Here is a 276,602-nt window from a genome sequence, read left to right as displayed (position 1 = left end):
TCCCGACCAGGAAGAAGGCCCTGGAAGAGCTCTCCAGGGAGATCCCTTGGCAAGCTTGTAGGTGAGGGATCCAGGCCCACGAGAGGATAAGGCAGTGCCAGGATGGAAGAGCAGACTGGACTCCTGGGATGGGGATTGAGGGCAGCCCTACTAGCAACAGGGAGGAATCTCTAAGGACAGAGACTTTACCCAGAGCCTGATGGGGATTGGGGCAAACTTTCTTGGTCAGCTTAGAGGCAGGAGTCTAGCTCTAGATCTCCCCCTTCCCCGCCCGAGCCACTGCTGCCTAGACAGCCCCCTCCCACTGCCAAGCAGCCCAATGCAGACTCTCCAAGGACCCTGGCAGCCACCCCACTTCCCGACTCCGCCAGGCTGGGAGGACACAGGGAGGAGCTCTGGGATTGCACAGTAGCCTGGCTTCTGGTCTCTGACCGGGGATCTTCCACCTACAATTTGCTTTCACTTTCTGTATTTCCTGCCCGGTGTGCTATAGGTGCTTAATCAATGTTTGCTGAGTAATTAGTCGGATGGAATGGCCAGGGGAAGAGGAGGGCAAGAAACAGGCTTTTCTTTCCCTCTCTCCTTTTCCCAGAAAGCCCTATTCTCTTTCCCCTGGGGTGGGGGGGTGAGGGGGAGGTCTCCCTCTAGTTTAGACCTCCATGCAAGGAAGAAAGATAGAAGGAGCCAACTGCCTGGGTAGAAATGCCACAGCTCCCCAACCAAATGGGGAAGCTTGTGCCTAGTCCTCCTACCTCTGCTCCATCCACTTAACCTTTGGGCCTAGTTCTTCATCTGCGTGATAAAGAAGTGAAACTAGATGGTTCCACAGGATCCCTTTTAACTCTTTCTTATGAACCAGGGCGGCAGAGAACCTAGGTACCCCCTTGTGATGGAGGGCCTCAGAGGCTGTCTAGATCAAACACTCAGCTGGGAGCCCCCCATTCATCCCCACGATGTGCCCAGTTCCTCCCGGGGTTGCAGATTCTGTCTTGTTCTTCATGATTCCCTAACCCTAACCCTCAAGCAGTTGTTTTTCTTCTGTGTTTCCACTCCCACGGTTCTTTCTCTGGATGCTGATAGCTTTCTTTCTCATATGTCCCTCCAAATTGTCCCGGATCATTGCATTGCTGCTAGTAGAGAAGTCCATTACATTCGATTGTGCCACAGTGTATTAGTCTCTGTGTACAATGTTCTCCTGGTTCTGCTCCTCTCACTCTGCATCAATTCCTGGAGGTTGTTCCAGTTCACATGGAATTCCTCCACTTTATTATTCCTTTGAGCACAATAGTATTCCATCACCAACAGATACCACAATTTGTTCAGCCATTCCCCAATTGAAGGGCATCCCCTCATTTTCCAATTTTTTGCCACCACAAAGAGCGCAGCTATGAATATTCTTGTACAAGTCTTTTTCCTTATTATCTCTTTGGGGTATAAACCCAGCAGTGCTATGGCTGGATCAAAGGGCAGACAGTCTTTTAGCGCCCTTTGGACATAGTACTGGAAGTCTTTCCGCAGACTAACTACTAGCTGTGTTACAGAAGGAATTCTTCAAATTCAGGTTGAACTCTAGATTTCATCCAACCTTGAGAGTCTGTGATTCTCTGCTGCTCAACGGCTACCCAGACTGCCAAGGACTCCTCTTCCTTCAGGCACACAAGTTACACAGTGGTTCCATCCTTCACTGGACATTTGCCCTGTGCCATGTTTCCAACCCCAACCACAGCACCCTTGAGCACCATGGCTCCCACCTCTATCACAAATCCTGGAGTAGAAGATGATGGTTCTCCCACAAACCGGTCTCTCTTGCAAGACCAACCCCACAGCACTCCCCTTCAAATGTGGCCTCAGACACTTCTTGGCTGTATGGCCCTGGACAAGTCATTTAACCTCAGTTGTGTGGCCCTTGCTGCTTTTCTGTCTTAGAATGTATAAGAAGGTAAGAATTTAAAAAAAGAAAAGAAAGAACATAAGCTCCTTGAAAGCAAGAATCGTTTTGGAAGGAGAGGGGCAGACAAGAAGGGAAGGAGGGTCAGAAGAAGGGAGAGACTTTAGAATTCAAAACTTTCATTCAAAAAAGAATCTTCAGAAAAGAGTCTTAAAAATTCTACATTCAGTAGGGAAAAGTAAAATTAAAAAAAAAAAAAGAATAGTTTTGGTTTTTTGTTGGCTCGTTTTTGTTTTTTCCCAAACACTAAACACAATGCCTGGTACCTGCTCAATAATTGCTTGGTGGTTGATTGTGTTTCCTCAGGGATGCCAAGACCAACACAATTTCTAATTGACTGCTTCACCAGCAGAGCCTAAATTGGTCAGACTATGAATGTGGCATGAGATTCAGACCTAGTGTGGAGTTCCAAGGGTAAGGACAGAGAAATAATAGCTGGTTCCAATCAGTATAGAGCCATGCTTGCCCGTGCCCCTCTGGAGACTGATGCCCATGAGCGCCATCCTTCTGAGCTGGGTTCATTCTTTGGCTCTGGGTTTGAAGCACTAGAGGGATCCACAAGCCTGGCCCCAGATCAGGTGGTAGCAGTTCTGTCATTCAGTAACCCCACGTAGCCACGACAAGGCAAATTACCCAAAAGAGGGCTAAAAGCCCATTGTGACCCATAAATGCAGCCAGGTTTGGGAGTCACCATGTGTCAGAGAGGAATCTGTAATTGCAGTCGGCCACAGACACTGGCCAGGAGAGCCACTACGAGAAATTAATCGAGGCCAGAGAACCATACCTCTTGCATGTGTGAGATTTAAAATGGTTGAGGTCTTAAACTGTAGTGATTAAAATAGTGGAATATATAAATTGTGATAGATATAAGAGAGGGTGAGTAAATTTGACGGCAGAAATATGTTTCACTACAGTGTCTTGGGTTTTAAAATCAAATATAAGGTGGTCGCCAGGGAAATATTCCCAATTATTCAAATACCCAAGTCAATTGGGTTTTATAGAGATTTTAATTAACAATAAAATGAGTAATCAAAGAAAGAGAGAGAGAGTAAGAAAGGAATAAGTATGAAGGGCCTCAAGCCAACATGGCCTAGACTTGAGTCTTAAAAAAGAAATCAGTCAGTTTTTTTATAACTCACCATAAGATCTGTCTTAAGTAAGGAATTCTAATGACACCAGGCCAGCGTCCTTCCTCAAAGAATCTTCCAGCCAGAGATTGTCTCAAAGGGCCTCTCTCAAGAGCCTCCAGAGCTCCTACCCCAGAGGGACAGAGCCCCTCAGAGGAGCTCCTCAAGGAGCTCTCCTCCAGAATGAGAGTCAGAAATCGAGATCCTGAATGAGATCCAAGCTCTTATTTTTAAGGGCAAAATTTCCTCTGTCACCTCCCCTAAGTCCTTACATCTACCAATCACTGTAGATGTTTCTAAAGGACCACCCATTCTTAGTCCACACCTAAGAAGGTATGGATTTTTGAATAATTCACACCAGGAAAGCTCTGAGTAAGTTTTCCAGTTCTTTGTTCCTTGTAAGTTCACAAGTTGCTTGACCTTTATGGGTACTTAGCTTAAGAAAAGTATGGGTTTAAGTACTTTTCATTGTTCAGAAAAGTTTACAACTTTATCTTCCCCTAAGGCAGACCCAAGTAGGTAAAGTAGAATTCTCACATTCCTGCTTTAAGTAGAGTTCACTGCCCAAATGGGCAATGGCCTTAATACAATCTTATAAAGTAAGGTCTGGGAAATTTTAAGGTTTACACATGCATGGAGATGGAGAACTGACCTGAGAGACTTGTTCTGTGCTGGTATTTAGTAACAACCAGATGATACTGATTGGCTGCCCTCCTAGAGGAGAACATCTCAGAGCTGAGGCCATCACGCGCATCTTCATTCTCCAGGTCATCAGGGAGAATACATTATTTCATAAAAGAAGAGGAGAGGGCATCAAAATAAAAAGCAAAAAGGGAAAACTAATCTGAAAAGGCAGAGGGGAAGTCTGATCCATGAGAATCCACGCTATGACTTTGGAGTCGGTACAAATCCTTTCTCTCTCATTAGTCCCCACGAGCAAGTCACTGGTCCTTTCTAGGCATCAGTTTTCTTATCTAGGAAATGGGGATAATACTACTTCATAGGATTGTTATAAGGATCAAATGAGTTAACTCATGTAAAGCACTTTGCAAAATTCCAACTACTATAGAAATACTATAAAAATTGGTTTTGAAGATTCCTCCCTCCCCCATCTTCTTCCTCTTTTTCTTAAAACAAACCAAAAAAAAACCACTTTGTTATAAGGTATGGCTCTCTCTCAGAGGGGAAAATCTAAGTGATGTAAACACAAGTTATCAATAAAATTGAAAAAATGGTATCTTAGTAGGGTAATTTGATTCTTGGGCCATAGCCTCAAATATAGCTATGATGGGCTAATGGATAGAGAAGGCAGGTAAAGGTATCTTTGCTTGGAATATCATGAGTCTGACCAAGAGGACTGTAGCCTGAAAAAGAAAGGGAGGGCAAGAACACAGTCAAAATGTTTATCAGTAATTTGGATAAATTCTATGTTTATGAAATTTGCCATACACCAAGTTCAAAGATTGTCTGGATGATGGAATCAGGGGGAATATTATTTGGATGAGCTAGAACATTAGTTCACATCTAGTATGCTTTTTAAAAAAACCTTTACCTTCTGTCTTAGAATCAATATTAGTATCAGTTCCAAGGCAGAAGAGCAGTAAGGGCTAAGCAATGGGGATTAAGGGATTTGTCCAGGGTCTCATAGCTAGGAAGTGTTTGAGGTCGTATTTGAACTCAGGACTTTTTGTCTCCAGACTTAGCTCTCTTTTCTTCCTTCCTTCCTTCCTTCCTTCCTTCCTTCCTTCCTTCCTTCCTTCCTTCCTTCCTTCCTTCCTTCCTTAATTCCTTCCTTCCTTCCTTAATTCCTTCCTTCCTTAATTCCTTCCTTCCTTCCTTCCTTAATTCCTTAATTCCTTCCTTCCTTCCTTCCTTCCTTCCTTCCTTCCTTCCTTCCTTCCTTCCTTCCTTAATTCCTTCCTTCCTTCCTTAATTCCTTAATTCCTTAATTCCTTCCTTCCTTCCTTCCTTCCTTCTTTCCTCCCTCCCTCCCTTCCTCCCTCTCTTCCTTCCTTTCTTTATCTTTCTTTCTTTCTCTCTTTCTTTCTCTCTTTCTTTCTTTCTCTCTTTCTCACTTTCTTTCTCTCTTTCTTTCTTTCTTTCTCTCTTTCTTTCTCTCTCTCTTTCTTTCTTTCTTTCTTTCTTTCTTTCTTTCTTTCTTTCTCTCTCTCTCTCTTTCTTTCTTTCTTTCTTTCTCTCTCTCTTTCTTTCTTTCTTTCTTTCCTGAACCACCTAATTGCCCATTTCCCTTCTTTTTTTTAGTATGATTTTAAGAGAACACACTGTTTCATTACTATTGCTGATCAAAGGCAGGGGCCTCAAAAGAGATGGGAAAAATGTAGGAAGTGAACAGCCACTTTATTTATTTATTTTTAAATAATTACACATTTGTTTTCCATTAACATGCATTTATTTTCTCTTCCTTCACTTCCTGCTCCATCTCCTCCCGACTGGGGTGGGGGGGGGGGAAGAAAAACAAAACTCTTATGACAAATATGCATAGTCAAGCAAAGCCAATTCCCACAATGACCATGTCCAAAAATATTTGTATCCCAAGTCCATCACCTCTCTGCCAGGATGTGGGTGACATTTACTGAGTGACTAGAATCATGGTTGATCATTGGGTTGATCAGAGATGTTGTCTTTTTAATATATTTGTATATTGAACCTTACCTTCTTAGAATCAATACCAAGTATCAGTTCAAAGGCAGAAGAGCAGTAAGGGCTAGGCAATTGGAGTTAAATGATTTGCCCAGGGTCACACAGCAAGGAAATATCTGAGGCTAAATGTGAACCCAGGATCTTTGGGTTCCAGGCCTGGCTCTCTAAACACTGAGCAACCCAGCTTCCCCAGTATTGTTTTTCAAGGTTATTTGTTCTTACAATATAAACATTTTAAAATGTAAAAACAAATCCAGACTTCTCTCCTCACCCTGCTCTCTAAGCAGTCTCATCCTAGAAGGTTTACCAGCCCTTGAAGTGCCCTCCTCTGATTAGTAACTTCCTCCAAGAACCTTCATTTTGAGGAAGTGCCTTGATTAGCCATAAAATTAGTGTCCTTCCCTCCTTTCCTGGCTCTGTTCCTAACTCTCCAAGCTTCTTTCTCTATCATGCTCAGTCTTGGGCACCTTTTCTCCCTCTGCTACCTATGTGTCATCTGTCCCAAATTAGACTGTAAGCTTCTTGAGGGCAGGGTCTGTCCTACCTGCTACTTGTTTCTGCAGTCCCTGCAGTTAGCATAATTTATGGCACACAGTAAGGGCTTAAAAAATGCTTATTGAAGAGAGGTTATCACAGTGGATAGAGCACAAAGCTTTCAGTCAAGATGACCTGAGTTCAAATGTCACATCAGATATTTCTTACATATGGAACCCTGGGCAAGTCACTTAAATCCCATTTGCCTTCCAAATCCTTAGAGTTGTTACTAAGACAGAAGGTAAGGGTTTTCTTAAAAATGTTTGTTAACTTGACTTGACAGAATTGTTCTTCTAGGTATTGTCTTCTTAGTTTTTCTTACTTTACAAGTATTTTTTATACTTGTATTTTTTTATACAAGTCTTTCTTGTTCTTTCTCCCTTTCTCTCTTCCTTCCTTCCTTTCTTTTTCTCTTCCTTCCTTTTTTCCTCCTTCTCTCCCTCCATTCCTCCCTTCCTGCCTCCCTCCATCCTTCCCTCCCTCTGTCCCTCCATTCCTTCCTTCCTTCCTTCCTTCCTTCCTTCCTTCCTTCCTTCCTTCCTTCCTTCCTTCCTTCCTTCCTTCCTTCCTTCCTTCCTTCCTTCCTTCCTTCCTTCTCTTTCCTCCCTCTCTCCCTCCATTCCTTCCTTCCTCCCTCCCTCCCTTCTTTCTTTCCTTCCTTCCTTCCTTCCTTCCTTCCTTCCTTCCTTCCTTCCTTCCTTCCTTTCTTCCTTCCTTCCTTCCTTCCTTCCTTCTTTCCTTCCTTCCTTCCTTCCTTCCTTCTTTCTTTCCTTCCTTCCTTCCTTCCTTCCTTCCTTCCTTCTTTCTTTCCTTCCTTCCTTCCTTCCTTCCTTCCTTCCTTTCTTCCTTCCTTCCTTCCTTCCTTCCTTCCTTCCTTCCTTCCTTCCTTCCTTCCTTCTTTCCTTCCTTCCTTCCTTTCCTTCTTCCTTCTATCCCTGTTGGGGATAATAATAGCATCTATCTTCTAGGGTTGTTGTGAGGATCAAATAAAATAATTGTAAAGCACTTAGCACAGTGCTTTACTGTGCCCATGTTAAGTGTTATATATAAATGTTAACTATTATTATTATTCTTTTAGAGATAACTACTTTAGGATGCAGACAATCTAGATATATTTCTCTGGATATATCAAAAGGTAGGCTAAGGAGATAAGATCAATGTTCTCCAAATACCAAGCCTAAATTTCTGTTAGTATTATGTATCTGTCAATAATAAAGCTTAAGTGCTTCTGTGTTATATTTTGGGTAGGAAGAAAAAACTCTCAAGTTCCCTATGTGGGAATAAGCAAGATGAACTAGAATTTTTAAAATTTTTCAATTAATTTTTGTTATTATTTTGCAGTCAGATCTATGGATAAGGGAAGAATTTATGACAAAGCAAGAGATAGGATTGCTGGAAGTAAAATGAATAATTTAAAATACTTTAAATCAAAAAGAGTTTGCACAAACAAATCCAATGCAGCTAAGATTAGAAGGAAAGCAGAAAACTGGGGCAGGCAGTTTTCAGAAGAAGAAATCAAAGCTATCTATAGTCACATACAAAAATGCTCTAAGTCACTATTGATGAGAGAAACATAAATTAAAGCAACTCTGAGGTACCACCTCACAACTATTAGGTTGGCTAATATGACAGAAAAGGAAAAGTACAAATATTAGAGGGGATGTGGGAAAACTGGGACACTCATGTACTGCTGGTGGGGTTGTAATCCAGTCATTCTAGAAAGCAATTTGAAACAATGCCCAAAGGTCTATAAAACTGTATAGACCCTTTGTCCCAGCAATACCATTACGAGGTGTGTATCCCAAAGAGATTTTTAAAAGGAGAGGGAAGGGAAGGATGTATAGGTATAAAAATATAGTAATTCTTTTTTTGTGGTGGCAAAGAATTGGAAATCTGGGTAGGGGCCAACAATTGTGAAGTGGTGGAACAAGTTGTGGTATATGATTGTGATGGAAAATGATTGCACTATCAGAATGAGTAGGATGCTTTCAGAAAAACCTGGAGAGACTTACATGAACTGATGCAGGGTAAAATACGCAGAACCAGAAGACACAGTGAGAGCAATATGGTGGAATGATCAACTGTGAAAAACTTGGCTATTCTCAGCAATATAATGATCCAAGACAACTCCAGAGGATTTAAGACAAAGACTGCTTTTCACCTCCAGAGGCAGAACTGATAGAACCTCAATGCAGATTGAAGAATACTTTTAAATTTTTTCTTGTTTGTTAGCTTGTTTTTGGCCTGTGTTCTTTTACAACATGGCTAATTAATGTAGAAATATGTTTTTTTCATGACTATACTATATAAGTTATGTCAAATTGCTTTCCTTCTCAAAGAAAGGGGATGAGAAGGAAGAAGGGAGAGAATTTGAAATTCAGAATTATTTTTAAAGTGTTTAAAAATTGTTTATACATGTATAATTATCCCTTCCACATCATGACTTTCCCCACTGTGAAGATGGGATTAACTCTCCCCTTGCCTGCTTTTAAATTTAATCACTAGAAGTGTATACACCCTACTTAATGCCTAAGTGGGGCAGGTCCTCCACCCATGTCCTAAAGTGGGTGACAACTCAGAAATGGCTGACTGCCCACTGGGGAGTCCTAAGCAAAGTTATAGATGGCATTGGTCCCCATAAAGAGGAGGAAGGGACAGGAAGTAACATGGGAAAAGTACTATAAAAACCCTGAACTTCCTGTCCAAATGAAATTTCTCCTTTGAACTTGGCCTTGGAGGAGCTCTGGCTTGGGACCTCAGACTGCTTCTGGTAAGGCTGCTCTTGGATCTTCCCTTTGGACTACCATGTGGCTGAATGAATAGGCTAACTCCTTTCCTGGCTTCTGGAGAGACTAATTGCCAGAGGAGGCTACATGGTTATTCAATACCAGGTCCTCCAGGCTAAATAGCCCTTTGGCTGAGGGTCCTCTGGGGGAGAGTTAACAAGCCCTGCCTGGTTCAAACCAGGGCTGGAGTAATTATCTAGTGAGATAGGATAGATACCTACTCTATACCCTCTTTCACATTTTTCTACTTTACTCTCTCTCTATTTTGTAAATAAAGCTGCTAAAAAGTCATTTGACTTGAGATGCATTAATTTTGGCAACCACATTCCCCTATATTTAGTCCAACCTTAATTTTTAACCCTTACCCCACCATGGGGAAATATATTGAGGTCAGCATAAGAAATTAATTGAGAATTTGAAGGGAGTTTTGCAGAAGTCACAGACAACATTCAAAAACCAGCAGATGACAGAAAAAATTTAGATATTCAAAGATGTATACTTAACCCAAAATTTACAATAAGGCATTGTAAACACCCCATAAAAGAAAAATAAAAAATTCAAAAATCTTCTCTGGTGCAAAGGGAGAGACAAAACTTTTACATGGATTTTCAGCATTGTGGAGGTGTAATGATCCTAACCACAGCAATGTGGAAGGGATAATTATAATTAATAAATATGCAAATTTTAAAAAATTAAATATACTTTTATTTACTTCATTAAATACTTCCCAATTACATTAAATTTTTTAACATTCATTTAAAATTTTTTTTTAATTCCAAATCTTTTCCCTCCCTCTCCTGCTCCTCCCCATCCTTGAAGAAGACAAGCAATGATACTGATTATACATGTGAAGTCATGCAGAACATACTTCTATATTAGCTGTGTTTCAAAAGAAAACACACAAAAAGAGAAAAATAAAGTGAAAAAAGTAGGCTTCAATCTGGACCCAGAAACGAACTAGAAATTTTAATGAAAGGAGGCAAATTTGACTTCATGGCTATCATTGTGACCTGAAAAGATGAACATCATGACCAAAATATGACTTTTGAAAAGTGATTTGGAATCAAAAGAAACAAATAAGTGAAAGTAAAAATAAGAAAAAATTGGCTCGCTCCCAGATCTCCGTCTGTCTTTTCCAGGACATCACAAAAGACTTTGCCAGGGCCTTGCTGAAATCAAGGTCTGTAACATTCCCCTGATTTACCACCAGTCCAATAACACTGCCAAAAAAGGACATGTGGTTAATCTGGCAGGGATTTTATTCTTTAAAAAAAAAGGAAAGGAAAGAAAGAATTTAACTCTAAACAGCAACAAAACCAAATAAACACATACTTATAACTATTTATATATCCAAATGAACTCCTATGGATGATGCCTGTTGTATAGCATATCTGTCCCTCCTCAGTGTTTCCTCATATTTTCTGTTTCTTCTTCTCTGTATTTATGAAAGCCTTTTTCTTTGCTATAGTAAGTAGAATCATGGTCAGTCTACAGCTAAGTCCCAATTAGTGCAAATAAGGAATTTCCCCCTGACTGGTCACATTATCTCGATTTTTGCTATATAGTTCCATTGGGTTGGAACCAATTACCCTGTTTTACATAATTGTAACTCTGAATAGGGCAAATTTGAATACATGTGGCTACTTCATGGGGAATCGGGGAATCGTTGTCCGCAATAATTGGGATCTCACTGTCCATCCATTCCTACCTTCCATTTCTTTGTTCTTTGTTTCACCTCTTTTTTAATTCCTTCGTAGTCATCATATTGACCATTATAATGCCATTATAATGTTCTACTACATTAATATATTATATGTAATGAATATTCTACTAGATTATAACATGATACATAGAGCGTAATATATATAATGTAATATTCTATCGCATTAATACATTATGGTATAGTCACCAATTATTAAATATTTAGGTTAGTTCCAATTTTTTGAAATCACAAATAATGTAAAATGATAAACATCACACTAGCTAGCATTTATATAATACATTAAGGTTTTTTTAATAATTTTTAAAACTTATCTAATAATTAAATATTTAGGGTAGTTCTTATTTTTTGAAATCACAAATAATGTAAAATAATAAGTATAACAATAGCTAGCATTTATATAATACATTAAGTTTTTTAATTAATTTTTAAAACTCTTATCTAATTATTACATATGTAGGCTAGTTCCAATTTTTTGAAATAACAAATAATGTAAAATAATATATGTAAAATAATAAATACTAGCTAGCATTTATATAATACATTATTGTTTAAAAAATAATTAATTTTTAAAACTCTTGTCTTCTATCTTAGAATCAATATAAGTATTGGTTCCAAGGCAGAAGAGTAGTAATGGCAAAGCAACTAGGGTTAAGTGATTTGCCAAGGGTGACACAGGTAGGAAGCATCTAAGACCAGATTTGAACCCAGGATCTATGCTCTCTATCTACTGAGTCATTTAGTTGCCCTTTGCTTTAAGGTTTACAAAGCATGTTACAAGCATTATACAATTTGATCCCTACAACAATTCTGGGAGGTACTATTATTATCCCCATTTTATAGGTGAGGAAACTGAGGTAGATTAAGTGACTTGACTAGTGTCACACAGCTAAAAATGTCTGAGACTGGATTTGAACTCAGGTCTTCCTGACTAAGTGTATATTTCTTTTTTTTAATTTATATAATATTCTTATGGTAAATTTCCAATAATGGGATTGTTAAGTCAAAAGTATATATGTCAGGGGCATCTAGGTGGCTCTGTGGATTGAGAGCCAGGTCTAGAGACTGGAAGTCCTGGGTTCAAATCTGATCTTGACCCTGGGCAAGTCACTTAACCTTCACTGCCCAGCCCTTACCATTCTTCTGCCTTGGAACCAACACATAGGATTGATTCCAAGACGGTAGTTAAGAATTTTTTTTTAAGAGTGTGACTATTTTTGTGACTTTTGTTGTATCTATCTCCACAGATTGCCCTTCAAAAAGATTCTACTGATTTATAATTCCAGCAACAAAATTCTCATGGATCTGTTTCTCCACAGCCATCAGAATAGATTTTTGTCACCTTTAGCTTTTCCAATTTTATGGTTGTGAAAGTTGTGCTTAAGAGCTGGTTTAATGAGCAATTCTCTGCTTATTAATCAACAGAGAGAGGTAGTGTGGCTTAGTGGACAGAGAGCTCTCCTTGGAACCAGAAAATTCTTGTTTCAAATACACACTAGCTGTGTCACCCTTTGTGGTCATCGGAAACAATTAGACAATGTAGTAACTGGACAATTTACCCAGCCTCCCAGGACTCAAGGCATTTTCCCAAGACCATGAGAAGCTGAGAAAGTGCCAATTCGCATGGACAGAGTTTTCCTCATTCGGTTCTCTGTATCCATGAAATCACAGGTTCAGGCTATGCCCTATGTTTATTAGCAGAAATAAAATTTGTGCAAGTGATACATATGTTATGTATATAATATCACTTTAAGCTGTCATTATTTTACATTATATGCATGGCTTCACTGGTAAATTACTTGTAACTTTTGACCACTTTTCCAATGTAGATTGGGTACTGTCCATAGTTATTCATTATCTTCTGGTTATGTTTGCTGCAAAAATTTTGCCCCAGTCTCTTAATTTCTGCCTCTATCATGTCGTTTTTGTTGGGGTCATAGAATCTACTCCCTGTATCTTCAGTAAATTCTTTCATTTTCTTTACCTCTTCCAAAATCCTCATCATGAACAAATCTGGGTCCCCAAAGACTCTGCCAGTAAAATGGAAGCTCTAGTAGGTGTTACTAAATGAGAAAAGTGAGCTGGGACCCAACAGGAGACAATGGGATTGTCCTTGGAAGTCCAGACTAGTTTAAAGAGGCTCAACAGCAGGTTGGCCACAGTGGCCATTCAGCCACCAAAGAGATTTTCCTAAAGCAAAGTCACTCACATGTCACTCCCTACACAAAAACCTTCAGTGGCTTCCTATCACCTGCAGGATCAAATAGAAATTCAGAGTCCTTCATAACCTAAATTCCTCCTACCTTTCTTATTTACTTAGAGGTACCATTAGATTTGGCTTCCTTTCTGTTCCACAAACAAGACTTTCTACCTTTCACCATTCTCTCTCTCTCTTTTACTTTTTTCTTCCTTCCTTCCTTCCTTTCTTCTTTCTTTCTTTCTTTCTTTCTTTCTTTCTTTCTTTCTTTCTTTCTTTCTTTCTTTCTTTCTTTCTTTCTTTCTTTCTTTCTTTCTTTCTTTCTTTCTTTCTTTCTTTCTCTCTTTCTCTCTTTCTTTCTCTTTCTCTTTCTTTCTTTCTTTCTTTCTCTTTCTTTCTTTCTTTCTTTCTTTCTTTCTTTCTTTCTTTCTCTCTTTCTCTCTTTCTTTCTCTCTTTCTCTCTTTCTTTCTCTCTTTCTCTTTCTTTCTTTCTTTCTTTCTCTTTCTTTCTTTCTTTCTTTCTTTCTTTCTTTCTTTCTTTCTTTCTTTCTTTCTTTCTTTCTTTCTTTCTTTCTTTCTTTCTTTCTTTCTTTCTTTCTTTCTTTCTTTCTTTCTTTCTTTCTTTCTTTCTTTCTCTCTCTCCTCTCCCTTCTTTCCTCCCTCTCTTCCTTCCTTCCTTCCTCCCTCCTTCCCTCCCTCCTTCCCTCCCTCCCTCTCTCCCTTCCTCCCTTCCTTCCTCCTTCCCTTCCTTCCTTCCTTCCTTCCTTCCTTCCTTCCTTCCTTCCTTCCTTCCTTCCTTCCTTCCTTCCTTCCTTCCTTCCTTCCTTCCTTCCTTCCCTCCTCCCTCCCTCCCTCCCTCCCTCTCTCTCTTTCTCTCTCTCTCTCTCTTTCTTTCTTTCTTTCTTTTTTTCTTTCTTTCTTTTCCCCCTCCCTCCCCCCTTCCCTTCCCCCTTCTTTCTTTTTTTAAGCCCTTACTTTCTGTCTTAGAATTAATAGTAAGTATCAGTTCCAAGGCAGAAATTGAAGTTACATAGCTTGTCCAGGGTCACACAGCTAAGAGGTCACAAAGCTAAAGCCATATTTGAACCCAGGACTTCCCCTCTCTAGACTTGACTCTCTAAGCACTAAGCCACTTAGCTTCCCCTGGGCATTTTCTCTAGCTTTCTCCTATGTTTAGAATGTTCTCCCTCCTTAACTCTGCCCATTGACTTCCCTGGTTTCCTTTAAGACCTAGCTTACCTTCTATAGGAAGCTTTCTCTAACCCCTCTTAATTTTTTCTTATTTCTCCTGCATATAGCTTGTTTGTGTATATATGTTTGCTTGTTATCTCCTCAATTAGATCAGAATCTCCTTGAGGGCAGGGACCATCTTTTTCTTCTTTTTTGTATCCCTAGTGCTAATGCCGAGCACACAGTAGGCACCCTGTCAGTGTTTATTGTGTGACTGATTGAGAGCAGGGACTTTGGAGCCGAGACAACTTTCCCAAGTCCATCTGCTAAGATGTGGAAAGTGTTCACATTCTGAGATATTACAGATCTTTCCAGGATTGAATTGTCGGTTTAATAGCTAAACGCCTAATTATCCAGGGCAATGGAGATAAATATATTATTCCCTTTTTGTCCAACTCTTAAAAGTTATTTTTCTGATGTCTAACTCGGGAATCCAGCTGGAATTGATTTGCTGTGGACACATCCACACTCCACTTTGGCTCTGGCTTTGCTTACATTACTTCGGATGCTTTTTTTCTCATGAGGAAATCACTAGGGGTTCAGGGCTGGGCCAATCAGATATCTCTATCATTAGAGCTTTATTATCAAAGTCCCCAGAATGCTGAATCATTCTGTGAGGATTGGCGTTAGGACCTGAAACACCCTCATTTTCACTGGTGGAATAAAGGCAAAGAGGGTCTGCTTTATGGCCCAACTAGTTCTACGCTTCTGAAATAGAGGTTCACCCAAGTGGACCATCTAGACCTTCTAAGAATGTGTACCCAAAGGCTGAAGGGACCCTTCAGATAGATAGCACAAGGCTTCCCGGTCAAACAACACCCCAACCCATTCACAATGCCCATTGGCTCCCACCCTGCCTCCACCATGTTTTCATGCTGGTTAGTTACCCACAGTCTCTTTTGCTCCATGCACTCAAACTCTATCTCTACACTTGGCTTCAATCACAGGGACTCCACAAATTACTAGCATTTGGGCAACATTCTGAGGCTTTCTTATACCTGGATCAAAGAGGTCTTTGGGTCTCGTTTGCCCCAAGAAACAATTGTTTGCTTTTTATTTTTTAACTCTTCCCTTCCTTCTTAGAATCAATACTGTGTTCTAAGGCAGAAGAGAGGTAAGGGCTAGGCAATGGGGATAAATGACTTGTCCAGGGTCACATAGCTAGGAAACATCTGAGATCATATTTGAATCTAGGACCTCCCTCCAATCATTGGCTTTTAAAGTTGGGTGCACTCAGTATCCGACATTACGGTGGTATATGGAGGAAATTATTTTTTTTTACCATAATCATAGCTGCTTTTCCCATTCATTCACATTTATTAAATAATATTTTGCCCAGTTTTTATTGCTGTCAGGTTTATCAGACACTAATCTTGTGCTTGTTTTTTATTTCATTTTTGGAAGCCCTGAGCTGGTTCACTGACTTCTTTTTTCTATTTTTTGCCCAGAGCTGGACCATTTTAATGAAGACTATTTCATAATGTTTCAGAGTCTGGGAGGAGAATTCCTCACGCTTTTGTCCACTTCCCCCTTGCTAACCCTTCCATGAATCCTTGGAATTTCCAGATTGTTTATTTTTCCATGTAAGTTTTATGATGATTTTATCTATTATGAAGAAACCTATTGATATTAAAAAATCAGTACTGTATGAGAGCTACAGATTTATTCAGGAGAAACGACTGTATCTGAATGCTCCAGGAGCACCGAATTGCCCTCAGATTGCTACATTCTCTTCATTTCCATCAATACGGCTTTATAGTCAGCTTTCTTGGGGTATTTGCACCCCTGTGTCAGGGGGAACAATCCCTCACTCCCCTCCCAACCCCAACCACCAGGCTAACTTTATACTGGATTGTAGACACCAAGAAAGGTGGCCTCAGGGACCATTCCAGATGATTTCCTCAGGAGAGAGGCTCAAAAGCCAAAGTAGGGGATGACCAAGGCAGACGGGTTGTTTGCCACTATTCAGGTGGTCTTTCCAGAGGAACAAGAGGATTCAAGTTCAGGAGTCGAAGCTGCTTGATTACTTTCATGACTTTGGAGAAGTCCCTTAACTTCACTGAGACTCAGTTTGCTCATCTATAAAATGACAGGGTTGGGCTACCTAACCTTTGAGTTTCTTCTAAACTCTAAGTAATAATCATAGCTAGCATTAAGGTTTATAAAGCGCATTTCCTCTATTCGGTTATTGGATCCCCACAGCAATCCCAAAACAAGGTTGGTGCTATTGTTACCCCCTTTTTACAGATGAGGAAACTGAGGCTTGTTTAGGGTCACATAGCTAAGTGCCTGCAGTAGGATTCTAATTCAAGTCTTCTTGATTTCAAGTCCTGTGTTCTATGCATTGTATCCACTGCCTTCCTACAATTTTTTGGTCCTTGTATGGGGAGAACAACCATCTCCCTCATGGACAGCAGGACCAGCTTGATGCCCATCAGGGAAAGGCTTGTATTCCTTGGGGGACACAGAAGGCAGGAATGATGTAGAGATTGCCCACATGTAATCTAGAAACCCCAAACGTGTGGCCTGGCAAGATCTGATGAACCCCAAGTTTTAGGATTAGCTTGTAAATTGGGAGACCCCAAAGCTTGCCCCTGTTCTCTGAGAATCCACCCTGAAGAGAATCTCAGATTAAATAATGGACAAGGTCCCCGTCACGTGAGGGGGGGAATCGAACTCCAACTTTCGCGACTGACCCGCTGCCTATTGAGCTAAAGAGTCACTCATCTTGGGCTTAGCCTCCTCTCGGCCTTCTCCGAGAGGGAGACGGTTTACCCAGAAGAGGCTGGATTTGAACTCAAGCCAGGAAGGGCTTGTAGGACCTAAGAGAAGGAAGACCATCGACAGAGTCCGAGTGAAGAGGCGGAGACACATAGCGTTGAAGAGCATTCTTTGGGAAAGTGTAAGCACCTCACATAGGAGAATTATAGTTTTAAACCTGAAGAGGACCTCAGAGGTCATGTGATTCAACACACTTTTGCTGCTGAGGAAACTGAGGCTTGAAGGGGCTGGCCCGAGGTTGCCATGGCAGTAAGCCACAGAGCCGGGTTCCAATTCTGGTCCCCTGACTGCGAAGCCATCACTTCTCACTGCACCCCATCTTTACAACGAAGCCATTGATTGAAAGATATTGGGAATACCGGAGGGCTCCATGCTTGTTGTTTGTTAACCATAAGAGAGCACTGCTTTCCGGACTACAAAACTCTCTGTTTATGGAAACAGGCTCCGAGTGATCGCATATGGACAACCCAATGGAATTGCTTGTCGGCTCCAGAAGCGGGGAGGGAAAAGGGGCCGGAGACCGCATGAACCATGGAGCCTTGGGGAAAGACTTTAAAATCTATTTAAATTAATAAATAATGTTTCTAAAAGTTTAAAGATTTAAAATTTGAGAAACAAAAACCAAAACCAACAACCTCTGGTTCTACCGCAAGAGTTTTCCTGCTGGAATCCACGAGGTCCACGGATAGAGTTCAGAGTCCACGAATTTGGGTAGCAGGAAAATGAGATCTTTATTTGCATTAACCTCAAACTGAAATTTAGCATTTTTAATTTATGACCCATAATGACAAGTAATGACACGTTTCCACCTGAGATTTCCAGGGTTGTATTGAATTATTTTTAAAAAAGATTATTCTGAGAAGGGGCCGTGTCGTTGCTGTTCAGTTGTTTTAATCATGTCTGACTCTTTGGGACCCCATTTGGGGTTTGCTTGGCTCACTGGAGCAGTTTGCCATTTCTTTCTGCAGCTCATTTTATGGATAAGGGAAGGGAACGGAGGGGACCTGACAAAGTGAGCCATGCACAGCTTTGCTTACTGATCCTCTGGTTAGTAATATCCAGGGAACGAACAATGCTCACCAGGACTACCGCCATAGGGCAGCGCCAGCGTAAAGTCTAGAAGCCAAGGGACATCGGAGATGAGGAGCAGCCCTGGGCAAAGGATGACATGCGGGAGGCCAGTTTGGACGCTTGCAGAGATGGTTTCCTGGGGTGGCCTCCGTGCATGCTGTAGAAGATTTTAATGAACACTTTATGATGAGTAATTGTCTTTCCTACCTTTAGCACTTAAACACTTGTTATATATATTAGAGGTGAATTTTGGATTTTTTCATGTTGCCGTCCTGGGAATTTTTCCTACTTGTAGAGACAGGGCTGTGGTCTTCTATCCTAGTAAATATTCTCCAATTACTTGTGTTTATATATGTAGTTTAATTTAGGTCTTTTATTGAAAACATATGTAAACTATTAAATTTTCTTAGCAAATATTTGTATTTAACTTAATCTCTGGTTTTCAAGGATAATTATATTTTTTTCCAGTCTCTCTTTAGGCATAGATCTGTTCTCAAGTCTGTTTATCTCTTTCCCTTTCTCTTTTTCTCCTTTTCTCCCACTCTCTGTCTGTTTCTGAGTGTCTCTGTCTGTCTCCCTCTCCTTCCCTCCCTCCCTCTGTCTCTCCCTCCCTCTCTCTTTTCTCTCTTCTCTTCCTCTCTCTCTCTCTCTCTCTCTCTCTCTCTCTCTCTCTCTCTCTCTCTCTCTCTCTCTCTCTCTCTCTCTCTCTCTCTCTTTCTCTGTCTCTGTCTGTCTCTCCCTCTCTCCCCCTCTCTGTCTATCTCTCCCTCTCCCTCCCTCCCTCTCTCTCTCTTTCTCTCTGTCCCTGTCTCCCCCTCTCTGTCTCTGTCCCCCCTTTTCTGTTTCTCCCCTCCACCTCTGTCTCTCTCTCCCCCTCCTTCCCTCCCTCCCCCCCCTCTCTGCCCCTCCTATCTGTCTCTCCCTCTCCCTTCCTCTCTCCCCCCCCCCCCCGTCTCTGCCTGCCTGCCTGTCTGTCTGTCTGTCTGTCTGTCTGTCTCTGTCTCTCTCCTTTTCTTCCTCCCTCTCTCTCTCCCTCCTCCCCTCTCTTTACTTCTTTCTTACCACTACCTTCGTCTCCCTCTTCCTTGGATCCTGTGCATATCACTGTTCCTTTAATACCATGTTAAGTCTGAAGAAAGCCGGAGGAGACCACGGCAGAGCACTAGCTCCCGAACCTGTCTCTCTTCAAATTCAAGCTTAGTCCTTTAAAAAAACTCCTCTCTCCAGCTCCCTCTGTCACTCCCATAGCCGCGCGCGCGCGCGCAGATATAGATATACGGAGAATAAGACAGTCGGTGCCCGCTCTTTGATCTCCTAGTTGCGCATGAAGCCCTGCCGGACTCCATGACTCGGTGTTCACTTTTCAGGCCTCCGGCGATGCTTTGCATGGTTGTCGGTAGTTCTTTTGTTTCTTCTCCTGCCTTCCCCACACCCCTCCATTAGAATCTGCTTTCAGCTTTTAATAGGTTTATGATCCGATTTTTTCTCTTTGGGCAGTTCTGCGCTCTCCGTGGTTGCAGATTCAGCTTGCCGCTCTGCATTCGTTTTGTCCCTCGGGGTTTTTTAATGTTGCAGGACCCTTTACTGAGGCGGATTCTTTCTTTGACTTCAGCGCTACCGGTCCATTGAGCTCATACCACAACTCATCTGCTCTGTCCCCATCTCGTTGCTTCTGAGTCAAAAAACCATTCTCCTGCCTTGAATATTTGAAAAAGGCAAATCAGAGCACCATAGCGTTAGTGCTGGGGGAGACCGTCTATTCGAGTGACTTTATTTGACAGATGAAGAAACAGAGTCCTCGAGAAATTAAGGGGCTTCTGATGATCTCCCTTTCCTCCTGCACAGTGGCCGTGGATATGGCCAGAGGAAATGTGGAACAATGGGAAGAACACTGGTTCTCACTTCCATCCTGCCTCTGATGTCATCACAACTTCCCTGGGCCTTAGTCTCCTCATGGTAGGAATTTGATGGTCTGTCTCCCCCCCCCCCCCCAACCCTTATTTTCTGCCCTGGGAACAACTCTAAGACAAAAAGGCAAGGGCTAGGCAAACAGGATTAAGTGACTTGTCCAGGTTCACACAGATAGGAGGTGTCTAAGGCCAAACTTGAACCCAGGTCCTTTTTTTTTTTTAACCCTTACCTTCTGTCTTAGAATCAATATTGTGTATTGGTTCCAAGGCAGGAGAGCAGTAAGGGCTAGGCAATGGAGGGCTCAGTGATTTGCCCAGGGTCACACAGCTAGGAAATATCTGAGGTGACATTTGAACCCAAGACCTCCCATCTCTAGGCCAGGATCTCTAGTGACTACACCACCTAGCTGCCCCTTACCTGAGGACACAGGTTCTCTGACTCCAAAATCTGGCACTCTTTCAGTTGAGTTTGGAGTCAAGAAGCCCCCAGTTCAAATCCCATCTCAAACACTTATAAGCTATGTGACTTTGGGCAAATCCCTTTAACTCTTAACCTTAGTTTCCTTCCTTATCTTGAAAATGAAGATAATAAGGGAACCTACTTCACAGAGCTATTGTGAGGATTAAATGATATGTGTAAATCGTAAACCATAATATAAGTGCAAGCTATTATTAAATACCAGAGAGAGAGAGAGAGAGTGTTTCAAGCTGCCACAGGGGTGAAAGTCTGGCCTGTCCTAGCTGGGGGATAGAGGCAGGGGCAAGTTGCCATGGCAACAGTGCCTGTTAGATGCTCAAGGTCCTTTCTGTTATTGATGTTACTCCTCTAGTCATCTGTTGCCTCTGGGCCTCTCTGCAGATACCCCCCTGTTTGACCACCATCCCAACTACAGAAGCAGAAGAGGTCCCTCCAGCTGCGCCAAACTAAATTCTTTCCACCCCAATTGAGGAGAGAGGCTCAGAGGATATTGCAACTATAGGAGAGCCCATAGAAGCTCCAGGCTTTTTCCTGAGATCTCTCCTCTAGGCTTTCTGTCCTCTTCCCACTCTAGTCCAGGAAAGACACGCCAGTTGAAGTTCAGATGTCTCTCTCTGGTCTACAACCCTATGAAGATGGCTGTAGCCAATGAGACAATGTTATGCTTTTCCTTCCTTCCTTCCTTCTTTCCCCCCAGACATAGGGCATTATGTTGGTGAGGGGGAACATCTAGGAAGCAGATACAGACTGTGACCTTAGCTCCTTATCTCTGACCCCTGGCAGCATGGGCCAACAGTGGACACTTCTGGGCCATCTCCACACCATCATTTCTGCTTCCTCCCCACCAAAAACCTAGACTTTATCCCTGTAACTACCAGGGGCCTCAACAGGTCGATTTGGGCCTTATCTTGCTAAGATTAGACCTCCAGGGATGAGGCAAAACTGGTGGAGTTACAAACTGATCCAGTCATTCTGGAGCATGATTTGGAACTAAACACCCAAAGGCTATAAAACTGTGAAGTCCCTTTGATTTGGCAATACCACTACCGGGTCTCTATCCCAAAGAGACATAAAAAAGGGGAAAGGAGCATTTGTACAAAAATATTTATAGCAGTTCCTTTTGTGGTGGCAAAGAATTGGACATTGAGGGAATGTCCCTCAATTGGGGAATGGCTGAACAAAATGTGGTAACCGTTGATGATGGAAGTCTATTGTGCCATAAGAAATGATAAGCAGGAAGATTTCAGAAAAAGCTAGAAAGATCTGCAGGAACTGATGCAGAGCGAAATAAACAGAACCAGGAGAACATTGGAGCAATATTGGACGATGATTATCTGTGCCAACTTGGCAACTTTCAGCAATGTAACGATCTAGGAGAATCCTAAAAGATGCATGATGAGGAATGTGATCCACCTCCAGAAAAAGAACTGTTGGAGTCATCTTTCCCTTCCATGTATTTTTGGTTTTATTTTGAGGTTTTAATTATGTATGATTTTGCTTTCACAACAGTGACCAATTTGGAAGTGTCTTTTGCATGACAATAAAAAAGATGTAGACCTCCACAGGACTTCATCATCTCCATGCCATGGTGGGCAGCCTTTAACCTGACATTCCTTCCCAGCTTCCCCTTGTCTGTTTTCTTCCCTCATTAGGCCACCAATTCCTCGAGGATAGGGATTGTCATGCTTGGTTGTATTTGTGTCTTCAGCCCAAACTGGGGGAATCCCTGGATCAGTCTTTTCTTCCTTCTTTCCTCTTTGGGAAAGCAGAAGGCAGAGGGAACCATTCAGCTTCTCTAGCACTCACCTTCTAAGTCCTGGAGAGCATGTCAGTGGCTGAAGCAGTGGTCCTAGTGGTGGCAGCCTTAGCTGGCTATTGTAGCTGAAGCATAAACCAGAGCTCTTTTATAATGAAAAAGAATGTTTTAAAAGAATTTGCATGCAAGCTGATGGTGTAGCTGTAGTCTCTGCTACCAGGGGAAGCTAAGGCTGGTGGATTGCTTGAGTTTAGGAGTTCTGAGCTGCAGAAGGGGGAAAGTTACTCAGGTGTCTACATTGTCTGGCATCAATATGGTGACCAGCTGGAAGCAAGGGCCACCAGACTGCGTAAGGAGTCAAGTAACCCATGTCAGATAGAGAGCTGGTCCATGTTGATCAGCAGGCGGACTGTGCCAGTATAGAACTATTACATATCCAGCCTGGAGGGAGAGAGACAATTTTGAAAAAAAATTTTTTCCCCCTTTTTTCTCTACTTTTCTTTTTCTTAGGAGGTTTGCAAAAGTTTGCTTTTGTTAGAGGATAAGGGGAAACAAAAGTTCTCTTCCATCTTACCAGAAATATTATAAATTATTATTATTATTTTAAACCCTTCCCTTCCAGCTTAGAATCAATACAATATATCAGTTCCAAGGCAGAAGAGCAGTAAGGGCTAGTTGATGGGCATTAAGTGACTTGCCCAGGGTCATGCAGCTAGAAAGTATCTAAGGTCATATTTGAACCCAGGACCTCCCAGCTCTAGGTCTGGTTCTTAATCCACTGAGTCACCTAGCTACTCTCTTTTTCCCCCCTTTTTCTAGGCAATGGGGGTCAAGTGACTTGTCCAGGGCCACACAGCTAAAAAGTATCTGAGGCCAGATATGAACCTAGGCTTCTCCCTGGCTGCCCCTTGAATTATTCCTGATGAACCCTTACAGCATCACAGCTCTTTTCTGAATGTTCACAAACTCTACCTCTAACAATACATTCTAAAATTTTACCAAAAATGGAAATAAAGCTCATTGGCCCATAGTGTGAACAAACAACACCTTTCTGAAAACTTCCAGCACTTCTCTTATGTTCTAGAATTTTTCAAAGATCATTCACCACAGCTCAGTTCATCACAAAATCAAGTTCCTTTGGTTCTCTGAAATGTAACTTGAACCCAACAACTCTTTGTTCATCTTGGATTTTATTTCCATTACACACGTGTGCTCTGTACTTTCCAGGCTGAAAATTTCTCTCAGTTGAGAAAACTGAAATTTAAATTTAAATTAAATTTTAAAAGAATTTTGCCTTCTCTCTCTCCAAGAAAGAGACCCATCTCTATCCTTGATCTCTAATAAACCTAAGAAACCCTTTTTGCATTCTTTAGCCTTCTGAGTTTCAGCTTTTTCTGAGCTTTTGCACTCTGATCTCTAATTTTATAGGGTGGTGACACTTTTCTATATCAATAATCCTTTGTTGTCCTTGCTTCCATTTTCTATGCATATCTTTTAAAAGTCTAACAATGAGGGGTAGCTCAGTGGATTGACAGGCAGTGTGACTCTGGGCAAGTCACTTCACCCCCATTGCTTAGCCCTTACTGCTTTTTTTTTGCCTTGGAACCAATACACAGTATTGATGCTAAGATGGATGATAAAGGGTTGTTTTGTTTTGTTTTTTCATGTCTAACAATGTCGTTGTGCATTCATCGTTGGATATCTCTACAGGTCATTTTTAGATGATACCCCTTTGTCTTCCTCACCAGAATCATTTGTATCTATGTTATCAGAATGTTGTTCATAGGAGTTACCTGTCCCTTGAGTTGTAGAATAATAAAAATAATAACTACCATTTATACAGCACTCAGATTTGCAATATGCCCTGCACATATTATCTCATTTTGCCTTCACAACCACCCTGGGAGGCAGGCACGATCTTCATCCCTATTTTACAAACGAGAAAACCGAGGTAGACAGAAGTAAAGTGACTTGCTCAGGGTCACACAAACTGGATTTAAACTTGGATTTTCCTGACTCTAGGTCCTGCACTCATTCCATCATGCCACTGAATTGTCTACAAATCTTCATAGGAGGATACATTTAGACCTGGACGATATCTTAGAGATCATGGACTTCAACCTTTTTATTTTAGAGCTGAGGAAACAGAGGTCCAGAGCAGTCAAAGAGGAGCTGATCAGGATCACAACAGAAGTATGAAGCAGAACTTTAATTTAGATTCAGGTTCCCTCCCTCCCAATCCTGCATTCTTTCAACCACATCAATGGTCCCTCCTGATTAGTCAGTCATTCAATATGGCAGTCTCCCCAACCTTTGGAGGATGAGACTATTGACAAGGCACATGAAGAATTCACTTGTCCACCTCCAGCAAAGAGAGCTCTAACAGATTTCTAGGGGGTTGAAGACTCTTCCTTGATCCTGCTCCATGCCAGGTTTGTCTCTGGTACTCATCATCTATTTCTGCCCTCTGGCCAGGTGGCCTATATACTACATTAGGACTCCATCACAGTCTCCTGTTTTCCTGCCATTGTTCTTCACTGAAATGGTCTACACAATGTGCCTTAGTCTAGTTCATGGATTTCCACACAGGGGTAGATCATCTTTCTTTCTAAGAATGAATTTTTATTGATATCTTTTGTTTTTCCATTGTCTACATTTTTGCCAGTATCTTTTCCCCTCCTTTCTCACCCCATATAACAACGAAAAAAATTTTTTTAAGAAAAAAGGAGAAAAATCAGCAAAACTGATAAAAACATTTTAAAAGTCTGGAAATACATGCAACATTCTATATCTGTGGACCTCCAGCAAAAGAGGTGGGGGAGGTGTCGTCATATTTCTTCTCTGACTTTGTGCCTTTTCGTTGTAATTTTACAATATTCCCTTTTAATTGTTTTCTGGTTGTACTTTCTATTTACATTATTTTCATTCTGTGTATATTACTTCACTCTGTGTTCAGCTTACATAAATCATCTTTCCATGCTTCTCTATGTTCATCATAGTTGTTATTTCTAAGAACACAGTCACATATAATTACATTCATGCACCACAATTCGTTTAGCCCAATTGATGGGCACCAACTTTGTTTCTGTCTTTACTACCACAAAAGTGCCACTTTCAATATTTTACTGTATATGGAGATATCTAGGTGGTTAAGTGGGTAAGAGCACTGGAGTCAAGATGATCTGAGTTCAAATCCCACCTCAGACACTAGCTGTGTAACCCAAAGTAAGCCGTTTAAGTCCCTCTGCTTCTCTTTCCTCATCTGTAAAACAAATAATGTGTAAAATAAAATAATAGCAAAGACCTCACAAAGTCATTATGAGGATCAGCTTGGATAACATGGACAGTGCTTTACAAACCTTAAAGCACTATATAAATGTTAGCTATTATTGTTTTTGTTGAAGTTGTCATTATTTTTCTAAGGGAACTTTCTTCTTTTTTTCTTCTTTCCTCTTCCTCTCCTCTTCCTCTTCTTCTTCCCCTTACCGTCTGTCTTGGAGTCAATACTGTATATTGGCTCCAAGGCAGAAGAGTGGTAAGGGCTAGGCAATGGGGGTCAAGTGACTTGCCCAGGGTCACACAGCTGAGACATGTCTGAGGCTACATTTGAACCTAGGACCTCCCATCTCTAGGCTTGGCTCTCAATCCACTGAGCTACCCAGCTGCCCCAGGGAACTTTCTTCTTATCAATTTCCTTCTCAGGGTAAATGCCTAATCATGAGATCTTTGGATTACAAGGAATGAGCATCTTAGTTGTTTTATTTGCATAATTTCAGAATGCTTTCCAAAATGGTTGTATTGATTCACAGTTAGGAGTATCTCTTCTTGGTAGTGCCTGACAGTAACAACCAGCTTTTGCTGGGAGACTACTGTGATGGGGAACTTACTATCACTAGAGGCAACATATTACATTTTTTGGACAACTCAAACTTTAGGGGAGTTTTCCCCTGGGTCAAACTGAAGGTGATTGGCACAATTCCTTAAATTTCTATTTTGTCTTCTGTTCCTAAGATATCTGGGCTGTTTTCCTTTAGAATTCCTTGAAATATGGGATCTCGGCTCTTTTCTGTTCATGGCTTTCAGGTAGAAGAAAAATTCTTAAGCTAACTTTCCTTGATCTACCATCTAGGTTAACTGTCATCCTTATGAGAGATTTCACATTTTTTTCCATTTTTTGAATCTTTTGATTTTATTGTTTCTTGATATCTCATGGGGTCATGAGCTATATTGTTTTTCAGTTCTACGTTTTATACCTTTTTCTTCATTTGGACATTTATTTTTAAGAAGTTATTTTCTTCTGTACTTTTTTGATGCCTCTTTTAGCAAGCTGTTAATTCTTTTTTCAAAATTTCTTTTTTGCAAAGCTCTTATTTTCTCATTTTTCTCTCTACTCCTGATATTTGATTAAAAAAAAAACTTTTGTGCTCTTTTAAAATCTCTTTCTTTAGTCCTTCTAGGAATTCTTATTGGATTTAGGTCCAAATCACATTTTCTTTGAGGCTTTGCTTAGAGAGGTTTTGAAGTCATTGTCTTATGAGTTTTTGTGTCTTGAACTTCCCTGTCATCACAGTAGGGTTTTTTTTTTTGGTCAGATTTTTTTTCTGTTGTTTGCTCTTTTTTTCCCAGTCTGTTTCTTGGAATTGAACTTTATGTTCAATTTTTGCTTATCTCTGAGATGAGGGGATGGTGGGAAATATCTGGTCTGATCTTCTATTTTTTGTGTCCTCTGTTGCTTTTATAGCTCAATGAGTACCTGTTCATTTTCTTCCACTATAGTGTGATGCAGGGAGAGAGTTGGTCACTACCTCCTAGTCTGTTTTTTATCTTTATAGTGTTCCTGCTCATTCATGACTGTGACTGTTCCTCTACATTGAACTGGGCAACCAGCAACTTTTGCCAAATGGCATGTGTTCCTGCTTCCAGTGCTTGTTCAGGGGTCCCCAGAGATCTTTTTCTGCTCAGGTCTTCAAGCCCCCCCCCCCCCCCCCACTGTCCTAAGTTCTGAGCTGATCCCCATTGCTCTGGCCACTACCATAGCTTCATGCTGCTGCCACTACTGGTGCCACTGTGTTCCCAGCCAGCTGCCACTCCAACATCCACAGACCTAATTTCTTATCTTGTTGCCCCGAGCTGGGCAAAAATGTTTTTTTCTTGGGTTTCCCACTCAAAATTCAGTTTGGCCTAAAATTTTATGATTGTTGTAGAAGAGGGGAGGAGTTTAGCAATTGTGACCTTTCCCCAGAACATCTTGTGGCCTCCCTCTCCCATTCCCCAGTGAGTCTAACAACTGATATCTTATAGGGTCCTTTAAAGTTTGCCAAATGCTTTCCACAAAACGATCTTTTGAGATAGATGGTGCAAATACTATCACGACCCTATTTTAAATGGAAGCCCTAGGCCTTTAAGGAACCTGATCATGAGCATATAATATAGCTCGTATATGTCTAAGATGGGATTCAAATCCGTCTTTTGATTTTAATCCTGTGCTCCATCTACCTTACTCTCAAAATCCAAGGGGCTAAGGCAAGAGGGAGGAGGAAGCTGAATGCAGAGAGATTTGGATAAAGGAGTGAGATAATTTTAATGATTGCTTCAGCCTCCATTCTGATAAATCTGTACCTGGGGAAACGGTCCATTGTGGAGAGCCCAGAGATGATGATCATCTTCTCACAGGCCACCCCATTCTCTTCTCCGTGGCTGATACTAAAAGGAAGATCTCAATGGGTTAAGGAGTTGCTCACTGTCAGAGCCACAACTGCAACATAGGCACCATCCAAAGGGAATGCAGAAGAGACCCTCACAGACCATGCCAAACTGGGATACCTCCAGACAAACAAGAAGTTCACACAATGACAGATGCCCTTGGGCTTTTTTGATTTCTGTTTCTGAGTAGAATAGGAGAGATTTAGAGCTGGAAGGGCCTTTAGAAGTCATTTAGCCTAGCCCTTCACGGTGTAGATAAGAACACTAAAGGGGGCAGCTCAGTGGATTCAGAGCCAGGTCTAGAGATGGGACATTCATCAGATGTGGCCTCAGACACTTCCTAGCTGTGTGACCCTGGACAAGTCACTTAACCCTTACTGCTCTTTTGCCTTAGAACCAATGCACAGTATTGATCCTAAGGCGGAAGGTGAGGGTTTAAAAAAAAAAAACAGGGCCGATAGAAAGTAGCATACAAGTTCAAAAGAATCATTGAGCTAGATTTGGAACAGTCCACATCCTCGGAGAAGTCAACCTGTTTAAGGTCCCACTGCTACCAAACAGTAGAACTGGAGGATTTGAACCTGTCATCTCCTAAGCCAAGATTCTTTACTATGTACCATGTGTAAGTTCCCTCCTCCACACTGTACCCTGTGAGAAGATGACCTGTCGGGAAATCTCAAATCCATGTACTTGACACAACATTAAGTGGCATTTCTGCACGTAGATGAGACTAGGGAGCATGCTTCCAGGATTCATGGCGAGTGAAGGGCCAAGGACAGGTTATAGACATTCTGTAACGGGTTCCAGTTAGCTGACCATGTGTCAACAAGGAAATCCTTGGACTGGCTGGGGAGTCATTCAGAAAGATCTGCTGGCTTCATTCCTTCCTCATTCACTTACTCCATCCTATAAAGGATCTTCTTTCCACCAAGGTCTGTGGCCCTGTTAATCATTGGTCACTTATCTGTTCTTTTTGCTTGTCTGGAGCCTCGAACCTCCTGAGTATAAAAGGTCGGGGAAGCACTTTGACTTTTTGGCACTCAAGAATCTGGGACACCTAGCCAGGAAGTAGCATCACTGTCCTGAGGAGCAAGAAGTGATCTCACTGACCTCAGCTCAGCAGTAGTTGGGTCAAAGGCTCATCTGACTGTAAACTAGTTTTTGGATGGGAATTTGGTTGGACCAACCAGCCTATTCTTCCACCAAGTCCAGGCATTGGGAAGAAATACATGTTTGTTCTAGCTCTTTTAAATAAAGGATGTTCTATTTAATTAATTTACTATTAATTTTTTTACTATTTTACAATTTTTTACTACTTATTTTTACTATTAGCTTTTTATTTGTATTTTAAAAACCCTTACCTTCTGTCTTAGAATGAATATTATGTATTAGTTCCAAGGCAAAAAGTGGTAAGGGTTAGGCAATGGGGGTTAAGTGACTTGCCCAGAGTCACACAGCTAGGAAGTGTCGGAGGCTAGATTTGAACCCTTCTCTAGACCTGGCTCTCAATCCACCACTCTCAATCTCCCACCCAGCTGCCCACATCAATTAGCTTTTTAAAAGGGCAAGTTTTCCATTTTTTTTTTGTTATCTCCAGCATTTACCATTTAGTCATGTCAGACCCTTCATAACTCCATTTGGGATTTTCTCAGCAAAGTTACTGGAGCGTCTTGCCATTTCCTCCTCTAGCTCACTCAACAGATGAGAAAACTACGGCAGAGTAAAGTGATTTGTCCAGTCATATAGCTAAAAAGTGTCTGAGGCCGATTTGAATCCAAAAAGAGGAGTTTTCTTGACTCCAGGCCGGGCACTCCATCCACTCAGCATAACCAGTTAATACATCTTTGTTGCCTGACTTGTTCTCTCTGTAGCCTTTGGCGCTATTGATCGCCTCCTATTGGATTCTCTCTCTCTCTCTCCCTCCCTCTCTCTCTCTTCCCTCCCTCCTTCTCTCTCCCTCCCTCTTTCTCTCTGTCTCTCCCTCCCTTTCTCTCTCCCTCCCCCCCTCTCTCCCTCCCTGTCTCTGTCTCTCTCTCTCTCCCTCCCTCCCTCCCTGTCTCTGTCTCTCTCTCCCTCCCTCTCTCTCTCTTCCCTCCCTCCTTCTCTCTCCCTCCCTCTTTCTCTCTGTCTCTCCCTCCCTTTCTCTCTCCCTCCCCCCCTCTCTCCCTCCCTGTCTCTGTCTCTCTCTCTCCCTCCCTCCCTCCCTGTCTCTGTCTCTCTCTCCCTCCCTCTCTCTCTCTTCCCTCCCTCCTCTCTCCCTCCCTCTTCCTTTTCTCTCTCTCTCTCTCTCCCTCCCTCCCTCCCTGTCTCTGTCTCTCTCTCCCTCCCCCTCTCTCTCTCTCCCTCCCTGTCTCTGTCTCTCTCTCCTCTCTCTCTCCCTCCCTGTCTCTGTCTCTCTCCTCTCTCTCTCTCCCTCCCTGTCTCTGTCTCTCTCCCTCCCTCCCTGTCTCTGTCTCTCTCCCTCCCTCGCTCTCTCTCTCTCTCCCTCCCTCCCTGTCTCTGTCTCTGTCTCTGACATCATTGCTCTTTTGACTTTCGCCCTACCCACCTGACTACTCCTCGGACAGTCTTCTTCACCCTTACCCTGTTTCCTCACTGACAGTGTTCTTCAAGGTTCTATCCTGGGCCACCTTTTCTCTCTCCATCCTCTAGTCTGGTAACCATCCACTCTATAGGGCTAAATTCCAGATGTAAACATCACAGTCCAATCTCCCTCCCAAGCTCCGCTGCTCTGACCAACTTGCTTTTGGCCATTTCAAATGGAGCGACATCTCAAACCCATCGTGTCCAAAACAGAACTTGAATATAGTTCTCATCCAGAAAGATCTTTCCCTCTTTGGATGCTATTACCTTTTTTTGTTAAAACCGTCACCTTCTGTCTTAGCATTACCTCCCAAGATAGAGTAAGCGCCAAGGAATTGGGGTGAAGTGATTTGCCCAGTCTCCCAGCTAGGAAGTTATCCGAGGCCATGTTTGAACCCAGGGCCTCCCAGTTCTAGGCTTGAGGCTCTACCCATTGGGCTACTTAGCTGCCTCAATTCTCTATTCCCTTTGAAGCTTTCATAGTCCTTCCAGACACTCAGGTTCATAACCTTGGAGCCCTTCTTGATGCCTCACGGGATCCCAGTCATCCCAGCCAGCCAGTTAGTGCTAAATCTTAACAGCTGGGGCCATCCCCCTCTACCACCATCTTCACTCAGCCCTCGTGATCCCACCTAGACTGGAATAACTTTGTCATTGGTCTCGTCTCTCCGTGCTCCGATCTAGCCTCCACACGGCTGCCAAAGTAGTGTTCCTGAGGCAGTGTGTGCCTAGACAGGGAGGTACAGGCAGTGGACAGTGCTGGGCTGTGTCAGGAAGACCCGGACAGATGCAAGTCACAATGTCTCGGCCTGTTTGGTCAGCTGTAAAATGGAGGTAATACATTTTTAAAATCACGGCTGCTTCTCAGGGGTGTTGTGAGAATAAAATACCATTAGAAAGCCCTCTGCACAGTGCCTGGTACCCAGTGAGTGCATTCTTGCTACCTACTTTTAAGGTTTGCATAGTGGTTTATCTCTAGATCGTCTCTATCCCACTGGATCCTCACAACTTCACATTAGTTTTCTATATAGAAATTTCCTCTCTCAATGTGGATGGGCCATGAGGAAGTGGTGACATGCCCAAGGTCACACAGTCAGTACTTGTCAGAGGCAAGACTTGAATTCTGGCCTTCCTGAGTCTGAGCTTTACCATCCCTCAGGAGGTAAATAGAAATCATCATCCCCACTCTACCATCACCCCTAGTCGAAAAGCCAGCTATCTCTTGGAGGTCACATTTGAAATCACATCCCTCCACTCAATCGAATACTTCATGCCGCACAAATGGATTTTTCAATGAAGAGATTAAAAAGGCGGTCTGTGACAGTTCCTCAGGTCCTTGTTTTGGGGTGAGTAGAATGATTCTGGAAACAGAATTCCCATGGTGGGATCACTACACTGGGAAAAGGATGGGCTAAAGTCTGGGGAAGAAGAGGCAGATGCGTGGGAAGGCTGGAGGGGGGAAGTAGGGGCTGAAGTTAGAGGCATCTCAACTCTCCTGGGTAGCTTTGTACTACATTCTAGCTGGGGCTCAAGGACTTTCCTAAGTCTTGGATCTGTTTTCTTCAGTTTTAGACCAATAATGCCTGATTTTTTTTTGTTTGTTTGTTTGCTCCATCATGCTTCAACTCTACATGATCCCTTTTTTGGACAAAGACCCTGGAATGGTTTGCCGCTTTCTTCTCAGTGGGCACCATTTTTACAGACAAGGAACTGAGTCAAATAGGGGTCAAGTGATCTGCTCAGGGCCACAGAATTAGTATCTGAGGCTGAATTTGAACTCGTCTTTCCGATTTCAAGCCCAGTGCTCTCTCCACCATCCCATCTAGCTAGCAATTATCTGCTAAATCCAGGCCCTGGGCTCCTGCAGAAGCAGCCAGGAAAGGTGGATTTAAACCCTGTAAAGTACCAAGGTCTGAAAGCTGACAATTTTTTTTTTCATTCTATGGAAGAGAAAACAGAGGCTCCTAGAGAGAAAATGACTTGCTAGTTACCCAGAGGGCAACCTGATTCCCCTTATTTTTAAATTAATTTTCATATAATATACACAGGCACATGCACACACGCATATAATTTATTAAGTATTCCACTTAGCTGTTGCCCTGGCCAAAGGAGTGCCACTTGGAGGCAGCTATTTGGTGCAGTGGATAGAATACTAGGACCAGCCAGGAAGATGCGAATGAAACTCCAGCTTTATACTTCTTGGTTGTGTGACTCCAAGTGAGTCTTTTTACCTGCATCTGTCCTAATTTCTCCGCTGTGAAATGGGGATCATAAGAGCACCTTCCAGGCATGTTACTATGAGGATCAAATGAGATGTCAAGTGCTTAGCAAAGTGCTTGATACACAGTAGGTACTTAATAAATGCTGTTGGGTAGCACAGAGGATAGAATGCCAGGCCTGGAATCAGGAAGACTCGAGTTCAAATTTGGCCTCAGACACTTCTTAGCTGTGTGACCCTTGCCAAATCACTTAACCTTGTTTGCCTCAGTTTCCCCATCTCTAAAATGGGCTTGGAAAGAAAATGGCAAACCACTCCAGTATCTTAACTCCAAATGGAGCGATGGAGAGTCAGACACAACTGAACAACCCACGATAGCAAATGCTAGTTGACTGCCTACACCAGGATCAGCTTTGAAGTCTCATTCCTGGCTTCTGGGGAATGGGAAAGTGAGGGAGGACAATGGTAGATATTCATTGCCTTACCAAAGGGCTACCCAGACATTTGAAAGCTGTGTGTGTATGTGGGTGGAGAATATCTTCATTGGGTGCCTACTGCTTCTATTCCCAGGACAAGATCTAAGTGGTTGTAAAAGACGTGTTCGGGGAGTGTAGGGCTTTGGAAGAGGAAGGGTTGGGGGGGGACCTTTTCCTTGACTAACTTGAGAATGATTTCTCTGAAACACATACAATCTTTTGATAGTGTCACAGACATGAAACCAATCTCCAGACCCCTCATTTCCTGTGCAAAAGGAAACCTTGAGTCAAGGCAGGGGAATGCTAATCTCTTCCCCTGGTTTCCTATTGCTACTCTTCCTTTTCAGGAGAGTAGCTCCACTTTCTGGAGCTGTGGGTCTGTCCTGTGCCCCTCCATAACCTGCCTTCTCTTCCATGGACAGACCAAATTAGGAGGTATTTGTCGTTTGGGATATCATTTCAAAATCTATCGTGGTTGATGACCCCCTTTTCAATAGAATCACTAGCTTTGTCTCTTCTGAAGACGACTACTCAAGCCAGTATCAAAACCAAGTGCCCCTTCTCCTGTCATGGGCCCTGGTGGGAACACGGGTAAGGGGAAAAGATCTGAGCTCTCCTCTTTCAGCAGGGATTCCCAATGGCTATGGTGAAACCCCAAGAGCACTATGCACTTGGGCAGACCCAGGCATGACCCCCTCCCCTCTATTCCCTAGTGCTTAGCACAACAATCTGTAGAGGCAAAGAACATGACAAACAAAAGTGGGTCTTGACCTAAACAGGCTAATTTTCTTTTATACTACCAATATATATATAATTTTCTTAAATCTTATAACATGAAAGTGACCCTGGGTTGTCAAAGGCTATGCTGCCAAAGCACGAGCTGGAAGGCTTTGATTTCAGGTCTATACTCCAAGACGCTCATCACTGAAGGATCGACCACAACATGAGATGATTTTTTTCAGCTTGTAGGTAAGTGACTTTCTTCAGCCATAGCAGATCACAAAGACTGACAGAATCTGACAGAATCACGGGCTCTCAAAGTATTTAGGTACGACCAAAACCCAGAGAGGGGCTGGAAGCCATGGCTTGACACCCCTCGGCCTTCCCTCATTCACAGTGCTGGCGCCTTTAGGATTCTAGTAGTTAGGGCTGACCCGAACTCCAATTACAAAGGACATCATTTACTGCATCTCCATCCTCTTACAGTGATCTTCGCCCTACTTTGGCAACCTCCTCTCCAGACTCTCAGCACCTTCTGAGGGCAATGGTCCCACTCCTAATAATTCTCAAATTTCTCCAGAATGTCAACCTCACATTCATATCTGCCCTTTACTAGGGCTCATCTAAATAGTGCTACGTATGAACGTTTTAGCAGGGACTTCCTGGAGACAATGCTTTAACCCAAAGGTATAAATGGTGGAAATTTCAGGCAAGAAATGGGGACAGGGAGCCCCACCTCAGGTAATTATAACTGCTCTTATTTCTCAAATGTTTTACACACACTGTGTGTGTGTGTGTGTGTGTGTGTGTGTGTGTGTGTGTGTGAGGCATAGTGGTTCACCCATAGGGTGTTCTCTAGCTTATAAATGGTGGAGCAAGGACTTCTGAATCCAAGTCCAACACATCCTTCTGACCTCATTCCCCTATAACTGGAAGCTGCCAGAGGCAGAGAAGTGGAGGTGGCTTATCTTATCCTATACAATCATTCAATAAATTCCATTTTCACCAGAGAGACTACTTTCTCTCTCCTTTTTTTTTTAAATAATAAAGGGCCTTTAATTGAGGCAAGATTATTATAATTTGGGATCCCTCACAGCACAAGAGCACTGGGGTATCGCTAGCTTCCCCTTTTTAATGACACCCATTTGTTTGCTCTTCTGACTTTCTTGCCCTTCAGGAAATGTCACATGTTTTTCAGGCATGGGCTAATCACTTCTACCACCAAGTGCTCTGGGCCCAAGCCCACCTAGACTTCAGATAGCCCTACCACTGCCATTCAAGACTGAAGGCAGGAGCGGGGGTGGGGGTGGGGAGTAAGGGGACAGTCGCAAAGGCAGATTTTAGAGATTTATTTAATTAAAAAAAAAAAGGTCTCTAAAAAGTCCTTCATTTTCCATTTCTACCCTGCCTAGAGGGTGAGGAATAACTCAAGTGAAGGAGGTACCCACTTTGTTCAGGGAAAAGCTCCATTCTCCCTCAACCCCTTCTTAGTCTGCATGAGGCTGAGCAAGTCAGAGGTGGGGGAGCTCTTTTCCCTTCCCACCCTACCTTCTCAAAAGGCCCAAACTGATGCTGGGGAGTTTTAGAGGCAAAGTGGTATAGGCAGAGGAGGTGAGGAAATGGCCTTCTTCAGGCTGACCGTGACACAAGAGCTGTGTAATCCCTCTGAACAGTCCCTGGGTCCTCAAGGCCTTGGCCACTAGGAACAGTGTAGAAGGAGGCCATGCCCTTCCCAATGGCCCTTGGTAGGTGTGGCCTTTTCCTTAATGCTGCCAATGGGAAAGCAGGGCATTCGGGAGTAATTTGCAGCATGTCACCATGGCCTCACGAGTCCAGAAAGAAGAATCCCCAAACCTCCTCTCCCCCTTACACACCCACCCAGCCTCTGTGTTAAGGCTGCAGCTCCCTTGTTATCCACCTGAGGGTGAGTGGAGTCCAGGACAAAGTACTAGGAGGACATCTGGATAAAGCCAGAAGGAAGTAACTCAGTCCATCTGCCAGTCCGGGCTCTCACACACAGTCACACACACAGCGTTAAGGCGTACAGGCCAGCAGGCACGGCCAAATCAGGCCAGCTTCTCTCTCTCCACGGGGACATAGCAATGCCTGTGTCTTGGGGAATTCTTGGCTACTTCAGAATCAGGCTGAAGGGGGAGAAGTTGGTGAAGAAAGAGTTAACCTGCTAAGGGAAGGATATGGGCATAAGGCAAGCAAGGGCTGCCTTGGCCTCTGTCCAGGCCTGGTGGTCATCCTTGACAGTTATCCCATTTAGGTTGAAGAGCTCTGGCCACCTGTGCCTCTGATGGGTGAGGATGGGGGCTAGCATGGGCAGGAAAGAGAGCAGGGCTAGAGCCATGGGACTCCAGAAGAAGCTGATGCTACCAATATTTACAAGCACACTGCCCCAACTTCTGCAGCCACCTGCCTACCTCCGGCCTCTTCTGCAGGTCAGCAAGGAGGATGGAAGAGCCCCTCCTCCTTAGCCATGCTCAGGAGAAGGAGCTAATGGCCCCTCCTCTATGCCCCTTGGGAACGTTTTCTTGTGCTCTGCTCAGTTAGGATGCAAGGAGCTCCCAGGGAGAAGAGAAGGGGTCTTTTCCATGGCTAGGTCCTAGGAGTCCTTAAGCATGCTGATGCGTGCATAGATCTTCAAAGCAGGCCCCAACTTGATATTCATGGCACTCATCAAATGGTCTTCTTTGAGCAATAACAAGGCCTGCCCATCGATCTCCTGCGCACGGAACTCTTCTGCAATTTCCTGGCAGCCTAGGAAGGTAAGATAAATCTGTTAGAAGCTGGGTAATGGGGGTCTGACTAAATATCCCCCCCGAGTATTAAATGATCTGTTTTTACAGATAGCATCACTGCCCTCCCTGTTTGGGGCTCAAAAAATGGTGGCAGAAAGCCGAATCTTTTCAAGGAAACAGCTCTCGATGGCTGTTGCTAGATCAGTCATTCTCCCACGGCAGCAATCTGTCTCAAGATGCCCTTTTCCTTCTCTATCCCTTATAGAAATGGAAGTACCTGAGAGTCAGCAAGAAAAGGGTAGTTCTTTCCTTACATCCAACTATAAGATACCTGAGCTCCAGGAGAAGGGATTTTCTGGGGCTCTTACCTGGCAAAGAACGGATGAACTCATAGACATCTTCCACATTCCATTTGGTAGGTTCACTGGGCAAGAAGTGGTGCCCAACACCCACCAAGTCTCGCATGTGCACGTCCGGGAGTTCCAGGTCCCGCTGACCCTGGCGCCGGCGTGAGGTGGAGGAGCTGGCTGAGATAGGTGACAGAGGCTCCTCGTAGCTTGAGTTATCCGAGCAGCGACTTGAGTCTTCTTGGCTGTGGGTCAGCTGCAGTGCAGCTGTGACTGAGAGAGGCACAGCTCCTGCAGGCTAGAAAGACAATCACAGGACTTCAGCTTTAGGGCAGGGCAGAATCCCTTCTTGGATAGCAGCCATGGGCAAGGTGAAGTGGGTGAGGAAAGGTTAGGGACCTGGGGCACCCAACCACAATGGCAAGGAGGCTGATAGGCAGGGAAAAAAGGAAAAGTCACAATCACAATACTTCTAGGAATTCCCATCTGCTATAGCAAAGCAAGTGGTTTCTTGGACAACCTGTCTCTACATGGGGAAAAGGGGAAAAGTCTAGAAGTTAAGGGGATCTCCTTGGAGGCAGGCATGTCAAGACTCAAAGCAGAACTGGTGAGACTTGAGCAAGACAAAGGACAAGGGAAAGCCGCCTCGTGGAAGGCTGGAAGCCCTGATGAATCCAGGCAGTCACAGGAGCACAGCTTTAGAGGTCATTCAGTCCAACCCTCTAATTATACAGATGAGAATGGAAGTGACCTGCTCAATAGCCACACAGGTAGTAAGCACAAGAGCTGGGACTCCAATATAGGCTCTTTGACCCCACGTTCAGTGCATACCCATCTTGCCCCACTGCCTCCATCAGGTACTCATTACGTCTGGCCTTGTTTTGTATTTGCCTACAAACCTTAGCTCCCTCTAGGCCAGACATGAATTTGAGGTTCTTCGTTGTCAGGACGCCTACAGGAAGCTCAGCTGAGGGTTTTGTGCATTGGGGAGCAGAGTAAAGGACACAGTACAGTTTCTGCACTAGAGAGAGCCGCTTGCTATTTCATGGTGGAAAAAATGAGAAAGGAGCTGGGCTGAGGTGTTCTCTCACCTGCTTCTTGGCATCCTTGGGCAGTGCTGGCAGGCTTGCCTTGCTGGCCCGTCGGCGGTTATGGGGTGCAGCCCCTGGTTTCTGTATTTTGCTGCGGTCAGAGTGGAAGAGTCCCACACGCTTGGTACAGCCCACATTATACCTGCCCAAGTCCAGGGAGAAAGAGGTTAAAGCCTCTGGGTGTGTTCAATGGATGGACACCAATTAACCATTAGCTCCCAACTGGATTATACTCTAAAGGGAGAGGACAGCCATCAACTCCAGCTGAGTTTTCCTTAGGCAGAGCAAGGCCACTTGGACATAGTTTGAGATGGTCCAATTCTAACCAAAGAGTTAGATAACAGAAAGGACATTATTTGGAGATCCTTAGCAGCCACTGGACATATCTACCCTTAGTAGTTCTATCCTCAGTCCAGAAATCCAGGACTTTGTACTCAGGTATTTCTCTTCCCCTGCCATTTAGGCCAATTGGCAGAGGAGAAATAATAGGCAATCATTGCTAAGCTGATCTTTAATTTCACAAAGGGAGCAGTTGGGAAGAAGGACTGTGACTTCAGGGAAAGCTCCAAACACAGGGTTTATGTCAGGGATCTGGCACAGGCTTCCGGGAGGGAGAAAATAAAAAGACTGAGCTACACTCAGAGGCTATTTCCTGTCTTCTGCATCTGGGATGCTCTTTAATCTGGTCTGGCTCTGGGCCCCAGGATTCTGGTTCTCACTGGATGCAGCTAAGTCCTATCCAGTATACACATAATTCATGGCCACCTAAGACAGAAAATGTCTGATATATGAGGGTAACAGAAAAACTTTTTGGGACATCAAGGACCTTATAAGATTAAGAGCAGAAGCCAAGGATGCCTTAGGTCAAGGAAAGGAGGAAACTGAGAGGGCAGGGCAGCAGGGCTGAAGCCACTCACCTCTTGGCACATGCCATAGAGCAGAAACGTTTGGAACGCTTGAACTTGTAGGCAAAGTCCACCCGGCCACAAAGCTCACACTTGAGTTTGAGGGGAGTCCCCTCCTCTTTGGATTCTGAAAGGCACACATTAAATTCTTAGTCTGAGGGGACTCCTATCACCTTCCTGTTCAGCAGATTCCTTACTCCATCCTCTTCAGAGTATCCCTAATAAGCTTCCTGACCCAGCAACAACCCTACCAATTTCAAGACAGGCAACCTCAAAGACTTGGGTTATTTCATTTTTTGTTTTTGTTTTTGGCTGGAGCAACCCAGAGGACTCCAAGACCCTCCAAGACTCCACTCTCCTAACTTCCCTTTTTCAAGCACTGAGGGCCCAAGTGTCAAAGAGAAGCCAGGAAGAATAGTTCCCTTTTTGTTATTGTCAGGCTCAGAATGTATGTGCCATCTCTTCCTCCTCATTCTTTCACTCCTGACCCCATACCCAAACTGTTGCCAAGCCCATCTCCTGACATCTTCCCAAATAAACCCCCTCTTCTTCTGATATTGTTACATCTCTGGACCAGACCTTCTTGACCTCATGCTTAAATTACTGCAACAGCTGCTGGGGGTGGGGGGGTGGGGAGGTGAGTCTGCCTGCCTGAAATCTTTCCCCACTCCAGTCCATCCTTTGTATAACTACCAGAGTGATTGTCCTAAAGATTAGGTTTGATCATATCACCTCCTCCCATCCCAACCAACAAATGTCAGTGGCTACCTATCACCTCTAGAAGCAAATATAAAATTCTCAGTTTGGTTTCTAAAACCCTTCTTCATAAACTGATCTCTTTCTACCTTTGCAGACTTTATACCCTATTTCTCTCTACATACTCTACAAACTAGTGATTCTGGTCTCCTTGCTGTTCCTCACACAAAACACTCCATCCCTTTACTCTTTCTATTTTTAGGGTTCTCTCCCAAAACTATAGTGCTTGGAGTATTTCCTGGCTTTTTTCATGTCCCAGCCCTCCTTCTACAAGAATCTTTTCCCAATCTCCCTTGATGTTAGTGCCTTCCTTCTGTTGATTTTCTCCAATTTATCCTGTAGATAGATTATATGTACATAGTTGTATGCATGTTGTCTCCCCTTTTAGACTATGAGTTCCTTGAGAATACAAACTGATTAGGTCCCCCCCCCCCCCTTTTCCACTTAGCAGGGCATCTGGCACATAGTAGGTCCTCAATAAATGCCTGATGACTTGACTCTTCTGCAAGACAAGGAAAAAATGCACAAGGTCCAAAAGGGAAATGGCCCTAATGCTGTCCATCTCCTACCCTAAAAAGCAGACCCCTGGAATTACCCCAGAAGGTAGTGGCATATCTCACAATATTCTAACACAGAGTACCAGAGTATACCCAACAATTTACAAGGGAAAAGCAAGCTCTTTAAGCAAGTAGCTAGAAGGGACAAATGGCCAAGGAAGAAATTGGAAAAAGCCTGTAGGATCCTGAGATTGAAAGCTCATAAGGCTGATCCACACAGACTCCTTGACCCCCGAGTTCACCTATCTGGCATCAAGAAAAACTTGTCAAGGCCTTTATGAGGCACTGTTGCCCACTTAGGGATTATGATGGGATCCAAAGCAGACAACAAGTATCCCCAAAGCCTGGGATACTCACCTTGCAGATAGGGCTCCTCCATTTCTGAGTCAGTGGTGGTGGTGTTCTCTTGCTGTGGGAGTTTCTCAGGCAAAAGCCCTTGTGCATACTTCTTCTTAAGGTTTCCCACCAGCAGGGACGAACGTCCCACCTACAGGATAGGAGATGGGGACCTGATGGATTAGGACAGCCCACAGTTCAAGTTCATATCACAGTTTCTATTCTCATCAAGATAACATGCAGGAGGTATTCTGGTGCCAAACACTAGTCAGCCTCCACCATACACAGGAGTAAGTTTTATTTGGTGCCGGTGTTCTTAGCTGCTGGCACCACCTTGGTCTTGTAACTCACAAAGCAGAATACCAAACAGGGAAGTCAACTTTAAATGGGGCACAAACAACTAGTTTGAAATACTAAGATCAGACCCACTCAGAAGTGTCTAGTGAGCATAAACTCTCTTCTCTTTTCCTTTGCACTAACCAGCATATATGGAACTTAGAAATAGACAAGAGAAAAAAAAAACGTGGCAATCAGCTGAGGCTTGGAGGTGCTGCCTCAATGACTTTCCTGCCCTCCTTTATCTCTGACACTACCATCCCTCTTCCAAAAGCCAAGGAAAAGACAATGGAAAACCAGTCATGGATCCACATGATAACTGAGGGTTCCTAGGATGCTTTATTTCTAAAGATTCTTTATTTCAACTATTCTTCCTTTGCTATATAGATCATGGCTTCAGAATATCACCATACAAATGGTCAAATCATACATACATAGATCCAGGGAAACTAATGATGTGTTCAACAGTGCTCTCTGGTGCTACTCTTAGTTGGACCCAAAGTATCCCCAGAATCAGGTGTTTCTCTTAACAGTTGAAGCTTAAGGAAGGGCAAGGGTCACTCATATCCCCCTCTAGTCCTGGTCTATAAGACCCTGAGGCTGGTTCCAAAATGTATTCTTTTATTATCCTTCAGATCCTTTTATCAGGTCCTCAAACTCAGGATTATAGGCATGATGTCTATGGTTAACCTTCTTCCAGATCTAAAGGAGAAAATGGCCAAAGAGTTTTACAATTGGAAGGGATGATGAAACACAAATGGCTTTGGGTCCCTTTGGCCTGTAAAGCAAACATGAAGTAGAAGAACGATCTGTCCTGAGGTCTCTCAAACCAGCTCCTCTGGTCACCCCCTTTTTTTATTCAACGAAACTACTTTTCTAGTCTCCTATACTTTGAGGTCTGTAGTTGGGCCAAAGATATAAAAACAGAAGGGACCTTAGAGGTCATCTAATCCAGCCCGCTGATTTTATAGAAGAGGAAACTGGAGATCAGGGAAGTTTAAGTAACTTGCCCAAGATCACACAGGTAGTTAGTGAAAGAGACAGGAATTTAAACTCATACCCCGATTCCAATTTCAAAACAGCTCCTTGTGTTAACAGAATATTCCTTTTTAATAGTCCTCTCAATTTCATTATCTCTACCACTAAGGTCTTTTGAAAGGCTTTACTTTGGAACAGGGTCTTTCAATGGGACCCTGGTGTCCTTCTATTAGTCTGGCTGCTGCCTGATCACAGTCTATAGCTATTCTTTAGAATTCACTTCTGCAAGGTGCTTTCCCATCTGAGTGCATGTTCTCAGGTGAACAAATTTAAGCATCATGGGAAGAGTCTACTACTGACTCTCACACTGGTATTGGGACAGGAGTTGTTCCAATCCAAAGACTACAATGGCTTGAACTAAGAACAGACCCAGTTGTCCAGTGAGCACAAGCTTTCTTCTCTTTTCCTTTGCACTAATCAGCATGAGTGGGTCTTGAGAAATAAGAGAAATGAAACTGTGGCCTTAATTTCTAGAAAGCTGTTGGTTTTGTTTTTTACAGGGTTGACCATGTTGCATTAATCAATGATACTCCTCTGACTAGAAACAGCATGGATTCCATAGGGAACCTGTTAATTCATTTATGTTCACCAAGCCATTCTGGATTTGGGTGAATACTTACTTGATCCTAGAAAAAAATGGGCTTTTAAGACATGGTACAAAAGGAGGAGGAATAGTTAGCATAATATTCAGGACTATGCATCAAATTATAAAAATATTTTAATACACATCCAAAATAAACTTTTTTTTTTTTAAAAAGGGGAAAAGAAGTAGTCCGTACCGGGAAAGGCTCCGCCCCCTCCTGGATCACAAACCCTTCGATAACATGCGTCAGGATTTGGGGTTTCACAATGGCCTGTGGTGGTTTATTCTCACCATTCTGGGGGGCAGTGCCAGTGATGCTGGAGGCAGAGTTTCCGTTCCCTGAGGTCATGCCGGGGCTGCTGAGGTCGTTCAGTGCATAAACAATGCCCTGACCTGTCTCTGTAGCAGGGAAAATATAAGACACAAGAAGGAGGGATCAGAACCAGAGGCCTGGCCAGAGATATACATGGGACAAAGTTGGGTCAAAGGGAAATAAAGCTAACAAAAATACACTGGGTTATTCTAGGGATAGGAGTGCTATAGACTAACCCAAAATGCAAGCAGGATCAGGCACCCTCATTCACATCTACCTAGAATGGGGATCAACTATGAAATCCTCTAATAGCTCCTGACAAATAACCTGATGTAGTAGCTCTGTGCTCAGAACACTATAACTGGGTTACGTAGACCTACTCCCTTTGGGGAGTTTGTAATCTAGGACAGTCTAGGTTAACTTGTACTAATAAGTACAAAAAAAAATCTGACCAACAGGGAACATTGAACTAACCTAGAGACAAAGAGACAACCCAAACCACAATCTGGCCAGAATTCCTGCCCAATCCACTGCTTCCCATATATTCTTCTCATTATTAATCCCAAGTGGCTGTCATCCCTCTGCAAAAGGCCACTTTCATGATCACTACTTTTCTATGGATTCTTGCCCATTCTTCAATTGAACCAGAAAAGCAGAAAATCCTACAGTTGGAAAGAAACTTAAGAGGTTTATAACCTGGAGTTCTAAAGGGTATCTGGATAAATTTCAGGGAGTCCACAAGCTTGGTTGGGGAAAAAAAAAACAACTACACTTTCATTTTCATTAACCTTTGGTTTCCTTTGAAATTCTATATATTTTATCTTATGCATTTAAAAACAGGATTCTGAGAAAGGGTCCACAGGCTTCACCAAACTGCCCAAGGGGTCAACACAAAAAAGTTCCAGAGCCCTCATCTAGTCCAAATCCTGGTCAAATAGTGGGATGACTCTCGTCCAATACCTAAGCCCAAGCAACATTATGCCTCTATTAATCACCTCTCCCCCAAATCTTACTTCAACTCTTTCCTGTGAATTTTTATCATTTTAAAGACCTAACTCTACTTCCACTTTTAGCCAACAAACTTTTGGGAACCATCTACAACATTCAAGAAACAAAACAGAACAGTCTTTGTTTTCAGGAAGCCCAACAAAATCCTAGATTACCACTGCTCTAGGCTCATTTAAAAACCTTCATTCCTATGTTGAAAACCACCTTACTAAATGTCAAATAACTATAATGGGGACTAGGGGTGAGGAGCATTCAAATTATTGATTAAAAAACAAAACTAAATGAAATCAAGGTTTAAAAAATATTGTAGGACTTTTTACAAAAGCAAGCCTCCCTACATTTTCAATACAATAAAGATCTCAGTTATCACTACAAAGCAGAAATCGTTAATTTCAAATTATGCTGCACTAATACATACAGTATGGTATATAGAAAAGTTTAAGGCCTACTCTGACTGACTGCCAGTATTCTCAATCCTTTTCTGCTGAAGCATTTGGCTATAACACAAATAGCCAGCAATCATCACTTTTTTATATAATTCGTGATCAAACTGAGGGGTAAGGAAGAATTAGTCAAGAAAGAGATTTTTACTGATGAGATTTTTTTAAGGTCACACTAATGAATTTACAAAAGTTAGTTTGGATTCATTTCAGATTTCAGAAATGCTAATAACTTAGCTTTTAAGAGGAGTAACTCCCACAGAAGCATATTTTTCTTCTGAAACAATTTTATAGGAGAAGATTACTTGGGTATTTAAAAAAACTACCTACCACCTTAACCCATTATTTTATGTATCTCCTGCTGGTCCTGCTCTTAAAGCCTATATACTTCCTATAAACATTGAAAAGTTAAAAATGTTAAAATGTGCTGTCATTTAATTATTAACAGCTAAGGAAAAATACTGCAAAAATCTGGTTGCTGTTTTTGCAAATGACTACTGTCCAAATACATTGTGGCAAAAATATCTTCTAAACTAATTCAGGAGTGACTTGATGAATTGAAAATGGGTCATCTCACAATGACTTCAGAAGTTTCTGCTTCAATTAATATGACAAACAGAAATGACCAAAACAGATAAAATTTCTGATTCAGCTACAAAAATAAATCTGAAATATTAGTGGCAAAAACACTGCATATGGGGTCATAGGATCTGAGTTTTAATATAAACTCTGCAATTTACTGTACGTATACTCTTTGGCAAGTCATAGCCCATCTCTCTCTGAACCTTAATTTTCTTATCTGCAACATGAGGGTGAAGAGGACTAGATAACCTTTAAGTTCTATCTCAAAATCCTCTAAGTATGTGAAAATAAACAGCAACTATAAAACATAGTGAGTCCTCTAAAAATGAATTTCAAAGAAAGTCTCCCCGATTTAAGTCAAATCACCTTGTTAAAAACATTAATTTACATACTTTCTCCACTCTCATTACCCTTGGTAAAACTTTATTAACCTCCCAAACATCTCATCCTCTGCTTTCATTAATATAGTTCCCTCTAACCTGGTTATAGATTCTTTTATCCTGGCTGTCTCTCATCTCAGACATAAATCATTGTCATTCATTAAGGATATAAAAATTTTAAACTGGTAATAATAGTTAACATTTATATCGCACTTAATGTGTGTCTAGGAGTGTGCTAAGTACTTTACAATTATTATCTCTTTTGATTCTAACAACCCTGTGAAGCAGATGCTATTATTATCCCCATTTTACAGATGAAGAAAATGAGGCAGACATAGGTTAAGTGACTTGCCCAGGGTGATATAGCTAGTGTCTGAGGCTGGATTTGAACTCAAGTCTTCCTGATTTTAGGCACTATCCTCTGGGTCATCCAGCTATCCTGGAAGAGGGTAAGTAGGTAGGAGAATAAGTACTAATGCCACATTCTCGTCTGAGCCCAACACTGGCCTGAAGTCAGGAAATCTGTGTTGTAATCCAGGCAATGCCACTTATTAGTTATGTGGCAGTACAGTAAGCCATTCTTATTCAAGACTGAGCCTTCTTTTCTATACACGGATGGGAAGTCCCATCTTCCTCCCAGCTTTGGTATTCAAGGATGTTAGGATTCCATGGTTAGCTCAGGGGTGGGGATAATTTTTGCTTTACCCTTGGCTAAGGTGGAACTTCAGACCTTCAAAGCAGAGCAAAGGATCCAATCTGGACAGGGTGAGGGTAGGAGGCAACCTCACTACCTTTAAGACTGACCTGAACTGAAAATCCCAAAGGACTATGAAAAAATACCGTACATCCATTCTCAATTGACCCTCATAACCCTGTTAAGAAGGTAAATATTAATATTTCCATTTTACAGATAAGCAATGACTGAGCACAATCACAATCACGTAGCTAATAAGGGTTGAAGGGCAAATTTGAAATCAAGTTCTGGGAGTCTAATACTACTTAGCAATACAACACAAAGCTGTCATGATATGGACTGGGGAGTCTTTGGCAGTCATGTTGAGGTCTGTAGCTGCTTTTCTGTGTGATCACCTAGTAGGTTGATTCCTTACCTGTTCTAATAACAAAGGCAGGTGAATTTCTGGAATAACCAACTAGAACCTTGCCCTCTGATGAGCCCAGAATAATGAGATTACATTGTTTCCCAGTCCTTCCAATCTGCTCCAAGGGCAAGGTGCTGCTCATTTTGGTAGAAGATGCTGAAACTGAAACCTACTCTATCTGCCCTTGGGCTCAATAAAAAGAACTAGGAATAAGAATACCAGATGTGGAGTCAGAGGGCATGAGTTCAAATCCTTGCCCTATCGCTTAATACTATGAACTCATAGGCAACTCACTTAACTCCTTTAGGTGGTATCTTCAACTACAAAATGAAGAGATTGGACTATAAATTCCCTTTAAATGTATGAGGCTCTCATCTATCTTTGGAGTCAGTCCTTCATGTAATTTTCTTTCTTTCTTCTTTTTTTTTAAACCCTTACCTTCCATCTTGGAGTCAATACTATGTATTGGTTCCAAGGCAGAAGAGTGGTAAGGGCTAGGCAATGGGGGTTGTTACTTGCCCAGGGTCACACAGCTCGGAAATGTCTGGGGCCACATTTGAACCCAGGACCTCCCATATCTAGGCGTGACTCTCAATCCACTGAGCCACCCAGCTGCCCCCATGTAATTTTCTTAATAAGCAATGGAGTTATGTAGGCATTACCTAAGACCCCTTGCTTCAGAGCCCCAAATAATGCATGGGAATTATGACGGGAAAGTAAATTTAAACCTCAAGTTCAGGTGTGTTATATTTATTTTTGGATGAAAGATCTATTTCATAGCAGGAGTGCACTATTGTCCTAACATCAAATTAGGGTATCTTTAGGTAGATATGGCAATACATGCCCAGCTCCAAATTCTATCCTGATTCTATTTAAGTTTGCATTTTCCTGGAAATTCTTTTACCCCCCTCCTCAAGTTTTAATTTCAAGATTTAAAAAAAAAAGGGAATTCACTTTTGCTAAGGCATAACAAAATGGGTACTTAGGGTCCACAATTATCAATGTTCCATGCTTGGCTTCCACCAGGGCCCACTAGTGCCTGAACATTTGGCTGAATCATTTAAGGGGCTTTGCTGCCTGCCTACACAAATATGGCATCTTCTAATCATCTGTCTATGGCAGGAATACCGTAAGCCACATAGATGCTTGTTGCTTAAAAAACCTTTGGCTCAGTTCCTTCCCCTGCAGTGTGGTGTTTCCAACAGAGGGCAATGCAGTACGGAGTTGGAAGTCAGAACTGAGCCCTCTAAAGCTGGAATCCTCACCACTGCCCATGTTTACAGTCATTATATCTGTTCAGAAGCCAGTAGGTGTCACTGCCTCCAAGTTCCAAAATGAGTACAAGATTTATAAGCTATATACCCAACAGGGCTGGGACTAAGTTCCACTGGGCTTTAGCCTGAGGCAGTGTGGTCTAGTACAGTGTTGAACTTATTAGAAGAAAAAATCTTGCCCTTTTAGTCTCTTCATGGTAAGAGAGTTACCCTCCCCAAACTTTGGGGTTAGTCATATTGGCACTATCTACCTTGTGCGATTATTGTGAGAAAAGATCATCAGTTATTATAGCATTAAAACTGATTAAGTGTGCTGAGAGATAACTGACAGCTGGGACACTGATAATGCCTCCTTCTAAGTCACCTTGCAATGTGTTTCAGGACTAACATTTGCATGTGGGTGCTTCTGATCTCACCACACTGTACTTCCAGTAAATAGTCTACTGTGAAAGGTCTTCTTCCAGAAAGCTGGGAAGGAGTCCAGATTTTCCATTCTACTCCCCCTCAGAGCATAGAAGAGAGAACACTACTCAGAGAGATGCAAAATACCAGCTCAAGGAGAGCGATTTCTCTTGACTTGCTCTATTTCTGGTTTTCACTTTTGTAGGTCATGGGAACAGTTCAATCTTCCAACTTAAAAGGTTTCTTGAAGCCCTTGTTAGGATACAGGCAAAGCAGAGTGCTATCAACAAAAGATATTGTAAGGAGGCATAATAGGGATCATTTGCCTGGAGCAGACTACTCAAATGATAAAACAAGGTCTCCTATATAAGGCACAGAGCTCACTCGCAGCTCTTAGCATTCACTGACTTGGCTAAACAGCTCACTCACATGTGGGTAGGAAAAATGAGAGTGAAATTCACAAAGTCCTGGCTTAAGTGGGGCATCTGCAAAGTGATGTTTGCACCGAGACAGCCGACAGAGGGTGAGGAGCAGAGAGCTGTGTGCTCCATGGAAGCAGGGCTTGTCCTTTCTGCCTCCCAGGTTGAAGTGGGAAGAAAAAAGGATTGAGATTTCAGTCCTGGTTCCGTCACTACCCAGTTGAAGAGTTGTCTTCTCTCTGGGTCTGACATTCCTCATCTCTAAATTGAAGAATCTAAAAATCTATCAAAAGAATTTCTTGAAAGGTTCTCCCAAGCTCCTTTATTCTGAGAGAATGTCTGTTTTAAAGTACCCCCTAGGCATGGGTACACCCTAGAATTCTGTCCTGAGCCATAGTCTCTTCTTTTTACACCAGGGGTTCTTAATGGGGACCCACAGATAGATTTCAACTTGGATGGAAAAAATTACATCATAATTTTCACTAATCTCTGAAAATGATCATTTCCTTCAATTGGGAATTTTTTTCCAAACTAAAACATTATTCTGAAAAAGAGTCCACACAGACTTCACTAGACTACCAAATGGATTCAAGGGTACAAAAGTTAAGAAATCTCTGATTTATAGTCTTGATGTCATCAGTTCTCATGATGGCTTTATTATTATTATCTCTCGTGTATTTTTCTCAAATCCGCCAGTCTCCTGAGGTCCATAGTACTTACTGTCTTCTGGACACCTCCACCTGGATATCCCATATACATCTCAAATTCAATATAGCCAAATTGGAACTCAACCTTCTAACTATCTAAACTTGTCTCTCTTCCAAACTTATTTTTTTAAACCCTTACCTCTTGCCTTAGAATATGAAGTATCAGTTCCAAGGCAGGAGTGGTAAAAGTTAGGTAATGGGGGTCACACAAGCTAGGAAGTGTCTGAGATCAGATCTGAACCTAGGACCTCCTATATCTAGGCCTGGCTGTACAATGAGCCACCTAGCTGCCCCATTACCTATTACTGAAGATATAAAATAGCTCTTCAGTTCATAACTTTGGGATCATCACCTAGACCAGTGATGGAAAACCTATGGCATGGGTGCCAAAGATGGCACACGGAACACTCTCTATTGGGCACTCGACCTCCTCCTCCACCCCCAACCCCAGTTTGTTACTAGGAAGGCAGAGGGACTCTGGTGGAGCTGCTCTCCTTCCCTTTTACTGAGGACGTTCCTCACTTCACCCACCCCTCTTGCCCAGCAGCCTAATGGGAGTGTTTTCTCCCTCCTGTGTGGGGTAAGGTAGGACAGGGCCCACCCAGCACTTGGTGGTGGGGCCCGGCACTCAATCTCTAAAAGGTTTTCTATCACTGATCTAGACTCTTCTTACTCCTTTACTTGCCATAATCTGCCAGTGGCAACATCTTATAGATTCTACCTCTCTGTGCTAAACTGCCTATATTCCCCTTCTCTCTACTAATGGCCACCACCCTTGGTTCAAGTCTTTATAACCTCTGCTTTGAAACAGCATCATCATTGCTCTGCCTATGTAAACCATCTAGACTTTTCCAGGACATATGAAGAATCCCCTCTGCAACAACCTAATTGATCTGGACCTTTCCTAAAGGAAAGCTCCAACTATCTCACTCCCTTGCTGGAGATTCTTCAGTGGCTCCCTTTTATGTTTAAGATAAATTAAAAACCCATACTGTTTTTATTTAAAGCTCTTCTCAATCTGGCTCAAGTCTTTATTCTCCCTCATGTACTTCCAGCCAAACTGGTCTGTTATAGTCCCCCATACATGGAATTCTATCTCCTGCCTGCACTCCTTTGAACACTGTTTTCCATGCTGTCAAATGTTTGCTCCTTTTCATTTATCACAATCCCTCTCCTTCAGGGCTAAACTCCAGTGCCAGCTCCTCCAAGAAACCTTTCCTGATCTGTCCCCAGGCAGGTCTCAGTGTATCCTCAATGAGTTACTTGGTATTTATTTTGTAGTTAAGTATCACAATGATCCTCTAGGCAGGGGTCACAAAGCTGGTGCTTAATAAATGCTTGCTGAATTTAGCTCCCTGTTCTATTTCATGCTGCTAGAGCAAAGCAGAACTAGTCCACTTTTTCTTCCACTTTAAAAGCTTTTCAAATAAATCATATTCACCTTAAGATTGTCTTTTTCAGGACTGAACCTGGGTTCTAGTTCTATGTCTAACACTACCTACCCACAACTTAGAAAGGTTTAATATGAATGTCCACTAAAAATTGTAGCAGTTTGAAGCTGTCTGTTCAATTATCTGGGAAGATGGAGTCCAAGTGGGAGAACCATAGGGGTAGGGCCAGGATCTGCTACAGATATGGGGAATAGAGCCTTTATCTACAGTCATGGAGTTTGGGAAAGGGTTCGGAGAAAAAAAAGGCAGGTCAGGGACCCTGAAGTTTCAATTTTTAAAATCAGGCCTCTTTAAGCAAAATGATTTAAAGGTTTGGAAAATGGGTCCAGTGATTCAAGAGAGGTGTGGCACAGTGAGTGGTAGAGTGCCACAGTAGTCCAGCTTTAAGAAACCTTAGATGAAGATTATTTGTTTTGGGTTTTGAATCTGAAGAACCAGATCTTTAAAATTAGAGTCCCCAATGCTGATCTCAGTTCTTCTGATAGGATGGAGGGACTTAATTACCTGTCCTTGGAGGTTAGGAAGGGGAGGGGACAAACCACACAAGTTTAAGCCCTGTAAAATGTGAGCTATCATTTACAATTTTGTCTGTGACCTAGCTGTTAGCCAATTTGAAGTCATCCTATCTACACTGATTACCTAAAAGATGCTACCATCACCAAATTGATCCTAGAATTCACAACTAGCATCAACAGAACCCAGACTGACTTGCATGACTTTCACCCTGCAAGGGACAGAAATGCTTTATGTTATTAAAGCCCTAAATAACTTATTCCAATCCTAATTGGTTACTTTGAAACCAAACTGATGTATCCTTTAATCAAAATGAAGGTTGGCACTTTGTGCCCTAGAGATGCTTCAGAGTAATAAGGGGAGCTGGGTTACTGAACTAGCCAAACTGTTGATGAATCGATGTTTTTGGTTTCAGAGGCCTAAGTGTTGGGGACAAGGAAGGGCTGAGCAGTCAGAGGGCTGCCTTCTCCCAAAGGAAAGCACCCCCCCCCCCCATTACCATACAGCTGCCTTTCATGCTACCCCTCAGGGCACAGGGAAAGAAAAAAGGAAGAGCTGCCCACTGGCCCCTTCTGGAAGAGGGGAGGATTAGCCAAGCTGTAAGCAATGGTTTGCAGGCTTCTATATATACCAGGGATACCTTGAAAGAAATCAATGGGGTCAGTTAAGAGTCCTTCACATCCTGGAGAGAACAAGGAGAGCAATGGAGGATGTCCTAACAGCTGCAGATGGCTTCCTGCTCACAGCCTCATATCTAAAGTTGGAGTTTCTGCACCTAATTAGAGTCCCCTAAGTCAAATGTGGTAGCAACAATAGCAGAGGCTATTATTGGACTGAAAGGTAAAAGCAAAGCACCATTCTAGCTATAAGAAGATCCAGGGAAATGGCTCCCAAAATACCAGGACTTTCTACCTGATATTGATGCTGACACCCACTGATGTTTACAGGGGAGGACTTCTAGAGGTCTTCTCTTAAGATGTGGCCAAGGGTACTTTGGAAGAATTAAAGGACTCATATGACAAAACAACTAATAACAAAAGGTCCTCATTTTATAAAACACCATCCTTACAATGGTCCACACTTATTTTTATCTTCATTTTACAGCTGAAGAAAATAAGGCTGAGAGATTAGGTGACTTGCCCAAGGGCTATTTGGCTGCAAATCTATTGCCTCTAAATCCAATGCCTGGTATAGAATGAAACCCTTAATAAATGCTCTTTATTGTGCCCATCCTGGGGTGAGGCCCTATACAAAGGCAGATTTGGTTTTCTAGAGGCTGCCCAATGAAGTGAACTGGGCTCTCTTTTAGGAAGCCAGCATCACTGGGGTCCAAGGAAACATGATCTTCATCTGAGACTGAAGAGATGCAAGGGGCCTGGCAGCTCAACTGGCCTGACTCATTAACTTCCTAGATAAAGACAGAGACTTCTGTTAAAGTATTTGAACCCCAGTCCTCTGACTTCATGGCCCTCTTTTCCATTGGATTATGTGCTATTCAAGTCTTCATATTTTACTCTTGGTCCTTTCCTTTCTTCCAGGACTTAAGTTTGCAGAGAGAGCTTTCTATTTTGTCTGGCCAGATTATAAAGCAATTGCTCCTGCCATAAGGATAAACCAAAGAGATTCAACTCAAATAATTCACTTAGCATACATTTACTGATAGCCTATCTTGTGTCATTAACAGACTTTTAACCCAACTAACATAAAGGGGCACCAAGGCAGCTACTAGTTTCTCACAACTCATATTTCCCCTAACCTTTGGTGCCAGAGCACCAGACACACATGGATTTTATTTTTAGGTGGGGCATTCTCTGCCCTTTCTCTACTCCCACCTCCCAAAAAGGTGGAAGGGGACCGGATTCTGAAAAGACAAAGGCTGAGAATAAAGATTCATAAAATAAAGGGGATGGAAGGTGACCATGGCCCTGTTCCCTGGATCTTGACATTCCAAGTCTTTCTGAAAGTCCAACTAGTTTGAAACAACAGGAAAAAAAAGGGCTTAAATTCTGTGGTGATACTATCGTCCCAAGAATGCTAGGGCCTTTCAGGAGACACATATAATATTTGAAGCTGGTCCATCCTCGCTTATATTACTTATTTCTTGAAGCAAGAATATTGGGCCAGATGAGAATCTGACTAACCCAGGATAGAGGATGCTCTTAGCTTAGGATTCAGTGAGTGGTCTCTAGAGTATGTCTCTGGAAAACACTGGCCTTGCAAATAAAGACTTAATGATAACCTCCGTTCCTTAGAAACACTTTCCTCTCCTCCCCCTTCTTTCCCATAATTGTTTTCTCACTAAGTTCTCAGCCCATACTGCCTTCCCTCTAGGTTATTGGTGGAATACTTATGATCTGAGAAAAGAGGTTTCCAGTTGGATTGTGCCCCTCAAGTATACTAGAAAAATGTTTTCTCTAAAACTAATCTTTATGAATTTAAATTGTTTTAAGTAGTTTCTAGGAAATGCTTATTAATATTGTTTAAATTTAAGATATGCCAAAATTTAAGAAAAGGTAACTGAAACTTAAAATTGAATAGTATGAAATCTGTGAAAGCCATTTAGAAAAATGGTCTGGAAATAGTTCTCAAGAAACTATGAATTGTATAGCTTATTTTCTTGCGAATATTTTCAGTACACCAGAGTCCTTAACTATTGGACATGAGTGACTATGGCCTCAACATTCAACAATCATTTCTCCTTAATGAACAGCATAATCAGTGAAATAGTACAAATCTCTTATCTACCAGATTCCTCTGAGAATATGCAATTACTAATTTGGTTTTTAATAGTAGTAACTTCAACAGTTATGGAAAGAATGTTTTCTTATTTTCCAATAATTCAGTCTAAATTGAAAAATCATTTGTGAATTGAAAGAAGAAAGCTCATCTTCCTCGAACAGTCTATAGAAAAACTGAAAGAGAAAGAATATGGTTTGTTGCATAACCTGGTATGAAATTTTTTATGTTGACCTAGCTAAAAAATTATCTAAAGTGAAAATGCTAGATTATATATATATATATATATATATATTTTTAAACCCTTACCTTCTGTCTTGGGAGTCAACACTGTGTATTGGCTCCAAGGCAGAAGAGTGGTAAGGGCTAGGCAATGGGAGTCAAGTGACTTGCTCAGGGTCACACAGCTAGGAAGTGTCTGAGGTCACATTTGAACCTAGGACCTCCCATCTCTAGGCCTGACTCTCAAAATCCACTGAGCTACCCAGCTGCCCCCTAGATTATATATTAAATGTTTTATTATATCCTAATTCTGTGGCAACCTGTGAAGAGTGTAACTCTATTAATCAGAATTAGAAACCATATTAGAAAATCAGGAAGCTGTTGAAGAAAATCCCAAAATCTAAGTTTATTATTATAGCTAGAAAAAAATGCTAAAATGTTTTCTGGTTTGGGGTCTATTGATAGTTATATATTTCTAAGGAATTATAGTGAAAAAATTCCCTGAAAAACTTTGATTAACCTGCTGAAGTAGTAATGGTTCATTTCCTAAATGATTTCACAAATACTTGCCTCAATTAGTGCTAGCAAATAAAGTATCCAAAAGCAGTTTCTGATGTAGCTGTGAAATCAATTTGAAGAAAGACCAAAATAGAGCACTGATTTAAAACATGTGATGAGAACTGCTTTAAAGGGCACCTGCCTGAGCAGTGACGAAAATGTAATAAGGCTTTATCAAACAATACACTTTTAAAAATAGAAATAACAATGCTTAAATCTTCTCAACTGGTAAGCTGTGATTTCTATTAGAAGTCAGGAAAACCACTTAATTACAATCAAATTTCCTCTTGTAGAGAGCCCCCTCCCTCAAAGTGTTAATCCTGTGCTTTGGAAAATAAAGTGCTAAAGGCGATTATTATCCACTAGCACAAGCAAATGGATTTTAGAGAGCACTGGCACATGCCAAAGGTGAGTTGGGGCTTCCATTGCTCTTCTGCCACCATAGTGCTAGGTTGGAGGTCAAGTGAATAGGTACCATCTTAAAAACTGCAGCAAGGCAGTCATATGGCACTTCCTGACCACCACAGGGAAGCCTATGGCATCCCTTTAGTCAAAGTTCTCCTACTGGCAGGGAACTATCCTTCCTGTTTTCTAGTTGAGAACATAGGCACAAAACAGATGGAATGAAGGTAAAAGACACCATTTTGAAAGGTTCCCTATTCTTTTTCCCCCACTCCCTATGTTAGCACAGGTATTTGTGTGTTATGTTTTAAGAGAGGTCTTTTTGAGGGGGAAGGCTAAGTCAGCATAGGCATTCTGCAATGGCTGGAACACAGAACATTAACCTGCCTACATTTAGACTCACCCAAAGTGGGGATGAAAACCCCATGGTAATAATCACTGAACCATATAGTAGTAAAGCCAGAAAGATAACTATCTACCCTTAAGATTTCTAGATTTGGGGGGCCTGATGATTGGTAATGCCTATAATTAGGATTAGAGGGTAGAGAGAAGATAGGTGGATTGTGACCCAATAATTGTGGCTTTCACAGGCCTTAGAAGAAAGGTCTAATGTATACTCCTAAAGAAGAAAGGTACATTTCAGACAAAAGAGTCATGGTACCATTCTCAGAAACATTCAGGATAAATAAAAGACAGTTTATCTAGGGTCGATGAGAACTACAATTCTTCATGAGATCTAGCCTCTTCATTTACTCACTTTGTGAAAATATCAGAATGGTGGGATTCAAAGTAGCTGAGGCATGAAATAATTAAAACAGGAAAAAAAGATGTGGCTAGAGAAAGTAGATTCTGGGGCTGAGCCAATCAGGAACAGACAGAGCCATGGGGATAGGGGACAGGAAAAGAGAGTGGAATAGAATTATTGAATAAATCTGAGTAAACAACTTCACCTGAAATGAATTAAAGGAGTCATGAAAATATTCAAGTGCTTGAATTTAAGAAACAAAATGTTGGGGGCAGCTGGGTGGCTCAGTGGATTGAGAGCCAGGTCTAGAGATGGGAGGTCCTGGGTTCAAATCTGGCCTCAGACACTTCCCAGTTGTGTGATCCTGGGCAAGTCACTTGACCCCCATTGCCTAGCCCTTACCACTCTTCTGCCTTAGAACCAACACACAGTATTGATTCCAAGATGGAAGGTAAGGATTAAAAAAAAAAGGAACAAAATGTTTTTAACAAGTTTCCAACTATTTATGGTACTGAAGCTTGTGTTAAATTCAATAAATTATATCCATAGTTTTTGTTTGTTTTTTTTTCCAAAAGTTAAAGTTAGGAAGTGATAGCTTGGGAGAGTCAGCTGTGGGGTGAATTACTCCCCACTGAAATATAAAGAAACAAATATCTGAAGCTAAGGGAATCTGTGGGGACAGATGGAAGAAAAGGATGGAGCTGCCTTGCTACTTAGTAGCAAGTAGAAGTGGGAGGAGTAAATAGATGTCCTGAACAAAAGTATGAAGCGAAACCAGACCGGAAAGGGAAAGAAAGGTCAGTGAACCAAGAGTCCAGGAAGAGAGAACTGGGTATTCCACTTGAAAGCCTCTCACAAAATTGAAGTGATGAAAAAGAAACAGGTGAGTATCCCAAGAGAAAGAGGGAGGTGGATCTTAGATCTGGATCTACTTACCAGAAAGGCTACCTACCTTCTCAAGAACAAGGTTAGAGAATAATGTGGGGCTGTATCCAAGGAGTAACTGGAAACAGTTCTTGGGTGAATACTGCCATTAGAGTTCTATACTAGTTAGCATGATAAAATAGGTGCCTCCTCCTCCCACAAGCAGCCATTGGTCTTTCTGCAGCAACATGAAGATGTAAATTCCTGGAGACTGGGAATCTCTTACTTATTCCCCTTTGTAGTTAGTGAGTCTTCAACAAACTGTAATATCTTCATCACTAAATGAACTAATAAATAAGTTCTTGTACTATGACTTTTGGGGAGCTGGGATTTAGACCAAGTAGGCATTATCATCAGCTCATTCCTAGGAACTAACATTTCTGATTACTATGCAATCTGGATGGCATGACTAACTCATAGATACCTTAGGTGGGAGAAAAGGCAGGTCTTATTGCTTTTTAATTAAGAAAATAAAATTAGTTTTTACTCCAGAGCTTGGAGAAAAATCAGTACTGTGGCAAACCTCACTTGTGACTTAGGCCCACTCTGTCTGAATTGGAGTAGCCAAAGAGAGGGTTAACCCAGGAGACATGGGTCCTGGAAAAAGGGATTTTTCTTGCCTCATTAGCCTGCCATTTTTATTTTTAAGTAGAACGCCTGGCATTTGGGTTGAGTAGGAAGAGAAGAAAATCTCATAGTAATTCTAATTAGATTTTGGATTAACCAGTCATGCCACAACACCAAATGGCTGGAAAAGGCAAAGGCAACCTGGCCCCATACTAGAGACCCTCAAAACAAGGCAAGGATGAGAGCAGGGTGTTCCGGGAAAAGGAGGTGGAGGTATTGGCACCTATTATGGGAAAGGTATAAGATCCAGGCAGTCTAAAAATTTTTGATCGTGGGTGAAAGTGAACATCCTAGCAGCCATACATGGGCTGGTTGAGTGGAGCTGGGCTAAGAAAACTGAAAGTGAACGTCAGAAGCCTCGGAAGACACCGAGGGGGGAGGGGGTCCTGGAACAAAATGCTGTAAACAGAAGAAATCTGGACTCCCAGCTGCAGTTCTCCTCACAGGCTTTCGATGAGACCTTAGGCCAGTTATTTCCCTTCCCTGTATTTCAGATTACCATTAAGGAGCGGCTGAGCACCTTCTTAAAAATTAAACACAGACAAAAGATGCCAGAGTGCGGCGGCAGCAGGGACTTGGCGTCCCGGCAGCCCGCAGCTTCACAGCCCCCAGTTAGGTTGTTTCTAAAAGTGTCCAGGTTTCTTTGGGCTGGAGGAGGTGGGCAGGATGCCCCAGAAACGGAGCCCACCAGAGGGAAGCCCCCCAAGTTCACGTCCATCCCCGCCTCCCCCCCCCCAGCCCCATCCCGGGGAGGGTCTGAAAGACGCCTCGAGGCAGGAAACCAGAGATAGCTTGAGGCAGAGCTGGCCCGAGACCCCTGGCTCTAACCCCAGAATTCCAGAGGAAGAAACTGAGGCCAGAGGGGCTTTAGGGATATCCTCGCTCGGGCCACAACCGCTCGCGGTGCCGATCTCGGGGCCGGGCGGGGCTCCGACTCCGGGGGAGGCGGAGAAGGCCGGGTCGGGCCAGCGGGGAGTAGGCCGGGGCAGGCGAGGGCGGTGCCCGCGTGTGTCCGGGTCGCTGGGCTTGCTTGGGGTGGGGGTGGGGGTAAGTGCGGAGCCGGCCCAGCCGAACCTCCCGGGGGGCCGCCCTGCCCGCCCAGGCCCCCGCTCCCGCCCCGGGCACTGACCTGTCCGGGGGCCCGGCCGCGCGGGGCCGGGCCGGGCGGGGCCTACGCAGCCCCGGGGCCGGGCGCCGCCTCACGCGGCCGCCGGGAGCCTCCGAGCCGGGGCCCGGGGCCGCCACGGCACATCCGACCCTGCGGGCCTGGCGGCGGGAGCGGGGGCAGGTCCAGGCCAGGGGACGCGGGTCCGGGCTGAGCGCCGCGCAGCCCGCGCCGCCGGGAGAAGAGCGAGCGGGGAGAGGCGGCGGCCAGCGGCTGGCGCACCAGGGCTGCAGCCGCCGCGGAGACAATGCGGAGCGTCCGGGCCCGGCTCCCGCGGCCGCCTCCGCCAGGGGGAGGAGCCGGGGGAGGGAGGAGGGCCGGGGGCGGGGCTGCGGGGGAGGGAGGGAGGAGGGACTGCGGGGGCAGCGGAGAAAGAGGGCGGCGGAGGTGCGGGAGGTTGCGGAGGAGGCGAAGACGAAGAACCGCGAAGAGCGAGGCTGCACAGCGGGAGAGAGGGGGAGGGGAGGGAGGAGCTACGTGGAATGGGAGGAAAAGGAGGAGGAGGAACGGAAAGTGGGCGACTGGAGGGGAGGGGAGAGGAGGAGGAGCTAAGAGTGGGTGGCAAGAATGCGGGGGAGGAGCAGCAGCTAAGGAAAGGGAGGGTCAGGTCGGGCAGGGCGCGAGGGAAGGTCTGGTAGGTGGGAGGGAGGGAGAAGGGGAAAGAAGCAAACCAGCAAACCCTGAGCTCCGGAGGTGTAAAGCCTATCTTGCCCCTCTTTTCAGAGACTCCAGGAGGCAGCTGGAGACCCAGGACTCTTTCTAAAGGCAAGAAGGAGGAGTCTGAAGGGAGAGTAATAGAACTTGGAGCAGTGGGATGGAGGAGGAAACGGCGAAAGTCATGAAATAGCAAAGAAGAGAGACGAAGGAGGCAGCCTAGAAATCTAAATGCCTGCAGAGAGCAGTATCTCCGGCCTGGCCTGGGACACGGAGGGCCTCTCCGAGCTGCAACCCTTTCCTTTGTAAAATGAGAATCATTACCCTTTGTGAATATCCACTCTCTGGGGAGGTTGTGAGGAAAATGTTTTTTTGGGGGCGAATCGTATAGGACCATAGCCACTCGAACTAGCATTATGTGAAACAAGCTCCTGAGGCCTGACCTAGAAGCCGCCCTGCAGTCAGCTGGGGCTACCTCCGGCCAATCTCATCGCCACAGAAGGGCTGGAGCAGGACCCTTGATTCCCTGGGTGGCTTTCCCCATAGCTGCCACTGACAACAGTTTCCCCAGACTCGTCTCGGGTTTCTCTCAGGAGTGAATAAATAGTTAGAACATTAGTTGTCTGGGAAGCTCTTAGAGAGCCCAGCACGACTGCAGAGGGAGTAACTGCCCCAGGGCATTGAGAGCTGTCCAGATTTTGTGCCTGATTCTGGGTCGTGGAAGGGGCTCTGTGCCCAGCTCCATCCTTGCCTTTTCTCCCCCAGCAGTTTTCCCAAGCTTTGCTCCAATCACACATAGCCTGGCTTTGGAGAGAAAGCCCATGAACTGAGGTCTCCATTTTCATTACCTGAATGTCATAGTCACAGCCCACATTCAACTCAATCAACAGACATTTACTTGGAGTTGGTCATAAACAAGGCCTATGCTAAGGGTTTCAGAGAACATAAAAAGTGGAAAACTTGCCAACAGGGATTTCCAAGAACTCTGATTCCCAGGCTTTAATGATAAGCCAAGGCCACCAACTAGTTGCTCTTTACACTCAATAGGTGACAGAATTCAAGTAAAGACCAAAGTGGCCATCGAATTAATTTTTATAGAGGAGAAAAATGAGGCCCAGAAAAAGAAATGACTTTTCCCAAAGCAATTCACACAAACAGAAGAGCTAGAATCAAACCTTGGGCCTTTGACATCAAATCTATTTCTCTTGCCATTATCCTACCAGGTGCCAAAGTTGGTGATTTTTCTTTCTGATCCCAAACTCTTTACCTGGTTTTGTTGGTTCAAGTCTGGTCCTTTCTCTCCAAGCCTTTCTCTTTTATTCCTTTTTCCTGTTCTTGCCTCAGGCCCTTCCCCATCCAAATACTCTGATCTTTTCCTCATTTCTTAATTTTCTCAGGAAGTCAGGGGTCTAGAATCATCCAGTTCCCATTTTCTCAGTTCCTTACATTCCTGTTGCCACCATTAGACGTGAACTCTGAAAGATCAGGTACTGTTTTTTTGTTGTTTCATTTTATTTGTAAACCCCACCACAATGCTTGGTATAGAGTAAGTAAGCACTTAATAGAAACTCACTGATTCTTCCTATTTCTTTCTATTAATGCCACCTTCTTTTCTTAGCACTACTGGTTGAAAGTATCTGACTTGGCTTTTCTTTATTATGCATGCCATATATTTCTCAAGATATAGAGATTTTTGGACCTGCTGTTTCCTCTACTTTCTGATCCTGGCCATTTCCCCTCTGGACCCTTCATCTATTCCTCTGTAAGATAAATGGACCAGACAATCTTTAGGCCCCTTCCAGCTCCAAGTCCTCTAGGATTATTGTTATAAGTGTGTAACACTTGTCTCTCCTCTTAGACTATAAGCTTCCTAGAAAAACTGATTGTGCCCTTAGCTTCTAGTCACATGTTTGCAGAGTATTAGACACATGAAATGTTCAGTATTTTTCTTTCTTTTATGTTGATTTGATTGCAGCAATTCAATTCAACAAACAGATATTAATAGCCTGCTATGTACCAGGTTCAGTGCAAGGTATTAGGGAAAGATATTTTATATCAACATTGTCTAGATTTCCTCTCTTACCCTTCTCCATATCCCTCCTGGAGAGTCACACACACACACACACACACACACACACACACACACACACATATATATTTATCCCTTATTGCTACTCTTCTGCCTTAGAGTGGCAAGGCCTAGATGGCTTTTCCCAAATCACACAACTAGGAAGTGTCTGAGGTCAGATTTGAATTCAGGTCCTTCCCATTCCAGATCTGGTCTCTGTACACTGTGCTACCTACCTGCCCCTCACAGGCTATATTTAATGACAAGATGGATGTGGATTGCATAATAGATGGATTCATAGATGACTGAGCAACCACAACTAGAGAGCACTGATCAATGGATTGATGGCAAAAAGATATCTCTATAAAGGCATGTCACTTTGCTTTTCCCCATAACTGTGTTCAAATTGTTGATTAAAAAACATTAAAATATATGCTTATATTTTCAGATGACAATGCTGGAAGGAATAGTTAATACCTTAAATGAAAGAAAAAAAGGTTTTAAAATATAAAAGGCTGGAATGAACCTCCCTGCCTTCTCAGCTAGAAAGTAAGGATGATGATGACATCTGCTATACATGATTTTGTGAAGATCAGATGAGTTAATTTGTAAAGTACTTCGCAAACCTTAAAATACTATTTTATGTAATAGTTATTACTAAGAACAATAAGAAAAAAAAGATGAAATTTTGATGTGAATATGTTAAGAGCCCTGCTCTACAAAAGTCCTGCAATGGTACCTCATTATGGATGGATCCTAAATCTAAAGCTGGAAGAAACCTCAGAGCTAGTCCAACACCCTCATTTTGCAGAGGTGAATTTGAACTTAAGTCTTTGGGCTCCACAGCTAGTGCTCTGGAAGGCTCTTCCAGCAGAGTTTAGTTTCTGGCAGGTTTTACCAAGCTGGAAAGGCTTCAAGTAGAGTCTTGGTGACAGACTGTTGGCTGTCTGAGGACCAGCCTAACTAATCAGGAGAGGGTTATTGTTGGCTGCTGGGTGATGAATTTAGGGGCCATGGCAACCTGGGAGACAGCTAAAAATGCCAAACAGCTCTTGATCCTATGCAGCCCCCCTTCTGCTTCCAGAGCCATGATGGCAGAGTGCTGGAAAAGGCAGCAGAGAAGGCTAAGAACACTTAGACTGTCTACAAAGATTAATTGAGCTGTTGCTGCTCAATGGGGAAGCTTTGTCCAATGACTAACCAGTTGACACACTGCTTTGGGAACTGAACCACAGCCATTTTGACATTTTCATTGTAAATGAAACCAGAAAACATAAAGAAAATCCAGCCAGCCGAGGGGCAGCTCATACACCTTTTTTCTGAGAGATGAATAAAAAAATTTACAGAGAGGCTTCCATTCTGTACCAACAAGTAAAGAAGAAATATCATTTCAGGGGATCCTTGACCACCTCATGCTTCAATGCTGACAATGACTGAGTAAAAACTTATCCAGAAGAAATTTGGCCCTACCTATTACAAGGAATAAAGGAGTGGAGAAATTCTTTGAGGAACTTGATAAGATGCTTTCCTTAAAGCCAAACTACACCTTGATACTTAGCAACTTCATTGCAAGGAATGGCAAGATTTATTTTAATTTCATGAACACATACTAATTGTCTATTATGTGTGTCAAGGAAGTTTTATCCTAGTAGCCTATCCATCAAACATTCCTGAGACAGCACAGTTACACCAGGTTTTGCATCTGTCAACGTGCGGTGCGCATCAATAAAGGTGAAGGTTTGGAGAGAATGGGGGAGAACTGAGAAGAGAACAGAGGAGGCAGGTGAGGGGAGGAAAGAGAATAGCAGGCTAGGCACCATGTGGTCAGGTTACTTATAGGAATGTCTGTCTACCCTTCCAATAACTTTATAAAATATATATCTGGGTAGAAATATTATCAAATTCTTACATATGTATAAAGTACTTTGCAAGGCCTACTAAGGTTACAAAGATGCCCTCAAGGAGCTTAGGGAATGGGGGACTACAACATACTCACCAATAAGCTATACAATGTAGAGTAAGGCAAGGACAAAGGAAAGATCCAGAGAAGGTGATCTAGGAAAATTTAAGAATGAAAGCAACACTTTCAAATGGGGGACGGAATGAAGGATAGTTAAGGAAGACTTCATGGAGGAGCTGGGATCTGAATTGAGCCATGAAGAAAAAATTCATACAGCAGCATAAGAAATGACAACAAACAGGATAAATTCAGGAAAGTCTAGACAGACTTCTATGAACTGATGCAAAATGAAATGAGCAGAACCAGAAATATTGTATGATAACAGCTGTAAAGGACTAGAATAGTATCAGCAAAATAAGGTCCCAAGATAGTCAAGGGACTCAGGACAAAAAAGGCTATCCCCAGCCAAAGGAGGAACTCTTAGAATCTGACTGCAGTCATGTTTTTTTTTTTTAATTTGATGTAGGATATGTGTTTTCTGTTACAATATGAGAAATATGGAAATATGTACTGCATGAAAGCACTGCTATAACCTATATGACTATTTACTACCTCAGAGAGGGGGATAGGTATGGAAGGAGAGAATCTGAATTGTAAAATGTCAGAAAACAATGGTCAAAAACTGTTTCTACATGTAATTGGGAAAAAAAGAGGAAAGAAAATTTCCCTGTTTGTAACTTTCTTTAGGATGAGCAGCTCACTGAGTCTATAAGTATGCATATTTTGAACATGATCTAAAAGGTGGATAATGAATTTGGACCTAGAATTGAATAAAAGGAGATAGCTACAGACTGCATTTGGAAAATGGTGCCATGCTTTCAATAATCCCAAACTGCTCTCTGTCACAAAGCCCAGATTTTTAGCGATATTCTCCTGGAGATACTATAGGATTACAAATAACAGAACACTACAATCCTAGAAAAATGAAAATTATAGGAGCCTCAGAGAGCAATAGAAAAACACATGGTAGGTGAAAGTAGTCTGAATCATGTTGCCAATGATATTTTGCACCTGAGAAGTTGTGTAAAATCACAAAGAAATGTACCAAGGGTAGAAAGAAAGCAACAAGCAATTATTAAACACCTACTTTGTACTAGGCACTGCACTAAACTCTTTTAAAACAAACAAATAAACCCTTACCTTCAGTCTTAGAATCAATACAAAGTATCAGTTCTAAGGTAGAAGAATGGAAAGGTCTTGACAACTGAGGTTAAGTTGACTAAGGCTCACACAGCTAGGAATTATCTGAGGCCACATTTGAAACCAGATCCTCCCAACTCTAGGCCTAACTCTCTATTTACTGAGCCACCTAGCTGCCTCCTGTACTAAACTCTTTTATAAATAATTATCTAATTTTCCCAGGGTCACCCAGCTAATAAATATCTGGGACCATATTTGAATTCAGGTCTTCACTGCCTCTAAAATAAGGAGAGGTAATAAAAGAATATAAAAGTATCACATAACTCTATAAAATTATTTGAGGGCAGAGAACTAAGTTAAATTTATAAGAATAAGTCATTCTCCAATTATATGAATAAGCAATTTTCAGAGGAAGACATCTAAGCTATCAAAAGCCATATAAAAAAGGCTATAAGTCACTAAAAATTAGAGAAGTACAAATTAAATACAAAATCCAACATAACTATTAGAAACAAGTCATGCTATTCTAATCTTATTTCATTTTTTTGTCAGGGTTACTAGTAGAAAAGGAGCCTACTGAAGATATAGTTTGCCTAGATTTTAGAAAATCTTTTGATAAAATGTCTCATTCTTCTTATGGTGAAAATGGAGATTTAGACAATAAGATAATCAGATATATTCAGAATTTGTTGGACTCAAAAGAGTAGCTGTTGATGGTTCAATGGCAGTGAAATAGGAGGTCTCCAGGACAGGATCTAAGGGTATCTGTGCATGGGCCCGAGTTATTTAACATTTCCTGTCAATGACTTGAGTAAAGGCACGAATGGTATGCTTATTAAATCTCTATATGACAAAAACTGGGATGAATAACCAACACTTTGGCTGACTGAGTCAGGATCCAAAAGGATCCTGTCAAGATATTGACTCCAGTTGGCTGAATCTAATAAGATGAAATTCAATAGGGATAAGTGGAAAGTCTTGTACCTTAGTTTAAAAAAAAAAGTAAAAGACAAGGAGGCATAATTAGAGAGTAATTGTTTTGAAAGATGATTTTGGAATTTTATTAAATGTACTCTATTCTCAGTGGTCCTGATAGAAAGGTTTTGATAAGCTGGAGAATGTCCAGGGAGGACCACCAGGCTAGTAGAATAATTTGAGTCTGACATATTTGGATAAGCTGAAGAATCTGGGCATGTTTAATGTAGAAAAGAGAAGACTTGGAGGAACATAACTGCTGTCTTCAAATATGAAGGGGCTATCATGTTGAAGAGGTACCAGACTTCTTCCATTTGGCCTCTGAGAGCAGAATCCACAATGGATAGAAAATGCAAAAAGCAAATTTAAGCTTGATGTAAGCCTGATAAACTTTCTAACAATTAGAGTTGTCCAAAAATAGGATGGATCACCTTGAGAGACAATGATTCCCCCTCCTTATAGGTCTTCAAGTAGAAATGGATAACTATTCTTTAGTGTATGGGTTGAACTAGTTGGCTGCTATGGTCCCTTCCAGATCTCAAATTCTATATTCTATAAGGCATCATCCAGGATATCTGATACCAAAAAGTAGGAAGACTGGTCATATAGTACAAATGAAGGATAACAGATTGTCAGCATAACTGCTGTTCTGTACCCACAAATATTAAAAGAACTAGAGGAACTAGTTCCTACTCTATGTTGGCCAGATCCACTGTGAATTTACAGAAGGAGAGGATAAAGAGGTGTGGGGAGATTACATTCTGCATAGTGTGGGGAAGGCCTACATAGATGAGGTCATGGAGTTATTGAAGGGTTGAAATGTGTTTAGGCTAAAAAAGAAAATAAATTGTGCAAGTATAGGGTCATATAATCATGGAATTTCAGAGTTAGAAGGGACCATAGCAGATATATAGGCCAATATATACTTGAAAAAGAATTCCTTCTACAATATATTGAACAAGTGATAATCCAGCTTTTGTGTGATTATCTCTAATAAGGGTTAATCCACTTACCAAAGAGGCAGTCCAGTCCACTTTTAGATGGTCCTAATTATTAGGAAACTTTTCCTTATATTACACTTAAATTTAGAGATACCAATCAAAATGGCAGATTAGGATGAACAAATACATTCTAGCTCCATTTGTCATTTCCCCCTCCCGTCTCCCCCCTCTGCCACTACTCAACAAAAGACATAGCAAGGGCAGCAAACTGAGTCCTGATTGGAAAATCCAAGGAAAATCATAGTAAATCATTTTTTCCAGAACATATTGACACAAGGAAATGGAATTCTATTGACATTTGGGAGTGGGGGAAGAGGGGATGAGGAGAGTGTCTAGCCAGGAAAGTATCCACAGTCTTTTAGCACAGGGACTGAATTAAGACTGCAGTTGTTTACTAGGCCAACAGGAGATCTCATCCAACATAGGATGATCTGTGGAGGGAGCAGAACAGGTACCACCTGGAAGCTCTGTCATTTATGTCCCAGAGTACTCAGAGCAGGGAAAAGATCCAGTGAGGGCAAAGAAGGTGACTTGGTCAAAGCTTGAGGCTCTTTTCTGGGTAAGGAGTAGGAGTAATATATAAACTATGTTTCCCTGACTCCAGAGTTGGGTTTCAGATCCACCACCCAGACCACTATGGAGCCTACAACCAGGACAAAGAGCTCAACTAAGGGGAGAATTGTAGTCCTGTTACTCTAAAGCTTCAGAGACTTCCAAATTAGTTGATATTGGCTAGGATCAGTAATAGTCCACTAAACTCCAACCAGAGGCAAGCCCACAGTGGTGTTACACAGACTCGAACCTAGGTTAGGAGCTTGCAAAATTCAGATTAGGAGGGTGGTGATCAGACTTTGATCTGAATCATCAAGCAATTATAAGTCAAAAAGCATTTATTAAGTATTTAATACATACTAGGCAATGTGCTAAGCACTGGATCAGATAGTTTTGGGCACACTGAATTACAAAAGATGTAGCAGCCACCATTATAAAGGAGTAGAAAACTTGGAAAACAATATTCTAGAAGGTAAAAAACAAAACAACACAAAACCCCCAAAACTTTAAGGAGCCAAAAAAAAATTAATATACAAAGGAGTCACAATCAGAATCATAAAAGATGTAGTAACCACCATTATAAGGGAGAGGAAGGCTTTCAAATCAATATTCTAGAAGGCAATAGACTTAAAATTTTAAATTAACTTCCCAGGAAAACTGAGCATAATCCTACAGGCAGAAATGAACCTTTAATGAAAGAGAGGGATCCAAGTATTCTTGATGAAAAGACCACAGCTCAGTAGAAACTTTGTAATAAAAACAAGAGTCAAGAAAAACAGAAAAAGATAAATATGAGCAAGTAATCATAAAAGACTGAACAAGGAAGAAGTATTTATATTCTAATAGGGTAAGAAGATACAAATGTCCTTTCAGAACCCTAATATTATCAGAAATCAAAAAAGAAGTCAAATAATACTGAGGGCCTAGGAGAGGTTTTGTGATATTTTGATTATCTTAAAAGAAGAAAGGAAATGAAGGGAGAAAGTTATACACAAGGGGGGAAAGGGTTAGGAGAGGAAGGGCTTGGGAAATTATTTCCCATAATAGGAGTGTACAAGTTAAAGATTATTCAAAGAGGAAGGGGTCAAGAAGGAGAAGGAGGAAATAAAAAGAGCAGATTCAAAGAAGCACTGGTCACAAGTAACAAACAAACCAGAGATGGTAGATTATGAAGAAAGGTTTAAAAGGAAAGTAGGAAAAAGACTCTTGATAGGAAGATTACATCAAATGTAAAGTACTATTGCTATCTTCTCACTGCCATCCTCTACTTTGTAAAGAAAAAAGAAGTACAAGGAGGAAAAAGTATACAAGAAGAATAAGATGGAGGGACATATGCAATCAACAATAACAACTATGAATTAGAATGGAATGAATTCATTCATAAAACAGAAAGGGACAGAAGAATGGATCAGAAAGCAGAATCCAACATTATATGTTTATAGGAAGCATATGTGCTGTATAAAGATTCAGACAGTTAAAATGAAGAGTTAAAACAAGATCTAATACTGTTTAGCTGAAGTAAAAAAGGGCAAACAGCAATGATAACTTCAGAAAAGGTAGCACTAAACAGATTTGATTTAAAGAGATAAAATGAAACTAATATTATGCCTCAAAGAGATCATAGACAATGAATATCATCACAACACATAAGCACTTAATAGCATAGCATCTAAATTTAAAAGAAAATTTAAGGGGGTAGCTGGGTAGCGCAGTGGCCTGAGAGTCAGGCCTAGAGATGGGGGGTGAAGTCCTAGGTTAAAATATGACCTCAGAATTCCCTAGCTGTGTGACCCTGGGCAAGTCATTTAACACACACCCCCACCCACCCACCCCTGCCTAGCCCTTTTACCACTTCTTCTGTCTTGGAACCAATACATAGTAATGATTCTAAAATGGAAAGTAAGGGTTTAAAAAAAAGAAAAAGAAAAAAATTCAAGTTAAACTTAAAAAAAAAAGCTAAATAAGTTACAGGGAAAAACAGACAGCAAAATTTTAATTGTAGGGGACCTTCTATGTATCCCTTCCAACCTAGGCAGATCTAACAAAATCAAAAATGATCATGAAGGTAAAGACCTAACCACAACAGAAAAGTTAGATATGAGAGCTCTCCAGTGAGATGAGAATAAAAGAGTATACATATTTCTCAGCAATAAAGGTATCTTTATAAAAACTGGCTATGTACTAGTATATAAAAACCTCACAGACAAATGCCAAAAAGCAGAAACATTAAACATCTTTTATGATCACAGTAATAGACTATTCAATAAAGGGTAAGTAAAGCAATGATTGAAATTAACTGAAGACTAAATGACTTAATCCCAAGTAATCAGCAGGTCAAAGTGCAAATCATAGAAACAATAGATAATTTCATTAATAATAATGACAATGTTGAGAAAACATACCAAAATTAATGCTTAGGGGAAAATTTTTAAAGCACTAAATACTTTCATCAAAAAAAGAGAGGAAAAACAGATCAACAAATTGGGCATACAATTAAAAAAACCCCCAGAAAAACAATGTTTTAAAATCTCAATTAAAGACCAAAATTAGAAAAATTGAAGAAAACTTGTAAAAAAATTGAAAGCAGCTTCTCTCCCCAAGAATAATCTCTGGAATCACTGTAATCAGGAGCTGATTTCTCAAGGAAAAACCAATAAATAAAATACAAAAAATAGATAAACCATTAGCTTATTTGATTTTTTAAAAAGAAACCCAAATTACCTTTATCAAAAATGAAAAAAGATGAATTCACAACAAAGAAAAAGAAATAAAGAAAATTATTGGAAACTCTTTGCCTAGTTATATGCCAATAAAACAGACAACTTAAATGAAATAGATGAATATTTACATAAATGTAAAATGTCCAGATGCAGAACAAGAAAGAGGTTTTAAATAACCTAATCTCAAAAAAAGAAATACCATAAATGAACTCCTGAAGTGGGAGTGTGGAGGGGTATTGTGGTGGTTGGGATGATGGAAATCTGGGACAATATGGACTTAAGTAAATTCTATCAAGCATTCAAAGAACAATTAATTCAAATATTACATAAACTACTTGAAAAATTTAGGATACTACCAAATTCCTTCTATGATACAAATATATGGTCTTTATTCCTAAGCCATGAAAAGTCAATAAGAGAAAGTAAAGATCAATATCCTCAATGGATATTAATACATTTTAAAATAAAATATTAGCAAGATACTACAGTAATATGTCAAGACCATACACTATTTGGGGTAGTGATGGTGAACCTCTTAGAGACCAAGTGCAATCCTCACACTACATGTGAGCCCCCTGCCTTACTGTAGACAGGGGAAGGAGGAAGTGCTCCCATTGGGCGGTTGGACAGGGAGTGAGTCATGTGAGAAATGGTATGTGTGCCATAGGGTCTCCAACAAGGATGTAGGGTTTTTACTAGAAATGCAGGAATGGTTCAATATTAGGAAAACTATAAACATAACTATGCTAATAACAAGAACAATTAAAACTGTGTGATTATATCAATAGATGCAGGAAAAGTTTTTGATAAGCTCTAACACCCATATGTGTTTAAACTACTAGAAAAAAAGAGAAATGGACCTTTCCTTAATATAATAAGAAATATCTAAAAACAAAAAGTAGCATTATTTATAATGGGGACTTTCTAACAAGATCAGGAGTGAAGGATGTCCATTATCCTTACTGTTATTTGATGTAGTGCTTAAAATATTAATGATAACAAAAAGACAAGAAAAAGAAATTGAAGGAGTAAACATAGGCAAAGAGAAAAACAATTATCACTTTTTGCAGGTAACATGGTTTGCTTAGAGAACCCTAGAAAGTTACCTAAAAAATTAAATGAAACAATTGAAACTTTGACAAAACTGCTGAATAAAAAATAAATCCACAGAAATCGCCAGCATTTTTAGATACTACCAACAAAATCCAGCAGGAAAAAAATAGAAAACAAAATTCTATTTTTTAATTAACTACCTCCTGACATAGAGGTTATGGAAAATTTGAGACATATATTTTGGACATGGCCAATTCAGGAATTTGTTTTGCATAATTATGTGTATTTATTACAATAGTTTTATTTTGTTTTATTTTTCTCGTTGGGGATGGGAATGTGGGAAGGCTGAAAAACAGATTTTTATTAATTAAAACAAAAATTTTTTAAGGATATTGAATAAAAGCCCTAAATCTACCTCTTTGTAGTCTACCTACTTCTGCCCTCTAAGGTCAAACAAAACAAGTCTACTCCCTCTTCCACAAGAAAGTTCTTCAAATAGTTGAAGACAACTCTAATGTCTCTAAGTCATCTTTTCACCAGGTTAACCATGGGTTCAAGCCTTTTCATCAATCTGGTTGCCAAGGTCAAGAAGAGAGCTAGCTTGAAACAGCAGTGAAATTGAACACATCTCTCTTCTGACAAAGAAAGGCAATGGTCTCTATGCTAATTTACCCTAGTCAGACCATGCCTTGGAAACTTAGCTTAGAGACTGTTCACCTGATAAGGAGGACTTCTGCTATTTACCATAAATTCTTGAGCAAGTCCTCCTAGTTTTCTGAACCTTAGTCTCCTCTTCTGTGGAATGGGTGTTGGATTAAATGATCTTTGAAGTCTTAACCAGTCTGACTAAATTATGAACTTTTATGCCTCACATTTTAATAGGACACTGACAAACTAGAGCATATTCAGAGGAGGGGACCAAGATGTGTAGGCAAGGGCTGAGAGTCAAACGAGGGCAACAGAGCTGAAAAACAGCTGAGGAAACTTTTTTTTGTCTGAAAAGACTTGGGAGAGACACTGTAGCTGTCTTGAAATACCTGAAGGATCATTAATATGGAAGATTTCCTACAGAGAACTAGTATCAATGAATGAAAGTTTTGTGACAGCAGATTCAGGAAAGAAGGAAAATTTTTTGAGGAGAGCTGTACTACAGAGGAATGGGCTGGGCTGTTTACAAAGCAGTATGTTCCTTGGTGTTCAGGCAGAAGCTACAGCACTATCTATAGGGAAATTAGGTTGAACTAGTCAGAGATCCTTAGCCTTGCTGGTGTCATAGAGGCCTTTGAGAGTTTAGTGAAGCATATGGTCTCCTCAGAATAATGCTTTTCAATGCAGAGAATATATAAGATGATAAAGGAAAATATATGTTGAAATAGTTATAACATTTTTAAAAAACAAGTTCAAAGACCCTGAAGTTAAAATCTCAAAGATGAACTTCTGAGTCTCTTCCTGAGCCTTTTTATTTGTGATTTCTCATTTGCTTTCCTCCACTTTTTCCTCACATGCATTCCTCCTCTTTTTTTTCCTGTTTCCTTCTTACCTAAATCCTATTTTCCTTTTTTATCTCTCCCCTCTCCCTTCTCCTCTTTCTCTATTCTGATAAACACTCAGGGCACTGACAGGAAATGTCTTCCTGAATTATAGGTGGCTCTTGATGCTACTGAACTCTGGGCCAAGACCACTCTGCAGACAGTCTGAAAAAGCAAGAAATGAAAGGGTGGAAATCCAGCAGGAGGCTGAAGTAGTGCTACAGTTTCCACCAGGGTGCAGGATTCTGGCAGAGCTACTTGACATGGAGAACACAGAAAAATCTATGTATAGCCGTTCCTGGGCAGATGGCAATCCTAGCAGTGGGCATTAGATCCTATGTGGATACTATAACTATGTTGGATCCAAGCGTTCTCTTTGGTCCTATAGCAAACCCCCACTTTCCAACCCTCATGGCTTTTAGCCATTGTCCTTATCCTTCATCCACGAGTTTCAGCACTTAAGGCTGTCTTGCCAGATTTCCTAATTCAAATTCTTGGACCAAATTCTTAGATTTTATGCCTATGTGGCCAAAGCTATTATTGTACAAAATATTTGACACAAAATATTCTTCAGTTGGTATATAATAACTACTGCAGAGTATAAAGTCCTGGAATCTATTAAGATTTAGATTTAGCCCCAAAAGCCCTTGGATCCCATCTAGTACAACTTCATGCCCTTCCCCCATGATGAGGAAACGAGGCGCAAGAAAGTAAACTGAAGGGCCAAGGTTTCATAGGTGATAAGTGACCAAATGTGGATTCAAACCTATTCCACCACAGTATTTCTCAAACAAACAACAAAGTTAGGTTACATTTTGCACATGCAGAGCAATGAGGTAACTCATATGACTAATTCAGGCCCCAACCACTTGCTCAATGACCTGTGCATTTTGAGCATAAGGGATATGGAACCTTACTTTTCAGGAGAATTATCCCCACTCTCCCCTTCAACCCTTCCTCAGATACTACAAACTCCACTGAGGTGCAGCACCCAGTGTTCAGATTTTACATCTGTGGTTCTCATCTGTTTTTCTCCTGCTTTTTCAGCCTCTTCTTTTTTTTTTTTAAGTGAACTGAATACTCCCTTTTCCCCTAGTTACTTCTTTTTGTTTTCCCCCATCTCCAGATCCTATTTGCCTTGACTCCTTGCTGCTTCCAAGTATTGCCCATGACCATTAATTTCCCACCCACTATGGCACCCATGTCAAATGTCCAAGAAGCAGCTGAGGAAGACTGTCTCCTCTCCCTACCATGTGCTGGAGACTGCTGAACATCAGAACTTGTGGGCTGCAGTGGACCAGCAGGTGGGGGGGTGAGGGTGGATGGTTGCTGGGCTGATGGACTGGACAGGGTCTCAGGCAGGCTCTTCTCCCTGGCCATTGTCTCCTTCCAAGCATCTGGACCACATTGTTGGGTCTGTCAAGGAATAGGGGAGAGGGATAGTCTCTTCTCTTTAGGAGTTCCCCCTAACCCTCCCTCCCTTGAACACTTCTGCTTGAAGATGGGATGCCAAGCACTGGGACATAGCTTCTGGAATGGGAAATTGATAAGGAGTTTTAAAGCTGTCCCCTATAGGGTTCAGAGGGGTTGTATATCTATCTATCTATCTATCTATCTATCTATCTATCTATCTATCTATCTATCTATCTATCTATCTATTTATCTATCTATATTTATATATTGATCTAGTTTTTCCTATTCTGCCCCTCTACAGATAAATGGCATTTAAGATGCTCTTGGAAAACCCAGGCAGATTCAAAACATTTAGCCCACCTAGCATCACATCCCACACTGGGAGGAAAATTGCCAAACTTGGGTGTGATCTGCCTGAGCTGTGGCTATCCAAAGGAGGGACAGACCTTGGGGCCTGGCTCACTCACCGCTGATGAAGCAGGCTGTAGTTGGAGGATGACAGTTGATGTGTGCTGGAACCTGCGTTGGGGGGTGTGGAGTAGGCCCTCAGAATGTCCGTTCTGGGGCCCAGCCTCTGGGCTGGATGGCTGCCCTTGCTGGCTGTTGCCAGATTTGTGCTGATTGGTAGTAGGACACTGCAGTGGGAGGGTAGGGATTGATGGACCTAATGACATAGCATGGACTTCAGGGCTGGATTGTATGGTTACTCCTGGCAGAGCTGAGGCAAGCTGGGATTGGGACTGTGATGGGGGCCGGGACTGTTGGGATTGCTGCTGTTGCTGCTGTTGCTGTAGAGATGGCTGCTGCTGCTGCTGGATGACAAACTGGGGTTGCAGGTGCTTTGATGGGGATTGTGGAAGGAGTTGGTGTGGTTGCAGCTGGGTGTAGGCTGGTGGGGAGAAAGATTCAAGTTAAGTGCCATAGTTCCCAATGTGTTCTTCCCGCTAAGCTCTGACCCCATCCCAATCTCATATCCCCATGGAGCCAAAGAGTATAGTCTGGTCCCTGTATTGGTAGCATTCCTATTCTTATAGATATCTCCTTAAGATTTATGTATCAAGCTCCTTAGGTTGCCTGTTGATCAAATGTCCTAACCATCTTTAAGGCTCATCTCACCTCATCTCATTTCTCCTCCTCCTAGTGACTGCCCTTGGAGTATCCCAGTTACAAATGCTATCTCTCTCTCTCTCTCTCCTCTGAACCCCTACAGTGCTGATGTGTATCACTCACTTGGGACTTACCATTTATTGCTTTGAGTGGTTGATTGTCTTTTCACATGTATTATGTATCTTTTCTCCTCCATTAGAGGAGTCCAGGGTCAGCACCTTAAACTTCTTTGTATGTCCCTCAATGTCTAGCACAGCACAATGGTACACAGTAGGGTGTCTAAGAAATATATTTGTGATAGGAGCTGCTTCTCCACACCCTCGCCCCTGGAGCTAAGATATCTAATTAGCCTGAGTAGATGACCATGGTACCTTGTCTTAATACCTGCCTCTCAACAGAAAGAGACTCACAGTTAGAGGTCTACAGAGAGCCATAGCCATGTATGATTACCGTGAGATGTTCACAATTGGCCAGTTATAATCACATGCACATAGCCAACAAGGGTGAATTTAAATTCTAGGTCCCTGAGCCAAAATGTCATAAAAGGTTCTGAATGAAAAACAAATAGGTTTCCAGTATTCCTAGGAAAGGCAGGGACAGTCTGAAAAGTGCCTAAGTTCACAGCTATGTGTTTGCAGCCTAGGACTGAGGTCCCAGAGAAAAAGAGATGACTGGATTAAAGAATTAAACATAAACAAAAAACATAAAAAATGTAGAATAAAATCTCAGTAGTGAAAGGAAGAAATTTTCTTATCTCCTGAACAATGAAAGAAAAGTTAAAAATGTACTTGAATAGATAAAAAATAAAATACACAATTAAAAATACAAAGTAAAAAAAGATTGGGGAACTCTTCAAAGTAAATATCAGAAAAAACTTAGCATATAGAATCTTTTTTATGATATAAATTCATAAGGGTGAAAATCAGTCACCAAGAGACAAATGATTAGAAGACATGGTTAAAGCCACTCAGCTCAGGTCCATCTCCTATTCTCCTTTCTTATTCCATTCAATCACAGAATCACAAGATTTGAGAGTGATAAGGGGTCTCAGTAATTACCTAGTCTAAACCATATGAGAAAAGTATTCTCTCCATAATACATGGCAAGTAATCATTCAGTCTTTGTTTAAATATCACCAATGAAGGAAAATCCATCAGTTGTTGAAGTTGCCATCTGCATTTTTTGATAAGCCAAATCATTAGGAAGTATCTCCTAATATCAAGTCTAAATGGGCCTCTTTGCAGCTTCTATCTATCACCCCTCATTCTGTTCTCTAAGGCCACATGGAGCAAGTCACACAATACTCCTTCAAATACTTGAAGACACTGATTATGTCCCTTCAAGATTTTCTCTCTCTAGGCTACACATGCCTAATTCTTTCACTTGATCATCATATACTATGGACTATCCTGCTTGCCCTCCTCTAGATACTTTCCAGCTTATACATGTCCTTAAACCATGGTACCCAGAGCTAAACATGATACTCTGGATGAGGTATGATGAAAGCAAAGTAAAATGGGACTCTCACCTGCCCATTTATGGAAGTTACATCCTACACAATAGAGCCCAAGACAACATTAGCATTTCTGGCTGCCACATCACACTGCTAACTCAAATGGAGCTTGTAGTACAATAAAGTCCCCAGTTGCTTTTCAAAACCAGGCTGCTTCTATCTTGTACTTAGGAGTTTTTTCATACCCAGATGCAAGACTTTACATTTATCTCTTCTGAATTTCATTTCATCTTGCTAAATTAATCTCAGCCAACTGGAGTCAATAGTTTGTCAAGATTCTTTAGAATCCCGATTCTTTCAATGCTGTGTGATCATTAGTACTCTATTGCTCTTCTGGTGCTGTTTACTTATCTGTGCATATATTATATGTTGTTCTCTCATTCCCCTCCAGTCCTCAGGAGAATGTAAACAGGGAATATTTCATATTTATTTTTGCATCACCTTGTGCCTTGTGTGGAAAAGGCACCTAGAAAATATTTGTTGAATTGAATTAAACTGATATTGCAGGCAATTTACAAAAAAAAGGAAACATGTTAAATTATCCCTTGAAAACATTCAAATTCAATATCAAAGAAATGAGAACAGTTTAGATATCAACATAAAGCTATCAAAAATTTAAGTAAAAGTGACAAAAACAATGTGGGCAAAATTGTAGGAAACTACATTAGGGATAGTCCCTGGCTTTGAAACGTTTTAGCTGTGGGCCCTGGAGTAAGTCTCTCTGAGCCTCAGTCTCCTTGTTTGAAGAGTGGGGATGATAATCCTTCATTAACTACCTTACAGCATTGTCTTGAGTAAATTGTTTTCAAATCTTAAAGCACTGCCTTCATGTTAACTATTACTATCATTTGTACCTGTCTTATGTATTATGTTGATCTATGTGTCTTTAAGAGGAACACATGTCTTTGCCTTTGCATCAGGGTTTCTAGTAGCATCTGCCAGCTTTGACCCTCCTCTCTAGTGTTTGTGGTTTTCTGGAGGTTTGAAGCCTCAGGGAAATTTGTATGTCCTAGTCCTATTCACCAGGCGGGATGAAAGAAGTGACAAATCAGAAAGGTAAAAGGAAAGTTTTTCCCCAGACACTGAAATAATCATCAGGTGGGGACGACTGTTGGAGGGTACACTGTCTGCACCTTGAATTAGGTAAAAATGGAATATGGAATATTCAATTACCCTAGCTTAGCTGGAAGAGGGAACTGGTTGAGCCCAGCAAGTCAGAAATCTTCACAACTAGTTGAAGGGCTCTTTTGTGTGCCAGATGGATCCTGATTAAAACAAAAGAATTGAGAATGCGATAATAAACTCATTCTCACTGTAAGAGCTGTAACACTTTTCTGAGGTAGATGGCAGTGGCAGCGGCATTTGGGAAGATGGCAATAATGCCAATGCAGTATAGTCACAAACAGACCTTCTAAGTCTCAAAGGGAGTAAAAAGACCAGAGCAAAGCTGAGCTTCACATTCACTGGCACTGAAAGGGGAATCAGACATCAGTGCTGCAGGGAATTGTGGACCTGAGAACAAATGAAAAGGTCAAAACCTAGGAGCAACGAAGAAATGAGACATGATAGGAACATAAGAACAAACCTGGACCATACCTTTCATTTGTACCATGAATCATGTGATCTGTGATGGTCTTGAGGAGGAGGGTGGACCCTAGTATCCCTTAGAGATCCCTCCTGGAGAAAACCTTAGCTTTAGGTGGAGGCCTAAACTACATATTATTATAAAACAAGAACAACCAAGTGTCTGGAAAAAGTAGGGATCAGCAGAGAGGTGAGATGCTTGACTCCTTAATAATAGCCAGTCCTTTCTTCCCCTCATACTGCTGATAGAGAATGAGGGAAGCAGCTCAAATCTAGCTTAGCAAAAGTAAAAAGATATATATGTTCTACAGAAAATTTTGTTAAGATACAGATGGGCTTAGATAGACCCTTCCAACTTTGAGATTCTGTGGAAGACAAGACTGATTGTCTCCTAAGGTAGTTCTTCTAGAGACAGAACAGGTAGGTGTCTTATGGAAGCTGGGGCCTACCAGCAGGCAAGGGTTTCTGGACTGAATGGGTTTATGTACAAATCCCTCTAGCATGTGTTGTGTGTAATTAACTTATTTTTATGTTCTATGCCTTAGAACAGGGGTCCCTAAACTTTTTACACAGGGGGCCAGTTCACTGTCCCTCAGACCATTGGGAGGGCCAGGCTATAAAAACAACTATGAACAAATCTGTATACCATGGTCTTGGATAGCAGAGGCTGCAGCGCTGGCTGTGATGGGCCTGTCACACCTTGCACAGGCCCATCACTACCACCACTATACCAGGCAGCAGTTTACACAGTGTGTAATCCCTTCCCCCAGATCACCAATCATCATGCTGACGTCTTCCATTGTGCAGCCTTTGTGTGGCGTCTCGTTCTCATTCAGTTACTTTCAGAACAAGGTGCCACGCAAAGGATTATATCACCGGAAGTAGTACTGTATGTGAGTGCTTTGTGGCACCACCACATACAGTGCTCCCCTCACTGACTACCAATGAAAGAGGTGCACCTTCCAGAAGTGCAGTGGGGGTCAGATAAATGGTCTCAGGGGGCCACATGTGGCCTGTGGGCCATAGTTTGGGGGCCCCTGCTTTAGAAGCTGGATGTATATATGCATGGGAGCTGAGGGTCCCTTGAGAAAAGCTAAAAATGGGCCCAAATGACTCAAGTCAAAGAAGTAATTTTGGAACTGCTTCTAAGAATGAACCTAGTTTATATAAACTCAGAACCTTAGGAAAAGACCAGAGGTTACATGTCATATTTCCTTCTTGGACTGTAAACCCCAAGAGACAATGGACTCATGACATGACTCATCCAAACTCTATACTCACTAGGAATACTCTATACACAATAGGTGTTTAATAAGAAATTTATTAATCAAATTGAATTAAATTGAATAAAAGGAAAATGAGAAAGGAATAAGTGATTATTATGGATGAGAATACTGAATTCCTACTTTCCTTCTGTTTTCAACATCAAATGCAATGATCTCCAGGACAAAAAAAAACAGAACAAAAATGGTTAATAGGAAACTGAAATTTAAGATAATTGATATCACAAGACAGCATTTAGTTTAACTAACTTAAGACTATTGGGTTGGATAGAATTATATTCTATGGCACCGAAAAAATTTGTGGATATAAGTGCTGGACCTCCAATTAGTGATCTTTGTGGAGAATGGAAGAGGTGATAAAGGAATAGAGGACAGAAATGCCTCAGTATCCAAAAAGGGGAAGGTAGATTCCATAAAAGACAAGATGCTGAGCTTGATGTTAATTTCTAACAAAACTTTTTATTATTAAATAGTTAAGTTTGCGATCACTTAGAAGGATAAGTGATGATAGTCACTAAAAATCGTCATAAATATATTAAAAACAAGTCATGCTGAATAGAAAATGATAGCCAATACTCTCTTATCAAAAAACAATGAAAGTTAGTGAGAAAAATAAGCCTGCAGAGAGTCAACTTATTCTGAGAGCATTCATATATTATTTTAGGCCAATAAATAAACTTATATTGAACAGATCTTCTAACATTTTTATAAATGGTCTATTTTCATTAGTGAATGATATGGGCCTATTACATCTGAATTCCCAACTGGTACAAGTCAAAGAAATAATTACTGAATAGTTTCCAAGTCTTTATTTAAACAATTTAATTTAATCAATATATTGTGTCTTCTATATGCAAGGCATTGTAGCAGGGACTGAGGATACAAAGATAAATTATAAATAGTCCCTACCCTCAAGAGCCATGGTGACTAACCTTTGGCATGGGTGCCACACAGGGCACATAGAGCCCTCTTTGTGGGCATGCGCACCCTTGCCCACCAGAATTCATTATTAGAAAGGCAGAGGGACTTGACTGAGCTGCTCCCTTCCTCCTCTCTACCATACCTGAGGACATTTTTTTTTTCACTTCAACTATCCCTCTGCCCAGCAGCCCAATGGTAGCACTTCTTCCCTCCCCTATCTGGAGTAAGATGGTGGCTCACAGGAGGCAGAGCTGGAGGGAAGCAGAGTTCTTAGGACACTCCTCTCCACATGTGCCCAAGGACATTCCTCATTTTACTCATCTCTCTACCTAGTAGCCCAATGGGAGTGCTTCTACCCTCTCCCTGTCTGAGGTAAAGGGAGGGGGGCACTTGGTCTGAAGAGGAGGGGTATGGCATTTGATTTGAGGAGGGCATGGCACACAGTCTCCTAAAAGGTTCACCATCACTGCTCAAGAGGCTTCTTTTTGCTGGTCTGTGGAGTGGGACTATAACACTTAGACAAGTAAAAACAGGACAATTTGAGAAGGAAGAGAGTGTTAACAGCTGAAGGAAATAAGGAAAGGCTTCAAATGAATGGTAGCACCTGAACTAAGTCTTAAGGGAAGCAAGTGATTCTAAGAAGTAGAGTTAAAAAGGGAATGAAGTATAAGCAAGGAAGAAAGCTTCTATGAAAGCATAAAGGTGAGAAAGAAAATATAGAATTTAGGAAAGAATAAGTAGCCCAGTTTTATTGAAGTAGAGAGGAGTAATATGAACTAAAAATTGAAAAGCTAATTGAAGCCAGATTGTGGAAGATTTAAAATACCAGACTGAAGCATCTTTTTGAGCAGGTTAGACCTGTCATAGAAATATTAATTTGGCAGGGGAGAGGCTGGAAAGTGGCAGGCCAATTAGGCAGTTACTTCAGTCATCTGAATAAGAGGTAATGAAGAACAAAACTAGGGAGGTAGTATTGTGAGAGTAGGAATGGAGAGGGGACAATACTGAAAGATGCTGCAGAGGTAGAAGTGACTTGGCAACTGACTGGATATAGGGGTGGGATGACTCCAAGGCTATGATCCTGGATGAATGGTAAAATAGAAGTATCTTCAACAAAAAAGGAAAGGGGAAATATGGAGAAGGGATGGGTTTTGAAGGGAAAATAAGTTGTTACTTGGATTTTTTAGTTTGGTATGCCTTTGGGATACCCAAGTAGAGATATCCAGCAGTGACTCCAGGACCACTTTGGTGGAAATAGAGTCTAAAAGAAAGTTGGGAGGAAGATGATAACTGAACACACCAGAGCTGATAAGATCACATAGAAACCTGAGAGAGATAAGGTGGTGACCAGGATGGTGACAGGAATGAAGGCTATGATATATAGACACTGGTTGAAAGAACTAGGGATGTTGAACCTTCAAAAAGGAGACTTAGGGGAGACATGAAAACTGTTTGTTACATAACTGACAAACTGTCAAATGCCCAAAAGATTAGATTTGTTCTGTTTCAGAAAAGAGAACAAGAAGCAATGGATCAAAGTCACAGAGAGGCAAGCTTTTGGTTTGATGCAAGGAAATACTTAAAAAAAGAAAGTAGAGCTGTCCTAAAGTGGGCTTGGCTCTGTTAAAAAAATGAGCATCTTTTGCTAAGGGTCTTCAACCTGCACCCAGTTGATCACTGTTTAGAAGGTCAGGGATGCTACAGAAGGGAATCCTAATTGGAGTACTTAGCTCTCTGAAGTCCCTTCCAACTCTGGGTTTCTGCGAATAAGATAACATTTAAAAGTACTTTTCTACAGAGTGGTTTAACATTATAATCACACAACTGACTTGAGAAATAAGAGAATATAATATCCTGCTGTTTAGTATTGCTGGTTTCAAGAAAAAAATTAATGCAGCTCTGAAAATCTGTATTTAAAACTATAAAGAGACCATTCTTAGCTTGCCAAAGCTACAAAAACAGGCAGCTTGCTGATCTCTAGCATGTCAAGATGAGATCCTGACATAGTCATTCCATTTGTTAGCTTTACCTCTTAGCTTTGATTCATTTGCAAATCTGATAAGCATGTCATCTATACCTTTATCCAAGTCACTGATAAAATTGCCAAACAGCACAGGGAAAAAAAGCACAGATCCCTGGTGAACTTCAAAGCTGACTCTGAACTATTAATGCCTATCCTCTGAGTCCAGCTATTTAACTGGTTTCAAATTCATTTAAATAGGGGACAGCTGGGTAGCTCTGTGGATTGAGAGCCAGGCCTAGAGATGGGAGGTCCTAGGTTCAAATCTGGCCTCAGACACTTCCCAGCTGTGTGATCCTGGACAAGTCACTTGATCCCTTTTGCCTAGCCCTTACCACTCTTCTGCCTTGGAGCCAATACACAGTATTGACTCCAAGAAGGAAGGTAAGGGTTTAAAAAAATTCATTTAAATATATTATCATGTAGTACATATATTTCTTTCTTTTAGAGAATAATAGTATGAGATATTTCTTTAAATACTTTGCAAAAATCTAGACAAATGAATCTACTACATTCTCCTTAAAAACCCCATTAAAAAAAGAAATAAGGTTAGCCCAGCATGATGTGTTCTTAACTCATACTTGGATCTTTGTAATCCTCACCTGTTTTTCTAAATATTCATTAACCATTTCTTCAATGATTGAACTTAGAATCTAGAAAATAATAAAAATCAAGCTCACTGGCCTACAATGTGTAGCATCTAGCAGAAACTGTGACTTATTTGTGGCCATCGAAAGTCCAAGGTGACCATATGTTAAGCTTTGAGCAGGTCTCTGTGATGCACCTCTTGGCTGTCATAGTACAAGTCTTTGTCTTTTTATTAGTTTCTCTAAGAGGTAGAATAAAAGCAAATTTAGAAGCCTTTATTTGGGTTCAGGAGTCATGACAGCTTTGAGAGGTGGTGGATAGATCTGGACATAGGCATTCTTTGCCTGCTTCTGGCAAACTGCTTCTAATAAGTCTAATAAGGAGCAACAAATCTTATTGTCTGTTAGAGGGTTTACTGAGCTGGTTGACCTGACTGCCCGGGATCTAAATTCTGGTTTTCCAAACAATGTTCCTGTCCAAAGTTTGTAACGGCTTAGAATGTGAAAGTGAACCTATTACTAAATTGTGCCTGATGGATTCAGTGTTGGTTCTTCTGTGAGGGGGCTGATCTAGGAGATGCCACATTCCCTCCAGACAGAGCCTTCAGGTTTCCATGGCTGCTTCTGCTATTAGTAGCTTCTCTTCTCTTTCCCCCACCCCTTACTATTTAGCTCCTTTCAGGAGCAATCAGCTTATAGAAGAAATAGATGCAAGACTGATGTATGGCAGAGAACCAGTATGATCTCAAGGACAGCCTCTGTATAGAACCACTTGTCTATATGACTGGGTGTGCAGGCATATCAAAGTGAAATGAGCTAAATTAATTGTTATGGATCATGATATGTACTTTTTCTTTTTAGTGTTTAGTGGTAAGTCTTCAAGTGCTGATCCAGCAGGTCAGTGAGAGGAACTGTCCAACTGAGAAGTCTGGGGATAAAAATAACAGGAGATTTGTGTTGAATGAAGCATCTATTGTAGGTCTTTTTGTAAGGCAAGGGTCGTTCACAGGGCTATGATTTTAGGTGGAGTCTAGAGATTCCCTAATGGCCTTCTATGGATTTCTAATTTCCCCAACTCCTCTAACCCCAAAATAGCCAGTGTTGGCATGAACCAGAGAATGGCATGGATGTCCTCATCAGAAGGGGACATTTCTGTCATCAAGCTAGGCCACCATGCATCAATCCAAAGGGTCTTGAAATATTAAGCTCCTGATACATCCCCAAGGAAGTCAAAGACAGAAAGGGTTCATATATATCAAAGTTCAATGGCAGTACTGTTTTTGGTAGCAAAGACCTATTAGTAAAACAGATGCTCATTATGTGAGAAATGGCTAAAAAATTATTATACTAAAATATAATCGAGTATTACTGTACCATAAGAAATTAAAAATATGGTGCTTGCTTTGGGAGCACATATACTAAAATGGGGGAGGGAAGGGGAGGGAAAAAATGAATCATAAAAATTAAATATAAATAAATAAGGCTTGTTAAAGACAAGAAAAAAGAAAAATGAAGAAAAATATGGAGAGTTCAGGGAATTCTGGGAAAACCTATGTGAACTGATACATAGTAAAGTAACAAGAAAGCAATACACATAATAACTATAACCATGTCAATGAAAAAGGCAATTAAAATAAACATTGTATAATTATAATGGCCAACTTATTCCAAAGTAGAGAGGAGACAATGGACTTTCCTCCCTTCTTTTAAGAGATGGGGGACTTTGAAAAAATATACAATGCTGCATAAATTCAGTTGATATGCTTGTTAGCTCTGCTGAATTGCTTTCTTTTTTCTTCTTTTTATTTTTTGTTATAAGCAACAGCTCACTAATTAAGGGAGCAAAGAAAATTATATTTTGAGACAAAAGTGACATAAAAATATGTCAATACCTATTAAGAAATTTAAAAATAATAAACACGAATCTCTGGAAAATCACAAGGAAATGCACAAACTGAAGGATATAAACTGGTATTGATACATTTTATCAGAGTAGGCCAAGAAGATTACCCATTCATTGCCATTTCATATACAGTTAGATTTGCATATCCCCTATAGGTTGAATTCACTGACTATCACTACAGCTAGTTCAGGAGGTTGGCTATCAATGGGAGGCAGTCTCAGATGGCTACAGAGACATAGCAAAGCTATAATTCCCTTCTCTTCTTCCTGAAAAAAAAAATGGGGTTCTGATAAGAATGCTGAAAGACCAGAAGAACACTGCCTCACCTCCAACCCATTTCTGATGCTTCTTTTTCTGAAACTGTTACAGACTTGTAGTCTCTGACCTGACTAGAACTGATATTAGAATTGATTATTTTAGGGCCCAGATCAATGACAGTTGACTTATCTTTGTGGGGTCACCTCTTTGCATAAAAAATACTATAAATATTCGGAAAGACTTTCTGGTTCAGAAATTGGCAAAGAGCCATTGTTGGATACACCATATGTCTGCTCTAGGCAATGCTTTTGGCAGTGTTAGAAGTGCAACAATGGTTGTATTATGCAACATCAGAGAAGAGACCCTCAGCGCCACCAAGAAGAGGAAGGAATAGCTTCCATTTAGAAAGAATGACTCCCTGTTCAGACCCTTGTGGGACAGGGTCTCCTGGATCATTCTTGAGAACTGTTTCAACTAACACTGTTGACAGGAGTACTTGTTCTTTAAGAACCAAGTCCCTAAGTTTTCAGAGGCTTCTGAGTCTGTCCCAGCTAAGATCCAGAATACTTAATGGTTTCAAGTTCACTTTTGAGAATCAAAACATTGGTGGTTAGGGGGGGAAGGGCCTTAAGGGCTGCCTGGTGAAGTGGCAGGTTGTAACTCCAAGGTGGTGGTAGTTAGGCTGTCTGGGTAGTGCTCTGGACTAAGAAATAAGGGTAGATAGAACCTTTTACTCTCCTGAGAGATACAGATTCCCTTCAGCCTCCATTATGTAAATACCTAGTAAGTAGGTTGGGAAAATGCTGACAAGTAGGATTCAATGTGATCATGTTGCCAGATACCCATGGGTAGGTTGGTGGCTGAATTATTTAGGCTAATTCATTAGATAGGCCAAACTATATTAAGAAGGGGTTACATAATCTCTTGCTTTGCTTGAACTGATGGATTTAGTAACTGATAAATGCAAATCAAAGGCTCGCTTTTCTAAAGCTTGGCCAAAGGGGTCTTTGCTGTATTTCACCTGGAAGATGTGGCTATCCATTTGGTCATCCCTAACCTCACTAGGAATAATACTGTATTGGACAATGTGAAAGAATTCTTCCCAAAGCCAGTGTTTCTGGGCCAAAGACACAAAAGTCAGCAAGGAGAAAGCCAGGGAAAACAGAATGAAGGGAAAACAATGGATATCAGCAAGCTGGTGGTTTGTCTCCACTTCATGAGACAATATTCTTTTCTGGGAATGTTATACACACCTCCTCACTCTACTGTACTGGTGTTGCTGTGGATCTAGACAGTAGCCCATGGCTGAAGTATTAGTTAATGCGACCAACTTCCTATTAAATCATGTTCCCCACAGCCCTGGAGAGGCAGGAATGGGCCCAGGAAATCACTTATAATACTCCTGAAATGTCACTTTTGTCCTTTTCCATACTCTACAAAATCCCCTTCTCTTTGCCCTAATGATAGTACTACCTTTTCCTGCTAAAACCCATCTTATCTTTCTATAAATTTGGGTTGGGGCAGAACTGACTAGAGCCTGCAGCTCTCTCCCTACCTGGAATATTGGATTGCTGTGTTGTGACCAGGTTATTGTATACTGGGTGGCATTTTTTTTTTTATGTTCCAGGGCTTGCTTCTGGGCAGTTCTTCTCTAGGGATGAAGGCTTAAAAGAAAGCTCAGCTGATACTATCAGAAGAGCAGCAGCTCTAGGCTAGATCTTAAAAACAGCTATATCATGGCACAGCTCCCTAAGCCTGGTTTACTTTGTATCTGAGAGACTCTAGAACAGCAGAAACCATAACCCCAAAATAAATACTTTTGGGAAAGATGTCACATTCACCACAATAAAAACAAAAGAAGTAAAAGATTCTAGAGATTCACCACTAATAATATCTTCTAGCTGACCTGGTCTCCCCTTTTCTGTCTATCTCTCTACCCCTGTCTCCTTCTTTGTATTTTTTTCTGTCTCTCTATAAAAGCCTGGGCCTCCTTATCTTGACCAGCCTGAAAAGAGCTCTTCATGGCCCAGATCTCATGTTAATTGCCACAAGAACTTTGATCTGCTGTGTTTCTGACCTGGGCTTGTTTGCTCTTTCTTTGGCAAATCTAGCATTAACCTTTTCCCAAAGGTATACCATATTAATACCAAACAATGCAGATATAAGATTGGCATAGCCCACTGTAATTCAGAACCCCAGAGTTCAAGAGATCCACCATTTCCTTAATATTTGGGATTATACTACCATGCCCAGTTTCTGCCTACTTTTAAGACACACTGTTTGATCAATGATACTTCTGTAGTATTCCTGATATTTGACTATTCTTATGAGCTGCAGTCCCTTACAGAAGTGCCAGTAACACCAACCTCTCACTCAATTAGTCTTTTTTGATTTAGTTTTTAGTTTAGTATCATTTTCTTTTTTCTAATTACATGTAAAAACATTTTAACATGCTTTTTAAAATTTTGAGTTACAAACTCAGCCTCTCTTCCTCTCTTCCCCCCTTACTGAGAAGGCAACCATCTTTCATAGGTTCTATAGTTCAATCATGCAAAATATATTGCCATATTAGTCAGATTCATTTGTTTTCCATAGGCTACCTCTCATGACAGGAGCACCTCCTCCATGATACATATAATGCTGAGACCTCTTTGACTTCTACAGAACCATTCTATTTACTGTCATAAGCAAAAGAATGACTTCTCACTGATGGTGGAGCTCTTCAAATGCTCCTATTTAACAGATGACAATGTACTCATTGCATCAAGATCTAAAATCCTAAGCCTTATTAGGTAAAACCACTCTAATACAAAAAAAAGCATCCATATTCACATTGGAAAAATACCCAATGAAGATGGACAATGAATTAGGTCCAGAACTGAACTAGAAGAGAAGGTGGGGCTGGATCACATTTGAGATTCCAAATTGCTTGCTACTTTTAAAAGCCTATTTTTCTTTTCCTTCCTTCCTTCCTTCCTTCCTTCCTTCCTTCCTTCCTTCCTTCCTTCCTTCCTTCCTTCCTTCCTTTTTCTTCCTTCCTTCCTTCCTTCCTTCCTTCCTTCCTTCCTTCCTTCCTTCCTTCCTTCCTAGAATTAATACTGTGTATTGGTTCCAAGGCAGTAGAACTGCAAGGGTTAGGCAATGGAGGTTAAGTGATTTGCCCAGGGTCATACAGCTAGGAAGTCTGAGGCCAGATTTGAATTCAGGTCTTCCCCTCTCTAGGACTTGTTCTCAATCCACTGAGCCACCTAGCTAACCCCCAAAAGTCCAATTTTCTAACAACAGTTTTCTCCTTGTGGTGTTCTGTGGCTAGGACTCCATGATCCATGTAAAGAATTAAAGTGGAAAGATAGCAAATCACCTTCCTAAGAGTAGTTTGTGTCTCAGAAGTAGGATAAGAGACCTCAGGGAGGGTGTGTACACTGAGAAAAGGAGGTGGGCCAATCACTGAACAAGAATGAGGGAGCCGATGAACAGTCCAGATTTCATATCAGTAGCCCTGAAAAACAAGCAAAACAATAACAAAAAGCCCTCCAGAGCACTGGGTGGGTTTTCTACTTATGAGAAAAGACCGACAGGAATTACAGAGTGAAGAAAGATATAAAGGACTGTGATGAGCATTAGTGGAAGGACCATTGTACTCATGAGATGAATACCACACTAACCTGGATTCCTTTTGTGACAGGGTTACTAATTATACCAGCAGATTAGGGGAATGATTAACCTAGGTTTCAACAAAGCATTTAATAAAGTTTCTCCTGCTACTGCTGTGGACAGCCTGGAGAGATGAGGGTTAGACGATGTGAAGATTAAATTTAATACTCTCCCCTGATTTTAACAATGGAAATACTTAATTCTCCCCTGATTGTGAAGATTTAAATTGTAACCCATGTCTATTTTTAGATTTTAATCCCCATAAATGTAACCATTCTACTTAAAGCTGAGTATGGAGATCTGCCCATTTTAGATTCAATCACCAAAGGTGTAAACACCCCATTCACACTGGAGTGGGGGAGGTCTGTGACCCATTTGTGCAATAGTGGGTGATGAATCAGAATCCACTGACTGCCTTCTGGGCAGTCCTAGAGCAGAGCGTCAACTGTGATTGGTAGACATAAAATTGGGAAGACCCAGGAAGTGACACAAAGGAAGTATCTTTAAAAGGAGCTGTTACTTCCTGTGAGGGAAAGAAATTCTTCATTCCGTGGAGTGCTGACTGGACCTGAGACCCTGTTTCTTGGTGAGGCTGATAAAGAATCTGCTGACTGGACTGACACATGGTGAGTGAAAAAGGCTGACTCTTAACTGCTGTTTTTTTTCTGAAGAGACCAGCCTCAGGAAAGACCTATCCTCTTGAGAGAGGCTCCCTGTATCCTCAGGGCCTTGGTTACAAGGGCTGAGGCCCCTCCACCTAAGAACTAACTCCCTGTCCAGGCTAAGAGAAGGGTGGGAGATAAATTACTTAGTGCATAAGCTAAATATCTTACCTTATCATCTCTCTGATTTCTTGCTTCACTCTTTCTATATTTGTAAATAAATTATAAATAAAATCTCTTTGGAATTAATTAAATTCTTGGCGATCACACTCATAAAATATAAAGTCCAACCCTTTTGTCTAACATTTTAAATTAGTGACTTGGATGAAGACAAATTCCTATCAGATTTGCTGATGACATAAATCTATGGACAGTTTGATTTTGCAAGAAAAAAAATCTAATGTAATCTAAAATGGATGAGTAGAGACAGTATTCAGGTCTAAGGAGATGATTCCACTATATTCTACTCTGATCTGACTATATCTTAAGTACTGTATTCAGTCCTGGCCACAAGATTTAGAAAGGATATTTATAAATTGGGATATGGCCATAGAAAGGGCACCGGGACAGGAAGAAGGGTCACACCACAGACAGTTCAGTTGAAAGAACCAGGGGATGTAAGCCTAGAGAAAAGAAGCCTATAGTGGGGGAGGAAGAAGGGACATGATGACTATCTTCAAGTATTTGGAAGGCTATCATAAGGAACAGGGATTCTGAGCCTTTTCCTCTTGGTTGCAAGGGTGGAACCAGGACTCATGGAAGTCAGGCAGTGAATTTCATATCATAAAGATAAGTTCCTTAAGAATTAAAAGTTGCCCTTGGAACTATGCTCAAAAGGCTTTAAAAGAATGCCTACCCTTTGAGCCAGCCATGCCACTGCTGGGCTTGTACCTCCAAAGAGATAATAGGGAAAAATAGATGTACAAAAATGTTTATAGCTGCACTCTTTGCAGTGGCAAAAAACTGGGAAATGAGGGGGTGTCCATCGATTGGAATGGCTGAACAAATTGTGGTATCTGTTGGTGATGGAATACTATTGTGCTAAAAGGAATAATGAACTGGAGAAATTCCATGTGAACTGGAAAGACCTCCAGGAGAAGAACCAGGAGAACGTTGTACACATATACTATGGCACAATCAAACATAATGGACTTCTCTACTAGCAGCAATGCAATGATCCAGAACAATTATGAGGGACTTATGAGAAAAATGCTATCTACATCCAGAGAAAGAATTGTAGTAGCAGAAACTCAGAAGAAAAACATATGATTGATCACATGGTTCTACGGTATATGATTGGGGATGCTGACTTTAAATGATCACCCTATTATAAATATCATTAATATGGAAATAGGTTTTGAACAATGATACATGTAAAACCTAGTGGAATTGCTCGGCAGCTCTGGGAGGCAATAGGGAAGAGGGGAGGGAAAAAACATGAATCATGTCACCATGGAAAAATATTTTAATTTATTTAAATAAATAAAAATTTAAAAATAAAAAAAATTAAGGTCATACTTGGCCCTTTGTCATAAGCAATAAGTACCAGCAAAAAACAAAACAAAACAAAAAAACAAGAGTTGCTCAAAGTGGCATTTGCCACCTTACAATGTAGCAAGCTCCCTTTCCCTGGTGGTTTTGAAGCAAAGACTAGGCAACTCCTTGTTGAGGATATTGGAGAGGATATTCCTGTTCCAGGAAGGATTAGATAATATGGAGAACCCTTCCAACTGAGAGTCCGGTTCTATGAAAGTGAAAGAAGCTAATTCTTTTTCCTTTTCCACAGCTTGGAGTGATGGTGGTAAAGAGTGATGGGGATGCCTATGATGAAAGCAGCTGAGAGGGCTCCACACCATGACCACAGTCTTGACTGCTAAAGGGAGTATCTCTGTCTTTCTGATCAATGTGGCACATTCGGTTGTGCAAAGTGAAAACATCCAGATCTGCACTATTATTTCTGTCTCTAAATGCGTAAGTAATTTTCCCAATGCATAGCTAACCAAACCACTTCCTCAAACTCCCTATTACCTCCTAGGTCCAAACATACAATCCTCCAGCAATTCAAGTCTTTCTTTCATTTTGCAGCCCTTCCCACCACTTCAGGCATCTCACACTTTGCCTCCAGGGAAAGGAATGTTATAGTCCAGCTACAGTGGCCTCTTAGTTCTCTTTTGTACCAGCCATTCCAATTCCAGCTTTGTGACTGTACCATCTGGCCCCCAAGCCTAGAGAGCTGTCCTCCTTCCCTCCATCTTTTAGCTTCCTTGAAGACTCAGCTTAAGTCCCACCTTCTTCAAAAGTCTGTTCTGTCCCTCCCCCTTCTCCCTTCCTACTACAGCTGTTAGTGGCTTCCTCTCTGAGATTACTTTCCATTTATTCTGTATATGTCTTATAGTTACCTAGTTATTTATGTATTGTCTCCCTTCTTAAAATGTGAGCTCCTTCAGGTGGGAATGCTTTTTGCCTCAGACCTTATTTAACCCAGTGCCTGACACAAAGTAAGTGCTTAGTATTTGTTGACTCACTAATTTTCTCCACCAGAGAATACTTCCATTCTTTTCTGCAGCATTCCTAAGTCCTCCAGACTCAGGTAAGGTTGCTACCTGGACTTAGAAAGACTGATAGTTACATTTCACCCTAATATGGCCACCACTTTATCCACAGCTAGGATGAACCTGTTTTTGTTATGGCTGAGTTTTCATTTTTAGGAATTAAGCATTCTCAAGGCCAGATACAAGTCAGGAGTAGAGCATGTAGGATGACCATAAGTGGAGATAATTTCTTAAGATCTACACTGCCCTAACATTTCTTTCTTAATTGTTCACATCTACCATGAAAGCCCTGAATCCCATAAGACTGGGTTGTACTTCAAATGGACTTAGGAGATTCTTAGAGTTGGAAGCTGGAGGCCATTCTTCACCTGACCTGGAAGCCCTATTATATCAATCCAACAAGTAGTCCTCTAGACTTTGCTTGAAGGCCTCCTATAAGGAGGAATCCACCTCCCAAAGAAACTTGCTTTACTTTGAAACAGTTCTTAGGGGTAAGAAGTTTGTAATTACATCAGGCCCAAGTCTGCCTTTCTGCAACTTCTACCTACAGCAACTAATTCTACCTCTGGAGTCAAGTGGAAGAAGTCTAATTCCTCTCTTCTATACAACAGCTCTTCAAATTCAGTTACCCCATCCCTTCTAATTTTTTTCTTTCCCTGGCTAAAAAGTGCCAGTTCTTTCAACTTATCTTCTCAAGGCATGACCTCACAGTCATTCCCTATCTTGCCAGTCCTAGCTTTCTACTGAAAACTCCATCTTACTGATGCCCTTTCTAAAATATGATGCCCAGAACTGCATAACTACATCACAAGTGGTCTGGCCAAGATGGAACATGATGGAACTATCTCCTCCCTAGTCCTGGATATTCAACTTGTATAGTGATGGTGAACCTATGGCACTGATGCTAGAAATGGCACACAGAGACCTCTCTGTGGGTACTCCACACCACACACCCCCAGTTTGTTACTAGAGAGAGGGACTCAGGAGGAGCTGCTCCCCTCCCCCTCCCCATTGTGCCTGGTGACATTTTTTCACATACCCTGCCCCTCTGCCCAGCAGCCCAAAGGGGGCACATAGGGGATAAGATGGGTGGCTCACAGGTGGAAGAGCTGGAAGGAAGTGGAGCACTTGAGTCACTCCCCCTTCCCCACTCTATACTCAATGAGGACATTCCTCACTTCATCCACCCATCCACCCAGTAGCCCAATAGGAGCTCTTCTTTCCTCCCCTGTGGGGCACACCTGGCACTCAGTGTGCGGAAGGGGCATGGCACAAGGTCCTGGGGGGGGGAAGGCATAGCACTCAGTTTGGGGGGTAGGGTGGGGATGGGACCTGGCACTCTATCTCCAAAAGGTTCACCATCACTGAACTAGTACAACCCATGACTATGTTAGCTTTTCTGGCTATCCTATTAGACTGCTGACTCATTTTGAGTTTGCAGTCCACTAATAAAATGAACACTTCTTTTTCACTTGTGAAGTTACTTTTTTGTTGTTGTTTTTTTAATCCAGGTATAAGACATTATGCTTATTATATCTACTATATTTTATTTTATTTTATTCAGCCCATTGATTTAACCTGTTATGATCCTTTTGGATCCAGAATTTATTATTCACTATCACTCCCCATTTTGTATCATCTTCAAATTGATTAAACAGTAGAGGGCCAAACATAGCTTTCTGGGGGTAATAACCTACATACTTACCTTCAAGATGGCATTAAGTTGCAAACTATATTTTGGATCTGACCATTCAACCTGTTTTGAATCTGCCAAAATGCAATATTATCTCCTTCATATCTTTTTATTTGGTCCATAAGAATAGCATAGGAGACTTTTTAAATCTAGTTATACTATACCTCTGAGAACCCCTGGCCTACCAGTTTAGTAACCCAACCAAAAAAAGGAATGAGATGGATATGGTATGCCCTGGAAAAGTTAGGCTTTACTCCCTAGTTCCCAATAATACATTAGGGTAGAGATTCTAACCAATCATTTGTGATCAGCTGTTTGATGCTTAGATCTTTATATATTAATTACATATCTGGGAGCCATCGTCCTAGAAATGCACAAAAATACAGCTCTGTCCCCTTCTTATACTAGTATAGGTTGAAGAAACTAGATGCTTAGCCTAGAGAAGAGATTACTTATGATGGGAGTAGATAACCACTGAGCTCCTTTCCAAACTGTGAGATTCTATGGTTCTCAGAGCTTTCCCCCACTTTTCTCCATTAACACTTAACCATACAGAATATCAGTTGGGTTCTGACTAAATCTTGACAATCACTCTACTTTTCTCTTCTTGATTCCCTATATTATTCCCTATATCCAATGTTCCAAACATTTTCATCTCTTTTCAAGCCCCCAACCACCATGCTCCCTGCCACATACAATAGATTCCTTAGCTTTTTACTTCAGAAAGAATATTGAAGCCACTCAGGTCTCTCAACTCTTCTTCCTTACTGAAAATTTCAGCATAACCACTCAATCCTCTCACCCTTTCTCTTCTATCTTGGTGGAAGTAATATCCCTAGTTTTTGCTAACTCTTATCTGTCTCTTCATCTTGGATTCCATCCCTCCTATTTCCCCTAATGTCATTAACTCTTACATACCCTTAATCTCTTCTTCTTCATTGAAAAAAATGACTATATATGATGCTTTTTACTCACCCCCTTCTCTCTTCAGTCCCCACCACTATTGAGTTTTATTCAAGGTTACCTTAATCATCAGTGATCCTTTTCAGTCCTCAACTTCCTGGACCTCTTCATAGCATTTAACATTATTCATTGCCTCCACATTCTGAATACTTTTTTCTCCTTCAACTACTTTTAAAAAATCCTTACCAATACTAAGTATGAATTCTAAGGCAGAAGAGTGTTAAGGACTAGGCAAATAGGGTTAAATGATTTGCCCAGAGTCAGACAGCTGGGAAGTATGTGAAGTCATGAAGAAGAACTTTGATTCTCCAGATTGGCTCTCTAACCTAACCCTAACCCTCTCTTGACTTCTGAGATATCACATAATTCTGGTTACCATCCTACCTGTTTAGGTCTTTTCTTTCTTCTTTGTCAGCCCCTCATCTTAAAATTCTGTCCTTGGCCTTCTTTTCTTCTATCTGTATTCTCTCTCCCTTTCTTACTCCCTGTTATGGCTTCCACTACATGCAAATGATTCCCAAAATCTATCTCTAGTTCTGACCTCTCTATAAACCGCTAAACCTATACTTACAACTGCCTAAGCACAATACTTGGCACATAAGTGCTTAATAAACCCTTATTAACACTTTTACCTCTCATTCTAATTAGTGCCTAGAACTCAACATGTTTAAATCTATGCTACTAATAGTATCTCCTTGTCCCCACCCCACTGCAAACCCTGGTCCTCTTTCTGATTTATCATTTTTGTAGGTTGCAACCCTACTAATCAAGTCTCCCATGTTTGAAGCTTTAAGGTTACTTATGATTTCCCCCCCTTCCCTGCACCCTACATATTTTGCTCCTTTGTTACCAAGATCCATCTGTTCTATCTCTGTGATCTCTTGCATCTATCTGTTCCCTTCTCTAGGCTAGTATATAATATAGGCTATTCCCTTTACTCTCTGTCTGCCTGAGCTTTAGCAATAGATTCCAACCTAATAGGTCTTTGCACCTCCATTCTTTCCTCCCTGCAAAAACATCACACCACTACCAGAATAATTTTCCTTATGAAAAAATCTGGCAATATCATCCTTCTAATTAAAAACATTCCATGGTTCTCGATTATTAAATAAAATCAAATTTCTTCCTTCACCTGTCATTCAATATATTCCCTGATAACGGTCCACTATCCCTTTCCAGTCTTATCTTGTATGACTCTCTGTCCAGCGATACTACTTCTCCCAGAGATAGCACATTTCTGCTGAACATCCTCGAGGTTCCTAAGTATGCCTTATAGCTTACAGGGGTGTATGGGGTGCTCAGGGAGGGGTAGTATCTCTGGTATGGAGGGCTTGTCGTGCCCTCCTAGGGCAGCTCTCCAGCCTCTGACCCCCACCTGACACCCACCTCTCACTTGTGGCTCCCAGTAGCTGCTAGCATGTGGCAGCGACCACACCCCGGGCAACAGCTTCGACAGGCCGGCCAAACCTTGTGAGGGTAGCCATCGGGTCATAGACCCCTGGTGAACCAGGGCTTTGTTCACCCAGCATGTGAAGATTGCTTCGGCGGAACAGGCGGAAGAAACCAATAAGAAGGTTCAACGGCTGAGAGGGCGACGCAGCAAAGCACTGTGGAGTGCTTAGGGCGTGTTGGAGCACAAAAGACAGCACGGCCATCCAATGCAGCTGAGGAAGTCTCCAGATGTAATAATTTTCGTGCCACTGGATCCAGGCTTCCAACGCTGAGAGAGTGGGACTGTCTCTGTGCATCGACTTTTCCACTTAAATCTCTTTCACGCACAAGTATCTTTGTGCACACTCATCTATCCTGACCCTGTCCACCCTCTTCAAGAACTGTGGCGATGGGGGAGTGGCGATGTAACAGGTGGAGGTGACCACTGGCAGTTGTAGTCACGATCCTGCACATAGGCGGCCCACGGACCAGTGGTCGCTCGGCCCTGTAGGGCAGCAGGGACGTTCGGCAGCATCCTGGGCGACTGAGCAGCCCTCTCTAGGACAGCACTGCTCACCCTAATCAAGGGAGGGGACTAGAAAAGGTGTCCCAAACATTGCCTGCCCTACAAACACCTGGTCAGCACACCGCGGCTGGCGGGTCATCCCCTTAAGTGGTCGAAACCAAAGAAAACAATACAAAGAAACTCCTACTAGGAGCATGGAACATCAGGACATTACTTGTTTTCCGCACCTCCTGTAACAACTGGCGTTCCATGCCCCATGTGCCACAAACTCTGCGCCTCAGCCTTTGGACTCCAAAGCCACATGAGGGTACACCGTAGATGAAACTGCACAAAGACATTAGTCATTCTCGGACACCGAGAGACTACCACTATAGCTTACAGCCTCTCTCTTTCTGTTCATGCTGCTTCCGTGGTTGGAGAATCTGCCTTCTGCTTCCATGTGTGTTCTTTCTCCACCTATTAAATTTATATCATTCTTTGAGGTCCAACTCAGATAGCCACCTCCTACAAAAGGCCTTTTATTCTGCATGGTCAGAATTGACTTCATACTGTACTTTGCTCTGAACTTCTCTAATGTAGTCATCATGTGGCTTAGTGGATAAAATTCTGGTCTTAAAGTGAAGAAAACGGGTTTGAATCCTGCCTCATATTTATTATTGGTAATTATAATAACAACAACAACAATAGTTACTATTTATGAAGTGCCTTAAGGTTTGCTAAGCACATCACAAATGTTATCTAAATTTATTTTCACAATGACTCTAGGAAGTAAATGTTATTATCACCTCAATTTACAGACGAGTTATTAAAGGCAGACAGAAGTAAAGTGACTTGCCCAGCATCATGAAATTAATAAGTGTCTGATGTAGGACTTGGCATATAAGGGTTTTTTAGGTCTTCCTACAACCAGGTCTAGCACTCTATCCACTATTTATTAATATGTGAGTCTCAGTTTTCTCATCTGTAAAATAAGTATATTAACTGCTTGGGCCATGAGATAATGTGTTTTGTGTAAAGTGCCTTACAAGGCTTAAAACTATAAAATGCTATTATTATTTACATACTATAGTTATCTGAGTACTAGACTATAAGATTCATTAGAGCAAAGGTTATATCTCATCTAAACTTGTTGAACTGTACTGTACTGTCTAGGCCAGCACTGGCAAACGCTTTCGAGATTGTGTGCCCAAAGTGCAACTTCAAGCTGCCTGTGAACCCCTCCCCCCCAATTACCTCAGAAAGCAGAGGGAGGAAGAAGAGCTGGCCTTGAGTGGCTAGACAGAGAGGTGGAGCATGCAAAAAATGTCCTGGGGTACTGGAAAGGGGGGAACTGAGCAGCCAGCCAGGGCACCCTTTAGAAGACATCGTGGGGGAATCAGGAAAGAAATACAAAGCACTATTTCTCTGCATTGCTGTGAAATACTGATCACAACAACTTCATGGAAACTTTTCAATACCACATAGATGAGAATTATCTTCCCCATTTTTCAGATGAGAAAAGTAAGTCACAAAGGGATTGATTCCTTTGGGGACCAAGCTCTAATCATTCAGAAGGTGCTGAATATAGTCATCCAGGCACATCATTAAGGAAGCCTAGAATTTGGTGATGGCTGTGGCAAAAGAAAGAGGGCTAGATCTGATTGTCTATACAGTGTATCACTTGGACTTGATGAAATGGATGTAAAATAATGAAGGAAAAGGGAAGCAAAGGGCAATTAACTTTTTATTTTGAACTCTTACTTTCTGTCTTGGAATCAATACTGTGTATTGGTTCCAAGGCAGAAGAGTGGTAAGGGTTAGGCAATGGGGGTTAAGTGACTTGCTCAGGGTCACACATCTGGGAAGTGTCTGAGGCCAGATTTGAACCTAGGACCTCTCATCTCTAGGCCTGGCTCTCAATCCACTGAGCTACCCAGCTGCCCCCTGCAATTAACTTTTGAGCTACACAAAACCAGAATGGATTGCCCCAAAGGGATGTACACTAATCCTCCTTAGAGGTATTTAAGCCAAGGTTGGATGATCTTTTATTGGGTATTGTTGGAGAAATTCTTATTCAGCTATATGCTAAACTAGGTGGACTCCAAGGTTCCTTCCAACTTTTAGACTTTAAGGTGCAGAGCAATTGGGAAATTGGGTTGGAAAATCTGAAATGAAGAGTGGTGATGTGCACAATAAGGAAATCTGGGGAGAGGTCTATCTGGGGAAGAAAACTATAAACTACTTAAAAATTGATGTGTGAGTATGATAAATTTCCTGGTGCAACTGAGATCAAGGAGGGTGATATGAATTTGGGAATCATCTGCATATAGGCAGTAGATAGCTAAAATCATGTGAACAGTCGATATTATAGGGAAAAAGTTGAGAGCCTAGAACTTAATTTTGTGGAAGACAGCCAGAAGAGGGAAAGAGAACAGGAAGAACAACATAAGGAAATAGCATAAACACATTGGTAAGGAAGCCAAGAGTAGACCAAATTTCCAAAGGATGAGAGCTATTACCAATGTTAGATGAAATGTGCATGTGTGTTTGTGTGAGGCTACACATGTGAATTGTAGCAGAGAGGGATGTTAAATAATATACAAGGTCCTCTCTATAGCAATGTGGCTCTTTTGAAAGTTTTTTTACTCAAGAAAAAGATCCTTAGATATCTAACACCACAGTCTTAAAGGTGGGTAGCTGAAGTGACAGCCCATGTTCATTTTTAAGTACAATTGTTCAATGACTCCACCTGAGAACCATTTTTGGTGGGCATACAACTGTATTGAAAGAACTATATTCAGGCCAAAGAGTCTGATCCTATCATACAATAAACCAGGACCATTCTTGTATTCTTTTTCTAGCTGAGTTTTCTACAGGCAGTGATTTCCATTTCTCTATTCAACTTCATGTAATGGCATCTTTACTCCAATCAATCAATCAATCAATCAATCAACAATAGCTGCTTATAGGGAAGAATGTGTTGCTTCCCAATCCCAAATTGTTCAGCCAATCACCTACAGATATTGTTTCTCATTGAGGGACAACACCTCTGAGGTGGAACAAAGCAACTATCTAGTAATTATTATGAACAGATAATGCCTTCTGCTCTGCTGGGGATGAAGTAGGCATAAAGAGCAGGAGGAGTGGTGGTGGTGAGGGGAGGGGTGGTGACAGAAGGCAGAACAAAGAGTTTGCTAGGGATCTTGGGAAATAGAGGGTGAAAACAGCCTTTGATTCTCCCTGATCCTCCAGGGCTGATATCACTAACTCTCCTTTCTCCAACCAATGCTTCTTACCCAGAAAGTAAGCTCCTGCCCCTAGCTGGAGGGGAGGGGGAGCCAGCATCAGTAGAGAGGCTACCCTTAGGGAGTCAGTGCACCTGAGGTCCCAATTCTGTCCTTGTGTTTGGACCCTTGTCCTTTGGGATTCAGTACCAGGTGTCAAGCTTGGCTTAGCTTTCTGGGAGGCCAAGGCCAGGAGTATCCTGCTGGCTCTGGGCTCACGGAGTTAAGCCCCCCCGCACAGCCAGCTCTCCCCCCCCCTTCCTCACTCCCTCCCTAAAGCCAAGCCCCCAGGCTCTGCTCCCTCTCAAAGCTTTTCAAGGCAGAGGGGGCCTTTTCTGTTTGTAAGGCCTAAAGAAGCCTGGTTGCCAAGGTGACAGGACGAGAGCAGCAGGGAACTTGCCATGGGGGAGGGGCTTTGCCCCCAAACAGCTGTCAGTGGGAACAGCCCCAGCTGGGACTAGAAGCCTGTTCTAGGAGGAAATAGCCCCTAGGAGACTGCATTCCTCCCTGCTACCCCATAGCCCCCCACTGGTGATCTTCCTTAGGGGCAGCCAGCCAGCTCAAGGCCAACTCTGACTAGCCAAGCTACCCCCACCCTCCAGTTCATTTCCCCTTTTCAGTTTCCTAATCCCTCAATTTTGTCCCAGTGGGTAGGATGGATAGGATGCTAGGGGGCTGTGGAGCTGAGGACAAGCATGACCCCAAGCTGCCTCTCAGGGGGTTATAAGGGCCATCTCTCCTCTGATTCAGTCCATTCTTTGTTCCTAAAGCCCAGCCCTTGTGACTATCCAAACCTTCCCCCAGCTATCTTTCAGGATGGAAGGGGCCATGGATTCGGAAAGAGTGGGGGTAGGGGCCCTGACCATAGAGCTTTGAGGGAGGAAGGAGAGAAAAGGAGGGGGAGGTTGGGAGGGGATTATGGTTGTTGGAACAATGTGAAGCCCACTGGTCTGAATCCATGAGGAAAGGGGCTTTGTGCCTCTGTAGCTCACAGCTGCTGTCAGAAAACCCTGTGGGGGCTGATGTGCTCTGTGCTAAGAGGCAGCTAAGGGAGGGCAGCTGCAATAGCATTCCCTGGCCAGCTTTCTGACTCCCAACCCCACAAACCTTACCCTTTATAGCCACATGGACCTTTCTGCTTAAATAAGGCCTATGGAAATAGGATCCTCTTCCCAATATGTCTCTATAAACTCTAGAAAAATTTTGGAGGTTCTGGGGCCTTGGACCCTGTCAGTTAGCATCAAGAAGAGCCTGGGAAGGCTGTAGGAAGATATATAGATATAGATATAGATATATGGAGAATGGATAGCTAGTTTGGAATCAATCTGAGTCAATATGAGGGAGGGAAGGAGGGAGGGAGAAGGAGAGAGAAGGGGAGAGAGAGAGAGGGAGAGAGAGGGAGAGAGAGAGACAGAGACAGAGAAAGAGACAGAGCCAGAGAGAGAGAGAGAGAGAGAGAGAGAGAGAGAGAGAGAGAGAGAGAGAGAGAGAGAGAGAATGTGTGTGTGTCTCCCTTCCTCACTCCATTCCTCAATATTCAACTGGCTCAGCAACCTCGGGACAAAATATATTCTCTGAAGGATTTCCTACTACCTGACACATTGTGAATGATTAATGATTTTTTCTCTTCTCTTTCTTTTCTTTTCTACTCTCTCCCTTACTCTCTTTCCCATCCTCTCTTCCTCTCTGTCTCTGCCCCTACCCCATTTAGATTTGGGGGTTGCCTCAGATTTAAAGAAAAGCACTAGATCAATTATAGGGATATGTGGCTATCATGAGGACCTTTTGGACTATGGCCTGGATTTCCCTCTCAGTACCTGCTAGGTATAAAATAATAAAATCTAAGAATTATGAGGGACTTGAGAAATCATCTAATCTAACTTCTTGCCAAGACTTGAACCCATTCTACAATATTGATTGACCTCTTCTGGCACAGATGTTTCCCTTCATTCTCTCTTTGAGAAGTTCTCATTTTTAGGAAGCTCTTCCTTGTATTGAAATAAAATATATTTTCCTATCTCCAACTATTAATCCTAGTTATGGCCTCTGCAGTTACACAGAATGAGTCTAACTAATCCTGCTTCTATATGACAGTCCTTCAAATATTTGAAGACAACTGCCATTTCAGTACTCCTGCTCTAAAACACATGACAATGTTGAATCTCTTCACCATTCAATGCTCAGCATAGTTCCTAGCATATGGTAGGAACTCAATAAATATTTATTGATTGAATGACCCTTCTTGCCTTCCTCCAACAAGCTCTTGGGGTATCAATGTCCCTCCTACAATGTGGGGTCTGGGATAGAAGAGAGTATTACAGATACATGTGATCAGTGCAGAAGATACTGAGATTACCCACTCCCTTATTCTGGACATTCTCCTTCTGCTAACATAGCCTAAGATCACATTGGCTTTTTTGGTTGCCATGTCATCCTGGTGACCCCTAAAGAGCTTGCTGTCCCTGGGATTTTATGGGCATTGCTGTCTAGCTACCCTCTCTCACCCACCCTCTATGAGTACAGCAAATTTTTGCATATAAATACCATACTTTACATGGTTCCCTGAATTAAGTTGATCTTATTTGCTTTGATTCATTATTTTCTCCTGTTGAGATTATTTGTTTTGCTATCAATATCCTAGCTATGTATCCCCTAAAAAAAAATCTGTGTTGGCAAACCTATGGCACATATGCCAGAGGGGCTGCTCCTTTCCCCATCTCCACACAGGCCTGAGGACATTTCTCAATTCACTCACCCCTCTGCCCAGCAGCCCAATGGGAGTGCTTCTTCCCTCCCCTGTCTAGGGTAAGGTGTATGTATGTAAGAGTATGGCTCACATGCCAAGTGAGGATTGCAGTTTGGTTACTTAGTTTCTAAAAGGTTCACTATCACTATCCTAAATAAAGGATATCATCACTATCTTTATCCAGGTCACTAATAAAATGTTTTGGATGAAGCCATATTTATTAAACACCCACATTTTGCTAGCAGGCACGTAACTACAGAGTGGCAAGACACTGTTTTTTATCAAAGGCCAGCAGGATCATAGGATTTAAGGCTAACTCACTTCCACCCAGACACCTTTCTTGATACTCCACATGTTAGCACCTCCCTCTGAAATACCTTTCTATATATTTTGTATATTTCTGTGTACATGCTGTTCCTGTCCATTAAATATAAACTCCATGAGGGAGTAACGATCCTAATTCTTGTTTTTCTATGCCCAGCACCTGCCACACTTTGTAGTTGATTCATAAATACTTGCTGAATTAGACTGAAGAGACTTAAGATGTCAGTGGTACAATCTCTTCATCTTACAGATGTAAAAATACAAGCATTAGGTAGCAGGGTCAGAATTAAAACTCAGACCCCTGGCTCTAAATTCAGTGATTTTTTTTGGTAGTGTAACACATATGCCCCCAATCCTTGCTAACTATATAGCTTCTGTCTCTTAGTCAAGACTGTAAAGTACTTGCCCCTACAATCCTGGGGGAAAAGTAGTGAAAATACTATACTTCCTATTTTACAAAGGAAAGAACCAAGACTTGGAGGGATAAGTGACTTGCCCTCATTCATATAGCCCAAGTCTTTCCAACTTCTCAGCTGCTTCATGTTGGGCCTATAAGCCTAGAACATAAACGTGCTGCTCTTTATGTGCCAGAGGACTGCTCTTTCCCCAGGTCCTCCAAGTCTCCTTTCACCTTTTGAAAACAAGGACCTGGCACCTGCCTTCCCTGGTCAGAGCTATTATTACTCTAAGAAACAAGGCTTCTCTCCATCATGTCTACTGTAAAAAGGAACAGTAAATAGCCTCCTCTTCCTCTAGCTCATAATATTTCCTCTGCCAAGTTAGAAGTATTGAATAAAACAAGAGGCCAATGGACCTGGGGCAGAGAAACAGAGCAAGTGGGTAAAATTGGCTTTCTTCTTCCCTAGATGGGCTGGGTCCAGGGCCTCTCTGGAGAAAGGAAGGATGGAAATGTTTTGCCAACCTTGTAGTGCTTTGGGATCTTCTGGAGCAAGATACTGTCTTGGGCCTTACCTGGTGCAATGAGGGGGTGTGTGGCCACAGGGGACACCATCCGGCTTAGTCCCCCCCGGCCCTCAGTGCTCCCTGGCACACTGCCACTGCTGCTGTCCCCCTTCTTGAGTTGCTCAGCCACACTTTCACTTATGCCAGGCTTGGCACCTGCTGGGGAGCCCTGAGCAGTGCTTCTGCCCTGTGAGGGGGTGGGCAGAGGCTGGCTGCTGCCTGGGGTGGGTTTCAGGGCCAGGCTGGGCAGTGCAGGCTGGGTGGGGGTGGGGCCCGAGGCTGTTGTGGTTGCTGTCTGCTGCGTTCGGAGGGTCAAGTTCTGTACCTGGAAAAGAGGGGTCTGTGGGAGTCTGGGGGTAGCACCAACCAAGTGGGGATAGGGTTGGGGATGGGAGGCAGAGGCAATGCCAGTACACTTAAAGCAGTGCCAAGAAGCTATGGGGCCAGCAATTGATCCAGGGACAGCTGAATAGGGTGGGAGATTGTGTTTAGGTTTAGAGGGGATAGGAGATGGGATAGATTTTAAAAGGAATGTAGAAGTATGAAAGCAGAAAATGAATTCTAAGAAGGGACTATTATTAACCCAGGATGGGGAAGCTAGGCCATACCTTCTCCCCAATGAATATCCTTGGGCCCCCCTCCTTGACCAGTCCTCTGAGGGTCAGAAAAGCATCACTGCTACCAAGTATTTGAGCAAATACCCACAATGTATATCCGCTTGCTCTACGGGGTGGATAGTCTTACCACTAGGCAGAACAGACAACTTCTGAGGGCCTCCCTTTGCCCTGATTAAAGCACAAAAGGGCAAGTTACTGGCTTGCTGGGGCAATCAGAGTATCTTTCCTTTCTTGCCCTTTCTTTGCTGAGGCATCAATAACCCTTACACATCATGGTTCTTGGTGCCCTCTGCTGGACACAAAGGGTTGGCCAAGTTCAGGATAGGACATTTTATTATCCAAGTTCTGTTCTAGGCCTGTCACCACTAGGAATAGTCTTTTCCCTGTTGCCTGAAGAATCTTCTCTTTCACAGTGAGGCTTTTAGACCCTGGTAAGGCCAGGAGTCCAAAGGTTCAACTTTATTTCATGCCATCTTTCTTGCTAGGGCAGATTACCATCCTCAAAAGTAGGCTTTTCCATTAAGTAAGGCTTTCTGTGAAGATTCATTTCCCTCCATTTCAGGAAAGGTAGAAGGAAAAATGGGTGGGTTAGACAGGTAACTTCAGAGCTCTAGAGCATTGAAGGGAATGTTAGAGAGGATTTAGGGCACCAAGGACCCCAGTGACAATTACTTACTCTCTTGCCTCAGCATGTTATTCTAAAGCTCCTCACCTACATAGATGTTTTAGGCAGTGAAGCATAGCTGTGGAAGGGCCCTGGACTGGAAACTTCTGACTGCTGTTTCCTACTTTCCTTGAGAATTCTACCTTACTAGAAATTCTGGAGATTTCACTAGGACCAATGGCCAACCCAAATAGCAGTATCCTTCTTCAGGGGTGCCCACCTCCCTAGGAGCCATTTATCCCTCCCTTTCCCTCCCCCAAGCCCAGTTCATGGAGTCCTCACCTGATTGGGGGTGGGGGGCTGGGCAGGGGAGCCGGTGCTGAGCTCAGGCTGCACGGTAGTGACGGTGGCCGTGGGCGTGAAGATGAGCTGAGGGGACAAAGGAACAGTGCCGCCTAGGCTCCTAGTTACCTGCACCAGGTTACCTGGCTGGGTCTGGAATCACAGGAAAGGAGGTGCCGTTTACCTGCCCAGTGTGGGCTCAAGCCACAAGGCAGGAAGGTAGTCTGGTCCAGGAGGCAGATATGGGGAAGGCCAAGAACATAGAAGTAGAAGGCTTCCAAAAAAGCAAGGACTCAAGGATAAAGGTGCAGGATGGGAGTCCCATAGTCAGTTTTAGCCCAGCTCTGAAGGAGCTACTCTGGGACAGATCCAAATTTTAGGTTTGACCCAAGATCCCTGGGGCCACCCTAGGCTCACCATGGGAGCGACTCTCCCCAGAGAAGTCTTGGCTTCCGTCAGTTTCCTCAGGTGCTGGGAATCAAGAATAATCCTAGGCTGAGTCAGACCCTCCCACTCTACCTTATGCCCAGGTACATTCCCCATAATTCTCTCACTCCTGATCTGTATTAGGGGGCTGGTCTAGCACTATCCTGGACTCTAGAACTGATCAATAAACTATATACACTTAACCTGATTAGGCCACATTTAATTTGATGCCAGACAGTTTTGGGGGAACTGGCTTTTTACACTAGAGATTGAGATCAGGAGTGTGTGTGTGTGGGCACAGAGAAAGAATATCTTCCTATGGTTCTTTCTAAGGACACCTATTCTTTCCCTCCTCTTTCTTAGTTCTGCACCTGGGTATGACTAGCGTTGTTCTCTTGAGTGGACAGTGCATATGTATGTTCATATTTGTCTATCCTTGGAGAAGACCTGGGAAAAACACGATGGCATCTTCTTTAGGTATATGATGAGTTGTTACATAGAAGAGGACTTATGCTTCCTTTTAATCTTAGCAGGAAGAATTGGGAGTCATTGGTAGAAGTTTCAAAAAGGCAGATTTTAGCTTGACATGTTGGGAAAAACTTTCCTACTATCAATGTTGCCCCAAATTGGACTGGGCTGCCTTTTATTGTAATGAGGTATTCTGGTAGAGGCAGGATCTGGCCAGGATTCCCATTCAATTCTAAGTTGGGTTAGATGCTCATGAAGGGTCTCTTCCAGCTCTCAAATTCTGTAGGAATGGGAATGTAGTTTCTTTGAGTATGTCTGTGGGGTATGTAGGCATATTTGTGAAATACCTGTAAAGTTGTGAACACACTGTATAATAAAAATTCAGGCAACCCCCAAAGGTTCTTGGTCCTGTCCCAGGAGTTAGCTAAGGATGGGTAAAATGAAGGAAAATCCAGCTATTCTCTCAAGTATGATGATTTCATCATTTAAAGGACACAGGGAGAGAAAGAGCCTATCAGCTCTATTCCTGTCCCCTGGGCACAGTAAAATGCAGCTCTCTATATGGTACAAATGATTTGTTCAAAACCAATATGACTTATATGAGAAAGGAATGGAAAAGAATGAAGTAACAAAGCCTAGCCAGATCAAAGGACTAAGAAGGTGCTCTCTTCTCACAGTATGGAGGATCTGGGGTTAAGGGAGTGGAGAAGGGTCTAATTTAGTGACTTTAGCTTTTCCACTGGGAATAAGACTTCCCATGAAGTTTTACCACCAGAAACATGAAGATGAGTTGAGGGAACAAAGGAATAATGTCCCCCCTAGTCTTCTACACCAGCTTTGGCTTGCTTTTCTACACTTAGTCATGGGACTACAGGGTCTAATCCACATTGCAGCTTTAGCTCTCAGCACAGAGAGTAAATCTGTTCCTAGGTGATTCCTTTATACACTGGGAAGCCTGAAAGATTAGGCCTCAGAACAATGATTAAGGAGGAGTTTGTTTAGGGTTATTGTCATGATTTGGAAGGGAGTCCTCTCCTTCAAGAAATCAGTTGAGGCTGCAGTGCTTGGGGAACAGAGAGAAGGTACACTGACTAGGCAGACTCTATTGCCTTATCAAATGAGATGTGTATAAAGCATTGGATAATTATATTTCTCATTTTTTTTTCAGATAGGGTTCAGACAGCAATGGTCTGAGGGCAAGTAGTTCTGCTGTTATTCCTTAATATTTGATGGCCTCTGGACTGTTGGATGGATTTATGATAGTGTATTATATGATTATATGATAGTGGGTTTTTTGGTAGCTAAGAAAGAATATTGGACTATAAGCTCCTCTTCTATAGACTCTATGAAAGCATCATAGGGGGACTCCAATAACATATGGTCAAAGTCTAGGATTAGAAGAGCATCCAGTTAAGAGTTGGCAGAGCCCTCAGAGAGCCCAATTTCCTCACTTGTTACTTTGAAGATGAGGAAAATGAGGCAGAGAAGATGATATACCCCTCATCCCATTTCCATACTTCTTTCTCCAGGTCTGTATTTTGAGAGCTTTCCATTGCATATAGTTTAGAGAGCATGAATATTCCATATAGTGACATCTATAACTAAATTTTTCTGGGTCAATGTTATATCCAGGCAGTCTATGTGTATTACTACTTTGCCTCTATAGTGGTGGTGGGTCCTACATGCATATCTCTAAAAGGAACAATTCTAATTGTATGAAAAACTCTCTCCTTCCCTTTTTTTTACTCTGTGTGACAAATGCCTATCAAGTAGGAACAGAGGATTGAGAGCTGGAAGGGACCTTGGAGATCATTTAGTTCAACTCCCTCAAGTTATAGAGGAGAAAACTAAGGCCTCAAGAGCTGAAGAGACTTGCTGCAGATTACTCAGGTAGTGAAGGTAGCAGGCCAGATTTGAACCCAGGCTCATCTGATCACTCAATGCTGTGGGTGAATTGTGGGACCTTTGTGCATCTTCTTCTCCTGGAGTCCTGACAGGAGTAGGATTGCCAAGGGAGTCTGGACAAGGCAGTGAATGGCCTTATCTCCTTAGAAAGCAAGGGAAGGGACAGGGGCAATATAGTTTATCCATCCCTCTTTGCTCATGCCCTGAGATGATCCACATCTACCATCTTTATCTCACTCCTGCCTGTTCCTTTTTTCATGTATGTTCCTGATCCCTCAAGTTTCTTTTTTCTTTTACCCCTGATGCTCTTTATTTCAATCTTTGTGCCTCCACTACTTCCCTTTGGGTCTTTCTCAGTTCTCCTGGGTTCTCTACTCTAAATTCATAGGAAGTGTCCAGTCACATGCCCAAGCCATGAGTGCTCACCATCTGTGCCCTCAGATACATCTGCGCCTGGCTGGCTGTCAGTGCTGGAGATGAGGTATTACCCAACAGCACAGCCTGCTGGGCAATGCCTGAGGCTGCTGCTGCTGCTGTGTTGACACTCTGGGCACGGTTGATGAGTTGAGCTGTTGCTGGGGAAGCTGCTAGGTTTATCTGGGGAGATATGAACAGTAGAAAACAGCAAGTTCAGTGGGTCGTTCCATATACCTAATCCCCTTGTAGAGCACTACTGCCCATTTTTTGCTTTTTAGTTGGCCAAAACTCCTTTGGGTCCAATTCTGTGAGGATAAAGATTGAATGTGACCTTCTGTGGCCTCATGTTGCTATCATTCCTCCCTTATCCTTGATTTGGAATTTCAATCTCAGAAAAAATTCAATGGACTTGGGACTATTCTGGGAGAAGAGAACCTTGTCATGTATGAATGAATGAACAAAATGAATGGAGGGAGGGAGAAAGAAGAAAGTAGGAAGGGCAGACAGAAGTATGCAGACCTCCTTGACTAATCAGCATGGTAAAGCCCTTAGAGAAAAGCCAGAAAGACCCCACCATAGGATTCAAAATTCCTCTAAAATATAGGCAGTTATGGAAAGTGCATGAGAGAGGGATAGGAATAGATTTTGTCCCTTCATTTGACCTAGATTCTCTATAGGATAGAACCCAGGATGAAGAAAGAAGTCCCAGAAATGTGAACACCTATCTTTAGTTGTTCACTATCCTACTTACCGATGGTGACTGGGCTGGGGACTGTGCAGAACCACTGTTGTTTGAAGAGGCTCCTTGTCTATTGGCCACCAGACTTGCCTATAAAAAAAAGCAGCTTCCTTTCACTGGGGTTCCAGACCTTCACACAACTTCTTTCCAGGTTCAGAAACCCCTTCTACTTCCCCCACCTTCCTATCCCAAATCTCTTTTCTTCTTCTACCACAACACCAGTACTTTCCAGCCTCTGAGCTGTGATATCCTCCTTAATTATTCCAGATACTTGATCCCAACTCTTTCTGTTACACACACACACACACACACACACACACACACACACACACACGCACACGCACACACAAAGTACATGCACAGCCATGCTTTTACTAGCCCTCTCCAAGTACCTGCTGCACAGCTGCCAGGCTCTGGAGCTGGGCACTGCTGAGGTGCTGCTGCTGGAGTGCTGCTGTCTGCAACATAAGGTGCTGCTGTTGGGCTGCATACATCTGCTGGAGGTACTGAGCTGCAGTGCTAGGCTGCCTGTGCAGGGCTTGCTGTATCACCTGAGGGGGAAGCACCAGAATGGCTCAGTTAAGAACAAATCTTTACTCCAATCAGCAGGATGATGGCTGTAAGTCATACAGGTCAGTCTGGTATAGGCCCAACACTCAGGTCTTAACCCTCCTCAAAAGAATTGCTCTCCAATTCATCCCTCTGACTGAACAAACTGATACTACACAGGTGAGTGGAGAAGAACACTAAGGCCTAAACCACACAAGCTCCACTCGCCTCCTCAGTTGTCTCTCCTGGCCTGCTGTCACACAATCACAGAATTCAGAGTCAGAAGGGTCTTCAGTATTCAGTAGCCAATTAGTCCAACCTAAACCTGGGTGTATGGGGTGCTCAGGGAGGGGTAGTATCTCTGGTATGGAGGGCTTGTCGTGCCCTCCTAGGGCAGCTCTCCAGCCTCTGACCCCCACCTGACACCCACCTCTCACTTGTGGCTCCCAGTAGCTGCTAGCATGTGGCAGCGGCCACACCCCGGGCAACGGCTTCGACAGGCCTGCCAAACCTTGTGAGGTAGCCATCGGGTCGGCGACCCCTGGTGAACCAGGGCTCTGCTCACCCAGCATGTGAAGACTGCTTCAGCGGAACAGACGGAAGAAACCAATAAGAAGGTTCAACGGCTGAGAGGGTGACGCAGCAAAGCACTGTGGAGTGCTTAGGGCGTGTTGGAGCACAAAAGACAGCACGGCCATCCAATGCAGCTGAGGAAGTCTCCAGACGTAACAATTTTTTAGTGCCACTGGACCCAGGCTTCCAACGCTGAGAGAGTGGGACTGTCTCTGTGCATCGACTTTTCCACTTAAATCTCTTTCACGCACAAGTATCTTTGCGCACACTCATCTATCCTAACCCTGTCCACCCAATTCAAGACCTGCGGCGATGGGGGAGTGATGACGCAACAGGTGGAGGTGACCACTGGCAGTTGTAGTCACGATCCTGCACATAGGCGGCCCATGGACCAGTGGTCGCTCAGCCCTGTGGGCAGCAGGGACGTTCGGCAGCATCCTGGGCGACTGAGCAGCCCTCTCTAGGACAGCACTACTCACCCTAATCAAGGGAGGGGACTAGAAAAGGTGTCTCAAACATTGCCTGCCCTACAAACACCCGGTCAGCACACCGCGGCTGGCGGGTCATCCCCTTTAAGCAGTCAAAATCAAAGAAAAAATACAAAGAAACTCCTACTAGGAGCATGGAACATCAGAACATTACTTGACAGAGAGAATACCCCAAGACCTGAGAGAAGAACAGCTCTAATCGGTAAAAAACTGGCGCGATATAACATCAACATCGCAGCCTTAAGCAAAACAAGCTTACCAGAAGAGGGATCACTCAGCGAACCCACCACTGGATACACCTTCTTCTGGAAAGGTAGAGCCTCAAATGAAGACAGAATCCACGATGTTGGCCTGGCCATCAAGACCAGTTTGCTCAAACAGCTGCCAGACCTGCCTGTGGGCATCAACGAGAGGCTCATGAAGATCCATTTGCCTCTAAGCAAAGACTGGTATGCCACAATCATCAGCGCATATGCCCCAACACTGACCAGCACAGAGGAGACCATCGAGCAGTTCTACTCTGACCTGAGTGCCGTCCTGCACTCAGTGCCCACAAATGACAAGCTGATACTACTGGGAGACTTCAATACCCGCGTTGGCCAGGACCATGAAAGATGGAAAGGAGTGCTCGGCAAACACGGCGTGGGCAAAATGAACAACAATGGCCTACTGCTACTCAGCAAATGCTCAGAGTTAGAACTCACCATCACGAACACTGTGTTCAGAATGGCGAACAAATATAAAACAACGTGGATGCACCCAAGATCAAAACAGTGGCATCTCATTGACTACATCATTGTACACCGGCGAGACATCCAGGATGTAAAGATCACCAGAGCCATGAGAGGAGCTGAATGCTGGACAGACCACCAATTGGTTAGAGCGACTCTTCAATTGCGCATTGTACCTCGCCATCCAAAACAGGCCCAGACAGTTCGCACATTTTACAACGTGAGTCGTCTTAGAGATCCATTTTATTTGCAAACATTCCAGTCCTGTTTGAAGGACAAGCTGTCTGCCAAGGGACCACTCACTGGAAGCTCAACCAAGAAATGGAACCAGTTCAGAGATGCAGTGAAGGAAACATCAAAGGCAGTCCTAGGCCCAAAACAACGCAACCACCAGGACTGGTTTGACGAGAACAACACTGCTATTGAAGACCTATTGAGCAAGAAGAACAAAGCCTTTATGGAGTGGCAAAATAACCCAAACTCTGCTCCTAAAAAGGACAGATTCAAGTCTCTCCAAGCCACGGCGCAGCGTGAGATCAGGAAGGTGCAAGACCGATGGTGGGAAAAAAAGGCAGAAGAAATCCAGTGGTTTGCTGATATGAAAAACTACAAACAATTTTTCAGTGCCCTCAAGACTGTCTATGGGCCATTAAAACCCACCACCACTCCCTTGCTATCCTCTGACGGTGACACTCTCATAAAAGATTAAAAAGGCATCAGCAACAGGTGGAAAGAACACTTCAGTCAGCTTCTCAACCGACCCTCTTCAGTCGACCAAAGCGCCCTTGACCAGATCCCCCAAAACCGCTCCATTGAACAACTTGATGTCTTTCCTTCAATAGAGGAAGTCCAAAAAGCCATTAAAGAAATGAGTGCAGGCAAGGCACCCAGTAAAGACGGGATCCCAACCGAGGTGTTCAAGGACTTAAATGGAAAGGCGCTCCAGGCATTCCACATAGTGCTAACCAGCATATGGGAAGAGGAAGACATGCCCCCAGAACTCAGAGATGCCTCCATCGTAGCCTTATACAAGAACAAAGGCTCACGAGCAGCCTGTGACAACTATAGAGGCATTTCACTACTCTCCACTGCTGGAAAGATCCTCGCCCGTGTTATACTCAACAGACTCCTGTCATCTGTTTCAGAGCAGAACCTGCCTGAATCACAATGTGGCTTCCGACCAGATCGCAGCACCATCGACATGGTCTTCACGGTGAGGCAAATGCAGGGAAAATGCCTTGAGCAGAACCTGAGTCTCTACATTGTCTTCATAGACCTGACAAAGGCGTTCCACACAGTGAACAGGGACGCATTGTGGGTGATCCTCAGCAAGCTCGGTTACCCAGCAAAATTCATCAAACTGATCCAGCTCTTTCATGTCGACATGACAGGGGAAGTCCTATCTGGTGGAGAGACTTCCGATCGCTTTAACATCTCCAATGGTGTGAAACAAGGCTGTGTCCTCGCTCTGGTACTATTCAACCTATTTTTCACCCAAGTATTATGACATGCTGTGATGGATCTAGACCTGGGCATCTACATCAAATACCGACTGGATGGCTCACTATTTGACCTTCGCCACCTGACTGCAAAAACAAAGACAACAGAGAGACTCATCCTGGAAGCTCTCTTTGCAGATGACTGTGCTCTCATGGCCCACCAAGAAAATCATCTCCAAACCATTGTGGACAGGTTCTCCACCGCAACAAAACTGTTTGGCCTGACTATCAGCCTCAGCAAAACAGAGGTGCTGTTCCAACCTGCACCAGGGAGGCCAACTAACCAGCCGTGCATTACAATCGACGGCACGCAGCTTTCTAACGTCAACACTTTCAAGTGCCTGGGCAGCACCATCGCCAACGACGGGTCCCTAGATCACGAGATTAATGCCAGGATCCAAAAGGCCAGCCAGGCACTTGGGCGGCTGTGCTGCAAAGTCCTCCAACACAGAGGTGTAAGCACTGCGACGAAGCTCAAAGTGTACAATGCAGTGGTCCTCAGTTCACTCTTGTACGGTTGCGAGACATGGACACTGTACCAGAAGCACATGAAACAGCTGGAGCAATTCCACCAACGCTCCCTCCGGTCAATCATGAGGATCCGATGGCAGGACCGAATCACCAATCAGGAAGTCCTCGACAGAGCCAACTCCACCAGCATCGAAGTCATGGTCCTCAAAACCCAGCTACGATGGTCTGGACATGTCATCCGCATGGACCCACAGCGAATACCAAGACAGGTGTTCTACGGTGAACTGTCAGCTGGACTCAGGAAACAAGGCCGACCAAAGAAAAGATTCAAGGATCAGCTAAAGTCCAACTTGAAGTGGGCTGGCATTACACCAAAGCAAATAGAACTTGCTGCCTCTGACAGAAGCAGCTGGCGAACCCACATTCACCATGCCGCCACCACCTTTGAAGATGAATGACGCCGACGTCTTGCCGCTGCGCGTGAACGCTGACACCAGGCCACAACCGCACCTCCTGTAACAACTGGAGTCCCATGCCCCATGGGCCACAAACTGTGCGCCTCAGCCTTTGGACTCCAAAGCCCCATGAGGGTACATCGTAGATGAAACTGCACAAAGACAATAGTCATTCTCGATCACCGAGAGGCTACCACTACTACTATTAAACCTGAAAAATAATTCTTTTTGACAAAGCCCTGATAAAGTCATCCAGTTTTTTTTCCTGAAGGTCTCCAATAAAGAGGAACCCACTACCTCTCAAGACAGGCCATACTACTTTTAGATAGAGTTAATTGTTAGGAAGCATTTCCTGTCCTCTGTCCATTTCCCCACTCCCCACTCCCCAGATTACTTTTCTGGGCTGCAATATTACACCATGAACTAACAGAGTTTATAGCTCCTGAAACAATTGTAACCCTTCTCCTTACCCCCCACTCCCTACCCCCCGCCCCCCATCTTTTTTTGAGATGAATTGCTATCTAGCCATTCCTCTTAAATCTTGTGGTGTGTGAAGCTGGTTTGAAATACCAGGGTTAGACTTTACATCTATCCATATTAAATTTCATTTTATTCAGTCCAATACTCCACCATATCAAGATTCTAAGTTATCATTAACTCCTATGATAATGATAGCTGATTTTTCTATAGGGTTTAAAGGCTTATCAAGTTAAGTGCTTTATATCCATTTTATCACAATGCGCCAGTGTCACTTCTATAGGTATTGTCATTCCTTTTTTTTTTAAATAGATGAGGAAACTAAGGCTCAGGGAGGTTAGTTGGTTCGATTAAGGCCACACGTATAGGTCCAAAGTGGGAATCATAATCAGAGCTCTTCTGACTCCAAGCCCAGTGAATTCTCTTTTTATCATGATATGTCTTGCTCATCTTTTCCTTTATTCCACCTGGCCTAACTCAAAGGTCCCTTGGGACCTTGCTCATTGGGGTACCACCCAGCAATCTTTCAACAGAGTACCTGATTTCCATATCAATTAGAAATACAGCCCAATACAGGCAGACATCCAGGGGACCTACTCTTTCTAAAAGACATCTAAAAGGCAACGGGCAAACAGAATACTACAATGGATAAAATGATATATTTGGATCCAGGAAGATCTGACTTCAAGTCTCTTCTTCTACAAGAAGCTTTTCCTAACTCTTTTAAAGATAAGTGCTTTTCCTTTCTTAATTATTTCCTAATTTATCTAGTAAATAGTTTGTTTATACATATTTATTTGCTTGTCTCCTCCATAGTGCTTAGCATAGTGTCTGAAGGTGCTAAATAAATGTTTACTGAATGACTAGCATTTCAAACCCATGCTCTCTAATTACTGGTTTTTTGAACTGCCATTAAGACATTTGGGCCCTGATTTCATCAACTAAATAAAATGCAGTGTTTGGGCATTCTGATACCTAAGGTTCCTTTCAGTACTAAAGCTACAACCTCTTTGTCCATTCTGGATTTTACTTCCTTTGGCTATTCAGGCCATTCAGGTCTCTCTAAGGTCCCTACATCTGGAGTCTGGTAAAAAGATGCAGTAGATTAAGTAAACTAAGTGGATATTGTTATAAGGAGTTTTCTTAATTTCACTCTGTCTCATTAAGAGCAAAATTTCTATGATAGAGGGAGTTACTTAATCTCACTCTGTCTCTTTAAGAGACCAACTATAAAAATAAAAAAAAGAGTCAGTTAAGAAAAGAATCTCCATTTCTTTGGTTTCTGAGGGAGCAGGAGTTTGGAGGTGTCTGTGTCACTGTGACAGGCAGTTTCACCATTTGACAGTTTGGTTTCAGATACTGGTTTAAGGAGGTTGAAGAAGATAAAGGCTTATTTTATTAGTTAATTAGAGAATTTAATCTTAGATAGTTAGCATAGGTTAGTTAGGCCTGCTTTCCCAGGCAATAAGATTCTTAAATTTAGGGGTTTTTAGAACACCAAACTCCCACCAATTATTTTAACCCACAACAGTACTGAACAGGAAGTAAAAAATAGGCCTTACTTTTAGGGAACTATGGCAACTGGAGGAATGGAGGGGAGCAGAAACTGAAATTGAGAGGTTCAACTCTTCCCTATTTCCAGGGAAGAAACCTCTTAAAAAAAAAAAACCCAAACCCTTACTTTTCATCTTAGAATAAATACTGTATATTGGTTCCAAGGCTCAAAAGAGCTAGGAAATTGAAGTTAAGTGGCTTGCCCAGGGTCACACAGTTAGGAAAGTATCTGAGGCCAGTTTTAAACCCAGGACCTCCCATCTCTACATCTGGCTCTCAATCCACTGAGCCATCTAGCTGTCCTGGAACAAATTTCTTTGTTTTGGGACGCTGTCTCATGATGATAAAATGGGAAGGTAAGATTATACTGGACAGTTGGCCACATCTAATATTCTCCCATTCTGTAGTCACTTTCACAGTTTCTAGGATGGATCACTGGAAAGTGCCTCAGAAACTGTCTAGTCCAACTCTTTCATTATAAAAATGCAAAAGGTCAAGCAAATTGCTAGAGATAACACAGATAAAAAATAGCAGACCCATTATTTGAACCCAGATCTTCTTACTATAACAACTGGAACTCTCCAAAAATGAAATTGGTTGCCTTAGAAGTGAGTAGATGCTCCCTTAGTAGAAATCAAGTAACAGTTGAATGGCCACTGGCCTGGTAGGCAATGTAGAATATCCTTTTTGTTACCAAGTTTACATAGATGATTCCCAGATTCATGTACGGGGAAAAAAGAATAAGCTTTTATTAAGCCTCTACTATGGGCACTGTGCTAAGCTTTTTACAAATATGATCTCATCTCACCTATTCAACCTTAGTTTCTTTCCTGGTCTCCAATTCCATAACCTCAATTGCCTATGGGACATTCCCAATTGGATTTCCAATGATGCCACTGGATCAGACTCAAAATGTCCAAAACAACTCATCATCTTCCTCCAAAAATGCTTCTCCCTCTTCTGATCATCATTGTCTCTGTTGAGAGTATCACTGTTTTTTTAGTCACTCATGCTAGGAACCCTGGTGTCATTCTCAATTTCTCAATCTCCCTCACCCCAAATTATCTAATCAAACTGCCACATCTTATTGACTATACTTGTATAGTATTTCATGTACTCACACCTCCTCTCCACTCATACAGCTACCAACCTATCTTAGGCACTCGTTACCTCCCACTGGGACTATTGTATTAATCTTCATGTTTGGGCTCTGTCTCAAAGCTCTCCTTTCTCCAAACCATCACACAGTTGCCAAAGTGATTTTCCTAAAGCACAAGTCTTTCCTGTTCAATAAGCTCCAGTGACTCCCTATGACCTCTAGAATCAAATCAAATATGAACTCTTCTGTTTGATATTTAAAGATTCTTTCTTCTCTTCTGTCTCTTAGAATCCTTAGTTTTTTTCAAAAACCATCTCAATTCTCCACTGCATGAAGTCTTCCTTGACCTATCTCCCCTGTAACCCATTAAATTATCTTGTCTTTATTTTATATATATTTATATATGAACATATTGTCTTACCTGAGAAAAAAGTTAAGTTCCTGAAATTCGGGGATTGTTTCATTTTTGTCCCCCAAAGCTTAGCAATGTGCCTGGTATATGGAGGTATTTAATAAATGTTTGTTAACCGGTTTTTTTGGAATGAGTTGGATTAGATGGGTCCTTCCAAGACTGAAATTCTATAACTCCAAATCCATCTTTTACTACATCTCCTAGACAAGAAACATAAAGCCCATCCAAATGTACCGAGGGAGATGGACTGCAAATAGACCTAATGGGCTAGAAGGTAAACCATAGAGAGAAAAATATGATAGGGAGTAAATAATAGAAGCTCAGAACAAGAATGAAGGAATGGTAGGCAGTAACGGTCAACAGGTTACCTGTCCTGTTTTTGGAAGGAAGCAGTGGGCCTAGGACTCACCTGAATGAAGCTTAGAGGCCACAGACTCTCCTTCTAGGCACCAACAATTTCAGAAAGGTCTCAGTTTCTGATTCTTGATGCTCTCCTAGAGTCTGCCTGTGGCTTCCCAGAAAGCAAGGCTTCCTAGGCTGTACACTAGTATGTTGGGCCTCTATGGCCTGCAGCTCGGCTTCCTAAAGTTCAGGTTCCTCATAGCCCTAGCTCAATAGGGATACTAGGGCTGGCCCCTGTCTTCTTTCTTCTCTTTCCTTCTTTCTGTCCTTCCTTCCCTTTCTCTCATTAGATTAATCTACCTTCTCTATGTCCTCCTCCTCATCTTCCCTTTTCTCAGCATAGTCCTTCCTTCCCAATGTGATTGGCTCAGAAAAGGCCTCTGGACAGTGACAAAGAGCTGCCCTCTGACCTCACCCCACACAGCCTTTTCTCTGAGAAAAACAAAAAACAAAAAACAGAGCTCTGTGCATTCTCCCTCCACCCCCTAATGCCTGTAGAACTCTTCCCCCTCTTCCTTGCTCCCCTGTCACTCACCTGCAGCTCTCCTCTGGCAAATACGGCCCCAAGCTAGGCCTTGGCCTGAGTGGGCCTCCTGACCTCAGCTCAGCCAGACCCTAGGCTGAACTGTAGCTCTAGGCACTGGCCCCTCCTCTCCCTAGAAACCAGTCAGGTTCTTTTCTAGCCTCCTAGAGTAGTTTCTGTGGCTGAGAACCTCTGAAATAAAAGAAATTCCAGCCTCAGAATCTGGATTCTGATGAGGCAGGACTGGGCCCAGAGGTCCAAGCTGGGCCCAGTTTCTCATTGGGCCCTGCTCTTCCATATCTTCTCTAAAGTTTGACTCTCTCTGCTTTTCTCCTTGGGATCTTGTTTTCCACTGGGTTTGCTTTACTGAGCTTAGCTTTTCTTCCTTCCTACCATGTGCTCCTCTCTTAGGAATCCTCTCTCTTCTTTCTTCTTTGCTTAGGCTGTTTTCTTTTCAGGATTCTCATCTCTCTGATTCTCCCTCTCGAAGCATCAACTGGAAAATCAATAGCTAGGGGACTCTTTCAAAGAACCAGTCCAAATATGGCCACTCAATTTGGCAAATATGTAGCCCCCAAACCAAAGAACAAGGGATTGTGGTATGGCTGCACAAATTACAGTGTGTGAGATAAACCTGATAATTCTGACTAAAGCTTTTGAGAAATGATTTTTCTAGGTTCTCTACCTTGGGGCCTTAAGGCCTAGCCCTGGAGTCCAAGTTGTATAGATACCCAAATAATTTTAGACTTACCTGTACAGTCTGCCGATCAGGGATACCACTGTACACAGAAATCTGAGGTCCAGCTCCAGTAGAACGACCACCACCATTGCTGCTGTTGTTGCTATTGCTGTTGCTGCTGCTACTGACCCCGCTGGAACTACTGGCAGCAGTGGCACTGAGAGATGTGGGTGGGGTTGGCAACTCATTCTCCATGGCCTCCAGGGAGACACGAGCTGGGCACTCAGGAGACAGGTGGACAAGTAAAAGCTGCAAAGAGAGAGAAATGAACTATTAGTGGGGACTCAATTTCATTCCATTAAAAATTTATTATGTTTGTATTATATGCAAGGTATCATAGTATATGCTAAAGATACAGATAAAAAATGATAGAGTTTCTAATCTTAAAGGGCTTCCATTGTTTGTGAGGCATTTTGTTGGGTGAGAAGTCCCTTAAGAACTCAAGACAAGCAGATGTTCAAACAACTTGCAGTGGAAAGACTTCAAAATATAGGTCTAAAAGTTAAGTCTCTCTAGGATTGTCCTGGGCCTAAAGGTGTAGAACAAAACAGCTCAGGTCTAAGACAATTTTACACTGGGTAAAGGGTAAGACATGATGTGATGAGAGTTTTGATGTTAAAGAATCACTTGATTGCAAATATGAATAACATGGAAATGGGTTTTTATTTAAAAAAAATTTTTTTTAACCCTTACCTTCCATTGTAGAATCTATACTGTATATTGGTTTTAAGGCAGAAGAGTGGTAAGGGCTAGGCAATGGGGGTTAAGTAACTTGCCCAGGATCACACAGCTAGGAAGTGTCTGAGGCCAGATTTGAACCTACAACCTCCCATCTCAAGGCCTGGCTCTCAATCCACTGAGCCATCCAGCTGTTCCCTAGAAATGGGTTTTGAATAATGATACATGTATAAATAACCCAGTGGAACTGCTTGTTGGCTTTGGGAGGAGGGAAAGGAGAGGAGGGTCATGAATCATGTAACCATGGAAAAATATCCTAAATAAAAATTTTAAAAAATTATCATTGCTAAAAAAAAAAAAGTAACTTAGTGCAGTTCCTAGCCCACAGTCTTTAAATATGTGCTTCTTCCAATTCATATTGCCAGATCAGTTGATTTTCAAGATCCTCCCTAATCCAATCTAAACTAATCCAATAAACATCCACTAAATAACACAGGGCCTAGGCACCATCCTAGGTGCTCAGGATACAACCACAAGAGGAAAAAGAGTTTCTGTACTCCAGAAGTTTACATCCTATTAAGAGTTTGAATTCATTTAGTGCAATACCCATTGAACTTCCAAAAATTTTTTTTACTAAATTAGAAAAAAATATTACAAAGTTTATTTGGAAGGACAAAGGATCAAGGATATCCAGGGAAATAATGAAAAAAAAAATACAAAGGAAAGGGGCCTTGCAGTCCCAGATCTCAAACTATACTATAAAGCAGTGGTCATCAAAACAATTTGGTACTGGCTAAGAGACAGAAAGGAGGATCAGTGGAATAGACTTGGGGTAAATGACCTCAGCAAGACAGTCTATGACAAACCAAAAGACCCCAGCTTTGGGGACAAAAATCCACTATTTGACAAAAACTGCTGGGAAAACTGGAAGACAGTGTGGGAGAGATTAGGTCTGGATCAACACTTCACACCCTACACCAAGATAAACTCAGAATGGGTGAATGACCTGAATATAAAGAAGGAAACTATAAGTAAATTAAGGTGAACACAGAATAATATACATGTCAGACCTTTGGGAAGGGAAAGACTTTAAAACCAAGCAAGACATAGAAAGAGTCACAAAATATAAAATAAATAATTTTGATTACATCAAATTAAAAAGTTTTTGTACAAACAAAACCAGTGTAACCAAAATTAGAAGGGAAGCAACACATTGGGAAACAATCTTCATAACAAAAACCTCTGACAAAGGTATAATTACTCAAATTTATAAAGAGCTAAATCAATTGTACAAAAAATCAAGCCATTCTCCAATTGATAAATGGGCAAGGGACATGAACAGGCAGTTTTCAGCCAAAGAAATCAAAACTATTAATAAGCACATGAAAAAGTGTTCTAAATCTCTGATAATCAGAGAGATGCAAATCAAAACAACTCTGAGGTATCACCTCACACCTAGCAGATTGGCTAACATGACAGCAAAGGAAAGTAATGAAAGTTGGAGGGGATGTGGTGAAGTGGGGACATTAATTCATTGCTGGTGGAGTTGTGAATTGATCCAACCATTCTGGAGGGCAATTTGGAACTATGCCCAAAGGGTGATAAAAGACTGTCTTCCAGCCATAGCACTGCTGGTTTTGTACCCCAAAGAGATAATAAGGAAAAAGACTTGTACAAGAATATTCATAGCTGCGCTCTTTGTGGTGGCCAAAAATTGGAAAATGAGAGGATGCCCTTCAATTGGGGAATGGTTGAAAAAATTGTGGTATATGTTGGTGATGGAATACTATTGTGCTGAAAGGAATAATGAACTGGAGGAATTCCATGGGGACTGGAACAACCTCCAAGAAGTGATACAGAGAGAAAGGAGCAGAACCAGGAGAACATTGTACACAGAAATGGATACACTGTGGCACAATCGAATGTAATGGACTTCTCCATTAGTGTCAATACAATGTCTGTGAGATTTAAAATGGTTGAGGTCTTAAACTGTAGTGAGTTAAAATGATGGAAGATATAAATTATGATAGATATAAGAGAGGGTGAGTAAATTTGACCGCAGAAAGTGTTTCACTACAGTGTCTTGGTTTTTAAATCAAATATAAGGTGGTCGCCAGGGAAATATTCCCAATTATTCAAATACCCAAGTCAACTGGGTTTTATAGAGATTTTTAATTAATAATATAATGAGGAATTAGAGAAAGAGAGAAAGAGTAGGAAAGGAATAATTATGAAGGGCCTCAAGCCAATATGACCTAGACCTGAGTCTTAAGAGAGAGAATCAGTCAGTCAGTCTTTGAACACTCACCACAAGGTCTGCCTAAACAAGGATTCTAGTGACAACAGGCCAGCTCCATCTCAGCTGACTTCACCAGAGAGCCTTCCAGCCAGAGACTGTTCCAAAAGGGCCTGTCTCCAGAGCCTCCAGAGGGACAGAGTCCCCTTAGAGGAGTTCCAGCGAGACCTCCTTAGAGATTGTCCTCCAAGAGCTTCCCTTCTCCAGAGCCTCTCTCAAGAGATTCTTCCCAAGCGATCCTCATCAGAGATCCTCTAAAAGGATTTCTCCAAAAAGGATATATCCTCAAGAGATTCTGGTTTTTCTTATATAGGGGTTTTCCTCCCATGTCACCTCCCCTAAGTCCCTACATCTACCAATCACTGTAGATTCTTTCCAAAGGACTGCCCATCTAAATTCCTGCTAAGTCGACCAATCTCCTCAGTAAGTCTGAACAAGAGAAAACACAGCTGAGTAAACTAATCTCATCAAGAGAAAACTTGCCCAACCCTTTTAGGTACCTAGCATCCCACTGTATCAATTCTAAAAACAGGCCTGGCTCAAAGAACTCCTTGCCTTTATTATAAACATGGGTCCAAGTACTTTCATTGTTTAGCAAGGAGTTTTCTCTCCTAAAGCAGTCTTAAGTACAGGTAGAGTAGGGGTCCTCCCATAGCAAGGAGTTTTCTCTCCTAAAGCAGTCTTAAGTACGGGTAGAGTAGGGGTCCTCCCATAGCAAGGAGTTTTCTCCCCTAAAGCAGTTTTAAGTACGGTTGGAGTAGAGGTCCTCCCATTTCTGATCCTGGCGAGTTCTCATATCAAAATGGGGAATGTTTCTCAGTAGGGAATTTGTTCCAATTAAGAATTCCCCGATGGGGAAATTTTTAACATTCACAAGTCTGAGAGATTTCAAGATTTACATGTCCCTGAACAATCTGCAGGGATCATGGAGAAAAAACACTATCTACAAGCAGAGGACAAACTGTGGGAGTAAAAATACCAAGGAAAAGCAATTGCCTAACTACAGGGGTTGAGGGGATATGATTGAGGAGAGACTCTAAATGAACACTCTAATGCAAATACCAACAACATGGAAATGGGTTTGAATTAAGGACACATGTGATACCCAGTGGAATCGCACATCAGCTATGGGAGGGGTGGTGGGAGGGGGGGGAGGAAAAGAAAATGATATTTTTTTCCAGTGAATAATGTTTGAAAATGACCAAATAAAATAATTTTTAAAAGGGAAAAAAAAAGAGTTTGAATTCTCACTTTGAGATTCTGGTTTTCTGCACTAGTACAGAGAGGTGGAGTTGGGCAGCTGAACTAAACAGAAGCAGTACTACAAGATCCTTAATAACCCAGAACAAGCTAATAAACACCTAGAGTGGTGCTGGGGACAGCCTAAAGACTAAGAGACAATGTAGTATGGGGCAAGAGAGTTGCACCTGGAGTCAGGAGATTTGACCTGGGGTCAAATCCTGCCTTTGACATTTATTAGCTATATAACAGGCAAATCTCTTAAAATTCCATTTTCTCGTTTGTAAATGGTATTGAAAAGATCAAATAAAATAAAAATGTAAAGCACACTGTAAACCTTAAAAGATTATAGAAATAGGTAATGTTTTTAAGTGAGTATACATTCCTTAATCAACAATTATAACATTTAAACATCAGAATAATTTCCCAATAAGTACCCCCCCCTTTTCTGTTCTAAAAAGGAAAAACTAGAATAAAATCCAATCCAAAAAAAGGTGATTATACTTGTTAATATATACATCATTTCCATACCCATGAGCCCTTCACTTTTGTAACCAGGGAAAGCAGGTATATTTTCTCTTTTTTTCTCTGACTACGTACACAGGACCAAGATTGTGCAACTAATTGGCAATTACAAGTACCTTTTTTTTTTCTTCTGGACATCTCTGATGGTAATGTTTATAACATATCTCTTGAGTGATTCTTCTTCAGGAATGTTGAAGAAATTCAGTCCTATCATGTACACATCACTACTTTGAGGGACCTTCCACTTTAATTCTTTAAAAAGTGGATATTCTAAGATGCAATGCAGATTCATCAGAAGCATATAGATGAAAAAAATTTTTTTTCTTGGAGAACTTGGAGTCAATAAAAATATTTAGTTTCTAAATAAAATATAGCCCATTCCTTCCTCTTATTCAATTCTGTGGCCAGTTCATCATCTATCTGCAGTGTCTGCCTAAAAACATCAGCTTGAAAGATCAGGCTCTATGAATTGTCTATCTAAATGGATATAATAGTCTGGACACCACACCTTCTTCATCTACTTGGTTTTTCCTGTGTTGATAGTTAACCAGAACTCTTTTGAGTGACTATAAATATCATTTAAGTAGCTCTGAATTGTTCTGGGGTTTAGGGCAATCAGCACAATGTTATTCACAAACAGGAGCATTTGGAGGACATTATTTATAGGAAACACCTCTTCCATTTGGATTCTGCTTTGAATCTCAGCCATAACAAGGGCAAACATCTCTGGTGATGTAAACATGGAGACTTGAACCTGGGACTTCATTTCCCAGGAGTCCTTGCTAGCTCCCAGAATGCCCTCTAATCTCACTGAGATTTCCACCTGGGCGAGGTCAAAATTTTCTATTTAATCTGGCTGTAAAGGCTACTGGGCCTCTTTCCTACTTCCACTTCAGAGCACATGGGTCTCTTTCATGATGTATGTGAGGTTGTCTAGGCCTCTCTGGGCCTAGACACGTGCCTTCTTATTCTGTATTTTCACTTTTAATAAACCTCATAAAAATATAATACTCCTTGCAGAGAGAAACTAATTTCTACCTGCCTCAGTTCCCCTCCAATTTTTAACTCTTACAGTGAGCAGATGACTTCCTCTTTTATGCCCTGCATGTTATTAGTAATTAAGAGTAAACTGGATGAGGTTATCACTGTTATATCATTTAAATAATTTTATGTTTTTAATAATACATGTATGCAAGATACCTTGCTAAAGGGAAGTCCTTATAGCAACATTTCTTTACCATAACAAATGCTTTTGTATAATTAACAAATAATAATCATAAATAGATGATCTTATACTTCCTACAATTTTAGTTAATTGTGGGACTAAAGATGGGATCTGCTGTAGAAAATGTAATTAAAATTTTTATAAATACCTTTTCTTTTTATATCACCTTCATTTCTGAATATACCTCTCCTTGCCCAATTAGCCATCCTTTATAAGAGAGTGATTTGGTGTAAGTGGGCCTTTCACCAAACTTTCTATAAGCCTGTTTTTCATTAATGTTTACAAGTATTTTTTTAAAGTTAAACTTTTTCAATTACAGGTGGAAAATTTTTTGACAATTATTTTCTGACATTTTGTGATTTGGATTCTCTCCCTTCTTTTCTCTCTCCTTCCCACACTCTGATGTGGTAAATAGTTTATATAGGTTATATCAGTGTTTTGAATGCAATACATATTTCCATATTCCTTATGCCATTGACAGAAGACATACATCACACATATAATAAAAATTTGTGAAGGAAATAAATAAAAGATGATCTGCTTTGATATGCAATCAGTCTTCAAAGTTCCTTCTTTGGCTATAGATAGCATTTATTTTATTGTGAGTCCCTTGGAGTTATCTTGGAACCTTGTTTTGCTAATAATAGTTAGTTCTTCGGAGCTGATCTGTTACTGTATACATTGTTCTCCTGGTTCTGCTCACTTCACTTTGCATCAATTCATAGAAGTCTTTCCAGGTTTTTCTAAACTTATACAGTTCATCATTTCTTATAGCACAATAGTATTCTACTACAACCACATAGCATAATTTGTTCAAGGTTTAAAGGGTAATTGACACCCTTTCAGCTTCCAATTCTTTTATGTCTATTTGTATGCAATAATACTGCTTATGATCTTCCACCACTATTCTCTCAAAGCTTTTATAAATGTGTTGATATTCTAATCCAGTGTTACTCTTGATTATCATATTTCTCCATTTAGGAAGGATATCAGATGTTTACTGAAGCAGACTCTAGGTTCTCTTTTTTTTTTTTTTAACCCTTATCTTCCATCTTGGAATCAGTACAGTGTATTGGTTCCAAAGCAGAAGAGTGGTAAGGGCTAGGCAATGGGGGTCAAGTGACTTGCCCAGGGTCACACAGCTGGGAAGTATCTGAGGTCAAATTTGAACCTAGGACCTCCCATCTCTAGGCCTGGCTCTCAATCCACTGAGCTACCCAGCTGCCCCCAAACTCTAGGTTCTTTTGATCTCACTGTGTTTATAATTAGGCAATGGTGATAGTCTGTATCAGTGTCTGTTCATCTATCTATTTCCCATCTTTTATCATCAATAGCTTACTTAAATAGCTCAAGTCAGAGCTGTTTAAATGATGGATTCTCTCTATACAGAGTTAATGGGATATGATAAATACAAAAATAATTCTATGACAATATAATATGTGAGTGTATGTTAACAGTAGTTAACATTTACATAGGACTTTAAAGATTTTCAAAGCATAGCTCATTCCAATAATTGGAGTCATCCAAAAGTGAAATGGGTTGCCTTGGGAGGTAGTAGGTTCTCAATCACTACAGGCCTTCAAGTAAAGACTAGATAACTATTTGTAAAGGAGATTGTAAAGGGGATTCCCAATGAGGTATGGGTTAGACAAGGTAGGGTCCTTTCATAGGATGATGGTGATAACAATGTATGTACAATAAAATGGCCTCATCAAATCAAGTATTTATTCAGTGTGCAAAAGTCCAATTGCAGAAGATGTTAGGGGTTGAAGGAAAGAGGGTAGAGGTAAAGATGGTAGAAGAAGACATAATCTTTGCCTTTAAGTAGCTGATAGCTTAGCTGATGAAGTATGACATTCATGAAATGATCTAACAATAATTATTAGAAAAAAATGAGTACCACATTAGTAGACCTCATAGCAGATCTCTCAAAAAATACCAAAATTTCTCTAGAATCAATACTAGGAGCAACAGTGGAAATTGCAAAGAGATGATTAGCTTTATGATAAGGAAAATTTCATAAAAATGAGATATCCCTAAGTGAAATAGGCTACCTCAGGAGGTAATTATTTTTTCCCTCACTGGAGGTATTCAAAGATTAGAGGATCGTTTAGGAGTGTCCACGGCATTGTTTCTCAGGTATAGGTTAGATTAAGTGATTAATGAGGTTCACTTCAACTCTAAGACTCTGTGATTCTGAACTAGCTTTGAATTTTAGCTTAGTCACTTACTTCCTGTGATGTTAGGCATGCTGCTTCATTTTTATGGGCCTCAATTTCCTCATGTGTAAAATGAGGGAGTTGGACTACATGACCTCTAAAGTTCCTTTCAGCTCCAGATCTCTGATTATGAAATCCCATGTGATTCATTCTCAATCAAAACATTCAGCAAAATTGGATGTGAGTTTCTACTCCTCTCCTAGCCCTAGGACAGTGTAGCAATCAAATAGCCAAATGGTCCAGTTTATAAGAACAATGAAAGGTATACAATTTATTTTGTAATTTTTTTTCAGCACCTCATATATGTATCTTATACAGTTTGCACTGTGCTTCTCAGGAAGCAGAACTCTAAAGAAAGTGCATGAAGTTACTCTTTAATAAGAAAGGTCAGTATAGGAGAATAGTAAAAACTCTGAATGTGGTATCATTAGACCTGGGCTTCCCTGAATCCTCCTTCAGCACATACTAGTTAGGTGACTTTCTCTGGGCCTTTCTGATCTATAAAATGATTTCTAAGGCACTTTCTAGCTCCAATTCCTTTATGAAGACTTTGTTCTGAATGAGAAGACAGAACAGGAGGGGCATCTATTGGTTGGCTTGTAGAGTTTCTCTTTTTCCTTATTCATATATCCATTTATATCAATGGATATACATATTTTGTCCACAGGGCTCACACCTGATAAAAGTGGGAAGTGAAATCTTTATAAGCTCCTCTAGATCTCCTACTTTCTAGACATCTTTGTTTTGCCTCGTCATTTCCAAATTGTGGCTTCTCATAAACTTGTGACATCATCAAATCCCAAGTCTCTATCTAGACAGGTGGTTCTCAACCTGTGGGTCACGACCCCAGCATGACCAAAACACAGGGGTTGCCTAAAGCCATCAGAAAATACATATTTCCAATGGCTTTAGCCGCTGAGAAATCGTGCTACTTTACAGCAAGATCTCAGAATGAATGGGGACCCTGCTGCCCGCACATTGTACTAATATTAGTTACCTATCAGCAGCCCTCCCCCTATGATGGGCAATGGATTTACCCTGTTGCCTGGAGACTGGACTCAAACAGAGAACCAGAGAGAGCACCGGAGCTGATAACTCCTAGAGCAGATGATGAAGCAGAGTAACCCCAGCAAAGTGAAGCCTCAGCTCGAGCTGGAGGGAGACGACAGGAAGAAGGCAGCAGTGTCTGCAGACCCCCTCCCCAGGCGGGACTTACCTCCCGCCCCAGCGCTCAGTCTGCCTCCTGCTGGATTAATATTTCTCAACATATAATTAAATATTGTTTTTGTGATTAATCATTATGTTTAAATTATGTTTTATTTGTAGCAATGAGAATACATAATGGTATCTGGTATTTACATTCCGAATCATAACTGTAGCAAAATTACAGTTTTGAAGTAGCCACCAAAATAATTTTTTGGTTTGGGTTCACTGCAACATGAGGAACTGTATTATGGGGTCACAGCATTAGAAAGGTTGAGAACCACTGATCTAGACCCTTCTAGATTCTAGTAATTTCCTTAAAATGAGTACTCATCATTTTTGGGAAGAATTGAACAAACGGTGTTATCCTAATATAACAGAATATTGTTGCACTGTAAGCAATGAGAAATATAAGGAAATCAAAGAAACACAGAAAGATGTATATGAAGTGATGCACAGCAAAAAAAGCAGACCCAAGAAAGCAATATATCTGACTCAAAAAATGTAAATTATACTAGCACAGAAGACAGTTGGACTATAAATTGAACAATCTCAGTTCAAGAGAAATGGTAATGAAACAAATCATCTTTTCAGGAGAGTCGTGGGATAAAGGGAGTACAGAGGTAGAATTTTATATATGTTGTCAGAGGAGACTGCTATTTTGGTTGGTTTGTTTAAATGATTTTTTTTTGTTGTTGTTGCTGTTACTAGGAAGATTTGGAGCAGGGAGTAGCATAAAGGAAAATGACTATGTTTTAAAGTATTAGGCGAATATATCAGGGTCTTAGAAGAAAGTTCTTATGAGTATGTGCAGCATGTTCTTCCTTATGTAAAATCTCCCAAATGGGTTTCGGGGCAGGACAGTCTCTTGTCAGCTTCCTGTTTAGCTAAGAGGAGCCTTCTGATTGGTTGCTGAACTCTAAAACACTGTGCCTACAAAAGTTACTATGTTCCAATAAGGAGAATGGAATACTATAAGCCTCATCATGTGACTTTGGAGTCACATGGCACCTTTTTCAATTCTGTTCCTGTTATGTCTGTTGGGCACAGAACAACCTTGTGAGGTTCAAAAGGTCAGAGGAGCAGAGGTCCACTGACAACTAAGTCCAGTGCATTCAAGTGTAGCCCCTAGAATCAATCTGCAGTTCCTGCCTATAAGTGGATGGAGACATCATGTCCTTCAAACAAGAGGTTGATTAATCTGTTAGCAATGCTGTATTCATTATATTGTTGGGATTGGCAAGGAATGCTTTGGAATCCTATGGATTGACTGACAGGAGCAGGAGTGGCAATTTGAACAGCAAGGGATTAGGGAGAGAACCATTGGCTGGGGGGCATTCTGAAGAGCACTAGGTCTTCTGTGTCAGGACTGAAAGATGAAAGGTTCAGTTTCTGAGTGGCTGAAGGGTTCCACCAAGCCACAAGAGAAGACCCAGATTTCCTGCTTTTAAATTCCTGAAGCCGTTTTGTCCAAAGAAACCTTTCTACTGTTTCTTCCACCTGCTACCAAGATCTGTGTTCCTGAGGAAGTGCTGGAAAAGATTCTCACAAAACCTGAGCCTTTCTCCTTGCCTCCCCTGAACTGGCTTAAGATTTAGTCTTTAGGATATACTAGCATAGAGATCATAAAAAGAGCAGCGAGTTGGGAAAGGGGCTGAGGCGTTTGTGGCCTTGGGCTTTGGACTCTTGAATAACTTCTGTGGGAGTAACTTGACAGGGCAACCTTCTCCTGTTTTTCTTCAACCCATTATCCTATCCCTTCAAATAAATCCTTAGTGTTCAAGTCAGATTTGGGGTTGGCCTATCTCTACAACAAGAAGGGTGTTTAGGTGATTGCGGATAGGTCTCAAAGCTTGAGTCCAGTCTCTTTCTGTGGCAAGACCTGTCACACATCTCCATTGAGGAAGGTAAATCAGAATCCTTCCTCTGAAGTGGCTGACAGGGGAATTGACAACTCATCCCCTCAGCTTTGCTCCCAAAGGGACTCAAGGAATATAGTCTGTTTGATATCCCTTGAGAAAAGAGAGAGAAAGGAATTCATCTTTCCTTCTCTCTGGAGTTTATTTCAAACCCCTGCTCCTGTTCACTCTAGGGAGGGAGAGAGCCTGTCATCTTTCCCTCTCTCAACAGAGTTCACCTTAGCCCTGTTCCTGATCACTTGGTCCTCTCAACTCCCCACTGGTACTACATCTTAACCAGTGAATCCAACCAACAAAACCCTTCAGTAAAAAAAGAAGAATCCCTCTTCTTTTTTTCAATATTAATAAGGCAAATCTTTTGTAGCAATTGAGTCCACTTTCCAAAGGGAATGGTTATATCAGGACTTCAAGACAATGTGCTTGTACTTCTTCTACTCTTGCTATATTTTTTCAGTAAATATTCCATTGTGATATTAATTAGTTAAATGATACTGTAGATTAATCTCTGGGTCAGTGATATAAGGGAATTTCTGACTATGACTAGTGATTAATTATATGGGGAGAATACACCAAAACCTGGGGTATGGCCAATAGCATTATGAATATACCTACTCATACCTCAAAAGCCAATTGCACCTTATGAAGCCACAATGATCAAAACTATGTGGGACTGTTTAAAAAAGAATAGAAAGGAGGCAACTAAAAAAGAATAGAAAGTGGATTGAGATCCAGTCCTAGAGATGGGAGGTTCAAATCTGGTCTCAGACACTTCCCAGCTGTGTGACCCTGGGCAAGTCACTTAACCCCCATTGCCTAGCCCCTACCACACTTCTGCCTTGAAACCAATACACAATATTGATTCCAAGATGGAAGGCAAGGGTTTAAAAAAATGAGAGGAAAAAAATAAAATTAAGAAATTAAATAAAAAAGAGAGATCTATGGAACAGACTAGACAAAAGTGAATAAAAAGTGATGAGGAAGACAAGAGTATGTTTGCAGGTGGCAAGAAATGAATCAGCAAACTAAGAGTGAAGATTCAAGGAGGTGTGGGCAATCTGCTAAAAAAGATGAGAATGAGATGAGATCTAGGACATATGTAAAAGGATTTGTCTTGGTAAGGAGAAGAAATATCGCTTCATCAGAGACTAGAGAAATAGAGAAAAATAGTTGGGAATAATGTATAGGAATTTTGACATTAATTAGAGTCAGGGAAGAAGAAGCTTTGATTTTTGTTAAGTAGAATTGAGCACTTCATTTGAGAGCTGAGGATTTCAGTTGAGGGAGCTTTGAGAAGAGAAGATCTGGAATAGGTGCTGTGGACAACAGGATAGAGAATACTTAAAGATAAGTGAAAGGATTGTCTTGATGGAATTAGGGCCCAGCTGATGTAAATTTGTGGTGAACCTAGCACATTTGAGTGACTTTCTCAGTGACAGGGGCAGGAGCTGAGGAAGTAGGCTGTGGAAGGAATCCTAATTTAGGGTTCACCAAAATTGATAGGAGAAGGAAGCAAAGAATTTGAGGGCAGAGAATAGTTTAATGTTGAACTGGTTCCCTCAGGAGGAGAGACTGGGAAGGGAAGAAAGTTAGCCAGATCAGGGTTAATGGCCTGGCAAAATATTAACAGGTACTAAGGATTGCAGTGAGGATGAAGAATAAGTTCAGGAGAAAAAAATAGAGGGGTGACTGATTATTCTTGGACAAAGGAATTTCAGAGATCTTGAATATGGAAATGGAACATTTGTGGGTAATGGCAAGATCAAAAGTGTGACTATTCCTATGTGCAGTTGAGGTGGAATGAAGAATACAATCCTTGGAGTTGAGTAGAAGTTGATTACCTGAGAGAGATTTTGAGGTCCCTTTGGTATTAGTATAGGAATTAGGATAGAGAGGAAAATAATAAGCCAGGCACTAAGTTCTGAGGGAGGGAGAGGGAGGGGGTTGGAATGGTATAAAGGCTGGAAGAAGAGTGGTCACTAAGATCTAGATCAGGTAATATGATTTGGACAGAGTGAACCTCAGAGGAAAGGTTGCTGAGTGTGGGTAGGAAAGGTGACAGTAGTGATGGAAAGAAAGGGGGAATCTACCACTAGAACCAGGAGTATGGGCTTAGGGAAGGGTGGTTTGAGAGAAAGTGCAATGAAAGCCAGGGATGCAGTGTCATTTTGGGGTGGCTGGGACTCCCCGAGAGCCAGAAGATGAGATCATGAGAGGAATAGGTCTAAAATGAAGAAAAGTTTGTTAATTACAAAGCAGGGACCCCAGAGTAGGCCTATATGAGGCAAACAGCAAATGAAGCAGAGGATAAAAGAGTAGATAGCAAGGCCTAAGAATAGAATCTGCTCCTCAGGAGTCTGGGTTCTGGGTATCAGTGAAATAGCTTCTTGTTTACCATATCACAATGTTGATTCATATTGAACTTGTAGTCTCTCCAAATCCCCAGATCTTTTTCAGATGAACTATTTAAAATAATAATAGCCTGTAGTCATTTAAGGTTGGCAAAATACTTTTTGGGCATTACCTCAATTGAATCTCACAAATGTCTTATAAGGAAGGTGCTACTATTGTCCCCTTTTTACGGATGAAGAAAATGTCCCTTAGAAGGGTTAAGTGGATTACAAAGTTTGTAAATATCTGAGGCAGGATTCAAACCCAGGTTTCCTGATTCCTGTTCTAGTACATTGACTACAAGATACTACATCTCATTTTTAAGCCCAAGAGAAGGCTACATTGTTCTCTGTTCAGCCTCACCATTTGAGATTTAGAGACTAAGAGCTTTTAGGTTTTGTCATCCAGTGTATTAGTTCTTCCCCTTGTTGCATCCTCAACATGTCTAACAAGTATTCCATCTATGCCTGTGTTGGAGTTATAAATTAAAATGTTCAACATACCTGTGCTTCCCTGTTCTTCCTCTGAGGTTAGCTTACCTTCTTTGTTGTTCACAGATTTCCGGGGTAACATAGAATCACAGAATCCTAGGATTTGGCAGTTGGGAAAAAACCCTCAGCAGCATCCATATAGTCCAACATGAAGGAATATCCTCTAAAATATTCCCAACAAGCCTTCATTTAGCCTCTGCTTGAAGATCACCATGGAAAGGGAACTCACCACCTCTCAAGGAAAGCTATTCCACATTTGGTCAACTCTCATTGTTCAAAGATGGCTCTCTGGGGTGGGACAGGGAGAGGGATAATGTGAAAAAAAAATAAACAAAAATGCATAAAAAAGAAAATACAACATAATTTCCTAAATGTGATATAGTTTTCCCTCCTTTTCTATTCTGTAACTACCTCATTGAGTCTCTGTACTGTCTGTCTACAATATATGTACTGATAGACAAACACAAAGGACTATTTGTCCAAGTGCAAGCCACCATGGTCTGGGCAATAGGAATTCTTCATCATTTGGTTTATCCTATGTGAACTGATGTCTTCTGGGTCTATATGGATCTCATTAAGATGGTCAGTTTTTATTATCCAACACATTTGTCTCTAACACCCCAATATTTGATGCGCTATTTGAAGAAGTAAAAATTACTTTCCTGAAGTTAACCCTGGGAAGAACTGCTAGACTGTACCCATTATACACAGACATCTGCAATGGAGGTAAACAATTTTGAAATGGGGAGGAGATCATGTATTATTTAAAAAAAAATAATATACATGCAAACATCCAAAAAAGATGAACAAAGAAATATGCAACTCTTGCCCCATATACTTAACTTTCTTATCTCTACAAAACCTTTATGAGAATGATCTAAGCATATATTGATAATATTCTTTTTTTTTTTAAACCCTTACCTTCATTCTTGGAGTCAATACTGTGTATTGGCTCCAAGGCAGAAGAGTGGTAAGGGCTAGGCAATGGGGGTCAAGTGACTTGCCCAGGGTCACACAGCTGAAACATGTCTGAGGTCATATTTGAACCCAGGACCTCCCATCTCTAGGCCTGGCTCTCAATCCACTGAGCCACCCAGCTGCCCCCTATTGATAATATTCTTGAGGAAAATAAGGGAACATGAAATCTAATAGTGATAAAGGTACAATTTTACAACTGCTTTTAAAAAATACACTGTATAAGATGGGGAGGGTTAACTAACAATAACTGATATTACATGCACTTTAATATTTACATGGGACTTTTTAAATACATTATCTTATTTGAGCCTGATACCTTAGTAAGGTAGTTATGATATGTGTTATTATGCCTATTTTGTAGCTAAGGAAAATTAGATGCAGAGACTTACTCATAGTCATACAGTTTATATAAGAGGAAGGTTTTTAATTCATGTCTTCCTAACACAATCATGCACTCTGTCCACTATGCCACACTGCATGCATTTTACATGAAAAAACATGAGGTAGTAGTATGAGAGAAAATTCAATCTGAGTTTATTGTATTATTATATAGTATCAGTATAAGTATCAGACTATTTTCATATGGAAGTTTAATGATCCACATACATCCACATTCATACACAAGTTTAAGGTAGCTAGGTGGCACAGTGGATAGAATTCTGGACCTGGAGTCAAGAAGACATCTTCTTGATTGCAAATATGGCCTCAGATACTTAATAGCTATGACTCTGGGCAAGTCATTTAACCTTGTTGGCCTCAGTTTTCTCTTTTGTTAAATAAGATGGAGAAGAAAATGGCAAATCACTCCAGGATCTCTGCCAAGAAAACCCCAAATGGAGTCATGAAGAGGCCAACACAATTGAAATAACTGAACACCAAGTAGTGCTGAAAACAAGAAGAGAGATAATACTGCTGTACTCAGACCACATCTGTAATATTGTGTTCAGTTCTAGGCCACTCATTTTAAGAGAGACACTCAAGTCCAAAGAAATGTCAAGAAAAGACCCAACAAAGATGGTGAGGAGACTGGGAACCAGACTATAGACTTAGCAGCGGGAGATTTGTTAAAATTATACCTTGTTCTGGTTCCCCAACCACATTTTCCCCTTGTAGTTACTAAGTTTATAAATAGCTAGTATCAAGTAACAATAGCAGAAAGTTAGATTTCAGAGGGGAACCTAGAAATCACTTATATTCTGACCCACAGATCAGAAGAACATAATAGTTACTTGCAGGACTGGGCCACAAATTAACTAAAAATCATATCCCAAGACTGTGCTAAATCAGGGGAATCCAACTAAGCCTGTAAAAGCTTTTGATCCTATTAACTATCCATTCTCTATAAGCTTCATTTAAGTTCTAGACATCCATAGAAGGACCAGCAGAATACCAAATCTTGCTGATAACTCTGAGATGATGTAGATATGTTAATGAACTAACTCCAAGGTAGCACAGATAACAGTTAATCTCTCCTCAATCAAAACCCTATAAAAATGAGACTTCCAAACTCCAGGCCACCACCCAGAGAACTGGACATACCTGCCGCCAATTAATAATTCTATAAATTAATTAGCAATTCAGGAGACCTCATCACTCTTCAAAAACATGAAGAATGATTAAGTAGAAGAGGATTTAAACAGTTTACTTAGCATCTAAGAACTAGGTGACTATTACCAAGAAGTCAATTTCAGCTCAGTAATGTTTAGCACTGTCCAAAAGTGGAACAGGTTGTCTTGGTTGTAGTGAGGTCTTCTTTATTAGATGTCTTATAGTGGAAGCAGGATGATTGCTTGTATGCTTCAGGTCAGAGCTGAACTTTCTGAGGTTTCACCTAACTGTGAGAAACTCTATGATTTTCTACTTCCCACAATAAAATAATATCTTTAAAAATTTAATAAATCTCAAGGGTATTTAAGGCCCTGGGCTAACCCCTGGTTATATAAAAAAGTTTAAGATATGGTCCTCACCCTCAATCAGCTTATAGTGTAGTCAGGTAGATAGGACATAAAAACCCCCCTCTTGTCCTCTCTGTAGCTTTTATATACTGTCCACCACCACCTTGGCTTTAAGACAATATCTTCTTTTGATTCTTTCACCTACCTTTATTTTTTCCCAGTTAATAACTTTTATTTATAACTTTTGCTCATAAGTTGCAAAAAGTCAAAATTAAGTTATTGAGGGAAAAAAGAAAGGGACAAAAAGTGAATAGCTAAAATGTTCTCTTCTAATGTTACCATCAGAATGGCAAGAGAAAGTAAGGAAGGTATCCAGCAAATTTATGATGTGTTCAGTTTGGGAAGAACATGGATAAGTTTCATAGGATGCTTACCCCATAAGTACGGATGGGGTACAATCTGCATTGTTGTAGGGAGCCCTACAAAATGACATTAAAGATCCAGTGGAGTATTTGACTATTGTGTTATGTCTTTTAAAAAAATATTAGAATCATTTCTCAGGACCCTCCCTCCCTCCCTTTCTTAGTCCCCTTATAACAAAGACAGATTCAGGCAAGACCCATTGGGTCCAACAGGATCTCATAGCTTGACATCATTCTATAACCACCCTCTTCATGGTGATCAAGCAGAAACTTCTGATCCATAAAAACCTACCATGAACTATGGCTGGACCCAATTAATTAATTAGTTAAAAACATTTATCATGTATCATGAATTTGTTGGGGAAGATAAAAAATATATGTATATTTTAATTTTAATAATTTTCCACCTAAGTTTTCTGAAACTATATAGTCCATATTGTCTCCTTTCCTTCTTCCCTTCCCCCTCCTGAAGCTGACAAGCAATTAAATCTGGCTTACACATATGGAAGATAAAAATATAAACAAGACATGGTTCCTATCCTCAAGGAATCAACAATTTAGTAAGAGTAATTAAACATGTTTACCCATAAATATGTATGGTCATAGGATAAATAAAAGGGAGAGTGGAAAGAAGACTGAACTTGGGGTTCAGAAACCTAGGGTCAGGTTTCTGACCCTCTGCCTCTGGCCTCTGCCATTTACTAGCTGTGTGACTTTGGCCAAGCCATTTTCCCTAATGTATGACTCTTTTTTCATCTTTAAAATGCAAGGCTAGACTAGATTACTTCTATGATCCTATCCAGTTCTAATATTCTGTGATTCTGTGTACCTAGTAACAAGTGCTTTCAGAAAACCAGAGATTTATTATAAAGTACATTAAATGCCAGACTAAAGAACATGGACTTTTTAAGGTAGAAAATGGGGAAATTTTGAAGATGACTAAACAGATAAGTGAACTACAGTATACCATCTGTGCAGGGTGATATAAGAACTGAAAACCCAGCATGACAGGATCTATTCTGTTGAGGTTCCCAAACCACTATGTGTTTAAGTCCTTATTCTTCTATATCCCTTCCAAAAAATACTCTCTTTTCAGAGGGACACTTTAAATAGCACATTGACTGTAACAAGCTTAAATGGTGATGTTATTACAGGTCTCTGCTGCCCAAAGGGCCCGAGACCAATGTCTACAGAAATGCTGATGAGGTTTCTCTCCTTCTACAATACCCCCCCTCCCCCAGGTGCCACCAAGTCTAGGAAACACTAGGCTTCTGTCTCTTGGGTCAGGGAAATCCATTTGCTGTGGATTGCAGCTGTGACTGATATTCTGGTGCAGCAGAGGAGAAAGACACTGAAACAGAGCCCTGAGAATTCTGCCTGAAGTCTCTCAGGAGCATTTATGGGGCACTCAGGCAGGGGTCGACAGGAAATGAGAGGTCTGGTCAGCTCCATAAAAGCTGGTGTGACAATTGCTGCAACAGATGCTAGAGTCTCAGGGGAAGTGGGCAGGGCAATGCAGGCCAGGGAAGGACAAGGTAAGTAGGCGCCTTTTCTGCTGCTTTGGGTGCCAGTCAGCACTTAAGCAAAGGAAATGGGAACAGCAAACATTTAGGGAAGAGGGGCCAGAGCTAAGGTACTGGTATCTAATTATATAACCTTTATGGAAAAATGCAGACCCAGGGTCAGTAGGGCTAGCTCTGATAAAACTCTGAAAACCAACTATAGAACTGCGACCTGGGGAGTGGAATTGGAAAAGGAAGATGTTGAATGATCAGGCAACAGCTCCTGTAGAAAAGACCTTATGGTTTGAATGGACAAGTTCAATAGGATAATTCCAAAGTAAATATAATTGGACACTGTAATAAGAGCAGAAATATGTCAAGAGTGGAGGCCAGAAACAATGATGAGAGTTCTACTGGAGGCAGTGCTTTGGCCAGACAACATCTGGAATCTCCCTTCATTTCTAAGTGCCCCATTATAGGACTTGGGTTTATCTGAAGCCTGGGCTTTCTATGGTTAGGGAGCTTGAAGTGTGTATGTGTGTATGTGAATGGGGCACTAAGTAAGCAGTATAGTTAGTTTGAAGAAAAGCCTTAGCAGGATACAGAGCAGTCTTCAAGTATTCGAAAGGCTGTCAAGTGAAAGAGGGACTAGAATCATTTTTCTTGGCCACAGCATGCAAGTTATAATAATAAATGTTTTTTTTTAATCTTTCAGGGGGAAGGAAGCACAAGAAGTATGAGCTACAGAGAGGCAGCCTTCCACAACATATAAGGATACACTTCCTAACAATCAGAGCTATCAAAAGTTGTAAAAGATTGCCTTCAATTAAATCTGACAATCATTGTCTCTTGTGTGCCAGGTATGGGTTCTTGGTCTGGGGCAGGCCTTGCCCATCAGTAGCCTTCATTCTAGGGGAAAATATCTCCTTTAGAATATCCTCATTTTATTATCCATATTGTACTTGAAAACCTTCAGGGAACTCAGGGGAAAATGGATGTATAATATACACAGATAGGTCACTAAAAAAGAAATACCATGTAATGTGCGGGAGGAGAGCCTCTAACAATATGTGAAATCTTCTGGAGGAAGTGGCACCTAAGTTCCCTGAAGCTTTACAAGGACAATATGGATGACAAAATGAGGATATTCTAAAGGAGATATCCTTTTAGGGACAGTCTGGACTAAACTTTCAGGACTCCCCTCCAATGCAGGAGATTTTATGAAGATTGCCACAGAATCTTTCTATAGGGCATCAAATTCCATCTCTGCGAACTTAATTGGGCTTAACTTTTGCTAATAATGATCCCAGATTGGTGTCTCTGCTGCTATTTTCCAAAAGTTACAGCTAAATCATATTAGGGGTGACAAAGCACAGCTGACCCGTCCCATTCTGCTGCCTTCCATTCCTTTTCCTCTCTCTTGTTCTGTCCTCCTCTGCCCATGACTTATGCCAATGACCCCAATGAGCAATCTTAATAATAGCCAGCATTTCCACAGCAGCTTCAAAGCTAAGAATTAAGTTTACCAAGAAAAGAGTTGAAACTCAGAAGGAAAAGGGACTTGTGCTCAGGGCCACCCAATCTGATAGCCACAGGTTCACTTCCTCTTAGCCTAGTAGGTTTTGCATTCCTTAACTCTCCTACTCTTAGCTCCTTAGTTGGCACATGACTGCCTAAAATAATGCTGACCACACTGTTATGTGATCATTTACAGAATCAAGAATCTTAGAAGTAGAAGAACCACAAATCATTTAGTCAAACCCTGTACCTGAATAGGAATTCCCTTTACTACATTATAAAATACTTTAGACTTTACAAAGCACTTTTCTCACAAACAAGTCTGTTAGGCAAATAGTATAAGATGATACAGAGGATAAAGACCAGTCTTGAGCATTTACAAGATTTGGGTTCAAATTCCATTTCTACTACTAACTAGCTTTGTGACTGGTCAGCTCATTTTGCCCTCCCTAGATTTCTCCATAATTAGATGCAGAGAGCAGAGAAGATTCATAAGTTTCCCTTCTAGCTCTAAACCTTATGATCTTAATGATTATTTGTTCTGCTGTTTTGTTTTCTTTAATAGAAGAGGTAACTGGGGCTCTGAGAAATTCAGTGACTTGTGTAGGATCAGTCACCCAGCTGCTACTTGTCAATATCAGGGTCTGACTGCAGGTCTTTCATATGCTATCTCCTTTTTGTATTATCCTGGGCAAGTCACTTGATTCCTAAGTGACTCAAGCATTTCTCTAAGACCATAAGTTATAGCTGACTACAGCAAGGACTATAGCAACCAACACTGCACAGGAAGTAGGCAAAAGTCTACTTGTCCAAGAAAGCACCAAGGGATGAAATCATAGGATTCAAGAAAAAAAAACCCCAATATATCCCCACATCTTTTCTTTTTTAAGCTAAACACCTTCAATTCCTTTCATAGATTATTATATCTTAGAAGGTTTGCTCCTGTTTACCTGATTCCATCTGACCTTTGTCCCCTCAGCTCTTCTTTCTATTGCTTTCTTCTTTTTGAGCTTCTTCTTAGGTTCCCTCTCAATAATCTCCAGGGGCTCTCTACTACTGCCTTTTAGGATTAAATGTAAAATAATCTGTTCAGTTTTTAAAGCTCTTCACAATCTGGCTCCAGCCTATCTTTCTAAACTTATATATTACTCTCCCCTTTCCCACACCCCATGTCCAGTCAAACTGGCTTTCTTGTTATTTCTCAAGTAATATTCCATTTCCTGTCTCTATGCCTAAATTGACCATTTCTGTTGAGATGCTTAGACACCCTCCTTCACCTATGATTCTTAGAATCCCTTGTTTCCTTCAACTCTGCTTAAGCAACCTCCAAATAAAGACTTTCCTTACCCCCCCAGTTGCCAGTACAATTGCCTCATAATACCTTGCATTTATTTTTATATATTTTATATGCATATGTTGTCTTCTCTTATAGAATGTAAGCTCTATGAGGGCACGGGCTGTTTCATGTCTGTGTATCTCCAGTGCCCAGCACTCAATGTTTGCTCAATGATTGGATTCATTCTGGCTAAATTAGTGACTAACAGCCCTACTTTTGTGTCTTCCTTTTGTGTTATCTCCACATTCTTTGCAAAGAGGAGACTTGGAAAAAAAGATGAAGTCTTATAGCCTGGACTAAGGACTGTTTTGGCCTCAGAAACCTTCTTTACTCCTTAGCCTGCCTCAATGAGCTCCATTTCCCAATACAATTAACTTTATCAGAGAAACAATTTGAAAGCAACTTAGTTTTCATTTGTTTAACTGGGGAAAATCACCTCAATAATTGTAAAACAACTTTCTTTACTGGAGAAAGAATGCAAAATGAAGGATAGTGTCAACTTCAAAAGGTAGGAGGGTTTCCAAGGGGCATTTAAGGGGTACTGTTTTCCAAGTAGTGGCGTTGTCTAGCAGGTAAAGCACAGGATTTGAAATCAGAGGGCTTGAGTTTAAATCTTGGGACTCAAATTCATCTGATAGCTAATTGACCTTGGGGAAATCAAGTCCCCTATCTGAACCTCAGTCTCCCCAACAATAAAATGAGGAAGATGGATGAGATGGTCTCTAAGATAGATTCTAATTCTAAATCTATCATTGTATGCCTGCAACTATGAACAATCAGTTGTCCTGAGCATGCCAGGATGTAGTTTCAATCAGCTTCTGGTCAGAATCAAGTCAAAGGCTTAGCCCTTCCCTCAGATCCCAAGAGGTTTAAAAAAAAAAGGAAAAGAAAAGTTCGGCTAATTGTGGAAATAGAAGATAAGGAATAGGAAGGACCATTTGTTGATTTTTAAATACAACTATGTCTGGTGACTCTCCTAACTATGGTGCTGGAGGGTAATTTGGAGGTCATCTAGTCCTGTGTTCTACTTTTACAGGAGGGAACTGAGGCCCAGAGGGGAGAAGAGATTTGCCTGTGGCCACAAAGCAGTAGGGCTAGAATTTAAACCTAGATATATTGACTTCATGCCTGATACTCCTTCCACTACAACCATTTGTACCTGGCCAAGTTTGGTCCCTTTCAGAACCTACAAGTTTGCTCTTCTTTCCTGTGCTTAAGTCAGCAGATTTTTCATATAATTATTTTTTTGAAAAATGTATTGAGGTCTCTATCATCTGCTAAAAGTTCTGCTAAACTAAATGAAAAAGGTGATTGATTCTACATCTCCAATTTCTAGGCCAATGACTGGGATTCTGCACAAACTAGAATGAATCCTGAGGAGGATGACCAGAGGGCTGAGGGGGGCTAGACCCCATAACTTTTCAGAGAAGCCCAAAGGGTCCAAGATGCTGAACTTAGAGAAGTAAAGACTTTGGGGGCATAATGAGAGTTATCCTCATTTTTAAAGGGCTGTCATGTGAAAGAAGAGTTAGAATTGTTCTTCCTGGCCTGACATGGCAGTAGCTGGAAGTTATAGGAAACGGAGACAATTTATATTTGTTTCAATATAAGGGGAAATTTCCTAAAACATCAGAGGTATCTGAAAGTGAGATAGACTACTTTGAGAAAGTCCAGGTTACTCATCGGTAGAAGTGTGATGACCACTTGTCAGGGATGTCTCAGAAGAGGTGAATGTTTCAGGTAGTGGCTGGGCTAACTGACTTCTGAGAGTTTGGGGGCAGCTGGATGGCTCAGTGGATTGAGAGTCAGGTCTAGAGACAGGAGGTCCTAGGTTCAAATCTGGTCTCAGACACTTCCCAGCTGTGTGACCCTGGGGAAGTCACTTGACCCCCATTGCCTAGCCCTTACCACTCTTCTGCCTTGGAGCCAATACACAGTATTGACTCCAAGACGGAAGGTAAGGGTTTAAAAAAAAATGACTTCTGAGATACCATCCAGCTCTGAGATTCTGTGAGGCTATGAAATTTAAATCTAAGCTCCCTCCTTTCCTTACATCTATCATTCCCCCCCTGCTCTACTAGACAGAAGGGATCCTGTGAGATTCTCAGGTAAGGACCACCTTCCCCACACACATCTTCTTCCTACTTATTTCTCTTAGTCACATTTATTGAGATTTAGGACAGGAGTTCTTTAGTTTATGTCTTTATGTTCCAACCTCTAGCTTGACACCTAGTAGGCATCTCTAATAAATGCTTGATAAGCCATCTAGCATGGACTTCCACACTAGTTTTGTACCTTTTATTCCCAATGCTTAATTCCCTTGGAGTGACCGTTATGAGCCTTCCCACAGAGGAGAGATGGAAAGAAGAGAGAGATGCTATAGTTCTCAATTAAGACCCAGAGCAGCCTTGGGTCACATGGTAAGGCAATACTAAAGAAACCTCATAATGCAGGCATTAAATAGTTCTGAATGAACAGATGGGAAAATGGAGGATGAAAATAAAAGGGTCCTATGGAAAGCCAGCACTAGAATTAGTGGTGACAAAGGATTTCCATTTGAAGTGAGGTGGCAGGGATACCTATGGGAGGAGTCCAGGAACAGCAGAAAGTATAGGACCAAAAGAGAAATATGTTAAAGATCAGAGGTTTGGAGTTACATAGAACTTTGGAGATCATCTAGTCTAACTTATATATTACAGATGAGAAAGGTTGTGACTTGGCCAACTTCAAACAAACAATATATGTCAGATCCAGGATTCAAGTTCAGTTCCTCTGATTCCAAATAAACTCTTTCTGCTACACTATCCTGTCTATAAAAATAGGCAGAATAGGGGACCAGGGGGGGCAGCTGGGTAGCTCAGTGGATTGAGAGCTAGCCCTAGAGATGGGAGGTCCTAGGTTCAAATCTGGCCTCAGACACTTCCCAGCTGTGTGACCCTGGGCAAGTCACTTGACCCCCATTGCCTAGCCCTTACCACTCTTCTGCCTTGGAGCCAATACACAGTATTGACTCCAAGACAGAAGGTAAGGGTTAAAAAAAAAAAAAAGAATAGGGGACCAGGGGGAGAGTTTTCCAGGGCCAGAATGCCTAGAGATCAGTAGTACCTTGGACTGCCTACATTGGAAATGTTCCAAAACTGGGGGCAGGGGGAATGGAGAGATTTCTTCTCTGTAGTTCTTGGCTCCACCTTTTTCTCTTGTCATGCCATACTGAATGTTCATGAGTGCCTCCCCACCTTGCACAAGACCTGGGCTTAACACTGACTCTATCTGAGTCAGGTTAAATACTCTTACAAGCCTGGATATGGGGATTTCAAGTAGGGATCCTGAGCTGGGGTTGGGGATAGAGGAAAACTGAGCAGGAAGAATAGCTAGACAGTACAGAAAGGGACCCGAGGGACTGCAGGCAGCTAGACTCAGGAGGAGTCATCAATCTGGTAGACAGTGAATGGCAAAAGACAATTAAGCTGCCCAGGGTTGCAGTGATCTAGTAAGGTATGTGGTATGGCAAAGGAAGACTTGGGGTGATGGCCTACTAGAGGACTGCAAAGGCAGGAAGCTGGAAGCAGGAACAAATATTTTAAGTTCAGCATGAGGGAAAGGTGGACCAACAGACAAACAATTTATAGAACGAACATTCAGGTATGGAATGACTATGTGTATGCTATAGATCTATATGCTTTTAAGGCATGGAAATGAGAAGAATGAAATACATATATATGTGCATACACAGACACTCAAAGGCCAATGCTATCTTGGTACTCTTGCCTCCCTATCCATCTGTCAAATTTAACAGGGCAGAAGGCTGGCCTGTTCTGGCATGACTGAATGACACTAGAACCAAATGCCTCAAGATGGGACAAGTTTCTATAGAAAGAGGCCTTGAAAAATGACATGGCTCCAAACTTCAGCTGTGGTCTTTTCTTCCTTCTCAATTCCAATGTCTGCCTGCTTGCATACCTCTCTTTCTGTCTCGCTCTCTGTCTCTGTCTCTCTGTCTCTCACACACACATACATACACACTCCCTCCCTTCCTTCCTCCCTATCCCTTTGCCTTCATTCTCACATCCACTCATGGACACACTCTCCCATTTTTTCTCAGATGCTAATAATCTTTTCTGTGTACACATGCCTGTGTGTGCACATGCGCACACACTCACATTTTCCCAGACATAGGCACTTTTCCACACTGCCTATCTTCAGAGTAGTTCCCATACATTAAGCACTACTTCCCCCCAGCATGCATGTGCCCAAGCACGCATATGCACACGCACACACACACACTACCACCACCACCACCACCACCACCCTTGCCCCTAAGATCACTCCAAAGGTCAAAGTTGCCCAGCTTCAGTCTCTGCTGCTGTTTCCTGTGACTAGGTGCCCCCCCTGCTAGGTCTGCCTTCTTAATAGGAAAAAGGCACCAAGGTTGACCCAACAGAAGAAAGATCCCAGCCCCAAACAGATTGTCCTACCGTGGGATGCAGGTTTGTAGCTGCAGCCTCCTGGCCTGTGAGACCATCCCATTTATCTCTCTTTGTTCCACTCCCTCTCTCTCGCCTCCTGCACAAGGCTGCAATCACACACATACTCTGGGTTGGAAAAAAAAAAAGGACAGCCTAATTTCTTGATGATTATGTTGTTACCTAGCAACAGCCTATCAGGGGCTAGGCTTTTTGCCTGCAGTATTTCATGCAAATAGTTTGGAGAAATTGCAGGGTAACCCAGGCTGCTTAGGCTGCTCTCCTCAAGGGACACATTACTGAATAAAACAAACCCAAAAGGAGACTACCCAAACCAGGCACATGCTTTGCATAGCAGGCTGTCTGAGTACTCTCATTGCCTCCTGCCTTCTCTGTATAAGCAGGAGAAACAGCGAAGCCTTTCCTACTGGTTGGTGTACCCATGCTCACTCTCTGAAAGCTGGCTCACTCAGAGAAGCTCAAAAGTTCAGAGGAGCTTTTCTCACTGCTCTGGCTGTCCATGCAGACAAACATGGGCTATAGCAAACTCTTTTCTATTCAGAGGAAAAGCCTACTTTTCTAGGAAAGCACAAAAGGCCACTCTCCCAGCAGTAAGTCAATAGAGGATACCAGGAGAGACCATTCTCAATTACTTTTGCTTCTTCCTTCCCAACTTCCTCAGGGCTTCCAGTTGGTTGGGATCTGTCCCCTAATTAGCCTGCTCTATAGGCATCTCTGCCTCTGCTACTAAACCCCTAGTAGTAAATCCCTGGCCTTGCAACTGCATTCAGGCTGGTGCCTCTCAGAAAAGGCCTAGCTAAAGCCTATGACTAGGAAATGGCAGAGCTAAAGAAAGATGGAAATAATGGATGTAGAAAAGGCTGTGGGAAGATAAGCACACTAATCATGCTGTTGGTAGAGCAGTTAATTGATCTAATCATTCTGGAAAACAATTTGGAAGTGGTGGGGGGGGGGGCCGGGCCAGAGAGACTACCATATCCTTTGAGTCAGAGAGCATATGCCTCGACAGAAAGGGTCCACATATATATACTATTTACAATGTTTAAAGCAGTGCCCTGTATATCAAAAAACTGAAATGAAGTGAATGTTTAGATGTAACCTGGGACAAATCACTTAACCTTTAGTTCTTTAACTGTAAAATAAGGCAGTTTGACTAAAGGGCATCACAAGTTCCTTCTAGCTCTCAATCTGTGGTCTTATTGCCCTGGGATCCTATGATTGAGGAAAGGCTAAACAAACCGTGGCAAATGAAGACAAATTAATATTATTTGCACTCAAAGAAATGATAAATATGCAGAATTCAGAAATATATAGGAAGGCCTGTGTGAACTGACATAGATTAAAGGAAGCAGAGCCAGGAAAATAACATACATAATTACCACAGTGATGTAAATGAAAACAATAAAAGGAAGCTGAACCATATAGAATTATAACAACCATCATGAATCCAGAAAAGAAGAAGAGAGGTGAAGGACTATAGAATGATGCTTACTTTGTCAAATGTGGTCAATTAATAGGATAGTTATATTTAAATGTGTGTGTGTGTGTATGTGTGTGTGTGTGTGTGTGTGTGTGTGTGTGAGTGAAGCCTGGGAAGAGGCAGGTGAGTGTAAGAGTGAGAGGTCTATCTGGAAGTGACTGTAATGTAAAAAGAAGAGATATAAATAAAATTTTAAAATAAAGGCAAAGGATAAGGAATTGAAAGGCAGCTAAAGGAAGTGACTGTAATGTAAAAAGAAGAGATATAAATAAAATTTTAAAATAAAGGCAAAGGATAAGGAATTGAAAGGCAGAAAAAGCAGTGGATAAAGTGGGGAGCCTGGAGTTGGGAAGATATGAATTCATATTTAGCCTGTGTGAACGTAGGCCTGTGATGGTGAACTTCTGGCACACGTGCCAGAGCATGTGGAGGCCGGGGGCTGATTCCTTCCCCCTCTCCACACGTGCCTGAGGACATTTTTCACATCACCCGTCCTTCTGCCCAGCAGCCTGATGTTGGGAGTAAGGTGAAGGGCTCACATGTAGCATGAGGGTTGCAGTTTGGGTCTTTAAGGTTTCTAAAAGGTTCGCCATCACTGCCTAAGCAAATCACAATCTTTCTCAGTTTTCCTATCTGAAATATGAGGATAATAACAATACCTACAACCCAGAGTTGTGAAGTATAAAGTACTTAGCATGGTGCCTGGCACATCAATAATGCTATACAGATACTTATTCCCTTCTCCTTCCTTCCCATCCCTTTCACCCTTTAAAAGTCCTCATTATTGGACCATGCAGGAACAAAGTTCTTCTTTCATCACTTCTCATTCATTACTTACCCCATTTTAGTCTGGATTTGATGACCACAAATTTAGGGAAGTTGCTCTCTATAAGGTAATGAATGAATGAGCCTATAACTGTTAGGAAGTGGTGGGTAGATCCAGTAGAGCTGGTGATCCTAGCTTCCACAAGGATAATGATGGAGGTCAGTATCCAGACAGGAGGGGAAAAGAAGGACTGTTGGCAAGAAGGTTGGGAAAAAGTGAAGGCCTCAGCGGGGGCATATGGGCAGGCTGGAGTGGACTCTCTAAAACCTAGTTTCACTCTGGCTTCCAACACTAGTGAGATCCTGGCAAGGCAAATATGGGTATTCTCTCAAGGCTCTGACCTTACCCTCCTCTTCTCTCTTAGGATACTCTTTCCCTGGTTAATTCCTTCTACCAATTGATGTCAATTAATGCATCCACAGAGGTATGCCTTTGGCTCCAACCTCTTCCCTGAACACTAGTGCTATATTTCTAGTTGTCTGTTGAATATCTTCACCTGGATATCTTACTAGGGTCTCAAACTCAAAAGAATAAAAATTGAACTTAGATGATTTCCCATGCAAAAAAAAAATCCTCTTTTGCTAACTTTTCTCTTGCTTTTGATGGTTCTACCATTCTTTCTCCTAATTTCCAATGCTCAAAACTTTGGAATCGTTCTGGGTTCTTCACTCTCTCTTATCCCCAGTGTTCAGTCAGTTGCCAATTCCTATTCATTTACATCTCTACTAACCCTTGCACCCGTCCCCTTTTTTCTATTCCCATGGCTAACACCATAGTTCAAGTCTCTGTCATAGCTCAGAAACTCCCAGGGTTTCCCTTTTGCTAAAATGAATTGTGTCTGACAGGTAAGCCAGGCCACTTGATCTCCCAGAATTTCATTCTACAGTTTCCCACTTCCTTATATGTAGACAGTTTGTCCCCATTCCCAGGAATTCTTTTCTTCCTCAACTCTACCAATTGAAATGCTTCTTTCTTCAAGGCTTCAGGTGCTATCTCCTCCAGAAAGCTTTCCTGGGTCTTCTGAATGAAAAATATTTTCTTTTTTCCTCAGATTTACTCAGGGCACCTTAGATCTTTCCTTTGCTCATACCCTATTCTGCCTTTATGACATTATTTAGGTACATGCCATATTTTCAGAGTCTCTAGTAAGACTCTGGGAGGACAGAGACCTTAATATGATATAAATCACTAGTATCTGGCAAGGTAACTTGTATACAGTAGACATTAATAAATATTTGTGGAACTGAATCTCATTCAAAGTGGCAGCTTTGCCTGATGGTTAGAGTACTAGAGTTAGATTCAGGATGACCTAAATTCAAATTCTGCTTCTTCCTCTTATTCATTTGGTGGCCTGAATAAGTCATTTATTTCCTCTGCTCCTATACTCCTTTTTATTGGGATCCAAATCAAAACATAAGAAAAATCTACACAACCCATCACTACTACCTGAAGAATTCAAAATATCAATAACGAAGATAAAAGCTTTGTGATCTTGACAAGAATGCTTCCTCCAATGATGCAGACAGTAGGCATCTACATCTGATCCTTCTGTGTCCCTCCTCAGTCACATGGCTCCACAAGTTCTCCATCAGAAGTCCACCCAATCTGCTGTGGGTCTTCCTCACTTTCTAGTGGAATACATATGCCATCTAGCAGTTATCTTTCATTTGTACCACATGACCAGCTCACATATTTTCAATAACTAATTTTATATTTTTTCTTGACTCCATTCTTCTTCATAGTTCCTTATTTATGGTGGGTAGTAGTCTTCTCACAGTTGTTAGAAGCTTCTGGTGGTACACTGAATTAAAATCCAGCCTCAGCCATTTACTACATCTGGGGCAAGTAACTTAACTTCTGTTTCCCTCAATTTACTCAACTGTGGGAGATAATATTCTCAAAATGGGGATAATAACAGCACTCATCTCATAGGGTTGTTGTAAGGATCAAATAAAATAATAATTGAAGTGTTTTGCACAGTATCTGGCACATAGTAGGTGCTGCATAAATGCTTACCTTTTATGCTTCCTCTGTTTCATACCATGGACTAATACCACTACTTTGATGTTCCTCTTCCCCACTCCCAAAGAATAGGTGTTCATGCTCTAGTAGTTGTAACTAGGGATGACCCATGTGCTTGAATCACATTATAGCATCAGCTATAAGAATCACCAATCTATCTGTCTTCTCCCAAGAAAACAAGAGTTGCAGAATCCTACTCACCTCAGAAGGCTGGGTAGCAAAATTCTACTTACCCCTGGACCTTAAAGAAAGGAATAGTCTAAGGAGCTCTAGGGTATTCACAAATGAACCAACCAAGGTTCAGGTGCTAAGGCAACTGGAGCCACTCTTCAAGGGAGGCAACAAGGCAAGAGCAACCTTGGACTGCAACAAGTTTTCCCATATAAAGGGTACATTTTTTTTTTCATCCAGAGCCTATAAGATAAAGGTCCAACTTGATTAATCTAGACTGAATGGTGAAGAACTGGTGATTAATATTTGAGGGTTGAGAGCCAAACAAGAAATTGCAGTGTGTTTTACACTAGAAATAAGTTCTATTATGAAACAAATATGAACCACTGGATTAAAGTCAGGGCCATACCAGAGCTACCAGACTAGGGTAAATCCTATGAACATGCTATGGCTGACTTGAGTGTATACTTGTAGTCTAAGGCTAAATCTATCAATTTAGCAACCTCTAAGGTCTCATCTATCTCTAAATTTATGCTCCTATAAGCCTACAAAGCACATCCCACTCATGTCAATGCCTTCCATTTGTTTATTCTCAGTATCTGTGAGCTTTACTTCCTCCCAAACTGATCCAATCCAACAAATACTTAAGTTCCCACTATAAGCAAGGCATTATGCTAGGTGCTGAGGATACAAAGGCAAAATGAAAAACAATCCCTTCCCTTGAGTTTACATTATACTGAGGGGATCCATGTAAACAGATAAATATATATGTGATCATTTGAAGAGGTAGGCGAGAGAACCAGGAACTAGGGAGATTAGGAAGAACTGTGTGTAGGTGGTGGTATTATTGGAGCAGAACTTTGCAGATTGGCAGTTGTCCTTGGGCCATTTCCCTATACAAACCCATGCTCCCCCAGTACTGATGTCACAAAACAAGGAATTTAGAGAGAAAGCCAGACATGAGTCTATAAGTACCCTGAATGGTGTTTGGAATCAATGGAGTATAGAATGGAGGAGAGAAAGGCAGGGAAAAATGTTACAGCCATTTGCAGTCTGGAGATTCTCTAGTCCCTGAGCAGCCCCATTTATTCTGCATAATTGCTTCATTTCCACTGGCAGAGCATCTCAAAATGAATTTCATTACTGGTGCCTGGGATATCATATTGATTACTAGGCTTCATTGATTCCTATCTGGCTAATTAGCATATAAATTAGTCATTTGGGGAAAGCATTAGGCAAAATTGAATTTTCTTTTTAATCCTCTTTCAGAAGGTAAATGAAAATAGATGTGACCTATTAGGGCCAGTGCCCTTTCTATACCTCAATCCAGCCACTCTTCTTAGCTGGGTAACCTTTGGTCTAAGGAGACAGGGCTGGTTCACAAAGCAAACCTTATGTGTATAAATAGAGTCCTCTCAGAGGGTTAACAAGAGAATTTAGAGGGCAGGGAAGAAGGTCTATGGGCTGAGGGAGTATTTCCTCTAGAGAAGTTCCCTTGAGCTCCAAAGGCACTTAGCTGTCAGGCATCCTGACAGTGATCTTGATAAGCTCCTTACTTCAAAGGCTGGAGCCCTTCTGGTGATCACTTTTACATCACACAGGCCAATAGATCAAGCAAGGCATCCAGAAACCTGGTACTATGCTTTCTCTGCAGGGAGAAGTAAGCTTTGAACTCCCTGCTCTCTACTTGGTCTCTATTTCCCAGATTGTTGGTCTCCGAAACAGGCTTTTTAAGCAAACCATCCCCTGGAAACCTCTAGGTTTTTTGCTTTATTCTTGTGGGCAGCACTTAGCAACTGATTACCTTCAACTAGAATAACAGAATCGTATCACTCCAGAATGGTAAGGACCTGATACAATTGTCTAGTATATATGAGGCTTGGGAAGGTTAAAGAACTTGCCCATGGTCACATCACTGGTAAGCAGCAAAAGTGGAATTTAAACCTGGCCTTCCTAAGTCTAAGTCTAGGAGGTTATTCATTATACTACACTGCCTCTACTCAGAATTCTAATCTACATGAGCACCAATAAGAGCTGTGAGGGTCATTGTTATGATTACATTATCATCATCACTGTCACTATTTGCAAATTAAAAGCTCTGAGGAGTCACATAATTACAGCTGGACACATTCCTGGAAGCTCAGAGTCATCGGAAGGATGATGAGCCAAGGATGGTTGGTGGCAGATAGTCCATGAAAAATTCAACTGCCACCTTTTGCCACACTGAAACCCAAACAAGAAGGCAGCTCTCTGTATGTCCTGCTGGAGATGTAAGCACCAGGCTCCGTAGAACTAGGAAGAAGCAGTTCAGCCTCACAGTGATTTTTTCTGAGTCGTAGCCTGACCCACATGGAAGATTTATGTTCTGGGGAATTCAACCATGCAACTGCTTTGCATTTCTACAGTGGCCTTCTTCTGCCAGCCAGCCAGTATTAATTGAGCAGCCACCATATGCTAAGGGCTTTTGGAGGTAATAAAAGAGAAGACACAGTCCTTCCCCTACCCCCACCCTATCTCCTGCAAAGAAGCTCAGTGTGTTTGGGAAAACACAACTCAAACACCTGAAAAAGATTTCAGAATATTTATAAAGAAACAAAAACATGAGGCCAGAGAAGAGAATAATGAAATGTATCCTGAATATGAGGTCAGAAGAGCCAAGTTCAAATTCTAATACCAACACTTACCACCTTAAGCATAATAATGCTTAAACCAATTACCCATGAAGCTTTTTGCTCACATAAAGCTCAACAAAATGAACTATTGTTATTCTCTTATACCTTTGAAAATTTTTATCAGTGGATGACAGCATAGATAGGATGTTTATTAAATCTACGGATGATACAAAGTTGGAAGGGACAGCAAACTTGCTGGATGACAGAGGCAGGATCTGGAAAAACCTAATCAGGATATTGAAAATAACAAGATGAAAATTAGCAGAAATAAATGTAAAGGCCCTACACAGGTTCAACAAATCAACAATGCATGCAGAGGACAGAGGAGGAATTATTAAACAGCAACTCAAATGACAAAATACAGAAGTTTGTAGAGTGTAGAAAACTGTCCCACATCCAAAAAAAGCTAAACTCTTCTTAGCTTCATCAAAAGAGTTATAGCACCCAAGACAAAGAACATTAGTTGCCCTTTGTCCTGTTTAAATCTGTCCTGTTTAAATCTGTTTAATCTGCCCCTGTCCTGTTTAAAATCTTATTTTAAAGTCGTTTGGTTCTGGGTATCACATTTTGAGAAGGCTATTGATAATATTGTGTGTGTGTCTAGGGGAAAGCCACCAAGATAGCAAATGGAATTTGCCATACAAATATCTGCTGAAAGCACTGAGAATTTTGATTCAGTCTAAAAGAATAAGGGTTTAGTAAGGACATGATTTAAAGTACCAGAATGGTTGTCAAAAGAAAATAGAATTGGACTTATTTTGAGAGGCTCCATAGGGTGATAGTAGAAATGGTAGAGGGAAACTGCAAAGGCACATTTAGAATTCCCAGTTACTGAGGTGTCCAAGAGAGAATGGACTGTGCCTCCATACCTAGTACGTTTCTAAACACTGGTTATCTTCAAGTAGATAGGCCTCTATTTGTTATTTTAGCTATAGGATGAGCTTCATGACTTCTGAAATTTTTCCAGTTCTGAGATTGTGTTAATTAATATGTAGACACAAATTTCACTTTACACAAAAGTTATATGCCTAAAAAGCTGTAAGAAAATTAAAATATAAAGTTATCAAATAACTTAAATGTGGAGAGTATTTTTTGGCCTAAAGCTATGATTCTGCACATGATTTTCCTTCTCTTGACCCAAGAGAATTTTCACAAATCATGGATTATTTGCTCTATCTTATCTTACATGGAAATACAATGGATTTCTGAGCAGTAGAACTATCTGACTTGAAAAAGATCATAAGACTAAGACTTAAAGAATTAGAAAGATATTTAATGGTCATAGTTATGCTGTACCAATCCAAGGTATCTTATGGAATCTAAAGGCAAATGATTGAAAAAAGTGAGAATAAAGAGGGAATAGCACTTTTGAATCTCAAATTGTAATATGGTAGTTAGAATGTAAGTTCTTTGAGGGCAAGGACATGTTACAGCTTTTCTTTATAACCCTAGCATTTTGTGCAGTGCCTGATGCACTGAAAACACTTAATAAATGCTTGCTGAGTGATCAGTAATCATCAAAATTATGTGACTGAATAAAAGTATTAAAATATATCAGTGGGACAGAAAAGTATATCAATGGTAAGTAATAAGACAGGTAAGTAAAAATCAGAAACAATCAAATTCAACAAATCTATGAATGTAACTGCCTGGAGATAAGATTCCTTTTTTTCTTTAAACCCTTACTACTTTAAACCCTTACTAACTCTAAGATAGAAGGTCAAGGGCTAGGCAATTGGGGTTAAGTAACTTGTCCAGAGTCACAGAGCTAGGAAATGTCTAAGGTCATATTTGACCCAGGTCCTCCTGATGCCAGGCCTGGTACTCTATCCACTGTGCTACCTAACTGCCCTAGAAAAAGATTCTTACCAACAAGAATTGCTAGGAAAAATTAGGAGCAAAAAATTAGGGCAAAAATCCACTTAGTCCAAATCTTACCTCATGGTCACAATAAATTTCAAATGGATACAAAAGGTTCTTTTTTTTTTTTAGTTGAGGAAAATGTGAAGGAAGAAAGGAGATCACATGTAAATATGATAGTGAAGTAAACATGAAAGGCATCAATAAAACAGGATTTTGAACTGGAAAGGACCTTAGAAATATCTAATTCATTTATTTTATGGATGAAGAGGAAAGTAGGCCCAGAAAAGTTAAGGGATTTGTTCAATTTCACAAAAGTACTAAGGGCAGGGTAAGAATCTGAATCCAGGTTTTCTGACTCCAAATACAGTATATTTGTATTCTTCCTACTTTTCCAAACTGCCTTTTTCCTCATAAATGAGATGGAATTGATTGGAAGAGACCCTAGTCTTAGAGAGACTATCAAAGGGAGTATCACAAGAGTACAGGCAAAAAATAACAAGGAGCTAGGTCAGAAAGGTGTCTGAGTAATTAGGAAAGAGGGTTATCTGAAAAATGGCATAGAAATATGGGCAAAAAAAATAGGAGGCAAAGGAAAGAGTGGAGAGTGTTGAAAATAGCTATAGGTTACTAGCCTATAGGAACTGAACAAGAAAGAGTTTTTGTCTGTTTCCTACCCATTCCAAATGATTGAGCACAGATTATACTGCTAGACTAATCCCTCTTACATGCTGCTTCTTCACTTTTATTTCCCTACTCAACAACCTTCAATGATTTGCTCTTTATTTTCTTATCAAACATAAAATTCTCAGCTTGGCTTTAAGGAATTGTTGTAGACGAAGAGCATAAGACTTGGAATCAGAAGACTTTTAGTCCTGCTTCTATTACTAACCACATGATCACAGGGCTTTAGTATTCTCAATTTTAAAAGGGGGAAATAATTCCTGCTTTACCTATAGCCAAGGTTCTGATAATAAGATTAGACAATGAACGTGAAAGCATTTTGCAAACTTTAAAGCCCTAGGTCACTGATGATGAACCTATGGCACACAGAGCACTCTCTATGGGCATGTGGCCCCTCCTGCTAGAGTTTGTTACAGGAAAGGCAGAGGGACTTGGGCAGAACTGCTCCCCTCCCCCTCTCCACCATGCCACCATGCCTAATGACATTTTTTCACTTCACCCACCCCTTAGCCCAGCAGCCCAATGGGAACACATAGTGGTTAAGGTGAGTAGCTCACAGATAGCAGAGCTGGAGGGGAACAGAGAGCTTGGGCCACTCCCCTGTCCCTCTCTACACTCTGAGGATATTTCTCACTTCACCTGCCCCTCTACCCAGCAGTCCAAGGGGAGCACTTCCCCACCCCCACCCCACCCCGTGTGGGGCAAGGGAGCATACCCAGCATGTATGTGGGGGGCATGGCATGCAGTCTGGGGAGGGCATTAGCACTTGGTCTGGGGGGTGGTGTGGGAATGGGGCCTGGCAGTGTCTCTAAATTTGCCATCACTACCCTAGATAAATATAGGTAACCAAGGGGTGATAGTTCTCAAAGCCCCACATAGCATCTCCATACCCAATTTCCTTCTAAATCCTCATTCAAAAACATGCCATATTTTAACAAATGTATAATTGGAAGCTCAAAGTCATTAGAAGGATAACATTTCAGTTAAATTTAGTGTAATGTAAGCTTCTTGAGATCAAAGAATGTTTTCCATTTTTGACTTTTGATAAGGTCAAGATTAAAGCTACAAAAAGACTGCCAGCCTTTTGATCCAGCCATACCACTGCAAAATATGTGTGCAAAAATATTTATATAGCTGTGCTCTTTGTGGTAGCAAAAAATTGAAAAATGAGGGGATGCCCTTCAATTGGAATATGGCTGAACAAATTGTGGTGTATGTTGGTGATGGAATACTATTGTGCTAAAAGGAATAATGAATCGGAGGAATTCCATGTGAACTGGAATGATGCAGGAATTGATCCAGGAATTGATGCAGAGCGAAAGGAGCAGAACCAGGAGAACATTGTACAGAGACTGACACACTATGGCACAATTGAACATAATGGACTTCTCTACTAGCAGCAATGCAATGATCCTGAGGGGCTTTCTCATGGTTCTATGGGGCTATGATTGAGGATGTAGACTCTAAATGATCACTCTATTATCAATATTAATAATGTGGAAATAAGTCTTGATCAATGATACATGTAAAACCCAGTGGAATTGCTTGTTAGCTACAGGAGGGGAGAGGGAGGAGGGGAGGGAAATAACATGAATCATGTAACTATGGAAAAATATTCTAAATTAATTAATTAAATAAATGAAATTTTAAAAAAAGATTAAAGCTAGAATCTCAGAAAAACCTGGAAAGACACAAATTGATGCAAATTACAATGAGGAGAACTCAGAGAACATTGTACATAGTAAGAGCAATATTGTACAGTGATCAACTATAAATGATTTAGTGATTCTAAGTAATACAATGACCCAAATCATACTTTTTAAAAATAATTTTTCTTTTTTGTTTTTATTTTTTTGGTCTCTGTTCTCTTTCATAACATGCCTAACATGAACATATGTTTTACACAATTAGACATGTATACTCTATATCAAATTGCTTGCTGTCTCATGGAGAAGGAGAGGAGAGAGGGAATTTGGAACTAAAAATTTTTTTAAATGTTAAAAATTTTACATGTAATTGGGAAAAATATTTTTTAAAATAGAGGGAATATTAGAGCTGAAAAATGATCCAGAAACCTTTAGTCTAAATCTTGCATTTTACAAAGAAAGCAAATGAAAAGTAGGGAGGTTGAGTGACTTGCCCATGGCCACAGGCAGGTGTCAGAGATGGGATATGAATATATATCCACTGGACTCTGGGAGACATCCCTCTTTCCATTTATCCCTAGCAGCTAAGAGGCAGAGGGATCAAATTAGTACAGGCCAGTTTTGGAGTCAAGCCCTGCTTCTTACACATATTATTGATTATGAGTAAATTATTTAATCTCTCAGTGCTCAAAGCAATTTTCTAATATTATAAATTGCAGACAAACTGCTAATTTGCATTGGTGGAAGAAGTTTCTATACCACTGATGAAATTACCGGTCTAGACCACCCTCCTTCACTAAAAATCCCCAGCTCCTAGTCTTGTACATAGTAGTCATTTAATAAATGCATGTTGAATTGAATTTCCATTGCCACATGCTGTCTCCTTATGGCATGGTGGAAGAAGTATTGGACTTTGGAGTCAGAAGATCTTTGAGTTTCAATTACTGATTCGTATCTAGTTGTAGGACTATGGCAAGTCAATTAACTTCTAGTATTTTCAGTTTCTTCATCAGTAAAATAGGGATATGATGACTAATAATTCTGTCTCCTTTCACAGAGTTGTGGTAAGGAAAATGATTTATAATCCTTATAAATGGGAGTAGTTATGATCGACACACATGTTATACATGCAAATTATATGTGCATATACACATATATCTATATGTGTACGCTTCTTAATGAGATATGGCCACTCTATGAGCATTAACACAAGTCACTGATAATAATGTTAAATAACAAAAAGGTCCCTTACAGTGCTCTATCTACTACAAAACTTCTTCCAAGTTAACACTGACTATTAATAACAAGCCTTTAATATGACTTCTCATTCTCTGCTTTATTGTCCTCTTTCCTCTCTCCTCCAAATCCCTGAGAGGCCAGTATTCCTATCCATACCTTTAAATTATTTTTCTTCTGTTGTTTCTTTTAAACACATCTATTCCTTCAAAGAATAATGCTGTCTCCTAGTAAATAGGAAAATGTATCTTAAGACCTATAACCTATAACTTGGCAACAATTCAATTAAGCAAACCTAAATTAACAACTTACTATGTGCTAGGTACTGGGGATATAAAGACAAACAAATTATTCTTGCCCTCCAGGAACTTATATTTTAATGGAGTTGACCCACTATGGGCACAGATAAGTAAATGCAAAGTAATTTCTAGAGGAAGCTAGTGCTAATAATTGGGGTGATCAATTCTGAAAGGCCTTATGAAGGAGGCAGCACTGATTTGTGCTTTAGTGTAAGCTGCCAAGAAAACCTCACATGGGTTCACAAAGAAAAGTCGGACATGACTGAAAAAGCAACTCGGCAACAACAATGGGCTCCCTCAGGCCCCAGTGAGGAAAAGGGCATTCCAGCTACTGTCATCTGTGTACCTATGCAAAAGTATTATACCTAAAGTATACAGAACTAAGGACTTTGACAGGAATGCAGAATTCCTGAAAGGAAAATGGGAGCCAGATTGTGGAGGTCTCTAAATATCAGATTTTGTACTTTACTAGTGTCAAAGGGAGCCACAGAAGATTCATGCAGGCAGAAGTGTAAACCTAGTGCACTATCTTAGGCTACTTAAAATCTTTTGTGACTCCGTACTTGCTGGAATCCAAATGCATTATTACTCTTGCTGCCAGACTTTGGTGGTGAACTCCTACCTAAAGCCATGGCAATCTGTCTATTTGCCATGCTTGTTCATTCTGGGGGCTCCTTTGGGGTTTTAAAAATCTCTATTCTGTTTATTTGGCCCCTTGCTCAGCTGCCATTGATCTGCAATTAGCAGGTTTCTAACAAAGCCCTCATATAACAGATGCTGCCTTCATCTGTCATTTTAAGAATATCTCAAGTAAAGTTTCAACTGGTAACTCTTAACTCTTCTCTCTTCACAAGGCCGATTAGACTTTAGCCATTAACTGCCTCCATCTTGTCTCACTGCTGTTTTGTTATACAGTAGGTTTAGGACCTGGTGTCTCAAGCAGGTAACCTCTGACAAAGGTGTGCCCAATAAAACAGATCTCAAAAGGTCTTGTTCAAGGATGTAGTTATTGCTAATCTTGTGATATGGAGCACTCAGTGCTCAGACCTCTTTTCAGTGGACATATTTTTGGGCCAAGGATATCAAACAGCTAACCACACAAACCAATGCACAAAACCAGGAATATACACAAACTAGGAAAACAAAGATAGTCAAAGACTGCTGCCCAGGAATATCCCACCTCTATAGTCCTACTGCTCTGTTGTGATGAAGTCTTACTTGACTTGCTTTCCCATCTTTCTCCTTCCTCAGATCTACCATTGCTGTGCAGTAGGCCAATTTAAGCACTAGCCCAGAGATCCAAACTACATATGTTTATATGCTATTTATTGGTAACTTGAGAATGTGAAAGATGCTAGTACCCTTATTGGACGTACTAGGAACAGTAGCTGCTTTTATGTTCCTACAAGACAGCTGCTCTGCCTCCTTGATTTATGGTAATACTGGGTCCAATGTGTACACAAGAGCAAAAATTTATGAAACATGGGGCAAATACATGTTGAGGTCAGAAGATAAAGTTGTTTGGTCACCAGACCTACTATCTGAACAATGCAAAAGGTCCTCTGATATGGTTCATCAGTTTCTTTGAGAACTTCTTTGAGTTTTGAAATTCTGAATGCTCCACCAAACTTGATCTTTCTTTCAGAAGGACTTCTTCAGGGCTCTATGCTATCAGTTCACTGTTCACAAGCACCTTTGGCCACTCAAAGGATCTTCTGTAGATTGATTTAAGCTGCTTTAAATTCTCCAAGTTAGTCATCAGTCACTGATATATTGCATGAAAATAATAAAAAATCAGGTGGAGTGTTTATTGATGGATAGGAAAACAGACCAACTTTGTTTATAATAAGAGGTATAGCAATGAAGGCATTTTTCTCTGACTGGCTTTGCAATAGGTGAGTAGGAAACAAACTTTAAGATCATTAAAATAAGAATTTGGCACAAATTGGGAGGGAGGCAGCACAGTATGTGAAGGAAGAAGCCCCTGTGGTGCTGATAAAAGAACTAGGTTAGAGCATGAAGTACCACCTTTGGGATAGTCTCCATTACTACTACAATGGAGTCATCCCTTTCACATAGCAGCAACTATGATGATTCATCATCATTTCCCCTGATCATTTGAGGGGTTGATTGGTCTCTTTCAAGAGAGTTTCAAGACCTTCCTAGAGGCTCCTCAGATATTGAGATCATACTCTTAGCTCGGCTCTCACTGAAATTTCTCAAGCCTTATATTATACTCTTTTTGACTCTAATCTCATTCTCCACAGTAAAGGCTCCAACCCTTTTCTTCTCTTGCCACCAACTATTTTCTGTACTTTCACAATAGATAATTTAGCTTTCTACTTCACTATGAAAACTGAAGCCATTCAATGACAATTTCCCTAGCTCCATTCCTCAAAATTTCTCAACATTACCACCATTTCTTCCTTCTCTCCTGTCACAGAAGAATTATGCCAACTATTCATTCTGGCTCTTCATCCTATCACCTCTTGCTTCCTCTTCAGGTCCTTTCTCCATCAGTCATTTTTTCTTTCAGTTTTCCCCTTAGCCAGTACCTGTCCATCCAACTACAAACATTGTTTGTTCATGTTTCCCCAATCTTAAAAACAAGCAAAAGAAAACCCTAACCCTCCATTTTGCTACCATCTTTATCTCTCTCCACCCCTTCATAACCAAACTTCTGGAAAATACTGTCTAGATTAAATATCTTCACTTTTTTATCACCCACTTTTCCTGAAAACCTCTATAATTGCTTCTTCCCCTACTACTCTTTTGACACTATCCCTTTGAAAGCATCATTAGTTCCCCCACACCCAGTCCTCATCCTCTTTGATATTGCTGCAGCTTTTGACATAGTTAACTACTTCCTATTTTTATATTCTCTCTCCTCCCTCAGCTTTCAGAGAAAATAACCTTTCTGGCCCTTTTACTTCTTGAATAATTTAATTCTGATCTTTTCTCTATCATTTTCTTCTCAACCTCTTCATGATCCTTTAGTGTGAGTTTTTTCCCCTAAGCATCTGTCCTTGGATATAATCTCTTCTCTGATATTTCTATACTTTCTCCTTTGATATTCAACAATCCCATAGCTAATGTTACCACTTCTATGTAGATCAGGAGTCTCACTCTGGTGAAATCCATGGGCCCCTTCTCTGAATAATGTTTTAAATGGATAAGATGGAATTTATAGGATTACAAAGGAAGCCAATGCTATTGAAACAGATTTTTCAAAACATTAAAAAAAGAAGTTTGAAGACCTGAGATTAAGATCCCCTGGTATAAATGAATTCCAAATCAATAATTTCAATTCTGACCATTTTTCTGAGATCCAGATCTGTACCTATATTCCACTAGCATCTTATACTCCACAGAGAAAAGCCAAACTAATCTTTCCCCCTAAATATTCTCCTCCTTATCTCATTACTTCTATCCATAACATCATTACTCAGTTGATTGTCCTTGTTCTTCAACTTACTTAGCTATTTTTGACTCATTTCTTTTCCTTACCTCTCATATCCAATCAGTTACCAGATCTTATTAATTAATCTCTGGATCTCTTGAATGCACCCCTTTCTCTGTATTCCCATTGATTCTCTATCTTCCCTCCCTAGCAATCTGATTGATTCTTATATAAATATGAGACCAGGAATTAACTCCACTGATATTAATTATGCTCTCTGTTTTGAGAATTATACAATAGGTCAGTTGGTTATCTTCAAGGGAACAAAGGCTAAGGGTGTTGGTCAAATTCTGAGTAGAAGCATATGAAAGTTTCTTCCATTAGTTTCAAGGGTTTCCTGGCAGTGAGGTTAAAAATGTTATTTAATTTCAGCAGTGGAGAACTCTTGTTAGGGATGACATGGAAAATATGGGTTTGTTTGAAGCTGGCATGAACATGGGCTGAATGAGTGGTGAGGGACTATTCTCTATGGTACTTAAGACCCTGGTTTTCTATTTGAGATGTAAAACTCAAAAACTATTAGAAAAGTCATGTTCCACTCACTTGTTTTTGGTTTACCCAGTGAATCAGGAAATGTGATGCATATTTAAATGATATTTTTGGTTTTCTAGGCTTAGCAATAGTATATTAATTTACCAGAAGTCTATCAGAAGATCTTGGTCAATTTGTAAAGTTTTAGCATGATTGCTTCAAACAGCAACATGTCTTATACAGTTGATTTTCAGCCAGACAGTAAATAGTTTTAATTGTAGTTCTTTTAAAGTGTTCAGAGTGAAAGATGAGCATAATTGCTACTAAAATGCTCATATATAAGTTCATATCTGACAAATGACTCTTGACTATTAATACCAATGGCATTAAATTAAAACAGAAATGGGGGACAATGTGGCTCCTTACAGGCCACATATTGAGTTAGTTTTAACATAAAATGTTATCTATGTTTTATTTTATTACATAAAATACTACACATAATTTGATGTGTATACATTTATTGTATAAAATATTTGGATAAATGTTTCCCAATTAGATTTTAATCTGGTTCAGGCTACCCTTAAGAGAGTTACAGGTATGACACACATTTGACACCTCTAACCTACACAGATGGATGAAGCAGAAGTGTGGAAAAAAATCAGGAAATACAAAAAAAAAAACCCCACATAAGAATTCCAGCAAAATACATATGACATATAATATAAATTCACATATAGTTCATGAGCCAGATAGTGTCCCCTAAACATGACACTCTTCAGTAGTAACCTATGACAACAAAGTGAGCTAGTCATAGCTCAAGAACAAGAAGGTAACAGGGTTCTCTGAAATATGGTCTTGAGGATTTTCTCCATGCTAAGTAGATATAACCTCTTAAGCCAATGTAAAAAGATAAAACCTCTGCGGGAGCACTTTCAATTTTCCTGACATGTGAAAGTAGTTAAATATTGGTCAAAAATAAAACTTTTCAGAGTTTTACAAATGGTGGGAACCTGAATGCTTAAAGTAAAGTGGAAGAATTTATATCCAAGGATGGATCCTTATGAACTGTGTGACCTTAGGCAGTTTTTTTTTTTACTTCTCTGAGCTTCTCTCTCCTCATCTATAAAATAGGGATCACACTTGTGTATCCTGTGTCTTTCCTTTTTATTTCCTTAAACTGTTTTTTGCCTCCCAGGCCCAAGGAGATTATTTAGAGAAAGACTGACCAAACAGTTTCTGATGATCTTGATACTGTCAGGCAGGGTGGGGTAGGATGTTATCCCTTCCCCTTCACCAAGCTTAAGGAGGATGTGCTTGTAATGTGGCAAATGTCTCACAACAGGTTAGGAGGCATTATTTGTATGATGCAGCATCGCTTTTTGCTTCCTATCTTTTTTCCTTCAATCTTGCCATTCAAACTACAGCTAGCACAGCTAGGAGAGGTTACAAGTCTGGAGCTGAAATGATAACTGGGAGCCGGAAGGAGGAAAAAAGTCAGTTACTGGGATTAACAGACATGGTGAATGCGTTTGAGCTAATAAATTGGATAAACTGATCTCTTATAGACCATGAGTCAGAAAGAATGGAACCGTTTCATTATCTTCTATTTCTCTCTGAATCCATGTTGCTGAGATAATGTTCATCCCATCTCTTTTTCATTTCCTCTGAGTGAGCATAAGGTCCTTGTGGTGACACCTGAAGATCTGCAATGGCAATGGAAAGAAGACCAGGAGATTGTTGGAGCAAATGTCTTCTTGTATTCTAGTTGCCTCTTCATTTTATTCTATATACAAGTAATTAATTAATTGTGATTACAGCATGATAAATGTCTAAATTCACATAGGCAGTAACTGAGAGAGTCCAAATGGAATAGGGGTGGGGAAGGAGTGAGAGTATAAACTAAATAGTCAGCAGATTTAATATTGTAATAGATTTAATATTTTAATATTTTGAGCAATTTTTAACTTCATTCCCTAGATTAAATTTGTACCTGGCCCAAAAAAAGTTAATTCAACTAAAGACAAAGAGGAGCAGCTGTATATATTTGCAGCCAAAAGGGCTATGTCCTTTACATGCTTGAGACACAGCTCTAAGTGGAGGTTCAAATAGAGTGCCACCTGGTGGGCAATTCAGATTTTATACTACCTCACGGGATAGATGATAAATACTAAGTATCAGTTCTAAGAAAGAAGAGTGGTAAGAGCTAGAGAACTGAGATTAAGTGACTTGCCCTGGATCACACAGCTAGGAAGTGTTTGAGCCCATATCTAAACCCAGCACTTCCCATTTTCAGGCCTGCTTCTCTATCTACTGATCCACCTAGCTGCCCCATACCAGATATTTCATATCAGACATCTTTCTGAAAGAAGGCAGTACTCATCTCACACAATCAAAGGGGACCAATTTCCCCTCTTTCAATTACTACATGAACAGCCACATGCTATAATAAATAGGGACATGGTCTGTGTCATTAAGCCCTGGGTTCAAGTCCCACTTTTAACCAATACAAGCTTTGTAAAACTATGTAAGTTATTTAACCTCTCAGTGTCTGCATTGTACAGCATTTCCTTACCAGCAAGGGTTCCCCACCAATGAAATCACAGGACCTTAAGAAGGTCAAGGAAACTGGTCTTTGAGTATCTTAAGGGCTGTCATGTGGAAAAGGGATCAGACTTTTTCTGCCAAACCACAGAAGGCAGAACTAGTAACAATTAAGCAGAGTTTGCAGAAAGGCTGACTTCAAATTCATGAAAAGAAAAACTTCCTAAAATAAAGCTATATAAAGATGGAAAAGCCCACAGAGGGATCAGTCCAAGGAAGTCTCCAGGTAAAGGCTAGATGCTCATCAGCCAAGGAAATAATAGAAAGAATTCTTGATCAGGTAGAGATTGAACCTGATGGTCACTAAGGCTCTTTTAACTCTAAAATTCTGCAATTGTTTTTCCCCCATCATACCATGCTGCCTCCTGTGTGCTTAATAAGCATTTTACAATTTTAATTGAACTAAAAGTCTAGACTACAAAACAATGATGGTATAACATTAAAGTAAAAAAAAAATCAGTCTATCAAATAAACTCCATTTTTAATCACCATTACTTAAGGGGGGGGGCAGCACTGTGCTGTCAATTATTAGAATTATTATTAGAATGAGTTCCTTGAGAACAGGGACTGTCCAACTTTTCTATTAATATCTCCAGGGCTTAACACAATTTTGTGCAAAATTTAAGTGCCTAACATTAAAAAAAAATTCATTCAATCCAGGAGCAAACAAGAATATCCCAATTTGTCCAATTTGAGTCATCTCATTGCAAAGGGAAGATGTCCAGATGGCTATTATGTACAAGATACAAGGATTACCCAGAGCCCAAGGGCCTTAAATGAACAAATCTTTTACTAAAATAATTTTAATTCCAATACTCTTGGGGAGAAACAGTTCTTGAGATAGATTGAAAGCAGTTCAGAGGATAAAAACAAAACAAGAAAGTGAGAAAACAAGGAGGTTCCCTGGGGTCTCAGAAACACTGTGCCAAAGTCCTAAAAACTTCTTGCCTGAAGGGGTCCCAGCTGGATCCCCATTTATCCACCTGCTGGCAAAGTTAACTACAATTGTCCAACTTTATTGTTTCTTAAATAGTCAAAGGAAGGGTTGTGGGAGTGTGGGGAGTTAACTCAAACCTCCCTCTTATGTACCAATATGCTGGTCCACTATAAAGAGACTTCTTTTTTTATAGAGAGGGCTCATAGGAAGTCAATAAATAACACTTTTGGTTGAGTAATTTGTTCTTAATTCATATGGGGGGAATCCAACAGGCCACCATTCCACCCCCACCCCTGTGAAGATAAAATGCTAAGGAAAAGACAGACATTTCCTGGAATAAAAATGTCAGCTAAATACTAATTGGCCTTACATGATCACTGATTCTGGTCTCATTTGTAACCTGGCTTACTTTATTCACCTATTGTTCTCACAAATCTTTCATTCCCTTGTTCAATCAGATGTTCAATCCTGACACAGGGCTGTGTGAATGATTCTCTAGGGAACCTTGTACTGGAGGCATCCAGATCTGTGCTTGATGGGAATATGATGTTCAAAACTGCGAACCAGAGAGGACAATAAGCTCTAACTGGCAGCTGAATGGGGCCAGATCATGTTGCTACTTGAAGCTGAAAAGGACAGTACTCTAAAGGAGTTGATGAGAGGACCTAATAGAGCTGAGTACTCTAGAATGTGTTGGAGGCAGGCTGAGAAATGCAGCTTTGAGTAGGGGAATGTCAATGAGATTCCAGGGCTGCTATCCAGGCACACTTACTCACTCATCTGCTTGATTCAATTTTATTTATACAAAAGGTCTGCTGAGGCAATGGGCGGACTAATCCTTTGGGGAGCCAGAGCTATGCAAATAAGAACTCAACAGAAGATTAAACCAGCTGATGACCCCCTCAGTACTATTTCAGTTTACAGGACAGGAACCAGCTATGAGGGGAATGAATCATTCTTACTAAGTGTAAACCATAATAAAAAGCAAAATATATCCTTAATAGAAATGTCACTAGAATAAATAGTACAACCTAGCAATAGCATATAAACATAAATACAAAAAGAATAATCATCAATCATATTTGAGTAACCAAGGATAGACCTGGGACCATAAAAAAAGAAAATCAAGCTTAGAACTATAACTATCCAGATAAAATAGATCTTTGTCCCAGAGTGCCAATATGGGAATGGCTTCTTTCTTATGGTGATAGCCTTATCCACATGCCAACACTTGAAATTCATGGCTCTTTGGTGCCATGAATGGTGGTGCATAGTGGTGATACATAGTACAGACTCTCTCTGGGATCAGACTACCTCTTCCTACCTAATAGTGGTCCTGTTCCTTGCCTCCACCCCAGTTCTCAAACTAAATCTGCCAAAGGAAAAGCTAAGGCTGATGATTGTTCTAACCTATTAGCCAATTATTAAGGACAATGTCCAGTTCAACAATAGGATAAATGCAAGCTTTTCTTGCTCATGAAACTTTATTTTATTTCATCTCCAACAACATATTGTGAAAGACAGGGTGGTATGATGGGTAGAATGCTAAACTTGGATTCAGGAAGAACTGGTTTGGATTCCATTTCTGACATGCATCATCTGGGGACTTTTCTAAGCCTCAGCTGCTCATTTGTAAAATGAGAATTATGATATTTATAGCATTTCTCCTGACAATATATAGTAAAGCTCCAATTATGTATATCATCTGCTTTGTAAACTTAAAAAAAAACAATATTTTATTTTATAATTTTTCCTCAATTACATAAAAACCAATTTTTAACATTAAAAATATTTTTGAGTCCCAAATTATTTCCTTCCTTTCCCTCTCCCCACCAGAAACAGTAAGCAATCAGATATAAATTTTACATGTGCAATGACAAAAAAATTTTCCCATTTGAGTCTTTTCATGGAAGGAAACTGAAACAAATTTAAAAAAAACATGTATAAAGAAAGTAAAATATGGCATGCTTTTGCCAATTCTTTCACTGGAGGTAGATAGAATTTTTCATTATAAGTCAAAACTGTCTTGTTCATTGAATTTCTGAGAATAGTTAAGTCCCTCACAGTTGATCATTATACAATATTGTTATGATTGTACACAAGGTTCTATTGGTTCTATTCACTTCATTCTACATCACTTCATGTATGCCTTTTCAGGTTTTTCTGAAATTATTGCCTGTTTGTTATTTCTTATGTAACAATAGTATTTCATTAAATCATATACCACAATTTGCTCAGCCATCCCCCAAATGACAGACATCTCCTCAGCTAAGATAATATTTTCTTCAGTGAGCTATTATAATTCCCCTTCCATCTGGCTAATTTTTCTTTTAATAACTTGTTCTCTTCAGTGAATTTTTGTATATCTTTTTCCATTTGGCCAATTCTATTTTTTAAACAGTTCTTCTCTTCAGTGGATTTTGTGCCTCTTTTACCATCTGGCCCATTCTGTTTTTTAAGGTATTATTTTCTTCAGTATTTCTTGGCACCTCCTTTACTAAGCTGTTGACTTTTGTTCATTATTCTCATTTCTTTTCCTATTTTCCCTCTACCTCTCTTATGTCATTTAAAAAAAAAAAAACCTTGCCAATTCACATTTTTCTTTAAGGCTTTGGATGCAGGATGTTTGGCTTTGACGGTTTCTTCTGTTTGTGTTTTGATCTTCCTTGTCTCCATGATTGCTTTCCATCTTAATTATCCTTTTTTTTTTGCTCATTTTCCTAGCCTTTTTCTTTGACTTTTCTTTTTTCTTAACTATTAACTTAAAAAGCTGTTAAAGTTAGGATCTGCTCCTGAGGTGGAAGGGGCACTATCCTAAGTTCCAGGTTTTTTGAGTAGCTGCTTTCAGGTCTAGTTCTGGGCATCTACAAGTTTTCAGTTCTTCTGAGATGGTATGATCTAAGAAGAATTGTTTACACTATACTCCTGGCCTGTGCTCTCATCTGTGAGCAACCATAAACACTCTTTTCTTCTTTGGAACTGTGACCAGGGTCTCCGCTCTCCTATGGCTGCAAATGCACATGTGCTAGTACTCTTCCTCACCGTGGAACTACAACCCAGGATTTCCATTCAAGATTGTGATCTAGATCTGCATATGGGCAATACAACATAGTTCTATACCCAGGGCCAACAAAGGGACCCCTTTTATTTCCTTCTAACCAATTGTTTGACCCCCTTACCATAAGTGAGTTGAGAGTTCCAGAAGCAGTTGCTACTGATTCAGTCACCCCTAAGGTCTATGTTGGCTCTATGAGTATTGCTCTATGCTCTGCTGTTACACTGGTATGACAGACCTTTCCTGCTGATTGTCTAAGTTGAATTTTGAAGTAGAAAATTGTTCACCCCATCTTTTGTGAGTTCTGCCATCCTAGAATTCATCTTGAAGCATTATTTTAAAGTTGTTTGGAAGGGAATTTGGGAATGATCTGGTAGATCCCTCATATTTTTCCACAATCATGGCTCTGCCCCTTTCTTTGTAAACTTTTAAGCATTAAATAAATGTTAGTATTTATTATTAAAAATGCTTTTGAAATACTTAATTCTCAACACTTTACTGGTACCAGTCATCTAGCAAATTTTGGATTTCTATAAATATATATCTCAAGACAAATCTAAAAAGAGCTATCATGTTGGCTCCTAAATTATGAGAGCAACAAAAACCCAGAAAGGATATGTAAAACAATCTTTCTTTATTCTTATGCTGGTTTGATGAAGAGTAGATTTAATTTTAAAATAAAATCTATTTCCATTCACATAATTAGGGCAAAGCAATGATCATATTTATCATTCCCAGAAAGTCCAGAGAGAGGCAGTAGTGGAGACTTTTAATCCCAAGAGCCAGGCTTCATTTTCTAGAAAGTGTACACAAACACTAAATCAAGGATTTGTTTTTCTTTTTTTCCAACTATGCATGAGAAAACAAAAAGTTTGGCTATGTCATTTAAAAAACTGAAGCCACATCAATTGCCAACCATATCAAGCTGAAATGACAGGGGCAACACGGTCCCAGATCTCTGTTTTCAAGGGTACAGTGAAATCTCTTTGTGAAATCTCTCTCCTTTAATGCAAACTGACACCTCTTCTTTAACTTAAATTCTTGAAGGATTGTCTGAGATACTGAGAGGTTAAGTGAGTCACCCTTCTGTCAGAAGCAGCACTCAAATCCCAATCATCCTACCTCCAACACTAGACCTCAATTAATTATGGCCCAGTGGCAATCGTGGAGTGATATCTGTCACATATCAAAAAAAATCCAGACATTTCCTTTATATTACTTGCCTAAAAATCAAGCTTATGTAATTTAGATATTTTAAAAAATAATACAGAATTATTCACGTACATATGCACATAAGTGTGCATATAATACTTTAATAATTATTGAAAAAAGTTTTAAAGCCTGTTGTTTCTTAGTCTTTAATATCTTTTGTTTCTATAGCACCTTATAGCCACCACATTAGTTTAAGCAGATTTTTACCCTACATTTAGACAATTATAATAACCTAACTTGTGCCAGGACTTTGGTCTTTCCTCTCTCTGATGCATTCTTACAAAGCTTCCAAAATAAGCTTGTAAAGGTTTAGATAAAACCATCACTTTATTACTTATAAACTTTCAGTTGCCCCTGACTATTGCCTACAGGAGGAGAAAATACAAATGGCTTCATTTTGGCTAAAAAACACTATATGATATGAAGAAAGCTTACTTTTCCAGCTTTATTTTATACTCTTACCCTTCACATACTCTAAGTTCAAGCCAGAATACTAGCCATTCCCTAATTCATCCTTTTGTTTCCTACCTTCATGACAACTTTCTGTAGGTCAATCCCTATTTGTGGAATGTATTATTTATCATAACTTATTTATCATAATTTATCATAACCTGTTGAAATCCTTCTTTTTTCCCCAAGCTAGTCCAGGGTCAACAGCTTCAGGAAGCCTTCCATGAATACTCATGTCCCTAAATGAAAGTAATATGTCCTTCTCAAAAATTTTCCCAGAGTATTTATAACTCTCTTTTTATCGCTACACTTTGCATTGTATTTGTAATAGAAGCAGGTTGAACTGCATTTCCTATCTAACTACACCTTCCACAATATCTCAAGTCCTGGGAGAAAATTTCAAGACTCCATTCCCCAGAGGCCTTTGTATCTCAGCATAGTGGGGTGGTATCAAGGCAAAGACTGATTAATGGGAAGATAGCCAAGAAGTGGGAGATTTAAAAGGTAGTCAAGTGTTAGAGGTTGGTTGAAAGAGAAAGAGAGCAAGAAGCAGAAATGTGGTCAAAATGGGTAAATATAAAAATGAAAACACAGAACAATACTACCATGATGCCCTGAGAGTCCTAGCACAATCCTGAAAACCCTAGAGCAGTATTGGCGAAGTATTGGCACACTAGCTGAGCTGGCACTGGGAGAGCTACTCCATTCCCCCTCTTCCTAGCCCTTGTCCCATTGTTCAGCCACCCAAAGTGAGCACTTTCTTCCTCTGATTTCTGGGGTGTTGGGGGGTGCTCATAGGCAGCTTGAAGTTAGTTTGGGCACATGAACTTGATAAACTTTGACAATGCTGCCCTAGAGTTAAGATAAAAGGTTTCAGCAAATCTTTAACATGCCCCCCAATGGGCAGATTTCCAGGTTCTTAAAGCAGAGAGTAAATGTCTATCCTATGGACATTCATCGGCAGACCATGATAAAGCAGATGACAAGGAATCTTAAAGTTTTCACCACTGAGAATGTGAGTCTCAGAAGGGATTGTGTCTCTCTCCTAGTAAACTGGAAGATTTGTTAGGATTACAGAGGGGAGGTAGTTATAATTTTGTTTTGTTATAATTTGTTATAACTTTTTAGAAGCTTGCAAGGGTCACATTTAATTGTGTATGGAGGGCTGAGAATTATTCCATTGCCTGGTTATTTCCTCTTTTAATTTTCTTTGCTATTAAGTCTTTCAATGGAATCCTTTTCTATTGGATTTGTCATTCTTTTTAAATTTATGAATAGGTGTGCTGGAATGGAGGCTTTACTCACAATTATGACTACCAAATCATCTCACACTTAAGTAGCAAGGAGTTTCAGAAATGAGTTCCACAGATGACTGTGTGCAAAAGTATGGTCTGTGAAAATGTACACTTTGTTGTGTAAAAGCCTTATCTTTGCTCATAATAATAATACTGCTGACACATGTAACATATTAAAGTTTGCAAAGCACTTTACATACATTACATACATACATCATTGGAGTCACACAACAATAAACTATTTTGCAGATAAGAAAACTAGGGTTTAGAGAGATTAAGTGATTTGCTCATTGTCACGTAAGTAATAAGTACCTAACACTAGAGTTGAACCTATAACAATCTTTCCAACTCTAAAAATCAAAACAGAAATCTGAAAGTGAATAATAGAGGAAGATAAAGAAAAAAGATTGAAATGATCAAAGATTTCAGTAGGAAGAGAACTGAAAGACAACCAGTAGATAAACCAACAGTAGAGATATTAACAACAGAAGAGGATATGACATCCAACTCATCTGAGTGAGTCCAGGCATTTATGAATAAACATTTCAAGCCAAAGGAAAATGAATCAACACTTAGGAGAGAGAGGATTCTGTGAATTCCTGAGAGTACTAAACAACAAGCAGGATGTTCTCAAATGGCCTAAGGAAAAAAAAAAGAATCTTGAAAACAGAATTTATGACCTGCAAGACAGAAGTAATTATCAGAATTAAAAAAAGCTTCAATCCACAGTGGCAAAACTCATTAAATAAACAAAAGAGAGACAAATAATTGAAAAAAAGCAAATGCAGAGAAGTGAAAGAGAATCTAGAAGAAGAAAAAAGCAATAATGTTAAAAGAAAACATGATTCTATGTGAAGTGGAATTCTGGGGAGGCTCGTATCCTCAGAATCACTCTAATGAACAGACAGAGGACTTGATAAGATGCTGGCAGAGCTCATGTGGCTTTATTCAGGGGTGGGGTAGGAAGGGGGGCATAGAGAGAGGGAGCACTTTCTGGCAAGACCTCTCAGAAACAGTGGACATTAAAGCTCAAATTTACTCAGAATTTATAGGGATACAACACAATACTACTCCTCTTTCCCACCATCTGAGTGTGATATAATGCGTTTGCATGTTACATTTCTTTATCTTGTTCTATTCTCTTCAAGTTCTCCCAATATTTCCAAGCCTATGGGAACATTCCTTAAGTTTGCAATTTCTCAATTGTCAGAATTTTAGGTTTTTCAGACTGCAACATTTCTAGAGCTCAGGCTGTAACACTTCTCAGGGTGCAACATTTCTTGGGATTCAGTAATCTTTGCTCAGGACATGTAGTCAAGATTATAACTTGTAAATTTTAAGATTTCTCGCATAGAAATTAGGTCACCCAAACTTCTTCATTCAGGGAAAAAAAGAAGTGGGAGCAGTCTCTTAGCCACATTTGAAAAGAATATATTAAAGGCCTATATTAATATATAAGTGAAGCTGCTTGGGGAGGGGGATTTCTCTACTCTTCATAAGAAGAGATTGGTATCTCCCTAGTAAAGGGTGTGTATAATTGAAAATCTGATACCCTAAAAAGGAACTACATTTCCCCGGGGCCCACTGACTTCCTGTCCTTAAGGATGTACTTCCTATAGACAGGGCATATTAGGCAGGGACATTGAAGGTCCCACCCTCTTTTTTGGCCCCATCAGGGAGCATGGCAGTGGTGAGTGGGGATTTTGAAATGGCTAATCAGCCATGGTCACATGGTCTTTATTTTGTATCCTCTTTATTCCTTGAATTCTAATGATCATTAATAAATCTCCTAAAATATAGTATTTTTATTATTGAACATTAATTTTAATTTTTACATTGATGGCAACCACTAGTTAGAGAAGAATTTCTCAATTTTTTTAAACATGGCCGAGATAAATTTTTAAGCCATGTTTCTCCTGTTATGGCTTTCCACCTACCCCACCCCACCCACCCATCCTCGCAAGCTCCGAGAGAACTCCGAACTCTCGAAGCTGCTGCCCTTTTCTTTCCCTACTTTTTGCCGGGTCATTCTCCCTACTGGCTGGGCTATTTTTAGCCAAGGGACTCTTGGCAAAGAGGAGATAAGCCACTTCTCTCACCCATCTGCTTGAGCCCATGTTTTTCAGTTCCTCACTGCTGCCTCTGGTAATTCTCTTCCTGATCTCTGGCCCCGCTCCTACTCCTGCTCCTGAATTGGCTTCTTCCCTGACTCCAATCACTGTTGCTGATCCTGCTGGGCTGCTGATTGCTTCCCCTGAGAAGCTAGGCATTCTTGGAGCCACTCTCCAGGCAACTGGTAAAAACTGGGGTGTATTTTTCTTAGGCAACAATTAGCCTCCTAATTCCCTCTCCATGTGGCTGGGGAAACTAGCATTTTACCTCAGGGGGGAAGGGGAAGGAAGTTACTCTTCCAAATAGGAAGTAAAATTACAAGCATGGTGTACTCTATGAAAGAGCAGCACCTTGCCTATTTCAAACAGCTTCTACCATTCATGAATGCACTGATTCTTTCACTTATCTTGCTCGAGATTCAGGGGAGAAATTCATCTCCCTACAACCCTTTGCCTTTTGGGCCTGCCCAGTCTCTAAGATTCATTGAGTTTGAGATTCCTCAACCCCATGTTCTCCCTCACTATGGGAAAACTCATAGTTCTGACAAAAGGAATCCAAACGGATAGAGAAGAAACTTTAAAGAGTCTGGAGGTGAAAAATTTAAACCTTTTCAGACTCCATTATTTTATGAAAGTTTCTGTATTTATTATATTTTAGTGATTCTTTTGTTTACAATTTAATTTTGTTGTTTTAAGTTCATATATTAATCTGATCACTACTATTCTATTACACCAAATCATTTTAATCAACTGTGTTTTAACTGAGATATATTCTGTTACTTTTCCCCTAAAACTAAACTGAACAATATATATTATATATATTGTAAAAGCACATAAACAACTTTTTTTCCCATTTTGCATTTGTTAATTGTCATATAGATGATGGACTCCATCAACCTGGTTAACAACCTTTAGAGAGTTTAATGAGATAAATGCCTCAAATTAATTTTAAGGGGTCTTTAGACATGAAATTTGATTTTTTTCCCCCAACAACTCTGACTGATCATTTTGCCTACCCCTGAGTTATTTGTAACAAGAGTCTGGAGTGGCATGCTCTTCTTGGTTCAGCCCAAAGACACAGGCTTTTGAAGGTTAGATTTGTTCTTGTTTGCTTTTTATATACTGCTAACATTCTGAATTAAACAAACGAGAGTAGACGGGAGTGGGACAAACCCTCCGCCAGCCTCTGGGGCCTGGCCTCAGGTCTGAAGCTAAGGAAAAACTCCAATTCCAACTGGATTATTAAACTTTATATTATTTGAATTCGCAGTCAGATAAGTGGACTATCTTTTCTGGTCATAGAAGGAGCTGAACTTCAGTTTCAGTCATTCAAAGACAAACAGACCTTTTTGGACCCCTGCTGTTTCCTCTCAGCAGGGGGCATCTCCCTCCCTTGCCTCACCAAAGAATATATCCTCTCTCCCCTTAACTCTCCTTACCCCTATACAAACCTCCCATTATTCCCCATTTATCCTCATTTTCCCAATCCTATTTCCTTTCCCAATAAATATTACAAGTGAAGCACTATTATAATCCCCACCTCCCACATTTTTAAAAATGTGAATGGATAGGACATAACAGTCTTATACTAAAGGAGGTGAGAAGTTGATCCCAGGGCATGGTACCCATGGATGGTTCCCAAGAGGGAAGATCTCTCATTTGTAACTCATCAGCTTACTCTACCCTTCCACCAGAATGATCTAGATTCTTGGTGACATGTTTTTAGACCCAAAATCAACAGTACAGAGGTTTGTTTTTTTCTAGACTCCTCTGCCACATTTTTGTAATGAGGGCAGTAATAGATTTTTAAAAATACTTCAGCCAAGGTTTTAAGATTGCTACACCTGAAAAACTTGTGACAAATATCCATTAGCTTTAAATGTCATACAGCAGACTCATGTGAATCCTAATGATAATGGGTTTGTTTGCTATTGTCGTTAAATGGGTTATTATAACTTTGGGGATTTTGATACTTTTTGAATGTGCATTACCTGTTGTAGTACTGTTCTTTATAAAAAAAATTGTGAAAATCACTTACACTCACAGAGGATCATGGCCAGGTTTGAAGGAGGACATGGATCTCATTTTGGGTGTGAGAAACCTTTGTATTCTACCTTTCCTTAGCTGACAATGTGTCAATGATTGTAAGCTATATATTTTTGATTTTTAAAACTTTTATTATTGTTTTTGCTTGCATGTGCAATATACTATTTCAGTTTTATTTTTTCTCTCCTTTTGGTATTTGAAGCACATCATGAATATTAAGATTTTCTTTAACTTTTTAGATTTTGCAGTAATATAAGTTTTAAAAATTATGCCATTAATTGTTTAAAAAAATTATAGGACTTTGCTTAATGATTCTGTCTGATTCCAGGAGAAGGGAATACAAAAAGAGCCATTGCACAGTGCCAAAGAAGCACAAAACTACTTGCATAGTGCCAATAGAGAACAAGGTCAAAGAGACCAAACCAATCCTACATGGATTGATGACATTCTGCACAAAGAGCACAAGGACTTAAATCATGTGTGAGACTCAAAGTTATAGCTGTTTAACATGTGTTAAATTCAGGTCTTCCTTGTACCACACACTCTATATAAAATACACGACATCGATTATTCTGGCTCCATCCTGGCTCCCATTTGCTCCTATCTTCTAGTCCCTTTTCTCTCTTATAGTATGGTAACTTCCTGTAGTCTTGGCTGCAAATGGGTAAGTAAAATATTACTGCATTTATCCTACAGACTTGTGGGATAGAAATTACTTTAATTGGGCCCTGATTCAAGGACCTAAATTGGTTAATTTTTTCTTTACTTAGAATTTTTACACATAAGAGTTTGATAGTCTATATTTCATCCAGAAGTTATCTTTTCTCTTTTATTTGGATTTTTTTATTTCTCTTGCCAACTGATTCATATACCTCATAATTCAGCCATGCATCCCTAAGAGATCCCTGTGTTTTTTAAATACCCTCTTCTGGGGCAAATGTATAATTACTCTAAAATGCAAACTTTAAATTGTTTTGAGAGTAATTTTAGGTTAAGAAACATGCTACCTCTCTGAATCCATAAAGTGAACTGTTTGGAGAAGGCACCATGAAAATGCCTCCATAGATCACACACTGTACCGAGTGAACTTTGAGATGAATTTGAATGCATTTGTTTTGGATGCATACTCTTTGACAAAGGGGACTGCCCTCTAACTGGCTTTTTGTCAATGCACCTAGCAATCAATTGGTTTTGTTCTCTTTTCTTTTTATCCCCCAAATTATTGTAATTTAAAGTTGCTTATGTTTACAAAATCCATTGGAGAGACCAATCTTCCACAGATCTCATGAGGGGGGGGATGTATAATTGAAAATCTATTACCCCAAAAAGGAACTACATTTCCCAGGAGCCCACTAACTTCCTGTCTTTATGTACTTCCTATAGACCGGGGATATTAGGTGGGGAAGTGGAGGGTCCCACCCTCTTTTTTGGCCCTGTCAGGGAGCATGGCAGTGGTGAATGGGGATTATGAAATGGCTACTCAGCCATGGGCACATGGTCTTTATTTTGTATCCTCTTTATTCCTTGATTTCTAATGATCATTAATAAATCTCCTAAAATATAATATTATTATTATTGCAATTAATTTTAATTTTTATAGGCACCTAAATTTCACTAATTTTCTATACGCAGTTGCCAATCTATGATTACTAATACTAATGAATGTATGCTGCAGAATAATGCACAATTTCATCTCACAATTCTATACAAGAAAAACATACTGATCTCAAAACCAGAATGTATAGATGCAACTTTAGGATTATAAATCTCTCAGAAAGGCATAACAAGGCAAAAAAATCTGCATATACACAATTTAATAAATAATATAATATAATAAAACTGATAAAAACTTCTAAACCCAGAAATTAAAGTGTGACTTAAAAGAATTCATAAATTCTGACTTAAGGAAAAAACTCAGAGCTGGAAAGATTTTCATGGCCTGATGCAGAGTGAAATAAGCAGAACCAGGAAAACATTGTATATGGTTAACAGAAATAACAGCTACTGTCAGCAATACAATGATCCAGGACAATTCTGAAGGGTCTATGACAAAGAATGCTATCTACCTCCAGAGAAAGAACTGCTGGAGTCAGAATGCAGATGAAAATATATGATTTTTCATTTGTTTGTTTGTGTTTGTGTTTTGGGGTTTTGGTTTTATAAGATAATTGACTTACAAAAATGAATATGGAAAAATGTTTTGTATCACAATACATTTTTAACCCAGATCAAATTGCCTGCCAACACTGGGAAGGGGAAGAAAAGGGAGGGAGAGATTTAAGTTGATCATATAACTTAGGAAAACTTATGTAGAAATTTGTTATTATATGTAGTTGGTAACAATATTAAAATAAGTAAAAATATAAAAAAAGAAAAATACCCTATGCTGCAAACTCCAAAACATTTGCTAGTTAAATTGAACAATTCTATAAATTCTTCAGGTGACCAGTAGAAAGACCTTCAAATATAAAAAAAAAGAAAATTTGAGTACCACAATACTATTCTGCATCTACTAGAAATGACAGGAGGGAATAGAACAATGTGTTCTAAAGAGTAAAGAAGCTCAAGATGTAACCCAAAGAGAAAATTCTATAAAACTGAGCCTAAACATTAATGGAAAAAAAAAGGGATGTTCAATTTAAAAAAGAGGTATTTGGAGAATTCTCACAAAGAAAACCAGACCTGATGAAATTGTAAAATGTATATTTATCAAATCCAAACAATAATAATTATTATTACTATAGTTAGCATTAATATAATACTTTAAAATTTGCAAAGTACTTTACAAATATTAACTCATTTAATCCTCATAAATGCTTATTCCCTTCCCCCTTTCCTATCCTATGATCAGAAGGAGGGGCCCTAGAAGGAGGGGCCCTAGGAGCAGAGGGAACTTCCATGGTATGAGATCCAGGGCTGAAGTGATCTTCCAGGACAAATATGTCTGGGGCATGATGGAGAAGTCCTGAGGAGTGTAGCCTGATGCAACAGCCATTTTATTTCCCCCCAAACTCATCCATTCTTCTCAACTTCTTTATTTCTATTTCACCATCATACTTCCAATCATATATTTCTGAAATTTTAGTGACAGTATCAACTCTTCACTCTAACCTTATATATTCCACCAGTTGTCAAATCTTCTCATTCCTACCTCCCCAACATCTCTCATTTACATCCTCTTCTCTCTACTCACAGCTCCCCTCAGTGGAGGTCCTAATCATTGCTTGTGGGTCTGTGTGCCTCAACTTTCTCCTCTCTACTGCTGATCCTCCACTCAGCTACCAAAGTGATTTTCCTAAAATGTAGGCTGGCCATGTCACTCCCTTACTCAATAAATTCCAGTTGCTCCCTATTACTTCTTGGATTGATTACACATTAAAAACTCCACTACTTAAAATTCAAGGCACTTCATAATCTGTCCCCAACAATCTATTGTTCCAGCCTTATTAAGTATTATTCCCCTTCATAGACCAGGCACCTGACTTTCTTATCATTCCTCATGCTGATTATCTCTATGCTTTTGTTCCAGCTGCTCTGTATATGTTACCTCTTTATTGACATTCAATTTGAGATGTCTAATCTCAAGGGCAAGAACTGTTAGGGCTGGATGAGCAGATCTGAGAATCATCAACATATATGATGTTGATGGAGTACTATTGTGTTATAAAAACTTATGCTGGGGGCAGGGAAAAAGAGCTGGGGTCCTATACAATTTGTACCAAACTATCCTATAAAAAGCAATGATAGAATGCCTCAAAATGAATTCTGGAGCACAATAACCTTCAAAAAGACAAGTGAAGTAATTTTTCAGCTCAAAAATGACTTAGAAGGCTGCCACAAGGGATATAGTGGACAGGGTGGAGAAGAAGCATAGTGTGCCAGGGGCAGGCCCCATGAAAGCAATAGGACATAGGCACAGCAGAAGCAGCAGCCAAGGCTTCCAGAGCCCTTAGCCACAGATGATAGTGGGGAGTGGGGGGTCAGACAACTGTACAGATTACCAGGGTCCCCTTGCTAGCTCTTGATGCAAGACTCTTGTTGCACTGCCCATACACAGAACCAGATCACAGCATTGGGACAATCTCAGGGTAAGGAAGAGCATCAGCATACACAAGTACTTGCAGCCACAGGGGAGCAGGGGACCCTAGTCACAGTTCCAAGGGGTAAAAAAGTGCTTGTGGTTACTCACAGACCAGAGCACATTCCTGGAGAGTATTAAACACACCTCTCCTTACATCATACTACCTTGGAAGAACTGAAAGCAGATGGAACCCCAAAACTACCTCTGAAAGTAACCATATAAGAACCTGACACTGGGAACAGTGCTCCCTTCCCCACAATGAAGGATCCCAACTTCAACAATTTTTAAGCTAAAAGAAAATAAAAAGGCAGGAAAATGAGCAAATAATAAAACAACAACAAACAAAAAAGAAACACAATATTGAAAGTTGTTTTGGTGACAGGGAAGACTCAAGCTAAGAAAGTGACAACAAAGTAAATAATGGCTGCATCCAAAGTCTCTGAGAAAAATATGAATTGCTCTCAAGCCCCCTCCAAAAATCAATGGAGGAACTCAAAATGGATTTTTAAAAATCAAATAAGAGAAGCAGAAGAAAAATTAGGAAAAGAAATGCAAGTGATCAGAAAATCATGAAAAAAGAGTCAACAGCTTGGTAAAGGAGGCACAAAGAATACTGAATACTTTTTAAAAATAGGCCAGTTGGTAAAACAAACAAACAGTACACTCACACACACACAAATCCAAAGAATATAAGAATTCCCTAAAAAGTAGAATTGGCCAAATGGAAAAATATTTAAAAATGCACTGTAGAAAAACTTCCTGAAAGACAGACTTGACTCTTTGAAAAAAGAGGAAAAGAAGTCTTTACAAAGTAGAATTGACCAAATGGAAAAGGAGGTGAAAACATTCACTCAAAAAAATCATATTTTAAAAAACAGAATTGGGCAAGTGGAAACTAATGATTCCAGGAGACATCAAGGGACAAAGTAAAAAGAATGAAAAAAAAAAACAGAAGAAAATGTGAAATATCTCATGGAGAAAAAACAACTGACTTGGAAAATAAATCCAGGAAATATATTCTAAGAATTATTGGACTACCTGAAAGCCATGATTAAAAAAGAGCTTAGACATCAACTTTCAAAAAATCATCAAAGAAAACCACTCTGATATTCTAGAACCAGAGGACAAAACAGAAATTGAAAGAATCCATCAATCATTTCCTGAAAGAGATCCTTAAACGTTAAACTCCCAGGAATATCATAGTTAAATTTCAAAACTCCCAGGTCAAGTAGAAAATATCATGAGGGCCTGGAATATTATATTTCAGAGGGCAAAGAATCTGGGACACCAACCAAGAATCACTTAGCTAGCAAAACTAAGCATAATCCTTCCAGGGGGGAAATGAAATAGAGGATTTTCTAACATTTCTGATGAAAAGACCAGAGCTGAATGGAAAATTTGACTCACAAATACAAGCTTCAAGAGAATCATAAAAAGGTAAACAGGAAAGAGAAACTGAAAGACATTCAATAAGGCTGCACTGTGTAGATCCTTATATGGGGAGATGATTCTTATTACTCCAATGAACTTTATCATTATTAGGGTAGTTAGGAGAAGTATATACAGAGAGAAGGTGAGGGTGAGTTGAATATGATGGGTTGATATAAAAAAGCATCAGAAAAAGGAAACATTTAGAGGAGGGGGAAGGAGAAAATAGAATGAGACAAATTATTACACATAAAAGAGGCATGAATGAGCATTCACAGTGGAGGTTTGGAATGTAGAGGGGTGGAGGGCATATGAATCTTACTCTCATCAGAACTGGCTCAATGAGGGAAAAGCATACATGATCAATTGGGTATAGAAAGCTATTTTATTATTTATTTATTTTTAAATATTTTCCTATGGTTATATGATTCATGTTCTCTACCTCCAATCTTCCCTCCCCTCCTTCCAGAGCTAACAAGCAATTCCACTGTATTATACAGGTCTTATCACTCAATACCTATTTCCATATTATTCATTTTTGTAATCTTTTAAAACCAAAATCCCAAATTCTATACTCATATGCATCATCAAGTGATAAATTATATGTTTTTCTTCTACATTTCTACTCCCACAGTTCTTTCTCTTGATGTGGATAGCATTCAGAAAGTTATTTTTACCCTACAGGAAAGTATGAAGGGAAAAGGATAAGAGAAGGAACATGGGGCTGATAGAGAAGAGAGCAAATTGGAGGAAGGAGAGGTCAGAAATTAAACAGGGATAAGTAGGAAGGAAAGTTATATACAGTAATCAGAATGATGCAAAAATATTTTATAAATCTCTTTCATAAAGGACTCAAATATCAAATATATAAATGAGTTGGATATATAATACGAATCATTTCCCAATTGACAAATGGTCAAAGGAATATGAACAAGCAGTTTTCAGACAAAGTAATTAAAGCTTTCTATAGTCAGACAGAAATGCTCCAAATCACTATTATTAAGAGAAATGCAAAATAAACAACCATATAGTATCACCCACACATATCATATTGGCTATTACGACAGAAAAGGAAAATGACAAAATTTGGAGGAGATATGTAGGAAATATGGGATACAAATGCATTGTTGGGGGAGTTGTGAACTGATTCAATTATTCAGGAGAGCAATTTAAACCCATGCCTAAAGGACTATAAAATAGTACATACTCTTTGACCCAAGATTACCATCATTAGGTTTGGATCCCAAAGAGATTAAAAGAAAAAGATAGTGGGTACTTTATATGTGCAAAAATATTTTTAAAGTTCTTTTTAGGGGCACAAAGATTTGGAAAATGAGGGAATACCCATCAATTGGGGAATGGCTGAGTAAATTATAGCATATAATTGTAATGTAATACTATTATGCTATGAGAAATGACAAGAGAAGCTCATAAAAACCTGAAAAGACTTACACAAATGGAAGTAGAGTGAATTAAGCAGAACCAGAAGAACATTGTGCAGTGATAGGAATACTTTACAATGAACAACTATGAATAACCACTGTTCTCAGCAATACAATGATCTAAAATAACCCCAAAGAACTTGATAAAAAAATGCCATCTACTTCCAGAGAAAAATAACTGAGTCTGAATCTAGAACAAAGCAAAATTTTCACTTTCTTAATTTTTTTAAGTTTCTGTGAAGATTAAATTGAACTCTCCTCTAATTGTGAAAATGAAAATAATTTAACTCTCCCCTAATAGTGAAGATTAAATTATAATCCCTGCCTATTTTTAGATTTTAATCCCCCAAAATGTGAAGGCTCTACTTAAAAGTTGAGTATGAAGATCTGCCCATTTTAGATTTAATCCCCAAAGGTGCAAACACCCCATTCACACTTGAGTGGGGAGGTCTGTGACCCACATGTGCAATAGTGGGTGATGAATCAGAATCGACTGACTGCCTTCTGGGCAGTCCTAGAGCAGAGAGTCAACTGTGATTGGGAGACATAAAATTAGGAGAAGACACAGGAAGTGAAGCAAGAGAAAATGTCTTTAAAAGGGAATGACAACTTCCTGAAAGAATTAAATTCTTCATGCTTTCAAGCTGAGGCTGGTGAAGAGGGACAAAAGGATCTGCTGACTGGACCTGAGATCCTGTTCCTTTAGACTGGCATGTGGTGAGTGAAAAGCTGACTCTTAACTGCTGGATATTCAGAAGAGACTAACCTCAGGAGAGATCTATCCTCTTGAGAGAGATTCCTTGTATCCCCAGGGTCTCGGCTACAAGGTCCGATATCTTACCTTATTCTCTCTCTGATTTCTTACTTCACTCTTTCTACATTTTGTAAATAAATTGTAAATAAAATCTCTTTGGAATTAATAAAATTCCTGGTGACCACACTCTTAAATAATCAAGTCCAACCCTTTTAAAATTAACCCCATTTCCCCCTTACACTTTCCTTCCACAAAAGGACTAACATGGAAGAATGTTTTTATATGAGATTGCTTACCATCTCAAGACAGGAAGAGAATGGGGAATGGAGGGAGAGAATTTCTTTGAAAGAAAACAAAGAGAGATGTTCTTTGAAAAATGTTGGAAACTTTTAACATGCGATTGGGGGAAAAATAAAATAAAATTTTAAATGCCAAAAAAAAAAGAAATAACAAGAGTGATGGTTTCAGAAAAACTTTAAGACCTATATGAACTGATGCAGAGCGATGTTAGCAGAGCCAAGACATCATTGTATACAGTAACAGCAATATTTTAATGATGATCAAATATGAATGACTTAGCTACTCTGAGCAATACAATGATCAAAAACAATTCCAAAAGACTCGTGATGAAAAATGCTATCCATCTTCAGAAAGAGAACTGATAAGTTCTGAGTGCAAACTGAAGTATACTCTTCTCATTTTCCTTATTTTTCTTTTTATAACATGGTTAATGTTTTGCACAATTTCACATGGATAATTGATATCAAATTGCTTGCCTTTTCAGTAAATGAGGGAGGGCTAGAGGCAGACAGAGAATTTGGAACTCAAAATTTAAAAAGAATGTTAAAACAATAATTTTAAAATACAAATTAAATGAATTCACATACAGATCACTGAGAATTTGGGGATCATGTGACCAACAAGATGGAGGACTAGACATTTTCTCTGATCCCCATGACCTCTCTCAAACCTCTTTAAAACAAATTACACACCAAAGATAAAGCAACTTCACAAATCTTCTTGATTTAGGACATTTGGAACCCCAAAAGGAAGATTAAAAAAGAAAACTCCATGAACTGATGCTTACCTTGAGTTCATTTAGCAGTCCTACCTCTACCATCCATTATATTACTCAAGAATCTGACCCATAAGTACAATAAAATCCAAACTAATATTTCCTGTCTAACCTCTATCTTTCCAAGTTCATAGAGATCTGGACTCCAAGATGTAGAAATATGCTGGGACTGCAAGAGATAGTATGGAGACAATATTCTGTGCTGCAAAAGATAACTTCAGGAAAGCAAAGGAACAGAACATGTGTCTGGGCTTAAAATAAAAGCTCATACCCACAATCCAACCTCTATGCCTCCAAGCTTTGTAGAATCAAACTATAGAAATTAACCTGATAGTACTAACACAGAAGAGCTCTCTAGTACAAGTGATAATTTAGAGAAGTGAGAAACAGAAGGAGAACAGGTTGGGGGGGGGGGGGGAGTCTGTGTATGTGTGTGTGTCTATATGTCTCTCAGTCTATTGCTGTGTGTCTGTGTCCATGGTTGTCTGCATATGTGTGTGTGTCTGTGTCTATGTGTGTCTGTGTGTGTGCATATGTACACAGATCTCTGCATGCACCCTTGCTCACATGCAGGAAGGAGAAGTCAGCTTTCCAGGTAACCAAAAGGAAAGAGCTCAGAAACCACTTGGGACCAGTTCTATCCCTATCATTTGGGGCATAGACCTACACTGCTGAACAATGACTTCTTAGAATTAAAGGCTAAGACATTTTGAAATCCAGCCCCTAGAAAACTATCATCAGAAAGGAAGGAGTCAGAAAGTAAGCAAGAAAAGAAAATAAGGAAGAAGAAAACTCAAAGACCTTGAACATAAACAGATAAACTAACATGGAAAACTTAACAGCAACAGGAAATTAAAAAAATCTAGTAAATAAGTTCAGATATCTATGAATAAATATTGCAAAACAAAGGAAAATCATTTAACACTTAAGGACCTTGTGGAATTTGAGAACAAAAAACTTCAACATGTCATTTCTGAATAGTTTAAAAGAGAAATGAGAATTATGAGAAGAGAATTTTGGCCTGCATGGCAAAAATAATGGCTAGAATAGAAATACTGGGATTTGTGATGGCAAATCTCATTCAAGGGAAAAAAACGAACAATTAACTGGGAATACAAATATATAGATGAGAAACCAAAAAAAAACTCAAAACACAATAACACTGAAAATATCCTCTTCATACAAGCAAACATACTTATCTTGAAAACAAGATGAGAGAAAATCTAAGAATCATAGGTGTCGAAAAAGAAAACAAGTCAATCTAGAGTTAGGCCCAAAGGATTGTGAATGTCCATTTCCAGAGAAGGAACTAATAAGAAGAAACATGCAAGACATAGTTTTAAATATATATATTTTATTTTTTGGTCAAATGATATCTTCTCTATAGTGGAGATGGGAGGAGGGTAATAACTGGGAATTTTAATGTGACCAAAACAAAAAAAACACAAGTTGAAAAAACTGAACACCATAATGCAAAATATTAAACAAAAAATTGCCTGGAACTTCTGGAAATATCTGAAGCAAAAACCCAAGGCTGCAAATTCCAAGACACATACTGGTTAAGTTGAACAATTTAATTTCTGCAAGTAATCAGGAGAAAGATCTTCAGATAAAAAGGAAAGGAAATTTCAATAACAAGATTATTCCTCACCCACCAGAAAATGCAGGAGGTAATCAAATATTGTGTTCCAAAGAGCAATGGAGCTCAAGATACAGCCCAGGGGGGGAAACTGAAAAAAAATGATAAATTTTTAAAATTGAAGTTCAATAATAGATAAAGTTCAAATAAACATTCTTTGAGGCGGGGTGTAACCCCAACAGATCTGAAGCAATTTTCTTCTTGATCACCCCAAATAACAGAAATGCAGGAGTGAATGAATTCAGAGGCCAAGGATAGCAACAGTTTGACAACAGAGGTCAGTAATAGACTTACATTTTAAATGTAAACAAGAAGATGAAAGTTAAGGCAAAAATAAAGGGAGGTAACAGGGAAGAGACTAATTTCCAGCATTATAGACAGAATCTAATAGCACCCTATCTCTAACGGTAAATCATTGTTTTTTGTTTGTTTTTTGGTGGAATTTCTTTACAAAATGGGAGAATGAATGAAAGTGGGGAGCTAAGCTGGGATATAGAAAGAGTGTGTGATGTGCCTGTGTCAAATCCAGGACTAGCAATCAGGGGAAGGTCATGTGATCCCTATGATTTCAGGAAGAGTCTATAGGGAAGTGAGGGATAAAAAGTGGAATAAATGAGGGAGGCCTTGCTTGGATGGTCATAGGGGCTTCAACTGATGAATACTCCTACATAGGTGAAGAGTTATGCTCTGACAAAGGAGATGAGGACCTTGTATTTGGGGGTTCTGTGCTTAAAAAGGCCATTTGTCTTACCCTGAGAGAGAAGCAACTGGCCCCCTGGAGGAATAGGAGGGCAAGGACTTGGGAAGATTTTAAGGCAAATCAGAAAAAAAGTAACCAAAGGAAGAGTATATATCAATGGTGGGCTGTGTAATCAGGGACAAGGGGGTGGCAGGAGGTCTTACCATAAAGCAGTGTCCTCTGTTCCTGACAATAATTGACACTGTTCTAGGAGTAAGGCACTATTAGGATTAATTAAGCAAGCCATAGGGCTAATGAGGACCATTTGGGGTAATTGGGATCTTAGCAGCTAAAGGCAGTCTAAAAAATAGTTGGTAAGGTTTCTTCAAGGTCAGAAAGAATCTTGGGAAGGGTGCCATTGGAATTCTGGGTAGCCTGAGTCAGTTGGTTTTCCAACTGCCAAACTGCACAGCAGGGGGTCTCCTGGAGGTGTTTTTTTCCCCCTTTGTTTGTTTTTCTTAGGGGAAGGCTATTGTTTCTGTTCCCTGGAACACTGAAAAACCTAGTGGCAGGTGAAGGAGGAGAGCACATTAGTTTCTGGAATAAGTTTGTGGGAGAAATCAACAGAAAAGAAGCAGAGACTGTTTTTCTTTTGTGTGGCAGCTGCCATTTTGAGGTCTGCTTAGGCCGAAATGCCTATCTAGATCCTGAAGGGCTGGCAGTTGGCAGAGAGAGTGAATAACTAAACTGATTAAAAGCTGAAAGAGATCTAAGGAGACAGTAAATTTACTTATATAAGAAAGAGAAAGGCATTTTTCCCCCTCTGTGTGACTTCAGAGTGGGCAGGGCCTTTGAGGCCTACCAAATGCCCAGAAGCCTGCCTAGGCTGAGAAAGTATTGGGAGTTGGAGGAGTGATAGAAGGGATACAAGGAGGCAGTGAATAATACACACATACATACATATATGTGTGTGTGTATGGATATTTTTAGAATAGGTTATTTAGCATAGATTTGGGGGATTAGTTCAGTGATAAGGAGTTGTAAATTAGGTTCAGGGAAGCCTGAGCAAGAAGCAAATTCTCTCAAACGAGAGGGAAATGGGTAAAAGCTTAGATGCCTTTTAAGACTATGGAATCAATCCTAATCCTCTCACCTTTGGTTACCTTTCCTTAAACTTTTTCTAATATTTATTAAATAGAGGTTTTCTTGTCTCCAGCAGTTATCCATTGCACAGGCCCAAACAGAGTCCTACCCCCACCCCCCACATACACACACACACTTAACACTCCTACATTAACATTCCTGGATAGTCTTATCTGTAACATTCTTGTAGATAAATTACAATTAACAGCACAATGGAAATGTGTCAGGGGCAACTTTATAAAAGTAGGAAATTGCCCAGGAGAGAAAGCCCAGAATGAATATTTCAGAATTCAGAATTTGATTCCATGAGAATTACAGAGAATGGGAAGGGCCTAGATAATTATAGTTATCATGAACCAGAGAACAAGGGTTTAGAGTAGACAGAGAGGAAGGATAGTATAGAGAAATCCTCTCTTAAAGAGAGTACCCCCAAAAAAATGAAATTAAAAAACACAAATGAACAGGTCCAGTTGAGAAAGGAGAGGAAAAGGGAACCTGCTGGGTTTCCTGAGATGAAAAGAATAGGAGCAGAATGAAATAACCAGATAAAAGCAATAAAGGAAAAAGAATAAGCAAAACTCAAAAAAGAAAGGGGTAGCAAATAGGAGAGAGCAATTGGAGTGAGAGGTAGAGTTAGTGGTAACAGGGTGACCTAAAAAAAAAAAAAGATTAAGCTAAAGTAACTGAAGAAACATGTGTCGTGTTTATAGTGAAATATGGGGAAAAATCACAAGTTAGAAAAAGCAAATATTAGAGACAAATGGAGTAAAATATAAAGCTAACTCTCAACTTTAAATGTGAATGGATTAAATCATACAAAAAAAACAAAAGATTAGGAAAAATAAAATCTATAATTACTTGCTTACAAGAAATACATTAAAAAAAAACATACCCCAAAAATTGAGATGGAAGGTTTTTTTTTACTATGCATCTAGTAAATTCATAAAAGCAGTTATAGCAATCATACCAACAAAGCAAAAACAAACATAAAAAAATAGGAATAAACAAGGAAACTGTATCTTGCTAGAAGTAACCATGAAAAACAAATATCAATAATAATTTATAAGCTCCAAATGCCTTAGCATCCAAATTCATAAAGGAAACATCTAAGCTATAAGAAGAGACAGACAATAATATAGTAGTGACAGGAGACTTGAATATCCCTCTTTCAGTCCTGGTTAAGTCTAACAGAAAGATAAACAAAAGGGAAAATATGGAACTGAATACCTGCTGGAGAATCTAAAGCTAAAAGATTTAGGATGCATTCTAAATGGTACTACAAAATAATATACATATTTCTTACCACTACATTGAACTTTTGTAAAAAATGACCATGATTAGGACAAAGAGAAATTGCAAAAAAATGTAAAAAGGCAGAAATGGCCTTAATAGACCATATCCTTATCTTTAATAGACCATAATTGAGTAAAAATAGTCTCGGTTCAAGAAACACAAATTAGACCCCCTCTGATTAACAATAAAATCTTAAATGAGTTAATCAAAGAGCAAATTAAAGAGATGATAATTATTTATTGACATGATGATGGTTTGAACCTTTGACTTCATTCTTCAGAAGGTCTTAGTATTTCCCAAAATTCCCTATAATCTCTCCTACGTTCCCATGTTGGCGCTATCACATTATTGGTATTTAAGTGGATGTATGCTCCTCCCACGCCCTCTTTGACATGTGACTGGGCTGAATTCAGGCAGTTATTTTGCTTTGGTTATTAATAATAAAACTTTATAAACTATAATATTTAGTTATTAATTATTAATTTAAAAACCCACATTTTTGGCTGACCACAAAGAGAAAGAATTCTAAAATATTTTAAAGATAGAATAGCTATATTATTTTCAAGCCTGTGCTCCTGCCGACCTGCCTGTTTTCACGCCATTGAGGCCACTGTGCTCCACCTGCTTCTGAGTCAGTCTGAGCTGTACAGGCCCAATCTCCAGCCCTCCTACAGCCTGAGACCAGACCCACCTGCCTCTTTGAGCCATGTGTTTTGTTTTGTTTTTTTTCCCCTGGAAGGGTGAGATTCCCCAATCCCTTTGTCCACTCCCCACCCATCCCACACTCAATGTGGGTTTTTTCCAGCCTGCCCTAGCCATTTTTCAGCATGAAGAAAAGAAACCCCACCCTTTATAGTTTTCAAGCAAATTTTTTTTTAAGCTGACCCTGTACTCTTAGTTTAGAAGGCTGTTACTAAAGGTTTTTCACAGGGAGGGTAGATTTAAAAGTCAGTTTGGGAGAATAAGCCTCCTGTCTTTTTGTTCCTTCTTTCTCTTGACCCAAAACAACAAGAAGAAGTATTTTTTCCCCTCATATGCAAATATGCTATTGTTTAAGTTTTGCTTCTTTCTGTTTACTCTATAAACAACCCCATTCAGCTCCTTTCAGGAAAAATGATATGGCAAAGCATGCTTGAAACTCTGAAACAACAGTTTGAGTTGGGAGAGCTAAAAAGTGCAGTTTAGATCTGCTTAATTTTTTTCCTGGGACTTTTATTTTCATTGAAGATTTCCCACTTTATTTCCTTCTCAAGAATATGCCACAAGCTAGGCTGCTTATGCTATAAACCAACCTGAAATATTTTGACAAACTTCTAAAAGTTCAAACTAATCTCAACATGCAGAGTGGAGATTCTGCCCTGTGCTTCTATGAAAAAATTCAGAGCACTGACAAAATAAGTCTAAATGGATATAAATACTGGGGGAGGGGAAGGAAGCTTTAAAAGAGATCTGGAAGTTTCTTGCTAACTATTTTAAGTTTATTCTCCTCCTATAATATTGAAATCTATTGGGATTGGTGAAAAGGATTTGGATTGCACTGCCTACCTGCACATTCTCATTGGTTTATATTATTGTATTTACTGATTGCTTTAAGGTTTAAATTTTTTTTCAATTTATCTGTTTTAATTTAATTAATATCTTTGTTATACTGAATCATTTTAAGCTATGTTTTGTCTATATCGATCTTTAATTTGTACCTTTACCTTTGCTAAAGAACAAAAATATCATTGTAAGCCCATGAACATCTTGTTCAAACCATTTTCACTAGATCCATCAAAGATGACATTGCATTTGTGTATTGTCACATAGATGATGATGATGGATGGACGTCATTAAAAGCTATATACAACCTTTAGAGAATTTAATAAGCTAAGAATTTAATTGTAACTGTAAGGGGTCTACAGAAATTATTTTACATAACTAGTGGTTTCTGAATGTATATTTTTTTATATTTATATTATAAAGAGTGTTGTATTAAAGATAGAAAAACAAAGAAATGTTCCTACCAAGGTGTTTCTATGTAGAAGGAAGCCGAAAAAAGAGCTCCTACAAAACTCTTCATTTTAATTCTACCAAAACAATCTATATTTCTTTCTTTCTTTCTTTCTTTTTTTTAAATAACCCTTACCTTCTATCTTGGAATCAATACTGTGTATTGGTTCCAAGGCAGAAGAGTGGTAAGGGCTAGGCAATGGGGGTCAAGTGACTTGCCCAGGGTCACACAGCTAGGAAGTGGCTGAGGGAAGATTTGAACCCAGTACCTCCCGTCTCTAGGCCTGGCTCTCAATCCACTGAGCCATCCAGTTGCCCCCACGATCTAGATTTCTTGAAGATGTTATAGATCCAAATAAGTTTTACTTTGTTTAAAAATGTTTGCCAAGGTTGAAAGATTTGCCACATCTGTAAAAAATTGTAAGAAATACCCATCAGTTCATAGGGTTTATTTTATGTCATACAGCAACTTATGTGAAATATGATAGTGGGTATGTTTGCTATTAAAATTCACTGGGCTATTGTGAATTTTGGAGACTTTGGTACTTCTTTGAATGTACATTTTTTGTGCATAACAATATATATAACATTGAATGTGTTACTGTTTTAGTCTGAAAATCATTTGTACTCACACATGGATGACACAGTGTGTCACTGATTTTAAGCAATATGGTTTTTATTTTTAAAACTTTTTTATTATTGTTTTTCCTTGCATGTGCAACATAGTATCTGAGTTTTATTTTTTCTCTCCTTGTATTTGAAGTGCATGTCAACAGTATTAAGAAGATTTTTCTTTATTTTTTTTTATTTTGCAGTAATATAGGTTTTAAATACATTTATTCTAATATTAATGCATACCCAAAAAGCTTTAGACCATAAAAATGATGCCATTGATTGTTTAAAAGAATTATGGGACTTTACTTCATGATTCTGTCTGATTCCATTAAGGGAATATACAAAAGAGCCACTGTGCAGTGCTAAAGAAGCACCACACACCTACATAGTGCTTATGGAGCACAAAGTCAAAGAGACCAGATCCCACTGGGATTAATGTAATTTTGAGCCATGACAAGAGGACTTGAACTTCTTTGGGGTTCAAGGTTGTGGCTGTTTAACATGTGTTAAATGCAGGACTTCCTTGAGCGACATTCTATCAAGCACCTCCTTTTTGCTGCCATTTGGCTCCCATTTGCTGCTGAAATCTAGTCCCTTTTCTGTCTTTCATGGTGTGGCAAAACTTTCTGTAATCCAACCTACTGATTGGGTAGTATATAATTTCTTAAATCATTTTAATTTGTCTCTGATTCAAGGACTGGTTATAGATTTGTTTTTCCTTTACTTAGATTTTTTTAGACATAAGAATTTTACATTTTGTATTTCATTCACAAGTTATTTTTGTCTTTTATTTGGATTTTTTCATATTTTTGATTTTCTTTTGCAAATTGATTCATATTCCTTATGACATGACCATGTATCCCTCTGTAATTTCTACATGTATCCCTGTATTTTCCTCAGGGGGGAATGTATTATTATTTTCCTGAGGGGGAACTATGTTATTGTTGTGAATTTCAACTTGAATTTGTGCCCAATTTAGAACAAGAGACTACCTCCCAGAATCTAGAAGGCGCCGTGAAAATGCCTGCAGAGACCTCACGCTGTACCAGAAGATCCAGAGTGAACTTTGGGATATGAATTGAACTATGAGGGATTGAAATGCCTTTGTTTTTAATGTATACTCTTATGCCAAGGGGACTGCCCCCAAATTGGCTTTTTGTCAACCTAGTAATCATTGGTTTTGTTCTTTTTTCCCCCCTTTTATCCACAAATTACTGTAATTTTTAAGTTGATTATGTGTCCATGATCCTTTTGGGGAAACTGGTTTCCCAATAAGATCATGGTGGGGATGTATGCATAAATGGAGATTTTGAACCTTTGACTTCATTCCCCAGAAGTCATTAGTATTTCACAAAATTCACTATAATCTCTCCTACGTCTCCACATTGGTGAGATCACATTATTAGTATTTAAGTATTTAGTATTTAGTATTTATGCTCCTCCCATGCCCTCTTTGACCTGCAACCAGGCTGAATTCAGGCAGTTATTTTGCTTTAGTTATTAATAATAAAACTTTATAAAATATAATATTTAGTTATTTATTATTAATTTTAAAACCCACGCAACATACCACAATTTCTGCTAAACAACTAAAGCAGTTCTCAGGGGGAAAAATCATATCCCTACCAGCATACACTGTAATGGGGAACTGTCCTAGAGGGATGTTAGATGTTACAACCCACCTAGGAACCCCCCAAAGCCAGTTAAGTACAAAACCCCCTGGCTTATGGAAACAAAGTTTACTTTAATAAAGGAAATAAGGAAAACTGGTAAGGTAGGATCCTAGCACTCTTCAAACTACCTCCACCAACTTCTAATTCCCCTGCTTAAGGGGAGCCTTCTATTTCTTCTCTGGATGCTGCCTACAGCTACCTGTGCTACCTAAAACCCTTTCCCATTCTGACTTATCCTAATCTTCCCACCAATAATTAATAAAGGGAAATAGCCTGGGTTTGTCTGCTACACTAAGTAATCCAAAGTTATAGATGGAACGCTTTGGATTACCTTAGTCCAAGAGGAATTCTGGCAGATGGACCACTGGCAGATGATCTTTGGACTCAGGGAAATTGGTTTCCTCCAGATAAATTCTCTACCTAGAAATCAAAGATTTCTCCATAAAATCTTGACTATCCAGGGAGAATCTCTAATAGCAAAACCCCTCCTTCAGCTTGAGGGAAATTCAGGCAGAGTCAAAAAATCTACTTCCAGCTCAGAGGAAAATGCAAGAAGGAAGTAAGTTCTATTATTTTCAGTCCAGATATCCATAATTCCTTTCCTACTTAGAATCCTTTCCCAGTGCTTATCTCCAAAATCCCCTTTTTTAAACTAACCCTTTGAAACCCAGTCTATCCCTAACTTACATTCCTACAACACAACAGAAAAGGGGAGGATTAATCAACAGACTATCCATTTAAAATAGAAAATCAACAAATAAACAAATATAAGCTTACAAGAGGGAATATTAAAAATTAGAGGAGAAATAGATAAGTTGGAAATTTAAAAAATTCATAGAAATGTTCAATAAAACTAAAAACAGGTTCTTTGAAAAGCCTAATAAAACTGATAAATTTTTAGCTAATGTGATTAAAAAGGCAGAAAATAAAATCACAAAACAGCAAATTAGCAAGATGAAATAGCAACAACACAGAAGAAAAAAATTGGAACATATGCACTATTATATGCTAACAAAACTGAGAAAAGAAAGAGGAATATCCTCAAAAATATAAAATGCTCAAACTATCAGAAGAGTAGTTAGAGATCTTAAATAATAACTCAACCTGAGAAGAGGAAATCTAGCTATAAAGGAACTACCAAAGACAAAAACTTCTGCTCCTAATTCACAGGAAAATTCTATAAAACTTTTAAAGAAAAACTAATATTTATACTTTGAAAATTATTCTCAAAAATAAAGAAAGCACTTCTTTGAAACAAATATAGTTCCTAATAACAAAACCAAGGAAAAACAGACAATAGAAAGAAAATTATAGGCCAATATCTTAATGAGCATTTTGACTCAGAAATTTTTTGGGGGAAAATTTTATTTAATTAGTCAATTTAGAACATTATTCCTTGTTTACAAGAATCATATTCTTTGCCTCCCCTTCCCCCGCCTCTTCCTGTAACCGACACACAATTCCATTGAGTTTTACATGTGTCCTTGTTGACTTTTTTTAAATTTAATTTAAATAATTAATTAAATTTAATTTAAATAAAATCCTGTCAAATAGACTGTAACAATTTATCCAAGAAATCATTTATTATGTTCAAGCAGGATTTATGCCAGGGATGCAAGGATGGTTCAACATCAGCGAAACAATCAACATAATTAATCATATTAAATAACCAAAAACAAAATGTTCATCTCAAAAGATTCAGAAAGTCTTTGACAAAGTATAGCATTCTTCTATTCTAAAAACCCAACAAAGTATAGGCACAGGAATACTTTTTTAATGCCATAAAGAGCATCTAATATCTAAAACCAAAATCAACCATCATGTGCAGTGGGGAAACATGAGAACCTTTACCTAATAAATGAGAATAAAGCAAGGATACCCATCCTGCCCACTATTACTTGAAATAGTTCCGGAAATGCTAGCAACAGGATCAACAACAAAAAGAAATTAAAGACATTTAAGATAAGTAAAGAGGAAATAAGACCATCTTTATTTGCTGATCAAATGATGGCATGTTCAGAAAATCCTAAAGAAATTGAAACAATTAATAGGTTTAGCAAGATTGTAGCCTAAAAAAACCCTCAAAATTAACAGTATTTCTTAATAATAAAATAACAAAACATAATAACTACAAAATGAATAAAATATCTGGAATTGACCTACTATCACACACAAAAGATTTGCATAGATTTAGTATTCCTTAAAGAAATAGAAAACAATTTATATACCTAGGAGAATATTCAGTAGAATAGTCACAGCTAGGCTGTGCCAATATATTTAAAACGACAGACCTCCAAAACTTAATCTATACTTTTAATGCTATTCCAACCAAATTGCCAAAAGTGTACTTTATAAAATTTGACAAAAACAATAATAAAATTCATTTGGAAACCAAAAGAGCTAGAGTATAAAGGGAAATAATGAAAAAAAGTATGCATGAAAAGGAAATGGCACTTCTAAACCTCGAACTATATTATAAAGCTTCAGTCATCAAAACTATTTGGTATTAGTTTTAAAAAAAATACATAAATGCAAGAATTTGGATAAAAGATAATCAGAAACAATGGAAAACATAAATTACCTGGGAAAAAATTCCTTATCTGATAAAACTGTTGGGAAAATTAGAATGACAGAAATTAGGCTTTCAGGAGGCAGCTGGGTGACTTAGTGGTTTGAGAGCCAGGCCTAGAGATGGGAGGTCCTAGGTTCAAATGTGACCTCAGACACTTCTTAGTTGTGTGACCCTGGGCAAGTCACTTAATTCCCATTGCCTAGCCCTTACAACTCTTTTGCCTTAGAACCAATACACAGTATTGATTCCAAAACAGAAGGTAAGAGTTTGAAGGAAAAAAAAAGGTACTAAACTTTCACCAACACCTTATATACCATATTCCATAATATATCCTAAATAGATATGACCTAAATATTAAAAATACTATAAAAAATTGGAAGACATTATACACCTCTCATAGCTATAGGTAGTAGATGTATTCTTAACTAAACAAGAGATAGATGCAATTACAAAAGATATTACAGATTAAATCTGATAACATGAAACTGAAAAGCTTTTGCACAGGCAAAATAAACTAACCTAGAATAACAAGGGAAGTAGTCACATGGGGGAAAATAGTTTTATTTTCTCTAGTCAAATTTATCTGATAAGAGTTTGGTATCTAAGATATATATATAATATATATGTACATACATATAATATATAAAACATATGTATATAAAAATCCAAAAATAGCCATTCCCCCCAAAATAAGTAAAGGATATGAGTAGCTCTCAAAAGAAGAACTGCAAACTATTCACAATCACATGAGGGAATGCTCCAAATCACTAATAATAAGAGAAATGCCAATCAAAATACTTCTGGGGTTTTATCTCCCATCCTGCAAATTGGCAAAGATTACCCCCAAAATGGCAATAATCAATGTTAGAAGTATGATCGTGGGATGATAAGCACACTAATACATTGTTGTGGAGATATGAAATAGTGTAATCATTTTGAAAAGTAATTTGTTAATATGTAAATAAAGCAACTAAAATGTTCATAACCCTTTGAACTACCAATTCCATTAGTGGACATATACAGAAAAGACTAAACTAAATTGAGGGAAAGGGAAGAGAGAATAGGACAGTGAGGGACAGAGAACTGGGTTTGAATGATGACAACCTTCAGTCTAGAGTTACTGAAAAGGGGAAGATAAGATGGGAGATAAAGGAGTGTAGTTTGTTTAATAATAGAAGAATATGGAACTAACAAGAAACTTTCACTTTCAATGTGATAGAAAAAACATATATTATTTCATTTCCCTCACTTGTCCTTGAAATGCTTTAATCACTTCATGTAGCCACCAGCCATTCTCAAGTTACTAGAGACCCTTCTTCCCTACTGAGTGACACTGAAGTAGGTAGTCATATCTTTGACCTTAACTTGCAGTTACTCTGTGCAAGACATTTAACTACTGTCTGCCTTAGCTTCTTCATTTGTAAAATGGAAATGATACTAGCACCTTCCTTCCAGAGTTGTGAACAGCGAGATGATAATTATAAAGCACTTAGCAGAGATCTTGGCACATAGTAAACATTATACGGAGTTGGTATTTATAGGTTAGAGGAGGCTACTATTGGTGTACAGATGAGGAGGTGATGAAAGGTAGAAGTCTAGGTGGAATGACTCCTACTGTGCTCTCTCACTCACTCTTCCTGGGCTGTGATACAAGGGGTGTAACTCAGGAATATGTGGTACCCCTGTGGTAAGTAGGTGATGGGGAGATGAAAGGAAGTCTCCCCTATCAGATGATGGAAGGGGTACCCCCAAATTCCCATGCAGGCACCGGCCAAGAAGATAAGCCTCACTCAAGTCCTCTGACCCAGCACTTGGATGGCTGATCAATATCATAGAGAGTAGCTCCCTCAATGTTCCTCTGAATAAATCCCTTAGGTGATATCTGACTGCAGTTGGATAGATTTAATATATACTAGATATTTAATATATTTAATATATACTTTAATATATACTAGATATTTAATAGATACTAGATATTAAGAAAGTGGGGAGTTGGAGGTCCCTTGAGGGTAGCGGGGTCCCTATTTCCTAAGTCCCACCAGGTCCTTGGTTCTGATTGCTGCAAAGCAAGACCAGAATTTCACCTCCCCTTTCCACTATTTCTAACACTAAATTTAATACTAGAAAGGTCAAGGGATAAGTAGAGCAGATGCAATAGGCTGAGAAAGGGTCTGACTCTCTCTGGCCAAGAGTCCAAGGCCCTCACAGGTCCAAAGAGAACTATAAACCTTAAAATTTCTTAGACTTATGAATGTTGGAAATTTCCCCATTGGGAAATCTCATACTGGAAAAAATTTCCTACTGATAGTAAGAACTCTATTGGAATGTGAACCCCCTTGGCATGGGAGGATCCTTCTCCTCCCTACCTAAGACTACTTTAGGACAGAAACCTTTTGCTAAACAATGGAAAGGGCTTTGACCTAAGGTTAATCATAGAACAGGAAGTTCTTTGAGTCATGATTGATTTTAGAATTGATGCAATAGAGATACTTGGAATGACAGAACCAGGTCTTGAAACTACAATCTCCACCCTACTCAGAGTAAAAGGATTTAGGAAGGGCTGCAGCATAGATCAAAATTTAATTATTTGAGAATATGACCTTCAACAGACATGTGCAAAGGGGCAGACCTCTGGGTGGTCCTGGGTTAAGCTAGAGCCACCATTGGCACAGGGAAGACATGGACAGTGATTGGTAGATGTGAGAACTGAGGGGAGGGAACTTGGATGTTTTCCTTAAAAATAGCGGGGTCTGAGGACTGAGGAAGTTCGAGAGGTTTTGCTCTAAGAGGTGGTGCTCTGGGAGTCTTGCTCTGAAGGAGGCTGGAGGTGGAGGCCCCTGAGACTGTTTCTCCATTTTGGTCATGTGAGTGATAGGGACTGATCTCTTTTCTTTGCCTCAGCTATCTAAAGGCTTGGGCCTTTTGGCCCAGCCTAAACAGAGGGGGTATTTAAGCCCTATTCCCTTCTCTCTCTCTCTCTCTCTCATACCTTTCTTCCTCCTGTTTGTAATTAAAAACTCCATAAAAGGTTGACTGCTGACTTGAGTTTTCATTTAGGAATTACATAGCTGAATTCCTTGGCGACCTTAAATTAATATATATCAGTCTTTTAAAGTGATTTCCTTGTCACAGAACTGACACTCTTGATAGATATTATCAGAGGTACTAATATGTAGAAACACTTTTCTGGAGAAGTCCCAGGGCTAGTCACTTGGAAATCCTCAGTTGGCTCTTGACAAGTCTCTGGCAAGGTGAAGTGCTTCCTCTCACCTTGAGATCCCAGCTCAAAAGCTCAGAGTTCCTCTTGGAGCTCCCTCAGGTCTGTTCTCCTCTCTCATGATCCTCTGCTACCAATGGTCATTGTCCATCAATCATCTCCTCTTCCAATGTTCCCATCTTATCTTTGCATACTGCTCTTACAATATAGATTGCCAAAGTCTGTTGATTTCACCTTTGTGACATCTCTACAATATGTCTCTTTTTCTTCCTTAATACTGCCACACTATGGTACAGGCCATCATCATCCTATGGCTCTGTCACAAATACTTCAGCCAATCTGTAAATAAACAAAGAGGCAAAGCTCCAAGCTAACAGGTTTACTGAGAGAGTCTAGTGTCTCTCAGTAAAGCTGGTTCATTAGATTGTCCTCAAAACTAAGACAAGTAAATGAGGGATTTCCATCAGTTATATACCATAATACTTCCTCTTTTCTGGAAAGGCACCCCAACAGACACTCACTCAGCCAGCCCTAGATGGTAAAGAGGAATTGCTTTATATGGTAGTCTTCCATCTTCCAGAGGACTGAAATTTCTGCACATACCCAAGGAAACTTCCTCCTAGGATCTTCCACAGTACAGGTGTTCTCTACATGCCAGGATGGATTACAAACCTTCAGCCAGACAGCATAGCCTTTTAACCTGTTACTTGGAGGATGCTCTATGAGTCACTCCCTTCAGCTTAGGCTGCACATACTGGGTGGGGCCACACCTTCTTGCAGAATGTTGGCTTATAGTGAATTAGTGAAAAGGGGAAGTTACAGAGAAAAGCAGCTAAATATATTACATTCAATTTGCTATATAACTTTATATAATATAATTACCATAATTATTCATCAATATCCCAGATTAACCAAAAGATCAAAGATTCTCATTCTCTACAGCTGGACTATACCTGGACTACTATAATAGCCTATATTGATGAAGTCTTCCTCACTTCAATTCATCTTCTATTTATCCACTATAGTGATTTTTCTAATGCACCATTCTGATCATGTTATTCCCCTACTCAGTAATTCTAGTGGTTCCGTATGTATCTAGGATTAAATATAAAAGGGTCTACTTGACATTCTAAACCTTTCATAACCTAACCTTTCTAGTCTTCTTATACCTTACTCTCTGTCATGTACTCTTTAATCCAGTGATAATAGACTGGAGAAAATGATCATGGGACATACACCCTTGGAATTGGATCTTGTTTCCTTTGTGTTTCTGTGGGTTTGGGGTTATATGGCCATGCTACTCTAGGAACCAGACAAAGTGCTTCCTGAAAAAGGGAATTGAGTAAGGGTGATCTCTGCCACAGTTTCAGCTCAAGGAACCCATCACTGATTACTCAGTTGAGGTCACTCTATTATCTCTGGTGAGGGGTACTTATTGGGCTAGCACCTATAGATGCTATATGCCAGATCTAGTGCTGTGTGTGCTTTCCATGTGTGAACCTTAAAAATTCTCAGACCCTACTTCATAAGGTTGGATTATGAACCTTAAAAATTCTCAGACCCTACTTCATAACATTTGGTTAAGACCATTCCCCATTTTAAACAATGAAGGAACTTAGATCAGGAATGTGAGACCTCTACTCCACCCCTACTTAAGCCTGCTTTAGGGGAAGAAACTCCTTGCTGAACAATGAAAAATACTTAAACCCATACTTATAGTAAGGCAAAAGTCCTTAAGCTGTGCCTGTTTTTAGATCTAATACAAAAGGGTGCCAAGTACCTACAAAGGTCAGGCAACTTGTGAACTTGCAAGTGGCAAAGAGGTGAGAACTTACTCAGATGTGAATTACTCAAAAGTTTAGACTACTTAGGTGTGAATTAAGAATGGTCTGTCCTTTGGGAAAACGTCTACTGTGATTGGTAGATAGGAGAACTTAGGGGAGGTGACATAGGAGAAAATTCCCTTTAAAAGGAGAGGCTCAAGACAGTCTCAGGACTGTCAGAAGAATCTCTCTCTGGAGATGGAGCTGGCTGAACTGGTGTGTTTCTGAACACTAGAATCCTTGCTTGGGACAAATCTTGTGGTGAATGAATAAAAAACTGACTGATCTCTCTCTTAAGGCTGGCCTAAGCTGGTCTAGTCCTTTTCCTATTATTCTCTCTCTCTCTCTCTCTCTCTCTCTCTCTCTCTCTCTCTCTCTCTCTCTCTCTCTCTCTCTCATTTATTCCTTAATTTCATATTAATTAAAATCTCTATAAAACCCAGTTGACTTGGATATATTTCACATTTGGGAATTTTTCCCTGGCAACCACCTTATATTTGATTTTAAAACAAGACACTGTCTTGAAACCATATTTTCTGCAGTCACAATTTTAACAAAACACTCTATTATCTGCAACAATTTATGTCTTCCACTATTTTAATTATTACACATGCCCCTCCCCCTTACTCTAGGGGAGGGAGTAAGCACTTCCATTGGGCTACTGGGAAGTGGGGTGGGGAGGCTCGGTGGAGAGGGAGAAGAGAGCAGCTCCACCCAAGTCCCTCTAATAACTAACATTGGCAGGTAATAGCATGCCTGCCCACAGAGAGGTCTCTGTGTGCCATCTTTAGTACACATGCCATAGGTTTGCTACCATGGCCCTAAAATCTTCATAAACACTCCCAATATATATATATATATATATCTTAGTAGTTAAGGGTCTCTGCTCTGCCCAAAATTAATTTGTATTAAAGCATTAATTTGATGCTATGACAAGTAGGTGATTTAAATACAAAATAGACCAATAAAATATTTTTTTAAATAGTTAATTTGAGGGAGTATTTTGTGAATCTTGTCCCAAGAAACATCATTATAGGTTATAGTTCTGTGATGATCTTCTAGTAATAACTAGTAATATAATATTTATATAGTATTTTAAGGTCTACAAATAAAAATTATTTCATTTCTACTTAGTTAAGAATGAACTTTTATGGGAACATCTGGGTAGCTCAGTGGATTGAGAGTCAGGCCTAGAGATGGGAGGTCCTAGGTTCAAATCTGGCCTCAGACACTTCCCAGCTGTATGACCCTGGGCAAGTCACTTGACCCCCATTGCCTAGCCCTTACCACCCTTCTGCCTTGGAGCTAATACACAGTATTGACTCCAAAACGGAAGGTAAGGGTTTAAAAAAGAATGAACTTTTATGGTCCTGATGAATGGGCCTGAGAACCTGCATATCCATACCACTGAGCTGGTAAATAAGTTTTACCTTTATATTAACTTAATCAATCTATAGACAGGCTTGAAAAGCCTAGGGAGGAATCATAGCAAAAGGAAAGTGCTAAATATATGTCACTTATTACCACTACTACTACTACTACCACTATTACACTACACTTAGGTAGGATGAACTTTGGATAACAGTCCTGTGCTATGAACTAAAGCCTTTTCAGTTTGGGAGGACATTTTGGGCTCTGTTGGTATAGCTTTTGAGAATCCAGATTTGCCCACATACCAAAATTAGGCATCAAGCTAGACAGAGAGAACAAAATTTAACGCAGATAAATGGCTACACTTAGGTTTAAAAAACCAATCACACAAATAACATGGTGAGGGAAGTGTAGCCAGACAACAGTCTATTTGGTAAAAATGACCTTGGACTGATAGTAACTCCATATGAGTCAACAGTGTGACATACTAGTGTAGACAGCTAATGAAACTTAAACTGTACTAATAGAAACATAGTACAAAGGATAAAGACAGTTATGGTTCTTTTGTACTCTATCTCTGGAACATAATATTCACATTTTGGAGAAAATATTGCACAACTGCATCATGGCCATATGAGAGTGAATGGGATGCGGAAGGGTTGGAATCATGCCATACTAGAATAGATTAAATGAAATAGAACTTTTGGGATCAGAGGAGATACACTAGCTATCTTCTTTTTATTTTTATTTTTTTTTTAAACCCTTACCTTCCATCTTGGAGTCAATACTGTGTATTGGCTCCAAGGCAGAAGAGTGGTAAGGGCTAGGCAATGGGGGTCAAGTGACTTGCCCAGGGTCACACAACTGGGAAGTGTCTGAGGCCAGATTTGAACCTAGGACCTCCCGTCTCTAGGTCTGACTCTCAATCCACTGAGCTACCCAGCTGCCCCCTACACTAGCTGTCTTGGAATATCTAGGAAACTGTATAAAGCAAAAGGATTATATTTATTTTACTGAGCCCCACAAAGTAGCACTAGGAACAAATGATAGAAGATAAAAAGCATATTTTGTCACAAAATAAGGAAAAACTTCCTAAAAAAGAGTTGTCCAGAGTGAAATAGGCTGTTTCAGGATCATTTTACAGATGAAGAACTGAGGTCAAGAGGGGTAAGTGACTTTTCTTCTCATTGCTAGCAAATGTCAGAAGAGGGACTTGAAGCTAGGTCCTCTTGATTCTAAGACTAACACTGTACATTACCATTCTACTAGTGAGTTTCCTTTCACTAGAGATCTCCAAGGAAAAGCTAGTTGTGTGAAAATGTAATTATCCTCCTTTTTTTTTAACTTAGGAATTTGAAGGTACTTTTTAAAAATAATTTGAAATTTTTTATTTAATTAATTTAGAATATTTTTCCATGGTTACATGATTCATGTTCTTTCCCTCCCCTCCTCTCACCCCTCTCCCATAGCCAATGAGCAATTCCACTGGGTTTTACATGTGTCATTGATCAAGACCTATTTCCATATTATAAATATTTGCATTAGGGTGATTGTTTAGAGTCTACATCTCAATTCCCATCAACCCATGTGATCAAGCAGTTGTTTTTTTTTCTTCTTTGTTTTTACTTCCACAGTTCTTTCTCTGGATGTTAATAACAGTCTTTCTCATAAGTCCCTCAGAATTGTCCTGGATCATTGCATTGCTCCTAGTAGAGAAGTCCACTACATTCTATTGTACCAGTATATCCATCTCTGTGTATAAGGTTCTCCTGGTTCTGCTCCTTTTACTCTGCAATTTGAAGGTACTTTAGCATTGATTGAAAGGAAGTTCACACCCTCAGAGAAAGAAAGTTGTAATAAGTAGTAATAAGGTACTATATTGATTGGTAACTGATAACTGAAGATCAGGCAGTTATCTTATTTCTTCTGTTCTTCCCTCCTTCCTCTTCCTCCCTTCCTCCCTCTTTTAGTCTCCCTTTAGCCTCCCCTCCCCCTTCCTTCTTCTTCTTTCTAAATCAACTCAGTTTATGATGTTTCAAATGAAATATTCTTTCTCTTCTTTATCTTAAGTATGGAGTTTATTTGGGGAAGACAGGAAGGGATAAGGAATGGAGGTAAGAGGGCTGGGGATTTTCCTAATACTACAGTAAGTCTCAGGTTGGAGGATGGTGGAATATAGTTCAATTGAGAGAAATGGCTGATAGGTCTGGAAGTTCAGTCACTATCATCAACAGAGCAAGTCAGAGAGAGATATATCTGGACTTTTGTTCTTCGTTCTTCTGTCTCCAAAATCAATAGAGAAAACCTCCTTCTTTCCTCTTTCAAGGCAACCAGGTTCCACCTACAGTTCGCCTGGCTTCCAACTGCTTCTCCCAGTAACATTCGAAATCAGAATATTTCTCATTTGACTGACAGGTCAAACTCTTGTTGCATGCTTTACAATCTCTTTCTTTTCCACAATCCTCCCTTTTCATCTTGGAAAAGATGCAACCTGCATCTTTTAATGATACTTACCCTTTAGACATATGTGTGTGTATATATATATATATATATATATATATATATATTTCTAACTAATTCTTTAACCTTGTACTATATTAAATATTACTTTACCCTCCCAAAACAACAAATCGTAATCTATCTTAGCTATTCTGTCTATCTAATACTATGCTAAGTTTGAGTATAGGAAAATGGTTTACATAATAGGAATTTTACATGAATATATTTTGAAAACAATAACAAACAAATCATGTAACAATTTTAAATAATTGCAACAGTATTGAATATGTAACTATCTTATCTCCTAATGTCTATAAATTCAACTAAGTAAAATTTCCATTACTAACAATTGCTAACCTAAAATCATAATGTAATTAACTTCTATACTTAAGTAGTTTTTATGTCTATCCCTACTTCCCTAAGACTTTGAACAAATTTTTCTAAACTGTCCCTATAGTTAGTCATTAGAACATTAATAAATTATTCTAATATGGTTAATTTGTTAGTACTATGAACCTTAAAAATTCTCAGACCCTACTTCATAAGGTTGGGTTAAGACTATTCCCTATTTTAAACAATGAAGGAACTTAGATCAGGAATGTGAGACTTCTACTTAGATCAGGAATGTGAAGACCTCTACTCCACCCCTACTTAAGCATAGTTTAGGGGAAGATAAAGTTGTAAACTCTTTGCTGAACAATAAAAAGTACTTAAACCCATACTTATAATAAGGCAAAAAGTTCTTAAGCTGTGCCTATTTTTAGAACTAATACAAAAGGGTGCTAAGTACCTATAAAGGTCAGGCAGCTTGTGAATTTACATGGAGCAAAGAGGTGAGAAACTTACTCAGAAGTTTTCTGGTATGAACTTAATCAAAAATTTAAGACTTCTTAGGTGTGACCTAAGAATGGTCTGTCCTTTGGAAAATGTCTACTGTGATTGGTAGATAGGAGAACTTAGGGGAGGTGACATAGGAGAAAATTCCCTTTAAATAGGAGCTCAGAGACATTCTGAGATTCAGATTCTCATTCAGATTGAGATTCAAGATTGAGCTGGTGGAGTCAGCTGAGATGAAGCTGGCCTGGTGTCACTAGAATCCTTGCTTGGACAAATCTTGTGGTGAGTGATTAAGGACTGACTGATCTTTCTCTTAGGGCTTAGGCCTGGGTTGGCCAGGGCTGCCCTGGGCTGCCCTGGGCCGGCCTATCTTTTCTCATTATTCCCCCTTTCTCTCTTTCTCTCCTTTTCTTTAATTCCACATTTGTATTAATTAAAATCTCTATAAAACCCAGATGACTTGGGTATATTTAATAATTGGGAATTCTTCCCTGGAGACCACCTTATATTTGATTTAAAACAAGACACTGTCTTGAAACCATATTTCTACAGTCACATTTTTAACAACCACTCTTTTATCTATAACAATTTTACTCATCCACCCTTTTATCTGACACAATTTAAGTCTTCCACTATTTTAATTATTATAGTACATTAGTATTCACATATGTACATAAGTTGTATCTATATAAATGTACATATGTACAAATATAATACATTGTTCTTTATTTCTGTGCAAACTCATGCAGATAAGAAATTTCTTTGCTTGAAATTTCCACAGAAGTTTATATCAGTGTGAATTTTGTGTTTTATAATTATACATGTCTTGTATACTTACACATTCCAGGAGATTTCTTCAACATTGTATTTATGTGTAGCGTTATGAACTTTAGATTACTACACCCTATTTAGTCTAACAAAAACAGGAATGTCTACACCATAATTAAGGATTAAGTATTTAGGAGGATGGCCTATGATAAATATGTGCTAGCAAATGACAAATCAGAAACAACTTACAGACCCCTGGCTGTCCTAAGTCAAGTTTAAGCTACCATTGGTACATATAAGATGTGGGAAAGTGCCCAAAGAGATAATAAGGAAAAAGACTTGTATAAGAATATTCATAGCTGCATTCTTTGTGGTGGTCAAAAATTGGAAAATGAGGGGATGCCCTTCAATTGGAGAATGGCTGAACAAGTTGTGATATATGTTGGTGATGGACTACTACTGTGCTAAAAGGAATAATAAAGTGAAAGAATTCCATGGGGACTGGAACAACCTCCAGGAACTGATGCAGAGTGAGAGGAGCAGAACCAGGAAAACATTGTACACAGAGACTGATACATTGTGGTACAATCGAAGGTGATGGACTTCTCCATTAGTGGCAATGCAATGTCCCTGAACAATCTGCAGGGATCTAAGAGAAAAACACTATCCACAAGCAGAAGACAAACTGTGGGAGTAAAAACATCGAGGAAAAGCAATTGCTTGACTACAGGGGTTGAGGGGATATGACTGAGGAGAGACTCTAAATGAACACTCTAATGCAAATACCAACAACATGGAAATCGGTTTGAATCAAGAACACATGTGATACCCAGTGGAATCGTGCGTCGGCTATGGGAGAGGTGGGAGGGGGGGAGAGGAAAATAAAATGATCTTTGTCTCTAATGAATAATGTTAGGAAATGATCAAATAAAATATTGTTTAAAAAAAAGGTGTAGGAAAGTGATTTAAAAATTGTCTATATATTTCACGTCACTTTCTCTTTCTGGCCTCTTTGGCAGAGGAGAGATGGCTGGCAGAGTGTGCTGAGCATTTCGGTGTCTTGGGTGGGGGCTTCTATTGTCTGGGTTTAGTGGTGAGTATTCCTTGATACCATACTGGAGGAAGCTGAGTAGCCTAGTTCAGGTGAGGCATCTTTATTGAGCTCTATTGGAGTTTAGGCTGATTCTTTCTCCTTTACCTTACAAACACTATCCTCTTGGAAAGCTGCTAATCTTCTTCAGAGACCTCATGGAGGAGGGCTTTGAACTCCCCCAGCACAGGTCAGGCGGGAGAAATCGTACACCCTTTCCTTCTCCCTTCTTTTTAATTCCTTCCCTCTATATTAATTAAACCACCATAAATTTCCAAACTGACTTGGGTATTTTATTTCGGATATTCCCTGGCGATCAAAATTAATTTAAATTAGGTCACAACTCTAAAATTATCCTTACAGTCTGGCTAATCCACGAAGGGTGTGATGAGAACCCACATTTCTGTGAAATCTCTTTCCTTTTTCTCTTTATTGCTTCAAGTCAGCTTTTAAGCAGTTTGAAACACAGCTTCAAGATCAGGTGAGTATAAAACACTTTCCCCCCCTCTTTTCTCTTAATTTGAATTGAACACAGCTTTTTTTTTTTTTTACCTAAAAGTGGCAGGTCTGAGGAAGCTGTTTATGTACGAATCCCCTTTCCCTTAGGGAACAAACAACCCAATTAGGCAACCTCACTGACAATACTGCCTAGATTACTCTTAATTAGCACTGAGAGGAACCTGGAGAAAGTTTTGGCCTTGTCCTGATCCCCACGTGTCTTGTGAGGCTGCTAGGAAAATTACTACAAAATATATATATATATATATATATATATATATATATATATATATATATATATAAATGAATACTACATTCTCTGACATTTATATGGCAGTTGAAAAATTAGGGACATTAAAGATTTCAGAATAGCTCCAATTTCTTATGTTATTAGGTCATTTCATTTTTATACTCCTAAATACTGTGATAAGAAATGCTAACTTGAAAAAATTTGAAGCTGAAATGCAGAAAAACATGCAAAAATTTGAAGCTAATATGCAGTGAACCATGCAAAAATCTGAAGCTAAAATACAGGAAATTATGCAAAAATCTGAAGCTAAAATGCAGGAAAAACAAAAAAAATTGAAACGAAAATACAGGAAAACAAAAAAAAATTGAAGCTAAAATACAGGAGAACATTCAAACCCAATTGGATAATTTAAATTGCTTCTTACAGGATCAATTGGCAAATATTGACCCCATCAAAAACAGGTCTGAACCTGACAAATCTGTTTCTGAATTTCTAAGTGAGGAAATTGCCTCCCCTGAAATGGAGATGGAAAACACCTTTCCTATAGCTCAGCTAACAGACTTGTTCTCTCATGGTCTGCAAATCTTGGTTGAACTTAATCCCCAAGACAAACTCCTGAAACCCAAACTTCTGAAATCCCAATTTCTCCTGTTCCTTCTACCCAAAAACCAATCCCAGCCCCAAGGAAATATCCTCCTACCCAAAAACCAATTCCAGCCCCAAGGAAATCTCATCTTTCTAAAGAAACTCATTCTAGTCAAACTGACCCACAGGTTCCAAATTCAATTACAGGCCTTTTTCCTATAACAGAAGTACCTGAAATAGGATGCAATGGGGATGTGGTGACTCTAAAGCACAATATACCATTTACTCCCCAAGAAATAAATGAATTCACACAAAATGTTCCCACATATGAACAGGAGCCCTTTCTGGTAACAAAAAAGATGACAGACATAATCCATCTTACAAAGACTTTGAAAACCTGCTACAGGCTTTTTTTTTAACTGAACATGAGAAAAATAAAATAATTTCTCATGTCAATAAAACCCAGGGGCGTAATGCAGCACACTGGCCATCTTAGGATCCCGAATGGAACTATAACAACTCTGAGGATTATTTACAACTATATTGTTGTAGGGAGGCCATCTTAACAACCATGAGAGAGTGTGCAGACAGTACAGATAAGTGGACAGAATTTGAAAGAATTAAGCAAAATGAGGAAGAGACACCCTCCAGATTCATTGGCAGAATAACTGAGTTTGGAAGCTGATACCTGGATTTTGACCTTTCTAAAGAAAATTGCATAAGACAAATTAGAAGGCATTTTGGTCAAAAACTCTTGCAAAGTGATCAGGGATTATTTTAGAACACATTTCCCAAGATGGCCGCAGATGGACCTTGAAGAATTGTGGAAAACGGCTCTATATGTTTCAAAGGGAAACGAAGAAAAGGAGGAAGAGGATAATGATCTCATGGAGGAAATTGGGAAACAATTGACATATTTAAAAGATAATACTACTAAACTGGAAAGAGGGCATGATACTCAACCAATGGCACTTGCCCGCCTTTCCAGGAATCTAATTATCGATCCATTACCTGCCAATTCTGTGAGAAGAAGGGCAACAGAATGATAGAGTGTAGAACTTTATTCGAGGCAATCAGAAGGAATATGCAGTTTAATAACAACTACAGAAATTATAATTATAGAAATAATTATAATGATAATGGAAATCACAACTTTAGGAATGATAACTATAGGAATAGATAGTGGGAAAATGATAACTCAAACCAAATGACTCTACAACAATATAACTTAAGTGGTGTTCATCCGAAAAATACTCAGGATGCTAATGCCCCTCAGGGGGGTGCTCTTCGGGGGGGGGGGTGCCCAATGAACTTCCCAAATACAATGAAGGTGTTTGGGGGGGGGGGGAAGCGGCTAGGGCATAGGAATCAGAGGATACAACCTTTGATTTTCCGGACCCTGATGTTCTACTACCTGTTGTCCCTATCCACTTCTCCACCCCCCCCCCCAATACTGATGAGCCCCATGTTACCTTAAAGATGGATAACACCTATTATGATTGTCTTTTGGACACTGGAGCTTCCAAGTCTGTTTTAAAGAGTACACCTGATTTACATTGCTATTCCATTGGTTGAGGGAGTGTAATGGAAGTGTCAGGGATACCCCAAAGAGTTAAAAAGCTTTCCCCTAGAATGGTATCTATAGGACCCCTAGAAGTACAACATTCCTTCCTTTTGATGACTGACTCCCCTTTAAATTTGCTGGGGAGGGACGTTCTATGCAAACTCAGAGTCACAATAACTTGCTCCCCAGATGGTTCCTTATCATTGGAAGTACCTGAGGAATCTTTAAAATTACTCCCTGTACTTCTCTCAGAGAGTCAGGAGGGAAAAGAGCCTCCCACCTTTGAAATACCTACAGATATACCGGAGACTCTTTGGGTCCTATCTTCTTCTGATGTAGACTTACTTAAGTCAGCTGTTCCTGGGCAGATAAAAACCAAATCTAGCCCACCTCCTTCCATTCCTCAGTATCCCCTATCAAAAGAAGTAATTGAGGGTATTACCCCAGTAATAAACTCATTAATTAACCAGGGAATAATAATCCCTTGTAAATCTGAATACAATTCATCCATCCTGCCCGTTAAAAAACCAAAATTAGGGCCTGATGGCAAGCACCTCTATAGATTCGTACAGGATCTGAGGACTGTGAATAACCTTGTTATAGAGAGACACTCTGTAGTTTCCAACATACATACAATTATTTCTTCTATTCCTAGCACAGCTACATACTTTACAGTAGTGGACTTGTGCTCAGCTTTTTGTTCCATACCCATACATGAGAACGCCAGGCATATCTTTGCATTCACCTGGAAGGGCTCTCAATTTACATGGAGTCTTTTGCCACAAGGATTCCTGGAAAGCCCAAATTTCTTTGTACAAATTTTGAGTCAAGACACAGATAATATAACATTTAAAAGTAGTAAATTAATCAAATACGTAGATGATCTACTCTTGGCTTCAACAGATGCAGAAGCATATCAGGAAGATAGTAAACACCTTCTTTTGGAACTACACAAAACAGGGCATAAGATCTTGAAGAATAAAGTTCAGTGGTGTCTTCTCCCTAAAGTAGAATATTTGGGGTTCATCCTGACTGGTGCCCGCTCTACTTCTCCCAAACAAATTGAAAATATTCAAAATTTAAGCACTCCTACCACTAAGAAACAGTTGAGAGCAATTTTAGGAGCAACAGAGTTTTGTAGACAATGGATTTCTTGCTATGGGGAAATTGCTAAACCCCTTATAGCCCTAACAAGGGGTTCGGTCCCTGAACCTCTCAAATTAGAGCTAGAACACTTGTCAGCTTTATTGGATCTAAAACAGGCTATCTTGTCTGCCCCTGCTCTAGGCATCCCAGATCACAACAAGCCATTTACTTTGTATGTACATGAGTGTATGGGTGTATGGGGTGCTCAGGGAGGAGTAGTATCTCTGGTATGGAGGGCTTGTTGTGCCCTCCTAGGGCAGCTCTCCAGCCTCTGACCCTCACCTGACACCCAGCTCTCACTTGTGGCTCCTAGTAGCTGCTAGCATGCGACAGCGGCCACACCCCGGGCAACGGCTTCGACAGGCCTGCTAAACCTTGTGAGGGTAGCCATCGGATCATCGTTGACCCCTGGTGAACTAGGGCTTTGCTCACCCAGCATGTGAAGACTGTTTCGGTGGAACAGGTGGAAAAAACCAACAAGAAGGTTCAACGGCTGAGATGGCGATGCAGCAAGGCACTATGGAGTGCTTAGGGCGTGTTGGAACACAAAGGACAACACGGCCATCCAATGCAGCTGAGGAAGTCTCCAGGTATAACGACTTTTCGTGCCAATGGACCCAGGCTTCCAACGCCAAGAGAGTGGGACTGTCTCTGTGCATCGACTTTCCCACTTAAATCTTCATGAACAAGTGTCTTTGTGCACAAAAATGCACAAACACAATTGTCATCCTCGGTTACTAAGAGACTACTACTACTACATGAGCGAAAAGGGGTAGCTTCAGGTGTTTAAATCCAGACTTTGGGACCTTCTCAGCACCCAATTGCTTATTATTCTGCCCAACTGGACCCAGTATCATCAGGAGCACCACCATGCCTTAGAGGCGTGGCTGCTACTGCTTTACTAGTGACAAAAACCGTTGATCTAGTATTGGGATGCCCATTAACAATTATGTTCCCATATGAGGTAGAAGCATTGTTGCTAAGGCATAGAACACAGGCATTCTCGGATCAGCGAATTACAAGGTATGAAATAACCTTGTTAAACAGTGAAAACATTACCTTGAAATGCTGTACAATCCCTAACCCTGTCACCTTGCTTCCAGATTTACCAACTTCAGGAGAACCATTACATAACTGTGAAACGTTAGTGTCCATGGTAGAAAAGCCTCGAGATAATATCTTGGACACTCCCATATACAATCCAGATCTGGTCTTATTTACTGATGGTTCCTCTTTTATGAGGGACGGCATACGCTACTATGGAGCTGCTGTAATCACAGAATTTGCCACTGAGTGGTCAGCTTCACTGCCCTCTAATATTAGCCCTAAAGGGGCAGAATTCATAGCTCTAAAACATGCCTGTATAATTGCCAAGGATAAAAAGGCAACAATTTATATGGGTTCTAGATATGCTTTTGGCATTTGTCACTCAGTCAGGATGCTATGGCTACAGAGAGCATTTTTAACCTCAGCTGGAAAATCTATAGCTAATGCAGAAATTATTAATGAAGTTCTTTCTACTCTCCAGTTGCCTGAAGCCCTAGCTGTAGTTCATTGTTCTGCCCATACAGGTGGCACTGACCTTGTCTCTAGAGGAAATGATTGAGCAGATGCCACTGCAAAGCTAGCAGCCATAGAAGGGCCTGAATTAATTTTAACATTAACAACCATTGATGACTTAAATTTATTACTTTCCTATAATGAAAAGGAAGTGGAAAAATGGAAGCAAAAATTCAAAGCAAAACAGATTAATGGAGTATGGGTGTCATCTGAAGGAAAACCCCTGCTCCCTAGAAGTTTGTATCACCAGATTTGCCAATCTATTCATAAAAATGGTCACTTTGGTACCCAGGGCATCGTGGACTCTGTTAAGAGAGTATGGATAGCCCCTAGTATAATTACTATAGCCTCTAAAGTGTGTACATCTGCTCTACCTGCCAAGCATATAACCAACATGCCTTTCGTGGCAAAGCCATTGTGGGCATCCTCTGGATTACACACCTTTTGAGCACCTACAGATAGATTTCATAACAATGCCAAAGGCTGGACGTTATAAATTTTGCCTACTATTTGTCATAGTAGATCTACTGACCAGATGGCTGGAAGCATTTCCCACAACCCAAGCCACAGTGACTTTTGTTGCTAAGGTGGCTTTTAAAAGAAATTATTCCTCACTTTGGCCTGCCATCATGTATTGATTCAGATAGAGGAAGCCATTTTACTGATTCTGTCCTAAATCAGATATATTCTTGCTTGGGGATAATTCCCAAATTTCATGTTCCATATCATCCCCAGAGCTCAGGCCACGTTGAAAGAATGAACAGAGAACTTAAAACTATGATTGGCAAATTATGCACTGAGACATATTTAAAATGGCCTGAAATTCTCCCTCTGGCTCTATTTTACCTTAGAAGCAGGCCTAGAGGAGACCTACACATCTCACCATTTGAGATGCTTTTTTATATAGGCTAAGCCTTTATCCTCTGCATATACATCACTATTAGGGGGAGATACTACTATTGCTTCCTATGTACAGGAATTACAGCACAAACTGTGTGAACTCCATGAATCTGGAGCTGCAGTACAAACTGGACCACTAGACTTTTCACTTCATAACCTGAACCCAGGAGACAAGGTGTATATTAAGAATTTCCAGCATACTGGAGCAACTCAGCCTTCCTGGGAAGGGCCATTCCAAATATTGTTAACTAATCCAACATCTATAAAGATTGGAGAGAAGGACTGTTGGATTCATTGCTCACATGTAAAGAGAGCATATTCTGTTGAGACTGATTGTCTGTATTCTATCACATGCATTGGAGATAATAATCCATTAACAAGTGGATGCTGTTTTTCAAGAACACATTGAATTCCTGATTTCCCTGCTAATTTTTATTATTGCTTTTCTTTTATTTTGATTAGAATATTTGATTTTTTCTTTTTTCTCATTTCTTATACTAAATATACATAGAATTGATTTTTTCTGCAGTAATATGTTATATATATATATGCAATATATATATATATATATATATATATATATATATATATATATATACTTGCTATAATATTAATGCATACCCCAAAAGCTTTAAACTGTGGGAACCTGCCATTTATTGATAAAATGTTATGGGACTATGATTACAGTTTGTGTCTGATTCTAGGAAATGGGATAAAAACAAGGAGCACAGACTTAACCTGAATAGTGCCAAGAAGAGCACACAGGTAAAAAACTAGTGTGAAACTCAAGGTTGCGACGCTTGACATACGTTAAGTCGTAGGACTTCCCTGTATCTACACTCTTTGTGAAGTACTTAGACAAGTACCAAAGTTTGACTATGATCCTGGCTTCCCCTATCCCTGAGAATGACAAAAATCAGACCAGGGAATGACACTTCCCTATCAAAATAAAATTCTAGTTCTTTTTCTTTCTTATAGTATGGCAACTTCCTGTAGTCTTGGATGCAAATGGGTAAGTGAAATATTACTGCATTCTGTCCTACAGACTTGTGGGAGGGCCGTGATGGTGAACCTACCTTTTTCAATGACACGTGGCCCCCATGCACCCACAGCTGTGGCCATGGCCATGCCTCAGCCTGGTCCAGGGGACTTTACTTACAATTTTTCCTTCTATATACTTTTGTGAGACCTTATTCTCAGTGTTAAATAACATCAAAACCAACAAAAGAAACAGATTGACAGATGAAGTTAGTAGCACTTGCTTGCGCTTGAAGTGTACAAAATACCAACCTGCAATTGAAGATTTAGCCAGTGAAATTCAGCAACAAAAAAGTCACTAATAGGCAGGTTAGTTAAAGAATTTCCCCTCCCCCTCACTTAGTTTAGTTCACGGGAACCCACACAAGTTAAATAATATCAAGGACAAAAAATGAATATGACAAATGAACAAAGAAATCACTAAGCAGTTAAGTTAAAGAATTATTTTTTGGTTCATTAAATACAGCTATATATTACAATTATACATTTTTGTTAAACTATAAATATCGCAAAATTATGGTTTTTTCCTCAGAGTGACATACCACCCAAGTTATGCTTGGTTTTTTGGCGAATTCTGACATACCAAGCTCAAAAGGTTGCCGATCACTGATTTAGGGTATCTGTAGCTAGGCGATTTTTCTTACTCTTTCCTATATTTCCCCTACTTTAATATCTCTATCTTGTAAATAAAAGGTCATTTTGACTGGAGAAGTTAATTATTTTTGTACATGGCAACCACAATTCAATTATTTTAATTCTTATATTTAGTCAAACCAATCTCACAACAACCTGAAAAGGTAGATATTATTTCCATTTTGCAGATAAGGAACTTGATTAAGAGTGATTAAGGGACTTGCCATGGATTACTTAGTTTATGTCAAAGACAGGATTTTAAACCATGTTTTCCTGATGCAAAATCTAGCACACTATCTACTATCCCATGCTGTATTTCTCAAATATCTTTTCAAATAACCCTAGAGTATACTTGATAATGAACAAAGAAATTTATCACTTGCTCGATTATCCTGTCCCCTAATTCCTACCTTACATCACTTGCTTTCGTTTTAATTTCCTTCCTTTATAACCTTGACCTTATAGTTAGTCAATATATTACACTGTCCTCCACTTTCACAGCCTGCCAAACTCGATTCCTAAATTACTCCTATCTTCTTCCTCTACTCCTATTCATATATTGCTGATCAGTGCTGTCATTTAACCACGCTAATTGGTCAGTGGTGAGGAGAAAGAGTCCCTTGCTACTACTCTGTGGCCATCTTCTATGTTAAATGGGTCTACTACAAATTTATTTTATCTCTTATCACCTTCTCCTTCACTGAAAGAAGGCAATCCTTTTGCTCCCCCCTAATTAAGTCTTGTTTATATTTTCTACAGGACTGTTTCATTCTCTTCTCTTTTAATGTCTCCTATACCACCTTTTCTACCTATCCTCTCAACAGTGTAAGAATTTATTTTACATATACTGCATTAATTCCTATATATTAGGGAGAATTGTTGTATATTTCCTCTGGGGATCTGGGCCAGAGATATCATTTCATCTGCTACTTTCTGAATTTTCTTTGTCCTAGGCAATTCCAAGAATGTCATCCTTTTTAACAGAATTTGGTTAGTAAATCTGGTTAGTTTAAAAAAAAAATAGGATTCTTTTCCTATAGACATGACTGTCTACTTAATTGGGGAAGTGTTGAGGGTCTGATAGACCATCTCTTAATTAACTACCATCAATTAAAAATGTTGTGGGATGTGCAATGGAGGGGCTAAACACTGAGCTCCTAAAAAATCTATTTATTAAGCTGCCTGATACACCTCAGGTTGTCCCTGGTGACAAGAGATAATTGTAGAACCTATATCACTCTATTGGTTATGATGCTGGCCTAACCAATAAACTTGATATAATCAATAAACATATTCTTACCCAAAAATCAATCTCTCAAGATAATTTTAATTATAAAGACAGAGTACTTTGCTTTATATATTTTGCTATATATAAATATGTAAATATATTATATATAATATATAATGTAATATATGCATATATACATATATATATATATATTACTAAGCAAATCAAAATCATTCACAATGAACTTTCTCTGCTCCCCTAATTAACATCTCAAGACCCAGTGTCTTCCTCATTTTCCTTTCTTTCTCTCTGTCTTTTCCCAAGGCCAACAATTCTTCTTACTTCCTTGATCCCATCCTCTCCATTTCCTTGAGAATAATGCATCTGCAGTTATCCACCCTCTCTTTATAATCTTTACTTTCTTAACTACAGGCTAGCTCTTATGACCACAACATCTGCATCCTTAAAAAACTTTCACTTAGCCCTACCATCCTCTCATTTCTCCTCACTTTCTCAGCCAAACTTTTAGAAAAAAATGTTTTTAATCATTATTTCCAAGTCTTTTAAACTTACTCACTTCTTATCCCTTGCATTTTGAAGAATAGCTTCTAATAATTCTACATAGTCTGCACTGGTCAGACTATTTTCAGAATATTGTGTCCAGCTCTGGATGCCACATTTTAGGAAAGATGATGAAAAGCATGGAGGAGGACAGTTAGGTGGGAGAAAGGTCTCAAGTTCAACCCATATGGCAGTCAGTTGAAGGGACATGAGTTGTTTATTCTTGACAAGAGAAACTTTAAGGAAGATCTAAAAGTTTTTAGTACTACAAGGGCTGTGACACTGAGGATTAGATTTCTTTTGTATGTCCTCAGAAGGCAGAACTAGAAACAGTAATAGAAGCTGCAAAATGCCAATTTGGACTTGATGATAGGCAAGCCTTCCTAACAACAAGAGCTATTCAAAAGTAGAATATGGTACCTCAGGAGAGGGTGAGTTCCCTTTTATTGAAGATCTTCAAGAAAAGGGAAAATGCTTATCACAAGGGTTATTCACTATGATCAGGTGGGATTTATATCAGGAATGCAAAGATGGTTCAATATTAGGAAAACCATCTACATACTTGACCATATCAACAACCAAACTATTAGAAACTATATCTCAAAGCCTTTAACAAAATACATCGATTCCTATTGAAAACACTAGAAAATATAGGAATAAAAGAAATTTTCCTCAAAATAATAAACAGTATTTATTTCAAACCATCAGCAAGTACCATCTGCAATGGAGATAAGTTAGAAATTTTTCCAAAAAAGATCAGGAGTGAAATCAGGATGCCCATTATCAATACTATTATTTAATATTTTACTAGAAATGCTAGCAGTAGCAATTAGAGAAAAAAAAAGAAATCAAAAGGATCAAAGTAGACAATGAGGAAACTAAATTATCACTCTTTGCAGATGATATGATGGTATACTTAGAGAAATTCAAGAAAATCAGCTAAAAAGCTAGTGAATATAATTAAAAACTTTACCAAACTTATCAAATTACCAAAATATTTTTTTATAGAATTAGAAAAATTTATTACAAAGTTCATCTGGAAAAACAAAAGATCAAGAATATCAAGGGAACTAATGAAAAAAAAATGTAGAGGAAGGCTTAGCATTATCAGATCTCAAACTATACTATAAAGCAGTGATCATCAAATCTATATGGTCCTGGCTTAGAGATAGAAGGGTAAATCAATGGAATAGACTTGGAGTAAATGAGAGTGGCAAATGATAAACCCAAAGATCCCAGCTTTTGGGACAAGAATCCACTATCTGTCAAAAATTGCTGGGAGAATTGGAAAACAGTATCTAAATTAGGTTTAGATCAACACCTTACACCCTATACCAAGATTAACTCAGAGTGGGTAAATGACTTAAATATAAAGACGGAAATCATAAACAAATTAGGTGAACATAGAATGGTATAACTGTCAGATTTATGGGAAAGAAAGGAATTTAAGACCAAGCAGGAGATAGAAAACACTACAAAATGTAAGATGAATTTTGATTATATTAGATTAAAAAGTTTCTGTATAAACAAAACCAATGCAATCAAAATTAGAAGGGAAGTAACAAACTGGAAAAAAATTTTATAACAAAAACCTCTGACAAAGGTCTCATTTCTCAAATTTATAAGGAGCTAAGTCAATTGTACAAAAAATTAAGCCATTCCCCAATTGACAAATAGTCAAGGGACATGAATAGACAGTTATCAGATAAAGAAATCAAAACTATCAATAAACACATGAAACTGTTCTAAATCTCTCATAATTAGAAAAATGCAAATTAAAACATTAAGGTACCACCTCATACCCAGCAGATTGGTCAATATGGCAGTAAAGGAACATGATAAATGTTAGAGGGATTGTGGCAAAATCGGGACACTAATGCCTTGCTGGTGGAGTTGTAAATTAATCCAGCCATTCTGGAAGGCAATATAGAATTATGCACAAATGGCTTTAAAAAATGCAAAGCTTTTGATCTAGCCACTAGATCAAACCACTACTAGGTTTGTACCCCAAAGAGATAATAAAGAAAAATATTTATACAAAAATATTCATAATCATACTCTGTAGAGGCAAAAAAAAATTGTTTTTTTGTTTCAGAAATAAACTTGGGGTAATTAAAAGCATTGCACAATTTCCCAAATTCAATATCTTTCCTATTTAATCTTGGACCTATCGATAGTCCAAAATACAAGTTTTGAGGGACAAGTTTCTTAAGTTGTCCATCCAAATTCATAACACAGTTATGGACAATTGGCTTTCTTCAAACATGTTTTTCCTCTGCAGCCAAGTACTTTAGGGTGATTATGGATTTCATTTAGCAAACTTTGGAATGTTCCTGGGCACGAGGAATCCAGCAGTCTATCTATTCAAACAGGAACATCTTTCTTTCCATGACTTAATTGATATTTACTTTTCTAATCAAAGACATCAAAACAAAAAGCATCAATTCCAATGCTGCATCTTTTAAGAAACTTTGTATAATCTCAACACATAACATGAGAGACACTTTATTTAAATAGAGCCTTAAAGGAGTCTTTCTGTATAACTAAAGTTTAAAAAAATTAGTCAACCAAAAATAAGTTCAGTGGATTGTGTTCTATTGCAAAACATCTTCTGAGAGATCTTGCCCTGATCTTTTCACATACATTTATTAAGGATCCCTAGTGCAAGCAAGTACAGTCTATTACCATGATAATTTTTTATATAAGTGGAAAAGTAAATATATAGGTCCCAGATAATTAATGTTTTCTCAACCACTTTTTTGGTAGTAATAACATCCTATAAGGATGATATTAGAAATTAAGTCTTGTTATATTAGTTTAGAGATACAAAGTAAAGAAACTGGCTTAAAGAAAGAATTGGAGATTCAAACAGAGCTGAGACAGAGTGTCAGTTTCAAATCTAATGGTTTTTCTCTGGCAGTTGGCAAAGTCACTCTCTCTGAGGGCTTGGGGAGGTAACATCTTTTTTTCTCTCTCTCTCTCAGTCTGAGGTAGAAGGAAAGGAGGGAAAGACATGAGGAAGCTAAGTGTTTCCTTTTTCTAACTTGGGAAATGCTATTGACTATTTATTGCTGTTTTTATAGATTGTTTATATCTGAGAAGACCAAAGAAAGACCCAGTCTTTGGTTTGGACTCTAAGTCTGTTAAGGCTCAGAGTCCTAACTTAGTTCTTGCTGAGACTAGCCAGCTGGCCTTTGCTATTTTTATAAATTGGAGACAAAGTTAATAATTATAAGGATAATACTGTTAGTTTATTTAGAATAGTAAAAATTTGGGTTAGTCAGATCAGGAAGGATCAGTGTAGCCTGTGGACACAGGAGAAGCAGTTCCATGAGGAACCAGGGAGTTTTATTTGGGTGGAGTTAGAATCCCTTAGAATTAGAAATCTTTTTTTATTCTTATAATTTCAATAAATATTTTATTTTTTTATAACAAGAGTCTCCTTAGCATCCTTGTGCCTGGCCTTAAGAGAAATTCACTTATGAGCTTCACTTCACTGATATAAACTGAAGATACTTTGTAATTACAGCAAGTAGAGTATCAAAATCAGTTTGTAATCAATAGATTACAATTCATTGCTCATTAGTTTTACAATTCACTTTTTATTTTTACAGTTTTGGTGAGTTATATAGGACAAAGAACCAGAAAATCTAATTTTAGGGGTCCAACTGTCAACTTGGGCAGTTTGAACCGTTATCACAGTGGGGGGGGGGGGTCTGTGGAAGCAGGAGAGCAGACAGTTTAGCTGTGAGCTGTAATAACAGTAAGCTGAACTCTAGGTGGCTTCAAAACCCATCTCCCAGTCAACTTGACTCAAAGGCTCTATGCTCTCAGAAAAGCTGGTGAACAAGTTATATAAAATCACCATGAGATTTTTTCTGTTAGATATGGCTTCTCTCATTTTCATTATTGTACTGGATTATATACAAAATGTAATTGTCTATGACTTTCTAATGCCATTACTCTGACACTCCTACAACTAATCTCTTATGTCCCTGTGCTAGTATTGTTTTTCTTGTGCTTTTACAAGAAGATCAAATCTTTGGCAATAGTTTTTAAATATTTAAAAGCAAGCATATGCAAAAAATGATCTAATGTTAAAAGTGAACTATCTAGAGACTAAACTAGATAGAATACAAACTCAATTTGAGGAATTACATAAAACTAAAGGGACAATGGCAGAAAGCAAAGAACATGAAGCAACTAAATTAGAGAGTACAATTAAATCAGATAAATCAACCAAATTAGAAATGGAAACTGAAGCATTAGAAAGCACACCAACTTATATGTTTCCTTTAAGGGAGGTACCCTTGGTGTCCCCAGAGTGTGGTATAGTGAATCTCATGTACCACAAAAGGTTTACACAAGCTGATATAGACAGTTTTAAGAAAAATACCCCAAAATATGAAGAAGAACCAATGGGAGTTGTAAAGCAGTTCAAACGCTTAATTAACCTTTACAAATCCTGCTTATTTGAACTTTGACATTCTTATGGATGAATTATTGACAAATAGGGAGAAACAGCAGATTATAGAGGACACTAATAATAAACCCTGAATTGCCAATTGGCCAACTGAGGATCCCGGGTGGAAAGGTAACTCTGTTACTCTGAGGGGTACAGAGACTTAACTACAGCCAGGGATGCAATAATTGAAACTATGAGACAAAATTCCAGATACCCAGGAGCCTGGTCAAAATTTGAGTGCCTAAAGCAGGAAGTGGGAGAGACTCCCTCCATTTTACTTGAAAGACAGTGTTGAAAAATTGATTGGGTTGGATACTTTAACAGAAGACAACACAAATCACATTGGTAGTTTGTGAAAAATACCTGCCCTATGATCCAAAATTATTTTCAGAGTAATTCTCCAAATTGGTTTGATATGGGTCTTGACAAAATTTGGAGAATTGCTACTTGTTTTTAAAAATGAGAAAGACAGGCAATCAGAAGAGAAAAACAATATAAATAATAACTTAACCAAAGAAATCAGAGAGCTTAAACAAAAACTCAAATCCAATGAAATGCAGGAAAAAACAGTAGTTGCACTAAGAACTTATAGACAACCCAGAAATAAGTACAACCCCAGACACTACAAACCCCAAGATGTTATCTTTGTGACAGACCTGGTCATCTCACAAGAGCCTGCAGATTTAGGGGACAATTCTTTGGACAAAACTTCAGGGGAAACCAACGCAATAGGTTTAATTGCTTTAATGGATTTAAGCAAAATGGATATGGAAATTATGGGTTTAACAACAGATTCAATAATGGATTTAATAATGCATTCCAGTATGAGACTAAACTACCCAAATTATTTTGACACTGAATGCTACCATAATTCACAACAAGCCCCAGACCTGAATTCCATGCAATATTATATCAAAGAAGGTGCTCACCCAAAATATTCCCAAGTAGCTGGTGGGCATCCCCAAAAACTCTATATGAAAAAAATTGCAACTTCATTATGAAGGTGTGCCAAGGACTGTGTAGTTAAAGATCTAATATATGGAGAAAATGAACTAGGAAGGATGGGCAATGAAATAAGAACTAATGAAAATAACAAAGAGATTTTTAAAACATGGCAAATTAGTAAAGGAGAAATCAATGAAGAATTAGAGAATGAAGAACAAGAATAAGTGTTGAGTTTTCCTGATCCTAGTATGTTAGCTCTTGTAATACCTGTTCATTCTCCAGAAAATGGTACGGAATCCCATGTAACCCTAAAAATAGGAACCAAAGTTTATGGTTGTTTCTTGGACACAGGTGCTGCCAAATCTGTATTGCAGAAATTCCCTGAAGAATGCAAGGCAGTGGGTTCAATGAAAGCTGTGGGTGTGATGGTAAAACCATAAAGAGTAAAGAAATTAGAACCAAGAACAGTTTCACTTGCACCTCTAAGTGTAAAAGACTCTTTCCTCTTAATGCCAAATTCCCCAATGAATCTAGTGGGTACAGAACTTCTTTGTAAACTGAGAGCAACCATAGTATGTATACCAACCAGAGATATTTCTTTGAAAATTCCAGAAGAATCCCTGAAACTTTTCCCAGTATTATTCCTGGATACAGTAGAATCAGAGGGGGGAAGGGGATAACAAGGGGATAAGATGATATTCCAAAAGGCTTCTGGGCTACAGATTCTACAGATGTAATGTGGTTCAGTGGTTCCTTCCTTTTTCTAAGTCTCCCTCGCTATTACAGTAGGTTTATTAAAATCAGCAACACCTGTTAAAGTGTTGACCAAAGGAGGTCCAGCACCATGCATTCCACAATACCCATGTAGTAAAGAGGCCATTGATGGGATCACCCCAATAATAAACACATTATTGCAGCAAGGCATAATAATACCATGCATCTCTGAATATAACACCCTGATTTTACCTGTTAAAAAACCCAAGCTAGATGCTGAAGAACAAATAGTCTGTCAATCTGTTCAAGATTTAAGAGCTGTTAATGATCATGTAGTAAAATCTTACTCAGTTGTACCAAGTCCTGCTACCATCATTTCACCTATCCCAATTCATGCACAATGTTTTATTGCAGTTGATTTATGTTCTGCTTTTTTCTCAATACCGATCCACAAAGACTCAAAGAAGGTATTTGCATTCACATGGCAGGGAAATCAATATTCCCGGTCCTGTTTACCACAGGGATTCTGTAAAAATCCTTCACTATTTTCCCAAATCTTAAACAAAGATTTGAAAAATATCCAGTTCAAGGACAGGAAGCTCATTCACTTTGTAGATGATCTACTTCTAGAATCACCATCTGCAAAAGTGTGCCTGCAGGGGAGGGGACAGACCCAGGCAGGCGCCAACATGGTAGAGGAGGGTGCAGGTGGAGGGGACCCAGCAGTTGGGGCAGTGGTGGGGGCTGTCGGGCCCCAGGTGGGCACCACCAGCCTGGGCTTCCCAGCCCAAGTCACCACCGGTGATTGAAGCAGGAGTCTGGCTGTACTGGTGGTGCAAAACGCATCCCTAATCCTGAGCATCCACTACACTCGGACCCTCCCCGGGGACCACTTCTTTGCCACCACAGCCTTGGTCATGTCTGAAATGCTGAAGGGACCACCTATCTCCTGTTGCTGTTTGCCCAGAAGAGGGAGAACGTGAAACATTTTGTGCTGTTTCTGCATGAAGCCATTCTGGTCCAGTATGTGGACACACTGAAGCTAGCAGGGCCCTCCCTCATCTGCACCCTTCAAAATAACTTAGAGTACATGGCCATTTCCAACCTGCCAGCAGCCACCTTCCAGGTCACATACCAGCTGAAAATCCTTACCACAGCCCTGTTCTCAGTCCTCATGCTCCGCCGGAGTCTGTCCCGCCTGCAGTGGGCCTCCCTGCTCCTGCTCTTCTTGGGTGTGGCCCCTCACCCAGGTCCAGCAGGCTGCTGGCCAAGGAGAAAGGGTTGTAGCCACCCTGCCTTGTCTGATGAGGGGGTACCAAAGATGCCCAGCACATACCATGTCTGCTCTGGGGATACCTTGGTCCTATGGCTTCCATGTGGAATTGGAAGCAGCTTCAGTATTTTTTTTAAAATATATTTTATTTGATCATTTCCAAGCATTATTCGTTAAAGACATAGATAATTTTCTTTTCCTCCCCCACCCCACCCCCCATAGCCAACGCGTAAGTCCACTGGGCATTAGATGTTTTCTTGATTTGAACCCATTGTTTTGTTGATAGTATTTGCATTAGAGTGTTCATTTAGAGTCTATCCTCTGTCATGTCCCCTCAACCTCTGTATTCAGGCAGTTGCTTTTTCTCGGTGTTTCCACTCCCATAGTTTATCCTTTGCTTATGAATGGTGTTTTTTTCTCCTGGATCCCTGCAAGTTGTTCAGGGACATTACACCGCCACTAATGGAGAAGTCCATTACGTTCGATTATACCACAGTGTATTAGTCTCTGTGTACAATGTTCTCCTGGTTCTGCTCCTCTCGCTCTGCATCACTTCCTGGAGGTTGTTCCAGTCTCCATGGAACTTCTCCACTTTATTATTCCTTTTAGCACAATAGTATTCCATCACCAACATATACCACAGTTTGTTCAGCCATTCCCCAATTGATGGGCATCCCCTCGTTTTCCAGTTTTGGGCCACCACAAAGAGCGCAGCTATGAATATTTTTGTACAAGACTTTGTGTCCATTATCTCTTTGGGGTACAGATCCAGCAGTGCTATGGCTGGGTCAAAGGGTAGATATTCTTTTGTCGCCCTTTGGGCATAGTTCCAAATTGCCCTCCAGAATGGTTGGATCATTTCACAGCTCCACCAGCCATGAATTAATGTCCCTATTTTGCCACATCCCCTCCAGCATTCATTACTTTCCTTTGCTGTCATGTTAGCCAATCTGCTAGGTGTGAGGTGATACCTCAGAGTTGTTTTGATTTGCATCTCTCTGATTATAAGAGATGTAGAACACTTCTTCATGTGCTTGTTAATAGTTTTGATTTCTTTATCTGAGAACTGCCTATCCATTTCCCTTGCCCATTTATCAATTGGAGAATGGCTTGATTTTTTGTACAATTGATTTAGCTCATTATAAATATGAGTAATTAAACCTTTGTCAGAGGTTTCTATGAAGATTTTTTCCCAATTTGTTGTTTCCCTTCTGATTTTAGTTATATTGGTTTTGTTTGTACAAAAGCTTTTTAGTTTGATGTAGTCAAAATTATTTATTTTACATTTTGTGATTCTTTCTATATCTTGCTTGGTTTTAAAGCCTTTCCCCTCCCAAAGGTCTGACATGGATACTATTCTATGTTTACCCAATTTACTTATGGTTTCCTTCTTTATGTTTAAGTCACTCACCCATTTTGAATTTATCTTGGTGTAGGGTGTGAGGTGTTGATCTATTCCTAGTCTCTCCCACACTGTCTTCCATTTTTCCCAGCAGTTTTTATCGAATAGTGGATTTTTGTCCCAAAAGCTGGGATCTTTGGGTTTATCGTATACTGTCTTGCTGAGGTCGCTTTCCCCCAGTCTATTCCACTGATCTTCCTTTCTGTTTCTTAGCCAGTACCAAATTGTTTTGATGACTGCTGCTTTGTAATATAGTTTTAGGTCAGGGACTGCAAGGCCCCCATCATATGTGTTTTTTTTCATTATTTCCCTGGATATCCTTGATCTTTTGTTCTTCCAAATGAACTTTGTTATGGTTTTTTCTAAATCAGTGAAGAAGTATTTTGGTAGTTCAATGGGTATGGCACTAAATAGATAAATAAGTTTGGGTAGGATGGTCATTTTTATTATATTGGCTCATCCTATCCATGAGCAGTTAATGTTTTTCCATTTGTTCAAGTCTAGTTTTAGTTGTGTGGCGAGTGTTTTGTAGTTGTGTTCATATAGTTCCTGTGTTTGTCTTGGGAGGTAGATTCCTAGGTATTTTATTTTGTCTAAGGTGATTTTGAATGGGATTTCTCTTTCTAGTTCTTGCTGCTGAGCTGTGTTGGAGATATATAGAAAAGCTGATGATTTATGTGGGTTTATTTTGTATCCTGCAACTTTGCTAAAGTTGTTGATTATTTCAATTAGCTTTTTGGTTGAATCTCTAGGATTCTTTAAGTAGACCATCATGTCATCTGCAAAGAGTGATAACTTGGTCTCCTCCTTGCCTATTTTGATGCCTTCAATTCCTTTATCTTCTCTAATTGCTACTGCTAGTGTTTCTAGTACAATGTCAAATAGTAGAGGTGATAATGGGCATCCTTGTTTCACTCCTGATCTTATTGGGAATGCATCTAGTTTATCCCCATTGCAGATGATATTAGCTGTTGGTTTTAGATATATACTGTTTATTATTTTTAGGAATGACCCTTCTATTCCTATGCTTTATAGTGTTTTTAATAGGAATGGGTGTTGTATTTTATCAAAGGCTTTTTCTGCATCTATTGAGATAATCATGTGGTTCTTGCTAGTTTGCTTGTTGATGTGGTCAATTATGTGGATGGTTTTCCTAATGTTGAACCAGCCCTGCATCCCTGGTATGAATCCTACTTGATCATGGTGAATGATCCTTCTGATCACTTGCTGGAGTCTTTTTGCTAGTATCCTATTTAAGATTTTTGCATCTATATTCATTAGGGAGATTGGCCTATAGTTTTCTTTCTCTGTTTTTGACCTGCCTGGTTTTGGAATCAGTACCATGTTTGTGTCGTAAAAGGAGTTTGGTAGAACTCCCTCTTTGCATATTATGTCAAATAGTTTGTGTAGTATTGGGATTAACTGTTCTCTGAATGTTTGATAGAATTCACAGGTGAATCCATCAGGCCCTGGGGATTTTTTCTTAGGAAGTTCTTTGATGGCTTGTTGGATTTCAATTTCTGATACGGGATTATTTAGGAATTCTATTTTCTCTTCTGTTAGTCTAGGCAGTTTGTATTTTTGTATATATTCATCAATTTCTCCTAAATTGGTGTATTTATTGCCATATAATTGGGCAAAGTAATTTCTAATGATTGCCTTAATTTCCTCTTCATCAGAGGTGCTGTCCCCCTTTTCATCTTTAATGCTGTGAATTTGCTTTTCTTCCTTCCTTTTTTTAATTAGATTGACCAGTACCTTGTCTATTTTGTTTGTTTTTTCAAAGTACCAGCTTCTTGTCTCATTTATTAAATCAATAGTTCTATCACTTTCGATTTTATTAATTTCTCCCTTAATTTTTAGGATTTCTAATTTGGTTTTCTGCTGGGGGTTTTTAATTTGATCGCTTTCCAGTTTTTTCATTTGCATTTCCAATTGATTGATCTCTGCTCTCCCTTGTTTGTTAATATAAGCATTCAGGGATATGAATTTACCTCTGATTACCGCTTTGGCTGCATCCCAAAAGGTTTGAAAGGATGTTTCGCCATTGTCATTTTCCTCGATGAAATTATTAATTGTTTCTATGATTTCTTCTTTAACTAAACGGTTTTGGAGTATCATATTGTTTAATTTCCAATTGGTTTTAGATTTGGTTTTCCATGTACCATTACTAATCATTATTTTTATTGCCTTGTGATCTGAGAAGGCTGCATTCATTATTTCTGCTTTTCTGCATTTGTGTGCTATGTTTCTGTGACCTAATGTATGGTCAATTTTTGTGAATGTGCCATGTGGTGCTGAGAAGAAGGTGTATTCCTTTTTATCCCTATTTATTTTTCTCCATATGTCTATTAATTCTAATTTTTCTAAGATTTCATTCACTTCTTTTACCTCTTTCTTATTTATTTTTTGATTTGATTTATCTAAATTAGATAATGGTTGGTTTAAGTCTCCCACTAGTATGGTTTTATTGTCTATTTCTTCCTTCAGTTCTCCTAGTTTCTCCATTAGAAATTTGGGTGCTATATTATTTGGTGCATACATGTTGATTAATGATATTTCCTCATTGTCTAGAGTCCCTTTTAACAAAATATAATTACCTTCCCTATCCCTTTTGATCAGGTCTATTTTTGCATTGGCTTTATCAGATATCATGATTACCACTCCTGCCTTCTTTCTATCAGTTGAGGCCTAGAAGGTCTTACTCCATCCTTTAATTCTGACCTTGTGGGTGTCAACCCGCCTCATGTGTGTTTCTTGAAGACAACGTATGGTAGGGTTTTGGATTCTAATCCATTCTGCTATTTGTCTACGTTTTATGGGTGAGTTCATCCCATTCACGTTCAAAGTTATGATTGTCATTTGTGGACTCCCTGGCATTTTGATTGCCTTCCCTAATTCTAACCTTTTCTTCTTTGGCTCTACCTTTTAGTCCAGTGATTTACTTTGAAACAGTCCCCCTTGTCCCCTCCCTTGATGTTTCCCTTTTTAGTCCCTCCCTTTTTGTTCCTTCCCCCTCCCCCCTCTTTTTCCCTCCCTTTTTGTTCTCCCTCTCCCCCTCCCCCCCTTGGTTTTCCCTTCTCCTTACCCTTGTTGGGTAAGATAGAATTTAAGATCCCAATGGATCTGGATGTTTTTCCCTCTCAGAGTTGATTTCCCTGAGATTGAGGTTTAAGTAACCCCCCCCCTTCCTCTCCTTCTTATAGGAGTTTTCTTCCCCTCCCCTTCCCATATGAATCTTTGTGTGAGAATGATTATTCTATTTGGTCTTTCTTTACCCCCTATTTATACATTACATTTTCCCCACATATTAGTATACATAGGTTGATATAAATGTAGTCCTTATAGAAGAGAGTTTGAGTAAAAGAAGAAGATAACATTTTCCCCTTTCCTTAATATTTACCTTTTCAGGTATTCCTTGCTCTTTGATTTTCGGTATCAAACTTTCCACAGAGCTCTGGTCTTTTCTTTGCAAAAAGTTGGAAGTCTTCTATTTTGTTGAATACCCATACTTTCCCTTGGAAGTATATAGTCAGTTTTGCTGGGTAGCTGATTCTTGGTTGGAGACCCAGCTCTCTTGCCTTTCTGAAGATCATGTTCCATGCCTTACGATCATTCAGAGTAGAACTTGCAAGGTCTTGTGTGACCCTGATTGGCATTCCTTTATATCTAAATTGTCTTTTTCTGGCTTCCTGTAGGATTTTTTCTTTTGTTTGATAGCTTTGGAATTTGGCAATTACATTCCTGGGAGTTGTCTTTTGGGGGTTTAGTGTAGAAGGTGTTCTGTGAGCTCTGTCAGTGGCTGTATTGCCCCCTTGTTCTAGAATCTCTGGGCAATTTTCTTTGATTATATCTTGTATCACCATGTCCAGTTTGGTGTTTATTTCTGGCTTTTCTGGGAGTCCAATTATTCTTAAAATATCCCTTCTCCCCCTATTTTCCAGATCTATCACCTTGTCGGTGAGATATTTTATGTTCTCTTCTAATTTCTTGGTATTTTGGCTTTGCTTTATTAATTCTTGCTCTTTTACACGATCGTTGTCTTCCAGCTGCCTGATTCTGGCCTTTAAAGCCAGGTTTTCCTTTTCAGTTTCATCATACCGGTTTTGTAGATGCGTGAATTTCTTTTGCATTATTTCCAACTTTTCCTCCCAGAAGGCTTCCATCTTTTTGGTCATTTCTGATTCAAATTCTTCATAGGTTTGTGGAGAGTTTCCATTTCCTTTGGAAGGTTTTGGAGCATTTTCTTTTATATTATCTTCTATCTGCTCTGTATTTTGTATTTTGGCTCCATAGAATGTGTCCAAAGTCGCCCCTTTCTTCTTATTTTTCTTGGTATTTTGGGGCTTCTGTGCTTCTGTGGAGTTTTCCATCTCTGAATGTGGAGGATTGGCTTTTCTTGTCTCTGTCTGGTGTTCAGAGGCTTTAGTCCTGGGCAGATGGTTCTATGAGCTTTCCCTGGGTTAAACTGAATATGCCTCACTGGAACTGGAATGGAAGGGTCGGACCACGTTGCTTTCAGGAAGTTGCCTTCAGAATCGCTGGCCGTGAGGCTGTTTCGTCGGCCTGCGGGGGGATGGGCTGCAGCTAACCCAAGCTCCGAGGGCAGGGACTTTCACTGAGACTTGGATAGCAGGATCCAGCCCGTGAGGCTGTCTTGCTCCAGGCAGTGACTTTCACTGGGACTCGGATAGAAGGCCCTGAGGGTTGTTGTTCCGAGGACCCTGCTCTCTGAGCCAGGCCGGGCTGCGGCTTCCGGGAGCCTTGGACTCTGTGCTCCTACCCCTGAGGTCCGAGGGATCTCGGGTTCTGGCTTTTAAGGGGAGCCGTACCTTTCGATCCGGGTCCAGGTCCAGGAGGAGGGTTCCCTGGGTCTGTGCTGTTGATCGTTTTGAATTTCGGCGCCTTAGGAGCTTATAGTTTGAGATCGGTCGGGAAGGGTTTTCCGGAGATCTGAACTTGAGCTTTCTCTAAGCCGCCATCTTAACCGGAAGTCCTAAGCAGCTTCAGTATTAAGGAGTTAAACATCACCTCTACCCACCCCAAACAACCTTGGGCTGCTGGGGAATTCAAGGTCTCCCTCTCTAATTCCCTAGGATTAACGAGACTGATCGCTGACCTTCCCTTCACCCCCTCTACAAAATATTGAACCAAGTTCTGTAGGGAACGTTTCCTCTGAAAATAAATTTATAACAGCTTCTTCCTCTGTGCCCCCCCCCAAAGTATGCCTGCATGATAGTGTCTTCTGTGTAAACTCTACAAGAGAGGACACAAAATATCAAAAGCTAAACTTCAATGGCGTCTTCCTCGCATAGAGTATTTAGGATTTGTACTGTGTGAGGGGTCCAGAAGCATTTCCCAAAAGAGAGTAGCAGACATACAAAAGCTGAGTGCCCCTAAGACCAAATGACAACTCAGAGTCATCTTAGGAACCAGAGGTTTTTGCAGGCAATGGACACCTAATTATGGTGAAGGTACAGAACCATTGACTGCTTTAATGAAAGACACTGAGAAAGAACCACTGAAGCTGAAACCAGAACATTTGCACACAATTGCAAAATTAAAGGAAGCAATATTATCAGCTCCTGCTCTTGGTATCCCTAATTATTCAAAACCATTCTCACTCTATGTCCACAAGCAAAAGGGAATAGCTTCAGGAGTTTTGATGCAGAGCTTGGGACCAAAACAATGTCCTATTACATATTATTCCAGTCAACTAGATCCCATAGCCTCAGGAATAGTTCCATGATTAAGAGGGGTGGCAGCAACTGCATTGCTTGTTAATAAATCAGAAGATTTAGTGTTAGGCTGCCCACTGACAGTTTATTGTTCACAAGTCAAAGCACTTCTGTGAAAGTTCAGAACATAGGCATTTTCAGATCAACACCTGGCTAAATATGACATAGTGCTTTAGGGGAATGAACGTATAATTCTAAAGAGATGCAACACCTTAAATTATCCAATTTACCAACACAGGGGGAATCATTGCATGATTGTGAAACTGTAGTGCAATTAATAGAAAGACCTCGAGAAAATCTGTCAGACACACCTCTTAACAACTCTGACCTGATCTTAATCACAGATAGATCATCATATATGCAGAATGGAATAAGATTTACAGGTGCTGCTGTAGTAAGTGAATTTGATACTCTATGGTTTGCTTCACTACCTAGGAACCTAAGTGCTCAGGGAGCAGAAATAATCACTCTGAAACACATATGTGAGCTTGCAAAAGACAAACATGCAAATATTTTCACTGATTCCAAGTATGCATTTGGAATTTGCCATACTGTTGGTTATCTCTGGCTTCAAAGAGGATTTTTAACGTCTAGTGGGAAAAGAATCGCTCATGCAGAAATAATTCAAGAATTACTGTCATCTCTCCACCTACCAAAGGAGTTGGCAGTGATTCACTGCAAAGACCAATTTAGGACAAGACTTAATTGCCAGAGGAAATCGTAGGGCAGATATGGCTACACAATATGCAGCGCAAAATGCTCCAGCCTGCATTATCAATCTCTCTGTTTTAGATACCTCAGATTTAGAAAAAGCATACAATGACAAAGAGGTTCAGAAGTGGAAGGAAAATTTTGGAGCTAGAAAAGAAAATGGGATTTGGATAACGTCATTGGGGAAACCAATTCTTCCAAAAGCATTTTACTTTTACATCTGCCAAGCAATACACACAAAGGATCATTTTGGGAAATAAGCATTAATTAATATTGTCAAAAAAACTTGGACTCTGGGAATTAGCACTGTGGCAAATAAGATCTGCTCATCTTGCTCTGTGGGTGCACAATTTAATCAAAGCATATTTAAGCAAAAAGCTTTTGGTGGTCGCCCACTAGCTCACACAAATATTTGAGCATTTGCAAATAGATTATATCAAAATGCCCAAATCAGGACAATTTAAATTTTGTCTAGTGATAGTAGACCAACTAACTAGATGGCCAGGAGCTTTCCCATCTAACAAAAACACATCAAGCTTTGTAATCAAAATCTTGTTGAAAAAGATCATTCCAAGATTTGGTATACCACTGAGAATAGATTCTGACAAAGAGAACCATTTTACAGATTCAGTTCTAAAACAAGTTTATGAGAATCTGGGTATCACACCAAAATTTCATGTCCCATATCACCCACAAAGTTCTGGTCAGTGGAGAGACTAAACAGAGAACTCAAAAAGTATGGTTGGGAAATTATGCATAGAAACTCATTTGAAGTGGGCAGAGATTTTGCCTCTAGCACTATTCTATCTGCACACCAGACCAAGAGGAGATGTGCATATCTCACCATATGAAAAGTTATTTGGCTATTCACCATTGCAAGCAAAAAGTTTTAAAACAACTTATGTATCTATGCTTGGAGGAGATCTTGCGCTTACTGAATATATCACAGTTACAAAACAGAGTTAGAGAATTATACAAAATGGGAATTTTAACTCAAGAGGGTCCGTTAGATTATGCACTCCATATGATAAAACCTGGGGATTCAGTTTACATCAAACACTTTAACAGGAGGTGGAGTCAAGATGGCAGCATAGAGGCAGTGAAAGTTCAGACCTCTGAAAACCCTTCCTTACTGATTACAAACTAAATGTTCCTAGGGGACTGAAAATCAAACCTAACAACAGAACAGAGCCAAGGAACCCTCCTGCTGGACTCAACTTAAAAGGTATGCTCCCCAAAAGCCTGAATTCAAGAACACTTGGGTTAAAGAGAAAGGAAGAAAGAAGGTACCAGGACCCCTCCCCCACCTAGAGTGCTGAGCCTTCAGCAGTAGCTGGAACCTCTGGGCAGACAAGGGTGATGGTCTGGAGGGAGTACCTTGCGAGCAAAGTTGTGCCAGGCTCAGAGCATCAAACACAGGCAGTGTGGAAGCAGTTGGAGAAGAAGCTCAGAGCGGGCAGCCTAGTTGCAGCAGCAGAGACACTCCATATTGCCCCCTCTTCCCGAGGTTTTGGCCTCAGGGCACATCCAGCTCTGCAACTCAGCTGGACTTCATCTCATCAAAGCCTTCAGAGGACCAGGAAGCTCAAGCTCCAACACCCCTCCCCCATAGACAGCGCTGAGAGATTTGCTGACTAAGCACCAAGGGTGAAGGCTGACAGAAAAGCCCAAAACCAGAGATCCAACACAAAATGAGAAGAGGAAAAACACAGGCAAGTACAGGAAGTAAAGAAGGGGTAAATATGAGCAAACAATAGAAAAGGAGAAAAGAAATTACAATTGACAGTTTCTGTCCAGGCAATGAACAAAGACCAAATGGAACAGAGAAGAATGAAGGAACAGCAAGAAGAAGAAAAAAACAACAACAGAAACTTCAGCGAATTGGATACAGGCTTTGGAAGAACTAAAAATACAATTAAGAGAGGCTGAAGACAACTGGGAAAAGAACTTAAAAAGCAAGATAAGTCAGCTGGAAACAGAAAACAGTGTCTTGAACACCAAAATTAATCAACTTGAAAATGAGGCAAAGAGATGAAAGATTAGAAGGATGACCAAAAAGCCAGGGATGAAATCCAGCCTTTAAAAACCAGAATACAACAATTAGAAGCAAGCAACTTCACAAGACAGCAGAACACTATAAAACAAAATTAAAAGAATGAAAAAAATTGAGGAAAATATGCAGCACCTCATTCACAAAACAGAAGATTTAGAAAATTGTTCCAGGAGAGACAACTTAAGGATCATTGGTCTACTGGAAGACCATGACAAAAGAAAAAGCCTAGACATCATACTACAGGAAATCATCCAAGAAAACTGCCCTGATATTCTAGAACAAGAGGGAAAAGTGGAGATTGAAAGAATCCACAGATCACCTACTGTACTTAATCCCCAACCGACAACACCCAGGAATGTTATAGCCAAATTCAAGAATTATCAGACCAAGGAAAAAAATATTACAAGCTGCTAAGAAGAAGTCATTCAGATACCATGAAACTACAGTGAGGATAACACAGGATCTGGCTGCATCTACACTGAAGGACCAAAAGGCATGGAATATGATATTCCGGAAAGTAAGGGAACTAGGTCTACAACCATGAATCAACTACTCAGCAAAACTGACTATATTCTTACAGGGGAAAATATGGTCATTTAACAAAATAGAAGAATTCCAATCATTTGTAAAGAAAAGATCAGACCTGAACAGAAAATCTGATGCCCAAACACAGAACTCAAGAGAATCATCAAAAGGTATTTAAGAAAGAGTGAAAAAAGAAAAACAAAACAAAACAAAAAAACCCCTTTTTTTAAGAGACCCAATAAGTTAAAATATGTATCCCTATAAGAAACGAGGTCATTGGTAACTCTTAAAAATTGTTATTATCACTTGGGTAACTAGAAGAATTATACTTAGAGGGAACAGGAACAAAGTATAGGATGAAATGCTAAGACAAATGCTATATGTATATAGATATATGTATGCATAAATACATAAATATGTACATATATATAAACACACATACACAACTAAAGCTAAAAAAAGATTAATACTAAAAGAAATGGGAAAAGAAACAAAATTGTGATATGGATGAATATTTACAAAAATATAAATTGTCTAGACTAACAGAGGAAGAAATAGACTACCCTAAACAACCCCATTACAGAAAAAGAAATCATCACAGAACTCCCTAAGGAAAAAATCCCCAGATCCAGATGGATTCACAAATGAATTCTATCAAACATTCAATGAACAACTAATCCCAATATTATACAAACTATTTGACAGAATAAGCAAAGAAGGAGTTCTACCAAATTCCTTTTACAACACAAATATGGTACTGATTCCAAAGCCAGGCAGGTAAAAAACAGAGAAAGAAAACTACAGACCAATCTCCTTAATGAATATAGATACAAAAATCTTAAATAGGATACTAGCAAAAAGACTCCAGCAAGTGATCACAAGTATTATTCACTATGACCAAGTAGGATTCTTACAAGGAATGGAAGGATGGTTCAATATTAGGAAAACCACCCACATAATTGACCATATCAACAAGCAAACTGACAAAAATCACATGATTATCTCAATAGATGCAGAAAAAGCCTTTGACAAAATACAACACTAATTCCTATTGAAAACACTAGAAAGCATAGGAATAGAAGGGCCTTTCCTAAAAATAATAAACAGTATATATCATCAGCAAACATCATCTGCAATGGGGACAAACTAGAAGCCTTCCCAATAAGATTAAGAGTGAAACAAGGATGCCCATTATCACCTCTATTATTTAACACTGTACTAGAAATACTAGCTGTAGCAATTAGAGGAGAAACAGAAATTGAAGGTATTAAAATAGGCAATGAGGAGACCAAGCTATCACTCTTTTCAGATGATATGGCGGTCTACTTAAAGAATCCTAGAGAATCAACTAAAAGGAATTGTACAAATTGTAGAAAGGAATATAAATTTTAAAAAATCCTTGCCCTCAAGATTTACTATTTTGCTGTTAATGGGGAGGAATTTATACAAGTTGTAGGAGAAAACATTTATATAAATAAGTATAATTGGAGGAGAGGGAAGAATACTTGAGAAAATCAGGGAAGGCTTTATGAAAGAAGGTAACACTTAAGTTGAGCCTTGAAGGAAGCTAAGGATGTCAAGAGAAGATGAAGAAACAGAGGATTCCATGTATGGGGAAGAATCTGTATACAAAGTATGAAGATTAAATTTAACTCTCCCGATTGTGAAAATGAAATGAATTCACTTTTCCCTGATTGTGAAAATTAAATTAATTTCCCTGCCCATTTTTAAATTTAATTACCAAAAGTATAAATATCCTACTTAAAGTTGAGTGGAGAGATCTGCACATTTTTAGATTTAATTACCAAAGGTGTAAACATCCCATTCACACTTGAGTGAGGGAGACCTGTGACTCACATGTGCAACAGTGGGTGATGAATCAGAATTAAATTGACTGTTCCTGGGCAGGCCAAAAGCAAAGCTTCAACTGTGATTGGTAGATGTAAAATTAGGGGAAGCCACAGGAAGTTACACAAAAGAAAGTGTCTTTAAAAGGGAGTTACAACTTCCTGAGTGCAGTTCTATTTGGAGTTCTATTTGGAGTTTTTACTTGGAGTTCAACTTCCTGTAAGAGATAGTTCTTCCTCTTTTGGAGTTGAGACTGGAGAAGAATCTGCTGACTGGACCTGATCCCCTGTTCCTGGTGAGATTATTCTTAAATTTCTTCCTTTGGACTGACACGTGGTGAATGAAAAGGCTGACTCCTTTCCTGGATTTTCTGGAAAAAAAAAAACTAGCCTCAGGAGAGACTTACCTCTTGAGAGAGACTTCCCCAGGTTCTTGGCTTTGCCAAGGTCAGCTAAGGATTAACTCTCCCTGCCCGGGGTTGAGAGTAAATAATTTAGTGCTTACCCTATCCTCTCTCTGATTTCCTTACTTCACTCTTTCTATATTTTGTAAATAAATCTCTTTGGAATAAATTAAATTCCTGGCGACCCTATTTTAAATATAATTCAGTTCAACCTTTTATATAAACTTTTTTTTTCCCTGACAAAAGGCGTGATGGTATGATCATGGGATCACAGATTTGGAACTAAAAGGGATACTTCATTCCTTTCCATGCTTGGCTCCTGACACCCAGGGCTTCCTTTACATTTCCCATGAGCCTTCTTATCCTGGAAGATGCCTCCATCACTACATGCCAGCAATCTTCCCACCCTGGCACCTCTGCTCCTATGGCACTCCCCCTTCTTCTCATTGGTCAGCTCCTCCTAGAACTTCAATTTTAAGGAAGTCCCCAAGTCAGCCATGTTCCCACCTTCATTTGTCTCTAGACTCTGCTTCTCACTCTCCAGAGTTCTTTCTCTTCCATACTCTATCCACACATAGTTATCTTCCCTTTGCTTTGCAGCTCCTTTTATGTGTTATTTTCCCTCTTAGAAGGGGAGTTCCTTAAGGACTAGGCCTGTCTTTTTGCTGTTTTTGTGTTCTCAGTGTTCAGTCAATACTGACCCACAGAAAGGGTTTATTGATCTGACTTGATCTTAGAGGACATCTATTCTGACCCTATATTTTACAGATTGCAATAACTGAAGCCAGCGGTGGGGAAATGACTTGTTGGAAGGAGTAGAACTGAAATTTGAATACAGATCATCTGACTCCCAATTCAGTGCTCTTTCCATTGTATCATGTTACTGCCTCCATAGATCATATACAGGAAATAAGCAAATATGTCAATCTGGCAGTAACATGGGGTACATGAAGGGAAGTAATGTGAAATCAGTCCAAAAAGGTAAGATGAAGATCAACTGTCAAAGGGGAAGCTGTATTTCATCTCAGAGGCCACTCAGGAAGCCACTGAAACTTTTTCAGACATGGGCTTCAGAAATATCCATTTGGCAGATGAATGAAGGAGAAAGACTGGAGAGTGAGAAGACCAATTAGGAAGCAATGAAAGAATTTTATGTGATATATGTGAAGATGAACCAGGGTAGTGGCTGAATAAGCAGACAAAAGATGAATTCAAGGCTCCAAATACTGATCTGTGTGTGTGTGTGTGTGTGTGTGTGTGTGTGTGTGTGTGTGTGTTTTGGGGGAGAGTGGTTATGGTAAATTAAAGTGAAGAGCTGATAGTTTCAAGTTTGTGAACTTGGGCTTTGGGTTCAAACTGAACTGCTAAGAAGCTTGTATGAGTATGGTATGTACTTCTTTAACTCTAAAGTGATTTCAGTTCTTATCAATCAGAAAGTCTCTCAAGACTGAATAAAAGAGTAAAAAACATGTATTAAGTATTTACCATTTGCCAAGTACTGCACAAGTCCTGAGGACTGAAAATAAAAAGTTAGGCAGTGCCTGCTCTTAAGGACCTCACACTAGGCCTGAGAGATGACACATAAAAGAAAATCCAGTTGCAGGTGGCTAGAAAGATTCAGAAATCCTAATGGTATACTGGTCAGAGGGCTGTGTGATAGCCAAGCCCCAGGTCCTTAGGTTATGCCAGTAGGTCATGCCAGGGCTGGGAAATATCAGGGTGTAGGAGCAGAGCAGGTAGACATCTATCTATCTATATAGATCCTCTATATCTAGAGGATCTTAAGAAGTTGTGGTAAAACACACAGTGGGAAGATAGTGTAAGGCCTGATATTCCATCTCACCAGAAGAAATAGTTATTGATGCCTATATTATCTAAATTGTGTTAAGTCAAACAGGAGAAATTCCAGGCAGTTTAGGGGCTTGGGGGGGGGGGGTGTACAGGGAATGATACTCCTGGTGGCAGGTTATTTGAGGATGGGATATGGGTAGCTCAGTGTTAGGGAAGGGACAAAAGGGGAAGAGAAAGGTCAGGAAGGTTCCTAGTGGTGGCAGGTCTTCCTACTGTTCAATCCCTCCCGATGGGTTTAAGTAATTTGAGATTTTCTCTTTTATTTTTTTTAATATATTTTTTTCAATTCCAAACTTAAAACACCAAAAAGAAAAAAAAAGTGCTTGGTGATCCCTCACCTATCAAGGGAGTTAAGTTCTAGAGACCCCCACAATAAGTGAAAATCCCACAAAGTACAGTCACTGAGTCAATTAGTGCCCAGGATACTGAACACAGAGCTGTAGTTGATTGCCTTTCATTCCATCAGCCAATAGTGTGCTGTGTACAATCTCAGGTTGGCAAACTTGCGCAAGTGGTAGTGGTGAACTGCATTTCCATTCATCACACAGTATGGTATTCATCCACGAAATCCCATGATATAACAAAAATTCCAAGATACAGAATTATATATATATATATTTTTTTTTTTTTTAACCCATGCTACAGTGAAGCCTCAATAAGTGAACCACGATATGGCAAGGGACAACTGTGTTTTCTACACACAGCAGATTACAAAAGGATTCCATTCTTTTTAGAAGTTGATAATAAATTCTACACATAACTTTCAAAATTATTCTGCTTGTCCACACTACCTCTTGAACTTCTGTTGTCTGTTATGCATTTTAAAAAATATTACAGGGGTATCACTGTTTTTTGGCATCACTCTTGATAATCCCCCCAAGCCCTAAATTCCTCTCTTCTCAATGAAAACCTCAAAGAAAAAATTGATAAAGTAAAAGTAGTCAAACAAAACAAATTCACAGAGTGGCCATGTCTGTACTTTTGTGCAATCCCTGTCAGGAGGCAGGTAACAGGATGGAGACATAGTTGGTCACTGTTATGAGCAGAGTTAAATTTGTTTTTTTTTTTTAATAATGCTGCTATCCTTTTAAAAATTATTCTCTTGGTTACATTCTTTGCTTTGTTAGTTCATACTACTCAAGATTCTCAAAAAGCTCTCTCTTTCATAATTTCTTATGTCACATTAACATTCCATTGCATCATAGGTTCTTAATCAGAGGTCCATGGACCCCATAGTCTGTAGACAGATTTCAGGGATTTACAAACTTGGATAGGAAAAAAAAAACACATCATTATCAGTATCCTCTAACTGAACTTTAACATTTACTTTAGTTATAATAAAAAAACAAAAACAAACCAGAAAAATCCTCCAACCCACCAATATTCTAAGAAAAGGGCTTATATACTTCACCAGGCTATCAAAAGGGTCCATGATGCACAAAAAGGTTAAGAATCCCTGAATTATATTCATATACTACAATTTGTTCAAGCATTCCTCAGTTGTCTAAGAAGCTATTTAAGGATTCTCTTTAGATTCTAGTGTTTTCTTTCCTTTAATTTCTCCTTCCTTTTCAGAATGAGGCTTATTTTGCTTGTGACTATTTCCTCCCTACTATTATTCTCTCTCTTAATCCCATCTCCCCCATATACAAATACTGTTCCCAATTGTTTCTTTGTTGAGTTTAATACACGTCCACACCAAAGAATATTTGTGTACATATATGTGCTGTGGAAGTGAGAAATTGAGAATGATTTGTAGCAGGAGCTAGGAATAGCTGGGACTGGTGACCTGCCATTCAAACGAGAGTATTCTGATTTGGAATGTGACCAGGAGAAGCAGTTGGAGGCAGACCAACTGAAGTCTGAAAGAGGGAAGAAGGCTGTTTTCTCTTGACTTGGAGACTGAAGCCTGAAGGTGGTCTTTGGCTTTGAAGACAGAAGAAAGGAGGACAAAGTCCAGCTCTCTCTTTGATTTGCTTTGTTGTGATAGTGACTGAACTTCCAGACCTATCAACCATTTCTCCAAATTGAAATATTCCACCATCCTCCAATATAAGACTCATTATGTAGTATTAGGGAAACCCTAAAATCCTCTTTCCTTCCATTCCTTATCCTTCCCTGTCTTCCCCAATAAATCCTTTACTTAAGATAGAGAAGAATAAGAGTATTTCATTTGAGACATCATAAAACACCCTGAGATGATTTAAGAGACTAATTGAAGATCAAGAAGGGGGAGGGAATAAGGGGGGAAGGGAGGAGGAGGAAGGGAGAAAGAAAGTAGATAACAGCCTGATCTGTTAGATATCAATTACCATTCAAAATAGTCCCTTATTACAATTTGGCACCCAGACTGACTGAATTCACAATTCCTAAAGGCAAAGATGTTTAAGCAAGTGATCTGTGGGGTAGTTGTGCTGGCAGCTATTGCAGGCTATTGGATTTACAATATCATATATAGTAAAATGACAAATGTGATTGTAGATCCTGTAGACTACATAAGCAACACCACAATGTTCATACTCAACATACCATTTCAAAAGGAAATCATTCTCTGGCAAATTCTGACACAGACCTACATCATTTCCATGGCTGCAATACAAACTGTGACCTACATTAAAAACACTTACAGATGTGTGATTCCTAAAACCACAGCACGGATCATAGTAGTTCAAAATACTCCCTTATTACAGTGCATGTGCTCAATCCTCCTCTGCCTGTTTCCGATGTTCATCATAAGCCCATTCCCTTCATCCTTTCCTTCATGTAACATATATTATAGTTGTTTTACATAGTCCAATTATGAGAAATAGATTTCTCCTTCTTTTCTACATTCTTCCTTTACCTTCCTTTCTCTTCCCCTTCTTTAAACCTTCAGAATAAGGCAACAAGTATTTTTAAGTGCCTAATATGTACCAAGCACTAGGGTAAGTGCCAGGGTTAAAAGAAAGGTAAAAAACAATCCCTGTCCTCAAGGACCTCTCATTCCAGTGGGGAAGACAATATAAATAACCATGTACAAACAAGATTAACTGAAGATCATCAATAAAAGGAAGGTACTACCTAGAAGGTACTAGGACTGAGAAAGGCTTCATGTAGAAAGTAGGATTTTAGATGTGACTTGAAGGAATGCAGGGAAGCTAAGAGGTAAAGACATGGATGGAGAGAATTGCAGATATGGAGGACAAGCCAGTAAAATGTATGGAGTTAGGAGATGAAGTGGGAAGAACTAATGGGAAGTTCAAGAAAGAGGCCGATAACAAAACCAATACATTCCCAAGACATGATTTTTCTTATTTATCTCCCTCAATATCATTTGAAAACATTAAAAGTCCTAAAGGGACATTTGTCCTTCCTATTAGAATGTTGACACTGGCATTGAACCCCGAGTTTCCTTTTTTTTTTTTGGACACCCCAAACTCCATCAGTGTTTAAGCAGAAAGATTCCTTTCCTTCCTTGCATTCTTGTAATGCTGAGGAAAACGTGACTCGACATCAGAGACTCATAAGGCAAGACCCCTAAGAGGAATCTTCTCCTTGGATTCTCCCCTAGATTTTGAGATGGACACAGATATACATCTTCTAGTTATGCTCTAATATCACTAGGTTGTAATCTGGGACATCTACTTGTCCCCTAAACTACACCCAGTCACCCCTTGGGTCTTCAGGACACCAATCTAGGTCAGATAACAAACATCCCCTACTCTTGCCTCCTTTCCATTCCCTCATTCCTGGTCACTGAGCCCCTATTGTCAAAAGATATAAAAGACCCAGGACACATCTCTGGGAGGCAGTGTCAACCCCTACATTGTGTCCTCCCAGCCAAATTCAAGATGATGTCTAAATAAAATTCTCTTTTCATTTCTAAGCTAAGTTATGGAGTCTTGCATTCTTGTAAAGAGTACCCATTCCAGACCCATCACCTCAAGCCCCCCACAACAACACTACATCATCATATAGCTTTTTCTAAATGTGCAAACATTTATCATTCTAGTTTCTCTAGACTTTTATGTTTATATTTCAAAGTTCCTTCTCAGTTCTGACCTTTTCTACAGAAGTAGTTGAACATGCTCATTCTGTCACTTCTCTTCTGAGTCTCTGGTCTTCCACTTTCTGTCTGAGAGCAAGTTCATCCCCCACTCCTACTTTTCAGCTCTCTTTCATATCTTCCCTTGTCAGAATGTAACCTTCTTAAGGCCAGAGATGTCTTTTATACTTGCATTTCTATTTCTATTCTCAACACTTAGCACAATACCTGACTCATAATAAGTGCTTAATAAATGTTGACTTGACTATTCCATTAAAGATTCATTATGCTCCTGCCCTCCAATTTACCTTTTTTGCTAGGTAGAGTTGTAAACCTATATCTTTTAACTTTTAAAATATTACAAAATTATTACAATATTATAATATTACAAAATCTCCTGTTATTTTTTATAAAAGTTGCTAAATCTTATATGATCTTGACTATAGTTTCATGATATATGAACTGCTTCTTTCTGGATAACTTGTAATTCTTTGACATGAGAACTTTAGTTTTTGGTTATTATATTCCTAGGGCTTTTCCTTTGGGTATTCATTTCAGGAGGTGATAAGACTATTTTTTTTTATCTTTTCTTTGCCCTCTGATTCTAACATATGGGCAATTTTCATGTATGATTTCTTTAAATATAGTGTTCACATTTATTTTTTCATGTTCACATTTATTTTTTCAATCATGACTTTTCAGGTAGTCTAATGATTATCAAATGATTGCTTCTTGATAATTTTCTAGTTTCTCTTTTAAAAATATTTTTCCTTTTTTTTCAATCTTTTCATTTTGTTTTCCTCCTGTCTTATAAAGGCATAGATTTCTCTTTGGTCCATTTATTTTAGTTTTCAGAAAGCCATTTTGGTCAGTTAGTCAATTATTTCAGTCAATTAGTAGATAAACATTTATTAAGTCCCAATTATGTGCTAGGCACTCTACTGAGTTCTGGCAAAAAAGGCAATAAACTGTCTTTGTTCTTAATGACCTCACAATCTAATGGGGAATGCAACAAGTTAACAAATATATACAAACAAGCTATATACAGTATAAATGAAATGTGTAAGAGAGAAGGCACTAGAATTAAAAAGGATCGGGAAAAGCTTCCTGTAGAAGACTAGTTTTTATTTGAGACTTAAAGGAGGCCAGTAGGTGGATGGGGCAGCCAAGTGACAGACACGGTGATATAGTACAAGCCTAAAGTTAGGAAGACTCATTTTCGAGTTAAAATCTAGCCTCAGCCACTTCCTAGCTGTGTGACCCTGGGCAAGTCACTTAACCTTGTTTGCCTTCCTTCTCTATAAAATGAACTGGAGAAGGAAATGGCAAATCCCAAACACCTCAAATGAGGTCTCGAATTTGAACCCAAATGAACTAAAAATAATAGTAAATGTGTGGAAGGATCAGGTGAGGATCTGTTGATAAAGGAGACATAAATATATTTGTAGACAACATGGAAGAAGCCAGTAGACTGGGAAAGTCTGAAATAAGTGATAAGACTAGGGATGATTCAGGGAATAGCAAAGTGTTGTGGAGGAGATGGGAAGGAATGGGATCATCTTAGCAGGTAGAAGGATTAGCCTTGAGAAGAAGTAAGATCACTTGACCATGTGAAACAAGGGTAATATGAAGAGAGAGAATCAGGCCATCTTAGTGACAGGAGACATGAAGAGGGGCGAAGAAGCAGCTCAGGGAGAATGGCCTCAATTTTTTTTTCTTATGAAAAATACGAGGCAAGGTTCTTAGCTAGGAGGGTAGAGAAAGGGGAAACCCCAGAAGGTATGAGGATGAATGAAAAGGCAATTTTCAAGAAGTGCATTTCTTATGTAAATGTTTACCACTTTCTCTTCTATTTTCAATTTCTGTTCTCCCAAGTTTTTATTTCATATTTAAATCTACTGTATCTTTTCTTCTAAGTATTAATTCAGTCCCTGTGAAAAATCCATGTTTTTCCCTTTCAGAATCTGTTTGATGTAGTTATGGAATTAACTCATTCCCTTCTTTTGAGGGTGTTCTAGATTTGAGATAAATTTTTTATACTGGTCAGTGTTCTCTTTGATTAACTCAGTCTCTCCAACTTTAGTTCCTGAATTGGGGCTTTGTACCAAGACTGGGCTCCACCCAGGAGATTTCCAAGGGAAACCTGCATTCTAGATGCCTCAAGACACAAAGCCTCTCAAGCCTCAGTGAAATGCTATCTTACACTGGCTCTGGCTTTGCTTTCCAGTATTTCCTAATGACCTTAGGCTTCTGACTGGCCTCTAGATTACTTCTGGGATAGAAGAATTTGCTTACTATAGTTTCTAAGTCAAAAGCTTGAAACTTTCAACCCATTACTTGAACAGCAATAATCCCTATTATTAATGACTCCAAGTAGTCATTAAACTTTTAATCAAATAGCCCTAAAAGAGGAGTACAAATTACAGATCAAGTAAACTCTTTCCTTTCTGAATAGTTGTAGAGAAAATTTTTTCTCAATATGGTGTTTAAATTGCCTCTCTATAGCGTTCACCATTGCTTACATTTCCGCTCTATAAAGTTAAGGGAGATATTACCACAGGTTCCCAGATTCAGAGCTTGGGATCCAATTTCTTTTTGCCTTTTTTTTGGGGGGGGGGGGCACATAAGGAAGCTGGGATTTTTTTGTTTGTTTTAAACCCTTACCTTCCTTCCAAGGCAGAAAAGTGGTAAGGGCTAGGCAATGAGGGTTAAGTGACTTTGTGGGATTGTTAATAAATCCCAGATCACACAAGTTAACAAATGGCAAGACTAGGATTTGAATTTAGGTCTTTAGACTTCAAATACAGCATTGTTTACATAAATCTTCTTTCACATGGCAATTCTTCAGATATCTAAAGATATCCATCATGCCCCCTGTTTTCTTTTCTCTAGGTTAAACACCCTCTCCCCTTTACTGGATCATCCTTCACAATAGGTGACAGCTATATAGTTCTTTAAAGTTTGCAAAGCACATTGACATGCATTATCTCATTGGATCCTAAAAACCTCACATTCACTCTTTAAGGCAAGTACTAAAAGGAATAATTATCTTCATTTTACAGAGAAGGAAACTGAGGCAAGCAGATTCTTATAAACATACATACGAAGTTAGCATATGAAGCAGTACTGAAATTCAGACTTCCCAAGACCCTAATTACCCTCTTCTGGATACTCCAACCCCAAAAGTATCCTCTGTACCATACACTGGACAAAAGATCATACATCCATTGCTTTAAGACCACTGAAGAGAAGAAATCTATTAGATTCAGAGGCAGCTCATCCCACTCTGTTAGGAAGTTTTTTATAAGATCAAACCTAAATTAATTTCTTATCATTTCTACCCTATTCTTAACCTAGCTGGTATGGCTGTCTCCCCCATTAGAACATGCACTCCTTGAGGGCAGGAGCTATTCTTTGTCTTCAGGCTTCAGAACAGCGCTTGTTAGTAAGCATAGTAGATGCTTAATAAACGCAGATTGCCTGCTGAATGACCCAGCCGGAGAACAAGAGGAATCCGTCCTTCAGGGACTTTTCTCATATCCACCCCCTTTTCTCTGCTTCTGGTTAAGCATCCCTAGGTCACTCAAGGCTATCCTCTCCTGGTTCCTCTCTTCCCGGCTTGGGGACAAACGGACACTACAGCTGTCCAGTTGTGGCCAGTCCCGGACCAGACCTTTCATCCCCACCTCTCCTAACGTCTAGACTTTCCAGCTTCCGTGTAGCAGTGTAGACAGGAGCCCCGCCTGCCGGCCCCCCACCTACGCCCTCCGCCCGGGCGCGCGCTCACGCTATCTCCCGGGTGCGCGGCGCGTCCCAGTCCTCTTCTTGCTCCAGGCGGGCCGCGCGGGCGCGCCCGCTCCACACCGTCCCCTTTCCTCCCTCCCCCCCCCCCACCACCCCCACCTCCTTTAGCGCCCACAGAAACACGCCCAGCGGCTCCCTCCTGCGCCTGACAGCTGGGTGCCCAAAGGGTTAAGCCGGCGGAGCTGCGGCCGCAGCCCCTCCCGCTCCCTGCGGTCTCCTGCGCCCCCTTTCCCCCTACCTGGCCGCTCTTCCCAGGTGCCGCCCCGCGGCCCGCCCCTCGTGGGCTGAGCGACGCCCGCCTGCCGGCCAGCCAGCCTGAGTCTCCGACTGAGGGGGCGGGGAACCAGAACCTTCATATTAGCATTCCAGCCCCGGTCACGTGTCAGTTGCAGCCAATGGATGGCTGCAAGACTGGAGAACCTGAGCCTGTGACCATGGAGACGGGGGCAGATGGGTGGGGCTCCGGGGGAGGGGCTCCTCCCAGTCCTGACCTCCTGCCTTCACCCCCTAGTGGTCACAGCTGGGTTTGCTGCCCCGCCCCCCACGTGCTGGGTTCTCCTGGGTTCCAGATCGGACTGGGGCTGGAGGTGTTCCTGCTGGAGAAGGGAAAACTAAGGGGGTGGGAGGTGTTCGTAATAGCTGTCCTCAAGTATTTGAAGGACTATTTCATAGAAGCGGCTTGGCTCGAGGAGGAATAACTAGAATAACGGTGGGAGAAACTTGCAAAGAAAGATTTAAAAAAAATTTTTTTCTCACTGATTCCTCTCATTTTTGAGGCAGTGGGCATTTTGCAGAATAATTTTGACATGATTTTTTCATTGGAAACAATTAACCTGGTGGGCTAGACAGCAGATACTGTTCCCATTTTGTAGATGAAGAAACTGAGGTAATTTGCCTAGACCCACACAGCTAGTAAGTGGTTGAGCTGGTAAGTCCTCCAAGCTTACTGCTTCTTCTCAGACTCCTTTACTGGGTCATCATCCAAAACATGCCCCTCTAACTATGGGTGTCCCCTAAAGTTCTGTCCTGGTTTCTTTTTTTCCATATATTCTCTCCCTTGGTGACTTCATGAATTCCCTTGGGTTCAATTATCATCTCTATGCAGAAAATGACCCAGAGTATATATAAGTCCTGCCCTAGGCTATCTCCAAATCACAACTGTCTTCTGGACATTTTCAGCTGGCTCTCCTGTGCGCATCTCAAACTGAATATATCCAAAGCAGAACTCAAAACTTTTAGTCTCTCCAAACTCCAAACCATGAGATAAAGTGCTTTGAAATCCTTTTAAATGCTACATAATATCATTACCATCACTACAATCATTGTCATCATCCATCCTCAAAGCTGTCAAAAAGATAAGTTCAGATGACATCATGTCATCCTCTCTCCCCTCCCCACTCAATAAAATACAATAATTCCCTGTTACCCTTCTATTTGTTATTTAAAGTTCTCCACATTCTGTCTCTTCAATCTCTCCTGTACCTTCTTATAGTTTATTCCCTTCCATACCCTCAAGTCATACTGGATTGTGTTCTTAATGACAGTCCATTTTCCTTTCCGTAGTGTCTTTGTATCAATTGTCCCTCATGCAGAGAATGCTTTCCTTTCTTACCTCATCCTCTTAGGAGTCTCTGACTTCCTTCAAATCTCAATTCCAGTTACATTCCTCACCCTTCTTGATCTCTCTGAAACTTCTGATAGTATCAGCCAGGATCTTTTCCTTCATAACTTCTTCTCTTTAGGTTTCCATGATGTTACTCTCTTTTGGTTCATCTATTACATGTCTGACCATTCCTTCTCAGTCTTCTTTACTAGATCCTCCTCCAAGTCCTGGCCTCTATCTGTAGGTAACCCAAGGTTCTATCCTCTGCCTCTCTTCTTTCTCTATAACATCTCCGTTTGTAATCACATCCGCTCTTGTGGCTCTTTATGTAGTTGATTCCTGGATTTCTTTAAGCAGCTCAATTCTCCATCCTGAGTTCTAGTCTCTTATTACTAATTGCTTTTTGGACATTTCAAACTGGGTATCTTGTAGGCATCTCAAACACAACATATCTAAAACTGTCATTGTCTTTCCCTCCTCTTCAATTCTTCCCTCTTCTATTACTGTATAGCTCATGGCCATTCTCCTACTCTCACAATCTTGGTATTTTCCTCAATCTCTCATTCCTCTTCATTCCACCTAGTCAATATGGTGTCAAATCTTGTTGTTGTCACTTTAATAACATCTCTTATATACATGTCCTTGTCTACACTAATGCAGTCACTTTGATGCAGGCCCTCATTTATCTCTTAACTGGACTTATTACAATAACCTGTTTATGGGTCTGTCTGACTCAAATCTTTTCCCCACTCCAATATTTCCTCTATGTAGCTGTCAAAATGATTTTCCTAAAATTCAGACCTGAGCACATCATCCCCTCTACTAAATCAACTCCAGCAGCTTCCTATGACTTCTAGAATAAAATATAAAATCCACTGGCATTTAAAGTCCTTCATGAGGCAGCTAGGCAGCTCAGTGAATAGATTGGGTTCAAATCTGACCTCAGACCCTTCCTAGCTATGTGATCCTGGACAAGTCACCTAACCTTGCTTGCCAAGTCCTTGCCCTTCTGTTTTAGAGTTGTTACTAAGACAGAAAATAAAGGTTTAAAAAATAATAAAGTCCTTTATAACTTTATTTATTTTAAAGCTTGATTCCTTTCTACCTTCCTAGTCTTCTTACACTTTATTTCACTTTGGAACATCTCTACCCATTCTAGATCCAGTAACACTGGCCTTATTGCTGTTCCTCATCTCCTGCCCCTGTGACTCCACATTGGCTGTCTCTCACATCTGAAATTCTCTCTCCTCACCTCTCCCTTCAAGCTTCCCTAGATTTCTTCAGTACTCAGCTGAAATCCCACTTTCTGTAGGAACCCCCTTTTCCCCTCCAAATGCCTTCTCTCTGAGATTATCATACATTTATGATGAGTATATCTTGTATGTACAATGATTTTCATGTTATTTCTACCATTAGAATGTGAACCACATGAGGGTAAGAATACTGTTTTTTTCTGTATTTTTTATTCCCAGTTTTTAACAGAATAACACAATAAATAAATATATATATATGTACATACATATATATATGTATACATATATATATGCACATATATATATGTATACATATATATATATTAGTCTCTTGGTGATCGAGAATGACTATTTTCTTTGTGCAGTTTCATCTACGGTGTACCCTCATGTGGCTTTGGAGTCCAAAGACTGAGGTGCAGAGTGTGTGGCACATGGGGCCTGGGACTCCAGTTGTTACAGGAGGTGCGGTTGCGGCCTGGTATCAGCGTTCACGTGCAGCGGCAAGACATCGATGTCACTCATCTTCAAAGGTGGTGGCGGCATGGTGAATGTGGGTTTGCCAGCTGCTTCTGTCAGAGGCAGCGAGTTCTATTTGCTTTGGTGTAATGCCAGCCCACTTCAAGTTGGACTTTAGCTGATCCTTGAATCTTTCCTTTGGTCGGCTTTGTTTCCTGAGTCCAGCTGACAGTTCACCATAGAATACCTGTCTTGGTATTCGCTGTGGGTCCATGCGGATGACGTGTCCAGACCATCGTAGCTGGGTTTTGAGGACCATTACTTTGCTGCTGGTGGAGTTGGCTCTGTCGAGGACTTCCTGATTGGTGATTCGGTCCTGCCATCGGATCCTCATGATTGACCGGAGGGAGCGTTGGTGGAATTGCTCCAGCTGTTTCATGTGCTTCCGGTACAGTGTCCATGTTTCACAACCGTACAGGAGCGAGCTGAGGACCACTGCGTTATACACTTTGAGCTTTGTCGCAGTGCTTACACCGCTGTGTTGGAGGACTTTGCAGTGCAGCCACCCAAGTGCCTGGCTGGCCTTTTGGATCCTGGCATTAATCTCGTGGTCTAGGGACCTGTCGTTGGCGATGGTGCTGCCCAGGTACTTGAAGGTGTTGACGTTAGAAAGCTGCGTGCCATCGATTGTAATGCACGGCTGGTTAGTTGTCCTCCCTAGTGCAGGTTGGAACAGCACCTCTGTTTTGCTGAGGCTGATAGTCAGGCCAAACAGTTTTGTTGTGGTGGAGAACCTGTCCACAATGGTTTGGAGATGATTTTCTTGGTGGGCCATGAGAGCACAGTCATCTGCAAAGAGAGCTTCCAGGATGAGTCTCTCTGTTGTCTTTGTTTTTGCAGTCAGATGGCGAAGGTCAAATAGTGAGCCATCCAGTCGGTATTTGATGTAGACGCCCAGGTCTAGATCCATCAGCATGTCGTAATACTTGGGTGAAAAATAGGTTGAATAGTACCAGAGTGAGGACACAGCCTTGTTTCACGCCATTGGAGATGTTGAAGCGATCGGAAGTCTCTCCACCAGATAGGACTTCCCCTGTCATGTCGACATGAAAGAGCTGGATCAGTTTGATGAATTTTGCTGGGCAACCGAGCTTGCTGAGGATCACCCACAATGTGTCCCTGTTCACTGTGTCAAACGCCTTTGTCAGGTCTATGAAGACAATGTAGAGACTCAGGTTCTGCTCAAGGCATTTTCCCTGCATTTGCCTCACCGTGAAGACCATGTCGATGGTGCTGCGATCTGGTTGGAAGCCACATTGTGATTCAGGCAGGTCCTTCTCTGAAACAGATGACAGGAGTCTGTTGAGTATAACATGGGCGAGGATCTTTCCGGCAGTGGAGAGTAGTGAGATGTCTCTGTAGTTGTCACAGGCTGCTTGTGAGCCTTTGTTCTTGTATAGGGCTACAATGGAGGCATCTCTGAGTTTTTTTTACTTGATAGAGAGAATACCCCAAGACCTGAGAGAAGAACAGCTCTAATCGGTAAAGAACTGGCGCGATATAACATCGACATTGCAGCCTTAAGTGAAACATGCTTACCAGAAGAGGGATCACTCAGCGAACCCACCACTGGATACACCTTCTTCTGGAAAGGTAGAGCTCAAATGAAGACAGAATCCACGGTGTTGGCCTGGCCATCAAGACTAGTTTTCTCAAACAGCTGCCAGACTTGCCTGTGGGCATCAGCGAGAGGCTTATGAAGATCCATTTGCCTCTCAGCAAAGACCGGTATGCCACAATCATCAGCGCATATGCCCCAACACTGACCAGCACAGAGGAGACCATCGAGCAGTTCTACTCTGACCTGAGTACTGTCCTGCACTCAGTGCCCACAAATGACAAGCTGATACTACTGGGAGACTTCAACACCCGCATTGGCCAGGACCATGAAAGATGGAAAGGAGTGCTTGGCAAACACGGCGTGGGCAAAATGAACAACAAAGGCCTACTGCTACTCAGCAAATGCTCAGAGTTCGAACTCACCATCACGAACACTGTGTTCAGAATGGCGAACAAATATAAAACAATGTGGATGCACCCAAGATCAAAACAGTGGCATCTCATTGACTACATCATTGTACACCGGTGAGACATCCAGGATGTAAAGATCACCAGAGCCATGAGAGGAGCTGAATGCTGGACAGACCACCGACTGGTTAGAGCAACTCTTCAAATGTGCATTGCGCCTCGCCATCCAAAACAGGCCCAGACAGTTTGCACATTTTACAACTTGAGTCCTCTTAGAGATCCATTTTATTTGCAAACATTCCAGTCCTGCCTGGAGGACAAGCTGTCTGCCAAGGGACCACTCACTGGAAGCTCAACCAAGAAATGGAACCAGTTCAGAGATGCAGTAAAGGAAACATCAAAGGCAGTCCTAGGCCCAAAACAACGCAACCACCAGGACTGGTTTGACGAGAACAACACTGCTATTGAAGACCTATTGAGCAAGAAGAACAAAGCCTTTATGGAGTGGCAAAATAGCCCAAACTCTGCTCCTAAAAAGGACAGATTCAAGTCTCTCCAAGCCACGGCGCAGCGTGAGATCAGGAAGATGTAAGACTGATGGTGGGAAAAAAAGGCAGAAGAAATCCAGCGGTTTGCTAATATGAAAAACTACAAACAATTTTTCAGTGCCCTCAAGACTGTCTATGGGCCATCAAAATCCACCACCACTCCCTTGCTATCCTCTGACGGTGACACTCTCATAAAAAATAAAAAAGGCATCAGGAACAGGTGGAAAGAACACTTCAGTCAGCTTCTCAACCAACCCTCTTCAGTCGACCAAAGTGCCCTTGACCAGATCCCCCAAAACCGCTCCATTGAACAACTTGATGTCCCTCCTTCAATAGAGGAAGTCCAAAAAGCCATTAAGCAAATGAGTGCAGGCAAGGCACCGGGTAAAGATGGGATCCCAACCGAGGTGTACAAGGCCTTAAATGGAAAGGTGCTCCAGGCATTCCACATAGTGCTAACCAGCATATGGGAAGAGGAAGACATGCCCCCAGAACTCAGAGGACACAATAAATACATGTTGGCCAACTAACTGACCTTCTATAGGACATCTGCCTGAGTGCCTTCCCATCTAAGGTTACCTTTCTTTCTTTCTTTCTTTCTTTCTTTCTTTCTTTCTTTCTTTCTTTCTTTCTTTCTTTCTTTCTTTCTTTCTTTCTTTCTTTCTTTCTTTCTTTCTTTCTTTCTTTCTTTCTTTCTTTCTTTCTTTCTTTCTTTCTTTCTTTCTTTCTTTCTTTCTTTCTTTCTTTCTTTCTTTCTTTCTTTTCCCTAAGGTCCTTAGCTTCTGTCTTAGTACCAATTCTAAGAGAGAAGAGCAGCAAAGGCTAGACAGTTGGGGTTGTGTCTTGCCCAGGGTCTCACAGCTAGAAAGTATCTGAGGTCAGATTTGAACCCAGGTCCTCCTAACTCCAGGCCTGGTGCTCTATCCACAGAGCCACCTAGCTGCCCCTTACATGTACTTTCTATGTGTCTTATTAAAACCAATATCTGTCTATGGTTCCTACCCTATTAGTTCCTCCAGATCAAGGATTAATTATCTGTTTCACTTCTGTTTTTTGATCCCTAGTGTTCATCACAGTGCTTGGCACATATTAAGTGCTTAATAAATACCTGCTTACTGCAATGCTTTAGTCAAAAATTGCATTCTACCCAAACTGACCTATTCTCTATTCCCCAAATTCTTCCTTCAATCCTTTGCTTCTATGCCTTTTTGAGGCTGACTCCAATATCTAAAATACATTTCTTGTTTTCCTATTCCTCTGGAAATACCTAACTTCCTATAAAGCTCAGCTAGAGCTAAAAGTTGGACTAGATCATCTAGTCCAATCCTTTTATTTTACAGATAAAGTTTTTTCTACTATATATTATATTTTTGTTTTACATTTATAGAAGTAAGTTGTACAAAATCACTTAGGTAGTAAGCATCAGAGGTGGGATTTAAACCTGGGCCCTCATTCATCCTTAAAATCACTGGCAGTACTGGAATTCTGTGACTGCCCCTTTTAAGGAGCTGGCACTCTATAGGAAGCTTCAAAGCTAGCCTCAATATTGTTGTTGGCTTTGGAATACTGTCACACCTTCATCCCTTTAGTTGGCAAGATTAGAAAGGCTGATGGAAGTGACATGTTACCTTTCCAAATGACTTTTCCTTTCCTGGGATGATAAATAATTCACAGACTCAAGGGATTGCTCCTGTATAATCTAGCAACACTGAATTAGATAAGTGGCTGGAATCCTGACAAGCCAACAGCCATCAGTTAGGGTCTAGCTCCTTAAATTGCTTTTATTCACTGCTTAATTGGGGAAGGGAACTGCTGTCAGAAAATTTATTCTACTCTTCCCAGCTAAAAGAAATAGGGCTTTTTTTTGTGCAAAGAAATTTCAGAAGCTAAAGAGCAAAAAATCCAAAGAAACACACACACACATATACACATGTACATATATATGGTAAGAAAAACACATAAATAAATCATTGATCTCTTCCAGTAATCTACCCTTTCGATCATTTTCTGTCTCTTATCTCAAATCTCTATCCTTGTCTCTCTGTTTGCCTCTGTCTGTCTCTGTATCTCTATCTCTGTGTCTGTCTGTCTACCTGCCTGCTTAGGTCTATCTGTCTCTTTCACTGTTAGGTCTCCCTATCCTTTTTTTTTTTTGGTAGGTCTCCCTATCTTGCCCAAGCTGAAAGTGTAGGAGCTACTCACAGACTTGATTCCATTGCTGATCATCACAGAAGTTTTGACTCAATCCATTTACCTGTTTTCAGCAGTTTGGTGGTCCACTACTCCTGGAGCCTTAACATATTGGCAATGGACTTAATTCAGACAGCCATGATAGGCTTTTAGGCTCATTACCATTCAGAATTCCTAAATTTAAGCAAACCATCAGCTCCAGCTTCCCTAGTAGCAGGGATTACAGGTGTATGCCCACCCTCAGGACCAACCTCCCCATTTACCTAAATCATTCTTTAAAACCTTCTCTAGAAGCTCAAAGTCCAAAGAATCTTGACCCAATACTTTTATAAGAGAAGTTCAAATGTGGTCAGTCAGGAATAAGACAAATCACCTCGTCCTCTAAGTTTGACTTTTATGCTTTCTCCAATGAATTTTCATGGTCAGACCCATAGCATTTTAGAACCCTTCTTTAAAAAAGTCTTGCATTGGACCAACTCTATGGAGTTCCTTTGGTAGAACATTTCCATAGGCTTAGAGGCACAAACTATTCATAAGAGAATTAAGCAGGAATTACTAGAGCTTTATATCCCCAAGTCAGAAAGAGGCTTGAGACAGAGACACTGCCCTTGGTGAGTAGCAAGTAGGGGGTAAAGAATGAATTTAATGACTATTGGCCCTATTAAGTTTATTGGCTGTTCTGTGTTCCAAAGAACTTAACCTTTGGATTAAGGGCTCCTCTTGGGAGGAAATACCTAGGCTTATTATAGCCAGGACTCTGAGGATTAATGGACTCTCTTAATGGGAGAAATACAAAAAACTAAGCATTTTTCTCTAGTCTAATAAGTGGGTCAGCCTTTTTATTATGGGGAAGACTACATTAGCTAAAGACTACAGATAAGTTGGCCAAAAGAACATTGACCCACAGTAATCCTATGAGGTAAAAAAATGAGCAATGCTTCCAGAAAGACAGTATCCACAAGCCTGTGAGAGATTTTATTTGACAGAAGACTGGAGATACATGCCTAATGAGAGCCTAATTGTATCACCAGAAGATAGTAGTCCTGTACCTTGAAATATGAGCTGCTTTTCTATGGGTGTACTCTCTAATTACTCATATTGCCTATACATGTGCTTCTGCATCTATGCATATACCCTGAATAGGTCATCTCTTCCCACAGATGGTATATATGTCAGTGTGCCTCGGTTTAGGGGGAAATATTCTATTGCTACTTTTTTTTTTGTTTCAATAAATGCCTTTGCTTTATGAATTGGATTCTTTGGATATCTAATAAAAAGCAAATATGTTAGTAGTAGAAGCTTGTGAACTATAGTTTTGAATGGATACAGAATTTGAATCTTGGGTAGCTTGTCTAGAAGAACTGTTATGTGAAGTTAACGGCATCCCCATCCCTAGGTGCTACACATTTGCCTCATTTCCATTTCACAGCCAAATGCCCAGATACCGTGGATATAAGCAACCATCTGCTGACCCCATATATATGTGCACTCTCTCTCTCTCTCTCTCTCTCCCTCCCTCCCTCCCTCCCTCCCTCTCTCTCTCTCTCTCTCTCTCTCTCTCTCTCTCTCTCTCTCTCTCTCTCTCTCTCTCTCTCTCTCTCTCTTTCTCTCTCTCATTACACACACACACACACACACACACACACATATACATGCACACAGACACAGTGTCACAGGGCTGGGCTTTAGGGAACTGTCACAACCTTACTTAAGGAAGAGTATTCAGGGTCAATGACTATAGAGTCCCCCCTGCCCCACCATAGTTTCAATTACCCACAGTGCTAGAGGTCCCAGCTGAGAGGCAGAAGGAAAGAGAGAGAGAGAGAGAGAGAGAGAGAGAGAGAGAGAGAGAGGTAACTATTGATTGGCTAAGAAATCTCTGTGTCTGTAACACTGTGTGCCATATGCTGAGGGAGATGTAACTGTTGGTCAACAGAAAGATTGAGAAAAGAGAACTACAGCAAATTTGTCAACTTCTTGCCATCTACTTTTGACCCCACCACTGGGCTAAAACTATTTTCTAAAGTCAGTTATGATCTCTTAAATAGGAATCTATTTTTTAAAATTATGTCTATATTCTACTTGATTTTTTTTAGCAGCTTTTAATGCTGTCATCTATAAACCATCCTTTCCTCCTGGATAGTTTCTCCTCTCAGGACTTTCTCTGACCTCTTTTTGGGCTCTTTTACTGGATCAAAACATGCCCCTCTCTAATTCTGGATGTCTGTCAAGGTTTGGTCCTGAACCTTTCTCTCTCTTCTCACAATACTCTCCCTTGGGGATTTCATTAACTCTCATGGGTTTGATTATCATCTCTATGCAGATGACTTGCAAATGTTTGTATTCTCTCTCCTAATATTAGTCCTAATTTACCAGTTTCCTACTAGACACTTTCACTTATATCCTATAGGCATCTCAAGGTCAATGTGTCCAAAATGTAATTTGTTAACCCCCACATTTCCCAACTCCATCTCTTCTCCAAACTTTCATACTTGCTAAGGGCAGCACCATCTTTCCACAAAGGTTAGGGACTTCAGAATCATTCAACCTATCCTTACTTTTCACCTCTCGAGCTAAAAAAAAAATTTTTTTTTAAACCCTTACCTTCTGTCTTGGAGTCAATACTGTGTATTGGCTCCAAGGCAGAAGAGTGGTCAGGGCTAGGCAATGGGGGTCAAATGACTTGCCCAGGGTCACACAGCTAGGAAGTGGCTGAGGTCAGATTTGAACCTAAGACCTCCCATCTCTAGGCCTGGTTCTCAATCCACTGAGCTGGGTAATAATGCCATTGCCTCTGCAAAGAGTATATCAAACAACTGCTCTGTTTTTTCCAGGTACAATCCCTGTAACTTCCCTGCCCAAAACATACATCCTTTAGCCACCCCCTCCCTTATATGTGTTGTCTCTATGTAAACTCCTAGAGGACAGAGACAGCATCACGTTTTCTTTAGGATTCTCAGGAATTAGCATAGTGCTTGGTACATTGCAAGCAAGTAGTAAATCCATCCATTCATTCTCTAGTTCTGTCAATACTTGAAGATATAGTCCACCTAGGTTAGGTAACTTGAATTCTGTTGAAGCATTTTGGTTCTCTCACTACCTCTTTATGTGTCTGTGGTTAACTCCCAAATAGTTATTTTTCATTCTGTCCTTTCTAGTCCAAAGGTCCTTTTCCTTGGCAAAGAAAACAGAATCAAAATAAGAATTAAGTAATTCTTTCTCTGTTGTCAGTTATCATTACTCTGTCTACCCTAAGAATGGTCATGTTCCTTCTTTCATCCTCAACTACTACCCAAATTCATTTAATGAACTGAAAAACCTCTTTTCCCAATAGTAATTGCTATTATTTTTAATATTTCTATAGAGTAAATATTAAAATTACTAACTTTACAAATCATTGACAAATGAAATAAATAATAAAAAATTGTGTATAATATTTTCATTATGAGAAAGAACACAGAATCACTTCAAACCCTTACTATAAATTTCACTTCTCTGGAAATTCAGTCCTCATGCCATTCAGTTTCTCAAGGTATTAAACAAAGTCTCTTCTCAGAAATCCTCTTTGCAAGGTAAAGTTGAAATAACATTCTGAAAAGATCTCTTTATCTCTTTTCTCTCTGTGCCTTCTTTAGCTTTTCTTCAACAATGATGAAAAACATTTCTTCAACTTCTATAATGCTAACACTTTAAAAAGTTTCTCTGCATTGTTTGGCAATTAGGGGATTCACAGATGAAAAAATCAAAACCACATGATCCCTACATGAATCCTTAGGGAGAAGAACATAGCCAAACATTTCTCAACTATCACTTCAAAACTTTCAACAGACTGCTTTTCTCAATCTTCCAGGAGCTCTTTATCTAGCCCTTAATGAGCTTGAAAGAAGAGAAACCTTTCAAGGATTCCTATGTTGCCTTCTTCTGTCCTTTATGGTTTGAAAGAGCAATAAAAAGCAACATATGCAGTAGAAGGGAAATCTCTTGAGAAACAAATGGGAAAGACAGACTTTGTATCCATTTTGCTATAAGTTGCACTATCCTGAGAGAGTCTTAGAGATTGTTGAGCAAAGCAGAATCCCCTGTTATTTGCAGATTTGAGAAACTTGACAAACTACTGCTGATCACAAAAAAGAGCAGCACCACACTTTTTCTTATTTCCCCTCTTAGGGTGGATGTGAGAAAAAAGAATTGCTTTATTGGTTTGAGAGTAGAAAAGGAGTCACTGGGTTCAGCAAAAGAACAGCGAGGAACAGAAAGAAGGTAGCAGAGAAACTGCTTCAGGAGGTGCAGAGTGTTTCTTAAGGGACCAAAGGTACCTAAAGTACAGAATTGTGAGATAACCAGGACACATGAATTCCTCCACTTGTATGCCAATAAATATGTTACCAACTCTTCCCCATAGACATTGTATTTATTGGTAGGAATGTGACTGAGGTTCATGGATAGACTGTAATGTTTTAGTTTTTTTCTGCTTTTGCCTTCTATTGAGTAAATGTTATGATCTTTCTTGCATTTGCCTTATCACTTAGTAAATGCATTAAGCTTAATAGTTAAACTTGTCACAGTGACTGATTTCATGTGAATGAAAAATACATGAGTTGGAGTTCAGAAACAAGAGTGTATACTTCCACATAGAGGTTTTGCCTAGGACTATGAGAAAGAGTAATATCTACTTATAACATGTATAGAAGTATGGTGTACCTTCTTTTGGGACCCCAGACCTGCTAAAATGAGTACAGGCTTAGTAAGTTAATCATTTCAGAAAGTGTGGTACTATACAATACCTAGACTACATGTAAAATAAGCCTTTTCTGGTACAATGGTAGAAACTCCATCCTATAACCTTTAGAGCATTAAAATTAATTTTACATTACTATGAATCTTTCAGCTAAGTCTGTGGTCTGGCTGATTATATTTAAGATAAAAAGCAACTATTTGCTGAAATATTTTGTTAAAATATACTTACCTTTTAAGTCTATTTCAGTTATCATTGTTTATCAACCACAAAACACCTCTAACCAGTTTATGTGTATGACATTCTATAAAGGAAATTGTAGCAAATGGATTTATTTTTGACAAACATTGTCAGAGGTTTGATATCTTAGAATTTCAAAAACAAGACTACTAATGTCCCCTGCTACTTGCATGATGTTTACAAGATGTTATTTTCATGGAGTGTCACAGAAAGCTTACTGTTATATCACTTTAACCTAAATTTATAGGTAATAGGTCAGCTAAAACTCACTATGGCTAGATTATGTGTGAGGAATATCTATAATTATTAGTGAAAGTTATTTACTAGAATAGAGGGAAGCAAAATCAACCCATCTTTGTATTTTATAGATTGATAAACACATTTGATTTGTTTGCTTATGTTTAATTTCAGCATGCATTCATTTAAAGGGCTAAAATTTAATGGCTATTTTTATTTCATTATAAATTCTTAATCAACTTATTTCATATTTGCATAAGATATTCATGTTTAACTTGTACTATTTCATAATAGCTGAATGATCAATAAATTTTTTATTAAAAATTATAGAATTTGAGATATGGCAGGGAATATAGGAGCCATTTAGCCTAATTCATACATGAAAGCATCTCCACTATAATATACAAAATGAATGGTCCTTTAGGCTCTGCTTGAAGATCCTTTAAAAACATAGCTTTGAGACTTACGGTCAACATGGCGGCTTAGAGAAAGCTAAAGTTCAGATCTCCGGAAACCCTTCCCTACCGAACTCAAACTATATGCTCCTAGGGCACCAAAATTCAAAACGAACAACAGCATAGACCCTGGGAATCTTCTTCCTGGACCTGGACCTGGATCAAAAGGTACAGACCCCCCCAAAAGCCAGAACCCGAGATCACTCGGACCTAAGCAGAAGGAAGGTCCCAGGACCCACCCACCCCCAATCCAGAGCGCTGAGTCCGAGGCAGCAGAGGGAACCTCAGAGCCTCAGGGCCGGCTATCCTGAAGGCCTCTTCCTGAAAACAACCTGACCCAGTCGCGGGGGCACCCAGACAGCAGAGAAACAGAGAGAGACTGGGGGAGCCTGCAGCCCCCTGGCTGGATCCTTCCATCCGAGTCTCATGGAAGGTCCATGCCTCAAGGCATACTCAGTTCAACCCAGAGAAAGTTAATCCTATCAGGAGCCCACGGAGCTCCAGGAAGCCGTGGCCCCTCCCCCCTCAGAGTGTAGGCTCTTCTAGCTGGCTAAGGCACTGAAACAAACACCTCGCGGAAAGGGCCAAGCCAGGCTCAGAGCGTGGAAGTAAGGCAAAGGAGAAGCATTGGGAGGGAACTGAGGAGGGCAGTAACACAGAAACACCAGCAATTCCTGGCCTCCCTGGGAAGACAGAACAGCTGAGGAGAAAGGACAATTTGCCTAGGGCTAAAACCTCTGAACAACAGACAGAGATAAGAAAAGCTAGTCCTCCCCACTCAGATAGAGATGGCAAACTCCACAGAAGCACAAAAGCCTCAAAATTCCAAGAAAAACAAGAAGAAGGGGGCGACGTTGGACACATTTTATGAAGCAAAAATACAAAATACAGAGGAGATAGAATAGGAAACACAAGCAAATGCTCCGAAACCTCCCAAAGGAAATTGAAACTCTCCACAAACCCATGAAGAATTTGAATCGGAAATGATCAAAAAGATGGAAGCCTTCTGGGAGGAAAAGTGGGAAATAATGCAAAAGAAATTTACGCATCTACAAAACCAGTTTGACCAGAGTGAAAAGGAAAACCAGGCTTTAAAGGTCAGAATTAGGTAACTCGAAGACAACGAGCAAGAACTAATAAAGCAAAGCCAAAAGACCAAGAAATTAGAAGAGAACATAAAATATCTCTCTGATAAGGTCATAGACTTGGAAAATAGAGGGAGAAGAGATAATTTAAGAATAATTGGACTTCCAGAAAAGCCAGAAATAAACAGCAAACTCGACATCATAATACAAGATATAATTAAAGAAAATTGCCCAGAGATCCTAGAACGAGAGGGCAATACAGCCGCTGACAGAGCTCACAGAACACCCTCTACACTAAATCCCCAAAAGACAACTCCCAGGAATGAAATTGCCAAATTCCAAAGCTTTCAAGCAAAAGAAAAAATCTTACAAGAAGCCAGAAAAAGACAATTTAGATATAAAGGAATGCCAATCAGGGTCACACAAGACCTTGCAAGTTCCACTCTGAATGACCGTAAGACATGGAACATGATTTTCAGAAAGGCAAGAGAGCTGGGTCTTCAACCAAGAATCAGCTATCCAGCAAAACTGACTATATACTTCCAAGGGAAAGTATGGGCATTCAACAAAATAGAAGACTTTTTTTTTTTTTTTGCAAAGAAAAGACCAGAGCTCTGTGGAAAGTTTGATACCGAAAATCAAGGATCAAGGAATACCTGAAAAGGTAAATATTAAGGAAAGGGGAAAAATGTTTATCTTCTTCTTTTACTCAAACTCTCTTCTATAAGGACTACATTTATCATGTGGGGAAAATGTAATGTGTAAATAGGGAGAAAAGAAAAACCAAATAGAATAATCTTTCTCACACAAAGATTCACACAGGAAGGGGAGGGGAAGAAAACTCCTATAAGAAGGAGAGGAAGAGAGTTTTTACTTAAACCTTACTCTCAGGGAAATCAACTCTGAGAGGGAAGAACATCCAGATCCATTGGGATCTTGAATTCTATCTTACCCAACAAGGGAAGGGAGAAGGGAAAACCAAGGGGGGAAGGGGGGAGGGAACACAAAAAATGGAGGGAAGAAGAGGGGGAGGGGGAGGGAACAAAAAGGGAGGGACTCGAAAGGGAAACATATCAAGGGAGGGGACAAGGAGGACTGATTGTAAGTAAATCACTGGACTAAAAGGTAGAACTGAAGAAGAAAGGTTAGAATTAGGGAAGGATATCAAAATGCCAGGGAGTCCACAAGTGACAGTCATAACTCTGAACATGAATGGGATGAACTCACCCATAAATCGTAGATGAATAGCAGAATGGATTAGAATCCAAAACCCTACCATATGTTGTCTTCAAGAAACACACATGAGGCGGGTAGACACCCACAAGGCCAGAATTAAAGGATGGAGTAAGACCCTCTGGGCCTGACAGAAAGAAGGCAGGAGTGGCAATCATTATATCAGATAAAGCCAAAGCAAAAATAGACCTGATCAAAAGGGATAGGGAAGGTAATTATATTTTGATAAAAGAGGCTTTAGATAATGAGGAAATATCACTAATCAACATGTATGCACCAAATAATATAGCACCCAAATTTCTAATGGAGAAACTAGGAGAATTGAAGGAAGAAATAGACAGTAAAACCATATTAGTGGGAGACTTGAACCAACCATTATCAAATTTAGATAAATCAAATAAAAAAATAAATAAGAAAAAGGTAAAAGAAGTGAACGAAATCTTAGAAAAATTAGAATTAATAGACATATGGGAAAAATAAATAGAGATAAAAAGGAATACACCTTCTTCTCAGCACCACATGGCACATTCACAAAAATTGACCATACATTAAGTCACACAAACATGGCACACAAATGCAGAAAAGCAGAAATAATAAATGCAGCCTTCTCAGATCACAAGGCAATAAAAATAATTATCAGTAATGGTACATGGGAAACCAAATCAAAAACTAATTGGAAATTAAACAATATGATACTCCAAAATCGTTTAGTTAGAGAAGAAATCATAGAAACAATTAATAATTTCACCAAGGAAAATGACAATGACGAGACATCATTTCAAACCTTTTGGGATGTAGCCAAAGCGGTAATCAGAGGTAAATTCATATCCCTGAGTGCATATATTAACAAACTAGGGAGAGCAGAGATCAATCAATTGGAAATGCAAATAAAAAAACTCGAAAGCGATCAAATTAAAAACCCCCAGCAGAAAACCAAACTAGAAATCCTAAGAATTAAGGGAGAAATTAATAAAATTGAAAGTGATAGAACTATTGATTTAATAAATAAGACTAGAAGCTGGTACTTTGAAAAAACAAACAAAATAGACAAAGTACTGGTCAATCTAATTAAAAAAAGGAAGGAAGAAAAGCAAATTAACAGCATCAAAGATGAAAAGGGGGACAGCACCTCCGATGAAGAGGAAATTAAGGCAATCATTAAAAATTACTTTGCCCAATTATATGGCAATAAATACACCAATTTAGGTGATATGGATGAATATATACAAAAATACAAACTGCCTAGACTAACAGAAGAAGAAATAGAATTCTTAAATAATCCCATATCAGAAAAAGAAATCCAACAGGCCATCAAAGAACTTCCTAAGAAAAAATCCCCAGGGCCTGACGGATTCACCAGTGAATTCTATCAAACATTCAGAGAACAGTTAATCCCAATACTATACAAACTATTTGACATAATAAGCAAATACGGAGTCCTACCAAACTCCTTTTATGAAACAAACATGGTACTGATTCCAAAACCAGGCAGGTCAAAAACAGAGAAAGAAAACTATAGACCAATTTCCCTAATGAATATAGATGCAAAAATCTTAAATAGGATACTAGCAAAAAGACTCCAGCAAGTGATCAGAAGGGTCATCCACCATGATCAAGTAGGATTTATACCAGGGATGCAGGACTGGTTCAATATTAGGAAAACCACCCACATAATTGACCACATCAACAAGCAAACTAGCAAGAACCACATGATTATCTCAATAGATGCAGAAAAAGCCTTTGATAAAATACAACACCCATTCCTATTAAAAACACTAGAAAGCATAGGAATAGAAGGGTCATTCCTAAAAATAATAAACAGTATATATCTAAAACCATCAGCTAATATCATCTGCAATGGGGATAAACTAGATGCATTCCCAATAAGATCTGGAGTGAAACAAGGATGCCCATTATCACCTCTACTATTTGACATTGTACTAGAAACACTAGCAGTAGCAATTAGAGAAGAAAAAGAAATTGAAGGCATCAAAATAGGCAAGGAGGAGACCAAGTTATCACTCTTTGCAGATGACATAATGGTCTACTTAAAGAATCCTAGAGATTCAACCAAAAAAAAAAAGCTAATTGAAATAATCAACAACTTTAGCAAAGTTGCAGGATACAAAATAAACCCACATAAGTCATCAGCATTTCTATATAATTCCAACATAGCTCAGCAGCAGAAACTAGAAAGAGAAATCCCATTCAAAATCACCTTAGACAAAATAAAATACCTAGGAATCTATCTCCCGAGACAAACACTCAGTGGATTGAGATCCAGGCCTAGAGACAGGAGTTCCTTAGTTGAAATCTGGCCTCAGACACTTCCTGGCAGTGTGGCCCCAGACAGGTCATTTAACCCTTATTGCCTAACCATTACCAATCTTCTGCCTTCTGACAATAGGCATATAAATGGATAATTAAAACACACACACACACACACACACACACAAAACCCCCAAGGAACTTTAAAGAGACTGGAGGTTATATTTTAAGGCATTTCAGACTCTCTGTAGTTTTATTGCATTTTACTGATTGCTTTGTTTAAGCTTTAACTTTGTGATTTTAAGTTCATATATTACTGCATTCAATACTATTCTGTTACACTGAATCAGTTTTAATGTGCTGAGTTTTAACTACTGTTAAATTCTGTTGCTTTTTCCTATAACTGTGCTGAACAAACATTATTGAGTAGGTCCATATAAAAACAGCTTTTCTATTTTTGACTTTGTAAATTGTCACAGAGAGGATAGATGGACTCTATCAGAAAATTGCTATGACAACCTTTGGAAAATTTAATGAGCTAAATATCTCAAATTGATTTTAAAGGTTCTTTAGACATGATTTTTAGAATTTTTCTTAACAATCTCTGGTCATTTTGACTGCCCCTAACATGAGGCAAGGCCCATTTTTGTAGCTGAAATGAAATACAATTATAAACCTCAACTCCTGCATTCATAAGAATGTGAATGGAAGTTGGGAAGTTAATCCCAGTGCAAATAGTACCCCTAGAAGCCTCCCCCCCCCAGAAAAGGGAGCATCCCTCATTTATACTCTTCTGCTCATCACTTTACTTCCACCAGAATGATATCTAGAATTCTTGATGATGTTCAAAACCTGAAATAAGTTTTACTTTGTTTAAAAATATGTTTACCAAGGTTGAAAGATTTGCTATGTTTGTAAAAATTCTGACAAATATCCATAAGTTCTTAGGCTTTTAAAAATGCCATACAGCAACTTATGTGAAATATGATAGTGGGTTTGTTTGCTATTGTAATTGACTTAACTATTGAGAATTTTGGGGATACTGATTCCTACATATTTGTACTACTGTTCTTTATATTAAAAAAATGTTACCTTGTGAAATTCATTTGCTTGTACTCACAGTGGATCATGGCCAAGCATGAAGAGGAAATGAATCTCATTTTTGGTGAGAAAGTCTTGTATTCTATATTTTCTTAGCTGACACAGAGTGTCAATGATTATAAGCTATATTTTTGAATTTTTAAAAACTTTTATTATATTTTTCTTGCATGTGCAATATACTCACCAGTATTAAGATTTTCTTTAACTTTTTTGATTTTCCAGTAATATAAGTTTAAAATACATTTGCTAATGCATGCCCCAAAAGCTTGAGACTATAAAAATGATGCCACTAATTGTTTAAAAAAATTATGGGACTTTGCTTAATGATTATGTCTGATTCCAGGACAAGTTATACAAAAGAGCCATTGCACAGGGCGAATGAAGCACAAAGCTAAACCGGATTAGTGCCACAAAAGAGCACACAGGGTATATTAGTGTGAAGACTCAAGGTTGTGACACTTAACATAGGTTAAGACGTAGGCCTTCCTTGTATCCACACTCACTCTGAAAATACAGACGAGTATCCCAAACTTGGCTCCTACTTGGCTTTTATAATCTAGTCCCTTTTCTGTCCTTCATAGTGTGGCAAACTTTCTGTAGTCCTGGCTACTGACTGGGTAAATGCATCATTGCTTAGATAATTTTAATTGGGCCCTGATTCAAGGACCTGTTATAGATTTACTTTTCCTTTACTTAAACTTTTTACACATAAAACTTTGATAGTTTATATTTCATCCAGAAATTTTCTTCTTTATTTGGATTTTTCTGATATCTTTTTAATTTCTCTTGCAAATTTATTCATATACCTCATAACTCAGCCATGCCTCCCTAAGTGATCCTGTGTTTTTCAATCACCCTCTTCATGGGCATGGGAATTATAAAAATATTATTATTTTAAATTGCAAAGTTTAAATTCCTTTTGAGTAGAATTTTAGGTTAATAAATATGCTACCTCTCTGAATCAAGAAACTGAACTGTTTGGAGAAGACACCATGAAGATGCCTCCAGACCACAAGCTGCACAAGAATATCAAGAATGAACTTTGGGTGTGGTTGATTGAACATTTATTTGTACATATACTTTTATGCCAAAGGGGACTGCCCCCTAACTGGCTTTTTGTCAATGTGTCTAGCAATTATTGGTTTTGTTCTTTTTTCCTCTTATCCTCAAATTGTTGTAATCTTTAAGTTGATTATGTTTTCATGATCCTTTTGGGGAAAATCTTTCCAAATAAGGATCAAACAGGGAAATGTAAAAATGGAGATTTGAACCCCGAACTTCAATTCCCAGATATCCTTGGTAGCTCCCAGAGTTTCCTATAATCCCACTGGAAATACCCACCTGGGCTGAGAACAAAGTGGGTATTTAAACTGACTATATGGCCTATTTGGGCTCTCTCTCGGCTTCCGCTTCTAGGGACACGCTGCTCTCTACTTAGCCGGCAAGATGTAGGTTGCACATGCTTTCTTATTTGTATTTTCTTTATTTCTTAATCTTTAATAAACCTCATAAAATATAATACTTTAGCAGAGAAACTAATTTTAATCTTAACAAGACTGAGTCCAGGAGCAATCAACTGGAATTCCAGTGAGGAGCAATGTCATATAAATCCTACTAAGATTCAAATCCAGGTCAAGAACTTGCAGGACACAAATCAGGAAGGCATAAATCATACTTTTCCCTATTACAGACCACATCACTGAAAGCTTTCAGACCCTTAACTCAATCTGTTCTTGAGTTCTTAAGAGTAACTCTACACTTGATACTACTATCAGAAAGCAGCAATAGGACCAGCCCAGATATTTTCTTCAGATCTAAGTATGCTGGAAGAATGAGCAAATACATAACAAAAAAAGGATACCATCACAAAGAGGTATTGTAGATATAGAAATAATCAAGGCACAAACCCAGAAGAGAATGACTGAAATATCTGCAGGAAAACTCTCAAAGAAATACACAGCTTGGTCACAAGTTCAACAAAATTCCTAGAAGTAATGAAAAAATAGCTAAAAAGAGAGTTTAAAATGCACTTACAAATAAAATGAGAATTTTAGAGGGAAAAATGGAAAAGAAATGGGAATTATGGAAAAATGAATTGCATAAGGAAATAACAATTTAACACAGGAGTTATAAAACCTTATATAAGCAACAAACTCCGCCCCCCCATGTGAGTGGGTTAAATAGGAGCAAATGACTTCATGAGACAACAAGAAATATTTAAACAAAATCAAAGTCTGAAAATAAGAGTAGAAAATGCAAGGGATGTCATAGTAAAAATAACTGACCTGGAAAACAGATCACGAAAAGATAATTTAAGAATAACTAGTCTCGTTGCAGTCAGAATCAAGATGCCAGACTAATAGGAAGATCCCTCACAAAATCCACCTTTATAAAAATCAAGAAAATTCATCAGATTGAATCCTGTTTGTGAAATATAAGGAAAAAATCACAGTGAGTCATTTTTCAGCCCAGGTTGGCAATAGAGAAATAGAGAAGTAGACATTGGGGATGGAATCTGGCCAGGAGCACGTCATATGAAAATTCCAGCATTCCTGTAATAAAATGGGAGTTTTGGGATAGTCAATCATTTAACTAATAAGCATTAATGGCCTGCTATTACCAGACACTGTTAGATATTAGGAATATGAAAAAGAGTCAAAAAACTCTATCTGCCCTCAAGGAGCTTATAAGCTAATTATGGAGGCAGCAAGCAAATAAATACGTATAAACAAATTGTATGCAGAATAAATAGGACATAATTAAGAGAGGGGAGGCATTAGAATTTAATGGCTTTGAGAAAGGCTTCCTGTAGAAGGTGGGGTTTTAGTTGAGACTAGAAAGAAGTCAGGGAAACTGAGAGGTAGAGGTGACGAAGAAGAGCATTCTAGGCATTGAGGGTGCAACCAGAGAAAATGCCTAGAGCAGAAAGATAGAAAGTCTTTTCATAGAATAAGAAAGGACACCAAAGTCATTAGATCATAGAGAACATGGGGAGGATAAGGTATAAGAAGACTGGAAAGTGTGAATCTTGAAATTTCTCAGGCTTGTGAATGTTAAAAATTTCCACATTGAGGAATCCTCCAGCAAATTCCCTACTGGAAACATTCCCCATTTTGATGTAAGAACTTGCCATGATCAGAAATGGGAGGACCTCTACTCCACCCGTACTTAAGACTACTTTAGGGGAGAAAACTCCTTGCTAAACAATGAAAGTACTTGGATCCATGTTTATGATGAGGCAGGGAGTTCTTTGAGCCATGCCTGTTTTTAGAATTGATACAATGGGATGCTAGGTACCTATAAAGGTCAGACAGGTTTTCTCTTGATGGGATTAGTCGACTCAGCTGTGTTTTCTCTGGTTCAGACTTACTGAGGGGATTAGTCGACTTAGCTGGAATTCAGATGGACTGTCTTTTAGAAAATATCTACGGTGATTAGTAGATGGAAAAACTTAGGGGAGGTGACATAGGAAAAAAAAAACCCTATATAATAAAAGGAATCTCTTGAGCAAGAGATCCTTGGATTCCTTGGATTCCTTGGAGATAGATCCTCTTGGAGGAGGCCCTTTGAAGATCTCTTGAGAAGAAGTCCCTTGGGAGGCCGACTCTGGCTGGAACTCCCTCTGGGGAGACTCTGTTCCCTAGACATCCTTGCTTAAGACAAATCTTGTGGTGAGTGATAAAAAAACTGACTGATTCTCTCTCTCTTAAGACTCAGGTCTAGGCCATGTTGGCTTAAGGCCCTTCATACTTATACCTTTCCTCTCTTTCTCTCTTTCTTTGATTACTCATTGTATTGTTAATTAAAATCTCTATAAAACCCAATTGACTTGGGTATATTCATAATTGGGAATATATTTCCTGGCGACCACCTTATATTTGATTTAAAAACCAAGACACTGTAGTGAAACATATTTTCTGCGGTCAAATTTACTCACCCACTCTTATATCTACTATAATTTATATCTTCAACTATTTTAATCACTAAAGTTTACAACGTCAACCATTTTAATTATTACAAAAGGTGAGGGAAGGAGGGAGATGGGATACAAGGCTATGAAGGTTTTTGAGTGCCAAATAGAAAATTTTGTATTTAATCCTAGTGGTGTTAGGAAGCTGTGGGGTGACATGATCTATGCTTTAGAAGACATTTTGACAGTTGAATGGAGGACAAATGAGAGTGGGTAGAGATGAGGCATAGAAGCAAACCTATCAGCAAGCTATTGCAATAGTCCAGGTAGAGGTGATGAGAGACTGCACTAGGGTAGTGCAGAGCAAATAGGAGCTGAATACAACAGTAGTCTACTAGAACTTTCAGCCAGGGACAAGTCAAATGCTTTCTTTTTCAGGCTCAAACCTGGATTAAGAACTTGCACAGTTCAGACTGGGAGGGCAAGTGAGCAAATTGTCCCAAATTTTATCACTTTGATAGCACTGAAAGTTTGTAGGTTCCTAGGCTGAGTTGTCCCTGAGATTTTGGGATTCAATACTTCAAGAAAGCAGCAGAAGAACTTAAAGAGGACAAAAGCTCAGCCTACATATTTCCCTTGGAAGTGGAAAAAGAAGGCCAGCCCTAGGATAAAATCTAAAGGAGGATGGAAGAATGAGCAAACAAAAAAAAATCCTACCACAGAGGCTAATATGGTGACAGGGATACTCAAGACACAAACCCAGAAGAATACCTACAAACAAATTCTTAAGGAAAAATGTAGCTCAGGCACAAGTCCAACCAAAATGTCTAGAAGAAAAAATGCAAGAGTTTTTTTAAAAAGCTAAAATAATTAAAAAACCTAAATGAGAGCAGTAGAGGTGGGGAAAATGGGAACAGAAATGAGGGCCATGGAAGAAAGACACAGGAAGATAATTGGAAAAAAAGGTACAAAACCTCGCCCAAGAAAATAATTCTCTATAAATGAGAATTAACCAAACTTAAGCTAATGATTCCCAGAAACATCAAGAAATCCCAAAACAAATCAAAAGCCTATAAAAACAAAAGAAAATGTAATGTATCTCAGCAAAAACGATCTGAAAAATAGATAAAGGAAGGACAATTTAAGAATCATTGGAATCACTGAAATCTTTGGACAAAAAAAAGAGAACCTAGGCATCTTATTTCAAGAAATTATTAAAGAAAATTACTAAAGTTTCTTAGTTTCAGAGGGCAAAGTTGAAATGGAAAGACTCTATTGGTCACTTCCTGAAATAAATTCAAAAATGAAAACTCCCAGGGGATATGATAGTCAAAATCCAGGGCTCCTCTAAGTAAAAAAGAACAAAAATATTGTAAGCAACCTGAAAGAATCCAAGTACTGAGATACCATAGTCAGCATCACACAAGATTTAATAGTCACAATTATAAAGGATCAGAGGTCTTGGAATATAATATTCTAGAAGGTAAAAAGTCTGGGACAGGCTAAGAAATAAAAGGAAAGTTAGATTAAGGGAGAGGTTAGTTAGAAGCAAAACAAATTTATAAAGAGGGAACAGGAAACAAGAAGGAAATGAATAAGAGAATATCATAAAGAGAAAGACATAATTAACTGTTATAATTATGAATGTGAATGGGATAAACTTATCCACAAAACAAGAGGATATTGAAATAGATTAAACCAGTTTCTAAAAATATATATTTTATTTTTTACAAGGAATACATTTGAAACAAAGAAACACAGTGTTAAAACAAGGGGCTGGAGCAAAGTATATTATGCTTCAGACAAAATAAAAAATGCGTGATTGCAAACAAAACCACAGCAAAAATAGAACTAATTAAAGGAGATAAATAAGGAAATGACATTTTGCTGAAAGGTACCATAAAAAATGAATTAATTTACATTTTAAATATATATGCACCAAATGGTGTAGCATCTAAATTTTTCAATTTTATTTTATTTCTAGTTCCAAATTCTCTTCCTCTTTTCTCTTTCCTCTCCTTCCCATTTTATGGATGAGAAAATGGAATCTCAGAGAGATCAGGTGACTTGCCACTTGAACTCTGTATCTACTCTATAGCTCACCATTGGTGAGTCTATAATTCTTTTTATGTCTTTATCATTATATCTTCACTGAATCAAGTAATTTTTTTATAGTCAACAAATAAAAGATGGCAGGATCTTGTGTTCTCTACACCTTTCAGTTATTTGAGTGACTATAAAGATATGGTCTATTGTAGAACATAGTCATGAAGCTATGGTCTAATATAGAATATAGTTTGGGAAAGCTTGCTCATTAACTTCCTATACCTTCATTTTTCTCCAAGTTGCACTTCTAACTCTCCAGGTTTTCTTTACTATGCCATAGAAATCTCTTTACTCTAGAAAAACATTATTCTTGAATTTCAAACATTGAAAGTACTCTCCAACCCTTCAGCCTCTTTTTTGATAGAATGTTTTCTCCTAGAACCTCCATTTATAATGAGGACCACAGGCCAACCCTATCTTTATTCCTCTCCAGGCTACACTTCTTCTGACTCTCCAGATTTTCTTTATCATGGCCCTGACTGAGTATCTTCTTTCTTCTCCCCTTTTCAGTTTCCCTGAGGTATTATTTTCCCCCATTAGAAATTAAGCTCCTGGAGTGCAGAAATTATCTTTTTTTCTGCTTGTATTTATATTCCCAGTCCTTAACATAGTTCTTGGCACATGTATTTAATAAATGTTTATTGATTTGATCTTTTATTAATGATGCCTTTGATTATATATAGAGACTATTTTCTTATCTTAGAGGAAAGAGTTTGGCCTAATCAACTAAAAGTGAATGAAAAGTACATATTGCCCATATTACAACATGCAGTTGAAATAGACATTTCGGTAGCACTGTGGACAGAATCCTGAACCTGAAGTTAGGAAGACTTGAGTTTAAGTTTGGCTTTAAATATTTCCTATCTGTGTGACCCTGAGCAAATAATTTAACCCCAATTGCCTAATCCTTACTGCTCTTCTTTTTTTTTTTTTTAAATTTTATAATATTTTATTTGATCATTTCCAAGCATTATTCATTAAAGACAAAGATCATTTTCTTCCCCCCCCCCCATAGCCGACGCGTGATTCCACTGGGTATTATATGTGTTCTTGATTCGAACCCATTGCCATGTTGTTAATATTTGCATTAGAGTTTCGTTTAGAGTCTCTCCTCTGTCATGTCCCCTCAACCGCTGTAGTCAGGCAGTTGCTTTTCCTCAGTGTTTCTACTCCCACAGTTTATCCTCTGCTTATGAATAGTGTTTTTTCTCCTAGATCCCTGCAGATTGTTCAGGTACATTACACCTCCCCTAATGGAGAAGTCCATTATGTTCGATTATACCACAGTGTATTAGTCTCTGTGTACAATGTTCTCCTGGTTCTGCTCCTTTTGCTCTGCATCACTTCCTGGAGGTTGTTCCAGTCTCCATGGAATTCCTCCACTTTATTATTCCTTTTAGCACAATAGTATTCCATCACCAACATATACCACAATTTGCTCAGCCATTCCCCAATTGATGGGCATCCCCTCGTTTTCCAATTTTTGGCCACCACAAAGAGCGCAGCTATGAATATTCTTTTACAAGGCTTTTTGTCCATTATCTCTTTGGGGTACAGACCCAGCAGTGCTATGGCTGGATCAAAGGGTAGATATTCTTTTGTCATCCTTTGGGCATAGTTCCAAATTGTCCTCCAGAATGGTTGGATCAGTTCACAACTCCACCAGCAATGAATTAATGTCCCCACTTTGCCACATCCCCTCCAGCATTCATTACTTTCCTTAGCTATCATGTTAGCCAATCTGCTAGGTGTGAGGTGATACCTCAGAGTTGTTTTGATTTGCATCTCTCTGATTATCAGAGATTTAGAACACTTTTTCATGTGCTTATTAATAGTTTTGATTTCTTTGGCTGAAAACTGCCTGTTCATGTCCCTTACCCATTTATCAATTGGAGAATGGCTTGATTTTTTGTACAGTTGATTTAGCTTTGTAAATTTGAGTAATTAAACCTTTGTCAGAGGTTTTTATGAAGATTGTTTCCCAATTTGTTGCTACCCTTCTGATTTTGGTTACATTGGTTTTGTTTGTACAAAATCTTTTTAATTTGATGTATTCCAGATTATTTATTTTGCATTTTGTTACTCTTTCTAAGTCTTGCTTGGTTTTGAAGTCTTTCCCTTCCCAAAGGTCTGACATGTATGCTATTCTGTGTTCGCCTAATTTTCTTATAGTTTCCTTCTTTATGTTCAAGTCATTCACCCATTTTGAATTTATCTTGGTGTAGGGTGTGAGGTGTTGATGTAAACCTAATCTTTCCCACACTGTCCTCCAATTTTCCCAGCAGTTTTTATGAAATAGTGGATTTTTGTCCCCAAAGCTGGGATCTTTGGGTTTGTCATATACTGTCTTGCTGAAGTCGCTTGCCCCCAGTCTATTCCACTGATCCTCCTTTCTATCTCTTAGCCAGTACCAAATTGTTTTGATGACCGCTGCTTTATAATATAGTCTGAGATCTGGGACTGCAAGGCCCCCTTCCTTTGTATTTTTTTTTCATTATTTCCCTGGATATACTTGATCTTTTGTTCTTCCAAATGAATTTTGTTATGGTTTTTTCGAAATCAGTAAAAAAATATTTTGGAAGTTCCATGGGTATGGCACTAAATAGATAGGTGAGTTTGGGTAGGATGGTCATTTTTATTATATTGGCTCATCCTACCCATGAGCAGTTAATGTTCTTCCAATTGTTCAAGTCTAGTTTTAGTTGTGAGGAAAGTGTTTTGTAGTTGTGTTCATATAGTTCCTGTGTTTGTCTTGGGAGGTAGATTCCTAAGTATTTTATTTTGTCTAAGGTGATTTTGAATGGGATTTCTCTTTCTAGTTCTTGCTGCTGAGCTGTGTTGGAATTATATAGAAATGCTGATGACTTATGTGGGTTTATTTTGTATCCTGCAACTTTGCTAAAGTTGTTGATTATTTCAATTAGCTTTTTGGTTGAATCTCTAGGATTCTTTAAGTAGACCATCATGTCATCTGCAAAGAGCGATAATTTGGTCTCCTCCTTGCCTATTTTAATGCCTTCAATTTCTTTTTCTTCTCTAATTGCTACTGCTAGTGTTTCTAATACAATGTCAAATAATAGAGGTGTTAATGGGCATCCTTGTTTCACTCCTGATCTTAATGGGAATGGATTTAGTTTATCCCCATTGCAGATGATATTAGTTGATGGTTTTAGATATATACTGTTTATTATTTTTAGGAATGACCCTTCTATTCCTATGCTTTCTAGTGTTTTTAGTAGGAATGGGTGTTGTATTTTATCAAAGGCTTTTTCTGCATCTATTGAGATAATCATGTGGTTCTTGTTGGTTTGCTTGTTGATGTGGTCAATTATGTGGGTGGTTTTCCTAATATTGAACCAGTCCTGCATCCCTGGTATGAATCCTACTTGATCATGGTGGATGACCCTTCTGATCACTTGCTGGAGTCTTTTTGCTAGTATTCTATTTAAGATTTTTGCATCTATATTTATTAGGGAGATTGGTCTATAATTTTCTTTCTCTGTTTTTTGCCTGCCTGGCTT

The 276,602-nt window shown here is 39.9% G+C and overlaps 1 protein-coding gene across 19 annotated transcripts; it reads right to left on the bottom strand.

Moving 5' to 3' along the window:
* Positions 1-35,233: 35,233 nt before the first annotated feature.
* On the bottom strand, positions 35,234-248,030 carry PHC2 (polyhomeotic homolog 2). 19 transcript variants are annotated; one of them, XM_056795340.1, is made up of 19 exons: positions 247,872-247,958; positions 145,381-145,478; positions 140,520-140,629; positions 133,303-133,542; positions 119,084-119,320; positions 109,492-109,650; positions 109,112-109,189; positions 108,370-108,540; positions 105,562-105,615; positions 105,145-105,297; positions 103,591-103,906; positions 74,096-74,517; positions 73,466-73,631; positions 42,792-42,994; positions 40,660-40,789; positions 39,002-39,116; positions 38,085-38,226; positions 37,015-37,291; positions 35,234-36,665 (listed from the first exon to the last, which is right to left on the bottom strand). In XM_056795340.1, exons 5-19 carry the CDS (start codon positions 119,264-119,266, stop codon positions 36,511-36,513), a joined length of 2,724 nt encoding a protein of 907 aa, XP_056651318.1. In that variant the 5' UTR covers positions 119,267-119,320; positions 133,303-133,542; positions 140,520-140,629; positions 145,381-145,478; positions 247,872-247,958; the 3' UTR covers positions 35,234-36,510. The 19 variants fall into 19 exon arrangements, with proteins under 19 accessions (XP_056651318.1, XP_056651319.1, XP_056651317.1 ...); XM_056795341.1 differs by lacking the exon at positions 140,520-140,629 and having other exon boundaries at positions 247,872-247,961; XM_056795339.1 differs by lacking the exon at positions 145,381-145,478 and having other exon boundaries at positions 247,872-247,956.
* Between the last annotated feature and the right edge of the window lie 28,572 nt (positions 248,031-276,602).

This window comes from Monodelphis domestica, chromosome 4 (genome assembly GCF_027887165.1).
Source record: "Monodelphis domestica isolate mMonDom1 chromosome 4, mMonDom1.pri, whole genome shotgun sequence".
Lineage (NCBI taxonomy): Eukaryota > Metazoa > Chordata > Mammalia > Didelphimorphia > Didelphidae > Monodelphis > Monodelphis domestica.
The sequence above is the reverse complement of the archived record's forward strand: the minus strand, read 5'-3'. Positions and strand labels throughout refer to the sequence as shown.

Excerpts from the sequence above, each read along its gene's own strand:
- PHC2 (XM_056795342.1), bottom strand. The coding sequence starts at position 119,266 with ATGGAGAATGAGTTGCCAACCCCACCCACATCTCTCAGTGCCACTGCT. Across the intron at positions 109,190-109,491 it reads GCCTGGCAGCTGTGCAGCAG|GCAAGTCTGGTGGCCAATAG; the intron begins GTACTTGGAGAG and ends TTTTTTTTATAG. Across the intron at positions 38,227-39,001 it reads TCTATGGCATGTGCCAAGAG|GTATAATGTGGGCTGTACCA; the intron begins GTGAGTGGCTTC and ends GGACTTGGGCAG.